At 40.1% G+C, this 288,358-nt stretch overlaps 4 protein-coding genes and 1 long non-coding RNA gene across 11 annotated transcripts; 2 read left to right on the top strand and 3 right to left on the bottom strand.

Moving 5' to 3' along the window:
• Positions 1-102,031: 102,031 nt before the first annotated feature.
• Positions 102,032-105,675, top strand: DLX2 (distal-less homeobox 2). 2 transcript variants are annotated; one of them, XM_074363223.1, is made up of 3 exons: positions 102,032-102,959; positions 103,448-103,632; positions 104,173-105,675. In XM_074363223.1, exons 1-3 carry the CDS (start codon positions 102,566-102,568, stop codon positions 104,575-104,577), a joined length of 984 nt encoding a protein of 327 aa, XP_074219324.1. In that variant the 5' UTR covers positions 102,032-102,565; the 3' UTR covers positions 104,578-105,675. The 2 variants fall into 2 exon arrangements, with proteins under 2 accessions (XP_074219324.1, XP_074219323.1); XM_074363222.1 differs by having other exon boundaries at positions 102,033-102,959; positions 103,445-103,632.
• Positions 105,676-115,469: 9,794 nt separating this feature from the next.
• DLX1 (distal-less homeobox 1) lies at positions 115,470-120,053 on the bottom strand. Of its 2 annotated transcripts, XM_010960685.3 has the most exons (3): positions 119,166-119,986; positions 118,325-118,524; positions 115,470-117,201 (listed from the first exon to the last, which is right to left on the bottom strand). In XM_010960685.3, the coding sequence occupies exons 1-3, from the start codon at positions 119,476-119,478 to the stop codon at positions 116,947-116,949; spliced, it is 768 nt and encodes a 255-aa protein (XP_010958987.1). In that variant the 5' UTR covers positions 119,479-119,986; the 3' UTR covers positions 115,470-116,946. The 2 variants fall into 2 exon arrangements, with proteins under 2 accessions (XP_010958987.1, XP_010958988.1); XM_010960686.3 differs by lacking the exon at positions 118,325-118,524 and having other exon boundaries at positions 116,997-117,201; positions 119,166-120,053.
• Positions 120,054-124,375: 4,322 nt separating this feature from the next.
• METAP1D (methionyl aminopeptidase type 1D, mitochondrial) lies at positions 124,376-207,558 on the bottom strand. Its single transcript, XM_010960681.3, is given in 12 exon segments — positions 124,376-124,829; positions 124,961-125,039; positions 125,942-125,989; positions 127,331-127,428; positions 134,281-134,444; positions 138,030-138,072; positions 138,663-138,811; positions 140,206-140,355; positions 142,354-142,511; positions 207,117-207,213; positions 207,216-207,530; positions 207,532-207,558. Coding segments are annotated over 12 exon segments (1,407 nt in total). The 3' UTR covers positions 124,376-124,750.
• A 13,572-nt stretch (positions 207,559-221,130) lies between these two features.
• On the bottom strand, positions 221,131-269,599 carry HAT1 (histone acetyltransferase 1). 4 transcript variants are annotated; one of them, XM_074363884.1, is made up of 13 exons: positions 269,511-269,548; positions 267,816-267,856; positions 267,224-267,328; positions 256,416-256,491; positions 252,993-253,113; positions 241,843-242,022; positions 241,452-241,573; positions 240,848-240,952; positions 240,441-240,547; positions 239,695-239,790; positions 230,125-230,276; positions 227,597-227,713; positions 221,131-221,566 (listed from the first exon to the last, which is right to left on the bottom strand). In XM_074363884.1, exons 3-13 carry the CDS (start codon positions 267,315-267,317, stop codon positions 221,399-221,401), a joined length of 1,338 nt encoding a protein of 445 aa, XP_074219985.1. In that variant the 5' UTR covers positions 267,318-267,328; positions 267,816-267,856; positions 269,511-269,548; the 3' UTR covers positions 221,131-221,398. The 4 variants fall into 4 exon arrangements, with proteins under 4 accessions (XP_074219985.1, XP_045376877.1, XP_010958984.1 ...); XM_045520921.2 differs by lacking the exon at positions 267,816-267,856 and having other exon boundaries at positions 269,511-269,599; XM_010960682.3 differs by lacking the exons at positions 239,695-239,790; positions 267,816-267,856 and having other exon boundaries at positions 269,511-269,599.
• Positions 269,600-269,684: 85 nt separating this feature from the next.
• LOC141577711 (uncharacterized) lies at positions 269,685-274,866 on the top strand. 2 transcript variants are annotated; one of them, XR_012507023.1, is made up of 4 exons: positions 269,685-269,960; positions 270,470-270,614; positions 273,988-274,089; positions 274,491-274,866. It is a non-coding gene; the product is annotated as an uncharacterized LOC141577711 (long non-coding RNA). The 2 variants fall into 2 exon arrangements; XR_012507024.1 differs by lacking the exon at positions 270,470-270,614.
• The last annotated feature ends 13,492 nt before the right edge of the window (positions 274,867-288,358 follow it).

Raw genomic sequence — 288,358 nt, 5'->3', positions numbered from 1 at the left:
CTTTTGTACATCCTGAAGCCCCTTTGGTCTCAGTGTTTACCCTGTTTCCGCAATTTTTCTCAGTCTCTCCTGACGTGCAGGGACCAGGGTAGCACTCAGCAGCCCAGCCGCAGATGGCACAGGTTTAGCGCAGAGAGCACCTCTGGGGTTTGTACCTATTTCATCCATACCTACCTTTTCATGCCCCTCTTCCTTTTTTTTTTTTTTTTAACTATTAATACCCTTTGGTAAGGTTATATTCTGTAAGTACCCAGGATCCTTCTCCATTGGTCTTTTTACTTTGGAAAAACAAATTCTTTGAGAAGGCAGATCAGAATTTCAAAACCTCAAGCTTCGACGAGGAGTGGCCATTCTGAGAGTTTCTACCATGTACAAACTTGTCTAATATTTTTAAAATCCTGAACATAATTTGGGTGACTAATAGCCCCTGGGATAGGCCAGACACTTGGTTTCTTCCAACCCCACCCAAATTCCCAAGTGGATCTCAAAACATGCTGTAGGAAAGCCTGTTGTGTTTGTTTTCAATGTGCCAGCGCCTTCAAAGCTGAAGTTACGTGATCAGCAAAATACTTCCCTCCTGCTGCACTGGCTGGCCCAGGCGGAGAGGCCTTAGAAGGACAGCTGACAGGGGCTTGGTGTTTCGGTCATGGGCAGCTGTGGCCCATGAAGAAAGCAAGCCCGACCTCTGGGGCAAGACCATAACCAGGGAGGGATGTGACTGTCAGGATTCTGAGAGGGGCTTGAAAAGAAAAGAAGGGGCGGATAGAAGAGAGAAACGGGGGTGGGTGAGGAGGCCTCAGGGCTGGGGGAGAAGGACTCCCTGTGAAGCGGCGGGATCAGCACCTTAGGAAGCATGGAAGCAGGCCTTGGAGCCGTCCTTCAGGATGCGGGTTTGCTCCTGGCAGGATGCCCTTTCTTGCTGGAGTCTTTAAAATGCTAAGTATGGAAAAGGCTGAGAGAAACTGGGAGGGGGAGAGGGGAAATCGGCTATTCCTCATCAGATCTCACCTCTTAAACAATGCTCGGTGCTGCCCAGGGGTCAGCAATTTGATGTTCTTTTCCTGCTCTCAGGGCCCCATGTTTCCTACTCTCCTTACCCTCTGTGGATCTCCAGATTTTAATTATAGGGAAGGTGGAGATTTTGCATCTGTATGGAAAGCAAGTCAGGCATTTTCTTTTTTTTTTTGCTGGTCCTTTTAAATCCTGGGATTTTCCATCATTAGCCATCAAATGAATTCCTAAGGAGTTTCTTGCTAATCCCTGTCTAGGTGATCCTAGACACAGACACACACACACACACGCACACGCACACGCACACACACACACACGCACACACACGCGGGCGCGCGATTGCAGTATAGATTCTGGTTGGAGCAAACAGCAGGCGGGATGTTATTAACAGCAGAAAATCGGAAATCTTTTGTTTAAAGGGAGGATGTGTCCTGGGGTTTTTCATGTGATGAACAGACAAGAAGCAAGGGAAGCAGTTGTCGGTGGTGACTAGGGAGCTGGCATCAACCGAGGTGCTTGTGGCTGCCCCATCCCTAAACCACCCTGCAAGGAATGACTGCTCAGTTCCATCTGACTCATGATTGGGGCAATTATGTGAGTAGCTCAGCGGTCTCAGGGCCTGCCACCCAACAGGGGCTGCAATAAAAGGGTTGGTGGGGGGAAAAGGCAGGTACGGTTGTCACAAACACTAAAAGCCTCTATTTCTGGTCAAGAAGTCCTTCTAGCTTTTTACCTCTCAGAGACTATCAGCTGTTAGTTGGCAGGGACCTGATGAATTTTAAAACAATTTACTTGGCGTATTAAACTCCTGACCTAAGAAGATCAGCAGCATAGCACATGGTTTTTACAGTGTGTAAAAGTCCCACACATAAGGGTCCCTTCAATCCAAAGTTTACAGTGATATTTAAAAACAGGCCATCAACTGATATATGAATTTGTAAAATACAGTCATCCATACAACGAATGCTATCCAGTCCTAAAAAGGAATGAAGTACTGACACACATAACAACATGGATGGAGCTTGGAAACATCACACTAAGTGAAAGAAACCTTGAAAGACTATACACTGTGTGACTGCACCTGTGTGAAATGCCCAGAATGGGCACATCCACAGAGCCAGACAGCAGACGCAGGGTTACCAGGGACAGCGGAGAGAGGGAAAGAGCGAGTGACTGCTAGTGAGGACAGGCTTCCTTCGGGGTGATGAAAACGTCTAGGAACTAGGTAGTAGGATGGTTGCACTACCTTGTGAATGTACTAAATATCATTGATGGTAAATGTTATGTGGATTTTACCACATTTTTTAAAACATAGCCTGACTTAAACAAACAAAGAAGAAGACATCCTGGTGACAGATGGTACCTAGACTTACCGTGGCGATTAGGTTGTGATGTATAGAAATATCAAATCACTGTTTTGGGCACCAGGAACCAACACAGTGTTATAGGTCAATCATATGTCAAAAACAAACTCATAGAAAAAGAAATCAGATTTATGGTTACCAGAGGCAGGGGGTAGGGGGAGGGAGAATTGGATTAAGGTGATCAAAGGTACAAAATTCCAGTTATAAAATAAGTAAGTATTGAGGATGTAATGTACAACCTGGTAAGCATAATTAACACTGCTGTATGTTATATATGAAAGTTGTTAAGAGAGTAAATCCTAAGAACTCTTACCACAAGGAAGAAACTTCCTTTCTATTTCTCCAATTCTGTATGTATATGAGATGACGGATGTTCACTAAACTTGCCATGGCATGGTGTGTGTAAGGCAAGTCATTCGGCTCTACACCTTAACCGTATACAGTGCTGTATGTCAATTATATCTCAATAAAACTGGAAAATAAATAAAATAATAAATTAAAACATGAAAACACCCCTTCCAGGGAGCATATCTGAATCCTTTAAAAAAAAAAAAAAAGCTATGCTAAACATCATCTTTAGCAGAGGCTTCATTCCTGTGAGCTCAGCCTTGTTAAAAGCTTCCCTGAACTAATCAACCACCAATTTTTCCCAATCAACCCCATAAGGGAACGACTTGATTAGGTGGGCAACTACTGTGTACACTGACCTTGGTCTGTATTAAACATCAAAATGTTGCCGTCTCGGTGCAAGCCCACCGGGGCTTCTCACACAGGGGCTGGAAAGCAGTCCCATGGAGGTTCTCTTCAAACCAGGAACAATCGAAGGATTCACTTCACCCTGGAATTTTCTGTCACTGAAACACAAAGGTGGTTCAAGGATCTCAGTCTTTGATTGCACGACTCCTTTTGTGTAAATAAAAAGGCACATACAAACATGAACACACATATGACGGTGTACACATACATGTTTTTCAGGATAGAAACAGAAACTTGTCAACAGTATTCTCTTAGGGAAAGGGACTGGGCCAGGGGAACTTCATTTGTTATTGTGTACTTTTTAAAGCCATTTAAATTCTCCAGTCATGTGATTATATGACTTTCATAATATAATATTTATATATTGATACTTGCATGTATATATAGGTAATACATGAATGTAATATAAAAAATACCAGTTGAGACACTTGACTTTATCAACTAGGTCTTGTGAATTTAATCATTAGAAAACAGTCAACGGAAGCCAAATTGAGAGACACTCTGCAAAACAACTCACTTGGACACTTCAAAAGCATCAATGACATAAAGAATGGGGTGGCGGAGGAAATGTTGAGGAACCGTTCCAGATGAAAGGATGCTAAGGAGACCTGACAATGAATGCAATGCACAAGCCTTGACTGGATCCTGATCAGAATTTTTTTACAGATTCTATAAAGAACATTATTGGGACAATTGGGAAATTTCAATTTAGACTGTATATTGGATAACAGTCCTTTATCAGCGATCAGTGTTGAACTCCTGGATGTGACCATTGTAAGAGATGGTAGGAGAATGACTTTGCTTTTAGGAGACATATGCTGAAGGGGTGAAGTTTTTGTGTGTCTGCAATTAACTCTCAAGTGTGCGTGCACGCGCGCGCGTGTGTGTGTGTGTTTGAAAAGGGAAAAAAGAGCAGGAAGCAGTGGAGTAAAGTTTAAGTTCTGAGCCACCAAACAGAATTTTCAATTTTCAATTCCCTTACCCTAATTTAATTCCCAACCTACAGGTATGCTCTTCCCAGGGGCCTCCAGTCCCCCAGCCTCTTCAGAGGGAAGCTGCCAGCTGCCTCCAACCTCTACAGGTCCATCTGTGCCCAGGCAGAAGCCAGTCACTGTGAGAGAGCTTCTTCCAAAAGAGGTATACTTTCTAAGGCTACCAGATTCCCATTCTTCTTACCTCACCCCACTTACCTTTCATGTTTTTACAGACATGCATGTGCACACACACTTTTAGGACACACACCTCTGATGTTGCAGGGGTTGATCTGACCTGTAGTAAACCCAGACTCCTGCAGTAATAAGCCTTGTTATAACAGACATCTCTAGCTCTCAACCAGTTACCAGTTACACACTTCGGTTCCTGAGTTGGCAGACCAGCTTTGAATCTCAGGCCTGCCATTTACATGCTGTGTTCATTTGACCAATTACTTAACTGCTCTAAGCCTCAGTTTTTTCATCTCTAAGATGGAGTGACAATCACTTCCACTACATAGGACTGTTTGCAGTTAATAAGTGTGTGCAAGTGCCCAGCACACAGAAAGTACTCCATAAATGAGTGTAATTACTTTTTAAAAAATCTGTTGTTTTGAAGGATCTGACTATAATGTATGAAAATCAAAGATCATTTTAAGAATTCACCTAAATTGTATAAAAAGGATTACTTAGTGAGGGATTCAATTTTTTCTGAACGATTCACCACGAGCAAAATCATTGAAAAATGATACTTGTAAAGGGCAAACTTATTACACAATGACACTTCCAAGGTTTATTATTCCTAGTATTTAACTACTTATCTCTTCAATTTTAACACAAAGCTAATCATTAATATTATAGTATTCTAGAAGTAATTATTTTAAAAGCTTTTGCTGTAATAGCTGAAGCCAACCTGGCTATTCCCAGTACTGAAGGAGGTAAAAGTGTTTATTTTTTTTTTAGGACTGACATGAAAGAGATTGATTTTTGATGCCAAGAAATCACTTAGCATTCATGTGACTTCAGCTTCACGGCATCTTGGAATATGTTTATCCTTGATCAAAATTCTTCTTGGGGCAAAATGCCAAAACTTCTCCTCTGTTGTACCTTCCCTAACAAAGCCCGAAGGGAAGTTAAAGACAAGGTCATGACCTACTGCTCCTCAGCTGTGCAGGCGAACACTCTGGGCTGTCACAAACTACCAAAAGCTGTAGCCACTTCAAGTCCATTTCTTCTGGGCACCTCTTGCCTGGTGGATAATACTGCATATTTAGCTTTCTAATAGAGAAACTGAGGTGCAAAAGTGGAATGAAAAGGCTGAGATCAGAATAGCCACTAAGACAAAATCACTGAAGTCCCCAAGCTTGGACCCAGTGCCCATCATTCATTGTGTAAAGTATGAAAGGTTGGTAAGGGATGTATATACTTTCAAAATAGCCTCTTAACTTGTGGGGTATTCTTTTTACACTTAGCCCTAAGTGCAGCACAAATAAAGATCAGTAATTTTTATTTTGAGACTGTTCTATAATAAACATTTATTTCATGAAAAATATTTCTATAAGATTTACTGTGAGCTTAACCACAGGAATGTGCTAGACAGTGTTTTCAGCGCTTTACAAATACTAATTCAATCCTTACAGTAGTCTTATTATTATCCAGATGAGGAAACTGAGGCAAGAAGAGTTAAATTACTTGTCAGAAGTCATGGAATGATCCCTAAAACACATTGTGAAGCAAATATGTAGTAGAATATGATATAGATCCCATTTCTATTAGAAAAAGATTTTTTAATATGTGCGTGTGTGTGTGTGATGCAAATGCATAGAAAGAGACCCAAACAAATACATCTCAATCATTGTTGGTGATTATTTCTGGAGAGGGGTGTAGCGGGATGGGGGAGATAAGGAAGACTTTCATACTTCGCTCTTTTTACTTCTCTGAGTTTGCATATGTTATAAGGAGACTATTTCAGGCCTTAACATTCCTAATTGTTCACCTTAGAAAATCAAATAAAGGACCAGTTCTAGCAAAGCAACCACAGAAATGAGCTCGTCTTTCCTTGAAGGCACACGAAACTCCGTTTGTGATTTACTGTTGCAGTAATCTCCATCAAAATTCTTAAACAAGCATTTATCACACACCTGCCAGTCATCATGCTGGATGCTACTGTGTATTTTATCTCACTTGATCTTCCTGAAATCCTCTTAAGGGATAGATTCAAACTTTAATTTCAAAATTCAAAAAAGTATTTGGGAGCACTCGGGTTATTAAAAGGAAATAATTTATGTAACACTTGACATAGCACTTTTCTCATATATCTTCTACCATTTCATCCTCCTAAAATATGGTAAAATAGGAAGCTCAAGAGATGATTATTCCCAGTTTATACCTGTGGCATCTAAAGCTCAAAAAGAATAAATAACTCGCCAAAGGGCACAGTGAATTACAAGTGAACACTAGAAGCAAGAACCAGGGCTCCTGATTCTCAACCTCATGCTCTTGCCACCAGCACATGGACCAGCTGGTCCAATCATGTCTGCCTTCTTGCTGCCAACATTTATTCATGGAGTGATTGGATATGAGCCTTGGAAGGGGCTTCAGTAATCATCTAACCAGTGGCCTCAATCTTGGCGAGCTTTTAAAATATACCAATGCCTGGGTCTCATCCCATACCAATTAAATCTGCACCCATATGGGTAGAGAGCAGACATCTGTATTTTGTAAACACTCAAGTGATTCTAAGAAGTAAGAATTGAAAACTAACAAATTTACCCTTTAGGATGGCAAACAGGATTTTAAACGCTAACTCCAGTTCATTGAAGGAGGTACAAGAGGGCTGTTTGGGAAGGACCATGAGCCGCCATGTGCTCGGGGAGAATGCTCTGAGAAGTGAGTGGTGTCTGCTGCAGACGCAGGAGGGATGGGTGGAACGTGACTGTGTGCCGGCCAGTCCTGATCTAGGAGTAAACCGAGGCTGGAAGGCTTAAGTGATTTACCGTGGTAACAAAACTAGCTAGTGGCAGAGCCAAGTCTAAGCCCAGGTCTCCTAACATCCAGCTCAGCCTTCCATTTCTTTACATAATTGAGTAGCTCCCAAACTGATCCATGACCACCAGGAAGATGTCAGACCAGCCCTGCGATTAACCCGACTGTAGCCCCCACCACACACCCTCCAATCTGTGTCTACACCCAGCATCGCTCCCATCTCGGTGTGAGGAGGCCCCTGAAACAGACACGGCCCACCTTGGCCAGAGGGCACCTAGCACTTCTGTTACCAACTGCTGTCACTGCTGCCACCATCCAGGTTGACCAGAGAGACACAGAGAGACGCAATGCTGGGCCTGGGGCTGGGAGCTGTGGCCACAGCTTCTGTTTATTACTAAGCCACAGGAGAGGCCGCTCGGGAATGTGCCTGACAACAGGTACCAGGCTGCCTCCCGCCTGCCCCAGGCACATTTCTCCGGCAGCGTACAAATCACTGCCTGTCTTAGAAGCCTGTGAGGTAGGTGACTCGTGTGTGTGTTTGTGTGTGAGCGTGTGTGTGTATGTGTGAGTGAGTGACTCAGGGATCTGTCATAAACGCTCCATGAGTCACCCACTTCCTGACCAACACACTGTGGAGACAGTTTCAGGATGCACAGAAGCACAGGAAAAGAGCCTCTTGGCCAGAGCAGGTTGTGTGTTTTCAGGAAACTGGTTACTTTTAATATAAATACATTGACACACACACCCCAAGCTAAAACTCAACAAATTTAGAGTCTCCTTGGTGAGACAAATCTATCCACAATGTTTTTTTAATTGTGGAAAAATATACATTACATAAAATTTACAATTTTAACTATTTTTAAGTGTACTGTTCAATGGCATTAAGTGTATTCACACTGTTGTACAGCCATCACCACCATCCATCTGTAGAATTTTTTCATCTCCCCAAGGTGAAACTCCATATCCAATAAACAATAACCTCCATTCTCCCCTCCCACTCAGCCCTGGTAACCACCAGCCTCCCACTTTCCATCTCTATGTATTTGACTGTACTGACAGCACTACCTGTCCCTAATGTTTTACTTCATTAATCGCTTCATTATCATTTTTTATTGAAAGTATAGTTGATTTACAATGTTATACTAGTTTCTGGTGTACAACAAAGTGATTCAGTCATACATATATATGTCCTCATGGTTACCATTTTTAGTGGGGAAAAATGGGTAATGCTTTGGCTTCTTGGTATCTGTTTCTTTAAGCATCCCCTAGATATAAATAGAAATGATTCTCTGGAGTTTCTATTCCCACTGGGTAGCTATAGATGGAGAAGCAGAGATGACTAGGAGGGGCTCCAAATGAGCAAAGAAGTATCAGGGCACCAAACCCAACACACCCGGGTGGTCACAGGAAGAGACACCAGAATGCCATGATGCAGTGCTTCCCCAGGTGGCTTTGAAAGGCAGACAGCACATGAGCCACTCAGGACTCCCTACCTTAGCAATTGCTCTGGGAAACCAATAAAAGAAAAGCAGAGCAAGCAACAAGCATCAAGCAACAAGCCTCTGCACACCTCTGCAGGAGGGGGAGGCCGGGCCCGCAGGACTGCAGCTGCTTCCACTCGCAGTCCCAGGGAAACCTCACAAAGCACACTTCCTGTGCCTGGCCACTGGCCTCAGGGCCAGTGTGGACAACCCCCCAATGTACAGGCTTGGGAGAATCAGAGTGAGGGTCACTTCTGATAAGTCCTGTGGAGGGTATAGTCTAAGCAAAAGTTCCTAACCCAGGGTCGATGACACACCCACACCACAGCCACCATGACCAAAAGAAAGTCAAGAATCTTGAAATCTGTGGATCTCTTCAGCTCAGACCATAAACCAACCAAGATGAATGTTGTAAGGAATACAAAGTCTTATAAAGGAGCAGTCCCTTCCTTCAAGGAGCTCACAACCTGGTTAGGAAGCTGGGACACAGAGCCCAGGTCTCCACCGAGGTGAGACTGCCTGCTGCCTGCTTGCTGGGTGCCACACGCCTGCTTGCTGGAGGAAGGCAACAGAGTTGGGTTCTTCTAGGAAGAAAGGTTTCCAGAGACAGTTTAGTCCTTGGACTCTCAGGGGCCAGTTCTTTTAAAACATGTGATCTTTCTACAGTACAGTCACATCTGAGAGTTTTGTAAATTTCTGATCTTTGATCTCTTTGAAACAGGCCTTGACCATGTGCTGCTAAGTCCCCAAGTTGCTGGTCAGTGAGAGGAGACCCACCCTCCATCAAGCTATCCCTGACGGGGGCCGAGGTAGCCCAGCACCGCCTATTTCTAGAGGATCAGAGGCCTGGTCTCCTGATTCATTTCCACACCTTGTTGAGCTCCACCCGCAGAACAATACGCAGAAACATTTCAAACAGCTCACACAGAATGCACCTCCCCAACATCCTAAAGCAGCTACAAAGGAAATTAATGGTTTCTCCCAAAGGCTTTTATTTATACAAATGTAAAACCCCTACAAATACCTTCCCAGATTTGTAGACCTCTTCTTGCTGTTGTTTTTCTCCTGTTGCCAGGAATGAAAGAATGAGTATGATGCAAAAATAAACCCCTTTAGTACTACAGGAGAGTGATAGTTTGGTGGCAAATTGTAGCCTGTGGTGGGTGAATAAGGGCATGGTACTAGGACACACACTATAGCCAGCGACCTTTTCAAAATTAAATATGATCGTGTCCCATGCATACCTCCAAAATCCCCCTCCATAAAATGCCTGAATGGCTTCCCATTGCTCTTAGGACAAAGACAAGTCCCCTAATGGGCCTACAGGGCTCGCTTGTCTGTCCCCGGTGCCTCTCCAGCCTCATTTCCCGCTGTCCTCTCCCTGCCCCACAGGCACACCTCCTCCCTTTCAGTGTTGCGGTTGTATCACGCTGCCTCTAGTCTCAGAACTTTTGTGCATGCTGTTCCTGCCTAGAATATTGTTCCTGCTCAGCACTTCATCTAGTTTAAGCCCTTGCATTTAGACCTCAACATAAACTTCACTTGCTCAGAGCACAGTCCCTGACCATTGCATCTCCATGTTTCTCTCTACCCCATCAGCATGCCCCCCTTTCCTCAAGTGCCAATGAGACTGCCTTCTCCTGTCACTTCCAGACTTCCTCTGACTATTGAGAAGTAGTATGGGATGGCAGATACAGAAAAATGTCCATTCCAATTTCTAGTGTGCTTCCCAGTACTGCAGAGGCTGGGAAGCTAAAGCCTAGTTTCCAGACCCCCCAGCAGCAATGTCCTTGCATAAGACTTATTTAGAAAGTTAAGAAGGGAGAGGTGTGGGCATGAGGTATGCATTCAGCTAACTCAGATAAAAACTGGAGCTGGAGCCAACAGTTCTGATCTACAAATTACAGTAAATTCTACTCTGAGAGCCAACATTTCTGGGGCTGGCTTCCTGATTGTAGCAGAAGTAGACATTCTCTGGGTAGGCCAGTTCTGGGATCCAGCTCTGGGAGTCATTCATGGAAGCCCAGTGTGAAACCTGCTCCTTGTAAGTACCTGATTCTCCATATTAAACCCCTTTCTTCTAAAACCTCCAAAGCGGTTTCTCTTACCTGCACTGAACCTTGTCTGATATATATGGGAAAGTGCTTCTTGAACTATAAACTGCTATGGAAATGTGTTACGGTTACTTATCAAGGCGCAGAGCTGCCATCTGGAAAGGGACCGTGGGAATAGCCACCAGCCATGGAATGTGCAGTTTTCAGGAAGAGCCAAGGTCTTGGAACAGTCTCTCCAGGGCCAACAGCCATTGTAAACCAGAATCCTCACCTGAAACATGGAAGTGTTGCTAAATGTCATTTGGGAATCCAGCTTCCCTCCTACAGTCTTGTTTTTCCCTATCTGGAAAAAAGAACAGTCTGGACTTCACAGTGTGGCATCTGGGGAGGACTTTCTGGAGCTGAGCCTCTGCTAAAGCATACCCAGGAAGGGCCGACATTCCTTCCTCAGGTGGAGATCTCGTGAGTCATTCTCAGTGGCTCACACACACCTCTCTCTGGCAAGTAGACCCTGCATCCTTGTTGCTTGCTCATCCTGCAGTCATTTCCAACTCAGGGACGGAGAGAGAGCAGCTGCGGGCGTTGGTGTTGCTCACTCCCCTCACCCGGGGCAGACCACCTCAGCACCCGGCTGAGCTAGGCCTGGCCGAGGCTCCTGGGGTGCTTCCCAGCAGGATGACAGCTCGGAGGTCTTGCTTCTTCAGCACATTGTTTCTCCAGCTCTCTACAAACTCTGGCTCAGCTACAGACAGCTCAGCTGGAATGCCCCGGGCGTGGCACTCCTGAGCCTGAATGGAAAACCTAAAGCTCAGCAGGAGAGTGAGTGAAATTGAACAAACACCACCTAAAGCAGCCTTGGGGCCTCTCATTACTTCTCCATCTCAATTTACCACTCCTTGAAGGCTTGTGGCGATCACCTGCCAGGATGAAAGCATTTCAGCAAAAGGAGCTAGTCGGGCAGAATGGATAAGTGAGAGATTTAAACACACAGAGCGCTGGACATAGGATTCAGGAGAAGTGGCAGGGGGAGAGGGATAAAGAATAAATCACCACTGCGTAAAACCGTGTTTCTGGCTGGTCTGCATACACGTGAATTTGCATGCATCCCTCCTGATGGGAAATGTGTCTTTTTGATGGAACATGGAGCTCATCTGTGTTCTGGGTGAGACCGGGTGCTCTGCAACAGTGTTTCAGAAGTCCCTCCTCAGACAAAGCTCAGGGCCCAGCTGCCCTTTGGGAAGGGGCAGCTGAGCTGTAGAAACCCCCACGTTCACCCCATTTTCATCTAGAGCAGCTCTAGCTATATTTGTTTCACATGTTGGGCCTCTTTAATGATTTCATTTGAAGAAAGGGATATTGGGAGTTTAAAAAAGAGAGACTAGAAAGCCACTGATCTGAGGAAGAAGCACTAGCCTATAAATCAAGAAGCCTGGTTTCACCACTAATTTTCTGGGCAAACTTAGCAAGTTATTTCACCCCTCTGGGCTTGAGCTTTCTCACCTGGACACAGGGAAAGTACCGATTTCACAAGGTTATTGCAAGGGTTCCGTGGGGGAATGAGGCAAAACCTGTAGCCAGGGCCGGCGTGCACCATATTATCAACCAGAGGTCTCCTAGAAATAGCCCATCCTAAGGGAAAGAGAGTTAAGTGAATAATTAGACCAGTGATGGTACCCTAGATCAGAACTCATGGGCTCCCAGCTGACTTCTAGGAGAAGGGGACAGCATGTAAAATGGGAAGAGCTATCGAGCTAAAAATCCATGAGCCACTGGGAGCAAAGCCTCAATGCTCTAGACCCATGAAGCAAAGAACAACAGAGGGGTGAAGATCAGGGACTCCCCTAAACTCAGCTGAGAGCCAGCTCAGGTGAGCCACTGAAGGACTCCCACGTGTGCACAGAAAAGACAGGGCAGCCTCTGTTCAGTGCGGCCCCAGTGCAGTGGGGTTTGGTGGGCTGCAGTGGCAGCAACTTCCTGGAGCTCTATGAGATCAGGGGCCTCAGCAGGAGCCCTCACCACTGGCCAGTCAGTGCAGGAGGGAGGGGACCGTGCTCAGGCCACACATGGGCTACCCTGGGGACTCTTGAAAACAACAAGGGTGACCTCAAGGGAGGCTGAAGGGCCTGCCTCAGCAGGCGAGGACAGAGCCTGAGAAATACAATACTGATGGCTACTTTTCCATGAAAGCCCCAGATGGTTGTGGCCTGGCAAACACAGGTAACAAACACAAGATACAGGTAACAGTTTAAGACAAGAGTATGAGACATGATCCATGCAGTCCACTATTAATGCTTCACTGACTTCCATTGATTAAAGTTCTGTCCTGGCAGAGTAAGAGAAGAGCCCCTACCACTGGGGTAGCTAGGGTGGCTGCTCAGAGGAGGGGAACTCTGGCTGGGCCGTACAGGGTGGGAAGAATCGTACAGCTTCCAGGCAAAGCAAACGGCAGGAGCAGAAAGCACCGAGGCAGAGATATGAGAGGCACTTTTAGGAAGAGTTAGAGGCCTGGCCAGCAAATCAGTCACGTATCCAAGGAGCTGCAAGCCAGAGATGATGGACTCTGGCAAAGGGCTTCTTCCAAAGCGGCTTCAGAGCTGGATGGCGCATCGGGATTCCCAGGGCTGAATGGTCTTAACCTTGGCACTTTCACTCCTTGCTAAACAAAATGAGGACAATGACACTTTCCATTTACCTCCAACTGTAAATTGTTTGAGAAAACTCATGTGCTGATGTCTGGAAAAGCGTCTTCAGAGGGCAGATGAAAGGTTTATAACCAGTTTTCTAAAACAGAACTAAACGTTTCCAGGGGGTGAAATCATAGACAGACCCTTTTGAGACTCTGCAGAAAAGTTACAGACTCTGATCATGAAAAAAATAACTCCACATATTCACATTAACTCAAAAGTGTTACATACAATTTTTAGGGATTCTTGGAACCCTGAAACTCATCATGGATCCCTTAAGATGCACAATGCTCAGGTAGAGAAACTCCTGTCTCAGAGGAACTCTCACTCTACAATACTTTTTTTTTTTCCATTTTATATTGAACTGAATAATCAGAAGTGTCCTGGGTCACTTCTATCATCAGGTAGTAAGAGGAGATGGCTGAGGACATACCCTCAGGAGTCAAGCAGCCTGAGGTTCAAATTCCAATACTGCCACGTGTTGTGCAAGTTCAGACAAGTGATGCAACATGATCCACGGCAGTCAGCCACTCAGCAGTTGCCTAGGTATCAATCAGTGGCTGCTACTCTTAGTGGTGGGCATGGTGGTGGATGATGTCCCTAGGTGCACCTGTAAGATTTTTGTATTGATGGTTCACTCGAGGCAAACTCAACTGTGTTCTGAAGTCAGGATCAGCCTGTCTTCTCGTGGACCCAGGGACAGAGTCTTCCATTAATGTGAGGGTCCCAGAAGTAAGTGTTGGGCCACTGAGTCTGCCAAGCCAACTCTTATACCTGTTCCAGAAATTTCTATTCTACATACCTCTTGATGCCACTCAGTTCACCAATGAAAACCCATCTCTAGTATCTCTTACACTAATCAACAGAAGCTCTGATGAGGATACAGATAATGATATTTGAAGCCTTTGCCCATAGCCACAGTGAGAGAATGGGTTTCTGATGGAGTGCTTTAGATGTTAACTAACCACCCCTGGGGGCTGATTAAATGTATCTCCCATGCATAAATGCATCATACTGTTTATAATGAAGTTATAAAAATAAATTACAGACAATGTAACAGCAAGTTACTTAACTCTCTGAGTCTCCATAGTGAGAACAAAAATACTATCTCACTGTATTCTTTTGAGAAGAAAAAGAGATACTGACCAATAACACCTAACACTTATGAAGCACCAAGTGTGGCCAGGTACACTGCCTGTCATGAAGTACAATGAAGTCCAATGAAGTACAGGGATTATCTCATTTCATTCTAACAACCACCTTGTGTATGAGGCAGGCACTCCTTCTGTCTCTTGTTTACAGATGAAACAAGTGAATTTGAGAGTCCAAGTGGTAACTAAATCAAGAAAAAGTGTATTTAAGGACCTAGTCTTATTTGACATATAGCAGGCATGTGACAAGTGCTAGTTATTATGCTTCTTGTCAAAGTGATGAGCTGTTATATTTGCATCTAGAAATCTGACTTTTGAGCTTGATGAACAATATTGCATACTTTAAACATTGATGTTTGAAATTCAGATCTATAAATAACCTCTTGGAGGACAAGTTTCTTAATTTTAGGATGGCTCCCCAGTAATACGTTAACCACCTTCCCACAGTAAAAATTATCCTTTACTTTCCCCAAATAAACTTCAGGTTCAAAGTCATGTCGACAGGATATCAGGAGACCTGGGTGTGTTACGGAGTGGTGTGGTGTGTTGTGTTGTAATTTACCTCTCTTATGCTCTCATTGGGTAAGCAGTTTCTTCATGTGCATGACAAGGAGATTAAAACTAGGTGCATTTTACAGGTCTCTCCATTTTAACATTCTATAATCTATAATCACCTCTTTTCCCCTGTGCCCTGGTTTTTGCAGATTTTTTTAAACTAAATAGGGCTTTAACATTTATAAGAAAACTAGTTGATTTACTTTCTGAATTCCCTTCACCTCATTCTATAAATAAGATAATTTTTATTGCACAGCAAAGGAAGCCATAAACAAAACAAAAAGACAACCTATAGTCTAGGAGGAAACATTTACAAACAATGCAACTGACAAGGGCTTATTTTTCAGAATATACAAACAGCTCGCACAACTCAATAACAAAAAAAAAACAACTCAATCTAAAAATGGGCAGAAGACCTAAATAGACTTTTCTCCAAAGAAGACATACAGATGGCCAATGGGCATAAGAAAAGACACTCAATATCACTAATTATCAGAGAAATGCAAATCAAAACTACAGTGAGGTATCACCTCACATCAGTCAGAACGGCCATCATTAAAAAGTCCACAAACATTAAATGCTGGAGGAAAAGAAACCCTCCTACACTGTTGGTGGGAATGTAAATTGGTGCACCCATTATGGAAAACAGTATGGAGATTCCTTTAAAAACTAAAAATAGATTTACCAGATGATCCAGCAACCCTACTCCTGGGCATGTATCTAGAGAAAACTGTAAGTGGAAAAGATATGTACACCCAATGTTCATAGCAGCATTATTTACAATAGTCAAGACATGGAAGTAACCTACATGGCCATTGACAGACAATGGAATACTACTCAGCCATAAAAAAAGAATGAAATAATGCCATTTGTAACAACATGGATGGACCTAGAGATTATCATACTAAGGGAAGTAAGTCAGAGAAAAACAAGTATCATCTGATATCATTTGTATGTGGAATCTAAAAAAAGATACAAAAGAACTTATTTACAAAACAGAAGGAGACTCACAGACACAGAGAACAAATTTATGGTTACCAAAGAGAGAGGGGAGGGATAAATTAGGAGTTTGGGAATAGCAGATACACACTACTATATATAAATAGATAAACAAGAAGGTCCCACTGTACAGCACAGAGAACTACATTCAATATCTTGTAATAACCTATAATGAAAAAGAAAATGAAAAAGAATTTATTTATATATGTGTATAATTGAATCACTATGCTGTACACCAGAAACTAACACAACATTGTAAATCAACTATATTTTAATTTTTAAAAAAAGATTTTATTTTAGTCCAGGTTTCCTCTAGCCTGACAGTTCTGCTTCTGGAATTTATCCTACAGCTATAAAAACAATGTTAATTATGAAAGTGTGGTTATACTAGCAAAAGACTGAATGCAACCTAGACACTCACCCGTTAGTTTGTTAGGGCTGCCATAACAGAGCACCACAGACTGAGGGCTTAAACAGAAGACTTAAGTACATTTTTTTTTCTTATAATTCTGGAGGCTACTAGTCTGAGATCAAGGGCTGGCAGAGTTGCTTTCTTCTGACCTCTCTCCTTGGCTTGTAGACGGTGGTCTTCTTCCTGTGTCTTCACATGATCTTCCCTCTGTGTGCGTGTCTGTGTCCATACCTTCTCTTCGTATAAAGACATAGTCATATCAGATTAGGCCCAGTCCAATAACCTCATTTAACCTAAAGTACATCTTTAAATTAAAGACCTTATCTCTATTTCCACATTTCTGTACTGGGAGTATTCTGTACTGGGAGTTAGGAATGCACCCCCAGAATTTTGTGGGAACACAATTCAGCCTGTACCACCAACAATACAAAAACTTGTTAAACAAGTGATGACACGTTTTTACAACAGAATGAATTCCATGTAGCCATTAAAAAATAAGGCAGCATTTCAGTCCTGAAATTATCTCCAAGATATACATTAAGTAACAAAAATTTTAACTGTAGAATGGTGTGCATAGTATGCTATCATTTGCATTGAAAAGGAAAAGAAAAAGGATATACACACATATGCTGGTTGATACATGGACTGTCTTGGAATTCACATAAAAAAGAAGAAGAAGAAGAAAGGCTGTCTCCAAAGAAACATCCTGATAGACTGGAGCATGGGAGTGAAAAAGGGATTTGATTTTCACTTTAAATTTTCATGTAAGTATTAAATGTTGTGCCATGGATGTGTTACCTAGTTTTTAAAAGCAGATGAAATAGTCAACATAGATTTTAAATGCTGGAAAAATTTAGGTTTACAACAGTGCACAGGCCACTTTTAGGTTTGTTCTACAAAACTCAAGCATGTTAAAGGCTTTTGCTTTATCCTGAAGGGTTTCCCCCACCATTGGGCTGTTGCTGCACAAATGCCTCTTCATGGATTTCTGTCTCCATGGTAGCTGGCCAGTGCTGCCCGTTCTCTCTTTGTAGCTCCCAGTCTCTCTCCCTCTCTCCCTCTCTCTGTGTCTCTGTCTCTGTCTCTCTCTGTCTGTCTCTCTCTGTCTCTCTCTCTCTCACACACACACACAGTAACACAATTGAGGAGCAGAACTTTCCTGAATTCTGGAGAACTCTGAGTGGCTGTACCTTGAGAGAGTTCCTGAAAGCATCTTGTCAGGTTGTTCCCCACTGCCAAGATGAGGGAAAAGGGGAGGCATTGGGAAAGAGAAACCATCACTCCAAACAGAATGGAAATGGAAGCGCTGCAAAGTAAATAGCTGAAAATCTTACGAGTGTCATTCACCATTCACAAAGACTGTCTTTAGACAACATAATAATCCACTACAACATTTATTCTGTCTGCAGGATTATTACAGCACAATTTTACCTTTCCATCTTCCATGGCACAGTGTGATGTCTTTAATAGTCATTCTTTGTCTTTCCCAAGTTTTTAGGGTCAGACTAATCCAAAAGACGATTTAGGGAAATTGGAGTGAGGGTTGCTGGCAGCCTGAAAAACCACGAAGAGGACTCTCACGCCTTCAGTGTCCCCACACAACTCCAAATTACTGCTCTCTAACTAACCTTTTCCTTGGCATGACCTGGGATTCTTTACCCTTCTCCCACAAAGTCTCTAGTTCTTGCAGGAAGCCTAGCTTGACCACAGCAACTTACATGGTTCTTTCTCTTTTTTAAATCCCTACGGTGTAACTCAACAAGTGCTAATCAGGCCCCTGCTGTGGGCCATGTTGTTGAGGTGGAAAGAACAGAGAGCTGTTTAACCTAATTCACTGGGGGGGGGGGGTGGTTACTCTTAGAATAAATAAGTGGTAAGGGAGGAGACAGGGATGTCACAGGATCTGATACTGAGCCATGGTGCAGCCAGTCCTCATGGGAACTACAGCTTCAGGGTGCTCTAGATTTGCGGTGTCTTTAGAGACATCAGCAGCAGCAGGTCTCGAGCGTCCGTCTGCTGGTGCCCCACCATTAGCAGAGCTGGTACCCTCATGTGTCTGCTTCTTTCTCCATCTCCACCAGCTGGCCTCCCCGGCTCACTCACAGTTTTGCTAGCTTCAAACTGCAGCAATTTATCCATGATTTGGCTGGCTAGGGTCCCCCACCTAGCATCCTTTCACCTTTGTCCCCTGCCATGAACTGGCAACTTGTTTCAGTGTTTTGGACTTCAAATTCCCAAGTGAGAACACCTGATGTGCCCTGTTAGACTTTTTGGGCCAGGCCAATGGCTTGGTTGATCTTAGGTTAAATGGCCCATCACTAGCTTGGAGATGCTGAGGGATTCTCCATCTAGAGGCCCACTAGGGGTCTGATGGGGGCTCTGAGATTATGTTTGACCTGTAACTTCTGAGGATGGGTATTTCTGGTAGCAGTTGTAGACTAGGGTCTGCATGGGTCTTCTTCACTCCAAAACCACAGTGGGGGTGAGAGTGGGACACTTACCTAGAGCCCCTCAAAAAATAGCTAAAAGGCCATTTGAAAGAAAGCCAACTTTTGGCAAGTGGTCTGGAGGGGACTGTGCCACTGCCATTTGTACACAGAACAGAACACACACAGATGCCTGTCTGGCTGTGTGGCGTGGGCTCCATACAGGTGACCGCGACCTCACCCTCGACGCCTTGGGGCCTGTATTAGGCAGGGTTCTCCAGGGAGACAGAACCAACAGGGTATACCCAGAGAGAGATGCAAGAGGACATTTACAGTAGGAATAGGCCCACATGGTTATAGAGGCCAAGAAGCCCCCAAACTGGCATCTGCCAGCTGGGGAGCCAGGAAAGTGTGTGGTGTGACTCAGTCCTCCTGCAAAGGCCTGAGAACTAGGGAAGCCAAAAATGTAAGTCCTAATCTGAGTCTGAAGTTCCAAGAAGCCAGAGTGCCAACGCCCAAGGGCAGGAGAGGATCAGTGCCCCAGCTCAAGCAAAAAGGAAATCTGCCCCTCCTCTGCCTTTTTGTTCTATCCAGGCCCTCAACAGACTGGATGATGTCTACCCACACTGGTGACAGTGATCGTCTTTACCAGCTGCTGATTCAAGTGCTAGTGCTAATCTCTTCTGGAAACACCCTCAAAGACACACCCAAAAATGATACTTGACAAGCTATGTGTGAATCCCTTAGCCCACTAAAGAAGACACATAAAATTAACCATTTTAGAGCCCCATCTGGCAGGGAGACCAACATGTAAAAAAAATATGTTCCAAAATAGTACAAGGCAACACAAAAGAAAGCATGCATGAATGTCTAAGGGAAGGCTTCCTGGGGAAGCAAAGTTGTGAATAACAAATGGTAGACAAGGAGAGCAACCTCCCCCAGGCAGAGGGCAGAGGGACCATCAGGGAGAAAGTCATGAAGTAGTGAGGTGCAGGGCACTCCAGGCCAGAGTTGTTATAAAATACAAAGGAAGCAGAAGTAGGAATTGAGGCTGGAGAGAGGTATACAAGGATCAGATCATGGAGACCCTACAACTCAAAAGAGAACCAGTAGAGTTTTAAGGAGGCGAGAGGTATGAAAAGATTTTTTTGCATAAAGAGGTTATCCCCAAAGGACAGAGAATAAAGGCAAGAAGGAAGCTGCTTTGAAGAAAGGCTTCAAAAAGACACATGTTGGGCATGGCATGTGGCCAGGAGCAGGCCAGGCTAAAGCCACAGGGTATGAAGTCGCTGGCATCTCAGAGCTGCCGTCCTCTGAAAGAGAGGATTCTGTGGCCTTTCTTCACTAGAATCAGGGAAGAAGACCAAGAGCTGCATGTGTGTGAGAGAGACTGGTCTGGTGTTTTAACTTCTCAGCTCTTAAGAACTGGGGGCCAGTTTTGAAGAACCATCATTAGCAAAACTTTCCAGATCACAATCTGCTACAAAGAGAGGAAATAAAATGCTGCTTTAAAATATTTTAAATCACAAGGAAACTGAAGAGTCACCTACAAGTACTTCTTATGGGCCTTGTAGGGAATCTTTTTTTTAATTGTTTATTTTTAACTTATTATTATGTTAATGGAGGTACTGAGGCTTGAACCCAGGACCTCATGCTTGCTAAGCATGCACTCTGCCACTGACCTATACCCACCTGCCAAGGAATCATATTGTGTAGATTTTGTTGGATGGGGGCCAGGGCCACCCCATAAGGTTGAACAGTTTGCATACTGCACAAAGGCCCATGTTGAGGGAGTGAGTCAATCCTGGCTTACTTATTAAGCTCTGTACTGGCATGAGGCTGCCTTAGTTCAGAGGAAGGATACTTTTTTCTAATTTACCCAAAGTTCTGTGAACTACACTCTCAAATGCTTGGGGTAGTTTTGAATGAAAAGGAAACTAGAGAGAACTTCAAAAAAAGATAGAACTTTGGAATTAGCAAACTTTGAAATTAGGAGGAAAAAAAGAGAGAGAAAAGACTGTTTTTAGCTGCATTGAAAGTAACATTGAAGCTATCTGGACCCCAGTTAATTTTATTAGATCATCATCCTCACATCTGGCACAAAGAAAAGAAATTCACCCATAATTCTACCTGCCGTCAAATTTAATTACTTTTATTTTTCTGTGTTTCCTTCTAATCTTCATCCATGTATACATAAAATGGGTTCATAGTCTTAATCACAGATGCTAGTTAATTTTACTAGATTTCAAACATTCTGATGTGAAATGGAATTCAAGTCAATAAGTATGAATTGAACATTTACTATTATTTAAATTTCAGCCATAGGGAAGGCTACCAGCTGGATGTTGCCCTGTGGAGTTTAATATCTCCTAAAGAGGCATACCAGAGACAAAAGCAAGACAGAATATAGAGGAGGCAGCTGCTCCTCTGGAAAGGAGTCAGGAGCTGTGGGTTTTGATTATTTCAACCACCTATGATCTTAGGCAAGTCTACCTCTCTGAGTGTCTCAGTCTCCTCATCTGTAAAATGAAGGGACTGAACTTGATCAATGGTTTTTAAACTCTACTCCTCAAAAGGCTGCAAGAAGACGCTGGGGCAGGAAGTATGGTGCTATAGGACTGATCTCTGCCCACCTCCCTGCAATCAGAGCAGTTCTACTCTACTGCCCACCTCCCTGCAATCAGAGCAGTTCTACTTTGTCTACTTTTTAATGCCGATGTGTCTGACAACAGGATAGATCATGTACATTCAGGACTCTCTCAGAAAAGCAAGAACATAGGGTCATCTGGGTTATTGACAATACAGGGAGCCAGGGTTCAGAGAAAGGGAAAGTCAAGGAGGGCAGCAACAGAATGGGAAAAGTTCATGGAGGAGCCAGAGCTTGGGTGGGCCCTGTGGGAAGACGGTACAGAGGGTCTCTGACCTACAATGGTTCAACTCACGATTTTTTTACTTTACAATGGTGCAAAAGTGATATACATTCAGTAGAAACTGTACTTCCAGTTTTTAATTTTGATCTTATCCTGGGCTAGCGATAGGCAGTACCATACTCTCTCCTGAGCCTGGGCAGTGGCAGGTAGCTGCAACTCCCAGGCAGCCATGCGATCACAAGGGTAACAACCAACACAATTATGGCCATTCTGCACCCAGATGACCATTCTATTTTTCACCTTCAATACAGTATTCAATAAGCTGCATGAGATATTCAACACTTTATTATAAAATAGGCTTTGTGTTAGGTGACACAGCTGTAAATGAATATAAGTGTTCTCCCCACATTTTAGGTAGCCAAGGCTAAGCTGTGACACCCAATACATTAGATGTATTAAATGTATTTTCAACCGACAAGATTTTCAACTTACAATGGATTTATCAGGATGTAACCCTACCACAAATCAAGAAAGGTCTGTATTTGGAAAGACAGAGGGAAGAAGTAAACAAAGACAGCATTTCAGGGAAAGCATAGTGGTATGTTCAGATGCCCAGAAGACAGAACCCACCTGGGCTGGAGCTGGTCCTGGGGAGCAGAGGAGAAGGCAGTGGAGTAGGACAGAAAGAAGGGCCTGAGTACTTGCAGGCAAGCAGATGAAAACAAGGTTGACAAGGTGAGCTACAAGATCTCCTGAAGATTTCTGAGCAAGGGAGTGACATGCTGAAATTGGTGCATAGGGAAGATCAGTCTGTCAGGTTTTCACAAAGCAAACATTTCATGCTTAGGAGGTGTCTGCAGGCACTGAGCATACAAAGCTGAGAAGGCGGTGTCTGCCCTTGAGGAGTCTGGCAGAGGGGGACGCAGAACAGGTTGAACACAGGAGAGCATTAGTTGGAGCTGGATTAAGGAAGAAAAAGGGGGGGGGGGAGAAAGGGGGAGAAAGGAGAGATGAGAGACATTGTAAAGTAAAAATTAACAGGACTTGGTCGCTGGTTGAATTAAAGTAATCCAAGGAGAGGAATAAACAAACAAACAAAAAAAAACTACACTTTTTAATTCTGGAGCTTGAGTGTAGCTTCTTCTTCCTCTGGGGGCCACAGCTAGACCACCTTCCCCAGCCTCCCTTGTGGCTGAGTGTACCATGTACTTGAGCTCTGAGGAAAGACTGGGAACAGAAGCAATGTGTTCCCCACTCCAGGCCTGGTCCACAAAAACCTCCCACTTGTGTTTCCCCAATCTCTTTCCCATCCTCCGAATGAATGAAGAGGGCACTGAGGCTGAAGAGGAGGCCAGACCCACGAGACTGAAGAAGCCTATATGAAAGTCTGCCTGCCAGAGAGGAACACCACTTGGGCTTCCCGGGGCTCACCGTGGTAAGCCACCAACATTCTGGAGTCATGTGTTATGGCAATTAACTTATCCTGAGGCTGAAACAATAGTCAAGCCATTTTAACAACAAATGCAGGAAGTTGAGGTGGGTTTAGAGGATGAGATAATAAATTCAGTGTTTCATTTAGGGTTGTTTTGCTTTGGGATAATATAAAACCTCACCTAAACTAATCTAAAGGGGGAGAAAGGCGTTGTTGACAACACTTCCAACTTTCAGCTTCGAAGGAAGCCTTTTCCACCAAATTATTATTTTCACTTTGATTCGCCCAACTTAGGTCATGTGCCCCACCTGAGACCCAATCAGAAAAGCCCCAGTTGTCTTGAACAAAGTGGCTCTGTACTAGGAAAACAGTCAACGCTACCTAGAGCAAGGATGAGGGTGATTCCCCAGAGAGAAAGCAGGGTACCACTACTACAGAAGGGGAAATGGATGTCTGGTATTACAAAGCAGTAAAAGTGCTTTACTTTCTGTTTTGGACATGCCTAATTATTTGGAATAGCCAAATGGAAAGAACTTTATAAATGGTTTGAAATATGAAACTGGAACCTCAGTAGAATTGAACTAGACATGCAGTTTAATCCAGGCTGTGTGAATATGAAATTTCCTTCCTTTTTCTGAGTCCCTAAATCAGAGAAGACTGAAGAAAGGAAAAAAAAAAAAAAAAAAAGAATTCCTTTGGGGGGTTCCATAAGTTGGCTTTACTGTGTCCCTTGCCTGAAGCTTCTACTGGGTCTTATCTGAGAACTTTAGGATGTAAGGAATGTATTTTATGGACACAGGTGAGGAATACAAAAGAGATAATACATAATTTCGAAGATCATATTGCAAACTTCTCACTCTCATAGCCCATTTTAAAATGCTGGTTTTCAGAATCAATCAATGAGAGCTACTGAGCGGGGTTGCACAACTCCAGGACTCTATACTGAGAATTCAGAGGCATGAGAACAGTGCCCCCTGGAGTTGTACAATGTACCCGCAGTGGATTCAGGAATTCATTTCACAAAAGAAGTTTTCACTTGGACAGAGAATCTGACTGACTACCTGCTCTGAACCCTACTTCCACAGTCTGGAACATTCTAAAGTTTTCCCCATACTTCTGTAAAATGCTTGATCTCACTTCAGGCATTTACAGATTATATTCTACTTACTTACTTACTATCTTACTGTCCTCTTGATATTCCATACCCCCAACTCCTCTCCTTCATCTGAGTCTGCCATCTTGGTTCTATGAAAATTTTGCTTAAACCAAGTTATCTTCTGAGCTTAAGAACTTTACTGAAGATTTAAGGTTGTCTCTGAGGAAGATTACATCACATGCCAGAGAGCAACCAAATTAATAAAATCCTCATTAGATTTTTCTGTTCTCTCTACAAATCCCTCTTTATAAGCCCCTCTTAATAAACTCTGAAAACAACAAATTTATTTTGACCCTTTCCCATAACGTTTTTCCTAAATCTTTTCCTGCTCCAGTCCTTCAGTATCTTCTGCCTAGATTCTTTTCATAGCAGAACCATACCTGATTACAGCAACTTTAAAATAAGTCTTAAAAGTAAGTCATGTAGATCTTCCAACTTTGTTATTCTTTTCAATAATGTTTTGACTATTCTAGATCCTATAGATTTTCAGTTTATTTCTACCAAAAAAAAAAAAAAAAAAAAGAGAGAGAGAGAGAGATTTGAGGAGGAAGGATATCTTAGCAAGATCATGTTTCCAACCCATGTACACAGTGTATATCCCCCCATTTGTTTAGGTCTTTTAAAATTTCTCTCCGCAGTATTTTGTTTTCAATGTTCAGATCATACACATATTTTGCTAAATTTAACCCTAAATATTTCATATGTTATGCTATTATAAATAGTGCTTTTTAAATTTCACTTCTGATTATTTATAGCTATCATATAGAAATAGAATCAATTTTTATATGTTGACCTTGTATCCTTCAACCTTGCTAAACAGGATGCAAAATGATACAGTCACTTTGGAGACAGTTTGGCAGCTTCTTACAGAGTTAAACATACAGTTACTATATGACCTAGAAGTTCCACTTTTAGGAAATGGAAACATGTCCTCACAAAGACAGGTATGAAAAGGTTCATAACAGACAAAACTGGAAACAACCCAAATGTCCATCAACAGGTGTGTAGCTAAACAAATTGTGACATAGCCCCCTATAAGAGAACACAACTGGGCAATAAAAAGGAACTAATTAGTAACACATGCAACAACATGGATGAATCTCATGGATGAATTTCAAACTGAGCAAAATAAGCCAAACAAAAGACTGAGTATTATTTGATTTCATTTATAAAATACTCTAGGGACTAGAAATTTTAAATTTAATGACAGAAAGTAGAACAGTGTTTGCCTAGAACAAGGATTAGGGGAAGGAATAACTCAGAAGGGAACAGTTTGGAAAGATATAAAAGGTCTGTGTGGATAATGGTGGTGACTCACTGTTGTCTACATTTGTCAAAACTCACTAAATTGTGCATCAAAATGAATGCATCTCTTGAATAGTGCATTTTACCTCTTTATTGAGAAACTGAAACTTCTCAGGCTATCTTTTAGAAAGCAGGAAGCATGAGTGCACCAAGAAACGACTGAACCTCAATAACACAACAAATAGGACAGAAAGGAAGGGAGATTTTCCTAAACTTCACTAGACTGTTAGGCTCCATACACAGTGGAGTACAATACAGTAGCCACTAGGCATCTATGGCTATTGAGCGCTTTAAATGGAGCTGGTACAAATGAGGAGCTGAATTCTACATTTTACTTAATTTTAATTTACTAAGCCTTAAATTTAAATAGCCAAATGTGGCTAGTGGTACCATAGCGCACAGAGCATAAAGGGAGTGTATCTCCTATGTCTCTTTATGCTTATTACTAATTTTGGACCTGATAGTAACTGTTCAATAAAGGGAGAAAATGGGGAAAATGGAATAAAACAGAATCCAAATAACCCAATATATACTGTGGCTGTACCAAGCAGTAGAGTGGACAGAAAACCAGGCTTGGTCCTCTGGTTCTGTTAAAATGGGCCTTTTTTGCTCACTACAGACTTCACACTGTCCTTATGAGGCTAAAATGAGAAAATGCAAATAGGAAAACTAAAGCGGTGTACAAATCGAAGTTGCTGGATGCATTAGCAATGTGGTGGCCGCACCTGGCGCCACCATGGGTTTCAAACCGAAGGATCAAGGTCATGCCCAGGACCTCCCAGAGACACAGGATGAGACTCTGCATATACCTTGGTTCCAGTCTAGCTTTGACATGCTAATACTGCAATCTGCGAGGAGTGTAAACCACCTGCGCCTCATAAACCTTTCTCTTTACATACACACGTGGGACCTTTCCTATCCTAGGGCCACTTTACCAGTATTGATTGCTGATTTGCAGGGGAGCGCGCTTTACAACTGCATAGGAAATGACTGCTGCAGAGGCGGCCTGCAAGGATAAAAGAGCTGGCGCTCACTACTGGCAAATGAAAGGGAACCCCACGGTGAATTACAGTCCCGCCAGATCAGGAACAGAACCTGGAGTCCTCGTTTGCACTCTGCTTGGTTCAGAAGTTGTCCCGCTATCTCCAGTAACTGCTCGCTCCTCCCTCCGCGGCTGTCTTTTGTCTTTGGAAGCCGGAGACCGACAGTGGATTATTATCTGTGCATGCAGGTGTTGCTGAAGAGACCAATTTGTTAACAATGGCCCTTCCCACGTTGTCCAAACATAAAGATTGCTCCGCAGCTGTTATTTGCGGAACCTGTCACCGTTCGCCGCGCTGCCGCCGAGCCTCCAGCTGTCCCGGAGCGCGCTAAGCCCGGCGCCGCCCACTGCTGACAGCGCCCCCGGCCCTCTCCGCGCCGCTGCCCGCGCGAAGTGCCCGGAGGCCGGGCGCGCCGTCCCGCTCCACCCACCCGGCGGCGAAGCACGCCTGGCAGCCTGGCAGCGGTCTCCGCCTTCCTCGGGCGGGCTGGCCGGGTTTCCAAAGCTTGGTCTTCGGGATCCTCCCTTCCCATTCTGTATTCATCTGGGCATGAAAACAGAGTCCACAGACGGAGTCGCTTGGCAAGCCTGATAGGACACGAGTTTAAAGAACAAATATTCATTCGGACATTATTTTAAAGATGTGGCCCAAGTGTCAGGTGCAGATCTCCTTGCCCTGTAAGATCTGGACAAAATTTTCTTGAACCCACCGATTCTACATTCGAGGAAGGTCCACAGACCTCCCCCAGAGTCCTGCTAATTCCGTGGGATCCAATGTCCTGCTGCCTGAATCTGCTGCGCCATTCTTCAGTTCCTCCACCTACCCTACAGAGAAATGCTGCTCTCACTGGTTCCCAAAATACATCTGCTGGCATGAATCAGTTCCTGAGAAATTTCACTGAAAACAAGGAGGGGGTTTCCACAAGAAGGGACACATCTTAACAGACACTCTCAGCCAGTCTCCCCACCCCGTTCCCAAGGCAACATCCTGTATGTTTCAACCTGGAGAACTCCAAATTCCTCTGCCCCTATTATACACTCGGATCCCCAGGCCCTTCCCACAAGCTTCACCACCCAGCTTCTACCGCGGACTTTCCAGTGCCAGGGCTCTCTCTCCTTCAAGGAAGAAGCACTGTTTTCTTCCTGGTACAAAGACCTTCAGTTCCCGCTGGTGTCCCGCTGGCGTCAGCATGTCTGCTGGGCTGCCAGTTTCTCAAAAAGTTCACTGGCCTCCAGCACTCCGTTTTCTCATGTCAGGACAATTTATTTAGAGTGGATGGCGAGCTATTCAAGGAGCAGGATTTCATAAATAGCTCTGAGCCCTGAACTTCTAACAACAATCTTAAAACATCAGTTGCTGAATCTTGCAGAATGCAGCAGCCATGCTTGCTGGGCAATATATACTTAGATTGGCATATTTATACAGGCTGAATTCAAGTTGTCCAGCCTTTTCCAAGTCTATGACAGAGGACTTCAGTATTCCTCAAGTCTATCCATGCGTTCGTGTGCCCATTTCAAGATTAAAGACACAAGCATATAGTATTTCTTAGGTTATGGTACTATTGATATGTTACAGCAAATGTTTTAAGTATGAACTGAAAATATTTCATAAATTTCTTCAGACACCAATTTCTAAGACCTCTGCCCTCTACTTAGTATGGAACCATAAAATAAATTGAATAGTCCCAGACCTCTTCTTAACCCCATTTTATGGGGTTAGTGATAATGCACTCTAAAATGGACAGTCATGTCCTTTACGGAGTAACCTTAAGCCCAATTTCCTAATTTATAATTAAATAAATAAAATGTATGTTAAAAGCATAAAATACTCCATAATTCCTTTTTCCTTCACTTTTACCCAAGAAAGAAGACAAAAATCAATCAAAAAAATTTTTTTAATTCTAGTCTTAGATAACACATCCTGGTTTGTTTTGGGATATTGTTCAGGTTCTGAAGAGAAAAAAAATGATTTGAAAGAAAGTTGAATCAGCTTCCCAGAGAGAACACTGAGATTCAGGAGACTTTGATTTCAAAGGACTCTGGAGAATTACACCCACTGCCCTTGAATTTCATAACACCCAGGCAGCAAGGCAGATTCACGCAGGAGAGGAGACAGGGCTTCTGAATGCAAGGCAAAATTCATCTGATTCATATTGGTCCTCTCCTCCGTGGTGGCGTGTGGTTGCTTTGAACATCAGCAAGCCTGCGCCTGCACCAGTGTCCTAGGCTGGAGCCCAGGCACGGTCTTCAGGGCAGGGTTAGATGTCACAGCCGCCTGGGGAGGAGAGCAGTTCTGTGCATGTTAACAAGCTCTGTGGAAGAAGGCAATCCACTGAGCTCAGCACCACGTTAGGCTGGGGAAATACAAATGACTCTGGGCAAATATTTATCTTCGGAGACCTCCAAGAGACCTCTGGGGGGAGGAAAATAAATCTCTACACATGTTTACTCATAATGATTTCCAACAGGCCCATCTAGGTACAAGTCCAGCATTTCATTAAACAGACCTCCTCAATGGCCACCAAGCTGGGTAAATACATTATAAATAAAGGCACAGATTCTCTCTTCAGGGTAGATGGAGGCGTAATGTTTGAATACACGACCACCATCTCCCAAACCAATCCTTTCTCTGAGGGCCCAGGAAGCAAAGAGTTTGCTGAAGGATTTAGTTTTCTTTTTCAATAGAGCCATTTATGGAGAGACTTCCATTTGAAGGAGCATATGCTCACAGTTTTGGAAAAACAGAAATTTGAAAGAAGGCGAAAAGACCAGTGTGAAGGATGCTCCCCGTTGACCTACCCAAGGAAGGTGCTAGGATTCTTAAGCTCAAGAACAGTCACTGAACATTATTTTAAAAATGACTTCCACAGGATCTGTTTCCTCATCTGGCTGGAACAACAAAGCAAATGTTGGACTCCGAGTTTGAGTACAAGAAGGAAAAGAGCATGACCTCAGAGCACCCTCCCATAGCACGGCCCCAGGTGATGCTTTTGGACAAGGCTTCAGCACGTACACACACACTCCTTCCACACAATGGCTTTCTATAAAGAAAGCAAAGAAATCACTCTCCAGGCTAAAGATTCTCCCATGTTATTAGTCACCCTTCCCTCCTCCTCCAAACTCTCACTGGCAGCTGGGCTGGGCAATGACTCAGGAAGGCAGGCAGTAGGGAAAAGCTAGTTCACCACCATGGCTTAAAAAAATACTGAGGCCCTTCCAAGTATAGTTAACTCATAAACTTACTAGTCATCTGGGGATAGAGGAAGGGGCCAATGGGGGGTACAGGTGTGTGTTTGGAGCAAGGAGGGAGAGGAAGGGAATTTAGACAATAGTTAGTGGAACAGTGACAGCCCCTATTTTCTTGAAAATGGCTCACATAAACCGAGAAATAACATTCTGATAACCTGTGCACACTTCTCCATGAGCCGTTCTGCTGTGGGAGCTCTTCTGAGCTCAGCAAAGCACCCCTGTGTCCCTGATGAAACCAAGTCCCATTAGCACCACACATGGCCTACTGGAGGAAGATGTGAGCAGCCCTGTAGAGTATAACAGGATTTCTAGAAGGGACAGCTGGGAGCAAGAGCATGAAATTCCAACCCGAGGCAACAGTGAGAGCTGAGTACCAAGACACACCAAGGTCAGACGGAGGAAAAACAACGCCAAACATCAGTGCCTTCGGGACTAAAGGAATTTCTGCTGAACGTGGTGGGTCCTTTCTCTGAGTACGATTTCTAATTTGACCAACTTAACTAGACACATCTGACTGTGTTTCGGGGTGGCACTTGTAACCGTCTGCTCTTTTTTGTCTTTGTGCATAAAGCAAAATGTCTCTGCCCTACATCTTCGCTACTCAGAGAGCAGGGCCACAGCTTGTTCCCTGCTAACCCCACAATGAGCGCATCATAGATCTTCGCCACCCTGACCTTGCCTGTCCCTCCCTGTCACAGGTGGCTGCTCACACCAGCCATGACGTCGTGACTGCAGCTCCAAAAGTGGAACATTAGGGAGGATAACACCCTAAGATTCTCAGCACTGAATCACATGCTCCCCAGCCCTAATGTTCCAGACCACAGCACTCCCATTAGCATGATTTGCAACCGACTTACTACGCAAATCCCACTGTGTCTGGCTCTTACTCAGCCCCAAATACAAAGGAATGAGTAAAAGCCATTTTCTCCGCAGCAGTATCTCGCCTCCTTGGCAGGTGGAGAGGATGATGTATGGAATAGCTGGCATCTCCTCCTCTTCCTTGGAAAGAGATTCGGCACAAACCAGCCATGTCAGCCAACCCACCAGCCAGCTGACTCTCCAGGGGCCACGAGACCAAGCAGCAGGCTGGCTCCAGCTGCCAGTCCAAGGAGACTAAGCCAAGACGTTGGTTCTGCCCTCTCCTGGAGCCCAAATCCCCAGGCAGCCTCAAACTCTGTGGCCCATGGTCTATGTTCCAGCTCCCAAAACAAACCTCTCCCATCCTTATGTGTAATCAACTACATTAAAATGTCACTGGAACTTTCTCTTAATGCCCTTTCTAAAAGCCTACCAGTCCCGTTAAAGCTGTCTTTCAGTCTATCCATATTTCCTCTATAGAATACACACATCAGCACACAGCTATATATCAACAGAGAACCTTTCCTCCAAATGCTGAAACTTTAGCATGTCTTCTATTTTATTTGTGTTCTTGCAGAGTCAGTGCTGTAAGAATTTGGTGGTCTCTCTGCAGGGAGAGGCTGCTCCCACCCTCTGTCTCTCAAGTACTTCTTATCATCTGGTCAGGTAGTGGCCCCCCAGGTCTTTGCACAGGGGCCTGAGGCTGCAGTCTGACTTGGGGGGAACAGGGACTCGTCTGAAGCTTGCCCTGAGAAGCAAGCACACTGTGTTTACTTAGATTTAATGTTGATGTGCAGAAGTCCAGAGTAGGAGCTCATGAAATCATGAGGAGTTAGAATACCCCACCCCAACCCTAGAGCTGCAGCTGATCAACCCAAGTGAAGCCGTTGATTATGGTGCCAAGATATCCCAGAGTCCTAGAAGAGCCTCAGAGGCCAGCCAGCCAGCGTTCCGCTGTCAAAAAGGAGACATGTGAGACGTCCCATTTCCCTGGCACGTGGCAAGATTTAAGTGAGAAGGTCATTCTGACAAACAGTGGTGGCACGGGGTGCACTGAACTACCGTATGGACATGCCAATAAGCACTGTCACTAGTTTAGGACTTACCAATAATACACACTGTCTAAAAAAGCCTTGACTACACTACCCCATTTAACCCACACCACCACCTTATGATGTGAATATCACTATCCACCCCATTTTGGAGATGATGAAACTGAGCCCCATTTCCAAGATGCAACAACTAACAAGCCGTGGTCCCGAGCTTTGAACCCAGGTCTGTCTGACTATAAATTTCCCATATTGCTACAGCCTGCCATCTCTCCCAGTTCCATTATCTTCACACTGGATTTCTGATTTCACTTGCTGTTATCAGCCTTCACAACAAGAAGACATTTTGGGGCCACCCTTCAGCAAGAAGCACAAGAGTCGAATCGTTTCCCAGGTTAGGAGCCTTAAACAGTTCACTGCACCAGTAGATGACATGATGCCAGGCCACTGGAGAACTGGTCAAAGCCAAGGGAGCTTGTCCTCTGAGAAGGAAAGGCCAGTTTGAGAAGGGGATATTTTTATCGCCCAATGAGAAAAGAATGTAGAGGTACTCTTAATCAGGGGACCCACTCCTTTCTGGTTCCAAACAGCTTTCTGCTACTTAGCAGACTTCTTGGGGAGGGAACTCCTTGGTGTCACTTTGTCATCACAAGCCACCACAAAAAATTTCCAGGAAACAAACCACTAACTTCCTGGCATTTGCTACCTCACTCCAGCTCGGGTATTTTTTAAAATGTATGTCCCATGCAATATCTGTGCATACTTATTCTAAAAAACTATTTGTTGCTTATCTGAAATTCAAATTTTACTGGAGTCTTGTATTTTACACAAGCTCCCAAAATAGCAGAAAAAAAAAAATAATAAGAGTGCTAATAAAGGTCAGAAACTATCACACAGATGGTGAGTGGGACTTAACCAAATCATCTAGGCCCTGAATTAAGACCCAGAGAATCCTTACGGCATCCACCCCCTCCCCCCGAGCCTGCCCTTGGGGCTTGATGAGAGTATCTTCCCACCAGGAGGGGCCTGGGCTAAATACTCCAAGAAAGGCAGATGAGTCATTAGTACACTGATCTCTTTGGGAGCAAATGCACAGTCCCTTTCTCCTCAGTTCCTGTTCACAAGTAGGAGTCCATGTAATAGTCTCCTCTGCTGGAGACAGGGGACCCCTTCCCTCTCCCACCCTAGCACATTTTTGACAAAGCAGCTAAGCTCGCCACAGCTGAAACTCCTCTTTCACAAAGATCTGCTTGGAGGAGCAGATGGGAAGAACGGCAGTTACGTAGCCAAAAAAAATTACACTGGATGCCAGAGCAAGTTCACACTCGCAAACACCAGCTCTGTCCAATGTTTTCATTTTTCAAGTGCAAGCATGTTGATGAAATCTAGATGCCATTTCAAAACGAGATTCTGAAAGAGCAGCAAGCGTGTTTCACCGGCACTGAGTTCTTTCCCCTCTTCCCCGGCTCTGCAACACAAACCTCGATGTTTCCACATAACCTTCTGTGGAAAGCCTGCTCCGTGCTCCCTGAGAAATCCAGGGCCCAGCGTACCGGTAGAGGGGCCTCCCCCAGTTCCCGTTGGGGTTCCAAAATTCTGTTTTCTGTATGGCATCTCCTACCTGGCTCTTGTCACTGAGTCATCTGGACCACACACACACGCACAAAAGGTGACACCTGGTTTTGCAAGAATTTAAGACCACCAGCCTGAATCCGGCTTCCTCTGGACAAGCCCAGCCTCCCCGGGCTACCCACATCTGTGAAAGCAGTCCCTTCCAGTTTCCTAACAGCCTGGCTCAGTGTGTCTGAGCTCCAGGCCTGGGGGAAGATCAGGGTGACCTGTGACCCCTGCTAACCGGGGGCAGTTTGGGTTACTCTTATCTGGGTTCAGGACCGGTGATTCGGGGTGGGGGTGGAGGAAGCCTACATCTGTAGATAATGAGACTGTCCAGAAGGATGTTTTATTCAAAAAGCATAATTAACAGTATGCAAGTATGCCATTTTATACTAGAAAACTATTATTTTTGCAATACAAACCACAGAAAGTGCAAACATCTACAGGAATCAATCTTTCACATTTTGTAGTAACAATACTAGCTAATATTTGAGAGCTGCCTAACACCAAGCATTATGCTGAGCACAACACATGTGCTATTTTGTTTACTCCCCTGCCATCCCATGAGGCAGTGCTGTCACCATCTCTTTGGCCAAGCAGGGAGGCACAGGCATGTCCCAGTGAGGGGCAAGGCTGCAACCTGAATCCCAGGGCTCTGACCAGAGTAAACCCTCACCATCACTCCACACTATATCCAAGGACCAAGAGTACTGGGGTCACCAAGCTCATGTTTTCACCCATCGCCTCAGACACCGCTGGCTTTCTGTCCTGCCTCAGGGACTTGAGACTACACTGAGAATTAGGGAAAAAACTATAAAATCAGTTATTACCTTGCCATTGCCAAAAGCCTTATAGACGGTACACATGCTGCATGTTGTCAGTAGGACAACACTAATGAAATTGTATGTTGTCATGGCTCTTTCTTGTTAAATCCTTGCCAAGAAAGGACCTTCAGAGAAGTCCAGGAAAAAATCAAGTTGGCTGAAAAGTCTTCAGCCACTGAAAGAAATCTGTGTCACAGCATTTGATTAGGTTTCTTTCTTAACATGATTTCAGGTTTAATTACTCACCACCCTCTTCCGCATTTAATGTTTGTCCTTGAAATATGCTTAGATTTAACAGGTCAGCCAATGCAGGGACCAGGCTGAATACTGTTCTCAGTGGTGGCTGTACTAAGGGAAAACCTGATCTTGAATGTCACCTCTCTGGTTCAGCACACTATTGTAGAAACGGGGACAGAGGAAGGTTATCCTGAGAGTGAGGGTCTTTTCCATGGAAGGAGAGAGATTTGGGGAGCAGAGGGCAGGGGAGTAAGGTCCTTCCAACCTGAGGGTTATCAAGAATTTGAGCAGGGTCTTGAAAGATGGGAAGGTGTGCACTTTTGAAACAAGGCAGGGAGAAGCTCAGAAATGAAGAGAAGGAGAGTAGGCTGAAAGGGCAGTGAGACTAGAGCAAGTTACGAGTTTAGGAGGAAGCTAGAGCACGTTTGAAGGCTGAGAAGGATTCAATGGGAAAATTCAGTGGAAAATGAAGACGAAGACTAAAGATACAAGAGAAAGGGGACCTTGCAAGATTCCAGAAAAAGCAGGAGGGGATGAGATATAAGACTTCTGCTTCTCTGATATAAGGAGGGAAGAGAGGATGGGTGAAAACACAGGGATGTTGAGGTGGGTAAGAAGAGAGGAGTTAGGTCAAGTGATCTCAGCCTCAGTAACTGGAAGACAAGTCCTTGCCAGTGAGGGTTAAAGAAATGAAGTATGTCTTACGTATTTAGAATGTGCCCAATATCTCCTCTAAATAGAGCTATCCCTGCCACGCGGGTTAGGGGAGGAAGGCTTTAGGAAATGATGTTAGAAATCAGAAGGAGTGAAAGCACCCATAACTAAGGAAGGGAGCTTATATTTGCTGAGTTACTAGTATTAAAACCATGACACTTCACCAAAAAGAAATGTAAATAGAACAGAAGCATTTCTTAAGGGCACAGGAGAGAGATGTCTAAGGTAGCCAAAGTCCAAAGGTTCCTAAAGGAGAGGCACTGGATACCAGCTCCTCTCCCCACATCCCCCAAACCTTTCTGGAAGGAAAAGGTAGAAATGGAAAAGGGGAAAAAGGGAAAAAGGACAATGCGTCTTCACAGTTGAAGGGTGGAGGGGTGGCCTCTGCCATGACCTTCTAGATGGGAAAAAGTTCTGTTTACCCAGTTTTCTTCCTATTTGTTTACAACCAGCCAGGTGTTTACAGAAAGAAAAGTCATTGCCCTACACTTACCAGTATGCTAGCTCAATAAACAGCGGGGTTATCTTTCCATTCACATCTTGAAGGAAATGTTAAAATTGTTAGAGAAAAAGTAGCTATTTAGTCTCTGGTAAAAGGAACAATTTAGTAATGTACCAGGGCTATCTGAATTGAGTAAGGGGTCTGGGGGAATGCTACCTAGTGAAATCAGTTTTTCTAAGTGAGCAGCTACAGCAGAAGGAAAGTAAATGTTTTACCCACTTCGGGTCAATAATGAGTCCAGTCTCCGTTTCTGTTAAGAGAACATACAACTTCACCATTCCTAATACAAACTTGGCCTCAAATCTTAGTTCTGTCAGACAAACTAGATCTCAGTGCAGCTTGGGAATAGAGCTTTGGTTCTTACATTTTTTTAATATCTCAAAAACACTTTGGTTTAACTGATTTGAATCAGCTATGAGCCATTTAGTGAAAATTGATGGGTAAAGATGATATTTGTGCAAATGAGTGGGGAAATTTTTGACGCACAAAGTTTACGAAAAAGAGATTTATATATATATATATTATATGTGCTGTTATACTGCAAATATTATAAATAACCAATAGGATTTGTCATAGTGTGTGCATTTCAGGTAAGGTTGTTATCAGTCAAAGCCATGTAAAAAGTGATGTGCAATTTGAAACCAGTGCCAAGATTTAGCAGAAAATGATGAGATTAAACAGCAATTTAGGAAGAGATAAAGGGAGAAATAGCTTGTTTTGATTCCATTTCTACAGTTATTTAAGGAAAATCCAGGCCAGCTTTTTACAAAAAACTACCTAAGGAAAGTCACAATGAAAGACTGACTGGCAAGCCTCTAACATACCCTTGAGAAATGTATTATGATTCAGGAATATTAAAGAAATGTACTACTCAGCAAGAATACAATAGCTTTCCTATAGATTAGAAAATTGAGCATGTTCAAGACCATTAAGGACAGCCCCGAAGAAAATAAAAGAGAATAAATCCTGGTACTGTTAGGCTTAGAGATATTCTCCTCCAAAGGGGGGTAAAAAAAAAAGACAGATGAAAAACAAAAAACACATTTCTTATTTGTACTTTAGCCCTGGAGCAAATGCCAATGTAGCTTGCTTCATCCCTGCCTCCCTATGTTGGATTAGGTAGTTATGAAGAGTTGCCACCTCAAGGGGTGTCTGTGCTGAGGCTCAGAAAGAGACTGAGTCAGGAGCAAAGGATGACAGTGCCCAGAGGAGCAGGGACAGGGTGACCAACTGTCCTGTTTGCCCAAGACTGAGATGTTTCTCAGTAGTCGAGACACTCAGTGCTAAAAGCAGAAGAGTCCCAGGCAAATAGGGATGACTGGTCACCCCAGCAGGCACGAAGGAACCTGCAGGAGTGACTCCTGGTGGGAACAGAGCATGTCAAGGCTTCATCCCTCAGGGTGTCAAAGAACCAGGACTGTTGTACCTGGCTTGGTCCCCATAGTTTGGCTGCCTGAGGGAGTACACGCAACTCTTCCCCTTCCTTCCCAGGCAGGTACCATGGAGAACACAACTCGCACAAACACACAGACATAGAGACATGTACAGACACACACATACACATTGTATATCTTTGCTACGAATATATTTACATGCTAGAAAATAAAAGTAACTTACAAGGTTTATACAAGTAAAGGAAAGCAAAAGGAACGAAGCATTTCATTTCCTAGACAAAATAATCATAATTATTTTGATTAAAAATTTTTCTAATTACAAAAATAATATCCTCATTATAGAAAAAAAGTATACAGAAAACAGAAAAAAAAAGAAAAGAGTCTACTCCCATTCTTTCAAGGACAACCACTCAATATCTAGGTGGACTTCCTGCTCTAGTACATGGTCCTCAACCTTAGCAACATATTAGAATAAACTGGGAAGATTTTACAAATAGTGAAGCCTGGTAGAAATGCAGTTTGGTGCAGCCATTATGGAAAACAGTATGGAGATTCCTTAAAAAACTGAAAATAGACTTACTCTATGATCCAATAATCCCACTCCTGGGCATATATCCAAAGGAAACTCTAATTCAAAAAGCTACATCCACCCAGTGTTCATAACAGCACTACTTACAATAGCCAAGACATGGAAGCAACCTAAATGTCCACCAACAGATGACTGTTTATATATATATTATATATATATAATATATATGTATATATATATAATGGAATACTACTTAGACATAAAAATGAATGAAATAATGCCATTTGCAGCAACATAGATGGACCTGGAGATTTTCATTCTCAGTGAAATAAGCCAGAAAGAGAAAGAAAAATATCATATGATATCACTAACATGTAGAATCTGAAAAAAAAAAAAAGACACAAATGAACTTATTTACATAACAGAGATAGACTCATATACATCGAAAACAAATTTATGTTACCAGAGGGGAAAGGAGGCGTGGCAAGATAAATTGGGAATTTTGGATTTGTAGACACTAACTACTATATATAAAATAGATACACAAAAAGGTCCCACTGTATAGTACAGGGAACTATATTCAATACCTATAATAGCCTATAATGAAAAAGAATATGAAAAGGAATATATATATATATATATATATATATATATATATATATATATATATATATATATATAAATGAATCACTATGCTGTACATCACAAATTAACACAACAGGCTATACTTAATTTAAAAAAAATAGTGAAGCCTGGGTCACACCCTCAGAGATTCTGATTTCATTAATCTGGAGAAGTCTGATTTATTTTATTGCTCTGGTGTGGTTTTATTGGTTTGGTATCAGTATTTTTAAAAGTTTCCTCCAGGGATTCTAAGACTAGGAACCACTGCTCTCGGCCTTTTTTCGAAGTGCCAATGCCCTCACACACACAGACCCACAAACATAAACACATACACAAAGACACACATGTTTATATCATGCCTAGCAAGTTGTTTTATTTCCCGCTTTTTTCATTTAGCAATATATAGTGAATGGATTCCCATATCAATAAATCAATTTTGCAACACTTAAGTGGTAGCATGGTATTGCAATGTATGGCTTAATTCATGTAACAAATTCTTATTGTTGAATATTTTTATTATTTCCAGATTTTTCTCTCACATCTACACTGGGAAATATAATTAAAATTTTGGATTCTGGAGTTGGACTGCTTTGGTCTGAGTCCCAGACATTGCCCTCATTAGCTATGCATGACCTTAGGCAAGTCACTTAACCTCTCTGGGCCTCATAATCCCCATCTGTTAAACGCCTACCTTTTAAATGACATAATACATATAAAGCACTAACCATGAGCTTAAAAAGCATGAGATATTATGTAACTATTAACCTTTGCCCATTTTCTAAATTATTTTCTTAGGATAAATACCCAGAAGTTTAATTTCAAGTCTAACAGTGTGAATAGTTTTGAGGCTTGTGATATGATTACCACACTACCCTCTGACAAAAATGTAAATTCAGAGTATCATGCAATTACCAAAGTGTCTGCTCTTACAGTCAAAGATGCCTTCACCCATTTTCTCAACCCCTTTACTAATATTGCACCAATTTTATGTCTTATGTTCATTATTGTGGTTTTGATGCACTAACATGGTAGAATGATCTGTAAAATTTGAAAATTAAGCATAACATTCTCCTAAGAACTGCATCTGAAAAAGATAATAATATCCGTAATTTATTTATAACTTATCTCCTAACTGCCTGGCCAAAAAAAAAAAAAAAAAGAAAGAAAAGAAAGAAACAGTTCAGGAAAAAAAACACAATACAAGACAGCTAAAATAAACATTTAGAAAAAATCTTACTACTTGAAAAAGAAACGGTTAGCTATACTGGAAAGATAAGAGATGGTCATTAATTTCAGCTCTGAGCTTCCTAGCAACAAAAGTAAAAATAGAAACCTATTTCCCACTCCAAAATAAAAGGGAAGCACATAAGTTTATCTAGAAATAAATGTCTTCCTGTTACTAAATTCTAAAAAGAATTACCATGCATTTCCTATGTAAAAGCCACCAAGTAACATAACAAACAATATAATTTGGCCCAAATTTGCTGAAGATGTTAAAACTTTTTCATGTGACCATTTCTCATATGGATCCTTTAAAAAAAAGGCAAGAACATAAGATCTGGTTGTATTTCAGTGAAGACAGATCTTTTGGTTCTAACTTACACCACATATGTTGTTGTCAGGTGTTTCTCAAGTGTGAGTTAAATTGTGGTGGTCATTAGTGCTGTTTACCAAATATTTCTGGTTTTCCCATTTTCACACACATGGTAAGATTGTATTTCTCTGCCCCCTTAGATAAGGCAAAACCATGTGACACACTGTGGCCCATGAAATGTGCGCATCAGTAATACATGGAACTTCCAGGTGGAAGCTTTAAATGCCACTGCACATTTTGCCACATTTATACTGCTGTGGCCGTCAGAGTACTCAACAATAGATTCTTAGATATGATACCTGAAGCACAAGCAACCAAAGAAAAAATAGATAACTGGACTCATAAAATTAAAAGCTTTTGTGCATCAAAGAATACTATCAAGAAAGTGATAGAATGAGAAGAAATGTTTGCAAATCAATATATCTGACAAAGGTCTAGTATCCAAAACATACAAAGAATTCTTACAAAAGACAGATAATCCAATTGAAAATAGAGGATTTAAATAGACATTTCTCCAAAGGAGATGCATTAATGGCCAATAAGACATGAAAAGATGCTCAACACCATTAATCATCACGGAAATGCAAATCAAAACTGCTCCATACTCACTAGGATGGCTATAATCAAAAAGAGAGACAACAACAAGTATTGAGAACGTGGAGAAATTGGAAACGTTGTGCACTGCTGGTAGGGGTGTAAAGTGGTGCAGCCACTGTGGCAAACGGTTTGGTAGTTCCTCAAAAAGTTAAAACAGACTTAATCTGATTAAGATATTACGACCCAGCAACTTCACTCTTAAGGATATGCCCAAGAAAATCAAAGACATATGTTCACACAAAACTTATACACAAATGTTCATAGCAGCATTATTCACAATAGCCAAAAGGTAGAAATAACCCAGTGTCCATCAGTTAATAAATGGATAAACAAAATGTGGTTTATCCATCCAATGGAATGTTATTCATCAGTAAAAGGAAATGAAGTTCTGATATATGCTACATATGGATGAAAACATTATGCTAAGTGAAAGAAGCCAGACACAGAGGCTGTGTGATTCCATTTATATGAAATGTCCAAATTAGGTAAATCCATATAAACAGAAAGCAGATTAGTGGTTGCCAAGGGCTGAAGGGTAGAGAAAATGGGAAGTGACTGATAATGGGTACAAGATTTCTTTTTGGGGTGATAAAAATGTTTTGGATTAGGTAGCGGTGATGGTTGCACAACCATATGAGTATGTTAGAAACCACAGATTTGTACTCTTAACTGTGTGAATTATATCTCAATTTAAAAAATTTAAAGAATGCTAAGGTCAAAACAAAGCCTCAGTCAGCCTGGAGTCCCTAAGTGACCTCAATTAGCAAAACTCCCTCAACTTCTGTTGTGTTAATAACTGAGGTTTTTTTTTTTTTTTAATATTGCTGCATAAGTTTACCCATCCTTATTGATACAAAAACACAAATTCCTTTTAAAAGGAATAAGTTTATATAGACCCTAAAGTTAATATAAGTTATTTTCATTATTATGTCACTTAGATATATACAATAATAAATTTCAATTTAAGTCCTTGGGCTTATTTATACAAACAACTATAAAGCCAAAATGAGTTTACAGATTAAACACATACAAAACTACAAAACCAATAAAATTCAGGTTACAAACACTAAATTGATTTGGGAGATGACACTGTTTGCTGCAATGAAATCACACCTGAATAGGCACTGACCACAGGTCCCTCAAGTCTAACATGTATGTAGTGTCATACCACATAACACTTCAAGTCTCCATCACTTTCTTAGGTTCAAACTCCTGAACAATTCATCCAGTCTTCACTTAGCACAAATGCATCCCACTAACATGTGGCAAAGGAATTCTACTCTAGACCAACGCAAAAACTAATACAAATTATGGACAAAGAAATAGTACAGCAGTATTTGTTTACAAACTGATTATTAGGTTACTTAGAATGTATTTATATTGGGTTTTTTTCCAAAATAAAATATTTCATCTTTTATTCTCTTAGCAAAATCTCATGAAGCTGTAATATATATGGCCCCTAGATAGTTAAGATGCATATCTAAGGAATGACCCCAGTTTGTTGCATCTTCTCATACACAGAAAAGCACTAAAATCATTAACTTGAGATATCGTTCTCTGTGATTAGCAGTAATCTTTTTATGCTTGACTACATGTATTTCCCAGCCAAAAAAAATCATATATGTACACTGTCTTCTCCCCCACCTCTTCTGAGCAGTCCCCTCAGAGCTACCAAGAGGCTGTTTCCCAGGCTACAGTCCTCATAAGGTTCCTGATTAAAACTTAACTCACAACTTTTACATTGTGCGTTTTTTTTTCAGTCAACACCACCAAGAACATATTTGTTGACCCATAGATGCTCTTTGTTCTCAGTATGAGAAACACTGTTGTAGACTAGACCACTGGTTTTCACATTTGATCATGCATCAGAATCACCTGTAATGGCTTATTAAGACATGATTGCTGGGCCCCACCTTCAGAGTTTCTACTTCAGTAGTTCAGAGGTGAGATCTAAGAATCCGCATTTCTAAAAATTCCCTCAGTGATACTGATGCTCTAGAGACCACTGCCCTCTCTCTCTCAAACATTAGATGACTCCCTAATAGCCATCAATCCAAGACAGATTTCTATGGAAGGAGCCAAACAGCAATCAGTTCCAGGATACACTCTGCTCTGATGCCTGAAGACCAGCCTTCTGTAGGGCTGACGGGAAGACAGAACCATCAGCTTTGATCACCAAACAGGCTGAAAAATTAGCCTTCAGGAAGGAAAACTGTGATAGTTAATTTTACTTGCAACTTGACTGGGCCACAGGGTGCCCAGACATTTGGTCAGGCATTATTCTGGGTGTGTCTGTGCAGGTGTTTCTGGATGAGATTAACATTCACATCAGTAGACTAATTAAAGCAGGTTGCTCTTCCTCATGTGGGTGGGCCTCATCCAGACAGTTGAAGGCCTAAATAGAGCAAAAAGGTTGACCCTCTTGCTAGTAAGGAAGAACCACCTGACTGCCTTGCGCTGGGACATCCTTTCTTTCCCCCCGCCTTTGGGCTCAAAGAGAAACATTCACTCTTTCTGGGTGTCAAACCAGCCAGCATTTGGACTGGAACTACTCCACCTCTCTCTCTCTTGGGTGTCCAGCTTGCCGACATCTCACCCTCCATAATCACGTGAGCCAATTCATTAAAATAAATCTCTTTCTCTATCTATATACACCTAGTTGGGTCTGTTTCTCTGGAGAACCCTGACTAATACAAAAACTAATGAGACTTTCTTGGATTTTCACACAAACTGAGCCCAGACATAGAACGAGGAAATTCTCATTAATAAACCTTCGTGATCCATCTACCGCCAGTCAAAGGTTTCTATGGCAACCTGCGTTCCAAAGCAAGGCTCAGGCCACACTTTCACAAACTGAAATGGAATAGATGAGTGGAAATAAGTAACCCCTTGTGATCAACCAAGAAAACGAGAATAATAAAATACTAGCACCCGTGCCTGAGTGAATTAATACACCAAGATTTAGGACTAGGAAACACTGGGCACACGCACTTTACCACAGAGATTACCTAATTTCTTGAAGTCAAAGCAGCATTTTCACACCATTACCACTTCATACATGAAAATATTTTTCTTCCTTTTTCTTAATTTCTTCGAACTCATTTTGAAGGGCCACATAGTAGTATACTAAGAGCGTGAGCGCTGCAGTCTTACATTTTGAATACCAATTTCATCCTTTGCTAGTTGTGATGGCCTTGGACAAGTTACCTAACCTATATAAGCCTCAGTTGACTCATCTGTTCACTAGGAATAACAATCTAACTTGTCTCAGGATCTAACCAATAAAACAGAAACTACTTGTAAGTATTTACAAGAGAAAGAGCTTAATGCAGGGACTTATGTCCACAGATGAAGCAGGAGCTGAAGCAGGGAGGAAGTGACTACTGACCCCAAGATGGAAGACAAAGAGAGGAGACAAAATTATGGATGTCCAAGGTCAGCTGAGGAAGCTGGGTCTCTGAGGGCGTGTCTGTAGCCACCTCCGGAGCAGCCGCCTGAGGCAGAGGCGGGGCTGGGTAGGGGGCCCCGGCTTCTCCCGTCCCCCTCCTTTCACTCCTACCTACGCCCTCCACAGGACACCCCAGATGCAGACTGGGAAACTCGCCCTGTGAGGTGGCTCTCCCGTGCTCACAGCAGGGGCGCCATCTGAGGGCCAGCGGGACCAGAGCCAGCACGAGACTGTGAGGATTAAGTGACAACACATGTGAAGTCCCTGGTCCGCTGTGTGCAGCGGAGTCCTCTGAGTTGTGTAATCTAAACTGAGGCTCCAGTGTCTCGCTCGCCTTTTCTTCACCCCCTTCAACAAATTTTCCACTCCTCGCGGTTTCTCTCTGTCCTCCTACTCTCTCATCACCCGGTTCTTTCCTCCCACTTCCTCACCCACACTCAACAGCAGACAGCAAGTTGGCTGGCCTCCCAAGGAAACTACAGATTCGATGAAACCTGAGGGATGGTGGTGTCATGTTGTAGCTGCCAGATCCAATGATGTCCTCCTCTTCTCACAGCCTGAATCCCCTGCCTCCACACACCAGGTCGCAGAGGCATGGCCACACGTCAAATGTGACACCAAGCAAGACAACAGAACATGCTGGCCCTTTATCCTGATGTTCTCCCTTGCCCAGACACATCCCCAGTTGCCACATTAGATTGTGCAGTTTGCCACAGAGTCATCTCCTTCAAACACTCTGGCTGGGTCTGCTTATCTGAGGGACATTGAACGAGATGACCTCTAAGTCCCCTTCCACCCCTATCATCCTATGACACTACTGGTAAAGTTAATTTGTACATGGGGGCCCACAAAATGGAGGCCACATCACAAATAGAAACCTACATCTGCCTACACTCATGGGAAACACTTCGCTGTCAAGGAATCTTACCTAACACCAATCACCATCCTCCAACTCAGCTTTAGCTAGCTCACCTTACCCTAGAAAATAGGACCTGCTAGCCTTAAAGGAAAATTCCTGACCAATCACAGCCTGTTTCCATGTTGCCTCTTCTGAGATTCCACAAATCTCACTCTTGCCCAAAATCCCCCCGGAAGAGTGCTCCTCTGCTTGTGAGGCACTGTACTCCCCGAATCCGTGAACTGGCTTCCCTTGAGTAAAGGACAGAAAACTCATTACTAAATTGTTTTAGCTTTGTCAGTTGACACTACCATGGTTTGCATTTGTGTAAGGCTGGATTGTGGCATATTTCCTGCCTGCCTGTGTAACATTTAGCCTGACGTAAAAGTCCCAAGATCCTTGAGAACTGGTGCTAAACTGGTCTTCTAGTCATTGAAGAGGCATTTAAGAACAAATGACCCCAAGGTTTATCCTAGGAGCAACACAGCGTATAATATTCTTAAATCTAACCCTCCTTATAAATAATTTGCAGATTTCTAGATTAAAATAATTCAGAAGTATGAAGGGAAAATTAGGGCAAGAAAAATTATTCCACTGCACAAGGCCTATTATGAAACTTTTGTGCCGATTTATATCTCTACAGTTCTCAAAACCCTTGTGCATTTTCCCTTCATATCTCTTCCCTGGGGTGTATAAAAGAATCAGCCCTCTGACATTGTCCTTAACGTTTAAAACCCAGATGTGAACTGAGTCCAGCAGCTTGGCCAATCTGTACCAGGCTTCCTGCTAAGTCCAACTAGAAAGCAGTGGGCCAAAAACTCAATTTGTTGCTTTGTACCAGATTTGATACAAATCAGGTCATGATTTTAGACATTTCACCAGCTCTACTGTACCTGTGGTTCTCAAACCAGCAGCATCAGCATCATCTGAGAACTTGTTAGAAATGCACATTTTTAGGCCTCACCCCAGCCCTACTAAAACAGAAACCATGGAGGGTGGGGCTCAACAATTTGTGTTTTAACAAGCCCTTCAGGTGATTCTGATGTAGGTAAGTTCTGAGAACCGCTGTGCTAGAAAAACATACATACCAAAAAAAAAAACCCAAAAAGCAGACTGATTCCAGTAAAACATGTCACATATCGGTCATTTTTCTAATGACCTGAATTTGAATTTAAATCCCAGAACTCCCCACAATCTGAAATCTACGGTCTTTCTAACATCTGTACTAGGAAGGCTTTCATTATTAAGGAAGGGTAATTTCAAGCAAGAAGACAATGGAAATTAGAGCATTGCTGCTATTGTCCTGTCAAAATGAACAAATTCCCCTCCACCGAACTGTCATTTTATGTTTGAGGGAAAGGCAGGCTAGATGTTTTCTCCAAGCATGCCTCGCTTTTTCTGGTAAACGCTTCTTTCCTGTAATTGAGTGAGCATGCACAAGTGCCCTTCTGTACCAGCCAAGAAATAGCAGGTCCTGACATGGGAATGGAACATTATTTCCTTGCTCTTTTTTTCCCCCAATACTGTAAAAGCTCTTCGTTCTTTCCAAGTAGAGGGGAGTTTTGGCAAAGAATTCTCCAGGGTGACAAAAAGCACTTTTTCATCACTCTTTTGTTGTGCTGCTGGATTTGAAGCCCTTTGGCCCTGAGAACAATACACTGCAGAGTGACTTGCTGTTGCTCCTTCCACCGCACTTCCTCCGGTCTTCGGAGTAACAGGCGCCATTTTAACATCAGAGACCCTGTGGCTGCAGTGAATCTAAGTGTAATGTAAGTCAGGCTCGTGGGTACTGTTAGTCCAGCTCTAGCAGGACTGCTCTAAGGGGTTTAACTTTTTAAAAGCAATGTGGCACTCCAGTTAGAAGGCCAGTGAGCAGGAAATGGACTCCCACATCAATAGAATGCTAACCACTCCGGCGGCACACAACCCAGAAGGTAATTTGGGAAATTTAGGAAGTCAGAGAAGATGAATAAATAAGAGAAGACTAATTCCTCTTTTTATGAAGACTCTGACTGTAGGCTGCAATCTTTTTCTCATCACTAATGAAATGGGGAGAAGGGGGAGTTTAAAATATGAGGTAGTGTTAAATAACCCATAACTAAATGCACAGACAACATCAAAAATATACATCTCAGATGGAAACACAATGAGGGCCTAGAAATTTAATGTAAGGTTTTTTTCTAAATACAGCCCCCTAAGGAAAACTCCTAAAAAAAAAAAAACAAAAAAAAAACTCCTCCAACACTAAACCAGAAATATACTATATATGTCTAAGCATTTCTCCGAATGATATAAAACTAGCTGTAACTCTCTATAGCCTCAAGTGAAATGAAGATTTGCTGGTTAGCTCGATAATCAGATCATTCTAGACAGTCGATCTGGGCAAATCATGTCCCAAAGCTAATGTTTCTCCTTGTAATTATCTTATGTCTGTCTACAACCATCAGATTAACCAAATGATTGCTGAGCCCCAACATGATGTGCTGCAAAGCATCCAATGGGGCTTCCCCTCTCACTCCTTCTCTTTCTCCCACATCTCACTATTTACCCTTCCGTCCTTTCCCCCTCCAAAGTTACTGAGGCTAATAGAAGAGGTTAGGCCACCTGGGCCTATGATTTATAGAAGGATTATTTGAAATGTTCCAAACCTGACTTTTGTTTTAACTGGTGTTCACTTCTAATGGTTTCAAGTATTCCACCAAATATGCTTATCTGCTAAAGAGTACAGAGAACAAGGAGGGTGAGACACAAAGGCCTAGTGCTTTGCAGTTTTAAAAGTGCTGTTTCATAGCCTTGTTTGTCTCATCCCACAGCCCTGAGGTGGCAGTTATTTTATCTCTGTACAAACTATGTCTTCAAATTACTTTCCCAAGGTCAAAGTTCTAATAAAGTCAAAGATGCCCTGGTACTCAGGTCACCTGCTCCTGAATGCTCTGAAACTGGGCTGGAATGTATTTCCAGGAGTCAAATACCAAGGAAGATGTAAGTCTGATTCCCTAGACCTGAGGGTAGAATACAGAAGAACTCCTGCAGCAGGATGGGAATGGGCATGTGTGTCTGAGCTTGGCACCTGTATTGGTGAGGTTTAAAACTAAACTAGAGCTTCCCAACCATGGCATTGACACCCCCATCCCCACCTTCACAATGCCAGTGAGAATGAGAAAATGAAGGTTTCCAGCCTTCCAGGTAGGACTAAAAAGGATGGCAACTGCAAAACCCCAAGACAACATTTATTCTAGGTTAGTAATTCACCTTTTTTGGACATCAGATTTGTTTTATTTCAGAAGACCCAGACCCCCACACAACTTGAGTTATGATGTTCCAGACTTGAGAACAGAAGGATACTTCCTTCAAAAACCCTGGAGACAAAGGAGTCCAGTAAGTTAAGGAAGAAGTTTAGCATGGATGAGACTAAGGTCTCACTGGGTACCATCTTGGCTGGCTTCCACAGATCGGGGGATTGTTCCAGAGCTGCAAGTTCTAAAACCTCAAAAGGCAGTTTAACCATAGGTAATTAAACCCAAGGAAAACTACTTATTCTCTCTAAACTCTGTCAATATTGATTTTTAATTAACAGCTGATTTATTGAATTAAACTAAGTAAAATCTGTCCTATGGCTTGACTCCATTGCATGTTCCAACCAGGACATCCCTCCTATGTATAGGGGTTCTTTAGTGAGAGCAGCTGTATTGAAAAGAGGCAGACATTTGAAAATGTTACAGCAAGTGTTATATGTGAAATTAAGGATGGAGTGGCTTTAATGCATGGAGCAAACAGAAAGGAAGTGGTTGTAAAATGTAAAAGTAATTGATAGAAGAGAAATTTCTCAACGTGCATGGAATAAGGTCCAGGAGAGAGAAATGCTTTTATCTGGAGCAAAAGAAATGGATACTTTAGGGTGCCCTGAAGACCAGCCACATAAAGTATCCCTTAAAGATGTAGAAATAAGGAAGTCAGTCAAGAGACACTACCCCCGATCACAGTTAAGAGGAGAAAACTGGAACTAGTATGTATCTAGTACTCCTCTGAATCATTTAGAATACATTTCATGATGAAAAACAGAAAAATAAATTCAAACTGGCTAAAAATAATAAAATTTATTTATCAGTTCCTATAACTGGAAGTCAGAGTTGGATACCGTATTAGTGACTTTACATCGTCAAGGATCCAGGTCCTGTCCATCTTTCAGCTCTGATACTGCAGAAGAGCTCACCAGAGCCCAAACACATGGCCTCTCCATGTGCCTTGGACTTTTCACATGGTGGCTGGGTTTCAAGAGGGAGCATCCCAAGACTGAATATTCAAAGGGACCCAGGGGGAAGCTGTAAAGCGTCTTAGGAACCTATCCTTAGAAGTCCCAGAGTGTCATTTCTACAACATTCTACTGGCCAAGCAAGTCACTAAGGCTGACCCAGATCTCTTGAGGAAAAGAATAGCATATGTGTACAGGCAGGGAAGACTATCTACCCCAACATGAATGACTGAGCACCACAGAGGCTGTCTCCCATTCAGAAACCTCTAGTTAGTTGTCACTGCCAGTGTACTGAAGACCAAACTCCTGGCCTTTGATACCCTCTGCCTCACCTGGTTTATTTCCCAGGCTCATCTTCCAATATTCTCAGCCATTCACCATTGCCTCCATCAATGCTGTGTTTTTTCCACCTCCATGTTTTTGCTTACAACATTCCCTTTCCTGCAAAGGCCTTCCTCATTCACTTCTTCCCAACCAGTCTTGTCCCATTAAAATTCCTCCTGCCCCTGACCTGACTACCCTAGGCTCAGATGATTTCCAACCTCCCTGAACTCATCCCACAGGAGTGATTAGGCCCTTCCCGTGGGGGCGGTTCATTGGGTAATACACCAACTGACAGCATGGCCCCAGGAGAGAGAATGGATGAGGAAGTATAGGCTTTTGCTCCTTATTCTCTTGGCTTAATATTTCATGGAAAACATTAAGTTTTATAATATAAAAACAAATTTATAAACTTAAGCAAGGGCTAACAGAAATTCATCAGAAAGACTGGTAAGGGCTAGAATAATCTCCGAAGTTTCATAAAGAAAAATAGTTTACTCTGGGAATACTTAAAAAAAAACTCTCAAAACAGTATTAGCTCATGGCTCCATCCACTATTAATGTTCCACTACTCAGCAGTGCGCGCCTTCCTCTGGTTCATCATCTTCACACTCCAATGTTTTCTCTAAGACTGTTTAGCAAGAGTGAGGAATGGAATTGGGAGGGTCAGGAAACTTTGAGAGTTGCACCAGACATGCCCTGCAACCTGCACAAAATATTTAACAATTGAGCCATCAAGTCAAAAGTCACCCTTAGCCCTGATCCTGGGCTCACCATCTTTTATAAACATGGAAAGAGGGGTCAGATATGAATCAGACCAAGGCCACTTCCCTCTTGAGGCTATTTCACAATGGATAGCCTTGAAAACTGCCATCCCAGAAGAGAAAATCTGCCCTTTTCCTGACTGTTTTTCACAATATAAGCTCTATAAATAAACTGTTCTGCTACCTCAGCCTTTGCTCAACATGGGCTCCCTCAAGTTAAAAAATAAAACCAAAAAAGAGACTCAGAGGGGCAGCCTCCACGAAGAGGTCCTTCAAGCCTTCCTCCAGCTTTCAGACAGGAGTACACATTCCTAACTAATAAGAAGATATTTTATTTATCAAAGCCTAGAGAAAAAGAAGTCTAGGCCACCTGAGGATTCACAACCCCGACTGAGAATGCGTCCCTCCTTCTAACCAAAATCCCTCTTGGTGGTCTAGGATCGGTCTGCCAGCCCCTTCATGAGCGCCACAGAAGGGAAGGTTGAGCGATAACCCACAGCACTTCTCCCGTGTATCTGTCGGAGAAAACGGGTGGCAGATGAGCCCGTCTGCGCTCTGTGAGGTAGGGTGGGAGATAACTGTAAACAGAGATGCCCTTGATATCTGTAAAGGAGGCAGGTGGGTGTTGCCCCTGGAAAGAGAATTAGGTAAAGAAATAAGGATGAAAAGGGGTCCCTGAATATTTCCACGTGGCTGTACCTTACGGAGGCATTCCTGCAGTGAATACTATGAAAGGCACAATTTCTCCCTCTCTACTAATCCACCCCCACGCAAGGTGTCACCCAAGACAAAAAACTACAAAGACAAACCCTGACAAAGCTCCTAATTTGGGAACAGGGAGAGGGTCCGGAGTGGATAAGCACATCTAGCTGTAAGTCAGGATTCCAACCTGTCTTCAACAATCTAAATCCTTCCTGCTGGTGTGAAAAGGGAGACTACAGAGAGCTACAGAAATTTCTGGAGTAGAAACACTTCGCTGTAAAAATGGACCAGAGCTTACTTTCAGAGCAGGGTTACAAGGCCACCCTGCACACATCCATTAACCTCCTTGCCCCAACCCCGTCGCACATGTTTACCAAGGTGGGACGCTTAGGGAGAGGGGAGCTGTGATGACCCAAGCAGCTGCAGCAGAGTGTGCAGTTATTACATGGTTGTCTAGACTTTTACCCCTTGAGTTATGATGAAACAGATGGATGGAACTCACAGAATTCCCTCACCAACAAGTCCTCTCAGAAAACACTATTTGCGAGAGCACTTCATGTGCCGAAAAAGTGCATTAATTGGGGCTAGAAGAGCCAAGTGATTTGCAAGCTACTGTATAAACAAAGTCACTTGTGGCTCCTGACAACTGCATGGCTTTCTAACCCCATTTAACCTCAGCCCCCCTGAAAACTTAACTTTTAAACAAAAGCTTGAAGTGAGGAAGTGAGCTACAGGAATATCTGGGTAAGGAGCTTTCTAGACAAAGGGAACGGCCAGGCTAAGGAATTGCAGGTGGGTTTCCCTTTCCCACATCCTGGAACTTCACCCCTATGAGCGTGTCGAAGGCCAGGAGGAACCAGAAGTAGGGAGGCCAGGGCAGGCCAACATTATCAAGGAGGGCCCCAGGATCCCCTCTGGGCCTTTGTGGTGATGGCAAGAGAGGGACATCCCAGAGTTTTAGATTCCTTTCCTTTTCATGCCCACTTCCTCCCTGACTGAGCCCATCCACTCCTCCAGCCCAGACCTCCCCATGGTCCCTATTCTAAGGTCCCACTTCCTGCTGGACATTTCAGTTGCATATCCCACAAGCATTTCAAGTCTACATATCCCAAATGGACCTCAGCACATTTCCCCCAAAATATTTCCTTCTCGTAAATTCAGAAGTCCACCCTATCACCCAAGCCAGAACGTTGTTTCTTCTCTCTCCCTCTCATGGCCTATATCTGACAAGATGTACTGTCCCAATCAGTCTCTATCCTGTCCACAATGATCTTTCTAAACCAAATCTGAGTATGTCACTCCCTTGCCTAAACTTCTTCAATGGCTTTCCATAGAACAGAGTCCAAACTCCTGAGAATGACATAGCAGCCTCCCAGGACATGGCCTCAGCCTCATCCCTGACCATTCTCTCCTTAAAACCTGTGCCAGCTGTCCCCACGGTACCACTGGTGGTCCCTCAAACTTGCCACACACTCCATCATTCCCTGCCTTTGCACGTGCCTTTGCATCTGGAATACCTTTCCCATCCTTCTTTGTCTGGATTATTCTCATTTATTCTCCAAGACTCAGCTAGGTCATCACCTCTGGTGGGAGACCCTCAGCACCTCCCCAGGGTCTGTGATCTTCCCCATTATACATGCATAGCCCTGAATTATAAAGGTTCCTCTTTTTCTGACTAATCTTTGAACTTATTTAAGGCAAGAGCTATCTATCCCTCTTTGTCAGACAAATGAGAACCACCCCAGAGCCACATTAAAAAAAAAAAAAGAATGGAAGGATTCTTGGTTCACAGGAGAAACCAGGATTTTGTTTGGTATCAGGGCCAGAAGCAACTGCTTGACCTTCAAGTTTGAGAAATTATACTAGAAATGCAGATGGGAGTCCCAAGGCACATCAGTTCTGGGGAGTGGGATTTGGGCAGGAGACTGGAGAGCTTCAGCTTAGAATAAGAGACCTGGAACTTCTACATTAAGATGTATGAGAAAAAGTGTGAGCAGGTTTTCATTAAAAGGTACAGAGTATCAGAGAAAAGATGGGCAGCAGACAAACAGAAGGAGAAGATAACACCTAAAATATCAATTTGGCTATTTTAAAATATCTTAATGGGAAGTGTTCATTTTCTCCAGTGGAACACAAAATCATTTTTTATCATAGTACATGTATCAGATTAATTGGGTTGTAAATTAATTTAATTACAGCAGCAAACTGTATATGCAGGTGGATCTTTACTGTTTATTGCACACACCAAAAAGTTTTCTACCCAAAACTTTCAAAAATCAGAGGTAAGATGTAATGCTTATGAAGCAGAAGAAAGCTGACCCTGTGATTACACAGGCGCAGGACCATGACTGTCTTCACAAAATGCAAGTGTCTTAGTCATCAACCAACCCTGGCTGAATTTGAATTGTACGCCTTCTCTTATATCTTACACCCTTTCCTTATATCGTCACATGACCTAGGCCACCTCCAGCCCCATCTCCCAGTTATTACTTATAAGTTAAACCAAAGCAAAATGTGACCTGAATCAAGATTTTGTTTTAGATAAGCAAAGCAGAGAACCAGAAATGTTACAAAACTTAAAGTCACATTTCTATTTCAAAAGAAAAAATTTTAAGACAAAATTTTAAATCTTTTCCCTTTGTGAAATAAGTTTCTGGAACTTGAAAAGTATAGCAGCAAGGCAAATACACTTCCAAACACTTATCAGTTTGAACTAAGACTTATTTTAGAAATACATTCTAAGAAGTCACCTTCATGTGGATAAAAAAAAAAAGGATTTCTTTTGGAGGCTCTATGAAGGATGGATGGAAGTATTTATTGCAAGGAATAGAAATCCTTCTAATTGGCCTTCTTTGCACAGCTATTGGTAGATTTTCTGTCTTCAAAATAAAGAACATCTTCCAGATGGATGTGAACCTGCCGGGTATGGGGACATGGATGTTGTCCTTTGACACTTATCTGCCACAAGACACAGCTCTCCTCTCTTTTCCCAGTAATGCTTCTTGGGATCAGGTGGGCTTTGAAGTTCAATTTATGACCTTGGAACAGGAGCTTTTTCTGTGTGTGAACTAACCAGCTAATGTGGGAATTAAGTGCATGTGTTCAATTTATGGATACTAGAAAATCAATCCTCTGTTTAGAAGTGTGTAATACATTATACCAGTCTAGATAGTACATGTATCCCTAAACCACCTAGCTAATCCACAACCATTTATTATTCAGCATCTACCATGTTCCACCACTGTGCTAAATTCTTCACCTCACAGTGATGTTTATCATATCAAAGTGCACAAACTGAACACTGTGAAGAACTCCAAGGTTCTATTTAGACTTAATAGACCATCCCTCTCCCCAGCCCCAGGCTAGGGGAGTTGTCCTTCTGAACTGCCTTCTTTGCAAGTTTCAATCACTGGGCTGACCTCATTGTTCTATAGTTCTCTCTGTGTGTCTGTCTCTAAATTCAAACATGAAATCCATGAGGGCAAAAGACGCTGCTGGCAAATCCTCACATCTGCACCTAGCACAGTGCTACAGTACGGGAAGTAGTTAGTGTATACTGGTTAAAGATATGCAAAAAATAGCAAATGAATGGAGAAGACCACACCCATAAACTAGGACTTGAGTCAAACTTCAAGGTGGACTTCTCAGACGACAGCAGTGATTGTCACTGGGTCCAGGTGGTGCTGCCCCACAGTCTGTGACGCTCAGTCCCTCCTCCCTCCATTTATTTAAGAACTACCTGTGTCAAGAACTGTGCTGAGTACACACTGCTAAGTAAAAGATGGAGCACCTGACCCTGGGGAACCTATGGGCTGGCAGTGCTCTTAGGACAACACCAATCCATGCCTGGCCTTTGAGGGAATGCCATGTTTTATTGACCCACCTAATTCTGTCATATTCTAGGAAAATACTTCTTGCAGAAAACAATGGTATTTTACATAAAGGCAACATAATATTACAATCCTGAAAGCACATCATGAAAAGAAATTAGTAAACTAAGGCTAATAAGCTGGTTCTGTGTTTTCTCATTTAATTTAACTTATTAGATGTTCATATTTATTGTTAAAGAGCAACAAGTACCAAAGAATTAACATAAACTTAAGGACAGCAGCTGTCATTTGAGAGAACTGAATCCATCTTCTGTGATCTGGTAGATTATCATCATAGTTTGAATGTTTTGGAAAAATACCACTCTGTTCTCTACACAGATTTCTTCTGCAGATTACTTTTGAGTGGTTGAAGTTAGAGGTTAAGGAGTGTATGTTCTCAAGTGTTAAAGGGTGGCACCAACTGGCAGGATATCGTACTGCAGCTCAGTTCTATTAGATATTAAAGAATACACCAAAGGAGTCACAACAGAAACAACAGTGTTGGTTTGGGAGTTTCCATTCCCTAACATCCATATCCTCTTCCTATTTGGGTGAAATCCTCCAGTGTAAGAGGCCCCAACTTCTGTTATAGAACTTCTATTATAGAACTGAATAGACCCTCCTCTCCCTAACCTGGGGCTCAGTCAGTTAGACAGGATCACCAGTGATCCTGAATCTTAAGAAAAAGACCTCAGGAAGAAGACGGGTAGGTTAGGGTTGCAACAGTGGTGGAGTCCAGCACTGGCACCTGGGTCTGGCAGCAGGGACAGAAGGGCCTGATCAGATTTCTGCTGCCTGGCCTCCCCTAGTTTCTGCCTATTGTCAACATCTGCTTTTCCATACTTTATGTCAATTCTGTGAACTATCCAACATCTTTCCAATAAATTCTTTTTCCATTTAAGGTAGCCAGAGTAAGTTTCTGTTGCTTAGAGCCAAGATCCGGTACCCTAAGTAACATATTCAGTGACTTCTCTGCGCCAGGCAAGGTGCTAAGCCCCACAAGTGCATTATCGCGTTGAGTCCTGCTCTAATTAAGTCCCTATGAGGTAAGATTAGAGCAGCAAATAGAGGCAAAGAGACTAATTAACTTGCCCAAGTCATACAACTAGTTTGGCAAAACCAGGATACAAAATCAGCCAGTTTAACTCTAGAACAATTCTCTCAATCATTTCACTACCTCACAAAGGAAACTATTCTGGGGCTTTTGAAACTGAAGCCCTGAGACATAGTCCTACAGTCTATGGGCATTGTGAACTGATAAATTGCAGAGTGAAGCCTTGCAAAGGCACAAAGAATGTGAAATATTAAGTTGACATTGGAGACAGTTATACCATGAAGCTGATGAAGCTCAAGTGCCCCTCACTCACAACGGGCTCTTTCCAAAACACTAAACTTAATGTGTTTTATTTATAAATTTGTATTCTTATTCTTAAGGAAGGATCTTCAAAATGGTAAAGTTTCAGAGGACCTCCACAGGACCTGGACCCCTCCCTGGATGACACCATGAATGTATCAAGTTAGAGATGCATTTTCTAGCTTCTGATTTGGGAATTAAGCAGAGAGTCAGAGACCTACAGACTATGGATAACAGCACAGGCAAACTTTGAGGCCACTCTCGCCCTCCTGTGCCCACAGGGAGAAAAAGGGAGAGTTGGGAGTTACTTCTCACCACTCCAGATACGGTTTAGTGCACACTCAGGGGCCCACGGGTCCCTAGAAAGCTGGCTCCCTTCTCATTCAGCATCTGCGCACCCAGCAAGTACAGCAGCGGCCGCCGGGACTGAGTGAGTGTGAGTCCCCTGCCTCAGTAACAGACCGTCATCAGGTCCTCCTTCTTCTACAACCAGCTGGATGGGGTCCTGACTGAGGAAGGGACAGAGAGCAGAGCCTCATCAGGAGACTAAAAGAATCTTATCTTTCTTTAAAATGTTGACATTTTGTTCACCATGGATATTTTTGCATTAATTTTTATCTTTTAATTGCATTAAAATAGTATTTACCTTGATTACTGAGTTTTTTGTTGCTCCCTTAAATTTTTCACTCAAGGTGAGTGCCTCACTCACCTTACCTTCAACCGGGCACTGACTAGACACACAGAGAATCGCCAGACATGAAAAGGCTGGGGTTTCCCAAAGATAGCAATAACTCATCCAAATCATCCTCCAACATGGCACTACCACCTAAATTCAGACCAATTTACTGTAACCCGGGTGCCTCATCCAACTTTCTGCATCTTAGGAGTCTTTATTACTTTAAGGGATAGGCAAAGAAACCAAACCTCCTTACTCAGTAATATTGTTTAGAAGGGTCTCAGCCCTAGGGCAAGATTGTCCTACCAAGACAAACAATGGTTCTTTGCTCTGGATGGACACTAAAATCAGCTGGGGAGCTTTTTAAAAATGCCAGTGCCAGAGTCCTACTTCCAGAGATTCAGATTTCATTGGCATCAAGTGATACCCAGGCAGGCTTTTTTAAGGAATTTTATGAAGATACAATTTATATGTAAGTTCACCCATTATAAGTTCAGTGATTTTTTTTTTTTTTTAGTAAATACATATAGTTGTGTAACCACCACTATAGTCTGGTGTAGGACCTTCCCTTTACCCCAAAAAGCTCCCCAGTGCCAGGGTGTAGTCAGCCCCTGTTCTCGCCCCAGCTCCAGGCACTACTGTCTGCTTCCAGGCTCTAGATTTCAAGCACCAGTGTTTTTTAAAAGCTTCCAAGTGACTTTCGTACAGACTAAGAACCACGATTCTAGACACCAAAGAGCCGAACTCTCCTTAGTTTTGCCTCACAAAATTTAGAGTTTCTCTTAGAATTTTCCCTACTGAAAAATCTCTAATTTCATATCAAAAAATCTTGGGGAAATAGAAGAATAAGTCTTGTGACAAATAGTTTGTAATCAACTTTACTAAAATACCACTAAGTGAAATATGCCTGTAACATATATCTATACCTCTAATAATATGAAATGCTACATTTCTACATAGGCCCAGGATACAGAGTTCTTTTGTTTTGTGGTAAAATTAAAAGCTCATTGTACTATCTTCAAAGTCATATTCATTGCCTTACAAATTAACAAAGGAACATTTACCTCAGCCCGAAAAATTATGAGGATTACAAAACTACTGTCTTTAGATGTTCGAAAATTCTTCAGAGGAAAGGTTCTGGAGCAGTACAAAGTACCTTTATTATTAGTATGTTGCACAAACATGGATATGATCTCACACTATTGCAGGAAAATTCTAGAAAAAAGTCACTGGCTAGTTATCGTGTGATGTCCTTCTGTCACTATAGGCATGGTAGAGCAAGCAAGCACTTGTAAAAGGGTGAGCCTGGGGAACAGGAATGAACTTGAAAGAATTCACAGAATCGCCAGCCCCAGACGTCCATCAACGCATGTGAGTAAACCACAGCCAGAGGCTGCTGGGTGAGTCAATGCTTTTTCAACGCAAGCAGTTCTTCTACCTTCGTGGGCCAGGACAGTGAACCGCAGACAGCACCAGCTGTCAACATAGCCAGGACATGGGAAATGTTACGGGGTGCAGCTGGAACATACCTTACCCATACCGCTCCCTAAAGTTGCAAAGCTTTAAAACAGTGCCCTCAGCCAAGGAGGTGCCGTCTCCAGTTAGGCCACCGAAGTTCTCTAACAAAGAGGTTGCCAGGGGTCAGGAGGGCAGCTTTGGAGAAAATGGCCCTTAACTGTGGATGAGGAAAGTTTAGATTTTGGTCCAAGTGGATGGTCCAATACCATGCTTTCTCTGTATTTAGATGTTATTTTATTTTCTATTTTTTTAATTTATTTTTTAATCTTTTATTTATTGTTTTTAAAATTATTTTCAGGGGAGTTCATCAGGTTTATGTATTTATTTTTAACAAAGGTACTGGGGACTGAACCCAGGACCTTGTACATGCTAAGCAGGCACTCTACCACTGAGCTATACTCACCCCCTCCCCGTATTTAGATTTTACATTCTTAACATCTATTAAGATATTGGGAGAAAAATATTAAGCTATTTCCTCCTCTGATTATCAATTCAGAATTCTTAGTCCACAAGAAAACCTCAAATGACTTTGAAAAAAAATCGCCTAAGATTGGATAAAGAAGGTTGATGTGTTCCAGCCTATCCTTCCCTCTTCAAATCATTAGAAATGACAGAAAAAGGTTTTAAATAAATAAATCAGGAAAGTGAAGGCAAGCAAAGAAAGACAACCTCTGGGACCAGTAATAATGAGCCACCCCTGAAACACAAAGGACAGATGGAATCAGATTAATGAACCTGAAACACACACAGGAGAGGACCGTGGTGGGGAGGGCTCCAAGGAGCCCTAAATTAGAGGAGAAGACACTGGGAGCCTGTGAGGATGAGAGGGGTTCTGGGTCACCACCGGAACTGGTAGGACCATCGCAGTAGGAGCAGCCAGGCAGGTGGTTACACACACAAACACACACACACACACCCCCCAAGCTTGTAGGAGAAGCAAGCCTAACGGGCATATTTGGGGCCAGCATCTGGGCCAGAGATTCAAGGCAGTGCTTCTAGAAACTGGCCTCACCCAGAGGAGGGAAGCATCTTGGCCAGAGGCTCTACTGACTCACCATGCCCAGCCCCACATCCTGCTCCTCCCCTACCACCAGAAGACAGCACCTTCTTAGACACACCATCTGGGCCTCTCCATGGCCCAGGTACACAATACACAATCACAAACCACCAGATATTTGAAGAAAACTCTTACTGTGACAGAGAGGCACAGCTTAAAACGAAAAGAAATCTAACTGCCCCACAGCCCCCAAAAGTCTTTGAAAACCCAGTAGATGAGCTGAATAGCAGAATGGACACAGCAACAGACAGACTTAAAAGCTAACAGGTGAAGTAGAGAAATTCTCCCAGAAATAAAAAGTATGATGGAGGCATGAAGGGTACATCCAGAAGAGAGAGAATCCAAGAAACGAACCCCTCAAAAAAAATGACAGAAGAAAATTTCTCAGAGCTGCAAGCTTACCTTGAAGATAAAATTAGGACTACTTTTATTTTCTCTTCACTTCTTTGTGTTTTTCTAATCTTCTTCCATGATCATTGTATGGTCAGGCCACTCAAGATGGCTGTTCTCTTGCTCTCTGTACATCCGCTGCTTGACCAGCCCCTGCTTCGCCTACACCCTACTCACAAGACTATCCAGTCCTCTTAATTATAGAGCTCACGTGCCCTGGTGACCAACGAGCCAACCTGACATCAATTCCCCCATAACTGGTCGCCTCCTTCTCCCCCCAGGAGTGAAGGCTGCTGCTGTGTCCTGCCTGCCGTCTGCCGTACACAGAGGGTGCAGCTCCAGAACTTTGCTTCAGCCGGGTAAGATTCCCCATCCAGCACACCACTGATGCCTCTGTTGCCGTCTCCAGGCTCTTCTGTCGGTCTTGTGCAGCTGGACAATTACAAGGTTTGCAGGCCTGCAAGGTGCAGCCCAAAAAGCATACACTTTATTCAGAGGGGAAAAAATTAATTACTTATAAGGTCTGAAAAGAATAAATAGAAGGAAAATCCCTAAACCACACGATAGGCTTCCTAAGGGAAATGAAGAAGGAAAGGTCAAACAGAACTTCCCTAAAGAGAGTGATCATAAGTGAAAATTGGTTGTCAAACAGAACTCACAGACATTTTGCTAGAGGTCATTGTAAACAGGAGAAATGCTGATCCCTTCCACTTAAAAACAGGAAATGGATTCTCCTGTAGCTTCTCAACTGACCAACCTAAATATATGTCAGAACCAGAGTTGGCCTTGTGGGACCTTGGAAAATTCATACTAAGAGATCAAACTGTCTTCAGAAGGCAATAAAAAGCCAGACAGCTTTTGCAGCATGTTTTAGGCAGAACTGCCATCATCCAGGGAGGACAAGGGAGGTCCCAGGACAGAAAACCTAAGGAGTAAATGTCTGCTCAGCAAAGGCCTCAAGGGTTGCCATTTACATCTGTGCCAAGGACTAAAACAAACAGAACCTCTTTTCAGAGCATATTCCTGTGCCCCAAACCAACGCCCACGTGAGCCTCTGAGCAATTTGTGCTCCAGCCAACCTAAGGAGGTAAAATAGTGCCACTGTGCTTGTAATTGCAGGTTCCTCCTTATGTTGGAGAGATGCTTAGGAGGGTTTCGAGGGTCCAAAAATATATCACGGTAAGATGGAAAGTGTGCCAACCCCTTGCATGGCAACATGCTATTTCCTGGCATCTTTTTACATTTATTTTTTCTCCTTTTTTTTAAATAAAAGTAGATTTCTTTAGAGAGATACATAGTGTACAGAGTGTAGGCTGTTTCAGAAGGCAAGAGAAAGGTCACGAGGTGTGGGGGTTGCATGCCCAGGTTAAAGTAAAAGTAGGTACACACTCCACAGACAGAGTGCGGGTCATCTCCAAAGATGAGGGAGCAAAAAGGGCCTATTTTTTCCTTTTACTCTGATTTTAGAATCTACAAAACAACTTAGACTTACATACAACCTGACCCCATACAGTTACTTCCCCTGGGATCTAATAGTTTTAAGGTCTGCTAGGGGACTAAAAAGGGGAAGGGGAGAGTTTCCATTTAAAATATAAATTTATATTCTTAAAATGTTAAAGCATCACCAGGACTCAAATACAAACAAAGGAACAAATACAGTGACCACCCCTCCCAAAAAAAAAAGATGCTAGTAATTGAATTACACAACTACGACCAGGTCTTTCCAGCAGATCTTGAATTAAATTCATCTTTTCAACAGATGTATCAAGTACTTACTATGAGCCAGGCATCATGCTAGTTGCTAAGAATATAGGGCCTTCTTGAGCCTTGAGGGGAAAGCGGGACAGCCTGGTATGGAAGAGACAAAGTTTATCCCGCATCTCCAAGACAGGGCCTCCAGGAACGTCAGGGGTCCACTGAGGGAGATAATGGGCAGTTGGCACGTGCGGCAGAGGTGAGGGGCCCCACCCTACTGGGAAGACCAGACACACCTTCACAGTGGCATCAGAGCTGGGTCTAGAAGGATAAGGATTTCAGTAGGCAAAGCCATATGGGAGGGCAATGAAGGCAGAGAGAGGAGTCTGAGAGAAAAACTGAGGAACGTGACACCTTCTAGTCTTAAATTGTGGTTCTCTGGTCACTGCAACTCTGTAGCCATTCATCTGGCCAGGAGAGTCCAGGAGCTGGGGCATCTTTTGAATAAAGGAAGCCTTTCCTTTGATATGGATGCTGAAGGGAGGGAGCAGGAAGGGGCACCAGGCAGGAATATCAGGAGGTAGAGGTTGGAGATGAGAAGGACCAAAGGCCTTTTCTTTGTCAGAAAACTGAGTTGAGGATGGCTCCTTTGCTCATTTGCCTCAGAGTCGCCCTTTCAACCTATCCCAGCCACTGTCCCTCCAACCAAGCCTGCCTTTTAGGACAGTCTTAGTAACTCAGTAGCAAGAAACAGACAGACACTGGGGGGAATTACATCTGAGTATTTACAAAACAGATGTAAATTAATTACCTGTGATCGACCAGAACCCAGAATGTGTGCAGATGTTTGCAAACAGATAAAGGACACCAAGGAGCCTAGTCAGGAGTCTGGAGAAGACCAGCTCCTGGGTAATCCTGTGAAGTTAGTACCTGTCCCCTTGTGTGTGGCTACAAGCTAGAGAGGGAATCTTTACACCCTGGCAATTTTCTCAGACACCTGCCAGTCCACTCAACAATGGGCCTCCTTCCTGGTTAACCACAGGGAGGCCAGTGGGTGGAGCAGTAATAGGACTAAACTCCGGCTCTAACTCAGCCCCAGAGGAATCCTGCTCCCTCTGGGAACCCCTGATAGCAGTGGTGCCTCTGCTGCACCTACCATAAACAGGCAAGGCCTGGCCCAACTCTGAGCCACAGGTCCTCCAGCCACACCAGGTCTCCTGCAGGCAGGAGAGACCAAGAGCCATGTTTTGTAAAGTACCTTAAAACCCTCTGCTGCAGGGGTGAGTTACACATCCATACTATGGAAAACTGTGCAGTCGTTAGAGAAAATGAAGCTTTGTCTACACCGACAGAGGAAAGCGTCCACGATACGGCCACTACATGGAGAATGCAAGCTGTGGTGCAGACATAGAGAATCATCCCATGTATTTATATAAAATATTTTTTAAAAAAACATATTCTTGCATGTACATGGGAAGTTTCTGCGATGATACAGAAGAAATTATTCTATTTCTGGAAGTAGGAGAGACAGAGGGAATTTCACTTTGATTTTATACCCTTTTGTGCTACTTTTATAATTAAAAAAATAGTTTGGAAACTTTTCTAAATGATATGATCAAAGAGGCCAAGAAAAACTATTATAAATACAATGTTTCTATGCTAACTGAAGCTGAAAAAAACTATCATCTCACTCCTATCTCTCTAGCCTGATACACTCTTCCGTTTCAGTACCATAGCTTCGCCAGGATTAATTACTATGGTGCTGCTTCTGTTCAGGGGTGCTTAAGCTCTATGGTGAAATCAGATGATAGCACTTACAGTTTCCCATTCTGAGCCTCAGAGATTTTATACATTAAAAAAGGGGAAATTTCAATTTTTAATCTGTCAGGCAAGCACTGCAATATGAAAACTTTGAGGAACTATACTGTTGATTTGCTTTTCTTCCTTTATGTGCAAAAAGCATGAATACTTCCCCAAAAAGATATTAAAGGAAAGCACAGAATCTATGGGGGTCTTTATAGCCAGAGATTAACTGACCATGTCTAAAAAGATAGGACAGGAAGGCTCCATCCTGAAGCTAAATCCACATTCTCCTTTCTTCGCAGTACATTTTCACGCGTACAGAATTGGCTAAATTAGGAACAAGTGTAAAAGAGAGATGCGTATTATCACTCCTTGCTGCGAATAGTGAAAAATTAGAAACTCCCTAACATCCTACAGTTAGGAGTGGTTAAACATATTATCTTACTTATCCAATTAAAAAAACTCAGTAAATAAAAATCATGTTTAAAAGAATGTTTAATAGTCTGAGAAAATTCCCATAGAATACTGGTATATTTGAAAAAATGTTTAAGTCATAATATTCCTTTATTAGTACCAGCTTTTTTCAACTAAACTGGGGTTTTGTGTGTGTGTGAGAGAGAGCTGGTTACAAAATATAAACAGTGTAAATGGTATACATACACATATCATTGTTTGTCTCTAAAGGTTAGAATTAGCGATGACTCTTATTTTCTTCCTTATCATGATACATTTCCAAATTTCCTGCAATGAACAGAATCTTTGTAAACAGGTAGAAATGTTATTTTTTAAAAGGCAAGCTATTTGTTTGACTTCAAATCATATATTTGCCTTATAGAAAAAATAATATCCACCCTCTTCTGTTCTAGCACATGGGAAGCTCTTCATGTTGCTAGGGCTCTTGGGAGAGCCTGCTAGACTAAAAGCTGGGACGTCTGATGTGCAGCAACATGGATGGACCTAGAGAATATCACACTAAGTAGAGTAAGTCAGACAGAAAAAGATAAATATCATATGATATCTCTTAAAGGGGAATCTAAAATATGAAACGAATTTATTTACAAAACAGAAAACAGACTTACAGACATAGAAAGCACTCTTATGTTTACCAAAAGGGAAAGGAGGGGAGGGATAAATTAGGAGTTTGGGATTAGCAGATACACACTACTATATATAAAGTATATAAACAACAGGATCCTACTGTACAGCACAGGGAACTATATTCAGTATCCTACAATAAGCCATTATGGAAAAGAACATGAAAAAGAATACACACACACACACACACACACATATGTATATAATCTGAATCACTCTGTTGTACACCAGAAACTAACACAACACTGTAAATCAACTATACTTCAGTAAAGAAATGAAAAATAAAAATAGATTTGACAGTCAAGCATAATATAGAAACAACAACAAAAAATGCTGGGGGCATTTGGATGCAATACTTGGTTCAGGAAGGTCTTTTCAAACAAAACAGAAAACCCAGCAGCTATAGAGTAAAAGATGGATAAATTCGACTCTGTAAATATTAAAATATGAAAGGTAAATACTGTAAACAAAGTAAAGACTAAACAGATATGACACTCAAAAGTCTAATTTCTTTAATATATAAAAATTATTTGCAATCCATAGGAAAAGTTCAACAATCCAACTGAAATAGGCAAAGAACATGAAGTATCTACTCATAGAATTCAAATCACTTTATGCATGTGAAAAAGAATAAACTTCACTCAAAATTTAAAGAATGCAAATTAAAACAACGACATGCTACTTTTTAATCTTTCACATTGGCAAATCGTATTTTAAATTCTCAATAAACCTAGTGTTACAGTGGGGGAGAGGGAGTGATCACTGAGGAGAGTATGATTTGGTATCACCTTTAATTGGCAAGATCTATAAAATTAAAACCACAAATATTCTTCATCCAGACAATACCACTTCTAGGAATTTATCCTATAGACAGTTGTGCATGTAGCCCAAGACACATACACAGATGTTCACTGCTGAACTGTTTGTAAGGGCAAAGACTGGAAACAACCTCCAAATCCTTCAGTTGAGGACTGATTGAATATTTACTGTGTGCCGCATAGCAGAACACCAGGCAGCCATTCTTAAAGAATGCCCGGGCTCCACCTGTGCTGGTGTGAGGCCATCTCCAAGACATGTTATGAAGGGAGGAGGCAAGGGGCACACAGATGATCCAGTTTTTTGGGCAGAGAGGGAGTTTAAAAAAAGATACCACTATACTTGTGTTCTGGAATAAATCAAAAGAAAATATTAGCAGTGGCTGCCTCTGAGAAGGGGGCTCGGGACCATGTAAAAGGGGGAAAGGCTCCTGTACTGCTTTAACTTTCTACCATATGTATTTATTATTTTTCCATTTTAAAAACTACCTAATAAATTTAAATGAATATTTAAGCAGGGCCGAGGACTCCACCGTTCTTTGGGCTCTTAAGTCAGGAGGAAGCAGATTCCACTCCCACCCAAACAATGAGCATTCATGAAAAGTCAAATGCAGGCAATTTTTTAAATAAAATTTAAATTTAAAGACGTGCAGATATAAAGAAAATTAAAACAATGTAACGAAGAAACTGGAGTAGCACTTTTCATCAGCATATGGAGAGTCAGAACGAGTGTGGCGGCGGCGCACGAGGACCACCCGCTGCCCTGACCGCGATGAGAGCCCCTCAATCGTTTGTGCCACTCGAGAGGGCGACAGCAAATCGAAGCCTCAAACTCCCAGGAGACAGGAGACCGCCCGGAAAGGCAGAACTCGCGCCCTGCCCCAGGGTGGCACCGAGCAGCCCGGCGGGCTGGCGACGTCCAACCCCTGGATTATGCTGTCGAGTGCAAATCTTGCCGGGGTTTGGGAAAGCTCTGCGTCGGGCACCGCCCCCGGAGGCCGGGCCGGGCAGCAGCTGCGCCCAGACCCTGCGCCGCCACCTGCGCGCGGGGCTGAAGCCGGCCACCGCTCCCGAGCGCCCCTGCCCGGCCCGGGCGCGCATTCGTAGGGCCACAGTGCGACCCAGCGGGCCTCGTGGAAACTGCGCCCGACGGCGGCCTGGCAACCGGTGGGGCGAGACCCAGAGAGTCACGTCTCCCGCCAGTTACAGTCTCAAGGGAAGATGACGCGGAAGCAGTCTCTCCTCCTTTGTAAATTGAGGGAGTCAGTCTGTTTGCCAGGACACTATTTCTGACACTTTCTTCTTGCACTCACACTGTGGGTGAAAACTGACCTGCTGAAAAGTTCTGGTTTGAGAGGCTTGCAGTATTTTATTCAGAATTCTAGACAACTGGTCATTTATGAAGTCCAAGTGTTACCGCGTTCAAACTCTTCTACTCGTCACACAACATGCCATTAAATAAGGACTCGAGATGTTAGTGTCAAGGAATAACGAAATCAGAAAGCCAGCAGACCAAGAAAATGGGTGAACCACCTTCCCCAAGTCAATCTTCTCCAAGGCTCCTTTCATAGTAAAAAGGAGAGGGGGTGTGGTTGGTTGTTGCAAGCTTCTTGGTGTCAGAATCCTTTGTTTTTGCAGCTGTCCACATAGGACGTGGGATCCCCCATTCTCAAGGCTCTGACCTTCAAGGGTATATAACACTTTCCTCATTCACATAAAGATTTTTAAAAGTTGCAGAATAGAAAATAACATTTGTCATGTTGGAGGTTTACAGGGACACCATGACCTTAAAGGTGAGAGCCTTGAGAATGAGCCATCCTGTATATTTCAGGCTATCGGCAACATTCTTTTACAAAAGGTGCAGAGCCAGCATGACTAAGCACAGGAAACAGCACAGGGTTAGAGCCAAATGCACAACAGATCAAATGTGGATTCAAACTTGTTCTTCATTACTACACAAGCAAGGAACTATCGATTTCTATCTGAAGGATGACCAATGATCTAGTAAAATCTATGGATAGTAAAACTGACTATAAGCAGGCTCAACTGAAATGCCTCCTCCTTCCTGAGATCGGCCTCTGGGTAAGTAGAAGTGTCCCCAGGCTAACCAAGCAAACTTAGGAAAGGGAAAGAACGCAGAAGAAAGAAGCGCTGTCAAAACAACAACACTGTCTTGCCAATTTTATGTCATTTAAGTAGTTTACTGAACACCAAACTGCTATGTTGCATGCTGGGCCTTGGTCCAGTAGACCAGCCTTTCTCAAAAGTCACCCTCTGCATATTAGTTTCAGGCCATATTAATGCCATTAAACTTGAATATCAGGGAATTCTGAATATACGGTGATCTCACATTTTGCAAGGGAAAAACCTCTCAAAAAATAAGGTTGAGGTTTTGAGGGTCTTTTAGCCAACTTGAAAATATAAATGTTTCAGCAATAGATAAGAGATGTCTGTGTATGGGACTGAATTCTTCAATTTATTTACACATTAAAGTTTAAATCACATGTGAAATAGTAGATTGATTTTGTAATATTGCTTTTTTTCCTCTGGCTTTTTATGAAGCAATTTTATTTGAACTCTCACCTGAGCCTTTCAGTATCTCAGTCATCCCAGGAAGCACTTCTTAAAGCATCTAACAGTCACTTTTGTTTACATACAGCATTTTTTTTTTAATCCATGTATGTCACTAAACATTTTTAATCCTAAATGATCATTATATAAATTTAGGGGTTTTTTTTTTCCAAATGTGTGCTATAGGTGTAGATTTGTTTTCTCTTTGACATTCACTAACTGTATTGCTTTTCAATCATTGCTTTTTACATACACATCCAGGGAAGTCATACCCTGCATCAGGTAAGGGTCTAGCCACAGAGAACAGAATCTGTTCTGGCTAGTTTAAGCAAGAGGAGATTTGTAACAGGGTATCATATAATTTCCAGAATCACTGAAGTGGAGGTGGGGAGGGTTTGGCAAGAAACAGACTCTCGACTGAGCTTCCAGGAATAATTCCAAAGCCACACCAGAGGATCAGCCAGAGAGAACAAAAAGCCACAAGCCAAATCTGGCTGTTCTGCAGCATGCAACATTGTGCCATTTCGGCAATAGTCAGGAAGCTTCCAGGTACGTCGAGAGTCTACTGCTGCATATCACCTCTGCTACCATCCACAAAGTAACTGCCTTGTTCCAAAGTCAAGTTGCATGCAAGTGAATCTGACTTTTGGAACTGAAAGGGCATCCAAAATTCTCACTGTAGAGAGTCTAAGAAAACGTCCTTCTTAGCTTTCCAGCTTCTTCAGTACAGGAAGACAGATCAGAAGAAAGTTAGAATAGATGATAAGCAAGCTAGCATCTGCCTCATACTCTCAAGAGTAATTACCAGTTTTGGGTTATGTATTTTTTGCCTCCTCCTTTTTTTTTTTTTTAACAATTCCATCCGATGACCTTCATCAGCAACTAAAACTGGCATTGATTAAAGTTGCCTCAAGATCAAGTTTTCCCCATACAGTACTTTAATTGTTTAAAATTAAGTAACTGAGAAACAGGCTTGAAATGTGAGATCTTGAAAGCCCTTGAATATAAGGAAACTCCATCTATATAGCTTATATATCCATCTCCATCTTATATACCCTGAAGGATAATTTGGAAGAAGAAAACCTTACCTCATATTTGGGCATACACAGTAGTTATTCCATTAAAAGCTTTTTTAAGAAAGAGTTTTATGGGCACATGGATTACAGGCATACCTTGGAGACACTGTGGGTTTGGTTCCAGACCACCACAATAAAACGAAAACTACAATACAGCAAGTCACATGAACTTTCTGGTTTCCCACTATACAGTTAAAAGTTATACTTACACTATACTGTAGTCTACTAAGTATGCAATAACATTATGTCTTTTTTAAAAATGTAGTATGCCTTAATTTTTAAAAAAAATTATTGCTAAAAAGTGCTAACCATCAATTGACAATCCAGGGTTGCCACAAACCTTCAATTTGTTAAACACAAAAACAGCAAAAAAGCAGTATCTGCAAAGCTCAGTAAAGCAAAGCACGATAAAACGAGGTATGCCTGTAGTTTCTGAGGGCTGCCATAACAAAGTGCCACCAACTGGGTGGCTTAAAACTACAGAAATGTATTCCCCATGGTTCTCGAGGCTGGAAGTCTGAAATCAGTCTGTCAGCAAGGCTGCTCTTCCACTAGAGCTTCTAGGAGAGGGTCATTCCCGGCCTCCACTCTCTGGTGGCTGTCAGCAGTCCTTGGCTTCCTTGCCTCACGGCCACATCACTCCAAACTCTGCCTCAGTCTTCATATCATCTCTCTCTCTGTCTATCTTCTCAAATTTCCCTCTATTTTTCTCTTATATGGACACGTCATTGGATTTAGGGCCTGCTCGAATAATTCAAGGTGATCTCTTCTCGAGATCCTTAACTTAGTTACAACTGTAAAGACTCTTTTTCCAAATAAGGTAACATTCACAGTTTATAGGGATCTGATGTGGATGTATCTTTTGGGGAGGGAGGGTGCCCACCATCCAACCCACTATAGCAGGTAAATTTAGGAAATGCTGGACTAAACAAATTAAGCCAGTTTTCTGCAGCAGGATTCTGCAAAGCCTTTAACTTGCTAATGTGCATCGTGAACTTCTAGAGAGAGACGCTATACAGTGATTCTCAAACGTATTTGACCATGGAATCCTATTCACAGAAGTGATGTTCTATAGAACACTCCAACATAGGCTTATCATTTACCTGCCAGGCAGGTTCTCCGAAAGAGTATCAGTAACTATCAGAGAAGCCAAAAATAAGTGAACAAGTGAAGGCTCTCAAGGATTTGCAAGAGTAACTATTCTAAACTGTGACCATGCATCTCTGCTGAAGAGCATAACAGCCTTACAGCCATAAAATGAAATAACAATTTATGCCCAGTTATTAGACTGCCTCCCATCAGATTCTATTTTGGTTCAGGATAAAGTGCAAATTCTAAGTCCTTTGCAGCCAAACCCTCCATCAGTCTTCTCATCCATTCCTACCCTGTATTAATCCTTGCCCTAGCCAAACTGATCTACACACTGAATTTCCTATTGCCACACTTTTGTCATGAAAAATGCCTTCCCCAGTGCCTCACCTATTGATAGCCTACAATCATTTCAAGTGATATCTCCTAGATAAAGCCTCCCTGGTCACCCTCAGCAAGGAAGGCTCTCTCCCTCTGTCTTGTATTTGGCACAGGACATTTGTCAAGTACCTGGTTTTAGAGTTCTCTGCATGAAAGTATCATCTGTCACTGGCTACCAAACACCGCACTGGTGAACAAGGCTTATAATTTAGATCTTTTCCTATCCTCCGAGTGTTTTGGCACAGAGCCTTTCAAGGAATAGATGCTCAAAAGGAATTTGTTGATTGACTAACCAAATAATCAAATTGGTCTTCTCAGAAACTATGTAAAAGTGCTGTCCAGACTCCCCCAGCCCAGCCCACCCCCTCTCCCAGAAGAGTGGACTGGGGACCAGAAGCTTGTCCAGGAAAGGGGCTATTTAGAGTTATGAGAGTTACCCAATTATCAGCAATGGATGACAGTCCCAAATGCTGACGGCATTGAGGACCTGGGTTAGGCAGACTCCTGGTTCTGTTAATGATTTGAAACACAACAATATATCCAAAAGAATCGAAAGCGGGTACTCGAATATATGTACATATGCACACACATGACACACATGTTCATAGCAGCACTATTTACAGTAACTGAAAGGTGGAAACAACTCAAATGTCCATCAGCACTTGAATGGATAAACAAGTTGTAGTGTATACATACAATGAAATATTATGGAGCTTCAAAAAGGAACAAAGTACCAATACGTGCTACAAAGTGGATGAACATCAAAAATATTATGCCAAGTGAAAGAAGCCAGACACAAAGGTCACATATTGTATGACTGATTCCATTTATATGAGCTATCCAGAATAGGTCAAAGATACAAACTTCCAGTTATAAACTAAATAAGACCTGGGGATGTAATGTATAGCATGGCAACTATAGTTAATAATACTGCGGTGCATATTTGAAAGTTATTAAGAGAGTAAACCATAAAAGTTCTCATCCCAAGAAAAAAATTGTAACTATGTAGGGTGACAGATGTTAGCTAGACTTATTGTGGTGATCATTTTGCAATATATATACAAATACTGAATCATTCTGTTGTACACCTGAAACTAATATAATGTTATATGTCAATTATACCTCAGTTTAAAAAAAAAAGAGAGAGAGAGAATGAAAGAGCCCTTTCCAGCCTCTAAAATCAACTGGTAATTATGATACTTTTAGATCACAGATACGCTGTTTTAGATCATTGCCTTGTACCAACTGAAGTTATTGTAAATGTCTGTCTTGATTTATGTATTAGTCTGTTTGGGCTGCCATAACAAAATGCCACAGACTGCATGGTTTGAAAAACAGAAATTTGTTTTCTCACAGTTCTAAAGGTTAGATGTCCAAGATCAAGGTGTCTTCAGGTTTGGCTTCTCCTGAGGACTCTGTCCTTGGCTTGCAGATGGTCACCTTCTCGCTGTCTTCACATGATCTTTTCTCTGTGCACCTGCATCCCTGGTATGCTTTCTTCTTCTTATAAGGATCAGTCTTATGGGATTAGGACCCTACTCTTATGACTTCATTTAACCCTAATTCCCTCTTTAAAGACCTATCTCCAAATACAATCACACTGGGCATTAGGGCTTCAATATATAAATTTGAGGGGGAACACAATTCCACCCATAACAAGTTATAATAGCAAAAGACAAAGAACTCCAATATTCATTAGTAAGGAACTTGGTGTAAAAAAAAAGTCACATATTGTATGATTCCATTTATATGAAATATCCAGAACAGGTAAATCCACAGAAACAATGCAGGTTGGTGGTTGCTGGGGGAGGGAGGGAATGGAGAGAAACTGCTCAATGGGTACGGGGTTACCTTTTGGGGTGATGATACTGTTTTGAAACTAGAGTTGATGGTTGCACAATGTTGTGGATATGTTAAATGCCACTGAATTGTTCACTATAAAATAGTTTTGTTATACAGATTTTGCCTTAATTTTTTAAAAAACTTATATAGCATATGAGCAAACCTGGTATTAATGTGTGATAAATGATGCCAAGGAAACATATTAGTTACAGAATAATGTTTAAAATATATGACTCACTATCATAATTCTATTCTCATTGTGTCTATGGTAAAGGTCACAAAAGCAAAGGACTGTGTCTGGGACTAGTCTGTAGTTATTATTTTAATCATTAACTATTAGCAACTTTCACCTAAAAAAAACTACACTAAACAAGAAAAGCAAAGCAACAATATAGCTAAATGAGCCCTTGTGTAAGTTTGCCGGCATATGGCAGCAGAGGCGTAAACTTTAGGAGGAAAGTGCACTGGAATGTCAGCCCTGGGAGAGCACGGCCCTTGTCTGTCTTGCTCCCCATAGATCTCGAGCACGTGTAATTATTTATCAAGCTTCTCTGAGAAGTCTGGGCGCTTCAGTCCCAGAAGTAAGTGGTCATCGAGGTCAGGGTTGGGCCTTTGGGTTCAGGACCTGGTTCTGCTGAAAGAGACAGGGATGCCTGTGTCCTGCACAGGCTGAGGCTTTCACACTAGCACCTCCTCGAGGTGTCACTCCCCCAGCTTCCATCCAACAGGTGCTAAAGGGCTTGGCATATGAATGGTCCCAAAGGAAGACACCCAGAGCTGAACCTTCCACATGTCTGCCCTGGCCATGAGGACCTGCACCCTGCCCACCCTCTGCCACACTCTCATGTATTGGCTGATGCCCAATTCCTTGCTACCAGCTCTGGCTCCTGCCATAATTCCTATCAAATTCGGTGACCAGTCTTTGCACTAGTTCCTCATGTCACATCTGTGTCCAGCTGAAGGCTGACCCTTTGGAGTCAGTGATCTAGACATTGGCCCCACCCATGCACAAGCCTGGCCCCCAAGCTCCGGTCCTGGTGTTACTCATGGACCCATATCTCTCAGGCAAGCTGCATCTCACTCCAAAAGGGTACACACTTCATGCCGTCCCCACTCCATTCATGCCAACGAATAAAACAGAACAATATTCAGCCTCATTAAAAAAGAAGCATGAGTCAAAAATGTGGTATTAGCTAAAAAGTCAGAATGAACTGTGAAGTTGCAGTTTGAATCAGTTGAATGGGCAAAGATCTTTCTCTCCTGCAGTTAAGCACCCACTCCTTGCTTTCTTCCTATTAATCCTCCTCTATACCCTCTCTTGTGGCCCCTCAATCTCTTATCTCTTGTTGTCTGAAGTGCACACTCTCTCTCTTTCCTTCTCTCATTGTCTTCATCCCCTTTCTTCTATCTCTCTTTTATATAACCAATATATAATATAAAACTGATAACAATAAATACTGTAAATATTTTTTATGTATTGTATTTTTTTTCATTCAGTTTGAAGTCCTAAGGAGAGCATCTGTCAAAATTTACAGGAGTGATTTTCTGTAAAATTGATATATTCATCCTCCAGCTAAACACTTTCTTGAATGTTTAACTCCTGGATTATGGTGTCTATTATGGGTTGGATTGTATCTCCCCAAAAAGATATGCTAAAGTCCTAACCTCTGGGACCTGTGAAAGTGAGCTAATTTGGAAATAGGGGCTTTGCAGGTGTAATCAAGTTTTAAGGTGAGGTCATACTGGAGGACAGTGGGTCTTCAGTCCAATGACTGATGTCCTTGTAAGAAAGAAGAGTCACAAACACAGAGACATGCAGGAAGAAGACGGCCACGTGACACTGGAGGCAGAGATTGGAGTGATACATTTAGAAGCCAAGGAACATCAAGGATTGCCAGTAAACACCAGAAGCTGGAAGAGGCAAGCAAGAGTCTCCACTGCAGGTTTCAGAGGGCCCTGCCAACACCTTGATTTCACACTTCTAGCCACCAGAACTATGAGGCAATAAATGTCTGTTATTTTAAGACACCCAGTTTGTGGTACTTTGTTACAGCATCCACAGGAAACTAATACAGTTTCCCTCAAATACATACTACTCAGGTTTTGTTTTTGTTTTTTAAGGCTTAGGACTTCTTCAAGAATTCTTACTACTGATCCTGGTTATTCACTCTTGATTTATCTCATTTTAAGACCAAGGAAGTAAATTATTAATATAGTTCAGATAATATAAAACTAAAATTTTATCATAAGTTGATTTTATTTTAATGTGAATCTGTCCCAGCAGCAATGAGAGCTTGATGCTTGGGCCGTGGCTTAAATGTCATTCCCTATTAAAATCCTTTGATAAAATCCTGATTCCAAGTCTAGGATAGGGAAAATACACGTGAGCCTGGAGTATTTTATTGCACAAGAAAGCAAGGAAGTGTTCAAAGACTAAGCAGGATATGCCATAAAGTTACAGGACGTGACAGGAGGCATCACGAAAGGGCTCTTCCTACCCAAATTTGGAACAACGTGAGCAGCAAATGGAATAATGGAGTAATGATAATAATACGACTTGTTTGTTTAAAAATAATAATAATCCCTGTTCCATGGTGATACTCAAATGAAAGAAGGACAAAGAGAGAGATTTTCCTTATAGAACAATGTCAACTAATAAATATAAAGGAAATGGTAGGTTAGAAAATGACCATTTTGCAACATGTGAATTATCAATTCAGGCAAAGGATACAAAAAATATGGGGTAACATGGACTCAAAGTATCACTGCACAGAGGACTTACTAACTATAAAGGAGGAAACGCAGGAATATGGGGGACACCTCACTAACTGGTGGGTCACTAGTTGAATGACCACACGTAGCAACATGTTGTGTGCCTCCTGGTGTGATGCAAAAAGACATGCAATCTCACCTATACAATATTTTTGCCAAAAATGTTTCCCTTAAAGTAATCAAGAGAAAACAATCAGACCAATGCAGAATGTGATATATTCTACAAGGCAGCTGACTTGGTCTCTTCAAAAATCCAGTGTCATCAAAAAAGGAGGGGGCAATTATTCTATATTAAATGGGACTGAAGACACAACAACTAAACATAATTCATGAATCTCGATTTGATCCCAGATTGAAAAAATTATAAAAAGATATTTGGGGAGAAACTGAATACAAATTATACATCAGAATTATTGCTAATTTTCTCAGGTGTGACCCTGGTATTATGGTTACATGGGGGAAATGTCATTATTCTCAAGAGATGCATGCTAAAATAAAGAGTCACAGTATCTGCAACTTTCAAATGTTAGCAATTGATTAATCTAGGTGAAGGATGTATAGATGTTCATTTTATTATCCTTTCAACTTTCTTATAGATTTGAAAATTTTCAACTTAAATGTAGGGTGTGGAGACTTGAACATGGTCTCAATGGTGTGTGTGGGTTTTTTCCTTCATGATCCTGAATGGTAAAGCATTCCCCATGTCTTTGTAAATTATCTTTTGTTTCAAATGCCTTCACTCCAACCTTCCTGAAGCACCTGAAGCTGAACTCACACCTGTTCCAAGCAAAGCACAGTTCCCACTGCCGGAAAGGTGCATGGTTTCCCTCTTCACACCTACACCACTGGGAGCATTTTTCTGCTTCAGCACCTCACATGTTTGTCATTTTCTCATGGATGTGTGCAGCTTTAGGAATCTGTCACTGTCTCCTTGTGACTTAAAGATGAATCATTCTCACAGTCTCTAGAAGAAAAGATACCATATCACTTCCTCACTGCTGTGGAGTGAGAGGGCGCCATGCCAACAGTCCTCGGCTCAGATAACTAGTGGATTCCAACAGTGGCTTCCAAAGTTCATAACAGATGCCAAGGTATGTTGGGAACATGACTGGGCTAAAAATTGGGAATCTCCTTGGGAAAGTCCTTTCACCTCTCAGGGCTTCTGTTTCTTCATTAGTTAAAAGAAGTAATTGGAATGAGTGTTTTTAAAGTTCTCTTCAAGCTCTCACAGTTTATGGTTCAAGTCCTTGCTTTCCTGGGACAGACATAGCTATCACCATGGTCCAAAAGGCAAAAGCTAGGGCTAAGTCTTCTCCTTGAGGACAGTCTTCAAATTCTTGGATGCTGCCATGGGGAAGTAGCACCCTCAGCTCTTCTCCAAGCAAAATGGGAATATTTTTAAAACCTAACCCACCTGGCCTATACTTATCTTCTTCCTGGAAACAAACGTATCTGTTGGCAACTTGTGAAGCCTCAGAAAGAAATTGATTCCACATGCTCTATAAAGAGAGTATCAAAGGAGGACATTCTGTGTAGAATATTGTTATCTGCTTCCTTTATTCTCTAAAGCTGAACATTGTCTGTTAGCTATAGGACCCTTTGGAAAATTCTGACAGAGCCAAAGGATAGAAGATGATGGAAGATCTGGGCAGAAATTGCAAAAGGAACCAGTAAATTTTCATCCAGGGTGTGACCAGGGCAGATAAAGAAGATGAAAAGTACAAGAGGTTGGTTATAAACAGAGAAGAAAAAAATGTTAGAAAATAACGTACTGGGAACTGATTCTTTTTCCACATTCAGTTCACTACCCTATGCTTCAATGGCATTTTCTATCCTGTTCGCTTTTATAATAAATAATGATGCAAAAATATTTAAACAACATCTTTCCCTGGTTAACCATTCAAGCCAAGCAGCAATCCACAAAACTGTGACAGTCTCCAGAGTGGAGGAGAAGCCACTACATTCTTAGGATTAGCTAACAGAGTTCAGATTTGCCTTCCATGAAACCCAGAAGTGGGCCTGCCCTACCTCAAGGGGACACAGGCCAAATCAACTGTTCTCTCTTTCACATGACTTATGCAAGAATGCATTAAAACAAAGTTAAAGAAAAGAAAAAAGATTTCCTTTTAAAAGAAAGAACCCAGTACTTGGGAAGCTCTGGCCACCACAACCGAGAGCTGAAGTGATTTATGGTGCCCCTGTCTGCATATTTTCCTAGTTAAATTAGATTTAGCATTCATTGTCTATTCAACAATTTTGCTATAGTCAGTGTATATGTTGTTAAAAAAAGAGTTTTGGTACTTCAGAGAGCTAATGGGGGCATGTCAGGGAGCTCAATCCTTATTGTGAGCTGTATTTATGTAAATAATTTGTTTTGTTCATTCTTTTATAGGCATCTCTTCCTTCCAAATGTAAATTCCATAAAGGTAATGCTTTTCACCACTGTATCCCCAACCTGTAGCATATAGCGAAATGCAATAAGGATGATATAAAGTTTGTAATTGTAATAGAAACAAATCTGACTCCATATTAGATCTGTTCCTTTGGCTTTAACCCTGTGTCCTGTTTTCCAGGCTTAGTCTTGCAAGCTCTATAACTTTTGTAAAAGAATGTTGTCTATAGCCTGAAATACACAGGAGAGCCTATTCTCAAGGCTCTGACCTTTAAGAATATTAACACTTTTCCATTCATATAAAGATAACAAGTTGCAGAATAGAAAATAACATTTGTTTTGTTGGAGGTTTTACAGGGACACCATGACCTGACCCACTTGGACAGCTGCAATAAAGGATTTCAAGAACAAAGAATTCCTACACCAAGAAGTTTGCAAGAACCAACCACATCCCCTCCCCCTTTATAGAATAAAAGGAGCCTGAATTCTGACTTGGGGAAGATGGTTCTCCAGGATATTAGTCTGCCATCTTCTTGGTTTGTGGACTTTCTGAATAAAGTCGCTATTCCTTGCCCCAACACGTCGTTTCCCAATATACTGGCCTGTTGTGCGGCAAGCGAGTTTGGACTCGGTAACATAACCAGGGGGAAGAATTGTGATATAGCTTTCTATTTATTTGCATCTTTCTTTATAATTCTCAGGAGACCTTTTTTTTTTTAAGTTTTCTTTATATAGATTGCAGAGCACATTTCTCATTTAGCTCATTATTCCTGGGTATTTTGTGAGTTTTATTTATTTTTAAAAATGCAGTCTCTCTTTCTCTCATTATATTTTAAAGACCATCAGTGCTAGCCTTTTGCTTTGAGTATATCTATCCTGCTTGCGGCCAACACACTAAACTCTCATATTAAATCCAATAGTTGGAGGGTCATTTTGCTTGATTCCCTTAGTAGGCTAGGTATAAAGCCATATCATCTGTAAATAATAAAATTTTGTCTTTTTTTCCCAATGGTCTAAATCTTGTTTCTGTTTCATCTTTAATTGCACTTAGCTACAAACTGGGAAAGATATCAAATGATAATGGTAGTGGTGGGTGTTCTATAATCCATCCATGGTTCTAATGAGAAGCCCTCTGGTGTTTCCTCATCCTGATTTTCACAACTGGAGGCCAGCAACCTCTCATGTGCTCACTTCCTTTCACTTTACTCTTATTACAGGCCACTTAAAGTAATCCTAATGTAATAATGTAGTCTTAATAACACCAAGGCGGTTAGCTCTCAAAGAAGTTTCCTTTCTGACCCTAAACCACAATGTGAGAGCATCTCTTTGCCTCTGTTAAGTACACACACACACACACACACACACACACAGCAGATGTAGCACATCCAAGCTATGCCACTCCTGGGATTCGGGGGCTGTGGAGGGCAGAGGAGCAACACTGATGTCTGAAGGGCTCCAGCATATCCATAGCACTTGTGGCTAAGACAGTTCCTGCAGCTCTGAGAACACCAAGAGCTAGCACCCTTGGCATAAACATGCACATTCCCATGGTGAGTCCTGGCAGCGCCGTATGAATAAACAAATAGCAACTGTGTTTGTCCTAATCAGCACAAAAAGTGAACAGCATATTGAAATGATATAAAGAGAATTACTTCTACTCCGGCCCCAGACTATGACCCTGGTGGACTCTGGCTCTTCCCCTTGGTCCACCCACCCATTTTGCTTGAGCAAATTCGTTTTCCATCCCCCTATTTAATTCAAAGCAGGTTGAGACTGGAAACCACTTTGGAGCTCACAGAGAGACTCTGCACTTCTTTGGTCTCAGACCTTCTCCACCCCCTGCACACCTCTCCTCCTTTTCAGAGCCAAGCTTTGCCACTAGCTGCCTCCAGGTGATGAAGACCGAGATCACAAACACAAGGGAATACATCGGCAGGTGCAACGGCCCCAGGACGTAAGTGTATGGACCTGAAGCTCCACCTAGGCACAAGGAGGGCTTCTCCAGGGAATCTCATTCTCCCCAGCCCACCGTCCAAGCTTTTGTGCTGTCTGGGCAGCCATGGGGAAGACTGGCATCATCTCCACTGTCCTGGGCACTCAAGGCTACTCCCAAGACTTCTCTTGGGTTTTGCCAACTATGGCAGCAAGAGAGCCATTAATCAGAGAGCTGGGTGGCAGATGACAACAGGTTATATTTCCTCTTCAGCCAGCCTTTGGCCCTGGCTCTACTGCCACCACTACTCTCAAGTTATGTTCAAATAACTCAGAATCTCCCTTCCCCCTTCTTACCCCCCTGCATGGCTACAGGCGCCCTACTCTAGTAGGGGAGGCAAGAGTACATATGTGTATGCATATTGGTGCTCATGAAATGGGGGCAGAAGGGTGACTGCTTTTGTCCCCACCCCACCCCTGCTTCCTCCCTGCTCCTCTCACCCCAAAAGTCTACAGCAAATGTGCTGGACCAAGCTATATTCCAGAGCTAACTCTAACCCCAACTTTTCTAATATTTGTCCCCAATTCTATGTTTCCCCTGGTTTAGCTTCATTCCAATCCCCAGCCCTGTCCAGTGTTCACCCCTAATGCTCTGCCCAACAATCCAAACCCTGGTATTATACTAATAATAATTGTAGCTAACATTTGTCAGCTAGCCCATGCACACACACACACATATCCCAATATTTAATCTTTACATCAATCCTCTTAAGTAGGTACTATTATTATCCCCTTTTGCAGATGAGAAAACTGAGACTCCAGGGGAATAGGTGGCTTTCCCAAAGTCACATAGCTTGTAAACAGCAGAGCTGAGATTTGAACGCAGGACCTTCAATCCTAACCTCGGAGCTCGTACCAACACTGAAAGTTTTACCCCGTACCTTCAATCCAGCCTCAACCCCACCCTCAGACTCAGACTCTCCAGATCTGATGGCAGACTGAGCTCCTTGATAATGCAGCTGAGCCCCACAACCTGCTACCCAAAGTCACAAGGCAGTGTCTGCCCCACCATGCCCATCAGGGGCTCCCCTCCCCTCCCCTTTCCCCTTCCATGGCCAAAAAGAGCCCAGGCCAGTGAGAGGTCAATTCTGAGCCAGGCCAGGGTGGTAAGCTCATGGAAGCAGCTCATGGAAGCCCTAGGGAGTTCGGCAGCTGCTGATTAAAATGAGCTGCAGACCCAGGACACAGCCACGGCACCTCAGACCTACCTTGCAGGGCTGTGGAGGATGATGCACCATCAAAAGCATTCCTGTGTCTGGAAATGGCTGTGAAATCCAAGCAGTGGGCAACAGAAGAAGGCAGCTGTGGGAAGAATAGAAGGCCTGAGGGTGAGAGTCCACAGGAAAGAGGCCTGGGCAGAGGCCTTCACTTCCCCTGCGAGAAACAGCAGCAGAAACCACACGCTGCCACTCTAGCAGAACCCTGGGCTTTGACTGCTCTGAGCTGTGTCCCAGCAACTCCAGGCTGCCGCTCCACAACCTTCTGGACCAAATTGTGCTCTCCCACTTTATGTGGCTTTCCCAGCAAACATGCCCAGTTTTATTCTCAAACTGACTCAGCATCTCTGAGCTCTGTCTGTCCCTATTTCCCCATCGTCATGCTCTGGCACTTCCTAAGGCATTCATCACTATGGATTATTATTAATAATCAGGTGTAAAATTTGTTCAGAATTTATAGGCTAATTATTTAGTTATTACGTTCATAAGTCACTTAGTACTTTAAGGTGGGTATTATGCCCATTTTACAAATGAAGAAACTAAGTCCTAAACTCAATTGCCTCAGAACAAGCAACTGACAAAACACTTTAAGAGGATCAATTTAAGACAAACAGTTTCACGGTGCTTTTATTGAGATCAAGATAACATCTTTTACTGAGATCAAGATAATTCTACTTCTGGAAATGCTGAGCAGGCAAAACAAAACTTACCCACTGGTTTCTCCAGCCTTTGAGCCACCAGTTTAAGATACTTGAGTTAATTAACCAAATTACCCATGAGAACCCACACTCTTAACAGCTAGGCTATCCCATTGCTCTATTATTCCCTTTGTTCCTAGTCAGTCCACCAGGCCTAAACAAGTTGTGTGAGAAAGGAGTCAAAGAACCAGTACTGCAGAATTCCCACCAACCTACACCACAATACAAATAACTCAGTTATAAGACAGAACCTTGTAGTCCTAAATTTATGCATGGTATAGAAAGAAGAACTCTACCTAATTGTTCAAATCCCAACATAAAATATTTCCACAGAAAAGCAAAATTTGCTTGAAAAACAAGAAAAAAGCAAAAGATGCCATCAGAGTCATTTTGCATCTATTTAATTATCTCATTAAGACAATGCTTTCCAGCTACAGTCAGTGAACAGGTCAGGGGGAAATACAACAGCAAAGAACAAGTACGAAACATGAGGGTTCTAAACTGGGGCCATGGAATCTTTACTGACCTTCAAGGGGTCCAGGCACATCTTGGAAGCTCCTTCAAAAATTTGTGTGTATGGGCATTTTTCTAGAAAGAAGGGTCATAGCCATCATCAAGAGACCACTGGGGGAGAAAAAAACCACTAGGAACCACTAACTTATAGTAGAAATAAGCATCTTCTATAATTCAGCAATATTTTCTGAAACCCAACTGCCCTTCCCTCCTGAAGGAAGTGACCTCTCCCCTAGTGGCACCTTAGAGGAGCTGGGGGCACCTGGAACTCAGTGACACCATGCTTGGCAGCCCACCTGGTAGTTCCTATCATTCCTGTGCCCACCTAGCCCCCTCAGTAATGGAAGGCCAAGCATGATCCCACAGCACCCCATTTAAACCAAACCAGGAACATTCAAAAGAGCTGAAAGGAATAGAGCATGGAGAATAAACATCCAGGCCACAAGAGAGCATAGCTCAGGTAGCCTGCAGAATTGTCCAGGGAGGCCCGAAGGGCTGGAATTACTCAGGGAAGCAGATGAGGTTTCCGAAGTTTAGGGAGGAAGAGCATATTACACAGGCTGGGCTTGCAGGTGTAACAAGAACAGATCAGAGGCAGGAACAGATTAAAGCAACAGACATGCTAGGAAAGAACAGATGGTCTGGTCCAGAGCCAGAGAGGAAATGAAAGGCAAGATGAAGGCCATATCATCAAATATCACTGAGAGATGAGGCTTGAACTTTTGTATGGAAGATGTCTGAGACTGGGCAGATTTCAATGGGGAAAGAGACTACGTGACTATGCTCTCCAGGAGGAAAAGACTGAGAAGTGGGATTTAAATAAATAAAAAATAGAAGAAAGATGATTGCTAAGAAGAGAAATTGGCCAGCACATGGAGTGTCAGGTATTAATTTGAAAGCACATGGTAGATGAATGGACAAGTCGGCAAGAGGCATATAAGACCAGATGCAGGTGTGGATGAATGGGGTGACTTAAGTCAAAGGAAATGGAGGGATCCCACCCACCACATGCCTGCAGTCTGCCTGCATGGAGGTCTGCCCTCAGCTCTAGTAACTGACTATTAATATAGAATTATTGTAAATACCTGTGATGGTCCCAACATCCATCTCTGCCACATCTCATCTGAGCAGCCTTTTTCCAACTGAGTAGCAAAGATTAAAGAAAAAATATAAATTATAGCACAAGAAAGTCAGAAAATGACCAATCACCTCCTAGTCAGTTCTAGAATAGGTCCCACACCTTCCATCTAGTGTGCATTCTTTTCCTTGACTTGTTATTGTGAAATTGTGAAATTCTCAACATCCTAATGACTATCAGTAAATGACTGGTTGAATAGATTAGGGTTTATCTATACTCTGGAACACTATGCAGTTACTTTAAAGAATGAACACATCAGGGGAGGGTACAGCTCAGTGGTAGAGTGCCTGCTTAGTATGCATGAGGTCCTGGGTTCAATCCCCAGTACCTCCACTAAAAAATAAATAAGTAAACCTAATTACTTCCGCCACAAAAAATTTTTTAAACTTAAAAAAGAATGAACACATCCAGATGTACTGACGTGGAAAAATGTCCAATATTCCTGCTGGGTAGAGAAAAACAAGATGGAGATCATATCTATAATATGATCCCACTTGTTTAAAAAAAATACAAGTAAATATAATTGTGCTTGATATTCATTCATTCATTCAACAAATATTTATTGAGCATCTTCCGTGTATCAGGCACTGCACAAAGATCTCTACCTATACAGGACTTACATTCCACCGGGGAAGATGGACAATAAACAGGAGAAATAAGCAAAAGGTACATGTACCATGTACAGAGTGCTCAGGATAAAAAGAAATCAGGGGGATAGAAATGTGGGGCAGATGTGATTTTCAAGACCACTGTCTGGTCTAGACCTCTGAGAGATGTGTCTGAGTATAAAGAACAGAGGGAGGCAAGGGAGGGAGTCAGGCCGCTGTCCTGAGGAGCCTCCGAAGCACTCGAAGCAAAAGCTCTGAGGCAGGAGCATGCCTGGAGGGTTCCAACCGGTAGGCTGGGAGGTTCTGAGCAAGCAGGAGTGAAGGCAGGGGTAGTAGGGCCTTGGAGATATTGTGAGAACACTGCTTTTACCCTAATGAGATGGGTACACCTGCAAAGAAAAGTGTCTTAGAAAAAATGCTGATGGAGAAATGGGATTAGGAATAGGTGTGAAAAATCTTTAAAATTTTTACATTATACACTTTTCTACTGGTTTTAAATTGTATTATGAGTATATGCCTTTTATTGCTAATTTTTAACCTAGTTCAGAATGTCCAGATGTCTATTTTTTATTGGTAAAAGAAATGATAATTCTAATAAATACATAAATTCAGTTAATTTGCTACTTTTATAGGGGTCTGTGTTTCCTTAGAGTCCATATTTGTCAGTTTGGCATCCACTCTTCATAGGGCCAATTATATTAGCTAGATTTTCTTATTTTCTGTATTGTTGATATCTGGCACTCGGGGCCCTTAAGGAGTCAGGGAAAGAATGTCCCTCCCAGAGTCTGCTAATTCCTAGAGGTAATCACAGCTTGCCAAAGAGCACACCTTTCATATGCAAACCAACCAGTACCCAACCACTACTCCCACACTACCCCCAATATACCCCCAACTATCTTTTTATCTAAGTCTTATGCAACCAAGCCAGTATTTCCCCCTGCCCTAAATCAAACCCAGGGCCAGGTACCAGGCAACTAGGGACAGCCCTTATGCCCCAAAGCCCAGTGCAGTTATTCAAGCTAGCCAATTCTAAACAGTTTACTCTGCCCTACCTTGCCTTTCCCCAATAAAGGCTCTGGTCTAATGATTTACCCACCTCTATCTTCTGCCTCCTGACCATCCTGGTGTTTCCCCTGGGGCCCTGTGTGACATAGTGTAAAATCTCCACTCATCTGACATCTCCATGTCATCACTCAGTCACACCTCTATAAATTAAATCCTGGGAATAATTTTAGAACATCTAGCTATGTGTCTTTAAAAATTCCAAGGATTTCCATGTAGGAAGGAAGAGCCACCATTTTGTTTTGTTTTGTTTTGTATTTTAATTGTTGAATTGTCTTTCTCCAGCTCATTCAGGCTTCAGCCCATATCCTTGAGAAGCAGGAAATGAAGACCACTGAAAACCATGAAATGACAAAACTGCAAATGTGAAAACTGCTCCAGTGATAGCTAAGCAGACTATGCCCTGGTTAAATACAAAAACAAAAAAATCACATCTTCCTCCTGCCACTCTCGACAATTGCTGTAAGTAAGGAGGCTTTGGAAACAGAAAGAGAAAGGGTGCAGGTGGCATTGAATTTGAAGAAATCTGTAGGGGAAGCCAGGATGGGGGGTTTCCGCTAGGCTTGAAGAGGGGTGATCACAGAAGAGCACCTGCTCCAGCCCTCAAACTTTCCTAGTACAGGGATTGAGATGCCTAATTAAGTGTCAGAGTGGAGTTCCTATATAAAAGAAAGATTTGAAGCAAAAGTCATTAGAGACCTAAGAGAATCTAAGAGTTGAACCAAATGTAAGTCAGAGAAGGCTTGTGAATGGGTGTTTTAGAAGTGTTTGTTGACTGTGGTCAGCCTTTGAAAGAGCAGCCGTAAAATGCAAATTATAGGTTCACATTAGGGCAGGGGTCTGCTAACTTCTGAAAAGAGCCAGATAGTAAATATCTGCAAGCTGTACTGAATCTGTCACATCACCCCAATTCTGTCATTATAGCACAAACGCAGCCATAGACTACATAAATGAATGAGCGTGAATGTGTCCAACAGAACTTTACTGATGAGCACTGAAATTTGAATTTTACGTAGTTTTCATGTGTCACAAAATAGTATTTATCTTTTGATTTTTCTCCCAACCATTTGAAAGTTGTAAAAACCATTCTTAGTTCCTGGGCTGTAGTTCACTGACACTTCCTTAGGGAATGTAGTTTAAAAGGTTATAAATATTTTAGGAGGAAAAAAAATATTGGGCTTTGGTTCTTCTTCTGAAGGTAACTGTTGGTGTAGGAAATCATGCAAAAAACCCTTAACAAGAGAGTCCTACACTTCATTACTTTTCCATTCTGAGTCTGTCATGTTGTATTCAATCCATGATCTCCCTCTAACTCACCAAAAAGCCTCTTAATCCCCTTTCCTCAGGTTGGTGTTGGTTCCTCTGTGTGTTAGGCCAATGTTTCATGAGCTAAAAGAAATGGGATGGACTTATTTATGAGCCATAAGAGCACTTCTTAGATTTGGGACCCAGAAAAGGCCTTAAAAATAATCTGATCCAACTCCTATATCTTATAGCTAAAGAAACAGAGGGTCAAAGAGGGTAAACGTCTTGCCCAAGGTCACCTAGCTCTCACCATGTTATCAAGGGTAACCAGAAGAACCCAGAATAGGAACAATCATAAAGGTGGACCTTGAGCCTGAGCTGACGTACACTTATCTGTTAGAACAGTTTTTTTTTTTAGAACAGAGTTTTTAATGATGAAATTTAACAGATACATACTGGAAAATGCCTTATTTTACTTTTTACTTTTCTATATTGACTACATTTTAAAAAATATACCCTGCACAAATGCATACCACAACAACTTTAAAAAATAGTTTGGAATTATTTACTAAAATATAAGGTACACATATCCTCTGATTCCTATATTCCATTCCTTGGTACATATCCAACAGAAATGCCTATACATTTGTACCAGGAGACAAGCACAAGAATATACTTAATAGCAATAAAGTCAATCCAACGTCCATCAATAACAGAATGGGTAAATTATTAAATATATATGTTTACATATTAGAATATTATACAGCAGTGAACATGAGCAAATAACAGCTACACCTACAATATGGATGAATCTTACAAAACTGAGCAAAAAAAGACTTATTCAAAAGAATACATCCTGTAGTGTTAAAGAAAAAATAATAATTTAATCTCTTGGTAAAGACTGAGTACTGAGTGAAAAAAGTACTGCCAAATGAGGAACTTAATCCAGCACAGAGTCTAGATTCTGAGAAATGAAAATGGGGAGACAAGAAATGGGGTGGGTCACTTAAAGCCAAAAAGACCAAGACCTTTCTCAGACTGACATTAGGAAAACAAAGCCTCATAATGATGGTTAGCTGTGGAAACTGTGCTACCCAGCCAGGTTTGCAAAGGTGTGGGCAGGCCAGGTAGCCAAGTCAGTGTTTCTTAGTATTAGTCCATCTGTATATAGGGTTCAAAAATAGGCAAAACTTTAAAAAACAAGGAAGTGGTTACCATGCAAATCAGGATAATGGTTACCTGGATAGAAGGGGAAGGTTGAGAAAGAGATAATCTGAATGGGACACATGGGAAGGGGTTCTGGGCATAATGGCAATGTTCTATTTTTGATCTAGGTGATGGGTTTGTGGTTTTTTCCCTAATTATATTTATTTTATAATTACTCATCATACTTTACTCTGTGTTTTATGTAACTTTCTCTGCGTGTTATCTTTCACAATTAACAAAGGCTTAAAATAGACAAATCAGCCTTCTTTTATATAACTATAGAGGTCCCTCTGAAATTATTAGACTTGTAATAAGTGTATTAATACAACTTGATTTTTGGATGAAGGTATCAATAGAAAATGGAAGCCATCTATTTCTGACTTGGAAAATTCTCATATGCTATTTTAAGTTCTTATGCCTGTTGACTGAAATACAGATGAGCTGTAGAATAAGTATGTTTAACACACTATTCCAAAATATGGCATTTGGGTTCTTAAAAAATCCCAAGAACATTCTAAGAATGACTTGGGAAACTATTGTATTATAACTAATACAATAATTTAATTTGAACCTTCTCCATTTTACTAAGACTTACACAAATTGAACCAATATTCCCAAGCCATGAAAAATCATTTGAAAGAATTGCCACAGTCTCAGAACACTAGGAAACCGGTGCCCTAGAGATCATACTCTACAGGTTGGCTCAAGCGAATTTCAATATGCAAGTGTATGCTTTTAAATTAAGCTTCATTAAAATGCACTTACCAGTTTAAGTGGAGGCTGATTTTGAAACCACATTTGGAATTTAGATTCTCACTACTTTAAAACAAATGCTATGTAAACATGAAAATTAGATAATCAAATGATTCTCTGCCCTCTTTCTACAACATTTAACTTGAAATGACTGACGTACTTCAAGATACAAATCCTCAAAATATCCCAGTGAAGAAATGGAGTCCCTAGGCTATGGAAATACTCTTTAACCAAGTCAAAAGCAGACTGCTCTGAAGTCATGAAAACCACTGGCATAGGGAAATCTTAGAAAGGCCGTCTGCAGCTCATCCCAGAAGCCCTTCCCAAGCCAGCATTCTCCTGTCCTTGCCTGCCAACCGCAAGAGGTTGAACTGCATTATCAGAGCTGGCCTCCACTCCTCCTTGCCCTTGAGGTCCTCTCTCTCCAAGCTTGGCTGTAAAAGGGCCCAAGGTCTCCCTGACACTCCCTTCATTACTTTCCCCCTTTGGGAAAAGGGAAGAATGTGATAAAAATATAGAATGCAGAGACCTGTGGCATTTGTCCACCATGTAATGCAACCCACACCCTCAAAAACATTACAGGGAAGTGTCAATCATTAGACCCTCGTTTTACAGAGAAGAAAAATCAAAGCCCAGAAAACTTGTGGAATCAGAGATCACACAGCAAGTCAACTGAAGTCCCACCAAACTACTGCTTAGTGCAGTAGAATTCCCTGCCTCTCTGCAAACTTGGTATCTTAGACCCTGCTCCACTCAGTGGTACAGAATTAGGGTTCAGATGGACTACTTAGCCTCTCTGGCTTCAGCTATCCAAGTCAAAGCTCAGTGAATGGTAGCCATTATTACTTCTTCCTCAGACACTAATCTCTAGTGTAGGCCTCTGTTCTCAGACTTACCTTTGCCTAAGGATAACTTGAGGGAACTTGTTAAAAGCAGATTTCTCCTCCTCTAAGCCTCCCCATCTCTGTGAAATGAAAAAATTAGTTGTCAGTGCTTTTCTTTACAAAACAAAAACCTGTTCTTTGTCTGTCTCTGTCCCTCTGTGTCTCTAGCAGTGAAAACCTTTCTTCAAGTGAAATCTTACTCAAAGCCCAACGTGTAATGCAAATAAAGTCCGAGCTTCTCCAAAGTGAGACACGTGATCTGACCCTTGCAGCTCATCTCTGCTTTCCCTGTTCCAGGAAAAGTGCAGCTGGAAGCCCTCTGAAGTTCCCATCACTTCCAGTGCTAAGCCAGGCTGTAACCAGGACCACTGGTTATAACCAGAAGACAACATCAAATATTTATTAAATGCTGAATAATAAGTCAGAGCAGCCAGGCCCTTCAAAAAAAAAAATGGTCTTATTTCCTCTTTCTTTCTTGCCATTCCTTTCATTTTGCCCCCATTTCTTCATTTTCCAGTTTAAAATAATCGTGGGTTGTTGCCAGCTGCTTTAAATACTTTTGGAGAGACAGTAAGGGTTATAAATAGATAAAAATACAAAATGCAATGTTGGTTTAATCCTTACAACAAACATGGGGCTGGTTTCAGTAATTCTGTTTCATAACTGAGATTGGTGGGGCTCAGAAAGGAAATGAAGTTGCCCAAGATCATTCCAGGAAGTCAGTGAGCACTATCCCAACTCCCACCTCCTGGGCACTTCCCTGGCCCCAACACCATGCTCGCTAAGACACGTATGCTTACTAATGTATGTAACCCCTACAAAGCCCCATGAGACTGATACTGTTACTATGGCCGTGTTACTGAAGAGAACACAGGATTAGAGAGATGAAGGAGTTTAACCAGAGCCAGGGAATCAATAAAAGCCTAGAACCAAGTCTGGGTAATACCCAAACCTGGGCTGGTACCCAATGTGGAGCCCATACTCCTACCTCCAAAGCCCCGCTCCTGACGTCCCTTCTCCCTTTGAAGGAACTCTCCATCCCCTCTTAGCCAGGGTTTGGGGAAATGCACAAATGCCAGGGACAACACTGTGCCATGCACAAGCACAAACCATGGTCAACAGGAAACCAGACTGCCTGGGAGCAAGTCCGTGTTTTGTTGCGATTTGGCTGTTTGACCTTTGACAAGTTATTTAACCTCTCTGGGTCTCATATGGTAAGTCTATTTTTAGTTTTTTGAGGACTCTCCATACTATTTTCCATAGTGGCTGCGCCAAACTACATTCCTACCAGCAGTGTAGGAGGGTTCTCTTTTCTCCACACCCTCTCCAGCATTTGTCATTTGTGGACTTTTTAATGATGGCCATTCTGACTGACGTGAGATGATACCTCACTGTAGTTTTGATGTGCATTTTAGCAGTCCCACTCCTGGGCATATAACCTGAGGGAACTCTAATTCAAAAAGATACATGCACCCCAATGTTCATAGTAGCACTATATATATTAGCCAAGACATGGAAGCAACCTAAATGTCCATCAACAGATGACTGGATAAAGAAGTTGTGGTATATTTATACAATGGAATACTACTCAGCCATGAAAAGAGCAAAATAACGCCATTTGCAGCAACATGGATGGACCTAGAGATCATCATTCTAAGTGAAGTAATCCAGAAAGAGAAAGAAAAATACTGTATGATATCACTCATATGTGGAATCTAAAAGAAAAAAGAAAAAAGAGGACACTAATGAACTCATCTACAAAACAGAAACAGACTCGCAGACATAGTAAGCAACCTTATGGTTACCAGGGGAAAAGGAGTGGGAAGGGATAAATTTTGGAGTTTGAGACTTGCAAATGTTAGCCACTATATATAAAAATAGATTAAAAACAAATTTCTTCTGTATAGCACAGGGAACTATATTCAATATCTTATAATAACCTTTATTGAAAAGGAATATGAAAATGAGTAAATGTATGTGTATGCATGACTGGGACATTATGCTGTACACCAGAAATGGACACATTACAACTTCAGTTTAAAAAAAAAAAAAAAAGCAGATTTCTCCTGCTCTTCCCTGGGAACCTCTGAGCCAGGTCTAGGAAGCACCATTTTAATTTTTTAACAAAAGTCCTGGAAATTCTAATACAGAGAGCCAAGATTTGGCAAATAGCAATCGAGAGCTTCTATGTTGTCTTTTTCCTCCTTTGAAATGAAAAAGCTCACCAGATCTGTATATATTTGTTTCTCTCAAGAAAGTTCTGGTTCTAAAAACTTAAGGTCTCTCTTCTGAAACAGATCTCATTCCATATCTGTCTTCTAACAGGTGGCTTTCAAACATTTTTTTGCCATAACCATGAAAAGGAATAATTTTACATAGCAACTAAGAACATGTGTTTATACACACATATATAAATAATTTTTCACAAAGTAATGTGCTCACCATGCACATTGTACATGCACATTTTCATTCTCTTTTTTAATCATTTAATGATAGTCACAACTTTCTACTTTCATTTCACAACCCAATATTGAGTTGTAATCAATAAAGAGCAACACTAAAATGACCCAGATGTTGGAATTAGCATACAAAGAATTTAAAGGAACTATTATAACTATGTTCAAATACATAAAAGAAAATGCACTCATAATAAATGAACTAATCTAAACAAAGAAACAAAAACTATAGAAAAGAAACAAATGAAAACCCTAGAATTGAAAAAATATATATGAAATAAAAACTGCACTTACTAGACAGATTGAGGTGGCAGAAGAAAGTCAGTAAACTATAAATTATTCAGTTTCAAAAACACAAAGGAAGAAAATTGAAAAGAGTTTCAGAGACCTATACGACAATATCAAGCAATCTAACATACATATATCTGGAACCCCAGAATGATCAAGAAGAGAGAAGGAGCCCCCCAAAAATGTCAAGAAAAATGGGGCAACAAGTCTCCTAATTTGGTGAAAGATATAAATTTACAGACGCAAGAAGCTCAGCAAAACCCAAGCAGAAGAAATAAAAAGCACACCTGTGTATTTCACAGTTAAACTGCTGAAAATCAAAGATGAAGAGAAGAATCCGTAAAGCAGCCCAAGAAAAATTACTCATTACTACAGTGATACCTTTTATAGCCAACTTCTCATCTGAAACAATGGAGACCAGAAGATAGTGATGCAACATCTTTAAAGTATCTAAAGAACAAAAAGCTTTCAACTCAAAATTCTATCTCCAGTGGAAAATATTCTTCAAGAATGAAAGCAAAATAAAGGTGTTTTCAGATAAGTAACAACTAAAAGAATTTATCATCAACAGAAGTACACCACAAGAAATGCGAAAGGAAGAAATTCAGGCTGAAAAGAAATGATACCAGATAGTGAAAAAAAAAGTCTATTCTTTTTTTCTCTGAACGTATTTAAATACATTTGACCATTTAAAGAAAAATTACAATATTGTGGTATTTATAGCATACTTATATTAACACATATGACAACTTCAGCATAAAGCATGAGTCAACAAACTTTTTCTAAGGGGCCAGATGAGAAGTATTTTAGACTCTATAAGCCATATGGTCTTTGTTACAACTACCCAACTCTACTATGATAACATAAAAGCATCCATAGATAATACATAAATGAATAAGTATAGTTGTGCTGCAATAAAACAAAAGCAGGTACAGGGCAAGATTTGGTCCCAAAGTCACAGTCTGTCAAACTCTCGCATAAAGGATAGAGGGTAAACAGAACTGGTTGCAAAGTTTTTATAGTTTATGTTAAATGGGGCCATAACTCCAAGTAGATTCTACAAATTTAAGGCTTTTTATTGCAATCTGTAGAGCAACCATTTGAAACAAAAATGCAAAGAATAACTGAAAAGCCAATGTAGAAAATAGAATTCTAAAAAATACCTAGTTGACTTAAAACAGTGAAGGTACAAAGAAACAACAACACTAAGCAAAATAGAACCAAAAGAAAACAAATAGTAACATGGTAGACTTAAATCCAAATTTACGAATGATTTATAGTAACTATAAATGGACCAAACAATTAAAAGGCAGAGATTATCAGACTCAACAGAAAAGGAAAACCCAATTACATGCTTTCAGGAGACAAACTTGTGCCAATTATCAATTGCCTCTCAGTTCCAAATTCATCTTTCATTGCACACTCTATAAAAATGGAGCTAGGCATTTAAATAATTTTCCCTTTGCCACCTGGCACAATATTAAGCTTCGTCAGTGGTAAGCATTGGAGAAACACTGCAGGAAGAAAAGATTTTCTTCGCTGGTTTTAGAGTGCTCTCTCACTAGACCACTAGACACCTACAGCATTATTAGCTTCTCTAGTACCCAGCTCCTACAATGCACAGTGGTCAGCAGCAGCCAGCATCTTCTCTGAAACTCTCTGGGCAGTTTCATAGCAAAAACCACCTCTGTGTGTACAACTTTCCTCAGTACCCAGGGGGCAAGTTTCTGGCAAGTTCCAGAGGGTGGATTTTCAGCAGGATCCGCTGATGTGGCACCATAGGGACTTCTCTGCCACATTGCAAGCCATGGCCCCACCTTCTCCAAAAGGTGGAGACTTGACTTAGCTTTGGCAAGAGGGAGGGGAGCAAGAGACTCTTCCTTGAGCACCCTATCCCAGTCTTAGAAATAGTGGCTGCTACTTATATCTGCTATTCCTATATTCCTGAGAATTTTTTTTTGTTTTTGCTTTTTACTAACCAATCCCTCATTATTCCAATCCCCTCTTTTACTTAATAATTCTTTATATTAAACTTCTCTGGTTCAAATTACTGTGTAGTTTCTGTCCCCTGGTTGGACTCTCACTAATATGTCACTTTAAATATAAAGATAGATAGGTTAAAAGAAAAAGATGTTTTTTTAAAAACCCTGCAAACAGCAAGCATTTAAAAAATTTGAATTGGCTATATTATTGTTATATAAAGTAATCTTCAAGATGGAATATTACCAGAGACAGTAGGACATTTCATGATAATAAAAGATCTAATCAATCAGGAAGACACGTGATAAATATGTATGTACCTAATAACAAAATTCAAGATACGTAAAGAAAAAGTTCATAGAGTTAAACACAATCATTGACGATTTTAATACTCCTCTCTCTGCAATGGATAGAAGGAAATAACAACAAAAACAGTAAAAACATAGAAACTCTCAACAATACTATCAACCACCTGGACTTAATTGACATTTTGGAACATTATACCCAACGACTATAGAACACATGTTCTTTTCAAGGATACATACTACAGTCACTGAAACAGACCATATATGGGCCTTAAAACAAGTCTCATTACATTTCAAAAGATAGGAATCCTACAGAGTATGTTCTCTGACCACAATGAAATTAAAGTAGAAATGCATGCTAAATATATTTCAACTTTTTCTTAATTACTCAAGGCTCATTATTCTAAACATTAATAATTTATCAGGTCCATCAGAACCTAATGAAGGTCTATCAAGATATTCCCCTATGCTAATTAGCCTCAAATTAATGTATTTGGGGACTATATATCAGCTTTTGGTAGATTTGCTATCTACATCCCTCACCATCAATTTCCTTCTATCTTGCTTTCCTTTTATCTCAAGAAACAATATTTTGAACTCCTAATTCCACTTGTAAAATGGAGATAAACATAATATACATTTTCCTAGTAATTTGTGAAGATTAAAACTAAGCAGTTTTTTTGCATTAGTATCTGTCATTCAATTGCTCAATAAATATCAGATAATCACACACACACACACACACACCCAAATTTATCTCCAGACCAGATCTCTCCTAAAAGAGCCAAATGATGCTTGATACCTCTGCTTGGAAGCTTCATAGGCACTGTAGCAGACTGACTGCAGAAAATGTCCCAATTCTTCATACCTCTTTTGCAATGTGACTTTGTAGCTCTTCCCATAAAGAGGTGGAGTCTACTTAGAGTGATCAGCCATCCCAATTTGCCCAGGATTGAGGGGTTTCCTGGGACACAGGACTTAAAGTGCTAAAATCAGGGAAGTCATAGGCAAATCAAGATGAGTTGGTCACCCTAAGTCTACTTCCCCTTTTGACTCTGGGCTGGCCTTCTGACTTGCTTTGGCCAACAGAATGCAGTAGAAATGACAGTGTGCAAAGTCTAAGCTTAGATCTCCAGAGGCATGATGCATTTTTTTCCTTCTCAGACCCCAACCACTGCCATGTGAACAACACAGGTCAGTCTGCTGGATGATGAAAGACACCTGGCCCAGTCACTCTAGTTGCCCCAGCTGCCAGCCAACCAACTGCCAGGCATGTGAGTGAGGCCATTCCAAACAAGCCAGCTCCCAACCGACCACTGAGCCGACCACAGACACATGAGAAAGCTTAGATAAGACCAGCTAAGCCTGGCCCCAATTAGCTGACCCATAGATTTATGAATAATAATAAATGCTTATTGTTTGAAATGACTGAGTTTTGGGGTAGATTATGACACAGCAATAGCTAACTGATAGAGATACCTTAAATTTAGTACATTTAATACTAAACTCAGAGCTGGAGGCTGGAGGGTGGGTATAGCTCAGTGATAGAGTGTGTGCTTAGCATGCATGAGGTCCTGGGTTCAGTTCCCCCATATCGCCCTTTAAAAAAAAAATACTAAACTCAGAGTTGATAATTATGTGATGTGATAGAGGTGCTAACTAGTCTTACAATGACAATCATGTTACGATTTATAATGTATCAAGTCAGTATGTTGTACACCTTAAATTTATACAATGTTATACGTCAAATACTTTTCAACTTTTAAAAATGAACATGACTACAGTCCATAAAACTTTATGTAAAAAGACTAATCTCAGTGTTCTCCCCAATTTGGCTCTCCTCCAATATTCTCTACCTTGATAGATAGCAACACCATCCATCCAGTTCTTCATGCCAAAGACCTAGAAGTCAGCTTTGATGTCTTCCTCTTCTTTGCCCTCACCAAATTACATTAATTCTACTTTCTAAATATTTCCAAAATTTACTCGCTTCTCAACGTTTTCTCTCTCTCTGCTTAAAGCCACCATCACATAGCATCTACACTGTAAGAAAAAAAACACTTAATTGGTCTCTCCACATCCATTCTTCTCCCTTCTGCAGTCCATTCTCCAGACAAAAAAGTATTCTTCAAAAAAGAAAGAGAAAACAAGAAAAACTCTGCAACAGAGTCTGTTAAGAGGATAACAAGACAAGCCACAGGGTGGGAGAAAATATTTGCAAACAAGATATCCAACGAAGACTGGAATACATAAACACCTCTCAAAACTTAATAGTAAAAATGCAAACAATTCAATTGGGTATGTCTTATGGGCAAAATACATGAAGAGACATTTCACCACAAAAGATACACATATGGCAAATAAGCACATGAAAATATGCCCAAGATCATTTGCTATGAAGGAAATGAGAATTAAAACCACAGTGAGATACCACCATACACCTAACAGAACGGCTAAAATAAAAAATAGTGGCAATAGCAAGTGCTGGTGAGAATATGGAGAAACTGGATTCATAGATTGCTGCCGAGAATATGAAATGGTACAGCCACTCTGACAAACAACTTGGCAATATATTAATTTGCTAGGGCTGCTGTAACCAAGTACGACACACTGGATGGCTTTAAACAACAGGTATTTATTTTCCTAAATTCCAGAGGAATTGGGGCAGCAGACAAGAAAACACGTGATGATATATTCCCATGCAATAATCTCAGGAGGAAAGTAGAGGGGTTTTTTTGTTTGCTTGCTTATTTTTGTTATTTAAGTATAGTTGATTTAAAATACTGTTAGTTTCAGGTATACAACATAGTGACTTGATATTTTTATAGCTTATATTCTATATAAAGTTATTATAAAATATTGGCTTTTCCCTGTGCTGCACGTTACATCCTCATACTTATTTATTTTATACTTAGTAGTTTGTACTTCTAAATCCCTTTCACTGATTTTGCCCCTTGCTCCAGGAAGGTATTATTACCTGCAATCTACAGATGCAAAGAAGCACGGAAAAATGAAGTCTTATTCCCAAGACTACATATTAACAGCAGTGGTTCAGCCCAGCAAACTCTGGCTCCCCAACCCATGAGTCAACACGTCCTCTTTGTATCCACTGTAGGTGACACAACTTTAGTATGTGATGAGACACGGGTGGCATGAAGAGGAAGGGATCCCTGTACCCAAAACGGTACTCTGAGTTTCAAACCTTTCCTTCAGTTCTTCTCCCCGTTTCGGGGGTGCAGGGCGGAGGTGCACTTTAACGGCTGAACAATCAAGTGAAATGCACCTGACTAGAGCCTAAGACCTGGAAGACAGAAGGCGAAATTGGCTCCGAAAGTTCAGAAGCATGCTGTAACTGACAGCCCAGCGCCCTGAGCCTCCGGGGGCGAACATCGAATTTGGGCGTCCACACAAGAGTTCACCTCTGCCCTTCTTATGGGAGGAGTTGCCCCTTCAACCTGACAGGCAGCAGTCAACCAATATTGGTCAGAAGGTTCCAGAATGAAAGCAACTTTCCCGGCCTGGCCCCGCAAACACCCGGGAGTGCGCGCACCTAGGCGCCTCTGCCCCAGCTGAGGTGGCCCAGTCCCCGGTGGAGGGGTGGGGGGCGTCGGAGGCTGTTTTCTTTCACGTCCAACAACAAACCTTGCTGAGAACTGTTTGCACACCTCCGGCCACGCCACTTGGGTGCCGCTGGAAGTGCAGAGATCCCAGTGCTCCGCGCAGTGGCGGGGGGGGGGGGGGGTACTTACACCATCAGTGTTTGTGGCTGAAGGACCTGTACCTCCAGATCCCAAGCTTTTAGCCGCTGAGAGAACGCGTTCCTCTCGCCCACTGACACTTGCCAGCCTCTGAGTATCCGGGCCTGGGAGCGCCTACTGGACACTGAGGACCCGCCTCAGCACCTGGCCGGTGGAGGGAGGGACTCCTCGCCCCAGGCTGGACACCCTCTCCCGTCAGGAACCCCCGCTTTTGCTCTCTTTGCTTTAACCACTGAATAGACAATAGTAGGAAATGGGCCTGATTTGGGTCAGGAAGACCTAGAAGGAAGTCGGTGAAATTGGGGCTGAAAGTTCTAGAAGCATGCTGAACTGCCACCCAGCGCCATGACCCTTGCGGGAAAAGGTGAGGCTGTGAACACCGAGTGTCCGCTCACTGTCGCCAAGCCCTTTGGGTTTGCTCACCCCAGGAGAGAGCAGAGGTGATCCTCAGCAGAGACTCAGCTGGGGGCAAAACACCCTCGCGGAGCTGGGGTTCGCGTGCAGAGCAGCACGGGGGCACCCGCCTCCTATTCCCCCACCCTCCCCCCGTGACCCTCAGGTCTATTTCCGGATCTTCCCGGTCTGCGGAGGCCCCTCCCGGTCAGCTCCCGCGCAAACCGGTCTCCCGGGAAACGGCTCCTTCCAGTCTGCTCCTGGGGCCAGAGGGCGCGCTCGAATTCGGACAGTCTGCGCGCACCCTGGGCGGTCCTGCTGCCTCGTAGCCCCCGGCGAGGAGAGGTGGGTGTGCCGGCCTTCTCCCCTGATCCCCAGGCCAGAAACCTGCCCGGAGCCGCGGTGGTCTTGCCTCCACCTGCGTTCGAGTCTGCACACCAATGCCTATCCTTAAGCGGAAAAAAATCGTCCTCCCTAAGCCTTGGGTTCCACAATGTGGATAATTGTGTGCCCGCCATAAAGGATGGCTCCCAGGGGTCAGTGAGATAATGAAGGTAAAGGGCTTGGCAGAACTCCTGGCGCTCAGGCAACGCTGAAGAAATAAATGCTGGCCATCACTATTAGTTATCGGAATATATCTGCTTTTTCCACAAGACTGTAAGTTTCTGGAGGACAGGAACTCCCAGCACCTGGCACGGTAGGCGAGACTAGCTGCCTGAGACCCTCAAGCTCTTAGCGGGGGTTGGGGGGTAGATGGAGAGAGGGGCCTTCAAAGATGCAGAAATCCGGACAGTCTCTCAGCTGAAGGCAAAAGATGTGAGGATGCCGCTGGGGGCTGTGGGTAGCAGTGGGCAGAGGACCCGAAGGCCATCTACTCTACGCACGGACGGTGGGCCCGAGGTGCAGTTGCCCTCGAAGAGTTTTCTCGAGTTTTTTTGTTGAGTTTTTATTTTCACTGGATTTATTTCTATTATGTCTTCTCCTCCAGTCTATGCAAGAAAAAAAATGTGGGAGCCAAGAACGCTGACCCCAGAGTCAGAGATCCCATCTGCTCATGGGCCAGAGGGGCTGAGAGGTGCTAAGAGGAGCTGGCCACACCACACCAACCGTCTGTTAAAGCCGGGTTAGGACTCAGTGGGGAAAACCAGGTTGAGAGCACTGGTAACACCAAAGGACTGGGCAAGAGTTACGGTGGAGAAGATGCAACAGCCAATGAAGAAGGAATGAGAGCACAGCCAGTCTGGTCCTGGAAAGATGGACATGAGACTCCCATAATCCAAACCCCTACCCTCTCCCAATGTCCGTGAGTTTTAGAACGAACCCCAAAAAGTTCAAAAGTGCAGAGTCCTAGAGCCACTACTCTGGGGACAAAAACTCCAAAGAATGCCTCTTAGACCAGTAGCCCAGAAATCTGTGTCCCTGGGACCCTTGACGACAGAGTGCAGCATGGGGACAGGGGGCAGTCTAGCAGCAGCGCTTGTGGCCCTGACTGCGGCAGGCGAGTGAGAATAAGCCTGTCCCCACTCTGAACAAAGCGCAGGCTGGCGCCTGCCCTGCGATCCCTGCCGGCAGAGGGTTATCCTCTTGCCCATCGCACCCCTCCAAGTCTAATCAGCTCTCTGTGTAACTTAGGATGCAGAACAGAGACAACTCAGGGAACCAGGAGAAGCCCTGAAATCCTGACCCCGGCCATCGGTGGGGCAGGGGACTGAAAGCAAGGTGCAAATGACCTGTTCTCCATAGCGGCTTGCTGTCTGCCAGAGACTGGCAGCTGTTCAATCAAGGCTTACAGTATATACCCTGTGATTTGCTCTATAGCAACAGAGAAAGGAGGGGTACCTGACTCAAGGAAGTCATTTCTGCCTTGGAGCCTCAGTTTTCGTCTGTACGATGGGACTGAGTCTGTCTTTGCCTGCAACTGTTGTCACAAGGCTCCCAAGGAAGGAGGAGTTGAGACCCGGTGACCAGATAAAGCACTACTGCGACAGCCTGGCGGGCATGAGATCCAAAGCAGGAAGGTCTCAGGGGCGATGTTGGAACATACGAGACCAAAGCAGAGACACTGAGCCTCCCTCCAGCTCCCATTCTTCTCTAGGTTCTTGCAGAGTAAAAAAAAAAAACTGTCCAGGCAAGAGAGTAAACCAAAAGCAGAAAAGGGGAAGGAGGGTGCCCTGAGGCTGAGGAGAAATTTGGGCCACATGAAGTTATCTCTAATCCCCTCAAACTCAGTCGGAGCCCCCACTAAAGTCCTCTCAGATCACTATGGAGAGAGGCATCACCCTGCTCTGAACTGCGGACAAGAGTGCCAGTTCTCTATAGTTATGTCTCCCTGACTTTAGACCAAAGTGAGGAAATCATTTACATATTGTGATGTGATGATCAGATAATTTAGGTAAACCCAGATTTGTGTCCAGATTATCAGAATTAACATCGCAAGTCTTTACTTGATTCTCCAAATGCAGTTGCAAATTCTGCCCCCCTCTCTCACTCTCTCTCTCCTCACTGCCTCTGGTCTTTTTTCCCACATACACGTAGTCCCTTGTTTTCCAGTTAAAGGGGAACTGGAGTCATCTTTCCTTCCAGGAAGATGCCATTTACCAGATCTCAGCTGACCTGGACTTAAGGCTATTTAATGCAGTTTCTCATAGATAATAAAATACAACACACCTGCCACCTTGAAAAAGTCTGCAGGACATGCTTGGGGTGGGAACAAAGGAGCAGAGACAAGGAAAGACAATGGAAATTAGATGTTTTATAGTTCATTTTCAAGAGGAACACAACCTTCTATCTTACGTCAAAACAGCTGCCACTGTGGTGACAGAAAAAATTGGAATTTGGTGTCCAGACACCAAAAGGCAATCTTGATTGAATATCAGTAGGTTAACTTTGTGACTGGGGGTGCACAAAGTAGCAGGCTGAGCACAGTAATGAGGTGATGTGACCTGTACTGGTGAATCCCACCTCCAGAACTTTCTAACCAGCTCACCCTTCTCTGTTTGGGGCTTTTGTAACCAAAAGGAAACCTAGGGACTAAATCCTGGCAGATTTGAAGGCGGATTACCGTCCTCGCTATTCTGCAGAGAGTGAGCTATGTGGATGTTTGAGTTTTTAAATTACACACTTGGTTTTTCTGGGGAAGATCATATTTTTCAAAGTATCAACTTGTTTTCCATTAGGCAGTTGTTGTAACACGTTCTTTCAGCGACATGTATGTCTTTAGGAAGGGGCGCTTCAGATGGCACGCACTAGTACAATTTTGTGGCTTTTAATTACTATTTTGTTCTTTGTGGGGGGGTTCAGAGCCTGGCGCCTGGGTGTGATTAGACCGTCTACTGGGCCCGCTGCAACCACGAACACCTCCACCAGGTGGCGCCACAAGGCAGTAACAGGAGTCCAGTATAGGCGCATGTCCCTCAACTCCAGCCCTGGTTCCCAGCCACCAGGAAATAGAGATAGAGGAAGTCGACCCTTCAGATTTAAAAGAAGAAATTGCAATGATAGGACCAAGCAGGGTCCTAAAATGAAAAAAAAAAAAACGTAAAATAGGATTAAGATCGTGAGGTAAAACTTTTCTATTTGTTTCTGTAAGTTTACCAAGACTTCTAGTAGCGAGATGACACTCTCACAGAAGTATTATCCCATTTCCTTTTTCTTAAAAAAGTGGAATTTAGAGTTAGAATGAACTTTGAAGGCCATCTGGTCAGTCTGGTCTAGCTTTCCAACAGTCGGGAGGAAATCCCTGGGATCGTTTTTCGGTCGTCAATTATCCATCATATACACATAGTTACTCAGAGTTAGAGTGTCAGGAAAGTACAAGGAAAATGGTTTCGAATGTATCATTAGCAAGAATACCCTTGGACATATATAGCTTTTCTCTCAAGCAACAACTAAAAATAGTTTAAATATTATCGAATTAATTGCCCTAATATCCCTGTGGGTTAGTTAGGAAGCAGGTATTATTATATATGGTTTATGGATAATTTAAATCAATTGAGTATGTCCGGTGCCGAGTGGCTGACAAGAGTAAATGCCAGACCCTTCCAGGAAAAGCGGAGCTAGAGCTGACCGGGCTCTCGGCACTGCTTTATTTGGATTAACGTTTGAAAGTTGACCTCGGACATGAAGGTAACGAATTACCAGAATTGGTTGGCACCTGTACACAGATTGGGATGAGAGACCACGTTTCTTCTTCCTCTGAGGGAAATGCCAATCTCCGTCTTCACTCCTTCTGTCCTCCAGCCAGCCGGCCTCCCTAACTCCCCACCGCCCCACTCCCAGACCCTCACGTCGCTGCTCTCATTCAGCAGCCGCTTGTCTGCCCCCAGAACCACAGCAGCCTCAGCGCGGGCCCTGTGACGCCACCTCCCCGCCTGGCTTTCCTGGGCGCCAGTAGCCTCGCGGCGTGGCTCTTCTGATTGGCTGTTGCTAGGTGACGTCGCATGCGCTCACGTGACGAGTGTTAAATGCCCACCCTGCAGGAGCCCGCCCCGCAGACAATCCTAAAGCCGCTCTAGGCTGTTCACCTGCTCCCACCTCCTGGAGCCCTGGCAAGGCCCCGCTATCCCTACCCACTCCACTGCCTACCCCCAGCCTGAGCCCGCGCTGGGCAAGGAGCTGAGCGGCCCTAGAGGCGGAAGAGAGGATGCAGCCGGCTACTGCTGTCCCGAGCAGTGCACGGTGATCGCCTCCCCCGGAGGAGGAGTTGCCTAGACCGTTGCTACATCTCTTGTTTTCCTCCCCCCTCCCCCCTGTAATTACATTGGCTGCTGGCGGGGACGGGGAGAGACAGAGGAGGCGCCTCCCTACCCCCTCGCGCCCGCTACCCCTGCTCTTTCCCGTCCCGGGCCAGGATGACTGGAGTCTTTGACAGTCTGGTAGCTGATATGCACTCGACCCAGATTACGGCCTCCACTACGTACCACCAGCACCAGCAGCCCCCGAGCGGCGGCGGCGCTGGCCCCGGCGGCAGCAACAGCAGCAGCCTCCACAAGCCCCAGGAGTCGCCCACCCTCCCGGTGTCCACAGCTACCGACAGCAGCTACTATACCAACCAACAGCACCCGGCGGGCGGCGGCGGCAGTGGGGGCTCGCCCTACGCGCACATGGGTTCCTACCAGTACCACGCCAGCGGCCTCAGCAACGTCCCTTATTCCGCCAAGAGCGGCTACGACCTGGGCTACACCGCCGCCTACACCTCCTACGCGCCCTACGGGACCAGTTCGTCCCCAGCAAACAACGAACCTGGTATGCATAACGTTGGCGTCAAGTGTGCCAAGTCAGCCTGGTTACTGGGATGGGTGGGATAAAAATATTTGGGGCAGGGATCCACCTGGAGCCCTGGCCTTTCACACTGCTCCCTGCCCGCCCCGCGCCCTTTACTCTCCTCAACCTCCAATCGACCAAGGGTCACCGGGTACGTCCCTCTGTACTCAGTAGGACCAGGTGGCCTCGGGAGCCGAATGGGCGCACGGTGCATGCTTCGTGGTAACCTTTTCTTTACCACTTGCTGCCTCTTTCTCTCCGGTTTGCCCCTGTCTTCCCCGTCCCTGGAGAATCTAGTTCCCGGGTTCCGTGGCGGCGCGGGTACGCGCGTTGCGAAGTTGTGCTTGAGCGCCGCTCGGCGCCTCCAAGAACCTGCCTCCCGGCTCAGGCCAGGTCCCATGCTGCGCTCCCAGCAGGCAAGAACTTCAGGCCCCTGGTTGCGCGGGTCTCACGATTCCGTTTCATAGCAGAGAAAGAGGACCTCGAGCCTGAAATCCGGATAGTAAACGGGAAGCCAAAGAAAGTCCGGAAACCCCGAACCATCTACTCCAGTTTCCAGCTGGCGGCTCTTCAGCGGCGTTTCCAAAAGACTCAATACCTGGCACTGCCCGAGCGAGCCGAACTGGCGGCGTCTCTGGGCCTCACACAGACTCAGGTGAGGGCTCGCGGACTGAGAGGCAGGAGGAGGGCGCTGACCTAGGATGGCTGGGAAGCAGGCGGGTTCTGGACAATGTTTTGTTGTTGTTGTTGTTGTTGTTGTTGTTGTTGTTGTTGTTGTGTTTCTTAAGTAATTTTAAGGATTTCGAGGTCCGCATCTTGGGCGGCCTAACCTTATACTCACGAAGCTGAAATTCCCCAGGGGGCCGCCGCGTGTGAGAAAAGGAAAGGACCGGGGTGGGCAGAAATCTTGTATCAAGTTGTCTTTCCAACCACTACTGATTAAGCGGGTAAAACAGTTGGCCCTCCTGACCCCCGCCCGCTGTCACCATCACTGCAGTTACCACACATCAGCTGTCTGGGTTTTTGAGATTACCTCCCAAAGGAGCAGGAACCTACAGAGCCTCCGAGGCCGCGGCACTTAATCGCCTTACCTTCCCGGGGTGACCACCTCTTACCCGGTCTTCCTACGCTTCCTCCCCTCCCCTGCCCCAGACCGAGGGTCCTCCACTAATGCTCAGGTCCCTTTTCCACCAAGGTCAAAATCTGGTTCCAGAACCGCCGATCCAAGTTCAAGAAGATGTGGAAGAGCGGTGAGATCCCTTCGGAGCAGCACCCAGGGGCTAGCGCCTCGCCACCTTGTGCTTCTCCACCGTCCTCGGCGCCGGCCTCCTGGGACTTCGGCGTGCAGCAGCGGATGGCGGGCAGCGGCGGCCCGGGCAGCGGCGGCAGCGGCGCGGGGAGCACGGGCTCTAGCCCGAGCAGCGCGGCCTCGGCTTTCCTGGGCAACTACCCGTGGTACCACCAGGCCTCGGGCTCCGGCTCGCACCTGCAGGCCCCGGCGCCACTGCTGCACCCGACGCAGACCCAGCAGCCGCACCACCACCACCATCACCACCACGGCAGCGGGGGCGCCCCGGTGAGCGCGGGGACGATTTTCTAACCCCTGGAGACTGCGCCAGAGACTGAGAGAGCAGAGACCAGTTAGCCTCAGTGCTCACTCCCAGAGCCAGAGGGTTCCTCCTGCTGGCCCCTAAGATGCCACCCGCCGCTCCCGGAGGTGGCGTCCCAAGATGGCCTACCCCAGGCCCTGCTCCCTCGCGCGGCCACTGCGCAGACAGGGACTGGAAGGCGTCTTCTCGCCCCACGGGTTCCTCTCGGAGGAACCCGGCCTCCACGTGGCGAAGGACTCCTGCCACAGACGCCTTTCCGACCTGAGTCCCGCCTCAGACTTGCCTCGCCTCGCCTCCCCTCCCCTCCCCGCCCCGCCCCGCCCGGCGAGGCAGTCCGGCGCCTTTTTCGCCGCGGGCCGCGAGCTGAGTCCCCGAGAGAGACGCCTCCCCCGCCCTCAAGGCTGCCCAGGCCCTCTGAGGCTCCTTTCTCCTCGCCCGCCCCCAGGCTCAACTCCAGTCCTCTAGGGTTATTGACCTCCCGGGTCCTGCCTGCCCGCCCTCCCACCCCCCTCACTCCTCCTTGACCCAGGCGGCCTGCCGCTTTTTTTCTGCCCTGCAGTTTCCAGCCCTTGGAGCCCCCGTCCCTTCCCCACCTTAGCTCTCCCCCAGGAACACTCCCTTAGCTCTCCCCTTCCTTCACCAGTGGAGTTTAATTTTGATTTTAAAAAATGTTTAGGTGCCTTTGCGGATGACCTCATTTTGATGTTGGGGAAAAATGATTTTTTAATATGTGGACACTGCAAAAAATGTGTTTAAATTATCTTTTTTAAAACCTATTCAGGATTATTAGCCTGGACTTCGACATAGCGTTTGTAAATAAAAGTGTCTGTGCAGATTTCCCACTGATTTATTTGTATAAAAATACTCATCTTTTCAGACTTTTTTGTAAACCCCCCCACCTGTGAAAACTGCGGTTCAGCAGTGACCTCAGCAACCCCTTTTATTTTTCCCCTTGAAAAATTTTCTCAGTTTAACTAAGCTACTGATTTGGATTTGTTTTATTTTGTCCTAAAGTCTTTTGTTCTTGAAAGGTATTTTGGGGTTATTTATTATGAAAACAACATGCTCTTAATGTTGATTTTACAGTATGAAGAGATTATTTAAATAAATTATTGTTTTCATTGGATGTGTGCGCTTTTTCCTTGGTGTCACGACCTGGAAGCTCGAGCCGCTGCCCAAGCGGGGACCCAGGTCAGCCAAGAGTGACATTTACATCTTTCGGAGGCTACGAGTCGCGGTGAGATGTGGCAAGGAGAGGACAGGCGCGGACAGGCGCACTCAGCGCAGTGTCGCTGCGCGAGTGTTCACGCTCTGCCCGCTTCCGAGTCCCGGCCCGAGGTTCGCCATCTCTCGGCGCGGTGAGTCACTGAGCGCAGGGCGGCTCCAGCCTCCGCCCGCCCGGCCCCTCCGGCGCCGGCGCCGCAGCCCCGCTCCTGGGCGGTCTCAGCCGCCACCGCGCCCGCAGTGCTGGCCCCGCAGTGCATTCGAGTCGCCGCGGGGAACCAGTCAAAACCGGGGTCAGATCCCTACTTTAGACCCTCCCCTGTTTGCCCCGCGGCCCTTCTGGGGCTGGCTGAGCTGAGAACTCAATGAGTCACCCAGGTCCTCGGGAGACTGCAATATAGGGCGACCCTGGGCGCACAAAAGTGCGCTAGCACACATGCAATCACACACTGTGACTCTCACAATCACATCCAAACTATCACATACTGAATCACACTTACACTAACACCTAACACTGACATAAATTCATGCACATTCACACGGAGACCAATGCACATTGCTGTGGAAGCAGTATCGTTCCACCTCAGAATCTCAGAGGGGAAAGATACGTATGTTATTCTGGTCTGCTTTCTACTTTAACTAGCTCCCAGCTTTGGAAGTGACTCTAATTTCTGGCATTCCCTGCAAAGGCCAGGGGTAGGTAGGTAATCCAGGCCTGAACTAAAAGTCCCTTTCCTTGAAAGCACTGGGGCCAACAATTGGAAGCTTCCTGGCTTCAGTCTGACTGTGTGACTTTAGGCTACTCACTTAACCTTTCTGTGCTGCAGTTTGCAGATGTATAAGACAGGATTAATAATAGCAGCTATCTCAGAGTTGTGAGCATTTAATGAGGCAATGATGTAACAATGTGTGGCATACTGTATGCCCTCAATAAGTTTTTGCTCTTAGTAGTATATTATTTTGTTCCAATGCCCCCAGATAGTAGTAAGACTTTAATTTGCCAGCAATTATGAGGCCCAGAGTTACCCAGAGGCCTTTCCAACTTCACCTTGTGTGGAAGAGCAGCATTCTAGGTCTGGGAGAGCTCTGGGTCCTTCCTACATGGCAGCCTGAACCTTAGCCATTACCTCTGAAGTGACCAGCCTTCACAGAAGTCGAGGGCAAGCCAGAGAGCCCTAATTGCCAGATCCAGGCCTCCTCTCCTCTAGAATGATTATTCAGGCCGTCCTGCTGTGCATCTTCAACTAATCCCTGCCAAAAACTAAAACAAACACTAGTCATGGGACAAGGGTGACTTTCTAGGCACCACGGAGAGGGATCCTCACTTTTCTGGCCAGATTGTTTGGGGCCTGCATTGAATCTGGTTTACAACAGAGTGTGGTCCAAGGAGTTGGAGCTCTGGGGAAGGCAGGGAGGCTACACAGTCCAGTGTCCATTTGCATTCCTGCATTGTTTTCCCAGGCTAGCAAAGCCTGGATTGAAGCCCATTGACCCCTCGATTCTGACTTCCCTAAGCAGACCCCCATTCCTGCTACCCCTCCCCCAGGCTCCAAATTCCACCGTTTTCTTTGCAAGGAGCGGATGCCAGCGTTCTTCCTGCGGTTCACTGTGCCCTCCCCTCCTATACGCACACTCCCCTCCCCCTCCTGAAACCGGCGAAGAGAGACGGGGCAGTAAATTGGCTGGTGTCGAGGATCTGCAGCAGACAAGATGATTAAGAGGCCTACGCCGGAGCGCCCGGGGCAGAGAATGTCAGCCCAAGTTGGAATCACGCAACAGGCCTTGGCATGAGCGAGCCTGGGAGCCGGGAGGGCGGGCGGCCCCAGCTCCGGGGTGGGCCGAGGCCCCACAGACTCGCCGGAGTCGCCGAACCTGGCACCCGGCGGCGGCGGGGTAGGGCCGGACCACGGAGCGCCTTTCCCCGGGAAGCCCTCGAAGCAGAGAGCAGAAGGGTGCAGGGGCCAGAGGAAGAGGGCGTTTCCAAAGACAAGGAGAAGGGCAAAGAGAAGGGAAAGCCAGGATGCACCCGGGTCCCAGAAGTGAGGGGGCGGGGAGGAGGAGGGGTGAGAGAGGGGCGAAACAAAGCCGGCTGGGGGAGGCGGGGGCCAGCTCTAGCCACGCCGGGGGCGACGCGCTGGCAAGCCATTCTCACAGTCTCCCGGCCCGCCAGGAGACGCGGAGCCCTGTGATCAGCCCGCCGCCCCGGAGACACGCTCCCCCCGCGTCCGACTGCTCTCCCTAAAGCGCAAATGAAAAATGGAAATGGGAAGCAGCGATCTCAGCTCCCTACACTGGGAAACCAGCCGCGCTCGAAACACACATAAATCTTCCTTGTAATCCCCTTCCATTTGCTCGCGTGAAATATCAGGCCAGAGACAGGATATGGCAAGCGCTGGGAAGTAGGGGGAAGAAAGCTGAAGAGTGAGGGGTGCCCGGTCCTCTCCGCTCCACCTCCTGGCAGGGTTGCTCGGAACTCCGGCAGAGCGCTGGCACCGAGTTCTAACTCCTGCTGCAAGCAGCCCGGGTGCGCCCTGCTTCCCTTCTCCTCGCATTCCCCCCATTCACCCCTCCCCCGCTCCCCCCCCCCAGGTCGTGTACAGCCACCCGCCACTCCGCCTTGGGTGCTCCGCGTAGTGTAGGCACACCCCCCTCCCGCTGCCCCGAATTCCTGCCGCCTGACCCGCCGCTCCGGGGCTAGAGAGTTTAGGGAAGAAAAGGAATGGATCCCGGGCCTAATCAGCGCGGCTGCAATGTGGGACCGTTTAGGAGGCTTCCCCTCGGCCTCCTTTCAGGATTACTTGTGAAAATTGTGAATATCCGTCCTGTGAAAGGATTTCCGAGACTGGTGGGGCGAGTCTGGGGGAAGTATCAGGTTTGATGGGGGCGGAGAGAGCGCTGGAAGACTGGAGTTTTGTTTACAAACAGTTCTGTAGTAGAAGGAGGGAGGAGGGAAACAAGGGTAAAGAGAGGAATATGGAAGTGGTCGAAGGGTCCCCTCCACTGTTGGAAGGTCCCCCGAAGGAGAATGATGTCGGTGAGTAGAAAGCCCTTTGACCTTTCAAAGTCGTTCTCACTGTAAAACCCAGGAGCCATTCCCCACTCTCCCAAAACACACCCCTCTTCACATCCCCGTCCCAAGCACTCGATCAAAAGTCACTAACCGGGTCTTTTCTCTCTAGGGAACAACGACCACCAGCGCCTTAAACATGTTTAGGGACAGAGACCTCTTTGAGAATGAAAATGCAGATTCTCTCTTCCTTCTAAAATACAGATCCCTTTGCATTTGTCTTGGGTGTCCCCGGAAGCCAGTGGGTGGGACGCGATCCTGCAGCCTTGATTACGCGAGCCCCTGGCCCTGTCCAACCAGGCTCTCAGGTGGCTGTGATACCCAAAACTGCTCCAGGGAAGTCTTCCTCCCGTCCCCTTCCCCCGCCGCCAGGTTCTCCCTCCCTACCTGGGATCTGCCCCCTAAGCTTACCCGCTGCCCGGCCCCATACCCTTACCCCCAAAAACATACCGACGCGGGCGGATGCGGAGGCCCCACAACCCTCCAAGGCCCCCCCGGCGGGAATTCCCCTCGCGGGGACGGGTTTGGCAGTGATTGCCACATTACAAGATGCTACATTCCACCCTGGGGCCCGGGGCCGGGCCGGGTGGAGGAGACGACTGCCTCACGAAAAGAAAGAGCAGGCAGGTCTTGGAGAAACAGCCACTCCGCCTCCACGTGAGAACACAGGCACAGTCTCTACATAGACCTTTCTTTCCAGGGCCGCCTCCCTTTTCTCTGTCCTCTGTGTCGGGCCAGACCTCAAGCCATGCAGTGTCTTAGCAGTTTTCGGGATGTGCAGCTCTCCCAGGATTCTCCAGAGGCCCGTTTTGGGGATCCTCAGGAGGCCTGGTGCCACCAGCTGCGTCCCGGGTCCAGTCCCGCCAGCGCTAGAAGCCGGAGGGCGGGGGCTGGAGGCGTCAGTTGGGCGCGGAGCCCGGGATAGTAAAGAAAGGCTCCCTGTGGCGGGCCGGGGCTACGGGGCAGAGGATTAGAACTCCAGGGATGGAGAAAAAGCGAGGGGGAGGGAGGGACTGGACTTGGAGCGCTCTGGGGTAATTCCTGAGGACAGACTTGGGCCCTCACAGAGCAAACATGGCGGGCTTTCCCCACTCCCGCTTCTGCCCTCCTTTTTGTGGTCCAAGAGGCTCAGACACTCTAGAGATGAAATTGTCGCTCGCGGAACAATGGAGACTTCTGGCCCTGGAACCCGACCGAGTCCAGGCTGCTCCGGGTGGTGGCTGCACCCCCGCTGGCATCTCCCGCCGGGAACCGTCCGGAGCCCCCACTCTGGGGCAGTCCCCGCCCCGCCCCATCCTTCTGCGGCCCGGTCTTGGCTTCTTAAAGTCGCAGGCTGTCTCAGTGCCCGAGAGAAACGCCGCCCCAGTGGCGAATGAGTGTTTCTGGGGGGCAGTGTCTCTGGTGGTGGAGATCAAAGAAGAGCCTAGGAGGTCGCGGAGTGGGCCCCAAGGACCCTCAGCTCCTACCCTCGGCGTCCCAAAGCCTCCAAAAGAGCAGGCTCCCATTTGCCGACACTGGGCGGCACTCTGCCTTGGGGTGATGACCGCCTCACACCAACTCCTCAATCAGCCAGCCACCCCCGCACCCTACCTCCCGTCCCTGGGACCCAGCCTGTGGACTCCAGGGCTCTACACCGCTGCACTTTGGAAGGGTTTGCAAGAATCTGAGAAAGGGGCTGAAGGAAAGAGAAGGGGAGAAGGAAAGGAAAAGCAGAGGTGTCAAGAGGAGGGATGGATCCGGCTCAGGCACTTTCTTGCTCAGCTGCCACATTTCGGGTCGGGGCCCAGGGCCTCCTGGGCAGCTAAGTTGGGGCCAGCAGGCCCGCGGGAGAAGGGATTCTCTTCCCAACATGTTCAGGGGAGAACAGTGAAAATTTGCCTTGGGTGGCCAATTTTCTCATTTGCCCCTATTAAAAGAAAAAGCCCAAGAAATTCAATTAAAGCCACCCTGGCCAAGGCGCTATTTGAAGCATGAATGTATCCCCTAAAGCTGCAGCAATCATGTGGCATTAGACACTTCCGGAATCCTATAGCCAACCTGAAAAATCCCAGACCCCCTTTTCCCCTAATTTTTGCTCTGATCTGTAATTTTATCCACATTTGCACTAGTTTGAGCATTCTGGCTCTCCCATCTGAAAGCCTGCAATTACTATATAATTCTTCGCAATTTCAGATGTCCTAATATGGACTGTAATTTTTGCGCAAGACAATTTCCTGCTATTTCAAGCATCAACATTGTCAAAGTTGTATGTACATAATAAATGGGAATATCAATGCATAGTTTTTAGCATAACATCTTGACTCCTCGATAATTATATCCGTTCGGAGCCTACGCAGAATTAGCCTGAATTGCATGGTAACTGCTGCTGCTTTAAAATTTTTAAAAATTACTCATAATTTTCCCAAAGATTACCAAGATCTCGAGTGCACAATGTCATCAGCGTAATGAAGAGTAAACATTTATGCTAATAATCTGCAATTTTTTTCATCAGCTATAAAGACAGAGGCTATATAGCCGAAATTTTCAGTCCTATTCTGCAAGCGCAGCGCTGCAAAAAGCCTGCGGCGCTCGGAGGCGCCTGGTCCTGGGGACCTCTCTCCACTCTTTGCTCTCAGGATAGGAGGATGGGACTAGGGGATTCTTTTTGGCTTTCCGATTTTGTTTTGCTCTGGTTTGGTCGGTTTTGTATTTCCTATTTTTCCTTTTTTCCTTTTTTTTTTTTTCTTTTTTTTCCTTTTCTTTCCTGTCAGTCTCCCAGCCAAAAGCCGCCTTCGACCCTTTTGATTTCATGTAGCAAAGATTGTGTCCAGATTATCTGAAATTGACACTGAAGAAGGTAAGGGTGGAAATCGGTTTCATTTTTCAGAGGGTTGGAAGGCTGCTGCGCCCGCCGCGGCGGCTCCCGCTCCGGGAGTAGGAGGGTGGGGGAGTGATTATGTATGCACCAGCTAATTCTTCCATCAAAACTTCTTGTCAGCGATGTCAGGATTATTTTTTTTTTCCTTTTTATAAAAACACTTGATGTTTCAGGAAGTGTTAATCCCTGAAGGTTGGGGGATGAGGGCGGGGGTAGGAATAGAGTGGGTGGGGGTGACAGTTTCTTGAGCCTGGGGAAGGCACCCTTTAGAGCCGTTTGCCTGTCTACACTGAATCGGGGCTTGTTGTGGATCTGGGGACGGAAGGAGGGTCATGGGAGTCATGGGAGGGAGAGACCCTTACCTTCTGTATTGCATATGATGGAGGTTCCTATGGCCATGAGAGATGAGAAGCAGAAAAGTTCATTTTAGCCTTTGGTTTCATGATGTTTAACCCAGGCGGTGGGATGACAAAAACTAGAGAATTTTGAAATAGGTATTTTAAAAAGATACAGGATGAAAGACACGGGTAGCAGGATAAAAATATATATATATAGGTGGGGGCCTGGATTGCTTCTTTCTTCCCACTTTTTCTTGAGATCAAGTATCTCAGGTTCTACATCCAGCACCCAGAACTACATTTCCTTAGGTGACAGAAATTGACAATTTCTTCAAGGGGAGAGATTAATTTCTACATCAAATGATTGTAAGAATAATTTCATACTTCTGTGCATATAGGTAGGGGGAATTCTAAAACTTTTTGTGGCTTTTAAAATTGGGGTAGGGAAGGCTAGAGAGCCATCTGACCCAGCCTAGTGCAAACCTCAAAAAGAAAAAATATAAATAAAACATAATCAATGAAGGAAAGTTGTAAACTATAAACATGTGTTCAATTTTATATTTTAAAATATTTTCTGGGGAGGGAGGGTATAACTCAGTGGTGGAGTGAGTGCTTAACATGCACGAGGTCCTGGGTTCAATCTCCAGTACCTCCATTACATAAATAAATGAACTTAGTTATCCCCCCAATTTTTTTAAATAAATTAAAATATTGCCTAGATTTAGGAGCTGAGTTCTTCCACAATTAGACTACTACATGCAGGACTACTGGGTCCCAGGCTTATGAAACCCAAGACCAGTGAGGAGGCTGGGAACTGTTGCTTCGGCCCCTCCACTCCTACCCTTACCCCTTTTAGAACGAGTGTGTGAGAGAAGATATTAAAGAGGTATCTGTTGTTTGGCAATTTTGCTAAGTCTGTCTTCATTACTTCGACGCTGTGCATTTGCTAATTTGGAGGCCCGGCCATTGACAAGCTTGCTCCATACACCTGCAAGCAATTTGCCGGCTCCGGTACCAGAGAATTGCAGAGATGGCAGCTCGCACCTATTTGATTTTTTTTTTTTTCCCCTTTTCTCAATGCACAGCAAATTTGGCTTTCAGTGCGTTATCTCTTTTGTTAATGCAAAAAGATTCCCTGGGCGAAAAAATTGCTCATAATTACCAGAGAGATGGGGAAACTGCATTAGAATAAATAAACCTGAAATTACTGTAATTATGTTGTGTTTGATGGGCCCGGCTTGTAATCAAGAAGAGAATACAGTGAAATGATGCTGACCCTCTTGGGTTTGCAGCTGTACGCGCACTTTGGGGTCTTTTTTTGCAGAAAAGAGTCATTTTGATAATCATTAAGCTGTGTGTAACCTATTTCAGAAGTGTTTTAAAATGAGGTTCACATTTTTTGAACAAGGGAAAAAAAATCCCAAAATTGCATTTTGCCATTACAGACTCATACATAAGGAAAGGTTGTGTTTTCTAAGTGACAATTGTTAAGACATAATATTCGAAATCAGTATTTTATCATTATAATGAGGTATTGTTTAAATATAACCACCTTTAGATTATTCATAGTTTAATTAATATACTCATTATGAAAATCTTTGAATCAGATATTTGATGAACTACTTGTCAGTAACAAGTTAGCATTAATTAGGCCTATACTGAGATTAACATTTTTTAAAAGCACAACTGCTTATAATTATAATAGAGCCTAACTAAAGACCGCCTTCGTTGAGCTAAAACTAATAATTTCTCTATTTGAACTGTTAGCAAGAGATTATTAAATTAGTATAAGCTAATATCTCAAAGCATTAAAATCCGCTTGACCAAACAGATTTTGCCTGTGGCTTCAGGCATTGGGCCCTGTCTGCCGTCTGGGGCACCGAGTCGGATGTGTGAAAGAAATTTTCCCGCGAGCAAAGTCACATGTCGCAGGGGAAACCAAATCCAGGAAGGTCCCTGCTCCCGCGCCAGAGTGCAGCCCGGGGAATCAGTTTCCTCTTTCAGCTTTGACACCCCTCTTCCCACCGGCATCCTTGTCTCTGAGGTCTAATCTTCCCCATTAGCGGTCCAGGTTTCGGAGGCCTATAGGAGAGGAAAAGCCCCAATCTCAGACCCAGAAGGGACCTCGAGGACCCTGGCTCCATCCCTCACTAACTCCTCTGCTCCCTCCGTCATTCTCCACCCCCGCCCTTACTTCCCCTCCCCTTCCTAAAGGGCGTCGCAAAAGCCTGGCGCATCTGATCTTTCACCAGCACCAATTGAAAAATGGGTGCTTGTCACAACACAGATCACTGCCTTCTCTGCTCTGCTCCCCACCGCGCGCTGCAAAGGGCCCCCCAAAGCGGAGGGCCAGTCCCCGAGGGAAGTAGTGTCGGAAGGCGAGTTCGAGTGAAGCGGGAGTCGCTCAAAGCAGCCCGTCGGGGCCCACAGCTTTCTTAAGTTCCTTCAGCTCTGCTGCGGGGTCTGCGTTGAGGTTGGGCTGAGGCGCAGGCGGAGGAAGTCAGGTTGATACCAGCGGCTCAGAGCCCAAGTTCTTCTGGAGCGAACTGATCAGAACAGTCCATTGGAGGGGCCCCTTAATGGCCTAGTCTTAGGACTTTCCGGCTGGGAAGGAGGTGGGGGCTTGACTTGACAAGCTCTCAGGTTCCCAGGAGTCAGTGGAGCTCACCTGCCCCTCCCTTGGCATCTCCCCTGCTCCAAGTCGCAGAGAAAAGCCCGGGGTTATTAGGCCGGAATGGGTCTCTTCTTATGGATGGGCCCGGGTGGGTGGAAGTGGCTGTGGAGGGTGCCTTCGCCTTGGGACTGTCCCTCGGAGCTTACTGATTGATTGGAGAATAGCCTGACAGACGTGTCCTTCCGGCCCCTTTCCGGCGTCTGGCCTTGTCTTTTCCGCGTCGGGATCCAGGGCCCTGCGGGCAAGCAAAAGGCGGAAGGCCAGATCCCGGAGGAGGCAAGGGGCAAAGCGGGGTGTCTCCTCTTCCAGGCTTCCAGGCCTTCCGCAAGGTGCCTGGGCTCTGGGGGCACTCACATCTCACAGGGAGGCTGTTTGTGAACTCAGCTTTCATCTCGTCTTAGATGGCCTTCACAGGCCCTTTAGTTCCAGAGCCCTGGCTCTGCCAGGCCAAACCTGTTCCTGATTCCCCCTCCCAGGGACCCTTGCCACCACCTTCTAGGCCAGGCAGGGATCAGACCCTTTTGGGGGGGGGGGGGCAGGAGTTAAGCAAGAAGAACGGCCCCAGCAGGGGCTTCGCAGGCCTCCACTGCTATCCTGGTATGTCTGGAACCAGGAGTTGCTCCCTCTGCCTTATCCGTCATTGTCCTCAGAAGTGGGGGCCCAATGGACCAGACCCCAGCAGCCCCTAACACAGCACATCAGACAACAAATCTTTCTCAAAACCATAATTTTACTGTCTCAAAGAAACTTTATAACTTATTTACAAAGTTCTTTCCCCTCCCCAAGATACAAAGCAATAAGTTAACATTCTCAATATAAAACTAAACTTTGACATAGAGAACACAAAACACAGGTTGATTTCAATTGATCACATTTCCCAGATTTCACAAGTAAAATGTCGAGATTCTCATTTCACAAAGCATCAGGGTTTACAGCCACACACAACAGAACGGAAAAAAGCTAAGCTTGTGCAACATGTTTACAGAACAATAATAATAACAATAACAATAATAATTAACAAGAACAATAATAATATGTACAGCAATTAGATCCTGCACTGGAGACTGTGCATTCAGAGTGGTGACTGGCATTATTCTGTGGTTGAGCCTCTGGGGATTGTTGTAAAGCTGCTTTTGTCTTACTTTAAAGCCCACTAGCATTTAGGGAACTGGCCCACGCCTGCCTGTTTTCTCTCCGCTGTCCATCGGTCCTCTGTCCCCACAAGGAAAGAATTAGGGTTTTCCTTCTTGCCCAGACAAAGCAATCGAGCTTTCTTCCCAAGATGAGAACATTGTATTGGCTTCATTTTTCTCTTTTTTCTTTTTAAAAGAATACGGGACATGTAAAAAATGCAAATCATTCGGCTCCAACCTCTCCACACTAGCAAAGTACAAAAGTTACTGTATAAGTTAAAAATCACCAGATCCTCCTTTTTCGTTTTTCCGGTTGCGTTTAAAGTAATGGGTACGTTCGGACCCTGTGCTCCTCGCGCCCCACAGAACTGCGAATAGGCCGAACATTCAGCCTCTGTCGAAGTCCATTTCTCAATAAATAAAACCCCCTCCCTCCAATTTCCCTCCATCCCCGAAAGAGCCACACAGATGGTTAGGCAGGCCCAGGAAAAGGTCCAAAAGGACAAAACGTTCCAGTATCCGGAAACTGGTGGCGCCGCGGCCCAAGCCTCCTCCGACTTGGTGACTTTTTTCAGAGGCCGAACAACGAGGACAGCGGATGGACGAGGACCTCGACTTCGTCAGCGCACAGATACGGAGTGAAAGGAGACAAGAGACGGACAGGACACAAACGAGCTTTTGCTTTTTCTACATTGTGTGTTTTTTGTTTTTTTTTTTCTCCTGATAGTCCCATACAGCCGAGGGTCGGTGATCGGGTCGGGCGGGCTCTCGCTGCCACTCGGGCTGTCTCGGGCTGCTATGCCTGCGCTCCCAGGCCGCTCTCTGCTGTTACCGGGCGGCCGAGGCCTTGGCTGGGACAAGGGCGTGGGCGCCAGGAGAATCGCCGGGCCAGACCGTGCGGGTCTCCGAGGAGGCGGCGGGCGTCCTGCCTTCACTGTTCCTTCTTTCCCTCTGGGCCCTTCTCCTCTGGACCCAGGGCACGCGGACGGGGTGGATGGACCGGGAAGCGGGAGGGGCCCGGGCCGGGGGAGACGGAAAGGAGGCGGGCGGGTGCAGGCGGGCAACCTCACATTAGCTGGGGTTGCTGCATAGCTTCTTGGTGCGCCGAGGGGTACCACGACGTGTAGCTGGGGATGTAGGAACCCGCGCTGCTGCCCGAGCCCTTCCCAGAGGAGGAGTTGGGGTTCCAGCCGGGCGGTACTGGCGGAGAGCCGGCAGACAGCGCCCGGCCGTTGGCCAGCGCGCTACCCTCCAGAGCCGCCCCGCCCTGCTTCATCAGCTTCTTGAACTTGGAGCGCTTGTTCTGGAACCAGATCTTGACCTGTAAGAGCGGACAATAACGTGACTCGGTCTAGGTCCATTGTGCCTACGCGTTGGTTATGGGGAGATGACTGAGCAGTGGGACAGCGAGTGAGGATAACCCCCGGCCCCCTACCCAGCGTGACCCTACAAGCTCCCTGCTGAAGAAGCAGTACCAGTCCCCTCCCCCATAAGAACCAAATGCTGGGTGGCCCCACCGTCGGCCGCCGGTGACCGGCGGGGCCAGCTCTCAGAGAGCCAGGGGGCGTGGTGGTGAGCGGTGAGCAGGGATCCAGGCGTTTGCCTGCCTAGGACTCAGTCCGAGCCCGGCAATCGTCGGGGGAAGACGCAGAGCCTGCATAGCATCGAGCCTTTAATCTTAATCTGAGCATCAATAAAAGAATCGAGTGTGAAAGGACGTGGAAAACATTTATTTGCAATGCGACCCGCCTTCTCTTCGCGCCATCATTTCTGCCTTTGAGTGAGTTGCGGGCTGACTGAGGAGGCCACAGGGTTTTGTTAAACTTTTGGACGTAAATCAGCCTTTCCTTTGCGTCCGTTTGTTCTCGCAACTGCTCCAAATCCCGTCCCAGACGTTGACAACCCGCGCCAGTCGTGATCAGAACGCCCAAGGGGGTCCCCGGAATCTTAGAGGAACCAGGGAAGGAAGATTCCGTTTCTCCTCCAGGGTCTGGGACTTGGGAGATGAGAGGACGGAGGAAAGCGCCCCCACCCCGACCCCAACCTGGTGAAGAGGAGGAGGAGGAGGAGGGAGACAGAGCCTCGGGCCCAGGCCCCGAGTGATTAGCCACACACTTTAAAGGCAAAGAAAGGATTAATCCCCAAGTCTATTGTTCCAGTTGTTCGGGCACGTGTGACCTCAGAGTCCCTAAACAAAACGTCAAGGGAAATCCTTCCTGAGCCCTAATCAGATTGTCCAGGGACTGAGGGCCGGGCGGCTGGCAGCGCCGAGTACAGAGTGCAGACAGAACTAGGGCGCGCGCGCGCGCGGACACCCCCCCCCCCGACACACACACCCACACACACACACTCTGACCCCTGAGGCCCAGAGAGCAAGAAGCTCCGGGCGCAGGTGGGCCGCGGGGAAGCGTGCGTGACGCCACGGTGGGGCAGCGGCGAGGTACCTGCGTCTGCGTGAGTCCCAAGGAGGCTGCGAGCTCCGCCCTCTCGGGCAGAGCTAGGTACTGAGTTTGCTGGAACCTCCGGTTCAAAGCCTGCAACTGCAAACTGGAATAAATCGTCCTGGGTTTGCGGATCTTTTTCCCCTTGCCATTGAAGCGCACTTCGCCGCCTTCCACCACCGTGCTCTTCTCAGAGTCAGCCCCTGGAGGGACAGCAGAAGTAGGAGACGTTATAAATGCAAGAGACCGCTTTTAGTGCGGGGAGGCGAAAGCAAGCGACTATAGAGGGGTGGCGAAGGCAGCGCCAGGAGAGAGAACGTTCGAGAAACTCTGAAAGTCAGGGGAGGGTCCCGTCAAGTCCGATGGCCCGACCCTGGCCGCTGCAGGCGGACTGGGGCAGTTCCCAAGAGCGCAGTTCCTGCCTTAGCAGGGAAAGTTTGCTATTTTTGCAGGCGGTAGTTGAGGTTTAATTACCCTTAATTGCAAACATTGTTTATAGCGCTACGCAATAAATAATTACCGAGACTAATATGTGCACATGGGGGTTTCTGTTTTCCAGCAGGGTATTGTGTACTCGGTGCACGGAGCCGCCCAGAGGCCCAGCCAGTGCCAGGGGACGCTCTTGGATTTATCCTTTGCTAGATAGTTGCAAGTTGGGTGGATTTTTTTTTTCTTTGCTATGACAAGGATGCGTAGATTGATACCCGAAACCTCCCTCCACTGCTACGGCGCCCTCCCCACCCCCATCCTACCTATCTCTCCTCCTCTCCTCTCCCTCCTTTTGCTCTCTCTCTGTCCCCCTCCCTCCCTTGTACCTCTTCTTCTCCCTGGCAGGCGCACATACCTGGGTCCTCCAGGCGGCTCTGGGCGAGGCTGGCGCTGCCCGGGTAGGACTGCACCGAACTGATGTAGGGGCTGGATGCGTGGCTGCTGACCGAGTTGACGTATGGGTAGCCCAGCGGTCGGGAGAAGGACGAGGCCGAGCTGTAGGCGCCGTCGGGCTGCGAATGGCCCGCCGAGTGTAAACAGTGCATGGAGTAGTGCCCATGGGACATGGGAGAAGGAGACATTTGCTGGTTGGGCGGCCCAAACTCCATAAACACCGCCTTGCCCGACACGGGGCTGTTGAGACTTTCTGGCATGGTGGTCATGGTCATCTCTTCTCGCGGGGTCTGGGTGTGGGTCTCTCTCTCCTCTGCTTCCCTTTTGGGGGTCTCTGTGTTTCTCAGGACAGGAAGGAACCCAATTTAAGCGGAACAGGGGTTTTCACTTTCCATTCATAAGGAAATGGAGTTTGTCTCTTTGAAAAGTCTAAGCATGATGCTGCCGAGCTCCCCAAACTCGCTTCAGAGCTTTGACTCAGCCAAGGTCATAAATATTCATGAGCTGGCGGAGCTGATTGGTCCGCTGTCTTGCATAATCACCGGGGATTGGTCCGAGGCGCTCCGGCTCCGCTGGACTAGAGCAGGCAAGGCAGCCCGGCCTCGGGAGAGACGCGTCCACACTTCCCGGCCAGGGCTCCTCTGCAACAGAGCGCGCCGCGTGGGGCGCACAATGGGCTGCGGCTCCCGCGCCGGGACCTTCGCGGCCCGCGGCTCTTCAGCCTCCCGCCTCCCCGGCGCGCCTTACTTCCAGAAACCAACCAGCGTCTCAGCGCCGCCGCACCCCCCTCCTACTGTCCCCACCCTCCTCCCGCCCCCGACACTGGGGACCAGGGCACCTCTTCCAGACGCCGTCACCCGGTCTGGCGCTGAGCTAGGGCGTCTCTGCAGCCTGGCCTCGGCTTCCAGAGCGCGGAGTCGCGCACTGAGGGGGCGCCAGAGGCGGTCAACAGAGCGCTGTCCTCCCGAGTCTTGTGCCTAGCGCAGCGCTCTCCTGACGAAGCCTCCCGGGCCTGGGTCCGCTCTTCCACATCCCTGGGGGCGGGTTTGGGGCCCTTCGGGAGAACTCACTCACTCGGCCGCCGGGCCGCCGCCGCCGCTCCCTGGGGCCCGCTCGCATTGCTACAGGCCAAGCTGGCCACTCCAGCTCGAGGCTGCACCGGTCTGATTAAAGCAGTGCGCGCGGAGAGCCAGGAACCTGCGCTTCTCCTCCCAGGAAAGGCGGCCGCACCGCCCCTCTCCCCTGAACACACACCCCCTCTTTCCCTCCCAATCTTCCTCCGCCTTCCCCTCCCCTCTCCACTCCCCAGGGGCCCAGCGCCCCGGCTCACTCGCCCCAAGGGCGCGGCGAAAAGTGGAGCCTAGGAGCTGGCAGGCCCAGTTCTGCTTGAGCTGAAGATGCCTCATGGTCATTTTCCAGCATCCTAGGGTCTCGGGAGAGTAGCCCAGGTGTAGGAGTCCTGGGGGACACCTAAACTCTCGGCAAAACCAGGCCAGTGGTAGCATCTCGCATCTCTGTGTAGACACGTCTCTCATTGTCGCCCAGGATCCTCCTCATCTCCAGGGGTCAAAGCGGGCCGTCCCTGGGGCTGCGGGCAGAGCTGGTGAAGGAAGAAGCTGCTACGGCGCCTTCTATCTTCTGGCGCTCTAGGTACAGAAAAGCCCACAAAAGCCCCCCGCAGCCACAACCGCACAGCCACCCCTATGAGGTGTGGCGCGCACCACGCTGGCTGCGAGGGGCTTTTGGTTCCCCATCCCGCCAGTCCCACGGTGAATCCCAAATTACTTTGTTAGGTAATTAGAAAGTGTTGATAATTATTTCTTTCATAATTTAACGGTGTGACGGGAACGGGGAAATGATCTTGTGAAAGTTCACACGTGCAGATGTATTAGTTACTGATTCATTTGATTAAATGGTAGTCTCAAGTGCTCGGATCCGCAGCTGAAGGCGCCCCATTAGCATAACACTGATGTTTAATTTTCATACGCATAATTAGCCATATATTTAACACTAATAGCAACATGCAGCCTTTCAGCTTTAAACAGCCTGGGATTTGATCTGGCCTGAGCTGAACCTTCGCCGATGCACCTTCCCCTGTCTAGAGTGCGCAATGATCACAGGACAGACCTCTGTAATCAAGCACATTTTGGCAGAGGGAACACCAGTAAAAATGAACATTCAAAACAAAGTACATCGGTGCTGTCGTTACAGATATTAGTGGAAGGGGCTTCTCTTTTTTAACTTCTGTAGCAGCAGCTGCTGCCTGCGAAATTCCTCTCCTTTGGGTTAAGGGTGCGATGTTGGGGGTAAAAATATTTCAGGCAGCGTGGTTGGAACAAAAAGAAAAACAAAACAACAAATTCTCCAGGCCAATAATGGGTTTGCCAACGTTTAAAAAGATTTTTCTTTCTTACCCCCCCCCCCCCGCCCCTTAATCACTGAACCACACCGTGAGGCTTTGTAGCAACAACCAGCTAATGACTCCGCCACCAGACAACTCCCGGAGCCGCTCCACTCCTCTCGTTTTCCGTGTTACACTTGCGGTTTTAATTGCTCCTTCTTAGCGCCTGTTTTGGGGTGTGGAGTGCGGTGCGGTGCACCCTGCACAGCAGCGGATGCCTCCTGGGCCCCTGGTCTCCCACGCGCGCCTCGCGGGCCCTGTCCACGTAAGTGATCGCCGCGGCTGGCGCGGGGTCGGGATTGGGGCAGAAGGAAGCAAGTCTGGCGATTCTGGGTGCTCAGGACAGCGCGTGAGGAAACCCGACGGCTGGACCGCCCAGGGCCAGTTTATTCTAGAGAACTGCAGGGTGGGGGGAAGGGGAGAGAGGCGGCTCAGGTCGCGATGGTCTCCAGGGCTCTCTGCCGTCCACATCTGGAGGGGGATCCAGGTCTTTCGCAGCGCAGGGGACGGGGCTGGCTCCAGGGAACAAAGAACCTTCACGGGAAACCGTTTCAGAGCCTGGCTTATTTTAAAAATGAATTCTACCTGGGCGAGGGAGTGCCTACACTCCGGAATAATTTCGTAGCCCCAGAGAAGCATGTCTCAGGAGGGACGGCTGAGCCGGGGCTCTGGGGCACCTAGATTCCCGGCCTTGACTAGCTTCCCCATATGTGATCTTACCTTTACTCTAAGAACTCAGGGTGGATCCCCTCCCACCCCCACCGCTAAGGCGACACCTATTCTGAAACGCCGGTTTGCTTAGATATTCGCCTGTCCCAACTCTGAGAGGAAACAAAAATCTACCATTTATCCTGAGAGCCCCGGATGCTAAGTAGAACTTGTTGGAGACACTACAGGACCGGGCGCCTGGTGGTGGTAGCAGGAGCCACGCATGGCTGGAATCCCTGCAGCCTGGGGTGAGGTTTGGGGCCAGTTTAGCTGGCACGGTTGGAGGGGGGGAGGTGGACAAAGTATTTTAAAACCTGCATCCTAATTTCAACCTCAAAGCATGTTAAACAGAGTTTGTTCTAATACAAGTTTGTTTCCTACTGAGTCGCTATTGGCTGGTGCTAGTAATACATACATATATATGTTTGGTATTTAACTTTAGGTTGTTCACTCTAATAAATGGGATTATAAACCTGTCCCATAAATACCTCCATCTTGGAAAAAATTACTGCACAAGCAGCATGCAATCCCAGTGGTTGGTAGAATTCTGTGGTCCTAATGAAATTATTTTGGGGCAGTCTCATAGTAAACTGATCCGTAGATTAAGATACTGGCTAAGAGTTGCAATCTGACTGATCTACGAGAGAAGTGAAGTCATTCTCTGGCAAAACTCTCCCAACACCATCTGACCCTTGTTCCTCTCTAGAAAATCCGTGTTGTTTTGGGGCAGACCTCAGTCTTCAGACCTTTGTTTGGCCAACTCTCCAGTACCCCTTAAGTTTTTCTTGTAAATCTTCAACCCTTCCCTTGTCTTTTCCAGCTCTCAGATCCACTAGAATTGGAGTCACCTCTGTCCAAATTCTACATCCCTGGACACAGAAAGGGACCTGGAAGGGTTGGAGGATTCCCAAGAGAATCCCAAGTTCAGGGAAGAGCTTGAACTAGTCACTATTCCAAGCGTGCTCATTAGCCTCAGTTTCCTGTGACCTTTCCCACCACTCTGAGTATCGCATAGACTAGCTGTCTCTCCAGTCCTATCACAGAAGCTACCTGTTGTGGTAATGACAGGTGCCCACATTTCCTTGGTGCTCTGGAGCTGAGCCCAATCTATATTTAGCAGATGGCAGCTTTGTAAAACCCGCTCCAGTAGAAACAAGACTTAGTGCAACCACTGACCGGCGGGACACCCTAAAACCCTGAGCAGGGAGAGACTACTTTTCTACGTGGTCTGCTAAAACCCCTTTCCATCCCTGAGCCCACGTGTGAACAGGTCCTGGGGAGAGTCTGCAAGGGAAGGGATGATACTCTGGTTGGGAATGAACCTTGGGAGACACAGAATGTGGACCCTTGGACTTCCTACTTCTGAAGCAGGGGAGCTGCTGGCTGGCTGAAGCAGGGTTAGACTCACCAGCTCTAATCCGGACTAACTAGGCCCTTGCCCTCAAAAGTTCCTGTGCCCCTTCTTGCAGGGGTGCTCTGGGTCTCCAGCTCAGGAGTGCGAGTCTGAAGAGGGCCAGTACGGGGAGAGGTCAGTTTCGGGGCTAGACGGGCCAGATACTGTTTACATCTGGGCGGGTGGGTGGGGCCGATGCTCCAGCTCCTAGGGCAACAGTCTAGTTTCCTATGTTTGGGGTGCGGGAGGAGGGTCTCTCAAAAGTAACCTTTGGGATAACAGGTCAAGGCAAGTTATGGGCCAGCAAGGAGGAGCCTCAGGGGACCAGCAAAGTCATGCTTTCAGATTGATAACCCCATGCTGAAGGGCCAGGCCCAGGGTCCAGAGGCAAGGGAATGTTTGTAACTAAAATCTCCATTCGCGGGCTAATTTTTTCATTGCAAAGCAGCTATGAATGGGGAAATAACCGGAAGGGCTGGGGGCAGTAGGCCTTCGGGCCGGCCAGCGTGGGATCCACAGAGGGGAAAAAAGAGACTTCTAAAAAACTTCTTACCAGCTAGGCTCCGGTTTTATTTCTGCGCACGCATTAAAAGTTCAGAGACTCAAAAATTAACCCACCTACCCTTGCCACCTAGTAACTGTCAGAGACAAGGAGCACCAGACACAATGGTTTTAAGAGGTTAAATCCTTTTACTCGGGCAGAGTCAAGACAAGGGAAAGAGAAAACCATGCATTTCTAGGAATCCCTCGTCTTCCAAATGAGGGCGTTCCTACTCCCTTTCAAGATGCGTTTCCCGCGTTGGGAAGCCGAGCCCAGCCCGGCTCCAGGATCCGTCTCTCCGAAGGCGCACGGCCCCATCCGGACTTCAGATCTTAATTCCCAACTGTCCCCAAGCCCCGCCGCATTTTCCAAAGGCGCTACTAGGTGCTAGGTAGGTTACTGAGGGACCTGCCGTTAGCCTGTTTCTTCTAAAAGTTCTCCAGCTGGATTTCAGCAATTTTGGAAAAAAAGGCGCCGGCCTCTGCGACCTTTTCTGCACGCTCCTCAGGCCTCGTGGGGCAGTTTGGTCAGAATCTCTGCGCCCCACGACGTGATGAGAACTGTGTGCTCGAACTGGGCGGACCTGAAACACACACGGCAGCGGTCAGCACGCGCACCAGCACCGGCGGGGCGGGGAGCAGCGGTTTGCCCGCGTCGTCGGACGACCCTTCCCTTCCCATAAGACTTAAAAGCAACCGGGCAGAAAGCAAACACCTTTGATTGTCCAAGGAGACCACAGTCCATGCGTCCTCCAGCACTTTAAATTCAGGGGATCCCTCGGTTATAATTGGCTCTGTAAGAGGGAAAATATTTACTGCAATGATCTAATCAGATTCTTGTCAAACATTGTTTCGGCTGATTACCAAAAAAGAGAATAAGAAGGTTCTCCCCCCTCCCTCCAAGTGCTTCCCCCCACGGGTTCATGTTGTCATCTCGCAAGGGCTGATAATTGATGTTGCTTACATAGTATTCTACAAACTGAACAGTAGGAAGAGGAAACGCTACGGCATTCAAAAATGTATGAAGTTGCCTAGTTTGTATTTTTTTTAGAAGAAAAAGGGCATTTTAATCAAGCCTTAATTAGGACCCCGTGGATAATAACCACCCAAACGCCAGTCCCTCTTATAAATACCAGTCAGGTTTTTTTTTTTTAAATATTTGAATTTTAAAAACATGCTCAAAATGTTCATTAATCAGCAAATAATAATTTTCTTATTTCACTCTAATTGCTTCTCCATTAAGTCCCACAGTCAGAAATATGATGCCTTTGGGGTCTTAGGTGATTGGAATTTGGAGGTGACACCAATCACATGACCAGCCAGGAATGAGCCACCAGAGAGCACATGCCACTTGCTGACAGGGAGCAAGGGACATAATCGCCTCTAGTTACTGGGTGTTAATGAAAGAAACACACACACACACACACACACACACAAAACAAAAAGCCAAACACCACATTATGCTGGTAATAGAATTAGAGGTTGGACGGCTGCCGTCTCCTAAATGTGTCGGTAAGTATCTGATTTAGGAAGATGGGGCTTGAGGATATTATTTAATCAGATTTACTATGCATCTGAATTATTTCATTATGCTGATTGGCTTTATTAGTCCTTCACTGGACTGCCTGGCCTAGGCCAGCACCGCTGCTTCTGCCTGGGGAGTCACTGCTCTCCGAAGAGGAGCCTGGGCACTGACCTATGGTGAACGCCATGCCCTCCTCCATGAGTAGATCACTGTCATTTGCTGTAAAACAAAATAAAAACAAAACAAAACAAGGGTGTGGGGAGTGGGGATGGGAAATGGAGAGAAGGACAGAAAGAAACAGAATTAGAGGGGGCAGACTGCTCAAAAACGTGGTCATTTTATTTTTTATTTTAGGGTAGAAGAATAGGTGGAGGTTTCTGGAATCCTGAGTGGTGGCTATCACCTAATGGTTAAGCACTGGGCCTCAGCCTTTGCAATTTCTGAGTTTGGGGTCAAGGCCACTAAGAAGGGGGCACCAAGGCTGAGCAGGGGCAGCCTGGGTGCTTGAGATACCTGTTGGACTCCCCCCACTCCACTGTCCTGTGGACACCTGCTGCGAGGTCTCCTGGCTTTGCTAGGTGCAGGAACTTGCCCTCCACCCCCAAGCCAAAGAGAGAGACATGCTGGGGACTGATGCAGGGGAATGCAGGTTGAAGTAGGAGGCAAGAACAGGGGTGACTTGAAATATTCCCAAGTGCTGGCACTGGATGAGGCACATGCCTGAGAGGCCCTTTCTCTGCTCCAGCTTGGACCTCTTACAAGCTGCCTCAGGTGGAATTCTTTGGCCTAAAGGGAGTTCTGACCTACTGAGTCTCCAGGGATCTTCCAGGGGATGGATTCCAGCTAACAGTTCCTCAAGGGGCTGCTCCCACCCCAAGCACACAGGTCAAGGCCCCAGGACCAACTTTCCTTTGGTCCCTGTCCAGGTGCGCATCACCCCACTCCATCCCCAGGGGACACTCCATAGAAATGCTTCCTACCCTAACCCCAACCCTCCTACCCCTTCTGGCCCACCCTTGCCTTCTCACTGTAGGGTGCAAATCCAGGCAGTGAAAAACAGGAGATTCTGGGAAAGGAACACAGGGTGGGTATAGTCTAGAAATCACTAAAGAGTACATGCTGCTAAATACATCAGCTGTCAACGCTGTGCAGGATGTAATGAAGTTTAACCACAACAGTCAGCGGTTAGAGAAAGGGGTAGAAAAAGAAAAACAGAAAACAGTCATATGTGCACGCTGCTGGGACATTGATGCAGTGGTGTTTTGTTTTCAGTAACTTTTTCTAGACAAATATCCCTTGTGCCTTCCAGCCATCACCCTTCAGGAGAAGACAAAAAGCAAAATAAACCTCATTTTGGGATTGAAACTGCTGGGCTCTAATCCAGTAACAGTAATGTGCTGGTTATGATTAAGTAGGACCCCCCCACCCTGCCACCTTCCCACCTACACACAGCACACAAAAGGATGACAATGTGGATTCAAAGTTGCAGTAAGAGATTCAGAAGCAAAACTACTTTATTCTGATAACATTCAATAAACAGCTCCAAACTAACTTTCTTACCATGATGCCAAATTTCTGGATGTCCATGAAAGTAAGATCCTATCCCATGCCCCACAAAATGTGGACAGACTTGCAAACCATTCTGCTGAGTTATGTGGCTTTAAAAGTGACCAAACAAAATATTTAATTAAATTAGGTAATTTTTAATGCATATATAGATAAAACAAAGTCACTTTAAAAATATTATCTGAAAAAGAAAAAAATCAGTTATATTTAGAGTCAGATGGTAATAATTTGTTTTCATTATTCTGGAATAATTTAAAATTTTGTCATTGCTTGTAACAACTCCCTTTGGATAGATGAAGAAAAAAGGTATGTATCTAACAGTAGTTTGTTTCATTTACTTTATGTTTTGGGGTTTTTTTGTGGGGGGAGGTAATTAGGTTTATTTATTTTTTATTATCATTATTATTTAATGGCAGCACTGGGAATTGAACCCAGGACCTCATGCATGCTAAGCACACACTCTACCCCTGAGCTACACCTTCCCTCCACCCCTTGCTTCATTTACTTTAGTACAGCATTCAAACAAGGCCATTTTTAGATGATGAGTGTGCACGCACACATATATAGATCAGTATAACACAGATACATGTGCAGGTAATGCAGATCACAAAAACCTGCCTGATTCGTATGGAGTTTCACAAAAAGACTGTGCAAATCACTACCAATCTGGGAACCAAACAGAAAAAAAATAAAAATCTGAAATGTGACTTCCTACTTCTCTAGTTCCTTTATTATGGTCTATTTCAGAACGTTATATATTTTACAAACAGACACACTCACCCCAACGGTCACATCTGCTTTGTCAATATTCTTGAAACACTCTAAAACTTTGTGATTATTTGGGATTTCTACTCAAGACATACACCATTAACAAAATTCACACAGAAAGTTTTGTAAAATCACTATGATGCTTAAGAGAAGCTAGTATTGCGATTTCTAATTCTTGACGCTTCATCAGTTACTTCTACATGCACATCTTTTGGGTTCCATCTATTCCATATAACTAAAATCTGGCACATAGAATCCAGCCCTAAAATCTTCACCTATAAGGTTAAGTTGTTTTTGAAATCAGGTAAACATATTTATTTCTGGGAGCACCAAAAAGTCAAGAACATAATACCATTAACAATTTATATTTTCATGGGGATGAAGGGCAAAGTGCCTTAACCCGAATCATAAAAATGGATTGGGATATACAGGACCACTGTTTACATTCTGAACAAAACCAACGTTCTTCCATCCTGAACTAGAGTTTCCAACAGCCCTTCGGTTTAGTTTAACACAAACTCAAGCGTTTTGCCAGCATCTTTATGAAAATTCGTGTCAATATCTAGACAATACTTTTATCCAGACATTTTTAACTTTCATGTCCAGACCTGTAAAATGTCCTCACTTAGGCCAGGATGTCACTATCAATAGCAGATGGGTGGCTTCCCATTCAGATTTACTTTCCATGTAACAGTGCAGAAATAGGTCAGCTATGCATGTGTTGAGGAGAGGAATGAGAAGTCAACGTTTTTTATCTCTTACGTTGTTCTTTATGGTTATGGTTACTTCTGTGTGTCTCTGTACTTTGAATAGGAGGTGTAACAACTTTTTCAAGATGTTTCTCTTTGTACTGCACAATTTTGGAATGGAAATAGGATGGACAGTGGATGGAGGGTGGAAGAGAGATTATTAAATAAGACACACTGATTGAGCTTTTTTTGGTACAAAAATGGGTTCTACCTAAACCAGTAAATTATGTTATGTATGTCCCAACAAACCTCAATAATTCTAAGAATATTTATTATAAACTGTTCTTTTATTCTCTTTTCTTTAAAAAAAAACTAGATTTTTTTAAAAAGGCTCTGACTGATTGGCAGGCATCACAGCTATATCGTAAATGTGGGTTACAATAGCTATCTTCATTTTAATTTCCGATGAGTGGAGAGGAAGAAAGCCCATTCTGAAAAAAACACTTGGGGTCCCTCCCCTCCCCCCTATACCTCTCATTCCTCTTCATAAAAGAAGCTGTGCAATTGCTAGGTGGCTAAAGATATCTGAGTGCCTTCTACAACAATTTACTGCCTGGATCCTGCTGGAACTTCTGGTTATAGAAGGATCATAGAATGAATGTGTCATGGATGCAAAGGTCAGAGGATTTCACAGTCATGTGGGAAGAGGAAAAGAACAGGACAAATTTCCCAGGAACTAAGTAAACACTCGTGTCTGCTTTTAGGGAATTTTTCTTTTGGATTGGTAGTTAGCTTTTTAACACATACCTCCTGAGACTGATTGGAATAAAATCTCATTAATGTTCCTAATTAAAAGCATGTCCCTTCTACTATTCTATCAGCTACCATATTTCCTCTATTTGGGAATACATGAAAGCATGAGATATCTACCTGATTCTAGGGTTTTAAATCTAACTTCGTAGAGACAATCTAAGAGATTTGGAGAAGCAAATTCCACTCTAACGTGAAATCACATCCTGGGCACGCGAGCTGTGGCCACGGGCAGGTGGAGCATGCGTGCTTTGCTTGACTGGTGTGTTAGGGAAAACGGAAACAGCTGGAAGGGTAGGGGTGCCCAAGAGGTGTGCAGTTACTCCCCAACACTGACCATCGAGGGCCCTGACCCATTTCTGAGCACAAGGATCCCCTTGCCCTGGACACTTCACAGATGAAAATCTGCCTTCTTTTTGCTGAAATCTACTGAAGAGAACGCTCCCGGTATTAGCTCTTCTGTTTTGATTTTCTCTAACTAAAAATCCTCCAAGATATCACGTCACTTAGATGAGCCTGAGCACACTTATGATTTGAATGGAATCAAATGGAATATTTGAGGAGGATGGGAGGGGAGAGGAGGAAGGTGTATAAAAGCAGTTTACGAACTTACTTTAAAATCATACGGTATTATTATAGCTCATGTTTCAGTTTCAGTTTATATTTGAAAGAGAAATCTCTCTTAAGGAATTTCATCTTGTGACCATTTTCTTAAATTCCCTTTCATGAAACCGTTTTCCTCAATTGAAGCTTTGTCTAGATAAATTTTCTTAATACATTTAAACTACACTTTATGACTGAGAATACATTCCCAAAAAGGGCAGAGGAGTACTATTTTTAAGTACATACTCTTCTAAAGGAATAAAAATGCACATGGAAATAGTTTTATTATAATTTTTACACGAATCCTATAAATAGGACTGATTTCCAAATAGTCACATCTCTAATGAAAAGATCTCAAATGGCACCTGATTTTCTAAATTTAGGAATTTTACTTTAATCTTTCAAGGTTTTTATTTAAAGCAGTAGTCTTTGAATGCAGGAATGCACAGACTCAAGGATTCCCTCTAATGACAAAGAATGTTTAAGTACAATTAGTAATATTTTTGAAAGCCAACAACTGTTTTCCAAAAGAGTGGTACACTTTTTTTGTTTCAAACAGGATCACAAATTACTGTATTTTTCTTACAATAGTGCTGAACTTTTATTTGAGGTTTTCTGTTTCTGAAAAGCAGACATGATGGATTGAAATAAAAGATAATTTATTGCAATGCTTACTTTCATGTGCAGAGAGAAGCAGTGTAATTGTAATTTACAGTAGCTGTCAAGAAAAATCCATCACAGATGACATTAAAATGACTTATTTTGCCTGAGCCGCTTATTGTTTAAATGTGCATAATCTAATAGAATGAGATTATTTTTTAAAATCTGCTCTATATTCTTCTAAATTAATATCAAAACATATACTTATGAATTAAACATTAAAAACCATTCATTGATACTCTCATCATGACATTTACAAGTATAAGTTTAAATTATTTTTGATTGAACTGTCACATATTTGTGATGCATGAATCTACACATTCACAATATTCTCATGTATACAGATCATATCATCTAGAGATAATTACAAAAATACAGATTTAGAAATATTTTAAAGCAAATGGCGGTACAGTGAGTATAATAACACTGTAACCTTAGGACCACTAGTCATCTCTCATGAAGCAAAAGGGCACACAGAGAACTCTTTTCATGAAACTCTGCCAATACTTCTTCAGAGAGATCATCCTATCCTTTTAGGTTTCAGAGAATTTCAAAATTTCCTATAAAGTTCACTAGGTTTTTGGTGGCATAACACTAATAAAAGATGCCTGAATGTTCTTTTCATGGTGTATCAGTCGAGGGAGGCTATGCAAAAGATGGTGAATATCTTAAAATAAACGAGGCTGCCTTGAAAGAGGTTTGTAAACCTTCAGTCGGTAATGATTCTGAGTCCTTTTGGCTTAAAGATGGAGATGGTTTGTTTACTTACTCCCTTGAGATTTTGCCTGAATAAGAAAAGGCGAAATAATAGATGTCCAGAAACACTGCCTTAACACATCAGAACAAACATTTGTTAGAATCGGGGCCAGCTTCCTCCCTGGTGGCAGACATAAACCGTCTAAATAATGAAATGTATTAGGGTAAAGGAAAAAGTTCATTGTCTGTTATTTTCCACATACTTTTGTGGGTACAGTTGTTGGGACTGGTCTGGTTTTCAAAGGAGCTTGTACATGCAAATTCATACTCTGCAAAGACTGACCTTTGCATCCAGATAGCTAAAATCCAATGTCACTTTCAATTTTACTCTTCTTCTTCTCCTTTTTTTTTTTTTATGTGGCTGAAATTAATGTAGTGAATATGTAATGAAATGCATTATCCTGCATGGAGATTTATCAGATTTTCCGACTGAATGCTGCGCTTTGCTAGTACTAGCTGGAGTTCACCTGCGTGTTGGTGTGGCGTGTGGCTCTTTTTTGTAAAGAGTTAAGTCGTACACAAAAAAAGGGAACAAAGGTCAGCACCCAGCCGCCACTTGAATGTGAGATTTTCCTTTTTCTTCCCCTTGATGTATACTCGGCTCCGTGTTATTAGTCTTAATGATGGAAAATTGTAGTGTTGATACAAATCTTTTTTTCAAAGTAGTAGGCGGGAGCTCCATTTGTTAGTAAGTTTTTTTGTGACTAAAAGCCACGGACAGTACATTTATGTAGCAGTAAAAGGCCTAGATGCTCTTTCCATAGCAGAGCTAATTATTCCTACTGTGACCTTACTGATCTAGCCTGTTCCTAGTACAGCTCATCTGCACGCCTGTTCCTCTGTGTAGATGGTGTCAGAGAATATGAAAAACCCTATAATGAAACCATTTTCATGATGGAGAAAGGCTACTGGAGTTGCACTTGCTACAAAGAGGCTCAATTATATGAGTAATTGTGATAATTTTCTACATTCATAGCCTTCAATGGGGAAAAAAGAATGAGAGCCACAAAGGAAAATTACTTTAACAAGAAAGTACAGAGAGTAAAAATGGAAGAAGAGACAAAAAAAGGGGGAAAAAAATAACCAGAAAAAAAAAGTTTAAAAAATAGATCTGGAGGGAGGAATAGCGAGACAGGGAGAACAACAGAAATGCTCAAAAGCCCATGTGCAGCTGTGTTGCACAATTAAATTGAATTTTTTTTTTCTGCAGTTGATGAATGTGACTACTGCAAATGTGCCTCTGTAGTTAGCTATCATTTGTTGTTCCGTGACAGGAAAAGGATAATTACCTCTCAGAGAGAATCAAAGGCTGACATGCCCTTTAGACACAGCCATGAATGCAGAGCTCGATAGAATGCCTGAATAAGAATCTAGTGTTCTCTGCCCCCTTCTACTGCAGAAGAAATTTTGTTAAAATGCAAGAGCACCACCAGTAAATTTGTTGAACCCTAGGTGTTCAAAAATATGAGGTACATCTATCGACTCATCCCATTTGCAAAAATAAAACTGCATTTTGAATTCATTTCTATTATATTCATGGACAGTCAGATAGTGAGATATGCATTAAATTTCTTTTCCCAGTAGGGGTCTGATTCAACATTTCCTATGAAAGAACAGAGAGACACTATCCTTTTTTCCCAGGCTAGTTAGCCTATAATTTAAAACTGTCAAAAACACAATTTTGTTCAAAGTCTTCAATAAAAGCTTCTCCCATATAACCCAAAGAGATTTTACTAAAGTTTGATTCAGACACTGTTACAATATTTTTAAAGCCATAAATACATTTAACTGATATTTTACTGCCTTTTTTCTTAAAGTATGTGAAGGCTTACGAGGAAAAAAGGCAGCATCTTTTCAAGGTGACTACGCCTTCCATCCTTTAGACAAACGGGAAGTATTCAATGGTTCATATTAATGAGAACAGTACTTTAAAAGGTGCTGATGTGATCATCTTTAACAAAATATGTTACTTTTAAATGAAAACACACATTCTTCATGTCTACTTCAAAACAGTCATGGGAGAAAAAGAGATCAGATTACAAAGAAAAGTCTTGAATTTGGAAAATACACGTGCTCTCAAAAAGCAGGCAGAGAAGGCTGTGTGGAAGGTAAACAATGGTTTACAGGAAAAATGAACCAGACAAAAAAAAAAAAAAAGAACAAACGATCATCCTTTCAGGCTGTTTGCTAATCCACTAATTTGAAAGGTAAGCCTGGCTTGAGCTAATGTTTTTTTATCTCTGTATCACAGAAATAGGTTTCACTTCATGCCTTTATAAAATCTAGCTTTCCTCCTGCCTCACTGTTCAAGAGCTGGGATACTTATCCCCTCCTTAGGTACTCTTCCCTGTTTGGTGTGATTTTGGGTAAAGGCACACTACAGACCAACATGTCAAGCTAAACCTAAAGCAGTCACATAAATATTGCTCGCTGCTTCCGTAAGTTTCTTTGCTGACCTAGTATAATTCACTTTTTTTAAAAATGTTTTTTTTTTTTTTAACCTCGGGGAACAACATTGCAGCCTGGCAGTTCACATACTGATATCAGACCAAAATGATGGTTCTGAATCATAAAACATGTCATCAACTTTATACCAAGCCACCAATAACCTCTGTACCATTTGCTAACCCTCCCTTTACTTGTCAGTGGAAGGCTTACCTGATTGTGTTTCCAATTATAGAGAAGGGAGCCCCAGCTCTGCAAGCAGCAATGGCTTCATCTCTACACCTCCTGGCAACTTCCACTAACTTTTTACCACACTCATCCACGTTGCCCACCAAAAATGTTTCAGAGGTGTCTCCATGGTAGCCATTGTAGTAAACCTAAACACAGGCAGAAATTTAAAAATAAGTCTTTGTTTAAAAAATCTCCTCTCCTAAAGTATACACTGCATTCATTTCTGTATTTAGTAGATTCACGTGTTTCACCCTTTCAGAATTATTGTCAAGTTTACTTACAAAAAAAGAAGAAACAGCCTTACGGAAACTATGAAGATGAAGACATGCAATGATACTGTAAAATTTTAAAATAAGTAAGTGCCTGGTATGGCTGTTTCAGCGTTATGATTAGCAAAGCCCCTGCAACATTTTGAGTCCTCACTTTATTTCGGAGACAAAATTATACATGCAAAAATAGTGACCAAGGTCACTGACCCACGATTACTACAACAGGTTGAGAGGATACAGAAGTATGTAACATAGTGAAAAGTTTCTTCAGTGTCATAAAGACACTTATCTTTTATTGACCAGTCCCATACTTGGAAGAGAGCGATAATTACCAGAAGAAATAAGATAGACATGTCAGTGTTATAACAGACAGTAGGAGAATTCAGTTCCAAGAATCAAAGTATCAGAATGAAGCATGTTATAGACAAATCCCATCTGGAAGTGAAATCTTAATCAAATGTTGCAGATAGCAGAATGTTAACAGAAAACGCTATACATGAATTTTCAAAGAATTAGAATATAACAAAACAGGCTTATGAATAAAATTACAGAAAATAGCATTTTATCAGACCTCAATGACTCCGAAGGCTCTGCAGGATCTTGAAAGACACCAGACTCATTATAAAAATCATTAATTATCAAACACTATAATAAATATAGAAAGCAGAGGAGACTGGTTGAATATTGATCCTTTTATGTAGTGTGGAATTTGCTATTTTGCATACATTTGTCCTATGTAATTATTTTTCATATTTCCCTTTCTCATGAAGTAGAATGCAGAAACTATTATAAAAAGGACATTTATCTGACTTTTCTGCTTTAATACTGAATTAATCTCTATAACAGACTGCATTTAAAAAAATTCTCTCGTACACTCTGTGAGGGAAGCAGGAGAAGTCTTTATTATATCTTCACTTTCTAAGTCAGGAAACTGGGACACAGACAAGTAATTTGTCTAAGGTTAGTGGCAGAATATAGAGGTAGATCCAGGTTAATATGATGGATCATTGGCTTCTAATCAAGTGTTTTCACTACTACATCAAATTACCTTAAAATTACCTTACAATAAAGCAGTGATTTATATATTTATTCCCATTTGCAATCCAAGAAAGAACAATTTTTGATTTTATACATGAGTACACAACACTTAATATGAGTAATTATTAAAACAAAACTGTAACTCTGAATGTTTATAGAGCTGCTATTTAAATAAAAATGTATTTTAAGAAATCTTTAATTTGCCTTTTCATATTACTTTTTGCTAGCCTTCAAAATGACTACTTCAAACATTTAACACATCTGGAAATAATACTTTTGAAAGTCTGTGGCAGTTATCTATAATTACTGTTTTTACCCACAAACTATTCTTGTTTTATACTTCATTTATTTAACACATGTTTATTGAGCAACTAATATGGGGTATCACATTGTATTTTTTTAGTATTCAACCTTCAAGGGGGAAATAAGTCTATTTTCTTGTGGTATATACTAGAAGTAAACAATTAGAAAATGCAGTGAATATTTTCTGATAAAAGTATAGGATCTAATAATGGAGTCTTTCACTTAATAAAATATTTCATAAGAAATATGATTTTTAAGATACTGACCTATATGTTTCTTTGATCCCTTCACATTTCTAGACACCTGAAAACATTTCACTCTGATCATCTGAATGTTAAAAATGGAACTGTTTACTGAAAGTCTTCAGGAAACTTCAAAAAGCCATGAACTATTCTCTTTGGACACATGGGGAGCAGAAGGGAAGAGTCTGCTGATTTTATTCAAAGCAGCAATATTTTATTAGGGCATGATTAGGTGAGATAATAAATGGAAAGTCCCCAAATCAGGTACAATTCAAAAGAAAAGTGCATCATGGAAAGATACTTCATTTCAGGCACACTTCATAAAATACCTCCTTCTACATATTCTGAGTTGGAAAGATATCAACAGAATATATGTGGAGTAAATGTTCAAGTATTGTAAGTAGGACAAAATGATATAGTAAAGATTATTAGCAATAAAAGAATCTTTGGCTATCTCCTCAGACAAACTGACATGAAGGAAAAAGGCTGAACTAATTTAAAAAACTAAAAATCAGACTGAACTACGTTACTAGATGCCAATCTCCACCTCATTCCCACTCCCATGTAAGTTTCATGGTTGGGATATGAAATAACTATTACTCAGAATATTTCCTCAGTAATAGAAACTGTACTCCTTGGATGCTGTCTGTCTCAACTAGTTCTCTTCAGATGTTTAATTTATATTTATTTCTTTTAAATGTATTTATTAATCATCAGATGTATAGAATTTACTTACAATCTCCACAATCTAAAGGTACCATTACAAAATCTTTTAGTACAGAAACAGACTCACAGAGGTAGAAAACAAACATATGGTTACCAGCGGGGAAGGGATAAATTGGGAGTTAGAGATCTGCAGATACCAACAACCATATATAAAATAGATAAACAACAAGTTTCTACTATATAGTACAGGGGACTATATTCAATATCTTGTTGTAACCTATAACAAAAGAATATGAAAAGGAATATATGTATGTATATGTATGACTGAAACATTATGCTGTACACCAGAAATTGCCACAACACTGTAAACTGACTATACTTCAATTAAAAAAAATGGAAAAAAAATCTTTTAGTAAAACGAACGGCCAAAGTGCAAATAACCTGAGTCTGAGAATAGGGAAAGGCTAAGAAAATTAGAAAAGGTTAGAGCTCGTATAGTTTGAAGTTCCTGTGTTAAATTACTTGGGCTTGTTATTTAAAAGAAAGGCTGTTAACTATTTTGTGAAAACTTATGTTCAGAAAGAAAAGCACTCTGCTGGGACGCTTTGAGTTCAAGGCTCTCTCCACCAGAAATGGAACACAACGTTACCTTCAGGGATTTTAATAAATCTAGGGAACACTGCTAGCAAAAGAGTTGCTGTCCAAATAGACTGACACACACAGGCCAATGTAGCCCCTAATGACAGAGTAAGATAATGACAGGCCCCACTCAAAATCAGCAGGAAGAGGAAGATCAATCTTGGCAGAGTGAAGGAAAAATGCTGGCTTTCTTCGCGTTAGCTCATCTCATACATATCCAGCTTCAGCAGCTGCCCAGTGCCGTGGCGCTCTGCATTAACTACACAGTGGATCAATAACAATTACACCTTCTCAAAAACATGACACATAGCAGGATTGGGTTGACATTTCACTTAGGCCAACATTGATCTCAGTGCATCTGATTCCAGCCCTAAATTCAAGTCAGGCCTGGGTTTACCTGGAATAAACACAGAGTTAAAGACAAAAAAAGGAAACCAGCTAGCTGCTTGCGTCTGGGTCTAGAAGTAAACAGCACTTCCCTCGGTGAGGTTCGCATTTTCAATCCACTCTTCTTCCTGTTGCTACCAGCAATTCTGAAGTTAATCAAAGACTATTTTTTATATGATTTACTCACCGTGACATCAATGTTGATAATATCTCCATCCTGAAGAGCCCGACTGGAAACATAAACAGAAAAAAACAATGGTGACAGACAGATCTCAATAAAAAGAATATAAGAAGAAATACCTAATGACTACTACCACTGAACCAATAAGCTGCGATGATAATTCGGAGTGCAGAAGGAATGAATGGAATAACTATAGTTAATCTTTATGTACGTTAGTCATTTCAATTTTTATAAGAAATACATAATATGAACATATATTGCCATTGTTTACAAATCTGCTATTCTTGACAAAATGTTATTAGTTACCTTAATTTTGCAAAGAGCCAAAACAATAGTTGATAACCAATATTTGCCTGCATTTGGATTTTTACCATTTAAATGGTTAAAATCTAGGAGAGTAAAAGAAATGTTTAACGTACAATCACTTTTCTGGATTACATATTACTTTAACAAACATTAAATGTTGGTATTATGTCCATTTAGAAGCAAAATACTTCAAAAGTTTTGCTTTACCATAATCAGCTTCAAAAGTTTGCAGGTGGGTTTCAATTAAACTATAGTGTCTTTCAACATACATTATAGATCTCAGTTTCATGTTTTAGTTTCCAAAGGAGCAATATGTTATTAAGCAATGAATACCTGTCAGGAATACCGTGACAGAGCACGTTGTTTACAGAGGTACAAACAGATTTTGGAAAACCTCCATAGCCTAGAGGTGAGGGATAGGCATCATGACTGATGATTTCCTGATGAACAAGAGCATCTATCTCTTCAGTTGTCATGTCAACCTAAAATATTAAATAAAGAAATTGTGGAGTGACAGTTGAAGACATTTCCTGTATTTATTGACTATGCCTATAGCTATAGCACGTCCAGGTGAGAGTGTATAAATTTACTGTGATTAACTTGTAGTATGACAATTTAATTAATTATGATTAACATTAAAATCCTAAATTGGCCTCTTTGACAATCATTGGGGCATATGATGGTGTTATGGGCTCTCGGGAAGTGGAAAATTTCAACTCTAAGATCCTTTAAATCATTTGTGAGTCATTAAATGACAGGACTCCTTTTTGGCCTGAAGGTTTAAAAAATACGTTCTTAGGCAACCCTTCCCCTTTGTCAATGGTTATGGCCCTGGGCTAGCTGAAGCATATACGTTCTCAAAAAGGATCTTCAGTTTAGATGCCAAAGCTTGAAAAGTAGGTCAACCCATGTCTTTATATCTCAGCGAAGCATTGCATGGATTTTACATGGAGATTACGGATCATCATTTTAAAAACTAAGTCTGATACATTTTGTAGAGACTCGGTTTCCCTAATCTTGATTTCTCTTGTGCCTAAAACAATCAATGTATTTTTTAAAAATATTTTTCCCTTACTAGAAGGTACTCGATTGCTCTCAAGCTAAAAGAAAACTAAAATCAAATTTTATCTGTAGAAGACTATCTCCATAAGCTCATAAATCATGAGTAAAATTCTAAAACAAAATCTTTTTATTAAAAATTAAGTGTTTCTTCAATAGGTTTCTTTCTGTTATTTTATATTCATATCACCGTTAGTTGCATTGCTGTAATGAGTCTATTACACAGATGATACACCAAGTGATTTCATCTTTGAGTCTCACTTCTGAAATTCTGCCCACCTTTTGGAAAGTACGGGCCCATATTTTCTTTTATGATTCTTCCATAGCAGGGTTCAGATTCAGTTTCAGGTTACACTGAAACACCTAAATCTTGTAGTAAGATGGTGTACACAATTACAGTGCTGAAGTACCTATAGCTTAGTATCTGGTCTGATCTTTCTTTGCAGAGCTAATGCAAGAAAACAGGGGACAAAGGATGAGGCAGAGCAACTCTTCAGGTGCACGGAAGTCATGTGGGGAATAAAAGCAGAAACTGCAGGCAGGAATAAGGGGGCAAAAGTCGAAGCTGTCTGCCATGGATCAACTTGGATAGGCTGAGCCCCAGGTAAATCCTGAATTCTGCTACTTAAAATTGAACGTGGATTTTAGATTCCTTCTTGAATAAACAGGAAATAATATAACCCCTTTCCCCATCCCAAGACTTTACTTAATATTGAACAAATTAGATGTGTACAAAAGAAGAGTTAAAGGGAAAGAGAAAAATTAGGAGGGTCTGTGGTCCCTTATGTAAGTCTTCTGAGAGTTGGTGAGACACCACCTTTAAAGTCTTCCCGGCCACAAGGAGGACATGACGGGCCAGCCGACAAGCCTGACGAAGCCCTTGAATCTGATCTTCATTCTTAACTTCTATGCTGTCTCCCCAGTCGGGTACAATGCCTGTCGTCACATAGTCTGGCTTCTTTATGTGCTTCAGGAAAAAGGATTGAAAACGAAGATCAGAACCCAGCGCACGACAATGGGGTCATTTTTTCGGACACAGCCTCCTGCTTCATGGGGCTCTGCCCTTCCTGCCGGAGCACCGACCTCTGAAGCCAGCACAACAGACCCTCCAGGCTGCCCCCAGTCCCTTCCCCTGCCCTTTTGAACTTAACATTGCCTGTTAGTGCTGCTGCCTCTGGATGGTCTGTTAACCTTACTGTGCTTTCAGCCAAACTGGACTGAAGGAGACTTCTGGTCAAAACAAACAGTAGTTTTCTTTTCTTTCCCCTCCACCAACCCTGTTAGAAGTCTATTGCCATTAATGACAAATAGCACCGAGCTTCCCAATTGCCAAATGGTTAATTAAGAGCACTTTCATCTCCTTCACACAAGGATACAATTTATGCAAAGGATAGCTCACAACACCCTCTCTGAATGAATATCTGTAAAAGGCTGACTGTCAAGTCCACAGATGCCTATTACATATACACTTCTCTGACACTTTGCAACTATACCCAAACTAAGGACAAACTTGAGGACAAAACAAAACAGCTCTTTCCTTTCTCTTTCTTTTTTTTTTCAAGTACATTAAAAATACTTTGAATACATCCATCATTTGTCAAAAACAAGCTCCCCCTCCTCAAACACTAAACGTTCAACTCTGATCACCCTTGGAGAGCATTCTCCATCACTAGCTTAAATCCATGGGCAGTATTCAGAAAATAAATACTGTCTTACACACAGAGCTTCTTTCGGTCTCAAGGTTTTGCACAGCTCTTTACAAAATATTTACAGAAGCTGCTACACCAGCTTTGTTGAATGGTACTCAGTAAGGCTACACAGCAGTTGGGGACAGGAAGCTGAGGGAGATAACACTATTCAACTGACCATCACAGCAACCCTGGAAGGGCTGAGGTTAGGGCTCTGCTCTTCGTGAAGCGCATCATGCGAGATTTAAGGGCCTTCTCTTACTCTCGTGTTCAGGTGGGCCTTTCTGACACAGGTAACACCACTGCCTGGGCTGCAGCGGCTGAGCTGTGGGTGGCATCTACCTTCCTTTACCTTCCCCACCGGCGCCCGCAAAACACACTCGGTCCCCCACAGCCCTGCCTCTTCTCTGCCTGGTGAACTGGCCAGGTTACAACAGGCAGAAGGGCTGTTGGCTTATCACTGAAATTCTAAAACAATCCAGTCACGTCTCTGGAGATTTTTTTTCTCTTCTACTGAGTGTACACCAGGAACATACTCTGGGCTCTGGTGGCCTGTCTCGTCAGCCCTTGTCACAAAAATGGGCCACTCACCTTCAGGGAACAGAATATGCTTTGTATGGGTTTACTGCAAAAAATATATATATAAAAAGAGGGAAAGCAGGTGATTTTTGTGACAAATCTCTATTTCTTTCAGCTATTCTCATTCTTCTGAAATGAACCGCACACCTCCTTTACATTGCATTTGGGAAAATGGATAGGTTGTCTTTTACAGAATTAAAATCTCTGAAAGAAAATCAAAAAGAGTGCTCTGAGACAAGACATTTTATTTAACTTACTTGAAAGGAAGATTCAAAGAGCACAGCATTAATAACACAGAAGGTATAAGAGCAAAGCTTTCGGAAAAGCATCAAGTGTATTAGTTTCAAGGAATCGTTCTTGAATGATTCCAACTGTATAGTCAATTTTTTTTCCTTACAAAAGTTAGGAAACTACATACATATAATTTTATCTTCATGTTAGAAATTTAATATGGAAAATTTCATGACAGAAATTTAAATTCTAAATGAGTTAAGCAGTTATAAGCTCAAAGCTTTATTTTAAAAAATGAACATTATAGAACTGCAGGATGTTAGAACTTCTCAAATCAATTTTAAATCACAGACCAAGTTTAAAAATTAGATGGCTCAGAAATCAAAGGTGCAAAAATACTCAATCGCTTCTGCAGTTAACCTTTTATCTTGGCTGGAAAAAGCAGCAGATAATAGGCAATACAGTACCTTAGGGACCGGATGAGCTGGAGAAACTGCAGCCGGCAAAACTATACTGTGTGAAATCTCTCTTTGTCTCCGGAAAAAGAAATTTCTTCTTTGTTGACTGCTTGACTGCTTGTGTAAGTAGATATGATTGAGTGGTGAAGACAAAGTCCTATGACAACCTAGGAGAAGAAGCAGACATTATCTTCAGTAAAAAAAACCCTTCTCAGTGCTACATTTTAAGATGCTGCATTGTTGTCTATTAAATCATTATTATAATCCTTTATTGGCTCAAAAAGGAAAAGCCCCAACTAGAAAGGAAAGCAGTGGTATTCCGAGTTCTAGTACAACAGTGGCACAGCATATTTATTAGCTAATACTATGTTTACATAAAAGTTCGACAATGGAAAAGTCTGTTCTAGCGGGAAACAAACATATAGAAATAGCTGCTAAGCACCAGGTCTATAAAAAGAACAGTTTCTGCTGTGGTACCTTAAACGCAGCAATGTCCAGGATGACCCTAGGTTCAGGGTACTGCTTGCGTGGCTTTATATTCTTTAAAGCCGTTTTTCTTTCACAAATCCTGGACAAATTGCCAGCTGCACTTTTTGCCCTTGACAGGATTACTACTCTGTGTTAAGTTCATGTGCAGTGAGGCATTATACTGAAATTCATTGTCATGAATGCTCAAGTCAGATAAAGACTAAACAGCAAAAATGTAGGATGTAACCCTCAAAGAAAACGAATGTAGGGCCCTAAAGTACCCACAACAGGAATTTAGAGATATCTATCAAAATTTTAAATGCATACACCCTTCGTCTCAGCAGTTCACCTCCCAGGATTCCACCTTACGCAGTGACAGGTGTGCGAAGATGAGCTGCAGCACTGTGTGGTAGAGAAAAATGAGAAATCATCCAAATGTCCATCTGGAGGGACTGGCTAAACGTGTTATGGTAAGTCTATACAACAGACAACTATAGAGGTATTCAAGAGAATAAATCACCTCTATGTATTGATATGGAAAGAGGTCACAATATATTGCTAGGAAAATAGCAAAAGCTGAGCAATACGTATAAAAAGTCCATTAATGTAAAAAGTGCTTATCCATTTACATAAGCCTGTATATGCCTATAACATTTCTGAAAATTGATGTTCACCAATAGTGGTTATTTCTGGGGCATGGGATTGGGGCTAGGGGTAAGGGAGGAGACTTCCTGATTCATTTCATTTTCTTCTATACTGGTAGACTTTAAAAAACATTCACCTGCATTCATTTTATAATTAAAACAATAGTTTAAAAAAGTCCCCAACATGTCATAATTGCCTGCCAAGGGTTGGCAAACAATAAACCCAAAGGGCAAATCCGGCCTGCTGCCGGTTTTTACACAGCCCACAACCTAAAAATGATTTTTACATTTATAAGTGGCTGAAAAAAAATCATAAAAAAACCTTTGTAACACGTGAAACTAGACAAAATTTAAACTTCAGTGCCAATAAATCAAGGTTTATTGGAACACAGCTACATTCATTTGCTTACAGTTATCCACGGCTGCTTTTGAGCAGCAGTGGCAGAGTTGAGTCGTTATGACAGAGAACATATGGCTTGCAAAGCCTAAAATATTTACTCTCTGCCCCTTACAGAAGAAGTCTGTTGACTCCTGGTTGAGAGCGCTGGTTCTCAAAATGTGGTACCCAGACCAGCATATCAGTATCACGTGGGAGAAAGATGCAAATTCTTGGGCCCCTCCTCAGTTTACTGACACAGACTCTGGGAAGAGGTCAGCAATCCTTGTTTTCACCAAGCCCTTCCCAGGGTGCTTCTGATGCACACTAAAGTTTGAGAATTACTGGTCTCGAGTAACCTTTCAGCTGTGAAACATAATGGAAACACAAATTGCAGGTGAGTATGGGCCCCCAAACTCCAGATTCCTAAGTGAATTGGAAAAAGGCACAGATGCAAACACACCCCATGGGTCACTGCTTCAGTGTCACAAGTTTCACTCAGTTATGTTCTTCCATAAAATTGAATGTAATATTGTTGACTCAAACTTACTGAGGTATTTTGGGTATTATTTTAAACAATCCCAAACACCAGACAAAATGCTGCCAGTAATATCACTTCTTTAAAAAAAAATAGTTGCTTGATAGAGGCAGGTACATATTCCTTAAAGCTTGTAAAGTACAGCATTTCCCTAAAGACAACAGCCCAGCCTGAGGCTTGTTAGCTAACTGGTCTGTGAGGGGCAGGGTAGTCCCCTAGTGACAGCAGATCGCTGGGCTTCCATCTCAGCTCTGCCACTTGTTAGCAGTGTGTCCCCGAGCAAGGGTCTTGCTTTGAGTCTTAGGTGAGAATTAATTGGAATAAGGTATGTGAAAGTGCCTGGCATTTAGTAGATGTTCAATAAACGATAGCTCCTTCAAGAATACTTAAAAAGTAAAATAAGAAAGAAAACATGGGCTTCATAATAGCTTCTGATACTGAGCACTTGTTACGCGTCAATTACTGTACTAGACCCTTTACATATGTTAGATCATTAATCTTCGTGAGAACCCCATAAGCTGTGAACTGTTACTGCTCCATTTCACAGCTGAAGAATGGAGGCACATTATGGTAAGCTAACTCCCCCGGGGTTCCTGCAGGAAGTGCCAAAGCTCAGGGAAAGTGGGTCCTCCATAGAGTCCATTACTTCTCTCACGTGCATGAGAAAGTCATGAGCTAATGACGCACCAGGACACACTCAGAAAATGTAAACGCTATCATAAAATTATTAAAAGTTACTATTATGATTATTAAGTTATTTTTCCAAAAGTGGTGGTGGGTTGACCTAATCCACCCTCCTTCTCAAGCCAGGCTCCCTTTGCTGACCAAATACATGCTTCAGTGAGGTTTGGTTTGGGCAGTCTGTGGACATGGAATGGAAAATCTGGGTCCTATCTAAAGCCGAGGAAAGGCTCAGGTGGAAACAATCTGAGGAAAGCATGTATTATGATGACTATTAATAATGATAGCAGTAATAGAAATAGTAACAATAGTGGTTAACACTCTTTTTTCTTTTTTTAATTCCAGATTTTTTTGGGGGGGTGGGTAAACAGGTTTATTTGTTTACTTTAATGGAGGTACATAGGGATTGAACCCAGGACCTCATGCATGCTAAGCGTGCACTCTACTACTGAGCTATACTCTCCCCATCGTGGTCAACACTTAACGGCCACTTTGTTTACTTAATCACAGTGCTAGGTGCTCTACATACACTAACTCTTACCAACTCTGTTAGGGAGATGGTCGGCTGTTGATGTCACTATTTTATGGATGAGGAACTAAGGCTCACAACTCTGGTGGCCCTGGCTAGAGTCCTCAAAATGCAAATCCAGGGCTGCGTCTGCCACTCCACACTGCCTTTCAACAGTGTGCATGGGCTCTCGTAGCTGGTACGCTTTGCTATAGAATGTGTTTCTTCAGAGATTTGATTTCAAGGAAAGTTTTTTTTTTTTAATTGTCAAAAAAAATACCATGGGATCAGCCAACATTAAGAATGAAGATACTTTTCATGAAAAGTCTTAGAACAGTTCTAAGTGGGACACATTGTGGTGGTGAAAATAACATGCGCTTTGAAGTCAGATCTGAGTTACCAAAACTTCTGAGCCCCGCTTTCTCCACCATGATATGGGAACAGCAGTGCTTTCCTCACCACTAGGCTGCTGTGAGCACCAGCTGACAGAGCACGTGTTTGTAAACCATCTTCAAAAAGTAGGTGTTCCATAAATGTTAGTATCTTTTCTTTCCCTTCTGAATATTCAACATATTTATTTACCTGTGGGCCTCTACATTTATTTATTCTTTTATTTGACAGCTGCTTACTGAACTCCTCCTACATGCCATGCGTTGGACACCAGGTGAACCAGGTGAAAAAGTCTGCCTCATGGAGCTTATATTCCGTGGTGGGACGCAGACAAGAAGTAAACCGACAAGTACATTTGATTATATTAGATGGTGATAATCCTCATGAACAGTGGGCCCAAGTGATACAGCACTGGAGCCAAAGATTCTGCTCCTGGTTCTGCCAAGAGCTAACTGTGTGACCTCGCGCAACAACAATAGCAGTGAACGCTGGCTGAGAGCTTCCTGGGGCCAAGCTCTGTGCAGCACTTCACAGACACTGCCCACTGCTGCAGAAGGCTTAGTGACATGAGGGAGCTGAACTTCATCATCTCTGAGGTCTCTTTCAGCTCTGACATTTGTGCCTTCATTCAGCAGCATCTGATTGTCATGCGACATCCCAGGCAATGGGATGATGCAGAGTCCAATCAATTTTAAGACTGATGAAGATTTTTTTCAATGCAGCTGATGACACAAAAGAGAGATCATCTTTATCAGTATTATCAAGTTCAAGTACACAGTCATTATTGGGGGAATCTTTCCTATGGACTTAAACTCGAGGCATGGAGTCACCAGCCTCTACAAGGATATCAGGATGAGGCTTTGAGACATTCACTTCTAGGAGGAACACTGTTGCCAACACACCTGTCCTGCCAAATGATGGGCTCACTGCCGAAAAGATGAGGCACATCCACACGTGACCTAAACATCGAGAACAAAGCCCGAACATATGCAATCCACTGACAATTATGGTTTTGAAGTATATTCAGCAATTCCACTTTCACAAGAAATTTTTTTTATTAGAAGCAAAATCTTTTCTTTCAATCTGATAAAAGAACCCTATACATGTTGTCACAAAGTAACAGGATAATAAGGTATCATACCATGCTTATTCCATGAACTATTCATTATAAACCAGAAAAAAACAATTTAGTATTTTCACAGGTGAAATGAAGAAATGGTCTTACAGCATGAGCCTTTAGAAGATAATGGTCCTCCAATTAACGTGGAAAAAATGGAAGGGGGGCAAGATCCTCAACTTTGTTTATCATAGTATAATTAATAAATAATAATTAACAAACTTTCTAAATGCAGAGTGAGCAAAATTAAAATCCCCAATTATATTCAGGGTTACAAACTACAGTGTCTGCTGTAGACCACTGCCGAAAAGGTTTGTTGAATTTCCTATATATTTCCTCTCTTTACAAAGGCAATGCTTTATACATCCAAAACAAATGCAATGTTACATGTCAGTTATATCTCAATTTAAAAAATAAATAAATAGAAGAACTCCTGATACATTCTTATGACTACATCTAACTTCCAACTTGCTACCATCAATGTTACAGCTAACTTGGTGCACGATGTCCATTATCAGAGGCAGGGACCGCAGCCAGGTTACCATCACCACAGGACTGGTCTCTCCATCTTCTGGGCACCATCATTACCCAGGACTCACAGTAAACAGTCTTTGGTTAAAGCTATTTTCAGGAAACAAGGGGCAAGTTGACTAATCTGAAGTTTAGAAGATGCCAGTAGGAAATCAGAAACCTCAGCAGAGGAGAGCCCCAGATCAGCAAGGAGCTGCTTTGGACTAATTTGATCTTAAAAGACATGATCCTACTGAGTGTTATTACTGCCAATTAGGTAACGGAAACTCTATATAGGGTTTCCTTAGGCAGTAAATCTATATGTTATTTGTAATGAATACTACAATATTTACAGTTATCACAGGTAATAATAAGAATTTATGTTCAGTGTCATAAAAATTCTGTCAGCTCCTGGTTTGAGCTGAATGTCGAAAATTATAGGCAACTGCTTCTTTCCCTTCACAGAGGAGCACACTGAGCAGCCTGACTGTCTCTTGAAATTGCTATCTGTCCTCTGGATCCTGCAGTACACCCTTCATATTTTAAATTTGTATTTGCAATGTAAATCTAGGTTACGGTTTTAAATATTTTCACATTCAGTAGTAACATCAATTTCTAAAAGCTGCATTTTATTTCCCATTACAAATTAAGCCTGAAAGGTGCGACTACAGAATTCAAGTATGATGGTGGGGGGGATGCATTTAAAATAACTAATGTTGCTGCAAGCGACATGCCCTATCTTCATTGGCCTCTTAACTCAGGGTCCATTTTAATTGTTATCTGTGCATGCATTCTACACTACATAATGAAACGCTTCCATTTCACCCACTGAGCCCTGGGTTTTTATGTGCACCTCTATTAATGACCCTTAATTAAGCCGATTTTACCCTGGGAAATGTGAGTTTTCTTTTGGTCAACAAGTATTTTTAAGGGAGGGGTCTGAATGAACTTTCAAAGATACACTTAAAATGCTTATTATCTTAAGCAGTTGTAAAACTGAACAAAGCACGTTTGTACTCAAGTGTGGGCTACCAACACCTCTATGTTTCATTGTACGTTTCCAGGGAAGCACTTACACCCTGCAAAGCACCATCAATCCTGTTACGTTATATTTCACAGGCTTCAAATATCTGGGTAGAAAACAACACAATAAAGTAGCCTGTATCACTTCACGTTAGCCAACAATGTCAACCAGAGAGAATAAGTAATTTAAAAGACACCCTGTGAAATGTCTTACTGAATGTATTTTTTCATAAAGATCAGCAAATGCCAAAGTCTACTTACACAACTATTATTTATAGCATATCAACATCTAATTGATTTTACAAATGGAGGCAATTATTTTGGATGAAGGGAGGAATGCCTGCCAGATTTAAATGATTTATGATTACTAAGAGAGAAAACAACACTGTTTTGCTAATTCATTTTCAAATACGGCTCTTACACTCATTGATAATTTTAATTTTAAACCAAATGATTTGCTAAAATAATACATTACCATTAATGTTTTAAAAAGCAACTTTGTGACAGCAATCTGAGATATTTTTAACTGTTTAGAAATATTGCTTCCTCAGGAGGGACTGCACCATAAAATATATTTTCAAGGTGCTGATTTAGAACCACAGAAAGGTCACACTTCATGAACTCCAACCAATTACCCTGAGTAGGAGCACAGGCTGTTACAGCACCGGGTGCTTCAAGTCCAAAAGAGAGCACTGCGGATGTAGCCATGTCTTAAATTTCCTGACCTACAACACTGACTGTCCGCTTGATAGGTTTGATAACTTGCACAAATGTTGTGAAAGGAAAATTAAAGAGCCTGCATCACTTGATGTAATTCCCATTGATTTTTATAATCTAGTACTAAGAGGTACATATTTCAAAAGTAAATGAGAACGACTGAAAGTCCTTCACTATCTTGTTGTAACCTCTAACGAAAAAGAATTTGAAAAGGAATATATGTATGTATATGACTGGGACATTATGCTGTACACCAGAACTTGACATATTGTAACTGACTATACTTCAATTTTTAAAAATTTTATATATATATATATATATATATATATATATATATATATATATATATGAAAATTCCTCTGCATTTCAAGGAGACTATAAAGCAGAAGAGAAGCTCACATTTCATAAGAAATAAACCTGTGTATCTGTTGAAGAAGAAGAGGAAGAAGAAGAAGAGGAGGAAGAAGAAGAAGAAAAAAAAACCCCAAACAGCTAGGGGAATGCCCCAGGCTGAAGCAAACACTGATTGGGCACAGCTAAAGGACAAGGGCCCTTGGAACTAAACAAAAGCAAATTCATCCTGTTGACAGACGTTGATTACATCAAAGCAACAAGGAACTCCCCCAATTTTCTTTTAAACAGTTAATACCTCTCTACCATCTAAATAATAGGGGCTAAGTAAGTTTTTAAACCAATCATAATAAACATTATTAAACTTGTTTTTAAAAAGTTTCAGTTGAGTTCTGGTGTGTTTTCAGCTATGGGCTTCCCCAAACAGTGCTTTATTCATTCCCATGGATATGTCTGGGGAGCTAAGCTGGCCATGCCATCAGCCCCTTTCTTCCAGGGGTTAACTGCTGTGGCTGCCAAATAAAATACAGAGCAAGCCATGTAATTATGGAGACAGTCAAAGGGCAGGCTCTATTTTGAAATCTATTTGCACAGACAAGGTCTTCCAATTGAGCTTACAGGAAACAAGCTGGTAAAGAGCCTCCCTCTCCCCAGATGCTTTCCACACTTTTTCTCCAATTCAGGAAATCATGGATATGGATACCATACACCATTGCTTCCTGGATTTCAAGCTAAGATGCCATTACAAGGAGAAAGTGGATCTGTTTCAGAAACCTGTAAAAAAACCTTTTTTTTTCTTCTTAATTAACTGCATTTGGCAACAGCCTCTGGATGATAAAGCTACAGTGTTTATCAAACAGCATTTCCCAAGAGGATAAAGGCCCAGTTGTTATGCAGGTGTTGGAAAACAGATCATTTTCTTTAATGCTCACAATAAAGCACATAGCCGAGTCTAAAGTATACGGGCATAAATAGTTATCTGAAATAAAGGGTCTACTTGACATCCAACAGTGTTGTCCTTGAAGTTACTTATAGCTAAGACCACTAAAACAGTGACAAGGATTCCATAGAAATAAGAAAGCAATGTGTAAAGTATTTGAAGTGACCAAAAAAAATCACAAGTCATTTTTATGCTGAAATGTAAAAATTTGTCCTAGTTGCCTAAAAGCTCTACATTTATAATTTCTATGAGACTTCATCATTCTCATCTTAAAATAGAATTGGGCCACTATTACTATAAAACTAAGTAGTCAAGTGAAGGTGAGATAGTAGGTCTTCACCCCAGATACTAGGCTATGGATGTCAGAACTCACCATCAAGCCCATAAACCAAAGCCTGGCAGTCCTAGTTCTAGAGAAGATGGGCTGGAAAACCAGCCACAGAGCACTTCTGGGAAGAGGAAGGACAGTGGCCTGAGGGCACCCTTTACCAATAATAACAACATTCAAGAATGATGCCCAGGTCATGGCAAAACATGACTTTCCCCAAGGCGCCATCAGGAAGTTGGCTCTGTGCTACATCCCTCTTCCTTTTAAAAAATCTATCAATGGCAACTGATAGAGTATAATGCCAATGACAAGTTCAGAAATGGGATTAGAAAAAATATGTCATTTTGCTTCTTTATAAAAGCTAACTGGAACATGTGTGATTACTCATTAGTCTACACCACCAGCTCCCAGAGATCTGTAACTTAAACAGAAAGCATTTCCCTCTTCTTGGGAGGCATAAACACCCCAACCTATTCTAGAAACACAGATCAATAAACACATCTACTTAATAAAGTAGCCTCATGTTTGTGGGCCTAGAAAAAAGTTCCTTTAGCTGTCCCAACCGCAGCTGGGGGAGGAGCATCAAAGATTACAGTAAGAACTCAAAATCTAAAACTAAAAGCAGATCATTTGGTGGATAAAGGGAAGGTTACATGGAAATGATGAATCTAAAAGGAACTAGGATTACTGTATGAAATTTCTCCATTTAAGATGAAAAATGTTTAGTTCAAAATCTGAAATTTAAATTCATCTTTATAACCATAAAATATGGAGTCATACTGTAATACTATATGCTTAGAAAATCCCATTGTCTCTCAGCTAAAGTTTAGAGAAAAGCAGCTTTTTAGCACTTCAACAATACAAATACTCAGGCAACTTCATGGACAAAGAAATATTGTATCCTTCCACGGGAAATAAAGGAGCTGTTTATTAGGGCTGGGGTTAAAATGTAATAATTCATTCTAGTTGAGCCCTGTGAAAAATGTCATCAAAATATCATTTTCTTTGCCAGATTTTCTGGATGCCGTAATATTTAAATACAGAATAAAAGACAAGCTCTGATCAGAGTAGAAGTACGACACCAAAATGAACCAAAAGCAAACATTCGTTCTGTCAATGTAACAGGAAAGAATTTCACACAGTCCTGATATCCAGAGAATGCACACTTCTAGGTTAGCACAGAACATCTGGCAAACTTCAACTTTCCAAAGTCTCTCAAAAAAAACATTCCTGTGTCCTCACATACTTGGGTTAAAGAAGAGGAAAAAAATAGAAAAAATTTATACTGAAGCATCAGAATGAGCAATTTCACAGAAACAACACAAGGAATTCAACTTTAGAGAAAGTCCATGTACAAGTATCATGAGTTAAAAAAAAATGACAGAAAGTCCTTCCTTAATTCTTTAAAAAACACTATCCTTAAATACTACTGTCCTGTAAAATACTACTCAAAAATATTAGTTATTTGCTTAAAAATGTCCAGTATTAGAAGACATTGGGACTTATAATTTATGATCAAAGGCAAAGCATTAGTATGAATACTTTTCAATTGTATTAAAGCATTTGAAAAGAGTATAATTTTAGTCTTCTTCTCACAACACTGTCAACTGAATTCTATATGTAACATGCTCTAGTTATATTAATGGATGTATTTCTTTTTCTTTCTTTTTATGAGCACTTTAAAGTTATTTATGAAAACAACTGGTTTAAAATAGCTCAGAGATTTGACCCAGACTGCAGTATCATTACCAAAAAACAAAAAACACTCCACAAAAACCTACATCTTAATATTTTCCTGAAAATGTTTTCATTGTACAACTTCAAGTGAAAGGCATGAAATAAAAAGAAACCATTTAAATATAAATCTCATGGTGGTATTTTGACAATTGTGGGAGTTTTGTCTCTGCCCTGTAACTAGGCAATAAATAGAAGTGGTAGGTAGGTAGGTCGGTCAATAATCACAATTTACAATGAGAAAACTAAACTCCAAGAAACCAATATATTTCCACATTTCTGCAATTAAGATTACACGGATTCAAGACCATAGACGCTAAGATCATTCATTAAGGAGTCGTTTTCACAAAAAATAAGGAGGAAATACACACTAGCCTCTCTAGCAAAAGAAAAAGTTCCAAATTATCTGTTGGTAGCTTTTTGATACAGTTATCTACCCACAAATTACTTTATATTCAATTCAACTATGTAGACTTTAGTTATCCATGTGAATAAATAACAAGTCCATAACTTTAGGAATTAACGCAAAAACTACAATGTATTAAAACAGTACAGGCTTTAAAAGGGAGTCCCACAGAAGCCTGCTTACAAACTGGCTCTTGGATTTTTTTTTCCGGATATGAATGCTCAGCCATAAAATCATTATTTTCTGTACTAAAGATAAAAAATAAAACCCACCACCACCACTACCAAAACGTATAGTCTTTATCTGTATAAAGCAGGCTGCCTCTCGTATCTGAAAACACAGTATTACTCAAAAACCTTAGCTGACCAAGATCATTTACACCTGATAGAATGACAGATCTGTCATCTCATTTTTAAAGTCTTCAATAGAGACAAATTACTGAAATATTTGATGTGTACAATATGCGAAGTATGTTATTATTTAATGTGAACATTTTTGAGCTATACTTCTACCAGACTGTTATAAAAAGAAAAACAACTCCTAAATGCCTAAATAAAACATAGCCAATTTGGAGGTAAAAAGAAAGAAACAGTGGAATTTAAAACACTTTATGTTTTGCTTTGAATGTGCCATGGGATTTTCCTCCAAAAGATGTGCCTTCCTAGTTATATTTACTTGAGTTCTTTTTTAAATTGGTTTCCCTTCTGTGAGCATTAGTTGGTTTGCTTGGACAAATTAGTTAAACTCTGAAGCCTTAGTTTCCTCATCTGTTAACAGGAATTATAATACCTTCCTCGCAGGGTTGTCGTGATAACTGTATGACACGAGGAATGGACAGTGGCAGGAGGTGAGCACTTGGTAAATGGTAATTATGACATTGATGCCTGACTGTGGGAGAAGGTCCCTCTAAAATGGACTAATCAGTAGATAGAAAACTGCCTGGATTTCAAACTGCACTTTGAATAATTCACAAAGTAAGTAATTCACAAAATATTCACGAGATCCTTGGTTGGGTCCCAGAACTGCTACTTAAAAACTACACTATCCAAAGCACTGGTCCTCTCCTGCCTTTATCACAAGACCACTCTGACCGTCAAATGAGACTGCAGATGTAGAAATACTTTACAAACAGGACAGCAGCTCATGAATGTAGTGTATTGAGAAGAGGCTTAAACTCAATAGAATGAATTATGCACAGCCTAATTTTGACATTTTTCTGAGAGTTCTTGGTGGATCCTTGCTAGAAAGCTGATGATTAATGGCAAAGTCTAAGGAAAATCTCTTCTTCCTTAGAAGCATAAAAGACCCCAGCTTTTTTCCCCGAGAATTACATCCCTCCAGACACACAGGTATACAGAATAGTTTTTAAATTTGTGCAAAGGGTGGGATGAGAGAAATCATGTTCTAGAAATCCACTTGGTAGTGAAGACATTCCCTGTAAAGCTCATTATCGCTAATAATTTTGAGAGAGCAGAATGTTGCTATTTTTATTCAATTACTGAATAGTGTTCAGGCAGTGCTATGCTTATCCATAAACTGTTATGTTGTCCTTGGTAACCTCAGTAACTTAAGTCTGTAAGAATTTAAACATACTTTTTTGGTGTGCAACTATTTAATAGAAATATTCTAGAGCTCACCAAACCTTATTGCTTAAATGTTCCTTACAAGAAGTCTTTTTTGCATAAAAATTCCTGTTTATTAAACAGTGATACAGGAAGAACTTATTTACATTTCAAGCACTACCAACATACATCATTTATGACAAAAAAGGCAAGCACTCCATAAGAAATGCTCAATCACTGTCAATCACAAACACTGAAATATACATAAACTAAAGCACTGTGTGAACTGTATTAAATTCAGCTAAACACAGAATTACCAACAGAACAAACAAAAAAACAAATAATTATCAGTGACTCACAGACCTATTTACACGATACACAAAATAACTTGGAAAGGTGTAACCATGGTAACTTGATGGCCTAATTTCAGTGCCTTTAAAATTTGCATTTATTTATATAAAACACTGCAAATGATGTCCTTACAAAATTTAAATATTTCAAAAGTAGTCAAAGCTTATCTTTGTTACCTGATTATTGATCAAAATAGTTTCAACTATAAATTAGCTGTCTTTAAAATTATTCAGGGACCAATTTAATGAAACCATGGTAAAAATGTCAGACAACTTTTTTCTAATTTTTCAGCAAACTGCTATTTTCACAACCACTGATCAACAATTGAAAAAACTCAACTATATACACTAAATCCCATAATAGTCAAATCATATTAAAACACATTTTGACATAAAGACTTCTTTTAAACTCACACTGTTGCATGTAACCACCCCTACTACTTCTAATTAGCTACTAAAGCAGAAATGCTATTAGCTGTTTCAGTTTATTGGTGATTTTCACTGACAATTACCATCTGAATAGTTTAATATTTAATGCTACAGTTAGTCCTAATGTCTTCTATTTTATTTCATAAGCTACAGGAATAAAAATTATTTTGTAGTTCACTGGCTCCCACACTTAAGATGTAATGTTCAGTGTGTATTTCATTATGTAGATGAGCAATGGATGTTGTTTGACATGATTTAAATGGGTCAACAGTATTTTCCTAGTCACATTAATCATTCGGACAGCTAGAATAAGAAAAAAAAAGGCCTTGAAAACTAAAACTAGAGAATCTATTCACACAAATGACACTCACCATTGGTGGGTTATCTAGGATGTGGTTAAGGAGAAAGAAGAGTTACAGACTTTGAACACGTTTCATTATTTATTCAGAAACTACTTCAAGACCCTAGCTGTATTTTCAGAATCCAAGCAAATACCCCATAGGGAAAGATTTCTGAGACACCAAACTATAGTTTAAAAAAAAAAAAAGCATTAGCTGGAAATCTATGAAAACTTCTTCATTCGAGAAGAAAGAAGAAAATTTGGGGAGCCCCACTGCAAATGAGACGAGGCCCCAAGAGTACAATCAGGCATAGAGTTGTGTATAAAAGCACACAGAGGCATGAGGACACAGCACTCGCTCTGGACAACAACCATGTCTTCACCTGCGATGGCTCCTAGGAAGTGAAAAAGAGAAGGAGCAAGAGTAAAAGCAGAAACAGCCTTTAGAAAGAGCTGCAAATCACCTTGCTCTAGCTCTGAGTCAAAAGAAAGAATCTGATAAGGAACATGGAAGGCAACAGGTGGGAACTCATGAACAGCAACTCCACAGATTCCTCTCCCTTTGATTGTCAAAACTGAGCTCTACAGTGAGTCCGACCAAGGGATGATCTGACCAAGGGATGGCTAGTCAGCAAGCTGAAAGACTACCCTGGACAACCATCCTACCACTTTGTGCCATATGGAATAGGCACTTTCTAACAAAAGTATGGAAGCAACTTTTGCAATCACTTCCCTCCCACTGGAAGCTCTTCAGTGGGTCTTTGGCAGCTGTGAAGAAGACAAGTGTCCAGCATTAACTTTCTCTTTCTGAGCCCACTTCTCAAGGGTCATCCTCCCCAGTGAATGTGCTTTGTCTTTCCTGGCAACCACACAGAACAAGCCAGAGTTCACGGGAAGCCCATGTTTTGTTTTTTCTGATTATGAAAATTGTTCATTTGGGATATTAAACATTTATACAATACTGAGAAGGCATAAACAGTATAAAGTAAAAAAACAATAAAAACCTTTCTCAAATAATCACTGCTAACATTCAGCAAACACACTTTAGACCATTTCTCTATGTACCCATTAATATATTGTTATTATATTTTTAGTATATTAATTTATTATCTTATAAAAACCCTGTCAGTATATATAGTTTTATTAAACTTTTATTTTGAAAGTAATTAATTTCTCTCTACAATATATGGAAGATACCTGTCTTTATCAAAAAATATAGATCTACATGATACTTTTTATCTTCTTGGGTTATTTTACTGGTTTAATATTATCTCTTTATATGGATGGGGAACATAGCACTTTATTTAACCAGTGAGTATTTAGGTGAGTTCTTCCTTTGTTTTTTGCCCTGTATAATATACTTTTTACAAATACATGTATTTGTAATTATTCTTTTTAACTTAAATTCCCAGCAGTAGAATTCTTGGCTTAAAAAATACACAAAATTCTGACATACCTGCAGAACTGTTCTCCACAAAATAGCAATTTATATTCCCAAAGGTGCCTATTTCCCTGCACCCTCACCAATTATTAATGTTGAAATCTTGGCAGTCATTAATGAAAAATGGTATCTTGCTTTTACTTATTTTTCTTCAGGTACTACTAGGTTGAAAATCTCTTTATTTACCTTTTGTTTGTGTGTGTGTGAGTGAAATCTCCATACAGGTCTCTTGGGTGGTTTTTTACTGGACTTATTTTTAAGAGTCTCTGTGCATTAGAAACAAACATTTGTGTACTATATTTGTTGCAAATGCTTTTTTCAGTTTGCCATTTGCATTTCAACCTTGTTTAAAGTGTTTTCAGCCATATGATTGGGCTTCCATTGAATTTATCAGTTAATCTAGGGAGAATATGACTCTTTCAAATATTTAGTTGTCTTATTTAAGAGATGTCCTCACATTTACTGCAGTCTTCTTTAATATATCTCAGTAGACATCTAATGTCTTCACATAGGTCTTATATAATCCTTATTTGTTTACTTCTGGATATTTTATATTCTTGGTTGCTTTTATAAATGAAATTTTTTCCATTATATTTTCTGCCTAAATATAGGACAGTAATTTATTTCTGTATATTAAATTTGTTTTTCTTTAAAAAAAAACCCCTGAAGTTTAAAAAGTTGAAGTGTAATATGCCAGTGTCATATTTTTATGCTCCTTAATACATCAAAAAAACCACACATGCAGACTCACATACTTTTTCCTTTGGGAAGAAGTGAGTTGGGACTGACTGGGGTTAACTAGACTTATCATTGCCAATGCACCCTCTCTCATCTTGCATCTAGTGTTACCCTCCCTCTTCCCTACCTGAACCAGGTAGGCTACCAGGTGCTAGACGTGCCAGTAAATTAAAGACATCAGAAAAGAAGGGCAGATTTTTTGGAAAGGTCTGATATTTAAAACATTTCCCCCCAAAAGCAACAACCTAATCATGAGGGATTGGGGGAGAGAATTAGAACTTTTAAAGACTTATTATTCTGCACTTATTTACCTAATTTTACAGCTGAGTCCTGTTTTTGTATTATGTGTCTAGGTTGGGTTGGGGCAACAGTAAACTTCTCAGTGCTGGGGTTCCCACCTAATTCAGCCCTTATGTAACTTGTGCCTGTAGGCACAAGAAGGCCTGAATGCAATGAGCAAACAGCATGGAAACTTCCCCTCGTCTCACAGTAGTGAAAGAGACCAAGAACCTTAAATAAAAATAAATTTAAAACTAATCTGCTAGCTTTCTGAACAAGGTCTCTGTATAGCTCTTGCTCCTAGGATCCTCTCGTATTCAGTCTGACTTCCCCCTGGGAAGACAAATATGTCTTAAAGTTGTAGACGTGGGGCCAGGGTATTGGGGGATCCTCTCTTTATTGCTCCCTTAGAGCAGATGCTCTCCTGATAAAGTCTCCTCCATGAGTCTCATAACACTACTACTTCCAACTCTACTGCAAGTTTAGAAAATCCCTATGACATACAGTTGGCAGAAAAAAAAATGACTAATTTTTTTCCATTAAAAATATCTGACCTACAGGTAACAATAGCATGGAGGATTATATATATATATTTTTCTCTATTTTATCTATATTTGAAATTTTCAATAATAAACGTTTAAAGAGCATTTGATTTAGCAATTTAAAAAATAGCTTTCCTAAAGAATTCTAAGAAGTGTAGGAAATAGTAGGGTTATTTTAAATCTTGGATGCTATTTATATGTGAAAAAATGAAGCATTTAAAATGAGCATCGACCTGCAGCTGCTACTGTTAAGGACAACCCCAGGACTGGTGCTTCTTTTTTTTTTTAATTAACAAAAATTTTTTTTTTAGATAGTGGTACTGGGGATTGAACCCAGGACCTCATGCATACTAAGCATGTGCTCTACCACTGATCTTATCCTCTCCCCAAGGACTGGTGCTTCTTGATGGTAGAAACCGTAGTTATCCATGCATTTATAATGTGCAGTTCACAGCCACGTGTGCTTCTGAGGAGTAATCCTGGGGTCAAGTTTTAGCTACTCATATACTATACAAGTAAAACTCCCAAGTACATTATAGCACAAGAGGGCACAGGTTTGGACACCAGTTTCTGAGTGCAGTGTGACTTAAGATGCTGGCTGGAATCTGAAAAGTGTCTGGGGCTTGTGATAAGGTACAGAGAGACAAGAAGTCCTCACAGAAGTTCAACATTAGAAGTGTTGGAGAAGCACTGCACTGAGGGAAGTTCTACTTCCACCTTTATGTCATTAAACCTTAGGCAGCAAGTAGATTTTTGGACAGTGTTATGGGGCCCCTCAGGTAAGTATTTCAGGGTAATATACAAAATAAGAGGGCTATAAATCCTGTCAAGGAGGTAGCAGTGGACTGACATGGATGGAATTTATACTTATCACTAATGTTTCATCATTACCACAACCACTCTGCTCTCAACTCTATTGTCATGTCTAGATGATGTTGACCTCACTGAGTAATCCGAAAGACTGGCAATATTTGGATTTGGTGATTGCTAATTTCAGACCTCATAAATATTATGTAACTCTAGTCTTTTTGCCTCTAGCCAACCTGTCTGGCTGCAATTTTCAGCCACAAGTGGCAAACTGACATTGAGAATGTATGAGCTCTGCCATATTAATAATGCACATTTCCTTTTGAATTATTCTCGCCTGTAGCCTGAAGCAGATCATAATTATCATTCCTTTTGCCACACAAATCTGAAGATCTACAAGTGGTTCAGGTAGCTACATCAATGTTTCAATGTTTTAAGTAGGTTGGTAAATAAAGGCGCATATATGACAAATGAAAAGCAGATGGATTTTTGTATTGCTAGAATTTTTAAGTATCTTAGCTAATTAAAACTTGGTGCCCATCATAGTGTGTCCACAGAATATAATTCTTTACCTTATTAGAAATGTTTTCCATTTTACTATCAAAAAAACAAATGCATGTTGTATGGTAGTCAGTGATCCACACTAAGGATAAAGTTAGTTCTACATTAAGATGGTTGTAGCTATTTGGAAATAATCTTCCTACATAAACAATATGGCCCACTTGCCTGTAATATAACTAAAATGCTACATATTTGCAATGAAAACAAAAAGCTAGGAAACAATACAGCTGTGAACACCTAATATTTTAGCTTTATGGGCTTTTCTGAGCTAGCCTGGGAATGTCACTGCCATTTATAGTGTGGTTTCTAGAGGGAAACATGTTCTACATGGACAATGAAGAAAAATGAAAAGTCCATCTCATGACCTCCTAATGTTTCTCTCCCATTCTCAGGCTCTTACTCTCCAGCTCCCACTGGAAAGGGGACAGAGGCTGAGTGGCCCTGAAAATATGAGGGAGGAGAGAAGGCCAAGCCTTACTCCTTCTCACAGAAACTGTACCAGCCCCAGAGCCAGGGTCCTCATGTTGCTTCAGCTTCTTCCAACTTTGAGAGCAAGTTAAAGGAAGCAAGTCTGTTTTGAAGGTCAAGCAAGCCCCTTTCCCTGACCCTTGGCACCAGAATGGACAACTCAAGCCCCAATAGAGCCACCTGAGAGGAAACATGGTGGCTCTAGAGGGCTATTGTCACTATCTAGAGTTCACCAATGTAATGTGGGCAGGAGGTCTGGTTAATAACTGTTCATAACTTAGATGGAGTTCTGGCTCTAAGATTTATTAGCTGCCAACCTTCAGCAAGTTACTTACTTTCTGTGCCTCAATTTTTTCATTTCTTAAAAAATGGAAAAATAAAAAAATTGTTGTAAGGATTAAATAAGTTCATACATATTAAGTACTTATTGGCATGGCACCACATAGTGATCAAGAAGTTGAGCTATCACTCATTATAGGTTTAGTATCACTATGAATGAAAAAGATACACAAATGCTCCTTCATTTTTTAAAGCTATACTATTTTCTTATGGTCCTCAGAGTAGTAGTAGTTAGGTAAGAAGATGTAATCTAGAAAGTGGACATTAATGCTCAGAACGAATTTATGCACCTCTAAAATACTCCTACACTCACAAGGATGGTTCAACATATGTAAATCAATCAATGTGATACACCACATCAATAAAAGAAAAGACAAAAAACACATGATCATCTCAACAGATGAAGAAAAAGCATTTGATAAAATTCAACATCCATTCATGATTAAAAACTCTCACCAAAGTGGGTACAGAGGGAACATATCTCAACAAAATAAAAGCTTATGTGACAAACCATAGCCAAGATAGTGCTCACTGGTGAAAAGCTGAAAGCCTTCCCACTAAAATCTGGAACAAGACAAGGATGCCCACTCTCAGCAGTTCTATTCAACGTAGTATTCAAAGTCCTAACCACAGCAATCAGACAAGAAAAATAAAAGGTATCCAAATTGGAAGGGAAGAGGTAAAATTGTCATTATATGCAGATGACATGATACTCTATATAGAAAACCCTAGAGACTCCACACAAAAACTATTAGAACTGATAAATAAATTCAGCAACATAACAGGATACAAGGTTAACATACAGGAATCTGTTGCATTTCTTTACACTAATAATAAAATATCAGAAAGAGAAAGTTAAAAAACCTATCTGTTTTAAAATTGCGTCCAAAAAAATTTTTTTTAAATAATAAAATAAAATTGTGTCCAAAAAATACTTACGAATAAACCTGACCGAGAAGGTGAAAGACTTATACACTGAGAACTATAAAACATCGATAAAGGAAATCAAAGATGATTCAAATAAATGGAAAGATATCCCATGCTCTTGGAATAGAAGAATTAATATTGTTACAATGGCCATACTATCCAGAGCAATCTACAGATTTAATGTGATCCCTATCCAATTACCCATGACACAGAACCAGAACAAATAATTCTAAAATTTATGTGGAACCACAAAAGACCCAGAATTGCCAAAGCAATCTTGAAGAGAAAGAACAAAGCTGGAGGCATAACCCTCCCGGAGTTCAGACAATCCTACAAAGTTACAGTAATCAAAACAGCATGGTATTGGCACAAAAAGAGACATATAGATCAATGGAACAGACTAGAGAGCCCAGAAATAAACCCACACACCTATAGCAAATTATCTTCGACAAAGGAGGCAAGAATAAACAATGGAGAAAAGACAGTCTCTTTAGCAAGTGGTGTTGGGAAACCTGGACAGACGCCTGTAAATCAACGATGTTAGAATGCTCCCTCACCCCACACACAAAAATAAACTCAAAATGGCTTGAAGACTTAAATATAAGACATGACACCACAAAACTCCTATAGGAGAACATGGGCAAAACCTTCTCTGACATGAGTCATAGCAATACTTTCTTAGATCAGTCTCCCCTGGCAAAAGAATAAAAGTAAAATACTCCTACACACACATTCTTCAGATAAAACACAGACTTCTAAATTACAAGTATAAAGGTGTAATAGACAACAGTAAACTTATTTATCCAAGTTGTTTTTACTAAAAATATTTTAAAGAAAGTATTTAAAAACTTAATACAAGTACAGGTGAGGATGTGGTGCAACAAAAACACTCATATACTACTGGAGAGTGTCAACTACATTGAAAAACCATTTGTCAGAATGAGGTCACTGGTTCACTCCCAGGTATACACACAACAGAAATGCATGCATAGGTGCACCAGAAGACACGTACAAGTCTGTCTGTAATGGGAAAAAGTGCAACTAACCCAAATGTCCATCAACAATAGGATGGATAAATTATGACAAATTCATAAAATGGAAGACTATACAGCAACCAAAATTAATGAACTAGAAGCTACAGACAATGATATGGATGGATCTTTGAAATATAATATCAAGTCAAAGAAGCCAGACACACAAAAAAGAGAATCCACTGTGTGATTCTATTTATATAAAGTTCAAAAACTGGCAAAACTGAATCATACCTTTTAGGAATCTACATATGGGGGTAAAACTATAAACGAAAGCAAGAAAGTGAATACTATTAAAGTCAAGATTGTGATTACCTGGGAGATGGAAGACATATGGACTGAGAAAGGCATCAGAGTTCTTCTGAGGTACAGGTAATGCTCTAATTTTTTTTTTAATTGGCACAGTAGTAATATAGATGATTGCTTTATGATCACTCATTAAATTGCCCATTTTGGGGAATATGTTTCTGTATATTATACTTCACAGTAAAATGCTAGAAGGGAGGGAGGAAAGAAGGCAGGAAAAGAAGGAAGGAGGGCAGGAAGAGATAATGCCAAAACCAGGAAGCAAATAAAATTAAAAAATAAAAAAAAAAAGATGAAGAGAAAGCATTCTAACAATCAGGTTTCTGTATATTATGATGCAAGTAATTCAAAATATTTATTAATATGCTAAATTCAAGCAATTTTTAAAAATCAAGGATAGTAAAAATAAAAAATAATTCATAATTCTACTATCGAATGAAAATTAATAGCATATTAGATTTAATTGACTAGGCTATGAGAAATTTGTATTTGAAAAAAATTAAAATGAATTTTTCTAATTACTCTATTACTACAAATTAGTTAATAAATATCCTTGCTGGCCATGTAACTATATTCTTATTCCAGGGCTTTTTAATAGACAAAATATACATAGGACAACTATATTGCTCACTGAAGCAGAATCTGCTGGACCAAATTTTCTTAGCAGGAAAACTGTATCCTTTCACAAGCTTTATAATAACAATAATAAAATAGCTGACATGTTTGTAGTAACTTACAAAATAACTTCATACAGATTATTTAATTTGGTCCAACAATCTGTGTAAGGTAAACTGGGAAGATATTCTTGTATATATTTTACAGGCAAAAAACTCCTGAGATTCAAGGAGGTTAAGGGATTTGCCCAAGATCACAAAAGTTACAAGTGGCAGATCTAGGTTTCCAACCCAAGCCTACATTTAAAAAACTTTCATTTTTAGTAGAAAACTAGAAATATATACAAAAGTAGAAAGATTATTATAAGAAATTCCCATGTACCCCTCAACTAGCTTTAACAATTATCCACTTACACTGATCTTGTTTAATGTACAACCATCCTCCTTCCCACTGAATTATTTGGAAGCCAATCCCAGATATCGTATCATACGTAAATATTTCAGTATGTAGATCTAAAAGATGAGAACTCTTTTTTAATGATTTAATAATACAACCTTATCACATATAAAAAGATAGTAATTCATTAATAAATTATGATAAATTCATAAAATGGAAGACTATACAGCAACCAAAAAAATGAACTAAAAGCTACAGACAATGATATGGATGGATCTTTGAAATATAAAATCAAGTCAAAGAAGCCAGACACACAAATATTTTTCGTCTTCAGATACTCTCCTTTTGTTATATGTGTATGACATATATATAATAATTCAACTTTTTACGAAACAAATGGTTTGTTAAAATAGGACCCAAATAAAGCCTGTACGTTGCATTTGACTGACGTGTCCCTTATGCCTGTTTAATCAATTCACCCCTCTTTTATTTTTTCTTCCATGTAATTTCTTTGTTAAAGAAATGAATTTCTTTGTCCTTAGCATCTCCCTCATTCTGGAATTCACTAGTTATATCGTAGTGGTGTCTCTGTCCCTTATATTCCCCATAGACTGATACTAAACCTAGGGACTTGTTTTGATTCAAGTTCAGTTTCCTGGCAAGATTATTTAAGGGGTGGTGGTGTGCCCTGACAGCTGTCTCTCTTTTTGTGATGTTAGCAGCCACTGATGGTCAGTGCCTAGATTCATTAATTCATTGGGGCTTGCCAAGTGGTAATATTTCATCAGTCCTTCTTTATTCATTGGCAGGAATATTTCTATAAAGAAAACTTTCCTTTTTTCAAACTACGTATTTGTCAACCTGAGGTTCAGTTCATAAAGGAAATCAAGCTAAAGGCTTGATTCTTTCCCTCTTCTCAGTTTTCAGAATAGCTAGTTAAAAACCTAGAGCTTTGAACAATAAATTCAGTGCTCTTAATCAGAGATTAGATAAAATTTCTATCTAAAAGATTCTGATCTAAAATATTATCTATTTCTAGGCAAATGATTTCTGTATGAAAGATTGAGTCAGTGAAACTTAATTGCACTTTGAAGTAAAAATACTGGTCAGAGGCCAGTAAAACAGAAACATTAATTTTTATCATAAGGTAAAAACGTTAGTCACCCAGACTTACTAGATCACATATCTTCTCCATCCTTTTCGTCTCACACTTTCATTTTTAGGGGTGGGGGTGGGGCTGGAAGATTAGAGGTAACAAGGCAAGACTGCAATTTAAAGGGGGTGGAAAACCCAACTCCAAATGGATTTTTCTTTAAGAAAGAAACCCAAAACCAAAAGAAAACAGGTAAAATTAGCTATTGGAAATTGTGGCCAAGTGAATCAACCCTTGCTCCCCACATCTGGTAGCACTTAGCTCCCTGAGGGCACACTTGGTGCCCTAGGGCACCGTTACACATGTTTGACCAGCCGGGCAACAACAAAGGACACGGAGGCTATAAAAAGAGGCAGCAGGTAACCATCAGGCCGGCCAAATGGCTGAGGCACTTTGACAAAACACACAGTGAAGCAACTGGTTATTCCCATGGCTGAAAAGTCAACGAGGGAGGGCTTTATTTTAGGATTCAAATTCCACAGCGCACCTCTTTAAGTCACTGGCTTACTTCCTTGTTTTAATCAGGTCCACAAATCCTCCCCTTTCTTTCAGACACTCAGTGAAAAACAACTGAGACGAGCTGTATAAAGCGACCTTGTGTTCTTGCCAAAAACCCATCTAAAAATTCAACTAGCCTGTTTTCTGGGTTCTACCCTGAGACAGTGGAGGAAGTGAAGGTGCCAAGTTATTCTGCTGCACACCTTGTAGCATTATGCTTAAAAAAAGACAGACAGAAGTGTTCATGAATGACAAGGGCCATCTTACTATAATCATTCTACAACTTAGATGAGTGTAGTACTATCAGTTTTAAATAAGGCTCCCACCTAAGGAGTCATTTCATAATTAGGAAGTAGGAGCTTTGCCTTTCCCACAACCTAAAGCCCTCTTTTGGAGCCCTGGGGACTGCAGTGTCTCCCTCCTCTCCCACCAAGAATCCCCACCCTCCCCTCTGCCTATTCACTGACTATTAAAAACATACCAGCTCATTCCTTCTAATCTAATCTTAGTAAAACACAGGAATGATAACTCCTATTAAACAAAGGCTTTATGTGGATATTCCCTTAACCCAAAGGAATGATTCTAATAGTTAGAAATTTTAAGTTCAAACAGGTGGTAGAGTGGAGATATTTTGGAGCCAGCAGAACTTTCTAATGTTTTAGTTACAGTGTTGTTAATAATGTTTCATAAATATGAAGCTTTGGGGGAAAAAACTATAAATGTCTTTAGTCCCCTTCCAGTGAAATATTTTTGAAAATGATGACCACTTACAATAAAACATTTCCAAATTATCTTTCAGTATTTATTCCTTAAAACAATTTCTTTAAGCAACAGGATGATTTCTTGATATATCACACATACATACATGTGAGTATTTGTGGAATTAAGACACCTTTTAACAAATGTACCACAAGCAATTAAATATTTGGAGAAACTAAATGTATTCTAAGTACAGAAGGAAGTTATATGAAAAATTTTATTAGGAAATAGTATTTCTTACTAATTGATGTTGCTCCAGTGAATCCAATGTAACATAAAAGGCAGAAAGGTAATTGATGACTGCATTACTATTGCTTGTGACTATTACAAAACCAGAAGCACAGATACACATTACTATATACAAAATAGATAAACAACAAGGACCTACTATATATCACAAGGAACTATATTCAATTTCCAATAATAACATATAATGGAAAAGAATCTGAAAAGAAAATATATATGTGTGTATATGTATAACTGAATCACTTTGCTGTATACCTGAAACACTGGAAATCAACTACACTTCAATAACAAATAAAATTTAAAAAAAAACCCAGAAGCATATCAGGATTTGAATTTAGAAAGATACTTTCAAATGCTGAAGGCTGGGGCCAGGGTTCATGGGTTAAGAATGCAGACAAGGGTTTTGTCTGGGATATCCCTCCTGTAATGTGATAGCAATGTTGTGTCACACCTTCTCAGGCCCCTTACTTCTTGCCTGCTTTAGCTCATTGCCACCTCTGCAATATGTATTTTTTTTTAATGTAGGCTTAAAAATTAGTTAAGTCAGGGTGCATGAGTTTGAGGTAGTTATTTTTATAGGCTATAGTTTTTTCATTCACCTGCTATTTTGGAAAATGTCTGGCTTAAAGCTCATCCTACAGGGGACTCTAAGACCAGAAAACATAATCCCTGTCTTTGCTTTACTGTAATCTAGACAGTTTCTCCTACTCAAGCTTTTGCTTAGATTTTACAAATGGGCATGAACTAAAAGATACTGCAGTTTTTACAGTTCAAGGGTTTTTAGGTATGTTTTTTCCACAAAAATTGAATATGTTTTAAAAGTGAGTAAGTAAGGACACTTATAATTAATGACAATAGTAAACTGTAGTTTTAAAGGTGACACAGTCCCTGTGGGGTTGACTGAGCATCTCTTGGTTTGTTTGGTTTGACCATACAGTCCCTGCTGAATTCTTACTCTATTTTTCTTCTTTGTTCAAGCTGTGCTATATTGAGAAGACTAAAAATGGCCTATAAAGCTGCTTTAACAATAACTACATGATTAAAGTAACATACTAATCATGATAAATTTATGAGAAAATCAAGGATCCAGGTAGAATATATGTTTAAAATGTTCTTAAATTACTGATGTGAATTCGCATGTATAATAGACATTAAAAAAAGCACTGTCTTTCATTTCTTACCCCTAAGAAACTGATTTTCCACCATAGCTTCAAATTCCTACAGATCTACATCTATTTGTCATGTAGCTGCCAGCAAATTAAACCCATTTTTCTTTATGAATCTTCCTCTCACAGATGCCCATGATGTTACTGGTAAATGAAAAAGCAAGTGGCAGATCAACTATAGCATGATATCATCAAACACACACATGGAGGTTTGCACGTGTGTAGAAAAAAGACTAATTGAAGATAATTACTAAGTTTTCCTGCTTAAAATTCTTCAATGTTTGTCAGCTGCTTTTAGGACATAATTCCAGCTTCTCAGAGTGGATGCGGTCCTGCGTGGTCTGGCCCCTGCCTACCTCTCACGCTCTACTCTCCCAGCCACTCACCACCAGCCACGGGGCCCCTTCCTGCTTCTCACACACACTAAGTCCCTTCTGGTCTCTTTCACCAGCTCATCACGTCACTGGCTCATTCACATCCTTCAGGCCTCAGCTCAAACGCCACTTTATCAGAGAGGCCTTCTGGGACCACTCTCTCTAAAGTGGTCTCCCCGGTTACTCACTCCCTCTTAACTTTGTTTATTTCCTTCGAAGCCCTTTCCCACTGCGGCGTTACCATGTCTGTCTAATTGTGTCTTCTTGTCTCCCTTGTCAGGACGCCAGCTCCACGAGGCCTAAACTCCAGCACCTAGCACAGCAGCTGTTGGGTCTGTTCCTCTCCTGCTTTAAGTCTCTCCAGCCTGGTAAAACCTCAGTACTTTGCACCTGGAGTTTCTTCTTTCAGAGGTGAATTTTTACAATTTGGATGTCACTTTCTTGTCAAGAAAGCTATTCACATGAGCATATTCCACAGTGCGTATAAAGTATAGCTAATTCATTTGCTACCTGAAAAGCTGGGGATGAGAAAACTTCATGCAAACTTCAGTGCAAATGACACTTGTAGATGAATTAAAAATGAAGGAAATGACTTTTGACATTATAATGTAAGTCAGAGGGGAAAACCAAATCACACACACACACACATATATGTGCCTATATATGTATAAAATTATATACACATATATAAAACATCAAATATGCACACACATATAAATATATATATTTGATTACCTATAAGTACAAGATGACATTCTATAACTAATTCTAGACACAGGTATATAGTTTTATGTGTTAGGTTGGGAGTACTCTAGGATTTATCATCTATCCTAGTCCTGGCTTGGGGTCTGGCATACACTTGACCATCAGTCTATGTTGAATGCAGGAACGAACCCATTCATTCCCAGTTCCTGGAGTGATCCTGGCATATCCAACTTCATTCTTCTAGACCTCTTCCCATTGCTCTAAAGGAGGGAATGAATGTGGCTCTTGCTATAAGTAATCACTGTCTACCCCAGATCCAGAAACCTCATATTTGCCTTCAGGATAAAATAAATACATATAGGTATTAAAAACTCATCATCGGGATGGGATGATGGAACAGAATTGAAGGCTCTGACTCACTTGTACTTACGCCAGGTCACCTTGCCTGCTACTGTGGTTTCATTATAGGGTCCCCACATTTCTGTTCAATTGTGTGGTCATCCATTCATCGTAAGATGTCTCAGAAACTGCAATAAACGTTAAAGGCACTAGGACAAATTTTAAAGATTACTATATTGTGAAAATGGGACTAAGATGTGAAAGCAAGAAAGCCTTTCTGCTTTCTGTAGCAAACACAATGTCTAAGTAGGCAACTATGGGTTCACTGTGAAAGCTGTGAAAGCTTTAAAAGCCTAATTTAGAAGAAGAAAAAATCCATGATGAGAGGGAGAAGGTTCTTCCATGAACTACCTACTAAGTCAAAATATGGGGCTCTCTCTAGGTAAGAACAGATCTCAGCAATGATCATCAATGGCTGGTAACATGACAAAAAGAAAGATAACCAGACATGTGCCTCCCGATGGAAGTATATGACACTACCAATGATGCATTTTAGCCTAAAAATTGTACTTTAATCTGATCAAACTTCAGGATGGTCATGATGGAGCTGACAAGAAACACGACGGAAAGAAAAATGGTAAACGACATCATGGGGATCCAATCAGAAAATCTACACTGAGAAAATCTACAGAACAAATGACCTAGTTTCTTTAACAAATAAATCACAAGGGGAAAAAAAGAAAGGAGGCAAGGGGAACCTCTACATTAAAAGATTAAAGAGACACATCAATCAAATGCAATGTGTAGACTGTGTTTGGTTCTTGATTCCAACAAATCAACTGTGAAAAAATAAATGAGGCCATCAAGGAAATCCAGACACTGACATATTTGATACTAGGGAATTATTCTCAAATTTTGTAAGGTTTAATATGGTATATTTTTAAGAGTACTTATAATATTTTAGAGTTGCCTACTAAAATATTTCTGGATATAATGCTATGTCTAAGATTTGCTTCCACAGATAATCTGTGCAGGAGGGGTGCAGGGAGTAAATGAGTGTAGAAGTGAACCAACATTGTTGAAGCTGGGTCCATGGAAGCTCATTGGACCATTTCCACTTTAGTGCATGTTTAAAATTTTCCCTAAGAAAAAGTTAAATATTGTAAGATTCTATCAGTTAACATAGTATCCATCAAAACACAGCTACATCAGTTCTTATGTGGTCCAACAATTACATCAGTATCGCACTGGGTGTTTATTAAAATGCAGGTTTCTGAGCTCTGCCCCAGACCTACTGATTGAGAAGAGCCAGGAAGTTGGGATCTCTACCTTAACAAACGAAATGATTTTTTCACACACTAAAGTTTCTAACGTAAGTGATTGTTACAAACACTAAAGTTTGAGGACCACTGACTGGGCGTTTTGTGCCAGGTTTCATCTCTCACTTTCCAAGTGAGAAAATCAAAGAATGGAGATAAATGAACTGGTCAGAGTTCACTGTGAGACCTTGAAAGAACTGAAATCTTTGAGCTTCTCAAATCTTGACTTTCCAGTTCACTGTTCAAACACCAAACTGAGCAACATGGCCTCATTTAAAAATAATTATCATTAGCTTTTAAAAGTTTGGTTCAAGTTCCACTAGAACTAATTTACCCTTTTGATCCCCCAAGATTAAAACACACACACAACATAAGTATCACAGGGGTTTCATATAAGATATCTTTCAAAAGAGGCCTCTATCAGGATGTAAGAGATAGCCTGGCATTCTGATAAAAGTAGAAGTGTTCATGGCCAAATCCCTGGGATTTGGCTGAAAACCGAAAGCCCATTTTCATTTGATAGGGCCTTAGTATAAGGTATACAGCAGGGGTTTACCTGCTTACCATTGGTGAAGATTATGTGTCCGGAAGCCATGTACTTTTCCATGGTCAGGGTTCTAGAAGCCAATTTTTATCTGCCTAGAGAGGTCATTGGTTGGGCTGCATGGTTGGGTTTCTCAGAGCTCCTCTTGTTTGTAAAGACACTATTGGTCTCCATGCTTGGTAACGGCCTTTCAAAAGGTAACTAGAAGATGAGGTGGGTACATTTTCCTATTTATCTAAATGGCTTACATTCATACCCCTCCCCTCTTTTGATATGAATCCAAGTGGTTTAATTTTGAATTAAGGAGGGATGCAGAATTAAAAATGGAGGCACACAAGTCCTTTAATGAGCAAAACCCAGTAACTTCATTTTTCGCCCCAACATTTTATGAAAAATTTCAAACATACAACAATGTTCAAAGAATTTTCTGATGAACACTCACACTACCTAGATTCTAGAATTAACATTTTACTATATTTGCTCTTTATCACATTTCTAAACATTCCATTATCTTTTTGGGGGGTGCATTTCAAAGTAAGTTTCAAAGACAGTAACTCTATCCCTCATATTTCAACATGCATAACATTAACCAAACTTCAATATGTGTTTAGAGTTCCTTTTCTTTGTATTTTGAAGTAAAATATACATACTGTGATGTGCATAAATCTTTAATCTTTGATGAGTTCTGACAAATGCAGCTATGTAACCAAATACCAATCAATATATAGACTATTTCCAACACTCTAGGAAGTTCCTTCTCCTCTTCCCAGCAAACCCCACTCTCATCTAGTACCTATGGAAATATGTGATCTGATGTTCCGCATCATCTGGTGAGGTCAGGGACTGAAATTATTATTACACTTCCCAAGTAGGACAACTGAGGCTGGAGAAAGATTAATTACTTTTTTTAGATCAATGAACATGGCATGAGAACAAAAACCTCAGACCCAGAACAGTTTCGTGATTTTCCCACTTGATTATATGCCAAAATTTCATTTCAAAAATTCTGAATTAAGTTAAAACCAAATTTGTGACTTCTGACTGTTTCTAAGCAAATAGACAATTTTTCTATAACCTTTTATCAAGGTGAACCTACAGGGATAGCTAGTATAGAAGAAAAGAATCATAAATGCATTTAAAAAAGAGACTAAAAATAATTCACATAGGAAATGCAATTAAGTTTAATTACATTGAATGCTAATACTCCCCCTGCAATCATAAAAACAAATGTTTGAAATATATTCTAATGAAAGGAAAAGCCCCTGGTATATTACATAGCTAAAAATAATACATTTGCTTAATATATGAATTTTTATTATTGCTCTAAATTTAATACAATTCAGGCTTCAAAAATTAATGATTCTGTTCATTCTATTATTTTCTACTCATGCAAGCAAAAGCAGTCACGTTACAAGGACATTCGTAGGATATCTGCAAACTACCCATAAACAGCAGCTTCTTTCTTATTTGTTTAATAACTGCTGTCATTCTTTTTGTAAGCAGCAATCACAAGATGTCAAACAAACTCTGCCTTGACTGTGGGTACTGATACATGTCTCTGCTTGTTTTTATTAAAAACAAAAAATTTTCCCTGCATTAATTACCAACACTGGCGAAGTGGGGGCACTGCTGGGATGTTCACCAGCCTCTGGGCAAGCAGAGATACAGCACAGAAAACCACAGAGCAAACTTGAATATCCGAATACCGGAACACATTTTTCTTTAACTCCCTCGGGGACTCAGGGACTAAAAGTTTTGGATTCCCTTAAAGCGAAAAGCAGGAGCATGCATGGGGGCAGGGTAGGATCATGTTTATCAGTCCCAACAGTTCATCTGGGCCTGGATCCAGGTAGTCTGCGTGTCTAAATTTGATGAAATATAGGCGCCACCAGGTAACAGTAGTGGTCAGGGAGCTTGCCAGAAACCTGTAACTCAAACCTGAAAAATGAAATTAAAAGACTACTTTGGCCAGGCAGTTTCTTTCTGCAGGATGCAATAACTGCAAACTACAAAGTTGAAAGAACAGACAATTCTTTGTATGTTTCAAAAAAAAAAAAAAATTCTTCTTCCTAACGTGACACAACATCTGGGCCAGAAAAAGAGATAGGAATATTTTCAAACTTGGATATCAATACTAAACTGCAATGTTCCGGCAGAACTTCGCCTGCTCTTCCTCCTTTCTTCTTCCCCTTCCCACATTCTGCAGGGGGGTTTGGCCCATGGCAGGGAGCCCAGGCCGGCCGGGGTCTTGGGTGTATCCGGAGGGCAGGTACAAGGGGGAGCAGACGCGTGACCCTGTCCTGTCAATAAACCTTAACCCCGACCTACCAGGCCCCCAAGCCGGCTATTCTCTGTCTAGCCTCGTCTCTAATTGCTCTAAAAATGACTCTTCATTTAAAAGTACCTTTGTGTAAACACCCCACAGGAACTGACAGTCATCAGAATTACCACACAGTTCCAGTTTTGAAGGAGTGCGAGAAAAGTCTTCCAGTGTGGCAGGACTTGGAATACAATTTCAACTGCTGTGCAAAACAATACTCATCACTCTTTTAGCTGACTCTGCAGGTGCCAGTAGTTTGACTTTTAAGACTGTTTATAGTGAAATGTTTGATTTTTTGATTAAGTTATTTTCCCCACAGAACCAGCCTACTTCTGAGCACCCTAGAGAGGAAAGCTGAAGTCCCGCACTTCTTATCCATATGATGAGGCTTCCCTCTAAATTCTAAAAGGACCAATACTTTTAACCTAAAAATGAAAATCTAAACAAAAAATTAAAAAGGAGAAGTGAAGAGATAAGAAAGAGGCTTTGGAATAAGGTGGTTTTTTTAAAAATAAAATTAAATCAGCCTTGCAGATTAGTATAAAACACTAATTTCTTTTTACTGTAGGTTTGTGGCTTCATTCTTTTTCTCCTTTTTCTTTATAATAGTAAAAAATTTTATATCACACAATTTACATAGGACTCATTGGGAGCAATTCCTTAAATTATTTCTCTCCTACTGACATGTAATGACATAATGGGAAGACAGTTATTGTCAATTTTATACAAGGAAACCAGACTTGAATTTTGCAAATCCCAAGCTCTCTTTTGATTGAGTATAGGTTAAATTCTGCCTTTTAAAGTATGGCTTATTTAAATAGCTCAAATTAATTAAATTATTCTCTCTAGTAATTTATTACTAAATCCTGACAAAGTAAAAGAAAGCTCCCCCATCCCTGTTCCCTTTTCTCCACTGTACTTAGCACCTTGTAAAATACTCTGTGATTTACTTAATGTGTTTGTTTATTACCTATCAGTGCAAGCTCCTTGAGGGTAGGGATTTTTGTCTGTTTTGTTCATTGACGTGGTCCAAATGACTAGAACAGTGGCACGTAGCCAGCACTCAATACATAGTCTCAGAATTCATGAATAAAAAGTTGAACAGATTAAGCAAACACTCTTAAATAAAATCAGATAATTTATCTTATTTCTACTTATCTCCCTTACCCTATATTCAGTATAATAAGTAAACTTATGGTGGGCATGGAAGAAGACTGCCTATGCACTTTTTGTATTTAATCAACTACCCAAAAGCTTTTTTCCTTCTCCTCTATATCAATTAAAATGCGAGGAAAAGCCTTGACATTTCAGAGTTGAAGGAGATCTTAGACACCAATTAAAACTGAGGTCTGAGCCATCAAAATCCCCCAATGAACATTGAACACATGGATATCCAGGCCCCACTCCATACCTGCTACTCAGAATCCCTACATTCAAGCAATTTATTGTCTAGAAGGGGAAAAAAAGGATAAACTGATTAACCCACGATTACAATACAGCAGTAGAGGTATGCTAAGGATGCTGCTGTAACCAAGAGATGGTGCATATCAGTCAAAGTGAACTTAGCTGAATTTTAAAGAGTGAGCATAAATGTATTGTCAGATGAAGATTAATGGTAGTACGTGCACTTCACACAGAGCGTAGTCTTTGTAAAATCTATGGCTTAAGGAAAGAGTGCCCATCACAGGATTACAGATGCAGGCTGAGGGTCAAAATATGAAGAGCTTGGTGTTCTAAAATAAGGAGTTTAAAAAACTGTGGGAAGACATTAAAGACTTATGATTCTAAATGCACAACACATTTAGAACCCCTGGGATAGCCTAATCTCTAGCTTCAGAGAACAGTTAGCTTTAGGAAATGAATAGATGATAGATAGACAGACAGACAGACAGCAGACAGACAAACAGATCAATCAACTGATCAGCAAAGGAGTGGCAGCTGAAGCCACAGGCTGTCAACTAAGGGAGCTGCCTGAGGGCACATGGTAAATTACATCCAGAGCTGAAGTTACTACTCATTTAATCTTGTGTTCCTACCTCTACACTACTGGGAAGTATCTCTTAAGTGAGCCTCTTATCTCAGATAAAGAAAAGATTTCTAGTACAATTTATCTTATTTGTTGTATCTTAATATAGCAGGTTATCCTTCAAATCCTGGCTACAATTTATCACTAGAGTCCTTACAATCTCATAAATTTGTCAATAGCCATGAAGTCAAGTCGATCACCTTTGCTATCTGTGGCATGAAAGTCTTCCTTATTTTCTAGATGCATCTACTTTCTTGTAACTTTTTTAAACTTCTGGGTTTTTTAATTTTAATCATCACAGTAAGTCATCTGTCTGTGTTCTTAATAAGCAGACACAAGTTTACAGGACTCAATTCTACCTACATCCTGAGTCTTCTCATTCCAAACATCACATTCAATGGCAACTGCACCCCCAATAGGACACTTCTTATTCAATGATGTTAGGACCATCCATAGGCTCCCTTTTCTTCAGTGTTAGGAAAGAGAAGTATTTGTAGCTAGAATCTCAATGACATTTCTATTTTTTACATAAACAAATTAGATTTTCCCTTGGAGTGTTTTAGACTCCTTTCTAATTACTACCTTGTCTTGTCTTAGGTTAATATTAAAAGGTTTCCCCTTACATCCAAGTAATGATGCTCCTCTTGGCAAGATCACTAAATTTCACACATAAAAAAATAGCTGGTTAGTTCTTACCTTCTACAGAACCTTGTGTATTTACCATGAGGGGGTATAGGAATTATGCATATCTCCTGCCCTAGCGAACTTGATAATCCACTGGGGCAATAAGGTTAGTGTGAAAACATAAATATAACAGCCTTTGGCTCATAGTAAGTAACTGTGGAAGAAACGATAGCCTCAGCATCCATTCCAACCTCCTCCTAAGGCGTCTTCTGTACTACAGAGACTGGATAGCTAAGAACTGTATTTCCCAGACTCCCCAACAGAGAGGTTCTACGCCTAAATCTCACTTGACCAATTCGAAACATTCATGCAAGATTTGAAGGGGGGAGCGTGATGGCGGCCTCATTCCTGGTGCTTCTGCCACTCTTTCTTCTGCTAGTGAGCACAATGTGGAAATGTTAGGGTTTTCTCAGCAGCATTCTCATCTCCCACATTGGCTTTGTGAGTAATCAGAAGCAGCTGGAGGTGGTGGCAGCGTAACTCCCCTGGTGGGCCAGTTCAGAGGGGCTGTTCTCGAAGTTATTCCTGCAGGCCCAGCCAATGGGCTGTTTCTTTAACCTCCCAACAATTATGAACAACCAATTTCTATGTTAAAGGCACTTCTGCTTGAAATAGCTGGAGTGACTTCAGTTTCCTGAAGTTTCCCCAACTGGTGGAGGTTCCAGTACTGGTGGAAGAATGGACGGACAGACAAGATCACAACTTAGAGAAGACCAAGAGAGGCTCTACAAAGAAGGTGGTGGCTGACACAGCACTTGATACATAGCCACGCTGTGACAAAAATGAAGGGCAAGGGAATAGCATACTAGGCTGAGGGTAAAGTGTGAACAGAAGTGTAGAGTTATGAAAGGTCTGAGCCCAATAAGTGTTGAGTGGTCTTGTTTTTGCTAAAGTATCGACTATGCTTATTTGGAAGAGTAAAATTAAGATGAAACTCTAAAAGGCTTAAAGTACTTAATTTTGATTTAATTTGGCAAATTATTAAAGTTTTTAAATAGGGGAATGCCAATATCAGAAATTATTCCTTAGGGAAATTAAAATGGTAGAACGGATTGGAGTGGAGAATCAAGATATTATACAGTTAGGAAGCTACTGCAAGAGGACAGAGGAAAGTAATGAGGGATTAAACCTCTGTGGTAATTTAGGGAAGGTAAGAAAGGGGATGGACACAAGAGACTGCAGAGATAAAATTTGCATAACTTGATAATTGATGAAATATATACAGATTAGGGGAAAGGAGTCAAAGATGACTCTGATGACAATGGTGCCATTAACAGAAAGAGAACACACCAGAGGATGAATTGATTCTGGCCTGGGGAAGATTTAGTTTGGCTTTGGGTTTACTGAATGTCAAGAAACAGGAGAACCCAATATAAGGGTGTCTGGAAGACATCTGGAAAGGCAGAGTTGATGTTGAGAGAAGTCAACCGTACTGAATCTGGAAACTAACCTCAACCTCTGGTGATACTTTAAAGTATTAACTAAAATGTAATTAACCATAAAGGCTTCCTGCTTCTCTAGCTACTTCTCACCCTCTTCTGTAGGCTTCCCTTCCCAGATCACCTTTACATATCAGTTTTCCTTAGGGTTCTGCCCTTCCTCCTCTTCTTGTCAAGCGACCACCTTCACCTGGGGAACTTACATTGCCAGCATATGTTCATGACTTCTAAATCTGTATCTCTAGCCCAGATCCCTCCCCAGAACTCTCCTGACCTTTCATCTCTTCTGCTTCCTGGAAATCTCCACTTGGCTCTCTCCTCGCACTTGACACTCAACATGCTCTACGTTAAACTGATAATATTCTCTTCCAAACATTGTCCTCCCTCCCGTGTTCTCAATGAATGGTACCATAATCCACTCAAATGCCTACACCAGAACCTGGGAATCAGGGGGTCACCCACCACTCATCCTTTTCCATCATCCCCACCCCCAAATCTAAGCAATAACCATTTGTGAATATCTCCTAAATATCTCCTAAAACCATCCACTTCTCTCCATCCACACTACCTTGGTCCAGGCCACTACTACCTTTCACCCTAAGAAGTTGTGATTGCTTCCCTACTGTTCTCTCAGTTTCTAGAGTCCTCCTTCAAGTCATTCTCCTCCCTGAAGCCAGTGAGATCTTTACACTATGCTATTTTGAACCTGTTAGTCCCTAGCTTATACCCTTTCTCACTTGACTCCCTAACTGTCCTTATAATAAAGTCTAAACACCTTGTATTGTAACTTTTGCTTTGTCAACGTCACCCCAAAAGTTAGTGTCTGAAAATAATAAACTTAAAAAAAACATTTCTCATGATTTTGTGGGTTGGCAGGGTGGTTCTTCTTGTTATATGTAATTCCAATGTATATGTACTTTTCATGTCTTTGTTTATGTCATCCCATTGGCAAATACGTCACATGGCCAAGCCCAGATTCAAAGGGTGGAAAAACAAGAGTTGACTTTTTGATGGGAGGACCTTCAAAGTCACACTATAAAACAACACACATATAAAAAGAGGAAGAATGTGTAGCTTTTTTATAATCTACCACATTAATGTACTTTACAAATTTCTTATGATCTGGATTCTGATTACCTATTCTGCCCCATCACTTAAAAACTGGCCCTTGCCCCAGAACTCCCTTGGTCTATCTGCTTCAAATATAGTAGGCTCTTTGCTTTTTAGGCCTTTGTATGCATTGTTCTGTTGCGATACCATGTACACATACACATCGTATGAGAAGAGAGCTGATGGCTACTCTGAAGCTTTATTAAGTTGCACAGTCTTATATAGCAAAGAAGAATGACAAGGGAAATAGTTAACAGGCAGTGTCTGGCTCAAGGTCAGAAGACCCTTTATGTTTTGGTAAATCATGTTCGTGTTGGCACCAGTGAGCCTTACAGTTTATCAGGGCGGAATGTATGAGAAACAGCCGCTTCACAACATTCTTCTTGGACTCAGGCGGCTGTTCCTGTCTTAGGTTGCCCTCCTCTAGGGATTTTACCTGTCCTTGGCTAACCAGCCTTCTCACCTCTGAGTCTGCAGCTTTTTATAACTTGTTTACCATTCCGGCCCAAGGCTCGTTCCTTTGTTCCCACAGTCGGGGGCCTACACATTCCTCTACCTTGAATAATCTATCACTTCGCTACCATTTATCCTTCAGGTCTTCTCTTAAGTATTATCTTCTCTGAGAAGTCTGTTTTGATCCCTTAAGATTGGAATAGGTACGCTTTCACTGTACTTCATGATTACTGAGCTTACCTGCATCACAGCCTTTAACACATGTATTGCCAATCCCCAGGTTTCCACCTGTATTCTCCACTAGATTGTAATCACCCTGAAGGCAAGGACTATGTCTTCTTCACCACTGAAGTCCTGTGCATTGTAAGTGCTTGATAGATTTCTGACCAATGACACTACCAGATATGACATATTAGGAAAAGAAAGTAAGTCAAAGAGAGAGAATTAGGGATACAGATAAAATGTGACTTGTGGATAAATCAGTCTTCAAAGGTTAACACTGCTATCCTGCCCAAGATTTATGAAAGGATTTGAGGCCTGTTAGCTTTCATCATACCAGAGGTGGTAAGACCTGGAGAACCATTCAGCAAACTGGATACTTGTCACTAGGTAAAGGACTCAAAATTAGATGAGGGTTACCCCCACAAAAGAAATTATAAAACTGAACAAAATCTGACACACATTAGGGCAATATTTTTGGCAAGATACACCAAAATTCATTTCAGAAGTTGGTAAAGATGGTGACCGGAACATGTATCATCTATTTTTACTGCCTCTCTTGCAGACTGAGGCATGAACCTGTAAGATCAGACAATAGAAGAGGACCTAGTGGCAGGGGGCAGAAGGTGGAGAAGATTGGGAGCTAAAAAGCAGATGACAGGAAGTAAATGTCTCAGTGGAACCAAGAATTGCATCTTGTTCAGGCAGTGAAGAGTGGTGGGAAGTCCCAGAGTCAACTGGTGGCACCAGGTTTCTCCAGATATAAGGGTGAAGTGGAGCTAAAATAACGAAGAGTGGTTGAAAATCTGTTTTAATTTAGACACAGATAAATCCCCAGATCTCCTACTCTATTCTACAAAGTGGAATGACCGTCTCTCTACCATTTTGGTAAAAAAAAAGATTATTCTCAGGAGGAAGTAAAACAGGAAGTCTCTGACTGGAGAACACCAGGAACAGTTAAGGGTGAGGTACTATGATGAATACGGGGGATTATGAGAACTATTACATACTTGGGTGCTGAGATCCTCTCCCCACCTTCCAGTCCTCCCATCTAACTTCCAGAATGTTGGTGGCCAGGCTTCCACCTTTCAGACCGAAGGTTGGTAGAAACTGCTCTGGGGACTCTGCATAGCCTGGGAAGAATGACTGAAAGATGCTGACAAGAGACTACCCAGGATAACGGCCCAGTCAGATCACCCACAGCTCAGAGCTGACACGGAGCAACCTGCCCCCACTACTTGCTCAGAGCTTCCACTCAGCTTGTCTTGTTTTTATTTTTATTCTGAAAATAGTACAGAGGTAAACAGAAGTACAGAGAGTTCCTATACATCCTTCAATCAACTTACCTTAATATTAACATTGTACATAACCAAGAGTTTTAGCATCAAAACCAGGAAACCAATATTAGTAGATTACTATTCACTAAAGTATGGACTGTATTTGAATTTCACCATTTTTTCCACTATAGCCCTTTTTTCCCCCTGTGCCAGGATCCAATCCAGTCTTCCACAATATAATTAGAGGTTAACTCTTCTTAGTCTCCTACAATCTATTTCAGTTTCTCAGTCTTTCCTTGTCTTTCATGAGCCCACTCAGATTTTTAAATCCCCTACTCTTACATAGAAGCAAACAACCATGGATTTCCAAATAGCTGAGAAAGCCTCTTATGTAAAAGATAAATACCAAACCAAAAAAAAAAAAAAGAAAAAACTCGGAGGAAACAATACTCAGAGAAGAAAATTTCTACAAAACTATTAATAATATACTCAAGAAAATATTGCAACCATGAAACAAGAAGAGAATGCTATTTTTAAAAACAGGGAACAAAACAGACTCTGAGAGATTAAAAATATGACAACAAAAATGAAAACTTCAATTGAAAGGACAGAGAATAAACTTGAGGAGCGTACTTAGAAAAGAGAACAAAATGAAAAGTCCAGAGGGGACATAGGCATTAAAAGAACAACCAACCACACAAATGAACATGTGATTTTAAAATGTGATATGTGTTATGAAGGAGAAGCCTAGATCACAATGAGAGAGTACTATACATGAGGGAGTGGAGGGTGGGGGTGATAGAGAGGGTCAGGAAACCCATTTGATAATGCTAAGACCTCAAAAATAAGCAGGAATTAGCCAGATAAGAGCTGAGGAACAGCAGCTCAAGCATGGGGGAACAGTATGTGCAAAGGTCCTGAAAGGGAAAGGGCTTAGGGAGTGAGAGCACCTGAAAAGCAGGCCAGTAGACAGGAATGGAAGGACTGGAGAGTTGGGGTGATAAGGCAAAGTCTTTGGGCCTTGGAGGTCAGGGTTTTCACGGTTAGTACAATGGGAAGCCAAGGAAAGGTTTTAAGCGGGAGTGAAATGATCCAATGTATTATTTAAAAGGCCACCTGAGTGTAGTTTGGAGATTCAATGGAAGAAGTAGTTTAGTGACTGTTTAACAGTCCCTCTCATCTTATGGATGTATCATAATTTAATCATTCCTCTATTGCATTAGACATTTAGGGAGTTTCCAGTTCTTTGCTAATATAAGAAACACTGTAATAGGCATCCTTGAAACGAAATCTTTGCCAGCACTTTTGGTTATTTTCTGAATGTACACTTCTAAAAGAGGAATTAAATAATTGAGTTAAAAGATATGAAATTTTCTGGCTATTTTTAAAAAATAAAGATTTTGACCATTAAATATGAAAAACCAATTTTATAAAATGGTTATTCAGTTAAATGATATCATTTAATTGTTCAGTTAAATTATATCAACAGAAGATGACTTAAAAAGATAAAAAACTTCTATTTGTATGTAAAAATCACTCCATTTATTTGTTTTAGAAAATGGTAAACATTTAATGTCATGAAAATCGATACTGTCCAACTTCCTGGTTGGGATGAGCCACATTTAAGACAATCAACCTGTCAGCCAGCGTTTGGGACATCCTAAAATAACCTCAAGGTAATGTAATTTTCTAAGCGTATATCTATTTATGGTTTAACTCTTTTACAATAATATTTTTGTTGTTATAAATATATTCACAAATCTGAAAAAATGCATTGTCAGACCGTGTTTCCCAATGATGCGCCTGGTCCTGTCCTACTAAGCAGAGCTCTTCTGCTGTCTCCATTTTCTCGTCCCATTCTCTCACACGTGGCGTCTTTCACACACAATTTTTACCTTATCTCAGCCACTGGCAGGGCCGTACACAGGCTCTCTCACCTCTTCACCTACTTCTTCCTGCTCACTCTGTCCCTTCAAGTACAGACTTCCTCACCCTCAAGGCCTCCCACATTTATTTTCTCTTCACCGACGTGATCCCTTCTCCCTCTTTCCCTCGCACTCCCTCGCTCTCACTTCCATCTTCCCTCAGACTCCTCGGCCCTCTCACCTCTCCTCTCACACTCCAACAACTCCTGTCCCTGGCCCCGGTTTGGGGAAGGGCTGTTGGTCAGAAAATCTGCCAAGGTGGCTGAGGGGATAATTGGGGCAAGGGTTGGGGTGCAGATGCGCGGAGGCTGGGCCTGAGGGGACCAGGTGGCCAGCCAGGCTTTCCCAGGCCTCCGTGGCAGGAGGCGGTGGGCCTGAACTAAAGACTGGGGCCGCCAAAGCGGGGGACAAAGGCCGAGTCCTGCTGCTCGACAGCCGGAGCGCACACACTTCAGCCACCCAGAAACGCTCTGTGGCCTGGATGGGGTCTGAGAGTTGCCAGTTGGACACACTGACCTAGACAACCAATTAAGGCATGTTCAAGGTCTGCTGAACAGAACAGTCTTTTAAACTAGGCTAAATCCCCTGTTAAGAGTTGCTGATTTTTCTCCCGCTAAATTTTCCAGATTTATAATCGTAGTAAGAACTGGAAGACAAATCAGACAAGGGTACTGAAAAATCTGAGGAAGAGTCGCCTCCAGCCATACTAGAGATGCCTTTTTCTGAGTAATGTATTATGGCAAAGTCAGGTGTATAAAGCCATGGAGCAGTCTGGAACATATTGCTTTTCACACTACAGGTCCAAAGTTTCTATCCATGAGAAAATCAGCAGCTTCTCAGAGGAACAACTGTCAGAAGTAAACACAATCTGAAATGCACCAGGTAGTTAGTAGTAAGTGTGCAAAGAAAATGTGTCTGCATTTGAGTAAAATTTCTACACAGACATTTTTTTCAGTGATGAGAAGGAAAGGGCAGAAATTTCAAACACACCTGAAGTCTTTTTACTTATTAAGTTTCTTGTCAAAGAATCACTGAGGTGTATGATTTCTATACCTACTGACTGCTCCATGTTTACAAAGCCAACAGCCCACACAGGTACCTGACTACCTGTGCTCATGTGACGAGGTTGGGGAACAGAAGGTAAATGAAAGATCTCGCTGGAAAAAAAAATGTTCAGTGTACACTGAACATGAGAGTTAATGTGCTTCTGCAAACAAAGCAGGTATCTGGCAAACACAGAGGGATCTAGTAGGTTGGCTTAATGAGAATCTGTACAGGGAAGGCATTTAAGATCAAGGTCAGGAATGATTAATATGCATGCAGGAAGTCATCAACATTTAAGGACAAGCAATATGAGTCTCATTAAATCTTCAGTCGCTTCCTATTGCCTGAAGGAACTGGTGGAAGTCTAATGATTAAAGCAATAATGTTAAACTAAAAAACAGTTTTAGGAAATTAATCTGATCCTTATAAGAGAAGTTAGCACAAAGTACCAATCTGACTAAGTAGACTTTATAAGACTTTCCTCCTTGGCAGCTGTGATTTTTCTCTACCGGTGAAAGAGACTTCAGGGGGCCTTCTCTTTTTTTAAATCTGGGTAATTGATAATCTTTCACAAGCCTCCCAATGGGCCATCACACTGCTATCTAGATGTGTGTCATGTCTTCCACTTACTCACTGTTTATCACCAGAACAGGATCTCCCTCCACCCCAGGCTTCTCCTGCTGTGTTGCTCCCTCGAATTTCTGATTGTAGCGCCCTGCACTCGCTGGGCAGTGCCCTGAACAGCTGCTATTCACGGAGCATAAAACAGGGGAGAAATGACAGGAGACCACAGAGAGGAGCTGTTTTTTGTAACATCAGTTCCTAGAGGGGCTGGTTTTCAGCTGCACCAGCCAGTTGGCAGGGAGTCTGGCAAGGGTGTTCTTTTCATCTGTGACCTATTTCTACTTGATCTTATAGGAAAATCATAATCTTACTGATGACAGAGACAGGGTATAGGATGCCCTAAATTTAGAATTACCATAATGCTGAATAGGATAAACAAGTGTGTGATACAGAGACTCCAAACATGAGAAATAAAGGATCTCAAAAGTTAATTTTCCTAAGTTAATATTTCAGTAATTAAGAATCTTTCTCTTGTGGATGTGTAAGAAATTTTTTTAAATCATGGATATATTATTACTAGTAATGTAATGCCCTCCTTAAGGGGGAAAATCATTTTAGAAATGCCAATTTTATCTAAATGGTGAGATTGTGAGTGACTTTTACTTTTTTCTTTATACATTTCTATAACATCTTAATATTTTCACAATGATTACCGTTGACCATTGAACAATGTAGGGGTTGAGGGCACTGACCTTCCTTGCAGGTAAAAATCTGCGTATAAATATTCGGCCCTCAGTATCTGCGGACCATGCAGCAATGTAATATTTACAACTAAAAAAATTGTACATGTAAGTGGATCATGTGCAAGTGGACCTCTGCAGTTCAAACCCATGTGGTTCAAGGGTCAACTGTAATTATTAAGGGCTCATTATGTGTCATACATTGTGCTAAGATTGTTGTGGTAGCCAAGATGGTCCCCAACGACCCAGCCTCCTGGCATTCACACCCTGGTCTGCCACACTGTGCTGGTCTGTGTGATCGACAGCATACAGCAGGAGTGATGGGAAGTCAATTCTGAGATTAGGTTATAAAAGACTGTGGCTTCTGCCATGGGCACTCTGGTAGCCTCCTTGGATCACCAGTTCTGGAAGAAGCAGGGTGCCATGCTGTGAGCAGTCCGACTGAGAGACACAGGTGGCAAGAAAATGAAGTTTCCACAAGGAACTGAGGCCTGCCAAGAGTCATTGGGGTGAGCTTCGTATCAGGTCCTCCAGCCTCAGTCAAGTGGTGGGATGACTGCAGCTCCAGCCAACAGTTCAACTGCAACCTCCTGAGAGCTCCTGAGCCAGAGGCACCAGCTAAGCCACACTCAGATTCCTGGCCCTCAGACACTGTGACATAGTAAGCACTTGCCATTTAGGGTAATTTGTTACACAGCAGTAGGTAACTAAAACAGCTGCACAGGCATTTTGTTTTGCAAGTTAAAAACACTTACTCATTTATCTTTTTTTTTTCAAGTCAAAACATTTATTCATTTATCTTTTTTAATCCTCATAGTAGCCCAGTAAGGTAAGTACCTATCTCATCTCCATTTTAAAAATGAAGAAACTGAAGCTTGGATAGCTAACATTTCCAAGGTTCCACAACTAATAAGCAGCAGAAGCAGGATTCAAACCTAAGCAGCCTGACCTGAGAACCCACATTCTTAGCCTCTTTTTATACAGCCTTTTTCATATTACTTCTATAATCAGAAAATATATTGTCAAAGCACTTTCATTCCTAGAAAAAGAAATCCCCACTTCCTTCACTCCTGTTGCAGCAGAGACACTCTCCCTGCTTCCAAGGGGAAATTTCCCCCTTCTCCTCCTTCCATTCCTTTCCACCTCTTTCAGGCCTGCTCTGTCTCTGGGAAGCCCCCCAATCTCCAGGATTTCCAGTGGTCCTTATTCCTTACGAGTTGCCTTCCTTCCCCCTGTTTCCAAACATATCCAGGGTCTCTATGGCAAAAAGAAAACAAAATACATGTCCACACAAAATCTGTATACAAATGTCAGCATTATTCATAAGAGCCAAAAAAATGGAAATAACCCAAATGTCCAACATTTGATGAATGGATAAACAAAATGTGATAGCTCATACAGTGGAATATTATTTGGCAATAAAAGGGATGATGAACTGATACATGCTACAACAGGGATAAGTCTTGAAAACACAGTGCTAAGTGAAAGAAGCCAGTCACAGAAGCTCATATATTGTGTGATTCTACTTATTTGAAATGTCCAGAATAGGAAATCTATAGAGACAGAAAATAGATTAGTGGTTACCTAGGGCTGGTAGGGAAGGAGGATTGGGGAGTGACTGCTAATGGGTAAGAGGTTTGTTTTGGGGGTGATGAAAATGTAAAACTGTGATGACGGATGCACAACTCTATGAATATTCTCAATATCATGGAATTGTACACTTTAAATAGATGAATTGCATGGTCTGTGAATTATATCTTGATAAATTGTCATTAAAAAAAAAAAAGAACCAAAAATCTCCACACTTCTCTACAGCCATCACCATCACTTTTCATCTTTCTGTCCACTGCTAAAATTTTGGTCTAAGTCACTACGACTTCCAAGTGGCCAATTTCACTGACCCTTACTGAGTCATCCCAAAATTTCCTCCTGAACCACTTTTTCTAACTAGGTTCTTCATTTTTGCCAATTCCTTCTCTTCTCTTCCCTCTCTTCTTCTGCTTTGACAGCTCCTCTCCTTCCTCAGGTCCCCTTTCCAACCACCAGGTCCCTCTCCTCTGTATCATTTCTCTTGCATCCATCCCTCCCTTCCATTCCAGTCAATGCACTAATTCAGGCCCCTATCACTTTGTTTCTACCACTACCTCCTAACCGATGTGATGCAGTGGCTTTCCCTCTTCAATATACCCAGGACACCCCCAGCAGCAGGTTAAAACAGAGACACCATTTCACTTAATGTGTCAAAAACCTTCATGAGTCTCTGCTGTCTATAAGATAAACCCTCAGCTGCCTTCAAGGTAGTCCACGACCCGGCCCTAACATGTATTATTAATCTTCCTCTCCTTAACTCTCCCATGCAAACTCTCAGCTCCAGCCAAACCCTCTATTCCAGAACCCTCTGAATATGTCTTGACTTTTCCTGTATTCATTTGGTTTCTCCACTGCTGCCCTGCCTTAGCCCCTTAGGAATGCCCTTCCTGCACCCCTCCTCCTCTCTGCTGACCACCTTACTCACCCTTTAAGGCCCAATTCTGTGAAGTGATCAATCCAGCCCCAAATTCTCTCTCTTTCTTCTTATTCGCAGAGCACTATCATACTGTTTTGCGTTGTTATATGCATTAGGCTTTTTTCTCCAATCAAACTAAAAACCATCTGACCTAGTTCAGAAGTCAGCACCATTATGAAACTCCAGACTGCCACTCTCAAACTTTACAGTTTCCTCAACCCTTATTTCCACTATACCTGTTATTTACTCTTGTTGGAAATTTTCATCTTAGAACAACTCCTTTTCCCCCCAAAATTATCAGCCTCTTCTCTTTTAACTTTTACACTCTATATTATTCATTGTAATAAAAATAAGCTCAGAAACAAACAAAATAGACAAGGTCCATGTCCTTGGGAAACTTCCAGCCTAGGCTAGACTCTAGAATTCATTAATTCAGTCCCTCTCTTGCTAACCCCCACTCCCTGTTCTCTAACTCCCTGGTCCTTCCAGGGCATCCACCTGGAAAATTCCAATCAATCCAACTATCTACCTTCACTCTTACACACACAGGATGATGCCCCTTTGGAGACAATCACACAGTGGCAATGAATGGGGCCACTACAAATACATGGTCTCTAATTACACTTGGATCTCAACACTACTGGGCAATCCTTCTATTATCCCTTATCACTCTTTCCTCCTATTTCCCAATCCCCTACCTCATTTCATTTCTAATCTCTGCAAAAATGTACAGAAAGAAATAGAAGTAATTGGGGACAGGAGCATTTACAATTTTCTGTCTCTTCTCCCAGCTGAAAACTACCTGCATGCATGTCTATGATTCCCTCCAACCCTAAGGGAGCAAGATTCTGCTATCTTCACCCCTTCTCACACACATGCCTCAGGTGTCCCATTCAGGTGGTCCCCAAATCCTATATATTCTACTGCCAAAAGTAGCTCTCTCCAACCTCCCCGTTGGCCACTCCCCAGTTCTCACCTTACTTGCCTGTCATATTAAACTAACCAGAGTTCCAGAAGGCTGCACAGGCTCTCACCTCTCTCTCTGACTTTGGACAAGAGGCCGCCTCTATTTCTAGACTCCTTCCTCTGACCAGGCCCTCCTTGCACGGGAGGAATCAGCCCAATTTTCTTCTCTGTGAAGGTGAAGCCTCCCCAGTTTCTACTGGGTGATCCCATTGCACCATTTATTTACCTGTATCTGTGCATCCTTCTTACTCCTGCAAAATCGATTTACATGTCTGATTCCACCAAAGGACTGTGAACTCATGGAGGACAAGAACCGTGTATTCCAAGTTCAGTACTGTGTAAATGGCACATCCTCTGCTGTCCAGGTTCCTTCTGTTTCTACAACACTTGGGTCAAATTTTTTCTCTCTCCCCATTAATTTGTGCATATGGCTTTGTGATCAGAGAATGCAGCTTACACAATTTTTCCTTCTAGAACTTACTGAGGTTTTTAGTGGCATAGCTTACCAACTTTTATCCTATTTCATGTATATTTGTAAAAAAAAATCCTTAATCCAAGGTATTGAATTTAATATCAGATCAAATTTACTAGTTATAACATTCTGAAACCCAGTAACCTTTCTATGTCTGCTTAAATTGCCAAATTAGAAGCATGCTAAAATTTCCTATTATGATTGTGGTTTTATCCATTTTTCATTTCTAACAGCTCTGGCTTTATATATTTTAACATGTTACTCAACTCATGAAGATTCATTATTAGTAACTTTATTGTATCACCATTAACTAGCCTCTTTTCATTCATTCATTCAAAAAATCTTTATGGAATGCTTATTATGTGCCAGGCATTGTTCTAGGTACTTGGGATACAGCAGGGAACAAAACAAATAAAAATCCTTCTCTCTGCAGAACTTACATTCTAGCTGGGAAGGCAGGCAACAGCCTGCATGACAAATAAGTAAATCATACAGTGTCAGAAAGTGCAAGTGCGATGAATAAGGCCTTAGAGAACATAAGGACTTCGGTTTTACTCTGAGTAAAATAGGTTTTGAGCAGAGGAATGACATGACCTGACTTAACATTTTTAAAAGATCAGTCTAGCTGCTGTGTTGAGAATCCAGTATAGGAGGGCAAGGGGAGAAGCAGGGAGACCAGTAGGGGGTTACTGCAGTAATCCAGGTAAGATATAATGACTCAACTTAGGGTGGTGACAGTGGGGTGACAAAAATGCATTCTGATTATATTCTAAAGGTAGATTCAATGGGATTTCTTTATTCTTTCTTTTTTTTAAACACTTTAAAATTGAGTTATAGTCATTTTACAATGTTCAATGGGGTATCTTGACAGATTAGATACAGAGTGAGAGAAAGAAAGGAACTAGGGCTGATTAGAATGTTTATGGTCTGAGAAATTGACAGGACAAAATTACCATCAACTAAAGTAGGGAAGTCTTTGGAGTGGAGCAAATTTGAGGAAAAAGATTAGAAATCCAGTCTTGGACATGTTGATTTTGACATGTCGATTAGACATCCAACTGGAAATGTTAAGTAAGCAGCTGGATGCATGAGTCTGGAATTTAGGAGAAAGGTCTTGCTGGGGCATAAATATGGAAGTCAACAGCTTAATAGGGTATCAGAGTCATAGGACTGATAAGATCATTAGGGGGATAGTGAGTGAGTAGAAAGAGAAAAGGTCCATTAACATTTTTGTTCTGTTTGATGACTTTTGCCTTAAATTCTATTCTGCCTAGTATTAATATTCTTACTTTGCTTTTCTCATTGGATATTTCTATATTGACACATTTGACCTTGGGTTATTTCAGTCTAGCTCTGTTCTCCTGGAAAACTGGTAAATAAGGAAAGTTAGCTGTGATGCTGAGTAATATCACTTAAGATAAAAATGACTCCAGACTGATAAACTTCATCTAGACTATGAGTAAATTATAAATACTTGGTGATAAGCTATCTTTGTTGTGTGTAGTGATTTCAAATTTTTCAAGAGGCATTTTGTTACTGCCTGCCTGCAAGTACTCCCTACAAGTGGTTCTTTAGGTTTTCCAGTGAAAATTATCTGTCGCTGGCTCTTAGATATTATATGCTATTCTAGTTACTATTGCTGTGTAACAAGTTACCCAAAACTTAACAGTGTTTTTAAAAACCTAACAACTTTATTATGCTCATGGATTATTTGGGTCAAGAATTCAGAAATGAAAGTCTGAGGCTGCATATCTGAGGTGATTAGTCAAGAAGACTTGAAGGCTGGGGACAACTCTATGGCTGAGGGCTGGAACCATCTGAAGGCTCATTCACTCACATGTCTGGTGCCTGCAATGGGATGACTCAAAGATTAGGTCTCCTGACAGGGTAACTTTCCAGTATCCTCTACAAATGGCTTCGCTTCCTTACAACACAGCAGCCCCAGGGTAGTTGGGTTTCTTACAAGGCAGCTCAGGCTCCCAGCATGACTGTCCCAGTGAACAAGGCAGAAACTGCATCTCCTTTTATGACAGCCTTGAAAGACACAGCATCACCTCCCCCATTCTCTTGGTTTAAGTAGTCACAAAACAGTCTAGACTCAAGAGGAGGGGACAGAGACCTCACTGCTCAATGGGAAGAGTATGAAAGAACACTGATATAAAAGGAAATGCTATTTTTTTCCAAATTACATCTTATTCTGAGAAATTAATGAAAGCTTTGCATATTTTCCTTTAGGGAAGAGCTCACAAGACAAAATTTTGCATATACTTGGGAGTTCATTCTCTCCCTCCTCCTCATATTCAAGAAACAGCCTTAGACTGTCAAGATTCATTGACCCTTATCCAGTGAAGAGGGACTCTAGGTCCTCTCCCCTGAATCTAGGTTTCCTTGTAATTGCTTCAATCAATGGAGAACATCTGCTAAAAGGAAAGGGACATTTCTAGTGAGAGGTGTTTTCACAGGCTCTCTCACTTAATGTCTTAATCCCCTTTTTTTAAACAGATGAAGAAAGTGAAATTCAGAAAAGCTAAGTTATTTTTCTAATAGACTTAAATTTTAGAGCAGCTTTAGGTTCACAGCAAAGTTGGGTGGAAAATTGTTACTTTTTTAATTCATGTGATTAATAAGTTGTAGAGACAAGCCCCAAAATCAGATCTTTACCCAGTTGCCTTTTCTGATATATAATCACTCCTTGGATATTAAGAAGCATATTATTCGAAGCACAGAATCTGACATTGTACTAGGTGCAAAACTGAACCTCCTGCTATAATGTGAATGATTAATACCATAAGATCAACTTGCAACGGACTCTGGGGGATGTTCAATCTTTTCTCACCCTATAATATTCTACTTTTAAGTTATAGTAAGAATTCCCTAAATTTGTTTTTTTTTTTTCCAATGCTATTTCTATCAATAGCTTTTGCTCTCCTATCTTTAATCCTGAAATCCTGCTTTAGGATTATACTTCAACACTGCATGATCCTTTCATATACTTTCAGAAAATTAAAGAAGCAGATACATGATTAAAAGTAAATCCATGTGATTCTAAACAACAACTCATTGCTCATTTTTGGAGGATAAACTGTTATTTTAAAAACTGATAAATACAGAGAACAAACCAAACAATTTAACTTTTCAGGATGATGTCTATCAGGGTAATCAAATACTTGATGATAAAGGTTCTTTCTGTGGACATTTTCAAGCTAATAAATCAGCAAGGAATGACTGTATTAAAATATTACCATTTTGCAAACTCTTAATGAGTTAATGGAGGCAAGTAATGATGACCAGTGGCCACTTACATCACAAAAAGCAACACTCTAGTAAGTATTCTTGCCAAAAAAAGTCTAACCTAAATCAAGTCGGGCCTTGGATCTAACTGCCAGTTTACAGAGGAGCATTTTAAATGACCCCATTGGATATACAATCAGCAAAATCCAGAATGTGGAAAGTTCCATTAGGGTAGACAGACTAATCAGTTGCTTCAACAAATAAATTTCAAGAAAAAAAGAAAGAGGCTTCCCGGAGAAGATGGCGGAGTAGAAGGACGCTCGCAGGTCACCCTCTCCCACAAATACACCAAGACCCACATCTACAGACCCACTCAGCCAACCAGAGCACCTGTGGAACTCCAACAGACCATCGCCCTCTTCAAAAGATAAAGACGCCAAAAATCTGGTAGGAGAAAAGGAAAAAAGAAAGAACAAAAGGCAAAGCAGCGCGGGACGGGTCCCGCGGGGAGGGAGCGGCAAAGGAGGACTGGCGCTCGCTCGCCGGGTCTCCCCTCTCCAACTGAGAGGCCAGCGGGACGGAGGGGGAGCCTCCGAGGCTCGGATCTGTACAGAGCAGCCCTTGACTAACAGAACTAAGTTAAACGGGCACAGAGTGTCCCCCCCCCCCCCCCCCCCCGACACCCAGCCTGAGACGCGGGGCGGCAGCGGCGGGCAGGGCCAGGCTGCACAAGCCGGGCGGAGGAGGGAAGTGGCTGCACGGAGGCGGCCCCGGGGGAACGCAAGGGGCTGCGCGCTGTGGCTGTGGGTGCACAGGGCAGAACAACCTGGGCCCTCCATAAAACAGCAAGGTTGATGTGCTCTCGGGGGAAGGGTGCACACCCCCATCTCTGAAAACCCGCGGAAAGTTTTCGGGGGAAGAGAGGCGGGGCTCAGGCACAGCCGCCATATCCTCCGCGCTTAGCACTCAGGCGGAGGCGGGGGCGAAACCTGCATCCGCACTGAAGGGCTTAGCAGCCTCAAAGGCCAGACTGAGACTGGCTTGCAGCCCGGGGCAGATAGGATCCTTCCATCCTGGTCCCTCAGAGAACTTGCTCCACAAAGACAAACAAGGAGCTGGGTTTTGGCTCGGAGCAGGGACAGGGCTGTCCCTCGGTCTTCCCCGAGCCCACCCGCGGGGCGCCGACCAGGGCGGGGGCGCCGACCAGGGCGGGGGCGCCGACCAGGGCGGGGGCGCCGACCAGGGCGGGGGCGCCGACCAGGGCGGGGCGCCGACCAGGGCGGGGCGCCGACCAGGGCGGGGGCGCGCAGCCGCACAGAGCAGTGGAGCTACGGGCGGCGGCGCAGGTAGAGCAAGAGCGGCTCCCCGCCTTTCGGGCAGGAACACAGCACCTGACGGAGGTGCTGGGAGGGGGCACGACCCGCCCTCCTACCCGGCCAGTCTGCAACATCTGACTGCGGCATCTGGAGGGGAAGCGAACCGCCCGCCCACAGCAGAGAGCTGCACCTGACCCAGTGTTAGGAGGAGGCGCGATCTGCTTGCCGACAGGTGCTGGGAGCAGCACAGAAGAGGGCGCCAACGGAGGGCCTCTGAAAACAGCAAGCTGAGCTTCCAAAACAGGACGAAGACAGAAAGACTTCACATTAAAAGCACACAGACTCCAGGAGAACACCGACAACCGCCCCCCCTTTTTTTTTTAAATCTGTTTTTACCTGTTCTATTTTCTATTACTCTCTTAATCTTTACTTCTTAATTCATTTCTATTTCTCTTGGGTTTTGATGTCCTGCTATTGATTAGACGCAGGTTTCAAATACATCTATTCATCTCCCCCCCCTTTTTTTGTAAAGGTTTTAAAAGGACGTCTCAACCCGATTAATACTCTGCTTTAACTCACTCTTCTATTATTCATTATACACTGTTTTCAAACCCTCTTTCTCCCTTCTTTTAAAATTCTTTCTCTCTCTCTCTCATTTTTTTTTTCTTTTTTTCCCTAAGTTCTATTCCTAAATAGGCATCAGATAGAAAAAATCCTTAAGGACCAAAATAAACAACTGATACTCCATAAACCACAGTGCCAAAGAGGTATGAGCAAGATGAAGAAGCAGAAAAACCTTTCCCAATTAAAAGAACAAGAGAAATCCCCTGAAAGAAAGATCAGCGAAATAGACATCGATAGCCTACTAGATCAAGATTTCAAAAAAGGGGTGATCGAATTGCTGAAGGAATTAAAAGAGATAGTGTTTAGAGATATAAAATATGTCAAAAATGAAATTGAAGCTAGAAAGAAGAGCCAAGTAGAATGGGTAAACTCGTTGACAGAGATGAGGAATGATCTAATAGCTGTGCAAAGCCGACTAGATAAAGCAGAGGAACGAATTAGTGATCTAGAAGACAGGGCAATAGAAAGCACCCATTCAGAAGAACTAAAAGAGAAGCAAATAAAAAATAATGAAAATAGCATAAGGGACCTATGGGATAATATAAAGCGTCCCAATCTTCGCATAATAGGGGTCCCAGAAGGAGAAGAAAGATCAAAGGGGATCGAAAAGGTTTTTGAAGAAATCATGACTGAAAACTTCCCAAACTTAAAGAAGGAATCAGATATCCAAGTACAGGAAGCTCAGAGGGTCCCAAACAGGAAGAACCCAAATAGACCCACACCAAGACATATCATAATCAAGATGGCCAGAGTCAAGGATAAAGAAATGATTCTAAAGGCAGCAAGAGAAAAGCAAAGAGTAAGTTACAAGGGAACCCCCATAAGGCTCTCAGCTGATTTCTCTACACAAACACTACAGGCCAGAAGGGAGTGGCAAGATATATTCAAAGCCCTGAATGAAAAAAAGATGCAGCCTAGGATCCTTTATCCAGCAAGGCTATCCTTGAGGATAGAAGGAGAAATAAAGAGTTTCACAGACAAAAAAAAAAGCTGCAGGAGTTTAGCAACACTAAACCCATGCTAAAAGAAATATTGAAAGGGCTATTCTAAATAGAAAAGCAGCAGGATGCTACAGAAATGAGAAACACACAACTGGAAAGGTGATAACTCATGAATTACAAATAAAGTAAACATGAAATTATAAAAGAAGACATACAAATCACTGAAAGTGGGAGAGGGAGGCAGGGAAATATAGAATATTTTTTTCTTTCTTTTTTAATTTTTTTTAACAGTAGGATGGGTTTGAGATCATGTTACTATCAGTTTAATAAAAACAGTTATAGTAATGGGTTGATAGATTTACAAAAAAGGGTAACCACAAGCCAAAAATTTACAAAGGAGTCACAAAAATTAAATAAAATCCATGATAATACAAAGGAAAATTACCAAACCACAAAAGGAAGAAGAAAGGAACAAAGAGGATATACCAATTCAACTGCAAAGATAAGTTCAAAATGGCAATAAACACACATCTATCATTAATTACTGTAAATGTTAATGGACTAAATGCTCCAGTCAAAAGACACAGAGTGGCAGGCTGGATAATAAAGCAAGAACCTTCAATATGCTGCATACAAGAGACCCACTTTAGGGAGAAGGACACATATAGATTGAGAGTGAAAGGATGGAAAAGGATATTCCATGCAAATGGAAAAGCCAAAAAAGCAGGTGTTGCAGTACTGATTTCAGACGAAATAGACTTTAAAACAAAGGCCATAAAGAAAGATAAAGAAGGACATTTTATAATGATTAAAGGAGTGATACGAGATGAGGATATTACACTCGTTAATATATATGCACCCAATATAGGAGCACCTAAGTACATACAAGAATTACTAACAGAGATAAAGGGGGATATTGATGGGAATACAATCATAGTTGGAGATTTTAACACTGCATTAACATCACTAGACAGATCTTCCAGACAGAAAATAAACAAGGCAACAGAGAAATTAAATACTACAATAGAAAAACTAGATTTGGTGGATATTTTCAGAGCATTACACCCCCCAAAAATAGGATATACATTCTTTTCAAGTGCACATGGAACATTTTCCAGGATCGATCATGTACTTGGGCACAAAAGAAACCTCAACAATTTTAAGAAGATAGAAATTATCTTAAGCATCTTTACTGACCACAATGCCATGAAACTGGAAATCAACAACAGAGAAACAAAGGAGAAAAAAAGGAAAGCATGGAGATTAAACAATATGCTATTGAAAAAACAATGGATCAATGAGGAAATCAAAGCTGAAATTAAAAAATACCTTGAGACAAATGAGAATGAAAGCACAACCACTCAAAACCTATGGGACACAGCAAAGGCAGTGCTAAGAGGGAAGTTTATAGCGATACAGGCCTTCCTCAAAAAAGAAGAACAATCTCAAATAAACAATTTAACCCACCACCTGAATGAATTAGAAAAAGAAGAACAAAAAGCCCCAAAAAGCAGCAGAAGGAAGGAAATAATAAAGATCAGAGAGGAATTAAATACAATAGAGATTAACAAGACCATAGAAAAAATCAACCAAACCAAAAGCTGGTTTTTTGAAAAAGTAAATAAAATCGACAAACCTCTGGCCAAACTCACAAAGAAGAAAAAAGAGAGAGCACAAATTAGCAAAATAAGAAAGGAAAATGGAGAAATTACAACAAACAAAATAGAAATACAGAATATCATACGAGAATATTATGAAAAACTATATGGAACCAAACCGGATAACCTAGAGGAGATGGACAAGTTTCTGGAAACATACTGTCCACCAAAACTGAATCAAGAAGAATCTGAACACTTGAACAATCCGATCACTAGAAAGGAAATAGAAATAGCAATTAAAAACCTCCCTACAAATAAAAGTCCAGGACCGGACGGCTTCACCGGGGAATTCTACCAAACATACAAAGAAGAACTCATACCAGTCCTTCTCAAACTCTTCCAGACGATTGAAAAGGAGGGAATACTCCCAAACTCATTCTATGAAGCCACCATCACCCTGATACCAAAACCAGGCAAAGACACTACAAAAAAAGAGAATTATAGGCCAATATCACTGATGAACATAGACGCCAAAATCCTCACCAAAATTTTAGCAAATAGAATCCAACAACACATAAAAAAGATTATACATCATGACCAAGTGGGGTTCATCCCAGGGACACAAGGCTGGTTCAACATACGCAAATCAATCAGTGTAATACATCACATCAACAAGAGAAAGGACAAAAACCACATGATCATCTCAATCGATGCAGAAAAAGCATTTGATAAAATTCAACACCCATTTATGATAAAATCTCTCGCCAAAGTGGGTATAGAGGGAACATATCTCAAGATAATAAAAGCTATATATGACAAACCTACAGCCAGCATAGTACTCAACGGTGAAAAACTCAAAAGCTTCCCACTAAAATCTGGGACAAGACAAGGATGCCCACTATCACCACTCCTATTCAACATAGTCCTGGAAGTCCTAGCCACAGCAGTCAGGCAAGAGAAAGAAATAAAAGGGTTGATCCAAATTGGAAAAGAAGAGGTAAAAGTGTCATTATATGCTGATGACATGTTACTATATATAGAAAACCCTAAAAGGTCCACACAAAAGCTACTAGAGCTGATTGAAGAATTCAGCAAGGTAGCAGGTTACAAAATTAACGTTCAAAAATCAGTTGCATTTCTTTACACTAACGATAAATCAACAGAATAAAAAAGTAAAGAAACAATCCCCTTTAAAATAGCACCCAAAGTAATAAAATATCTGGGAATAAATCTAACCAAGGAGGTGAAAGAATTATACACAGAAAACTATAAACCATGGATGAAGGAAATTAAAGAAGACTTTAAAAAATGGAAAGATATTCCATGCTCTTGGATTGGAAGAATCAATATTGTTAAAATGGTCACACTGCCCAAGGCAATCTACAGATTTAATGCAATCCCTATCCAATTACCCAGGACATATTTCACAGAACTAGAAAAAATCATAATAAAATTCATATGGAACCATCAAAGACCTAGAATTGCCAAAGCATTACTGAAGAGAAAGAAAGAGGCCGGAGGAATAACTCTCCCAGACTTCAGACAATACTATAGAGCTACAGTCATCAAGACAGCATGGTATTGGTACCAAAACAGACATATAGACCAATGGAACAGAATAGAGAGCCCAGAAATGAACCCACAAACTTTTGGTCAACTCATCTTTGACAAAGGAGGCAAGAATATACATTGGAATAAAGACAGTCTCTTCAGCAAATGGTGTTGGGAAAACTGGACAGCAGCATGTAAAACAATGAATCTAGAACACTCCCTTACACCATATACAAAAATCAACTCAAAATGGATTAAAGACTTAAACATAAGACAAGATACAATAAACCTCCTAGAGGAAAACATAGGCAAAACATTATCTGACATACATTTCAAAAATTTTCTCCTAGAAGAAATAAAAGCAAGAATAAACAAATGGGACCTAATGAAACTTACAAGCTTCTGCACAGCAAAGGAAACCAGAAATAAAACAAGAAGAAAACCTACGGAATGGGAGAAAATTTTTGCAAGTGAAACCGACAAAGGCTTGATCTCCAGAATATATAAGCAGCTCATACGACTCAATAAGAAAAAATAAACAACCCAATCCAAAAATGGGCAGAAGACCTAAACAAGCAATTCTCCAAGGAAGACATACAAATGATCAAAAAGCACATGAAAAAATGCTCAATATCACTAATTATCAGAGAAATGCAAATCAAAACTACAATGAGGTATCACCTCACACCAGTCAGAATGGCCGTCATTCAAAAGTCCACAGATGACAAATGCTGGAGAGGCTGTGGAGAAAGGGGAACCCTCCTACACTGCTGGTGGGAATGCAGTTTGGTGCAGCCACTATGGAAAACAGTGTGGAGATTCCTCAAAAGACTAGGAATAGACTTACCATATGACCCAGGAATCCCACTCCTGGGCTTGTATCCAGAAGGAAATCTACTTCAGGATGACACCTGCACCCCAATGTTCATAGCAGCACTATTTACAATAGCCAAAACATGGAAACAGCCTAAATATCCATCAACAGGTGACTGGATAAAGAAGATGTGGTATATTTATACAATGGAATACTACTCAGCCATAAAAACCGACAACATAATGCCATTTGCAGCAACATGGATGCTCCTGGAGAATGTCATTCTAAGTGAAGTAAGCCAGAAAGAGAAAGAAAAATACCATATGAGATCGCTCATATGTGGAATCTAAAAAACAAAAACAAAAACAAACAAACAAAAACAAAGCGTAAATAAAGGACAGAAATAGACTCACAGACAGAGAATACAGACTTGTGGTTACCAGGGGGGTGGAGGGTGGGAAGGGATAGACTGGGATTTCAAAAGTGTAGAATAGACTACACTGTATAGCACAGGGAAATAAACACAAAATGTTATGATAACTCACAGAGAAAAAAATGTGACAATGAGTGTGTATATGTCCATGAATAACTGAAAAATTGTGCTGAACACTGGAATTTGACACAACATTGTAAAATGATTATAAATGAATAAAAAATGTTAAAAAAAAAACAAATAAAAAAAGAAAAAAAGAAAGAAAAGTGGGAAAATAAACTTATTGGTTAAAAAAAATTGACATCCTTTTCTAGCCATTTTGGCGTAACTGGTACTAGAATTCCCTCCTGCCTTAAACAATGAGCCAACTCGACAAAATGTGAAGAAGCTATTTTTTGGCACTGGCTGTTGACTAAGTAAGGCAGGACAGTGAAACTTGAGGGTAAATAAATACACAAGGTGAACTCAGACTGGCTCTGGTATTCTGCCGGAGGAAACTGTCCCAAATGTGGCACTTGAATGGGAAGCCCAAGCCAAGCACAGCACCTGGCTGTTCTGTTAAGGGAGGCAAAGAGCAGAGGGTTGGCTGCTGAAGCAGCTGGAATTTGTATGGCAGGAGACTGGAAGAGAGAGAGGTCCACCAGACAGTGGCTGCTGCAAGGCTGAGAGCTGAACATAGATTCCAGAGGTTGCAGGGCTGGGAGAAATTGAAGTCCTAGCCCACTCAGAGCAGACAGACCTCATTTAGCCCACAGGCATTCAGTGGGGATCTGAAAGATGAACTGAGATCTCAGGAGGAAGAATTACGCACCAGCAGAGGAAAGGTGGGCAAATTAAAACCTGTGGACCAAACTCGGCTCACTGTCTTTTCTGTAAATAAAATTGCATTGGAACGTAGCTGTGCTCATTTCTTTACATACTGTCTCTTCTGCTTTTGCACTATATTGGCAGAGTTGAGTAGTTGCAATAGAGACCGCAGGGCCCACGTCCAAGGGTTTACTTCCATCAGCTTCCTTTATCTCTCCCATGACTACACTGCTTAATATTTACTATCTGTCCCTTTACAGAACAAGTTTGCTGAACTCTGCACTAGAGCAAGGGCCACACTCTAGGACTAAGAGCAAAACAAAGAGATGCACCCTACCAAAGAATAAAAGCAAGCCTGGCAGAATCAAAAAGATCTGGCAGCAATTTAACTGCCTGTCAGAACAAAACTTGACATATTTTAAAGAAAAGTAATATAATCTCTACAAGGTATTAAGTCTATGTCGTATATACAATCATGTATCAAGTAACATGTGAAGAATCAGAAAAACGTAACTCATAATCAGGAAAAAAAAAAAAGCAGTCAATAAAACAGAAACAGACTCTGGGATCGGCCAGATGACAGATTCACAGATAAGGACTTTAAAACAGCTATTACAAATATGTATGTACAAGTACTTAAGGAAAAGATAGACATGAAAAAACAGCTGAGAAATCTCAACAGAGAAATGGACCAAATGTAAATTCTAGAACCCATAAGTACAATCTATGAAGAAAATTAAAAAGGCTCCTGGCTTTTAGAGGTACCTAATGAAAAATCTACAGATGAAATTATATCTGAGATGTAGTTCAAAATAATCCAGCTTGGGGGAGGGGAGGCAGCTGGCAGCAAAGACGAAACAAGAGCCACTGTAGGTTGATGACTTTTCTAAGTAGGTGATGAGTTATGTCCTGTTCTCTCTACTTCTCTGCATGCTTCAAACTCTCCACATTCAAAAGTGAAAAAAGAAAATCCAATCTCTACAAGAAAAAACTGTTTTAATTGGAAAACAAGATGACGTCCAAATGAAATTCTGCATATATATTATTCTCCTCCCACCTCTGCCAAATTCCCAAAGATATGTAGCATCCACTCTGCATTTTCAAAGATTCCCAAGGCTTGGGGGACGTAGCCATTTCAAGAAAACTGTGAATATTTATTTAGGCGAATGCCATTCCCTACCCCCTGCCTTTTTCTCTCTCTCTGTGTACGTATGTTATACACTTTGGCACACATAGAAATATCAGTATTTGATTTCACAGAATTAGAGTATAGTAAATCACTCTATAGCTTGCATTTTCCAAATAATATATATTGTAGATATCATTCCACGTCAACAAATACAGGTCAACATTTTTCTTTTTTAAAAAATGACTCCATAGCTTTCATCCCTGAGGGCCCACATGCCCTGTACTTGCATTAAAATGTCATAATTTCACTGGGAGACAGGAACTAAGTGCTACAGAAAGCTATTTCAAGCAAAGGGAAAACATAAGAGCTTATATGACTTGATGGACAAGTCTGACTTTAAAGACTTTAGGACCATGATCTGATTGTTAAGTATACCTTAAGTATTGTTAGTATGTATGTAGTAACAAGCCATATTATAATAGAGCTGAAAGGTATTTGTTTAAAAATATATCATATAGCAAAAATCCATTTCCATTCTCTGGCTATAAACATGAATAGTTTAAGTCCCATGAAGCTCCTTATAAACATTAGCATTTTCCAAAACACCCATGGACTGCATCCCAAAGGTTTAATTCTATAAGCTGGTTTGACGAAACTGTGGGTACGTTTCCCTACAGAAGCTACACAAAATAGTATGGATCTCAGGTCAGTTGACCAAAGTTTAAAGTGCTTAATTTAGGATGTAAAATAGCCCCTCCCCTAACTAGGAGGTTAAATTTTTGAAAAACCACTATGGTAAGAGAATTCTCAGTGGAAGAATCTATGGCCTTAGAGTCACAAGTGAACAGAAGCACTTGTAAGTATTTTTTACATTTGTTAAAATAAAAACAAGAATAATAAAATGTTAGCAGACTTACATGCATCTTAAATTCTTGTGAGTATACATAAGTAATTTCCAGTTACCAATCTTTGATCATGGAAATCTTGATTCCTTGTTCCTTTCCTGTATTATAAATTATATACACATTTTGCTTTGTTGCAAAGTAAAAGAGGTGTGCATAATAAAAGACATTTTTCCCTTGGGTTTGGTCCATTCGAACATTTGATGCTTTTTGTATTTGTTTGCTTTTTAGTACAGTTGGAAAAAAAGTTACTGCCTTGGAAAATAAAAATGCTACCTTCTCAATGTACAAAATTCAAATACTTCAAGTATAAAGAAAGTAAAAATCAGTCCAATCTCACCATCTGGAAATAACAGCTATGAACATTTGGGTGAACATCATTCTAGATATCTCTTTAGAATAAATTCCTAAAAGCAGAATTGTTAGGTAAAAAGTGTATATACCTTACTCCTTGATACTCATTGCCATACAGCCCTCTGGAAAGGCCAAACTACTTCACACCCTCACCAACTGTGCCTTTCTTAGACTTTCTGCTGGACTTGCCCACAATCTACCCCCTCTGCTCTCACTGGCTTCGGTCCCCTCTACATGGATTGTGGAAGGACAGCAGGATAGTGATTACGTCCAAGGGTTTACTTCCATCAGCTTCCTTTATCTCTCCCATGACTACACTGCTTAAGCCTCAAGCCCTTCTCCTTTAGATTTCTTCCCTTCCCCCACCTCAGCCTCCTTTTTCTAATTATCTCTGATAAGTCTGACTCATAATTCAAATTACCTCAAATGAAATTCTCATAATTGCTCACAAAGGCACGCAGAAGTAAAAATGCCTTAAAATAATCTTGGAGGGACAGGGAATATAAGAGAGAGAGAGAGAAAAGTGGAAAAAAGTCACTATCCTGTCATATGATGAGAATTGAGATTTTAAGATAAATTATTCTTTAGGCCTACCATATAACTTTTGTGCACAAATATTGCTACAGGAGGTCACATTCAGAAAGATCTTTAATTGAGTTATGAAACTGAGTACTTATTGTATGCACACACTGTGTTTCAGGTTTGGGGCAGACAGAGATGAAGAGGAGAAGAAAAGATTTTTGTCTCTAAGAAGCTCCCATTCTGGCAGAAGAAACAGAGTTGTAAACAAATACTGTTCAGATAAGTGTACATGCTTTGATATAGGGTGGTAAGTGTTGTGATAAAGGTATGCCCTGAGTGCTATGTAAGCAGACTGGGTTAGGTTAGCCTGGGCAGAAGCAAAGACAGCTCCAAAGGAGAGATGGCATTTAAGTGTGGCTTTGAAGGATGAATGGTTTGCTGGGTGAAAAAGGACATTGCAGATAAAGCAATTAAGGAGGCACACAATGATAAACCTTAACAGATATACGAGGATAGGAAACTTGTAGGAGGTGAGGCGAAAAAGATAAATTGAGGCCAGACTGAGATGGAGTTATCTTTCCATGCTAAGGGATTCAGACTTTATCTCAGCAATGAAGAGTTCTTAGAAGTTTTTTAGTAGGGAAGCATCATCATCAGATCTGAATTTTAGAAGGACAAACTGGTTGTGGGGAAGAAGATGAACTGGGGTGGAGACCAGTTACAAGGGATGGTGAAGATCATGCAGAAAACTGGAGGGACCCAAGAAACTGGATTTACTGACTCACTGGACATAGACATTGAAGGCAGTGGTGGAGACCAAAAGAACTTAAATGCTTACACTTAGGTACTGACCAGATGGTGAGACTATTCATGGAGACAGAGTTTATATGCAGAGGAGCAGAAGGCATGGAGAACAATATTCATTTCTGCATTGGACCTGTTGAGTTGAAGGGGCCTGTGAGACATCTAGGAAATGATGCCTAACAGAGAGCTGGCACTGAGGCCTCGTGCCCAGTTCCAGGGGATACTGTTCTAAAAAATCATATAGATTTGCTAGTAAATTTGATTGGTGACAACAAGGAGAGGAAACTGGAATAAGGGCTTAAAAGGAATCTGGGGAATACAGATATTTATAAACCTAATAGAAGAAGAGCCTAGTGAGAGTATGGGGAAATCAGAGAAACAGGAGGCAAGCCAGGAGAGACTGGCTCATAAAAGGAACATGAGTGTAAAGGAGAAAATATGCCCCCTTCTTTGCCTTCCTCATTCCTTCCGATACTCACTGGGCTTATGGAGTGGCTTCAGGAGCTGGAACAAGGATTCCAGTAAAGCGGGGATTGACGGTGAGAGACTGAGCAAGGGGAGAGCTCCTGGGGCCCCGGGGTAGGGATTACGCATCTGATCTGAGATTTCCTGCCAGTGCTAATACCAAGGAATACTTTTGCCCCTAAAAGGCTCTTGCTACCTGCTCTCTAGGTTCCAAGAGACTAATCTGTCCTTTCAATGTCACTTCTTATAGTTTCTACCCAGCCCTTAGCCCATGATAGAGGAGAACAAGTATTAACAGCCTCTCAATTCAGTATGCTTTTGAGCCAGGTACTGTGTTTGTTAAGAAAGATAAGACACAGTTCCTGCTCAACAAGAGTTAGCAATCTAGTGATGGTGAGAGGAAGCAGGTAACTACTATATAAAGGGTGTACTGTAAGTAAAGCAACAATGTACTGGAGAGTCATGAGAGAAAATTTATACCTTTCTTAAGAGGTTAAAAAAATCTCTTCTTCCCATTTTCCAGGGGAGAAAGATATACATAGATGCTGATGATAAATCCTGGCACATGAAGATTTACGATGGATTAATTTACATCAATCAAAAAGGGTGAGGGGGGAGGGTATAGCTCAGTGGTAGAGAGTGTGCTTAGCATGCACGAGGTCCTGGATTCAATCCCCATTTATCTCCGTTAAATAAACAAACAAACCTAATTACCACCCCAAATGTTATAAAAAATAAAATAAAATAAGGTGAAAGGGAAGAAGAGGAAAGAGGACCCTTCATAAATTTACCCTTTATTTTCAACTCTGGGGGTAGAGAGCAAGTAGTATAGGACAAACCATCTGCAGTGTAAAACCAGCTATGGATAGTCCATAAAGAGCCTTTCCCTACCACTAAATCTCTTTCTGATGACATATTTTCCCTCCCTCTTTCTAGTAAGAATATCCCCCTCTTCTAGTCAGAAGATAACCCTCTTGCTGGGTATAGTGGGATGGGTTACTACAGCCATCTCTATAGCTTTTTCCAAGATTGTCTGAACCACCATTTGTCAAAATTGTCAAGTGACAAAAAATATTAATATGTTCTACCTATAATCTGCAAAGAGATTATACACATATGTATACATATATACGTGTGCATGTAATACATATGTGTGTGTTTTGGTTCCTCCTCTACCTTGACTATCTACCCAGATCCTTTTTCATCATTATGTGCAGTGCACCAAAAAGAAGTCTAAACGCCATTATTTCTTGTCAGAAGAGGAAACAAAAAAGTAACTTGATTAGTAAATAGAATTTGGATTGGAGCCCAGATCTTAAGAGATGTAAATTGGTGCTCTTTTCACAAGGCTGTACTCCACTCTTTCATCCAACCAGTCAGAAACACTGCCTACATCACCTTCCCTTTGCAAACTTCTCACCTCAAATCTTCTTGTGGCTCCTTACTCATCTCCACTAACACCTAAATACTAAGGTCTATTCGCCTACCATCCTCCCTCCTCTCTAAACACATCTTCCCCTTTACTTTTCACACACGCTCATCATACTTGTCCTGTCTCGTTTGAACTTTGTACGTAGATTTCTATGAAGAGACCATGCCATGAAGGGCAGAGGAATAAATCATTAAAAAAAAAAATCAGTCATGTTGTAATGCCCACTTTGCCTGTTACAATCTGTACAATCTTAGTCATGTTACTTAATGCTCTGTCTCATTTTTCCTCATCAGCAAACAAAGTAATACCTAACTGAGTTTTAAAAGGTTCCTAGCATACGTAAGGTGCTTAACACAGTGTCATGTATTTAAAAGACACTAAATAAACGGTACCTATTTACTGTGAAAATAATACTTGTCTCACAGGACTGTCGTTCCTACACGCTGACACCAAAATAGTCCTTCAAAATATTTTAATTCCCCTCTCCCCCTATTCTTAAAACAACTTCCTACTTCTCATCAACAGAGATTCAGAAACAGGTTCAAGTCCAACAAAGAGTCACCTGCAAAAGTACTTGCACATTTACTAAAATCTCACTACTCACCCAAGGATAACACCTACTGAAAGCTTGCCAGGCATAATTTCTCTTCTTAACTTTAAGCCAATGGAAGAGAATAATCACAACTGCAAGTTTCCCCAAAGACATGTTCTATCATGCCACCAGATACAGCAAATACAGGTTGCTTTCCCTGTGTCAACTGGGTGTCCAAGCGCATTTCAGTTACCGTAGGTTCGTTGCTCCGCAGCCAGAATAAATAAATTTGCTACACGAATCATATAACTGACGTGGGGGAAGAAAACTTCAAACAGTGTCCCATAAATCTCGAGGAGTGACTGCGAATAGATGCCACACAGTGACGTAATCTAGGCGATTGACAAATGAACACGTGTGTGTCTGCTCCTGTGGCAGTATGTCATTGTGTGTGCCCGTGTGTGTCCGCAGAACTGAAAGCACATTCCTGTGCACCGAGCCTTGTATCTGAACAAGTCTGAACGCGGACTTGTATCCCTTTGAACCCGGTTGCGTAGCGAGTGAGAGACAGTGCGAACCCCCGCGGGGCTGTCCTCCAGGTGCTTACCTCTACGGATCAGCAGGTGGACGCTTCTGGGCGCCGCCATGTTGGCGTCGGTCACGTGGCCGCGAGCGCTCGCTTCTCGCCCCGCCCCCCCTCCCCCCCCCGTTGGAGCCGTCCAGTCGCCGCCCTGCCGAAGACCCGAGGCGCCAAGGCCGCCCGAGGGGAGCGCGCGTGCGCGCCGGGGGCTGACTGCGGGAGCCCCAGCGGCTGAGCGGCTCCGGCACCGGGGCCAGCAGGGGAACCCGCGACCGGCCGAGCGCGCTCCGGCGGCGAGAGGCGGGCTCCAGCCGCGGTTCGCGCGTTCGCTCTGAGCCCCCGCGCCCAGGTGGGATGGAAGAAGCCTGTCAGGTAAGCCTGGCATCCAATATTTGTAGCATCAGCATTTTGGTGCATGGAAACGTAAAGTTGGGAGGAAAAAAATAAAGCACAATTTAGTGTTCCACATAGTACTTTGCATCGTCTGCCACTTTGTTGCAAATTATTTCCCTGGATTCCGTTGAAAGGTAAAATTTGGTTCAAAGTCACCAGCTGCCCCGTTGCGTCCCAGAATCTACATTACTCAGCAGAGAAAAGAGATAAAACAGGATCTATGTGCAGCTGCAAAATCTATTCTGGGTACCACAGTGGTTATTATCTTCAAGGGACTTCTCTTTCTCCAAGGACACCTCGCGCAGCCGTATTAAGTAGTCTTAATCCTAAATTTGACTTTTAAGAATGAGAGGATGACGTCTGCCAATTGCTCTGCCAAACGAGGAAGCCTACGGAAGGCCAATTATGAGTCAAGTGAGGGAGCTGATGTATCCCTAGTGATGACGGTGCCCATTTTTTTACCAAATTCCCTGTTCTTATCTGCGTTCTGGGGCAGATTTCCATCCTATCATGGACCAGGTATTATCCATTTTGGTAGCCTGGTACCCAGCAAAAAGCCTGATAATCAAGGAATGTCTGGTGAAGGAATTGAACTCTCCGTGGACCCAGTCAAAGCAAGAATGTAACAGTTTCCTGGACTTTACATGCAGTAAAGATTGATAAGGATTCTTGGTGAATGTGTGTGATGTCTCCTAATTAATTTTTAAGAATTTAATTTAACTACACACTCAGTGAAAAACCCAGACAATTCAGAAATGAGTAAAGAAAAAATGCTTAAGTCCCCTTCCTCCTCACCTGCTCTACACACCACAAGCCTACTCTTCAGCCAACCACTGTGTGCGTCATTCCATGCCTTTTACAGGCAAATATGTATAAATCTTTTAAGCAGAATCACATACTCACTGTTACAGCTTGCTTTTTCCACTCATCAAAAACATCAAATCTCAGAACACTTAGCTAGGGCTCATTCTTTTTAATGACTACATAGTCCTGATATTTTTACTTTTAAAGAGAGTGAATTTGGATAGTTCATTAGAGGACACATCTATTTCTTGGAGACCCAGTTTTGTATGCTTTTGGGTCACCTCAAAAGAAAGAAAAAATGTTTTCCACTGAGGTAAATAAGATGTACAAGGATGAGAAAGTACTCTTTCCGATTATTTCAAGCCCCACCTTTTCAAACACAGGCCAGTTCCAAAGAAAGAGTTTTTTTAACTCCTCCGTGTAACTGAAGCCAATAATCTGAGTGTAGAAAAGGAGCCTGAGAGTCAGCAGAGCACAGAGTGTCAGGAATTGTGCAGAGAAAAGAGACCTTGAAGTCCCTAGAGAAATGTCAGAAAGCAGTTAAGCCCAGTTTCAAACACATCTGAAACAGAACACATGTTCATGTGATTCAGTTCAGCCAATCCTTGGAAAACAAATGCACGATTTATTCCCCTGCAACTAGAAGGGAAAGGAAAAGGAAACACTGTGAGGACATAGTGGAATGCAGTGAGGAAATCCCCACTAAGTTCAGCATAGAATGTAGATAGCTAGGACGAGCTAGAAGTAAAGCAGATGTGAACATGCACAGGTGATAGCTTGTCCACTGATCCTTGACTTAGCATCTTTCATCACACCCTTCTGCCATTAGAAAGATTAAGAACTGCCAGCATGTGTCCTCCAAAATCATCCATGTATGATACATATGCATCCTGACCCACAGGATAGAGGGCTAGACCTCTGACATCTAAGATCCCTGGCAATCTAGCATCTGTGATCCTGGGTTTTCAGGGCACTAGATTGCTTTGACTTAGGTGAGTAACCATTACTGACTCACTTCTCTACTCCATTTCTGCCCACTTGTGAAATGAAGGTTCATTATATTGTGGCACTTCACCAGTTTGAACTCCCACCATTATTCAGATTGTGTACTTGTGTTTCCTGAATTAAAAGTTGAATGATTTTTCAAAACCAGGGTTCAAGAAATAAAGCATAACTTCTTAATACCTTCAGTTTCTGTGTCCAAAAACTCCTTCTTCAATGTTGAAGTATTTGTATTAATTGTGATTATTGTTTTATAGATTTTTACCTTGGTTTTTAAAAGATCGTGTTATTAGCATCTTTTAAAATCTTTTAATCTTTCATTAAAGAAAGAAATTCTGATATTCTCGTTTTTGAAAAGTCAGCTTTTCCTTCTTCCTTCCACATGATATTTTATTATAGACTTATACTACGGAACTTTTTCAAAAGCTGTATATAGTTTGTGATAAAGTTGAAATGATCAGTTTCTGTAGTGTAGATATTGAATGTTTGTAATTTAAATTCACATTTTAAAATGCTCTGGGGATTATGCTACATGAAATAAATCCCTTTAAAACTAAATTTTGCTTTATAATACATCATCCTGAAACTTGTTTCACAAGTTTAGATTTTTTAAATGCTTACAAAGATTACTTGTAATTCAAGATGCTTAAAAAGTAGACTGTAAAAGAAAGACTAAAGTACTTACATATCTATAGAAGAAAGTTATTACGTATGAATACAAAAGACTAACTGAAATAATGTATTTCCTGCTGGGCACAGGGCAGGTTCTGTGGCCTGCGGTGGGGCGGAGAGGAGGGTAGGGAGGGAGGAGGAGGGGGAACTGGTGCCCTGGGGCTGCCTGGCTTCCATGGGGCTTGCCTTTAAGTCAGGTACCTTCATGCCTTCATTCTCCCTTCCTGAACTTGCTCCTCAGTTTTGCCATCTGAATCAGAAAACTTAGCGCTTTGATTTGATTTCAGGAACGTTTCTTAGCATTCTACTCTATGGCTTAAGAAGATTTCCAAAACTACCCTGCAGTTTGTTCACTTTTAGTATGAGGAAATACTTTTATTTATTTACATTTTTTAAGTCAAATGGACATTCTTTCTGCATAAACATAATCTGCCTGTATAATAGGGACCTGTCTCAGTAGCTGATTGGACCCCTGGAAAGTCAGGGTCCAGCTTCAAATGATTGTATGTTCAGGCAGAAAGTTTCTAGGGCATTCTCTTAGCCAGCTTGCTGGCAGAATATCATTTCCTATCATTTCCTTTACCAGTCACTTGATACAACAATGGATGTGTTACTGGATAATCCTGGGGGAACCTCAGATAAAATGTGTCAGTGCTCTGTGTTTTTTTGAGGAAAAGTAATGTCATATTCGAGGCAGTTGTGAGAAATCGAGGGGCTTTCTCCTCACGGCTTGTGCCCCGTTTCCTTCATCTCTAGCTGTGCCAGGAAGCCAGGAGGCAGGGGAAGGCAGATTTAATTGTAGGTGACCCTCATGCCCCTCCTATTTTTGATTTGTATAATGACATTTTTCTGGCCCTTATAATTCCTAGGCAAAGGAAACTTTTAAGTCCCACCCCCTTCTAACAAGATTGCCCTATGTGAGCCCCTTCTTGCATTGAAAGCCTGAAGATTTCATGGATGTACAGCTATTTATAAACCCAATCCAAGTGGGCTCAGCTAATAGCCTGTTGCACCCTCCTGAGCAGCCTGCAGTGTAATTAAGCAGAGTAGAATGGGACCAGAGAGGGCTTACTTAGCTGTAGATTAAGACCAAAACTTTGTCCCATGGGAGTTGTTGCTCTCAGGCCTGGTCTGGCCTGCATTCATTTCAAGCTGGTCCAGCCTGTTGGCTTGAAAGATATGGGAGATTTGTAAGCAGAAATAGTGCTTCAGCCTAACAGCCTGTCCATTGTTGGAGCAGCAGCCCACTTGGTATGGTGGCAGGGGCCAAGGGAGGGAAGGTGTGGGAAGGCTGCAAGGAAGAGGATAAGGGTGGTCCCAGACCTTACTCACTGTTGCATCTGAGTTTTATCTTTTTATTTTTTAGTTTTAAACATTGAGGTATAATTGATTTATGATATCATTAGTTGCAAGGGCACAACATAATGATTCAAATTTTTTATAGACTATACTCCATTTATAGTTATTAGAAAAGATTGGCTGTATTCCCTGTGCAGTACAATATACCCTTGTAGCTTATTTATTTTGTAAATCGTTTTGTGCCTTTTAGCCTCCTAACCCTCTCTTGTCCCTCCCCACTTCCGTCTCCTCATTAGTGACCACTAGTTTGTTCTCCATATCTGTCAGTCTCCTTTTTGTTATACTCACTAGTTTGTTGTATCTTTTAGATTCCAAATATAAGATAAAACATACAGGATTTGCCTTTGTCTGATTTATTTCACTAAGCATAATATCCTCCTGGTCCACCCATTGTTACAAATGACAAATTTTCATTATTTTTATGACTAACTAGTATTCCATTGTATATATATGCTGCATCTTCTTTATCCATTTATCTGTTGATGGACACTTAGGTTGCTTCCTATCTTGTCAATTATAAATAATGCTGCTATGAACATTGCGGTGCATGTATCTTTTTGGATTAATGTTTTGGTTTTCTTTGGGTATATACCCAGGAGTGGAATTGCTGGGTCATATGGTAGTTTTGTTTTTGGTTTTCTGAGGAACCTCCACACTGTTTTCCACAGTGGCTGCTGAGTTTTATCTTGAGGGACAAGGCTTCCTAGACCTCATTTCTTAAAACCGGCTCTGAGGGAAGTTGGGTTAAAGCAGAAGTGTGTATTCATCCCATGAAATCTAAATAAAAATGTGTACCATTATCTACTACCATCTATTCTCAATTAGTAATCCCTGGAAAAGTAGCACCCGCTTACACACCCTGGAGAACGAAGAATTCTATGCAGAGTAAGGAAGAAAGGAAAAAATTTCCAAGAGAATTTAGTGATTAATCAGTCAATCAATAAAAACTGAAGTGCCTACTCTAGGCTCCAAGGAGATATGGTATTATTTTTGTTCTTAAGAAACTAATTGGAAAGTTGAGACTAACATGCTCACAAAATTGTCCATAAAGAAAGAAGAAATACCCTTGAGACTATAAGCCCCATAGGAGCAACACCACGTGTAGGGGTCACAGATTTTGGCTATCCCTGGCTGCCAAGAACTGAGAAAAATGCTGAATTCTAATTATGTAAATTCCCAGGAAATTGCACCTGTTTAAAATCCTTCCTGCAAAGAAGAAGGTGAAAGGGAAATAATGCTTCCTTTAGCATCTCAAATCCACATTTGTAAAAGAAGAGAAAGGAAAAGAAAATGCTCTCGATCTCATTGTTAGAAATTTTTAAAAGTCTGTTTTGATTTTTCCTTTTTGTTTACACATGTATGTAATATGTGCTCTTTAAAAACATATTAAAATACTGAAATATGAAATATAGAAAGTAGAAGTCTCCCAGAAAAGCTCTCTCTGTGTAATCACTGTTAACGAGTTGATGTGTATTCATCTAGGGCTCTTTTCTATGCATATACCATTTGCTGAGCTTTCTAAGGGAAGGGACCTATTTTTACCATGACCAGTCACACATGTATATAGAATAAAAGACAGCAGATTAGGCAAACCACATGCAAGAGGACAGGAATGCACAGTATTACCAATGTTTTTGTTGCTGCCTACTGTGCACTCTCTTTTCCTTCTGCCTTCACTCTGCCCTTGTTTCTCTTCCAGTATTTCCACTCTTTTATAAGATTATTCTTTTTATTGTTCTGTTTCCCTTTCCCTCCTGAAATGATGCTACATTCCTGGTTACTTTCTCATATTTTTCCATCTTTGCTTATTCTTTGGCTGGATTTATGGTTCTGTGTTTGCTGTAGTGTGTCTGAGTAAAAACATACGGTCCTGGAGGATTGTGTGAGACCAGTCCATATAGAAAGCAGTTGGACTGTTAAGATCAGAGGTTGAGAATATTTGTGATTTTGATATTTCTTACCTATAAGCATGAAACAGTGTTCCGTGGTCAGTGAACAGTTACACAGAATATACTGCAGTAAGAATCTCTAAAGTGGAGATTATGAAATAACAAGGGATTTAATAATAGAAAAAGAAAACTAGGTTTGTGTGTCCCTTTCTCCTCTCCCATGCTTCGCCTCCACTCCCCAAACTGGCTGACAAACTAAGCAGAAACGCACCACTGCTTAAATGCATTTCTTAACTTCTTCTCCTCGCCTCTCACTCAACAAATTCTATATTCAAGACGGAAGCTGTTGAAACAAACATTGGGCAGATGCTGCCTTGACCTCTCTTCCCATTGAGCTGAGCTCCTCTGTGCTTGCCCCATCCACTTTAACCCAGAGAATAACCTGTCTGGAGAGCATTCTCCTCATCTGAAGCACACACAAGCATCCCCGCGTTTTCCTTTACTGGAGAAAGGATAAAGGAAGAAAGGCGGCAGCTGCTTTAGCAGCAGACAGCACACAAGCCTCACTGTGGTGGCCCCACAGCCTTCACAAAGAGGGATTCAGAGAGCTAGGCAAACAAACTGCACAGCCCAGTACTTGCGCACAGATTCACCTGTCAATATTACTAATTAAAAGTCTAAAGAACTGTCCAGGTGAACTGAGAGTCTAACCAAAGCATGTTTTTCAAATGGTCTTTTATAAAGTTGGAAGAGAGAGAGTACAGTTGAAGAACTGGAGAGGGCTTCAAAGATCATCTAGCCGACTCGAACTCTACCCCTGCCCATTTTAAGGTAAAGCTAGCGAGGCCCAGAAAGGTCGTAGGAGAGAAGATTCATCCCTTTTCTGTGGACATTGTAACCCTGGAGGTCTTAAAAGAATATTTTTATAAGACATTTACAAGGCATTTCTTGTGGCATTTTACACACAACATCTCTTTAGATATTCATGAAAACACGTTACACTCTCATTGCATTATGTTTCTCCACGGGGTTAATGAAAAGCCACCCAAATTGTGACAAGAAAAATATCAAAGCTTCAGTTTTACATTCAGGGTCTGTTGATTCATAGAACCAGGGTATTGTAGATGGGGACAATTTGCTTTTGGTAGCCAAATAAAGTGCACAGTAAACTATGTTTCCTTTGAGAATCATTTCCAAAGAAAATAATTATTTTTTTAAAAAATTATTTTAAAGAAAGCTCTTCACTGTCTTTTCTTTTGGCAAATTCTGATTTGTGGAAGTCACACTGAGCAGTCTCACTGTTTAAAGGTGCCACCTGCCTGCTTCAGGTAAGCATACTTAAAATTTCCTTGGTTTACAGTTGTATTTTATTTGACAATTATATGGTGCTTCAGTTGCTGAACAATATAGTAATATTATTTAAACAAAATTTTATATCAAGGTAACAAATATATAGTTTTAAAAAACATGCAATTATAACAAAGTTTACAGGGTGAAGGTATAGCTCAGTGGTAGAGCACTTGCTTAGCATGCATGAGTTCTTGGGTTCAATCCCCAGTACCTCCATTAAAAAAATAAACAATCCTAATTACCTCCCCCCAAAATAAAAAAAAAATTAAAAAGCAAACAAAAACAAAACAAAATAACAAAGTTTACAGTCTGCCTCCCATTGTAGACAGTCTGGTCCCCAGTCTGACCAGACTCAACCAATTTGAACTGTTTTTGTTTCTAGTTAACTGCTCAAAGCCATGCCAACTACAGTTGACTTTCTTGTACACTTCATTTTTCTGGAGTTCATAATTTCTTATTCTGTTGGACCTGTTACTTTTGTAGACATGTTATTCTGTTGCCATCCTCAGATTTCTTTTTATTGGAATCAGATTAGTTTTACTGTTTCTTGTACTCTACATCTTACGTGCTCTTTGATTTCACCTTTGTGCCGCTGAAATAGATCTACAAACAACTTCATCAGAAAGTGTGTGAACTAAGTTTTCTGCATTCTTAGATTTCCAAAACTACCTTTCTTTTGCTCTCACTCTTCAGTATAGGATTGGGTATAGGATTCTACATTCAAAATACTTTTCCTTCAGAACTTTGAAGACATTCTTCCATTATCCTTTAGCGTGAAGTCTAATGCTGCTTAAATTTCCCCTCCTCTCCCATTACCGGTTTGCCCCCTGAAAGCATTTAGCATCTTTATTTTATGCTCAGTGTTTTGAAATTTAATAATTTAGCCTATATATGGATCTTTTTAGGTAAGTGGTATAGTGGTAAAGAATGCAAGTCAATTGTGGTAACTCACAGCAAAAAACAATGAGACAATGAAAATATGTATGTTCATGTGTAACTGAAAAATTGTGCTCTACACTGGAAATTGACACAACATTGTAAACTGACTATAACTCAGTAAAAATAAATAAATTAAAAAAAAAAAAAAGAATGCAAGTCACTTATACTGCTTAGGCTGAAGTCCTGTCTCTGTCACCTACTAGCTGCGGGACCTTGGGTGAAATCCTCTTTCCACATCATTGGAGGAGGATGCCAAGTGTGCCTCTGAAGGTTGTTGTGAGAACTGAAATGACCATTCCAGGTACTTAGCAGATAGTAAGTGCTCCTTAAATGATGATTTAATCTTGCTCAACCTTTGGTGCACTCTTCTAATTTGAAGATTAATTTCTTGAACTCTGAGGGATTATCCTCCCTTTCTTTGATAGTATCTGTTTGCTTTTCCTCTCTGAAACAAAAATAAGCTGGCTATCAGATTTCCCACACTGATTTCTCTTTTCACTCATACTTTCTCTTTTTGATGTTCCGGGGAATTTCCTCAACTTTATACCCCATGTTTCTCCTGCTCGAATTATAACAATCATTTTAAATTTCTAAGAACTCTTTCTTATTCATTGTTCCTTTTTCATAGTATTGCTTTTGTTTCATATATGCAGTATCTTTTCTTTCCCAATTTTTATTTTGAAAACTTAAAAAACATAAAAGGTTGAATCAGTGAACATCTGTATATCCCTTCCACCTAGATTCTGTAGTTAAAAAATTGTCACATTTGCTTTATTCCTATTTACGTACATATGTCTGTGTATGTGTATATACATATGATATGCCACCTAAACAAACATACTTTTTTTCTGGACCATTTGAATATAAGTTGCAGATGTCACCACTCTGCTCCTAAATACTTCATCATGTAACTTCTAGGAATAAAGACATTCTTCTACACAATCACAGTACCATTGTCACAGCTATGAAAATTAACAAATTCCATATCATCTCATATAGAGTCCATATTCAAATTTCTCTATTGTCTCAAATGTGTGCAAAACCTACCAAAATGTAAAATGTTCATACCTTTTCACTCAGCAGTTCCATCACTGTCTTGCATACATACTCCTATGTGCACAAATGGGGTAGAGATAAGCACATTCCCTGCAGCACTGCTTCTAAGAGCAGATGATAGGAAACAGCCTGAATGTCCGTTCATTTAGTATTGGGTTAAACACATTGAAACCAAACTATGGACTATCAAACAGCTGTTTAGAATCAAGGTGTTTAGAATTGAAGTGTTCAGGTATGTACCAATAAAGATGAGTTACATTAAACTGGAAAAGATTCCAAGTACTGCATGTTTGTGTTCAAACAAAAAATTACGGATGTTTGCAAACTGGTAATTAACTCTGAGGGACAAAAGAGAAACTGGTAAAAGTAATTGCCTCTGGAGAAGTGAATTGGGTGACTGGGTAGGGAGGGCAGTTTACTTCTCATCAAATACTCTTACTCGTTTTGAGTTTTGTACTACGTCCATGTTACATAATGAAAAATAGCGCTTAAAGTAGATGAATATTTAATCCCATATAGTACTAGTTCTTAACCTAGGGTGATTTTTGTCCCCCAGAGGACATGTGGCAATGTCTGGAAACATGTTTGGTTGTTACAGCTGGAGGTGGAGGTAGTGCTACTGGCATCTAATGGGTAGAAGCCAGGGATGCTGTTAACCAGCCAATACACAGGTCAGCCTGGCACAACAAAGAGCAATCAGGCCCAAAATGTTAATAATGCTAAGTTTGAGAAACCCCACTGTAGAGCAATTCTGGATGATGAGGTTTGAGAAGAGCTAAGCAAGGCAAAAGGAGTGAGCAAGAAGAAAGTCACGTCTATATGCCCAAGCATTCAAGTAACTGTGCCATTAAGATAATTCCTATTTCTAGCTGTGAAGGGTGGTTGGAGAAGTCCAATGTGCTCTTGTTTGCATAGTTTATTCCAAACTGGTACAGTGTCAAGCTACTCTAACCTTAGTTCCTGTTAATAATTTTAACTGTTGTAAACAGTAAAATAGCCACTTTAAGAATGAGGTCAGACTAAACACGATTTCTAAGGCTTTCATCTGATACTTGCACATGTACACACAGCACATGTACAAGAATATGCATGCGCTGCAGCTCTGTTGGCAGTGAGAAATACTGGAAACAACATAAATAATAGTATTGTTGTTGGTAGAGTAACTTATGGTATATCCATATAATGGATACCTTGCAGCCATAGGTCTAATGACCTCCAAGCTATGAAGTTTAAAAAGCAAGTCTGAGAACAGTGTATGTGGGAGGTCACCATCTGTACATATGATATATAAAAGATACACATGCATGTATCTGTGAGAGATATGCAAGGTATCAGAAAGTGATTGTTTCTGGAGGACTGGGGCAAGGAGATTTTCACTGTATGCCCTTTTGCACTTTTGTACTCTGTGCATACTACTTATATACATCAGGAATGCTCTAAATCAATGAGTAAATGCACTGTGTAACTCCACTGCAACACATAATACAAGGAGAATGAAATATGTATTATAATAAAGGTGTAAAGAGACATGTGGAAACACAGAAAAGTTTAGATGTTGGAAAGTTGAAAATGTTAAGAGGAAATGAGGAATTTCAAGCCATACTTCAGGTGAGGCACCAGTAATTTTAGTCATTACAAATAAACATCCTTTTTCCTAATACCTGCTCCACTAAGGTAATAAAGACAAGAGGACAGCTGGGGTATCTATCTAGTGACTAGGGCAAACATGGAAGTGGAGGTATTTCCCATGGGAGATGAAGAAAAGCCCCTCTTAGGAAGAGCCTACTGGGCTGGGATGCTTAAGACTTGGTTGGCCTATTTGATGGAAGATGAGACGGGGGAGTGGAAGTCAGGAGCCCAGGGTATAGTCCTGGCTTTGCCACTAATTCATAGTGTGACTTTAAGCAAGTGAACCTCTGGATCTGTTGTCCATCTATAAAAAGAGAGTGTATATCCCAAAAGACAAATTTTAAAAAATCAAATAGGTGATTCCTGTCAGGGAAAAAATTTCACGAAAACAGAAAAATATCCAGCCTTCCCATTAAGCAAGAGGAATATAAATTTGAGACTTTATACCTGTTGAGACAAAAACAAAATCAACATCCCATACCATTGAAATTCTGTTAAAACTAGTATACATGTTTGTATCTGTTAGTAATTCACAAAGCATTCTAGAAAATATGGCATGTTTATGTAACTGAGCCATACAGATATTCCCACTCTTTGACTCAGTAACTGCATTTCCCGGAATTTATCTTAAGGAAATAGTTAACAGATACAAAAATATATATACATAAAGACATTAATTCATTTGAATGTTGTCTGTAATAAAAAGAAAACCTAGGTAAATGTTAAATATGGGCACATCAACATGAAATATTACACATCTATGAGAAGCATTTTGAACACTAGATATGTTAAAAAAAAAAAGGCTACTATGTTCAATGTATATAGAGATAATATACAAATGTAATTTCACTAGAATGAAGAACTATGGGTACTTTATATTTAATCAGTATTTAATATTCTTAAACTGGCTTTTAAATTCTAATAAAAAGAACTTAAGAATAAATTTGAGGAATTAAATCATTTGACCTGTGAGGTCTATGATTCTAGTAATTCTCTGATATAGCACTGAGGGCTTTGCTATGAGCTTTCCTCTAGTAGGCAAGGATGACAGTGGATCAGATAAATCTTCAGAATAGACAAGACTGCAGTGCAGCAGAGGCCCCTGCAATTTGGAAATAATCAGGGACATATAGTGGGTTTTTTTTTCCTTTTACACATAAACTAACTCATATATATACTTTGAATTTTGTGTGATTTATAAAAATAGTTTTAGACATAGCATAGACTACATCTACACCCACATCTGAGTATAAAAGCGTAAGAGGGATGAGAAAAGATGTGAGAAGGATAAGCACAGATCTCAGGACAGCGAAGGAGTCTTGAGATAATTCTAGTACAACCTCATTTTACAGATGAAAAACACTGATGCTTAGCAAGGAAACATGATACTACATGTAGAGAAAATGCAATTTGGAGAAAATAGGGAAAAAATTAAAAGTGGGGGAGAAGAGAGGGGAAAAGGTAAAAGCAGCAAGTACATAGTCACGTGTATGTGGATGATAAAAGGGATGACGGCTACCACCAGAGGGTGAAAAAGTGACCACTAAGCCCATGGTCCTATACATCTATCTTGGTATCAAATTACCCTGCACAAGGTGCAGAGCTATCAGACTTCTACTCTTTTAACTCAAAGTGAAGGCATAGACTTTCAAGCCTCAAAGATCAATGCTAAACGAGATCTTTAACCATGAACTGAACATAGAACATTGTTTAAGAAAAAAAGTACAGCAATTTGATATCACATTGGCTTTTTCTGATTTTTATAAAAAAAAATGTTTAAAGATGCTTTATACCGATTTTCCTCCCTCAGAACTCATTTTTAAGTATCAGTTGTGAATTTCAATAAAAATTTTTTAAATCTGCTAATTTACATGGAAAACAAAATCTTTAGTTTCAGAAAGACTTTGAACTGGTTCATTCTATCTGTACAAGTTATGTACATAAATGTACTCTCAGAAATTAGCAAGTCTTATCTCTGTATATAAGCTTCTGAGATGAGAGTATTTGAAGCTTTTGCAACACCCCCACTTTAAGGGGATGGCTTTAGTGCCTTTGGGATGCTGCTAGCCACAGTTATTTTGTGTCCAGGATTACTTTGCCTTTCCTATATTTGGCAGATTTTACTGATGGAAAGCTGATCTAAGGACGAGATAGTGCTTGTCTAAGCTGGGATTTTGCCTTGAGCACTGAACAAATCAGATTTTAAAAGTAAAGTTCAACTTACATACCATTTTTGATGTTATACAATACCTGGCTTACTGGCACACATTAAAAAATCAAGTTTTTACTTTTAATGATTCTGTAACCAGCAACTTATTTAACTCTACTTCAATAAAGTAAGACTATGTTAAGCAATTATTTTGTTTTTTTTTTTCCTTTTTGGACTTTGACATCTTAGTAACCTTGTAGCAAATCTTAACAGATACATACCTCGTTTTACACAAGATATTATTTCAACAGTGGTATGTAAGTTGGATTTATGTAAACTGATTTCTATCTTATCTTACATTATCATTATTTATAAAATATTTACAGTAACTTTTAAATTATCTTGAGTTAATATTTGATGCCAAACATTTAGGTGTTAGGCTATATCTAGTTTCCCTTCCCTCTCTTATCCACCCCACCCCCAACAAGCAGTTAACAGGAGCTTATTTAAAACAAAACAAATCTATATTAGGAATAATTCCTATTTAGAAAAATCACATAGGAAAAACAAAATTATCAGGAAGACCTTAAAGAAATGTGTTTTAAAGGTGCCAGATGTAAAAGCTTAGAAGCAAAGCATGGGAGGAAAAATAGTAAAAGTTTAAAAGTTTAAAAGTTTAAAAATAGTAAAAGTTTAAAGTTTAAAAAATAGTAAAAAGTTTAAAAATAGTAAAAGTTTTTCAGCAAGACTGAAAAAGTTTATCATAAGTATTTAAGAATCATATCAGCACACACTAACATATCACAACTAAGCATTTATTATACTGTTTAAGAAGGGAAGCAATTGCAGTGGTATTTCAGAAGCTGTATCTTTTTTAAATGTAATATGCTCATAGACTCTAAACAGTATTTTAAAATATACAATCTCTCCAAAAGAAAATATTCGACTAAAGATAGATAACTTTTAATGTAAGTAAAATGTTACAAGATTTTAAAATTAAAATCATCTGATTTTTCACAACACAGGTACAGAAATTCAGAAACTTCCTGTACAGAGAAGTGTAATCTTTACTCTTGAGCGAGGCGTTCAATAACACGTCGATAATCTTCCACAAGTTCCTGAAAGCTTTCTTCCAGCTGTTCATGTTGCATGCTTATCTCTATTTGGTTCATCTGGTTTGTCAGCTCTTCTGGTCTAAGACATTTCCTCATTTTAGCAAGATCTCTCTGTTTTTTCTAAGCAACAAACACAATTACGGGTTAGACTAAGAAAGCTGAAACATTTCTTTATATTAGAATTTTAAGTCTCCAATGTTAAAAGTAATAGTAGAAGGAATATACCCAAATTTGTCCTATACAGTTTTTTCTTAAGGATGCCTAAACATTATGTTAATCATGAATTACAAACCCTCTAAAAGGAGGGTTCCAGAAGACATGGAATTTCTGTCAACTGATGGTAAATATAGATCTATGACTAATAGCCCCCTCTCCAAAGCATAATAAAGAACTGGCTAGTGTAGAAACTCAAATACTTCTTTAACAAATAAAATATATTAACTGAAGAGAAACAATTGAGATTAAGTGCTATTATTTCATCTCACTATTTAATCATTAACTAATTACATTACTTTTAATTTCAAGCTGGCTGCTTCTGCCACTATGCTCATTTCTGAGTTTCCTTACCCAGTGATGTATTTATGGACCACATATTGATTTTAAAATAAACTGTTGGAAGTTTCAGAAAGATAAGCCAAAAATTGTCCCACTTTAAAAAACAACATTAACTAGAGTTTACTGAGTCACTACTATCCAGACATACATTTATCTTATTAAACCTTTTTTTTTTTTTTAAACCATTCGCCATTTTACTGAGAAGGAAATCACCAGGCTCAGGAGTCTGCACCATGCTGAGGAGCTGCTAACAACTTTTAGGCAGGACACTGTGTCAGGATAGTACTGTGTTAGTATTGCTGAGGATGAGACTGAAGGGCCAAGTTAGCAGCTACTGCAAGAATTCAAGCAAGAGATGATGGAAGCCTGGACCAAACCAGTAGCAGCAGAAATGAGGGGACAGGACAGATTAAGGAAAGAACACACTGGGTGATGTGGGGAAAGAAGAATGAAGAATGACTCCAAGATTCCTGGATGGGTGACAACACTGCATTATATAAAACACTTTAATATATGACACTTTCATACATTTTGGATAAACTGCTTTAGATCGTATCAATCCTCTTTTATTAAAGTATGTAATAAGGAGCTACCTTTACATAGAGATCAGAAATCCTATGCATTAACTCATGTGATCCTAGTGACTCCATGAGATAGGTACTATAATTTTCTTCAATTGATAAAGAAAGAAAAAAAAAATACAGGAGTTAAATAACTTGTCACAGAGGTAATAAGCTGAGAAGCCAGGATTCAACCCCTAACAATCTGGTTGGAAGTCTGTATTCTAACTATCTAACTGCTTTTCAAAAGACAATTAAAAAAAAACAAACCCTAAAAACAGTATCTTCAATCCATCCTAAAAACTAATAAATGTCCCTTAAAGAAAACCCTAATGATTTTGGAATATAGACCAATCTGTCATGATTTCTACTTAAAAAGGTCAAAATTAAGCTAAACTTATAATCACACAAACATTTTAAAAACAAGGTAACAATAATAAAGTTTGGAAATAAGCCTTTACTGAAATAAGCTACTTGATAGTACAAAAAAATTAGGCTGATACTGGGTCTGATTTGGTAGAGCTAAGTAAACGACATTGCTATGACTACAATCAGAAAGAAAAAAACTTGATTAATATTAGACGCCCCGCTAAAGCAGTGCCAGTCAAACTTAAATGTGCATACAGATCACCTTGTTAAAACACAGATTCTGATTCAGCACGTCTGAGGTGGGGTGAGATTCAGCAGTTTTAACAAGCTCCCAAGGTGATATTAATGTTGCTGATATACTGACCACACTTTGAATATTAGTTCTAGAGAACTGATGAAAATTCAGATTTATTGCTCCTAAGGCCTGGAAGGGCAGTACATTCTGTACTCTTCAATCACGTAGATAAATGTTTTGTGTCTGCTGTAAAAGTTATTTTTTATGCCAAGAGGCACGACTGCACTATATAAGAGCATCTAACTTAAGGAAATGGCTCAGGAACTAAAGGGTAATGCATCCAAAAAATTATCATGCTATGTGACAGGAATATAATCTACTTTTCTAAATTGCTAACTAGTTACAACATTTATTAAATAATCTAACCCCATTGTTTGAATATGCCTCTAATCATAATAAATTCTTACATACAATAGAACCGTCATATTAATTCATAACTATTTATCAATTTTGTTCCAAAATAACCTGTAGAATGACTCGTGTGTGTTTTAAATGATGCTGTTTTTAAATATCTAAGAGCACTAACTTCCCCAATTTATCTCCCCCTTCCTTACCACCGTCAGTTTCTTCACTGCCAGTTTTTTTCACATGGATTTCAGAATTCATCTCTATTATAATTTTTATTGGCATGGCAATACATCTATGAATTAAATTTAAGAGCTCTAAGTACCTAGGAATAAAAAATACATATACTAGCTTTATGGGAAAAATATGAAACTATATGTAAAAGTTCCTCTTAAGCATGTAAACTATGGCTCAATTAAAAAAATTACTTATTTGAGTTATTTGTTATATTAACGTCAATATTCCCCAAACTGGATATGTATACCACTTTGTATATGTATGACATGTTACAAATTAATCTTTTAAAGAATGTGTTTAAAAAACTAAAAAAAAACCCAAAAGACTGATTTGGGGAACACCCCCATCTAGCAAAATGACATACATTGATTGGGAGTACAAATGAAACACTGAAAGACAGGACTCCTTAAGACTGGAACAGAACTTTTATAGGCTTCAGAATAATTTTCTCCCTCCAAAAACAAAAACTTAATTCCTTCATATATTAGGGCTGTTGATAACTTTTAATTAATGCAGACAAATTAATTAAAGATGGTATTAGTATCAATTTAACATTTGGCTTTAACGTGTAAAATGTGTTAAAGTTCCAGAAAACAATCCTTTCTTCTTGTCCGGTTTTCACAGGTTCCAAGAGGGCTTACAAAAATAATTTTAAAAATGCCACCACCTGTAAGGGCTCTTTAATTTTCATCTGCTGAACTAGTCTCTTTTGTGAAGTGCAGAGATAAGGTTCTTTTGTAACAATTCAAAAATAATAATGGTGTGGGGGCATATGAAGAGTCCTAGAACTTCTCAAAAGATATCTTTAAAAACATGTACACTGTATTGCATTGCTTTCTCTTCAGTTCCTCTATATGGAAATATTTCCATTTTACAGATGAGAAGCCCAATACCCAGATGTTAGTAAGTGTTGACAGTCACACAATTTGTAAAAGGCAGAACCAGACCTTAAAACTGAGTTTTCTGATTCCAAATCCAATGATATTATATAGCAATGATTCTAAATTTTGTATTTGTAAACCAATTATGAATTAAAATATGCTCATGAAACAATATAAAAACTTTAATGCTAAAAAAAACAGCTACACCAACTTTTCTTTTTTTAGCCAAATTGTTCACATTTCTTTTTTTTGAACACCTGAAAATTACTTCTGTACTAGAGACAGAGTTTCTTGTTGTGCTTTAAAAAATGATTCTACTTGATACAGGTTATTTTTATTCCTTCTTGGCACTGATACAAATGAATTATCAGTGTTCAAAGAACTTTTAAAGTAAGGTACAAGTACTTTTAATAACCACCCAGAAAATTTCTTGGGGTGGTGGGTATAGCTCAGTGGCAAGAGTGCATGCCTAGCATACACAGGGTCCTGGGTTCAATCCCCAGTACCTCTACTAAATAAATAAGCAAATAAATCTAATTATCGCCCCCCCCCAAAACAAAAAAATTGCTTAGTGGGACAGTATGATTAAGCTGATATGGAAATTCGATCCCTCAAAAAAGGCAGCACAGAATTAGTGGATTCTGCTATCAATAAATAATTTCATACCTCAGTAGTAACTTAATGATAATCAAAATTATACTTTCTTTTCATAAAATGTATTCAATTAAAAATGTAAATTCTAAACTCCAAACTTTTCCCATTAGGCATACATTATAAAGACCTTAAAAAAAATTCTAAGCCACATTCAATATTAAGCAATTTTACTTCATTCTTAAATATAATTTTGCATTTGAGAATGCTGATAGCACAACAAAGTATGAGTATCAGCTTGGAATGAGAAACTAGAGAAAAGCATCTGCATATATTCAATAAAGAAATCTTATCACTTCTCTCATGCCTATAGGGCATTCAGCTATTTCAAGGCTTTTACAAAGTTTGTGGTATATTTTCTACCACATTGTGGCTATCAACCCAAAGTTGGCGAGAGGGACTCTCAAGCTTTATTGGTTTTCTCAATGGGATAGAATACCAAAAACTAAACTCATTAAAATGTGCATACTATAAATAGGGTTTGAGCAAGTATCTGAAGAATTTGTAATTTGTATACGAGCTTTGGTGCAAGGATGGTGATACCCATCTTGGCTGTTAAGAATCTAAAGAGTTTAATAACCAGTTTTTGGTTGTCTTTTAGATAAGGTGAACTTGCTGGACAGGTATGGTACTTAACAGTAATATAAAAAATCATTATCATTCTTTAAGAGTAGACAATACTTGCTTTTATGAACTTATCCATTATTTGCATAACTTTATGACTACTATTTACACTTAGAATTCATCATCTATCATTTGCTGTAGCTGCCTATATAAAATCTCACAAGTATCTAAGATGCACAATTCAATACATTTTTTTACTTTCCTAAAACAGTTTTAATACTCTTAAATGTTGTCATGATAATGTCTACTTATACTGTTCTATCTGCCCAAATTTCACCATAAAGAAATTTTCTAGCTAACTAGTATTACTTAAAGATCAAAATCTTTGGAAAGCACCATCTACCAATTTTCTGATGTTTCTGAATTGATAAGCATAAGAATTGATAAACAGAATAAAATGTTACTACAGACAGTTTTGGGGAAGAGTCCATTATAATTTATTACAACCTATTATATGCAGATGATAGTTCACAAGATAGAAAATAAACCCATTAAATTGCTTAATGAAATGACACTATGAAGAAAAAAATACATATATGAATCCAAGATACAAAGATTTATAGTCACAGGCAAATTATTATTATTTTTACATCCTGAATGTGATACGTTTAAACAGAATTATAGTGACAAGTTAGGAAATACAGTTGCACTGCAAACAAGATGTGATAAAGGAAAAGAGCTGGATTCAACGAGGAGTGGTGCAACCCAATACCATCAACATTCAAGACTGGCTCTATAAAGCAGAATCTTTGACAAATAAAACTTGGATTAATTCAGGAAAATCAGAACTATGTATACCTGATACACTAATTACTCATGAATTATTAACTGACTTTCTCCTTAAATATTAAGACGGATTTAAATTTGTCATTTATGTTCCCAGCTATTGTGCTGTATAAGCCTATAGGTATAGTGTATATAAATGCAGCAAACACATGTCAAGTGCTCAATAATTATTTGTTGAATAAATTAATTAATATTCTCCCCAATTAGATTACTGCCCAGCTACAAGTATCACAGGAAATCCTCCTCCACACAAGTTGTTGTGGACCATATCTACCTTAATAATGGTCAAATGATGATGAGGCCAGATTTGATCTAGGAGGGGAGACTTCTGAGTTAGAGGAAAATAAAGGAGATGAAAAAATGGAGGGAAAGGAGCAAGAAGAAAGAACATTTGAAAAAAAGAAAAGTAAACAACATTAAGTTGCAATTTTAGCTATAGTCAAGTATAGAGGTTACAAAAGGCAACCAAGACCATGTTTAGGAAGAAAGAAGCAAAGGTAAACAGAATATACATAACAAGTTGGAAGACAATTAGAAAAAACTAATATGATAATCTGTTAATGAAGTCTGCGCATTCAGTTTTAAAAGATGCATACAAACGAAAGGAAAAAACATGAGGAGACTAAATCCTTGGGATTAGTTTTTAAGTGAATGGAAACAGATTTATAGTTTATATTGGAAAATTATGACGGAGAATTCTTGTAACTAACTGGAAGAATATTTTCACTTTTGTAGAAATTAATTTAGCAAGACAATTTGGACTCTCATACAATGGCATTTGCTAGATTTTCTTCTTCATTTTAAACACTGACAAGAATATAATGTTTAAGACTCTTGAAAGTCCTACCTTATATGGGCTAATTAGTCTTCTTTTAATTTCCAGTCTATAGCTTCTGTATTGTTCAGCATCGCTCATATCAGTTACCAGTAGTCGAAGAATTTCATAAACCCGTCTAGCATGTTGCTAATAAACCAAATAAAAGAAAAACATGAACATTTCAAATTACAAAACAGTAACATTTCCCCAAAAGAACACAGCTTACATTGAGTATCTGCTGTGGGCCAGAAACTGTGCTAGGTGCCAGACAAAAAGCAGTGAAAGATAGTCTCTGCCCTCAAGGAGCTAGCAGTCTACTGGTAACACAGATGACTGAGGTATGGTTACTTTAATGACAGAAATATACACAGGGTATAATGGTAACATAGTCTGGGAATGGTGGAAGTGTTAGAAGAGGATTCCTGGGGGAATAAAACCTGAGCTGAACCTTAAAGGAAAGGGAACATGCCATGCTTAAAAGAGGGGAGGGCACTATGTGAGTGTGCATGTCACATGCACATGTGCAGAAGCAGTCTGACATTGCTGGAGCACAAAATAAAAAAAGTATAAGGAGTAGAAGCAAAGTGAGGATGAACCTTATACACCGGGTTGAAGAGCTGGGCTTTTATCTAGTAGGTAACAGATTTTTAAATGCAGGAATGAACAAAGCACATAATTTGAGTTTTAAATATAGCATTCTCTCAGCTACATAGAATGGTAGCAAAAAGAAGGGCAGGGAGACCAATTAGGAAGCTCAGCTATTAAATCAGGCAAAAAAATGATGAGGGCATGAACTGAGATAGCACAAATAAGAATACTAAGGGAACAAGGATTCCAGAAATACAGAAGAGGAAAGACTGGCCATGGAGGAGGGTATGGAATGACAGTGAGTTTTCACAGCCTAGGGAGATTTAGGAGGCAGCAGAACACATAAATCTGAATAGAATTCTAGTCTAAGGGTGAGGATTTAAGTGATATCAGTACACAGGCAAGAGTTTAAACCATGAGACTGGTTAATGGTTAAGATCATCCAAGGAAAGCCTACTCAGTGAAAAGAGGGAAGCGGTCAGAACTCTGCAGTATAGTGAAAGTCAAAGGGCAGACAGAGGAGACAAAAATAGTCAAAGACATATTAGAAGAATTAGGAAGTTTTGGTAACACCGAAGCCAAAGGAGTAGCCCATAGTTTTTCTGTTTCTGCCATTTCACTTATGTATTTATTGGGTATGGGGAAGCGGTCAGGTATTGTAGGCTGGGAAGATGATACTGATCTTTCTGGAAAAAACACCCAAGCTGAGCCTGAAAAAAAAAAGTATTATCTAGCTAGGCAAAGATGAAGGAACAGGAGAAGGGGGTGTAAAGGCAAATGGAATAGCCTATATAAAGGGACATAAGAGGAGGAAAGATGTAGAATAGTTGAGAAATGGCAAGAGGTTTAGTAAAGCCAGATCATGTGGGAAAGTGGTAGGCAAGGTAGGCAAGGGCAGATTATGTTGGGATCTGTGTGCCATACTAAATTCTCATTAATAAATAAAGGTTTAATAAAGTCGGGAGATATCAATTATTTCTAAAACATTATTTCATCTTAAAGCCAGGAAACCATTAAAGTGTTTTTATGCATCAGAAGATGGAAAGTTTTGATTCAAACTGAGTTGTTTGCTGAAGATCAGGCAGTGATCAGTTAACTTTCGGTAAACAGTTTTGGAGCTCAAGTGGAAAATCTGGATTGAAGATTTAGATGAGACCTCCCAGGTGGAGTAAGTAGAACGAGAAGAAATGAGGATTGGATAAAGAACTTTGGGGGAAGAATTATCTTTAGAGAACATACAGAAGAGTAGAAGCCAGTGACATTATCTCAAAGAAAAGAATCACAGTGGTAGGTGGAAAACCAGGAACTGCAGTGCCTTAGAAGCTGAGGGAGGGGAAGTCAGGGGTACCAAGTGCTAGTCCTTATTACTGAAACACCATTCATCCCACACACTTTAATAATCCAAAACTTACTCATTCTTCAAGGCCTAGATCAAAATGCATCCCTCCCATGAAACACTACGACTCCCTTGCTTACGTAAATCTAATAAACTCCTCTGAACTCCCATATTATTTTTTTCTGTACCTATCTTAAGATACTTACTACTTTAAAATTCAAACAAATATATATAGAAGTATAAAAAGTGAAAGTGTTTTATTCCAACCCTTCTCCCTACCAATGCAATCTCCAGGGGGCATTAACTACTTTACTAGTTTAGATACACATTTTCCCAAAAAGCAAACTTAAGATCTTACTATCCATCTTTGTTCTGTTACCCTTCATATAGCCTTGAAATCAATTATCCTTCCATTCCATTAATGAGAAAATAGAGGCAAAAGGAGGTAAACTAAACTGCCCTAAGAGCAAGTGGTGAAGCCATATCTGAACCCAGGCAATCTGGCTTCAGGGCCTGTACTCTTAACCACTGCAACTTCCCACACATGTACTCTTAGTTTATTTGCAATGTTTAAATAATGTACTTAAAAAAAATCTTCAAACTTTAAATATTCTCCTCCTACAGAATAAAATACCTTATTTATTTTGAACTTCTGTTGAGCCTCTATTGCCATATCTTCACTGAATCCTTGCATTAACTTTTCCCGGGAAAAACAGGGCAAATCTTGACAAAGCTTCACAAGCACAAAGTCTCTTAATTTCACGTAGCTTTTGGATGGATCTTCCGCTAAAGAAATAAAGCAGAATAACATTTCCCTGACCGAACATAATTTCTTCATTATCTGTAATCTCAGTATACATGCTAAGCTTAGAAAGGCAAATATTCTTAAAATAATTATATATATATATACATACACAAAAGTTACAATGTAACAAATTATTCCTTATAAATCAAACAGCACCATTATCTTTGTCAAATAAAATTATAAGTGTAATCCTTTTGCAAAGACATACGTATTATTTGTGAAATTAGAGCTACTCCTTTTCAAAGGTAAACTTTTTGACTGGTTTGCTGTCATATGCATCTTAGTTTTATTTTTAATTAAACTAGCTGTATAAATAAGAGATTCAAGTTTGGATAATCAATTCCAAAAGCAAGTATTTTTCTGATAGCTAAGGGTTCCAAAACTCAATTTATAACTCCCTTACTTTAATAAACTTTAGTCTGCTATGCTTCTTTTATCCAAATAAAAAAAATTCTTCCTTTTACAAAAATAAATCTTTTTAATTTAGAGAATAAAGTGAGAATGACTGATCCTTTCTTCACTGCATCTGAATAGCATAGATCTTTCTTTATGTTTGTCTATGTTATCTACACTAGACAGAGAACATGAGTTTGAGTCCAAGTTCTGTCATTCATAGATGTAGGACCTTAGGCAAATTTCCTCACTTCTCTTAAGCCTTCCTTTTCTGATTAGTAGAGGACTTGAAACAAAGAATGTTAAAGTGTGAACTAGTTCATGGATCATAAGACAATACTATTACAATATCAATAGTCTACAAACTATTCAATGCAATCCCTATCAAAATCCCAGCTAACTTTTTTTGTTGCAGAAATTGATAAGCTCATCCTAAAATTGATATGGATATGCAAGGAACCCAGAATAGCCAAAACAATCTTGAAAAAGTTAGAGGACTCACATTTCTTGATTTCAAAACTTACTACAAAGCTATAGTAATCAAGACAGTGTGGTACTGGCATAAAGATAGACATGTAGATCAATGGAATTGAATTGAGAGTTAAAAATAAACCCATTTATGGCCCATTAAAGACAATTCAATGAGGGAAAAAATAGTCTTTTTAACAAATGGTACTTGGACAACTGGATCTCCACAAACAAAAAGAGTGAAGTTGGACCGCCTTTTCTCACACCATACACAAAAAATTAATTCAAAAAGTATCACAGAACTAAATGTAAAAGGTAAAACTACAAAAATTTTAGAAGAAAACAAAGGAGTAAATCCTCATGACTTTTGATTAGGCAACGGTTTCTGAGATAATGGAACCAAAGCACAAGCAACTAAAAAATAGTAGATAAATAGGGCTATATCAAAATGTAAAACTTTTGTGCTTCAAATGATACCATTAAGAAAAAATGAAAAGACAACCCACAAAGTGGGATAAAATATTTGCAAGTCATATATATGATAAGGAACTTGTATCCAGACTTTTTATATAAAACACTTTTCAATAAGTAAGAAAAAGACAAATAACCCAATTAAAAAATAGGTGTAAAAGGTCTAAATAGACTTTTCTCAAGAAGATATACAAATGCACAGTAAGTACATGGAAAGATGCTCAACATCATCAGCCACAGGGAAATGCAAATCAAAACCACAATGAAATGCCATTTCATGTCCACTAGGATGACTAGAATCAAAAAGGCAGTAACAAGTACTGATAAGGATGTGGAGAAACTGAAACCCTCATATACTGCTGGTCAAAATATAAAATGGTACAGCCACTTTGGAAAATTGTCTGATGGTTCTTTAAAAGGTGAAACATAATTACCAGATTTTCCACCATTTCCATTTCCTAGGTGTGTACCCAAGAGATATGAAAACATAGGTCCACACAAACACTTGTACCTGAATATTCATAGTAGATTATTATTACTCAGAAGAGCCAAAAAGTGAAAACAACCCAAATGTCCATTAACTGATGAACAGATAAATAAAATGTATGGTATACCCATACAATGGAACATTATTTGGCAATAAAAAGAAATGAAGTACTAATACATGCTACAGCAAGGATGAATCTTGAAAACATGCCAAGTAAATGCAGCACTCATATATTGCATGACTCCAATGTTCAGAACAGGCAAATCTACAGAGACAAAAAGTAGATTAGTGGTTGCCTAGAGCTGGGGGGAGGGTGGGTAGCAAGGGTAGGGGAATGAGAGGACAGAAGTAACTGTTAATGGGTACTGGGTTTCTTTTTAGAAGAGTGAAATATAAAACTAGATTATGGCGATGGCTGCACTGTAAGTATGGTAAAAATTAATTGTTTATTTTAAGTAAGTGAATTGTATGACATGCTAATTATATCTCAATAAAGCTGTTTATAAAAAAAGTCTGAGCTATGGGTAATGATTTATGATTAAGTCATTCATTCAATCATTCACTCCATATGTATGAATACCTTCTTTATGGTTCTGTGTAGCACTTCATATCCATATAATTATTAGGTAATTATATGACTATAGCTTTAACGTGAAAAGAAGTGAAATTCTGTCATTGTATCAGTTTGGTATGCAATTATGATTTATAAAGTATGGACAGATAATGAAATCAAAAGTGAACAAGCTAACTGAAATGCAGACCTAAATAGAAAATCAAGTAAACATAAGACTGTAATGTAATTAGTTATTCTATCCCATTCTTCTGTCTTTTCTATATTAATCTGGTTGCACCATGCAGTTATACAAGCCACTCAGAAACCTGAAGGACATTCTGATTCATTCTCCTATGTGCTGCCACCAGTAATTTTTTTCAACTATTACAATAACCTCCTTGTTTTCCTTACATGTACTCTCCAGCTTTATAAAATGTAAACTGGACTGATACAATTAAAAACATTCAAGTGTATCAACATAACTGTAATGGGAGTCTCAGAGAAAGAGAAAGACAGTATCTGAAGAAATAACAGCCAAAAACTTGCTAAATTTGGTGAAAAACATTAATCTACATATACAGGAAGCTCAATAAATTTCAAGTAGGAAAAACACAAAGAGATCCACATCTAAACACATCATAATCAAACTGTCAAAAGCTAGAGATAAACAGAAAATCCTGAAAGCAGCAAGAAGAAACAACTCATCAGAAGCCATGGAGGCCAGAGGTCAGTAGGGTGATATATTCAAAGTACTCAAAGAAAAATACTGTTAATCAAGAATTCTATATCCAGTAAAATTATCCTTCAAAATTAAGGGGAAATAAAGACATTACCAGAAAAGCAAAGACAAGAAATATACTGCTAGCAGACCTGCCTAACAAGAAATACTGAAGTTGTTTAGGCTAAAGGAACATGGTACCTCAAATCCACATGAAGAAATTAAGAACACCAATAGTTACAATGATAAATATAAAAGGCATAAATCTTTCTCTTTTTTCCTCTCAATTGGTTTAAAAGACAGTTACATGAAAAAATAATTATAAAACCAATGTTTGGCTTACAATATATATAAATGTAATATATGCAACAATAATAGTACAAAGAGAGGGAAGAATAACTATAATGGAGCAATTTATTTTACCAAAATTAATCTGAAATAGACTGTTATAAATTAAAAAATATACATCTTAAGCCCCAGAGCAACCACTAAGCAAAAAAAAAAAAAAAAAAAAAAAGAGTAAAAAAAACCAACAAAGGACTTTAAAAACTTCACTAAAAACTACTGACCACAAAAGGCAGTAGAGTGAAACAAAAAAAAGCAACATAGAGAAACTACTTCAATAAAAATGAATGAATAAATAAATAAAAAGGGGAAAAAAGAAAACAGCAAAGTGACAGGCATAATTCCAACCACAGCAATAATTACATTAAATGTAAACATATTCAACACTCCAATCAAAAGGTAGAGATTTTAAGACTGAATAAAAAAGGATCGAACTATAGGCTATCTATAAGAGACACGTTATAGATTCAAAGTCAGGCTGAAAGTCAAAGAATGAATATACCATGCAAACAATATGAGGTCTGGAGTGGCTATATTAATATCAAGCAAAATAGAGTTTAAGACTTTATCCCCTCAACCTCCCCAACACATACACAAACTGGGAAAAAAGAAGACAAAATTACAAGAGAAAAAAAGGCACATTTTAAAACAAGTTAATTCAAGAAGAAGACATTACAATTATAAACAAATATACAACAACAGAACCCCAAAATACATGAAATAAACACTAACAGAATTTAAGGGAGAAATAGACAATTCAACAAAAATAGTTGGAAGTTTCAATACTATCCCTTCAGTAATGGATAGAAAAACTAGACAAAATTATCAAATCTGTTTGGAAGAACCAAACAACTCTATCAACCAGCCTGAACTAACTGATATTTATACAACAGTCCACCCAACAACAGCAGAATACACATTCTTTTCAAGTGCACATGGAACATTCACCAGGATAGACTATATGTTGGGCAAAGGGTCTATAAACTATGGCCTATTGGTCAAATCTCATCTACAGCCTATTTTTATATGGCATGTAAATTAAGACTGCTTTCTAATTGGTTCTAAAAAACAAAAACCAGAAAACCAGTAAGAATATGCCACAGAGAATTTGTGTGGCTTGCAAAGCATAAAATATCTATGACCTAGCCCTTTAATGAAAAAGTTTGTGGACTCCTTAGTAGGCCAAAAAACAAAACTCAATGAATGAAAAAGAATTGAAGTCATACAAAGTATGTTCTCTGACAACAATGGAATTAAATTACACATCAACAACAGAAGGAAATTTGGGAATCCACAATGTTTGGAATTTAAACATGTTTCCAAACAACCCATGAATCAAAATGAAATCATAAAGGAAATTAGAAGATATTTTGAACTTAATGAGATGAAAGCATAATTTATGAAAATTTATCTGATCAGTTAAAGCAGTATTTGTAATTATATATACATATTACATTTAAGTATTAGTTATTTCAACATCTATATAGAAAAGGAAAATTAAACTAGAAAGGGCACATTAAACTCAAAGCAGTAAGAAGCCAGAAAATAATAAAAATTAAAGAGGAAATCAATGAAGTAGAAAACAGAAATAGAAATTTTTATGAAAACACAAGGGATCCTGTATAACCAAAACAACTCTGAAAAAGAACATGGTTAGAGCACTTTCACTTCCTGATTTCAAAACTGGATATAAAGGTTGAGGCTCTGCTGTCACTGGAGCCATGTGCCCAAAGAGGCACAAAGTTTGGGCCTAGGCAGTATATGAGTACCGAAGAGATGAACGCAACTCCAGGCTGAAAAGTGGAAGGCCAAGGAAGAAGAGGAGCAAGAATAGAGGGTGGAGATGGAGTTGCAGGTGACTCCAGAGAGAAGAAACTTCTAGCCTCAGAAGAGAGTAAAGATGAAGCTGACTACCAACAAAGGTGTAAAGGGCTCGTTAACATTGAGAACCCCAACCAGGTGGCACCGCTAGGTCACACAACTAGATCTGGACAGGCCAAAGAAGCTTTCAAGGAGAGAACAAGACACCGAGAAGAAAAGACAGAAGAGCACTAAATGAAAATGCATTTAGCTGGGAAGACAGAGCAGGCCAAGGCCAATCTTGCCTGGTTGGTGATCAGTCATTCAGAAAGAGCAGAAAGCAGGAAGGGCAGGAGGTTGCTAGGAAGAAAAAGAAAAAGAAAACAAATGATGATACAACTTTATCAGGAAACTGAATGCACCATGAATATGTAAGCATGGCCTGCAGGAGGAAACACCAGGCAACTGGGCCAGACAGCCAGGACCTCTGCCTGGTCTTGCCCACCCTACACCCTGGCACCACTGCAGCAGCCTCTCAAAGCCCCTCAAAGCTAGGAGTCCCTCATGGCCTGGGGCCTCCTGTTTATTATCTTGCACATAAACTCATTTAGGGGAAAAGGAGAGCAACGGTGGGTAGAGGGAACAGCTGCTATCTGTTAAGGCAAAAAGATGAAGACGACATATCTATGTAACCATTTGAATGATTTTGCTGTTTTTAGAATCTAGAACCCTTGTTGGGAGTGGGGGTTGTCTGAGAGGTGGGGTAAGAAGAGTCTCCACCAGTCACATAGATTGCACTTTAGAGGATGGTTGGCCAGGGAGAGCCATTGCTGAGTTTGCGACAACCAGCCCTAGTCTGTATTGCCTGGGTGCTCACTCAGAGAGGGACTGTCTTCTGGGAGCCTGTGCCTCTGGGTCCCTGAAGGTCATGGCTCTACCCAGGCCAGTCCCCTCTGACTGATGAGGCCTCTCCTCTCTGCCCTTCCCTGCCCCATTCCCACCCATCTGGCCAGGGCCAGTATTCCTTTCTAATCCTACTCACCAATCATATCAAGAAAACTTTACTCTGCAGCACCCAGGCAAAACATGCTCCACAAATTCAACTGATATATTTAGCAGATTAAACTTGACATTATCATTAAGACAAAACATGCACAAAAAAGATAACTCGATATAAAGCTAAGTAAACAAATCAAGACAGTATGGTACTGGCAGAAGGACAGACACAGATCATTAGAGTCCAGAAATACATCTTGACATTTATGGTCAACTAATTTTCAACAAAGGGGCCAAGGCAACTCAACAGGGAAAGGCTAGTCTTTGAAACAGTCCTGGGAAAATTGAATAGCCAAATGTAAAAAAGATTGATTTAGAAATTTCCTCACATCATGCACAAAAATTACCTTAAAATGGATTACAGACCTCAAAACAAGAGACTGGGGATGGGATGGGGACTGACTGCAAATGGACATGAGGCAATCTTTTTATGGTGACAGAAATATTCTAGAACAGGTCTGTGGTGATGGCTGCAAAATTAGCCAAATGTACTAAAAATATGGAACTATACAATGGATGAATTTTGTGGTATGGAATTATACCTCAATAAAGTTGCTTTTATTAAGCTTCTACTAAGTGACAAACTATTAAGCAAGTATCTATTTAAATTTTTTTTAAAATACTAATAGTAAGGCACAACTCATCAAATGTTAGTTTTTCCAAGTCTGCCTCTTCCTGAACTGCTTTAGAAAAAAGAACCATGTTGCTAATATCAATTTAAAATAAAATTTAGTGAGTGAAAGCTTAAATAACTTGTATACCCCAGAATTTTAGGGAAAAACACATCAAAGGTAAAAAGAATTACAGTTGAGAAAAATCTGAAAAAAATCATACCACATTCCTATCTGAAATTTTCACAGAAATTGAAAAATCATGCCAAAAAAACTGTTTCGCTTTAACTAAGCTGTTATAGACTAACAGTATTTTGTTGGCAGGTTAATATAATGGGCCAAGTCATCACTCAATCTTTAAGTACTTTAATAAAAGTGTCAGCATGAAAATGAACTTAATATGGTAACACCCAATAATTTGTGACATCCTTCAATTCCTTTGTTTCTATGCTACAAAGATAAGCAATACATTTAAAAGATGAAATTTGCTTGGATATAAATCTATAGTGATATGTAGGCTCAAAATTTGAATTTTTTCCAAGTTAAATACATCATCTATCAACATAAAAACTCTTCTATCATTTAAAAAAAAACTCTTCATATTATAAAAAATTTAGATAATACTCTAAAAAGCCATGTAACATGTCAGTACTACAAGGGACATTTAAGGGACAGACATAATTACTTAATATACTACTGATAGACTAATAATACTGACATCTATTCTAGCCCAAGATCAATTTCTATTGCCAAATGCAACTCTCTTCATAATTCTGGAAGAAACATACCATTTTCTATATACAAGGTCATACAACTGAGATGTATTCAAATGCTACATATTTTATCCAACCAACATACTCAAAAGGAAGATGGCACATGATATAAAGAATTGTCTTCAGTATTTTACTTTGAGTGTTAAAGAAAATGTGTGGCAATTACACCACACTTACCTATCCTGTAACACAGGCCATGGATGGTTAAGTTTTACTGACTATGTGTCAAGTAAGCAAAAGTCCATCTCAATATAAAGAATACCCCAGAATGCAATGGGAAATCCAGAGCCTACTAAAGACCCAAAAAGTTTTAAAAATATACAAAATAATGGAGCTACAGGCAAATAAAACGACCAAAGAGTGGGAAATTCTATACTTTTCTTTTTTAAAGGACTAGGTAAGGAAATCTAGGAGAAATATCTTAATGAGAACAGCTGATAAGGCATTTTTAGTAACTTATAATGCTAAGAAATGTTAACACTGGAAATAAAGGCCAATACCCAGTTTTCAAATTCAGAAGTCCTTTAGCATGTTTAGTGTTTCCTTTAGAAACTTCAGAATAAAGGCTACAGTTATCAATGACTCTTCACTGAGATTTAAGAAATAAAATTCTTTATCTGCTATTTGGTGCTAAGTATCAAGGACTTTATTGGCTGGAGTAGACAGAAAAAAGTGGTTAAGAGACTTCACAGAAACAACCCCCGCTGGCACATTACCCACTAGAGAAGACAAAGACTACTTATGTGAACTCTGAGTCTCCAGATTAAAATCTCCAAAAAAGTCCCTTCATGTAGCACCAAGCCCAAGCTCTATAAGTAAACAGATGCTAAACAAGTTTCAGCTTAGCTAAAAAGAATTGTTACCATTTGTATTATATTTCTATAATTTTACAATCACTAAGCTAGTGAAGGGGTCACTTAAACAGTGTATAACTTTTGATATAAACTAACTTTAGTAATTACTTCTTTATCTCCCAAGATTCCAAATTATTTATCAGTAGCAGTTGAAAGTCAGTTGAAAAGATAAATCAACTTTCTGAACAACTTTAAAAACAACATGCCTTCCCTCCAGTTTATTAGTCTACAGGATCAATTCAAAATCTGTTTTGGAGTAACTTTAATTTTATTTACATTGGACAAGCAAAACCACTACATTACATGAAAAAGGAAGAAACTAACAATTTGCCTACTAGCCTATATTCTTGTTAGTCCCGCATCCTTATATATACGCACATACACATATATACACAACTCTTTCAGTGTCTAAACAAATCGGTAAAATTCCAAAATAGCATTTAAAGACAAGTTAACATTTTAGTGTGTGTTAAGTACTGCAGTGTTAAAAAACAAAAATGTATGCAAACTCTTACAGAATTAGCAAAATATTGAATTTGGATGTGAATATCTGGTATAGTATTTTTCATGGAGGAAAAAAAAAGGTGACTTTCAGTTTAATCAGCAAGTCTATGAGTAAAAAATCTGAAACACTGCTACTCATGGGAAAGAAAATAATGGTAACATAATGATAGCGTAAACGTTCCTTGAGCCACTTTGTTCTTTGGTAGTTCACGTATTTGCATACTATCATCTGTAACTCCATCAAATCTCACCTTTCCGTTTAAAGAGTAGTTTCTTTCCTTCTCCTAAGGATCCTATTCATAATACTACTTATATGGCTAACTCATACTGAAAGATGTTTCTAAAACAAATAGGCCTATATTTCACCTTTTAAACTACTGTTAATGGGGGACAGCGGGTAAAGCTCAGCGGTAGAGCATGTGCTTGGCATGCACGAGGTCCTGGGTTCAACCCCCACTGCCTCTGTTCAGGGAAAATAAAATATATTTTAAAATAAATAAATAAATAAATAAACCACTGTTATGAAGGTATGCATTTTAAGGAATATAAAACACACACTTTAAGAAATGCATATTCTATTCAGGAACTACTTACTTTGCTTCCCCCACCCCCTTACTAAGGTTTAGAATATTCTGCCCCTACTTAAAAATTAGAGCATGGTCTCTGAGCAATGCAACTGTTTGCCAAATAAACTGAATAAGTCATACCACATTTGTAACATACTTGTGCCTAACCAAAGTTTCCCAATATATATTCAGTTCATTATTTTCAATTTGTTCAATTCATAAGTACTTTATACTTAGAGAGGCAGTCCAATCCCACAAAGGCTTATGATTTAAAATGTAACCGTAAGCCATCTTTAAACAGTTCCATAAAGACTCCAGGAGAGTGTTGCCTTTTAAAATAGGATAGTTATAGGAGGTGGGCGGTACAGTTCAGTGGTAAAATGTGTGCTTGGCATACACGAGGTCCTGGGTTCAATCCCCATTGCATTGGTTAAGGGAAAAAAAAAAATAAATAAAAATAAAATAGTTATTTCTGACAAAACCAAATTAGTAAATGAGAGTTTTTTTTAGAAAGCCTCCTTCAGTAACAAATCAAATTTTACATACCTGTAATATCAAGAACAGAAGGAGATGCAATGTAGTATCTATGAACTGTTTCAAGAAGTTGAGCACCATGGCCTTGACCTTGAAATGGAGTCAATATCAGCATCTGACTACAGTAGAGAAATTATAATATCACAACATGATCAATTTACAAACTGCAAATCACTACGAAGTTTGTGATTTTTTTCAATCAACCTTCAAGAAATCCAAAAATTATTGAGCTACTCAAATTTGTAAACATTTAATCGTCCACACTGTTTCAAAAGGAACAATGAAATAAATCAGTACACAGCCAATGAACAGTGGTGATTTTTTAAAAACAAATCAACACTATTATAGCAAGTATTGGAAACTTCAGCAGTTCCTTCTTCTGAAATAAAAGACAAGGCACGTGTTATACTGCCAATTACCTTACACGTGGCCGGGTTTTGTCTGGGTACACATAGTAATTATAGACTGTCATGTAGCCTACGGTCGCAAAGAGTGTAGCTCCATCCTTATTATACTTCTCAAATCTGCAGATAAAACAGAAAGCCAAGCAGGTCAATTACAGTCGCGCTCCCATGCAGTGTCCATTTTCTTTTCCATTCTCTGACTGAATTTTCAGTGTCAGCAAGCTACTCTGTGAGGGCCCAATGGGTACACCTGCTATGTTCTGAATATACAATTCACTTAATTGGTGTGCAGCAACTTGGATAAATCAGACCTCTTTACATCACTTCAGTGCACTTGCCTATTATAAAGATGAATAGGTGGCAAGTAAAAGAAAACACAGGCAAAGCTCATTTTACTGTTTAAGCCTACATTCAGGGCCCTAACGGACAACAGCATTTAATTCAGCTCTATTCTCAAGGTCTCCCAAAGCATAATGAAGGAAAACTCAAGCTTCATAAACAATAGTTTTTCTTTCCTGGGAAAAATATCATTATACTGTCCCAATAATTGGGCCGCCACAATTAAAATGCTGCTTTGTGGAGGTAATAAGGTCTACTGTTGCTTTAGAACTGTACTTACACTAGAAAGTAGTGCCATCTTTCATCATCCACGTCAATAAAGCTAGCAGTTTCAATAAACCACATCAAAAAGGTCTGAAGCCTTTCATGATATTCTCGAAAGCCTCTACATGTCATGTCAGCCTAGGGAAAAAGCCAAGAAAAGTCAGGTGAAACTCATCACAGAGGTAAGTGAAAGTCTGCAGAACACAAAACTATCCTGTGGGAAAATGTTTAGAAGTCTCAGATTAAGATGTGTACACAGACGCACATACAAAACAGATCTTTGTTTTTAATGCTGACAAAGACTTGTTTCCTGAAGTTAGAATAAATCACTGAAAGTAACAAAACAGAATACAGGTTTCAGGCAAATGAGGTACTTCCACCCAGGAAATAGTTAGATTTATCTTTACCTTATATATTTGAAAGGTAAAGTTTTCTCCTCCTGTTGGACTGAGAACAGAGTATGTATGGAGTAAGGTTCCAAATGGCTTGAAATCAACTTCTTTTTCTAGCAATGAAAGAAAATCACTTGTGTTTGTGCAAAATCCAGGCGGGATGATTTGTCTAATTTTGCCCTCGACATCATCTGCCTAAGGAATGGAGAGATTAAAAGACATAAAATATAATAAATTTGACTTTTAGTTGAATATGCTTAGTTTCTTTGAAATGGGCATAATCCACAAACTTCAGTTCACTGTGAAACTAAAGATGCAAACACATGTTGAACTGGGACAGAATGAGTTTTGCATGTACGAGATACTGCCACCAGAATGTAAGATGAACCCAAGTTTAACATAGAAATAAAAAAGAGAAGGTGGGTAGCCTGGAATCAACTGCAAGAATGAGGGCAATTCTACAGAAATTTCTAACATCGTGTAGAAAATGCTAACTATATCCCTTCAGGACAATTTGAACTGGCCAAAACAAAAGGCTGCTTATTATTTCACATGTGCCAAGGAGCGTATATTATCCAAGACATGAAAGAATCACCAGCAGTAGTGCAATGAGACTAGAGTCTGACCAAATGAATAGCAACCTCACTAAGCAAGGAGACAGGTCATAACTGCCTCATATACCAAACTCAAAATTAAGATAATTTAAAAAATATACCCACTTAGGAAATACATAAATTATATGAACGGATATATTATCCACTCATCCTATAATGTGACACAGTTTTTATAGAGTTGGATTTCTGACAGTAAAAAGAGACAAGCCTGGACAACAAAATTAAACTCAGAGATTAAAATTACCCTTGTTAAACAACCTCTATGAATGTTAAACTATCAGCTGAGCAGACTTCATAATCCTTTTCAAAACCCCAAAAGACCACTTGATTGAATACATTTACTACTTCTCTTTAACCATGAATATTTGATGAAGTCTTACAATAAAGTATTACTGCTTCTCACCAGGCAATAAAACTTAATGAATTGGTCTCAACTTAACAAAACCTTATCCCTCAATACAGTCCCTAAAAGCCTGACATTACATTCAACAAAATGAGCTTGCATTCTATTCAAACTTTTTCCTGAACAATGAGGCCAGGTTTTTACTTAATGGAGTTTGCCGTGAGTTCAGCTGTAATGTTTGTATTGTATCTATTTCCACAAGGACTGACACAAGAACACTTTGTGTTAACTTACTAAGCAGCTCTTTCATACCGTTTACATGCATGATGGGTATTAGTTCTAAACCAAGACCCTTGCTACTTAGCATTCAAAACAGGGAAATTAAGATGCTTAGGACAAAATACACTACAAAAGGCTAATACAACATGCTACTAATTCCTGTCCTTTCAACCATCTTTTAACCAAGTAGAAGCAATGCACCTGCAGATGAATAGCACTTTATTACCATTCAGTTACATTTTAGGATAGAGAACCAAGGATCGAGTTTATCACAAACAAGTTTTATTTTCAATGCTCTGGTACCACCAACATTTATATATAACTTGTTTATAGCTATAAAGAAAAAAGGGCTATTATTTAAAAATATAGCTCTTTAACATTTTGCCCAACAGCTTATTTCTAATATGTTCACTAGTCCTTAAAATCTACTCACCCTCAAGATCAAATAAACTGCATTTGATAGGACTAATTTTGCTTATTTTTAAAGTACTATTTGATAAATATTATTCTTTGAAACTGCTGTCTAATGTGAAGACCATCTTAAGCACATTTTATAGAATCTGTACAATTTTAATAATTACAAGAGGAAAGTGTAACCTAAGGGATAATTTTAATAGGTCTGTTGGGTGGCAATTAAAATCCAAAGTAGCGATGGGTAAAGCAGTATTAATTCAAATTTTAAAAAGTCAAGAAACACTGCTTTTAAATAAAAAGGTTTATAATCTATCAGTTTAAAAGAAAACACTTCGAAACATGTATAGTTTATATAATTTTAACTTCTAAATTTTTCCCTATGTTCTGTCTTCTCAACAAGGCATTGCAAAGCATGATCAAATAACTTCATATATCAGAAATCGAATGTACTTCAAAGATTTCTTAGAAACTCTAAGTTTCAAGCAGCAACTCTAGTTGAAGACAGAGGAGCCCAAAAATCTGAGCTCAAAGTTTAGAGAGTTAATGTTTAACTTTCAGCCTTCAAAGGATCCCTATTTATTGTAATAAATATCTTCAGATAAATATTTTGCTCTGGGCAAATTTACACATTAAGAATTTTCACAGGGGCATAAAAGGTCAAGTTTAAAAACAAGGAATCTGTAATATATATAATATATTCAAGAAAATGTATATCTGATATATTACATAAAATACATAACATAAAACCAAACAGCTCTTCAAACAGAATTCAAAACTTTGCATCACTAAAGGAAAAATGTCTGCAATTCTCTATAAATGGATTCTGTCCTAAAGGGGGGAAAAAAATCCTGTAACTATCATGCCTTAGAGATCCATACTCTTTTCTAAAAGAATACATTTTAGTTCAGTTAAACATTCTTTTTTCATATTGGATTACTGGCCAGATAATAGAATTATCACTAGAGAAAACTCCCACATAATCACTTTTAATTGAATGTAGAATTAAAGATTAACTGAAACCTTTTAGTTCCAGTGCTTGTGGCTGAAAGTTTAGATGCTATTTCTGAAGATCATGGAAGAATTCACTATCTTTAAGAATATCCTAAACTTTAATTAAAATTACATAAAAATATACTTACAGAAAGGATAAGAAATTAAGCTAAATAGATTAAGAATCGAGAATACAACCTGACAAATTTAATTAATAAAGACATGCCTTACAAATGTTTTCCTAACACCTGGCAATATCTTTTTAATAAGAAAGCATAAAAGTAACTCTTCTGTTTCTCTGTTCTCTTAGGTGACTCAAGACAAAATGTTTTAGATTGCATACTCTCTCACTATGGTCATTTCAGCTTCCAGTGTTCTATTCTTTGTCACACATGAGATGTTTCCATGAACCAATTTTTGCTTTTCCTCATCACTGCATAAAGCAATGTGCCTGAGACTAACTGGCAGTCTGCTATGATACAAACACGTTTACACTTGTATTTGTGTTTATACACATTTGGAAACCAAATTACCTCTTTAGTGTTTTTTCCTAAACTGCAGCATTTGTCTAATAAATTTGTCTGTGATGAGTTATTTCTGAAACAGCAATTTTAAAGGCATGTTAAATAGGTAATACGTGCTATCCTTTACTTGGCTAAAATGGCAGAGGCTTAATATTAACTCTAATTCTAAGAATACCTAACACATGCTACAAAAACAAGCAAAAACAATCCATATCTACATAATTTGCTCAGTCTTACACTCTCTGACAGTATTTAAGCTGTAGAAATTTCAGTACTGTTAGAGAAATTAAGTAGAGAAAAAGTGTGAATGTTTCCACTACTGGAAAAACAGAAGTCATATTTATACTTATTAATGTTAATTTATACTGCATGAGTGTTTTACAACCTAAACTCACAAACGAAAGTTCACAATAAAAACCTATATAATTTTAAAGCTTTTTATGACATTTCATAAAAAATAATTATTCATTAAGAACACTGTCATGCTTATCAAAAAAGAATATAGTGGAATACACTAAAATATTAGTCTACCAAAGAGTATTTTTTTTCATTTCCTCAAGATTAAATTTTTTACAAGTGAACAGGATTTTTCTATTTAAAAAAACCTAAGGAATCCAGAGAATTTTAAAAATATGCTCTCATCTACTCTCAAATTCAATCCATATTAATGATAAAGATAAAATGGATGACTGAAATTCAAGATAATAAAAACCTTATCCATGTATTTCAACTTTCTCCAACAAATCTTTCCCTAAAAGGCTAGCAAATTATCAAGACTGAACAATCTTAGTTACATACCCTTCCACTAAAAAGCAATGAAACTACTTCAAGAAAGGGCAAGAAGTACTGATAAAAGCAAAGATCAGGGACAACCATAAGATGAACAAACCATCACTGTCTGAATAATGAAGTTTATTGTATTGCAAAATTCAAAATAATTATATTGCTATTAAAGATGATGGTCAGTGGAGATGTTTTACAGGCATCTTAATTGTGACTAAAAAATTTTAGGTGCCACTGAAGAGCTTGCAAGAGAATGGATGATGAAAGATTAATATGGGGGAGGGTATAGCTCAGTGGTAAAGTGCATACCTAGCATGCACGAGGTCCTGGTTTCAATCCCCAGTAACTCCATTTAAAATAAATAAACCTAACTACCCACTCCCCCTCAAAAAACAACCAAAAGATTAATACAATGGCAAAATTCTAATAAATAAATAAGTTTTAGGCAGATTTGCTCTGGTTTCTGACCATTTAAAAGGGTATATTTTTCATGTACAAAAATGATGCTACATAGTATAGTCTGCAAAAACTCAATCATGATATAACACAGTCTCAAACCTAATACATTTAAAACAAAAATCTTGTTTTCTCCCCACTTAAATCAACTTCTCCAATCTTCCCTAACTCAGTCAGTAGTACCACTATTGCTTAAGCAAAGGGATTCTCCTTGGTCCTCTTTCCCTCATCAATCACACTTAATTCAACTGCAGATGCTAGTGGCTCTACCTCCAAAACACATCTTCAACCAGGCAACTAAATGCAGTGTTGCCTATAAAACTGCAATGTTCGGTCTCCCCTTTCACTCTTCTGCCCTACAGTGTGTTCTTGCATAGCAGCCAGAACCATCTTTTAAAAATATAAACCCTATCATATAACCCCCACCTACTTAAAACCTCTAAAGGCTACAAGTATTCCTACTCCACATAACCTAGTTTTGCCAACCCCCATCAACCATCTCCTACCCTTCTCCCCATCACCACAATGATTTAACAACAGTGATCTTTCTGGACTACAAAAATGCCAGGTGTTTTCATTTCAGGGCTTCTGCATATGTTGATCCCTTTACTAACCGAACTCTTCCCTCAGGGTATTACATGGCTGGCTCCTCTTCATTCAGAAACTAGCAAAATGTTTCTTCATACACTATCTGAATTTAATTTGTTTACTATTTGTTTATTGACTGCTCCTCTTGGCTAGAATGTAAGCTTCATGAGAGCAGTGACTTTGCTTTGTTTGCCACTATATCCCAGGCATGAAGAACATAGAAGCCATTGTGGAATGAACACTCTGCAAACTGAGATAGAAGAGACAAGTCTGCACCCCCCACGTCCACTACCCATTCTTTTTTTTTTTTTTTTAATAAGGGGAAAAAGAGGTCTTAGCTTGAGCATGTAATTTAAATAAATTATCTTCGATCATGATGCAAACAAATAATCCTACAAAAGGAATTATAAAAGATTGATTCCTTACTCCTAACACAGTACTTCTAAATAGAGAAACCTGGTTTCCAAGAATGGGACAATTAGAAGTCAATACAAATACATAACTATTTTCACTATGCATCATATTTGAAAGATTTATCAATAACTAAGTCAACAGTCCCTTTGGAAGATATCAATTCAGCACTACCAGCTGGAACTTAAAAACACCGAAACCCTCAAACAGTGACTTTTATATAACACAAGAAAAAAATACCACTGCATTTTTAAAAAGACTACCTAGTTGGGCTTGAAAATTTAATAATCTAGTAAGAAATACTGATTATAAAAAAACTCCATTTTAGTAAGTCTGTGTTAAGTGCTAGTTTATCTAAGATTAAATCTTTTCAAGCATCAAATCACCACAACTACAGTGTTATTCACAATCACTGTTATATCTGCAAATTTTCAAGTTTCCAAGGGACACAAACTACTGAATAAAACAAATATTAAGTTACACATTATATATCTGACAAGCTTAGTCATCTCAAATAGGGCTGGGAAATGGGAACAAAAAAAGTAAATGCTCAAAATATTTCTGGCACTGAAGCTGATAATGGATATAAGAGACTACTTCAGACCTCTTTCATGTTATATCTGATTCATGTTACAGTTCCATTAAGCTTATTGTTTGTTTTTTAATTGAAGTATAGTCAGTTACAATATGTCAGTTTCTGGTGTACAGCATAATGTCCCAGTCATGTACATACGTACATATATTTGTTTTCATATCCTTTTTCATTAAAGGTTCTTATAAGATACTGAATATAGTTCCCTGTGCTATACAGAAGAAATCTGTTTTTTTATGTATTTTTATATATAGTGGTTAACATGTGCAAATCTGAAACTCCCAAATTTATTCCTTCCCACTCCCTTTCCTCCAGTAACCATAAGCTTGTTTACTATGTTTGTGAGTCTGTTTCTCTTGTAGATGAGTTCATTAGTATCTTCTTTTTTCTATTCTTTCTTTTTTAGATTCCACATATGAGTTATATGGTATTTTTCTTTCTCTTTCTGGCTTCTTTCACTCAAAATGATCATCTCCATGTCCATCCATGTTGCTACAAATGGCATGATTTTATTCTTTTTTATTGCTGAGTACTATTCCATTTTAGAAATATACCACAACTTCCTTATTCAGTCATCCGTTGATGGACATTTAGGTTGCTTCCATGTCTTGGCTATTACATAGTGCTGCTATGAACACTGGGGTGTGTGTATCTTTTTGAATTAGAGTTTTCTCCAGATATATGCCCATGAGTGAGATTGCTGAATCATAGGGTACGTCTGTTTTTAGGCTTTTGAGGAGTCTCCATACTGTTTTCCATAATGGCTACATTAAACTACATGCCCACCAGCAGTGTAGGAGGTTCCCTTTTCTGCACACCCTCTCCAGCATTTATCATTTGTGGACTTTTGAATGACGGCCATTCTGACTGGTGTGAAGTGATAACCTCACTGTAGTTTTGATTTGCATTTCTCTGATAATTAGCAACACTGAGCACTTTTTAATGTGCCTATTGACCATTTGTATGTCTTCATTGGAGAATTGCTTGTTTAGGTCTTCTGCCCATTTTTGGAATGGGTTTTTTTTCTTATTAAGTTATATGAGCTGTTTATATATTCTGGAAATGAAGCCCTTATAATTCTCATCTTTTGCAAATATTTTCTCCCATTCTGTGGGTTGTCTTTTTGTTTTGTTTATGGTTTCCTTTGCTCTGCAAAAGCTTGTAAAATTAATTAGGTCTCATTTGATAAACAAATTTTATTTTTGCTTTTATTTCTATTGCCTGGGTAGACTGCCCTAGAGAACACTGCTAAGATTTAGGTCAGAGAATATTTTGCCTATATTTTCTTCTAAGATGTTTACAGTGTCTTGTCTTATATTTAAGTCTTTAAGCCATTTTGAGTTTATTTTTGTGTATGGTGTGAGGGAGTGTTCTAACTTCACTGATTTACATGCTGCTATCCAGTTTTCCCAACACCATTTGCTGAAGAGACTGTCTTTTCTCCACTGTATATTCTTGCCTCCCTTGTTGAAGATTTGTTGATTATAGGGCTTACTGGTATTTTTACCCATTAGGGAATTGTTTGCAAGAGGGAAGGTCCTCACACCAGTAGTATATTGAGAGCTGACAGAATAAAAGTATGGGAGCAGGAAAAAATAAATAAAATACACATTGTAAAAAACAGAAATAAAAACTAGTAAGCACAAAAGCCTGGGCCAATTTAGAACAGGTCATAAACAGCCTAACATCTTTTAAGAGAACACTACTAGACTCACAGACATAGAAAACTATGGTTACCAAAGGGGAAAAGGAATAGGGATAAATTAGGAGTTTGGATTTAACAGATATACATTACTATGTATAAAATAGATAAACAACAAGGACCTACTGTATAGTATAAGAAACTATATTCAGTTTCTTGTAATAAGCTATAATAGAAAAGAATCTGAAAATATATGTATATATATGTATGTATATGTATAACTGCATCGCTTTGCTGTACACCTGAAACTAACACTGTAAATCAACAACACTTCAATAAATAAAATTTAAAAAAAAGAGGACATTACTATATATTATGCACACTACCACGAAGTGATTCTCCCCTATGTACAACGTGGATTATTTACTAGTTGTGTGACTTTGGGCAAGTCCTTTGCAATAAAACAAAACCTAATAATAATAATAGTAGTAGTAGTAGTAATAATAATAATAATAATAATAAAAGGGGGGCTGGGGGAGGGTACAGCTCAGTGGTAGAGCACGTGCTTAGCATGCAAAAGGTCCTGGGTTCAATTCCCAGTACCTCCACTAAGAATAAATAAATAAATTAACCTAATTACCGCCCCCAAAACAAAAACCTAAATAAATAAATGTCACTGTTCAAGAAATAAAAATAAATAAATAAAAGGGGGGGGCAAGTCAACCAATCCAAGTAATAAGAGAAAATTTCAACGAAAAAGGGTGGGGCATGAGGTTGGCAAAAGATTTTTAAGTCAGAAATTTAAAGTCAGTAAAAGCCTTGAAAAAGTTGGCTTCACTGTTAATGCTTTAGAAACTACTGCTTCTTCAAAAGAAAGCTATGATATCCAGTAATACATAAGATCTTTATTTCTCACATTTAATGCTCTGCCAAGTTGTCTGAAGCACAGCATTATCAAAAATATGACAGATTTGATTTGATAAACTTGCTGGACTTACAAGCCCAAAGGACAAGAAATTTTACAAGAATGCAATTTTCAATTTTCAATTTTATATATGTTATTCAGTGATGAAAATGGCCTTTTATTCTTGAAATATTAACTCTCTGTGATGTAATCCTTGCTGAAAAGTTTCAGTGTGTTTTAATAGGAATGCCCAGGAACAGAACAAGTCTAAAATATAGAATTTTTTTAAGGTCCATCAAAGATTCATGTCCATCCCAAACATGCAGGATATACTCACCCTATCCCAAAATCCCCAAAAGTTTCAACCATTCCAGCATCAACTTAAGTCCAAAATCTCATCATCTAAAGTTATCTAAATCACGTATAGGTGAGACTCTGGGTATGATATATCATGGGGCAAAATCTCTTTCCACCTGTGAAACTAGAAAACAAGTTATCACTTCTAAAATACAATGGTGGGCCAGGCACAGGATAAAAGTTATAGATTTTTGCCATTTCAAAAGAGAGAAATGAGGGGCAGGGTATAGCTCAAGTGGTAGAGAACGTTTAGCATGCACAGGTCCTGGGTTCAATCCTCAGTACCTCCATTAAAATAAATAATTAAATAAGCCTAATTACCTCCCTGCCGAAAACAAACAAACAAACAAACAAACGGGAGAAAATGGTAGGAAGAAGTGAGTCACCAATACTAAACAATTTCAAAATTTAACAGGTCAAATTCTATTAGACCTGGGAATAGTGTGGCCAGTGACTCCACTGTCTGAGCCCGAAGCTCCACCCTCAAAGTCATTCTTCGTTTTTCTTGAAGGGTAGCACATGTTTGCAGCTGAATAGTGTTATTAGCCAGTTTCCTGCCAATAGAGTTTTGGAAGTCCATCAGCCTTCCTTCATTCTATCAAACTGGCAGTGTTTCTGCTGATATAACATTTTCAAAAACCTTGGGGGTCACCTGTGTATGCCATAAGGGTTCATGACAATAGACAAGATGGTCCTCCAAAGATGTTCCCTGATCTCTAGTCAAGCCCTGTTCCTGGCTTTGCTGAGATTACTGAGGAGATCAGTGAGTCACATGCCTATCTCTTCAGCAAAAACAAGATTATTTAGCCACACTGTTGGCTTTCTCTCAAGAGCACACTTTCCTGACAATAAATCTTCTAATTTTAGTGTGTTCTGAATAGGATGGGAATCTCCCAAATCACCAACTCCCAAATTTTTTTTGCTTAACAGTTCTTCCCTCAATTTATCTCTTTTCTCTCACATTTTACTATAGGCAGCAAGAAAGGCCACCGTGTCAATTCTTTGGAAAACTCCTTAGCTAAATATCAAAATTCATTACTTGTAAGTTGTTCTTTCCACATGAATGCAGGACACAATTCAGTGAGGCTTCCTGGCACTGTAAATCAAAGATCTTTGCTCCAGTTGCCGATAATATGTTCTTGATTTCCTTCTGAACCCCCACCAGACATACCTTTTACTGCTACTGTTGTTGCTGCTACTATTAGTACTAGAAGGCGTTCCTATTTCTACCGGCATTCTGTTTATGACAATGTATGTAATCTCTAAGATAATATAGATGTCTCTCCCATGCTCCTAACTTTGTTCTGAGCCCTCACTAGCAGTGCCTTTAATATCCATATTTCTACCAACAGTCTGTTCAAGGCAGTCTAAGCTGATTTTCTATCATGTGCCTCAAAATTCTTCCAGTTTCTACCTATTGCACATTTCTAAAGTCATTTCTACAGTTTCAAGTTATTTATTACAGTAGTACCTCACTTCCTGGTACGAAATCTGTATTAGTTTCCTGTGGATGGTGTAATAAATTACTACAAATTTGGAGGCTTAAAACAACAGAAACTTACTCTCTCACAGTCTAGACACAAAACCTAAAATCAGTATCAATGAGCTGAAATCAGGGTGTTAACAGGTCACATTCCCTCTAGAAGCTCTAAAGGACAATCTGTTCCTTGCCTCTTCCAATTTCTGATGGCATTCTTTGGCTGTGGCCACATCACTCGGTCCCTGTAGTCAAACGGCCTTTTGGGGGGGCCACAGTTCAGCCTGCCACTGTTCATACTCTTTGCCTTCACCAACTTTTGGTTCATTCGATTTGACTAATTTTATAATGTAATCAGCTTAATTATCCATGTTCATAAAGGAATATTAGAATATTTGTGGGACTAGAAACACAGCAACAGAAATTTAAATAGGCAAATTCTACATGAAGTAAAAGTAGAAGATGTAGCTATTTCCCTTAATGTTTGGGAAAATAAGTACTTTTCATGTCCACAGTAAAAACAAAAGCTGGTAAATAAAATACAACTCTGACCATAAAAGTGAAGGTTTTTATGGAGAAGGTCCACTTAGGAACAGATCATGCTAAAGTTCATGATCACAGGGTTATCTGGACTGACAGGAAGACAATCATCTCCACAACTAAATGTTAAATATGTGGTTTTAAAGCTACTATATAACAAATTCTCTTCTCCTTCTCAAACCTCTGTATTTTATAATCTGGTTTATACTCAATTGGAAGAGAGTTAAAAATAGATTCATGTCTATTCTTACCTCTACACAGTCAAAGTTCTCATCAACTTTAGATGCATATTCAACACGGAACATTGTTGACAGGCTACCAGCAATATAATACAAAAGGATCTTCAGACCTTTGTAACCAAAAGCAGTTTCACTAAAAGGGAAAAAACAGCAGTAATCTAAGACCTGAAAATGAATCTTTGCAAAGTCATTACAAAGTATTAGCCCTACACGTAAGCAAGCTTAACCTCATGGGTAGTTTCAAAATTTTAAACTACAGTTATCAAAAACAAACAAAAAATATATTTGTAATGAAACTGTGCCTCAGCTTCCCTCATTTATAAAGTAAGAGAATAACAGCCCCTACATCAGGGATGCTGTTTGGGTTAAATGAACAAGTTAATACATGTAAACTGCTTATACTATTGACTGGCACATTGTACAAGTACTCAATAAATGTTGGCCACTACTCTACTGCTCCTGTTGCTGCTGCTACTATTACTACCACTAGGAGGCATTTCAAATCAGACAAGTAATGTTAAATTGATTCATGGCTTAGTCCTGTCCTTCCAACTTGCCATGTGCATCCATCACCAATATCCAGAGCTGAAAGTGGTGACAGCACCTGTCTGATTACACCCCACTTATGAACTCAGAAAGCAGATTTGAAGCTGCTATTTTTCCAGCTTGCTCCCTGCTATCCATCTACACCTTACTATTCCCCCTTTCAGCTTAAAAAGTCTTCTAAAAAGTGAATTCCAAACTATCCAGAATAGGTAAATCTGTAAAGACAGAAAGTAGATTAGTGACTACTTAGGACTAGGGAGGGTAAGGGAAAGAGGGAGTGACTTCTAATTGGTTATGAGAATTTTGGTGGGAGTGATGATAATGTTCTAAAATTGGTTGTGGTGATGATTGTACAATTTTCAATATACTACAAACCACAGAATTGTACACTTTAAAAAGCTGAACCATGTGGTAAATTTTATCTCAATTGAGCTTTTTTTAAGAAGTGAATTCTGAAAGAAGAGTGCTTGAAAGAAGTAGTGTCACTTATAGTAGTGTCATTTCCATACCTGTCTAGGCTAGCAACACAAAATATGAGCAGTGTCCATTCCAGGACTCTGAAAAAGTTATGTGTAGTAGAAAGAAGCAGCAATGATATCAGGATCAAGATCAATGTCATGTTTGGATCCTAAGATACAGGGTTATCATGATTATGTGACTATCAACTGTCTACCTTAGAGGAGGGGTATGCAAGCACACCACTTTTAATGACATGCAAAACAGACAAGTGAATGTGCAAAATGCCATTAAGAAGCAGTATCTGTGAAACTAGATCCGACCAAGGTATTACCATAGGAAGAGATTTTAAATAGCAGTAAGAGGAAGAGAATAAAATAGTTCCTTAAAGATAGAGACCAAAGAGAAAACATTCTTATTTTTATGACGTAATAAAACCTGTTAAAATACGAACGATTCAAATTTTAGCTTGAATCAATGTATAATCAATAATAGTTATTATTTAAAAGCACATAAAATGCCTAATCTGAAATGAGAAATTCTCAAGAAATTTGTTCCATGAAGAGACATTTGTCAATTAAAAAACACATTAAATAAATGTCAAAAATGTTGAAATAATGCATAAGGAAAACAGCCACGAAGGGGAATATTTTAAATGTCAACTCTCTAACACACTTCCCTACTTAAAAAAATAGAGTTCCTTGAGAAAATGGCTGACTCCAGAACTAGTAGAGAAAGTACAAGGTGAATGTGGAACATCTTATTATATTAGAAAGTAATGTGTCTTCAAAATGATGACTATATATCAAAAGGACTCAAAAGCCAGTTTGAAAGAGTAGCCACTTGTTGAATCTGGGATAATTTGAGCATCAAAACTAATAACAGTAACAAATTATAACCCATTAAGTAAAAAAAAGGATCCTTGAATCTATTCTGATACAAACAAAAAAAAATACATAAAGGGAAGGAGAGAAGTTTTTCTTTATAGTAGAATGCCAACTAATAACTGTTGAAGGTGTGACAGAGCTAGAAAATTGCCATTTTACAATCATAGTAAAATACTGATTCAGGAGAGAATAAACAAATTTAAAACTATTGGGTGACAGTTTGACAGGGAGCACGATATTTTCAGTCTCAAAGTAACTCCCCTCAGATTACACATAAATAACAAAGAGAAAACCCATTAACCTTGTAGGGAGAAACCTGGCAGATACCTCTAAACTTAGTGACCCAAGTTAACTTAACCAACAATGGGACAAACTGTCATCACACACTTGATAATATGATATACTGAGAAGGAAGGACACATACAACTTCAATTATGGTTCTACAAAAATATGCATGATCTGAACTTAATCATGAAGAAAGAAATTAATACAAAATGAAGGTTTACAAAACTAGCCTATTCTCTACAAAAATGTCAATACCATGGAAAACAAAGTCTGAGGAACTCTTTCAAACTAAAGAGAGAAGACAACTAAATACAGTATGTGATTCTAGACTGGATCCAGGATGGGGGAAAACTGTTACAGAAGAATTACTTGGAATCATTTGGCAAAGTTTGACATGTGGATTGTATATTAGAAAACAGTACTGTATCAATGTTAAATTTCCTGAGTTTTGATAATTCTACTATAGTTATTGTCCTTGTTTTTAGGAAATACATACTAAAGAATTTAGGAGTAAAAGATCAAGATATATGTGCAACTTACTCTTTAATGGTTCAACAACAATATGTATATAAGAAACAATGATTATCAATATATGTATATAAGAAAAATGATTAAAGCAAATATAACTAAATGTTAACAATTGATGAATGTAAAGGATATAGAGTACTATTTTTGCAAATTACTGCAAATTTGAAATTTTCTCCCAAATGAAGAGTAAAAAGAAAAAAGGTAACTGACTATTCTAATAATGTAAAGAAGGTTAGAAATTAAAGAACTGTGCTAAATATCCCAGGATATCTTTAAAGCTGTTTTCCAAAAATAAATTTCCCTTAATTGCTTACCTACTTGTCATAGGATAAAACCCAAGCTTCCCAGCTTTAGGGGAGTGTATTCTAGAAGCAGTATAGCAAAACGGTAGGAAAAAAGTAGTAATGAACATGGGCTCTGCAGTCAGAATGACTGAATGTGAACTTCAGCCATTCATATGTCCTTAGGCAACTATCCAGTTCCACCAATGTTAATGTTACAAATGGTAATACTATTGCTAAAAGCATTGAGAATTAGATGAGATCATGTACCCATAGCACTAAATGATGGGTATTATATAGTAAATTGGTGTCTCAATGTCAAAAATGCCATTCTAATATACATTTTTAAATAAATTATATGAAAAATAACAGTAAAGAAAATAAATTCTGATTTATAAATTTAAAAAAATTACTTTGGTTATACTACTTTGACAAACATCTAAGTTACTTACTCATCCCCAAAGAGTTGATGGGTATATTCAGGAAAGAAAGTTCTAATGTCATTCTCAAGATCTTCAGGAAAACGAACTGTTTAAAGGAATAAAAAATATGGAGATATTAAAGCTATTAAAGGTGACAGGTATTTCTGCTTCAAGAATTTCACTTACTTAACCTTTTCCTTATTTAAAATGTCACCTTTCCCTTATATTATTTATACTGGATTCTCATGAGACAAATGAGCACTGAAAATTAGAATATTCCTTTGAGCGTTTTAATGTTGAAATCCTACTGATTCTAAGAATTAGAAAACTAAGTACGATAGAGGCATCTGATTTAGTTTTTATTTTTTGTTATGCTTACACATAATGAAAAAAGTAAAAGAAAACAAAACCAAAAAAGATACTTCGAGAAAAGAAAGCTACAGCACATCAAGGAAACAAAAAGTGCTATAGAAACATTCTGAGAACAAGAATAATCTGAGTTTGATGAGACTCATATCATTACATCACTCTTTATGACTGCAAGATAACATTTATGTTGTTCTCAGTGTTTTGGTTTTGTTTTCTGGGCTTTTTTTGTTAGGAAAAGTAACACTGCAATGACATCCTTATACACTACCTTGCTATACTTTTACAAGTATATATAGAGTAAATTTCTAGCAGCAAAATGCTGAAAAAAGTACTGAAATATATTTGAAAATATTTGCTTAAGTGCCCTCTAAAATATTCTAACAGTTTGTATACACATCATCAGCTACTTAAACTCCTTCGTTTCCCACATCCTTGAGAATATTCTGTACGCTCAACTTTAATTTCTACCAATCTAAGATGGAAATGGGCATCCTGTTAATTTTATTTGCATTTATTATGAGTACTGATATTATTGGACTTCTCTCCAATATATTTTATCTTATAAAGAAAAATCTTACCAAAAAAAAAATTCTTAAGCAATTGAAGAATGAAAAGATAATTGTAGATGGAAAATTCTAACACTGCCCTCATAGAGCACATCATTCACAGGGTACCAAAGTATCATCTAGCAGATTATCGATTTTTAGAAGGAGAGATAATCTTTTCACTGCAGAGATCAGGCAGTCACTAACTTTCCAAGTGATCTAACTTATGAACACTCATTGTGGGACAGACCAAAATTATGTGCCTCTTGATTCCATGCCAATACAACCCATACAGCATAGCCTATGAAGTTTTCTTAACAAAAAAGTTTTATCCTAGCTCTAATCCAGCTTTATATCTTCCAATTTACACAAAATATAGAGGGTAGGGGAAAAGTTAAATTCTACCAAAAGAAAGTAAGACTAATCCAGAATGCAGATTTGTTTAATAATTCTACACAATGACTTTACTCTTCCAAATAAGTCAGCAGCATAGGGGGGGAAGTTCCATGGGTGAGAGGGACTGTTCTGGATTAAAAGAGATTAAAGAAACAACCAAACACAATGCATGACCCTTGACTGGATTCTGGTTTAAATCATTTTCATTAAAGCCACTGAAGACTTTCCAGGACAACCAGGGAAACCAGAAAATTACATGACACCAAAGAACTACCATTAATTTTCTCAGGTATGATAATGGCATTATTGTTATATATGTCAATATTCATATATGAGTGTTATGAACTGTCATGCTGTTCAGAAACCTATTTTCAAATAATGCAGCAAAAATATACACACATTAAATCATATACGGAAAAATGTTAAGTGTTAAATCTAGGTGTAGGATATACAGGTGAGTATTATCTTAGTCTCTCGGTTCTTCTGTGTTTGCAAATTTTTATAATGAAAACTGAAAGGAAAAAAAGCCCTGGGCAAATCCAGCAAAATGCTAAGATCTGAAAAAGCTGAGTGATGGAATAATATATATTCATTAGTTTGCTCTGTATTTTTTACATCTCTGTAATATTTCATAATAAAAAATAAAGTAGTTCAACATGTCTAGACTTATTAACCTAAGAATTCCCAACTACTGCATCTCTAATATTTAATGTTTGGAAGTCTCCAGAAATTATTAAAAATTAATTTCAAACTACTGCTTGTAATATATATATAGCACTTTGGTAATGATGGGTAAAGAGACATGGATACAGAAAAGACAAGCAGTGAATAAGAAAAGTATCATAAGCTTAGTTATGATGACTATTTCTATAATTGAGATTGGCTTTCCTCCAATATCCACCCCTATTATCCAAATTAGAGAGGTTTTATTATTTTAGCATGGAATTTAGTCCATAGAAGATAGAAACTAAAAGAAAAAGAAAGGTGATGAGTCTTTTGTTAAAATGAAGTAAAACTTAAATAGCTTAAAGCAAATATATAAATATTTATTATTTGATTTTATAAGATTTGATTAGATTTTATATATAAGAATCCAAGAGAAACTCTTAAATGCCAATATATTTTATAAAGGACTCTTTTAATATCCAGTAAGTGATGTTTTTATATTAGTCATTATAGTACATGAAAACTTGTTCACCATACAACCTTCAACCACACTGGGCAGACTTCTAAAAGGTTGCCTAAAAGCTCCTGGGATTACTAGTTGAGAAGATGCCAAGGGCTAAACTTGATAATGATTAAGAATGGAATTTATCTCCTCAAAAGAATTTTAAGGTAAAAAGTCCTGGGCCTAGACAAAAGGAACCAACAATTGGCGCTAAGGGCATGAATAATGTAAGTTAGCCTTTAAATAAATAGGGGACAAATGTGAGTTTTCTATTCTTATTTTAAAAACTCTCAACATTTTATACAAACACAATAATAATTACAATGAAAGAAACGAAACCAGGTCTTTAAATTTGCCTATTCTGATCACGTAATAGAATAATACAATATGAGGCCTTTTATGTCTGGCTTCTACCACTTAATATGTTCTCAAGGTTCAACCATGATGTAGCACATACTAGTAGTTCATTCCCTTTTTGTGGCAGAATAATATTCTACGGTATGAAATGCTGTATTTTGTTTATACATTCATCAGTTAATGACATTTAGGGCTACATGAATAATGCTGTTACGAACATTGGTGTACAAGTGTTTGTGTGAACAATGCTGTATGCCAACACTGGTTATATACACTTAAGGAGCAGTCATGCACAAAATAATAATATGTTATTAATAACATTATTAGTTGTCACTTGAACATTTACTTGTGCCAGGAAATTTGCTAAGGAGTTTACAAACATTATTGTAGTAAATCCTTACAAGAGCTATAAAGGTAGGTAACATTACTACATCCATCTTATAGATGAATAATGCAAAAGAGACTAGTTTTTTCAAGGTTACGAAGTTGGTAAGTAGTGGATTTAAGGCTAACTCAATCTGACATATATACATGTGTACATAAGAACACATAAAAAGTGCAGTTATGTTAGTAAAGCATGAGAACAAGCAAGCAAACCAAGTATCAAGCAATAGGAGATTGAGTAAATAAATTATACAAACATGAAGTGGCTTATATAATCATTAAACATTATTGAGAAATACTTGGTGACATAAAAAAATGTTCACAATGTATATACAGTTAGGTGAACAGAACATGACACTGTGACCTCAATTTTATAAAAGAGGAATAATAAAAACGGAGATATAATTTTAAAAATTAGAAAGAGATAACCCAAATTATAAAACAGAAGTAGTTATTCTGGGTGATAGAATTATGGGCAATTTTAATTTCTTATATACTTCTGAACTTTTCAAAACTTCTCCAAAATATGTATTCTTTTAATAGAGATATATATAATAAAAAACTATAATAATTTAAAATAAGCACTAAAATCTTTCTTTCCAGGAAAACCTATGTCACTTACAATCGTGGAGAAAAATGAAAGATCAGAGCCTGGAATACTAAATGGCTCCTTCTCGCCAACATAGGACCTGCAATGAATCTTATCTTTGAATATATGTCCTATTGTTTCCACTCCTGTATATATATTTCCTATACTTCCTAGTTCTCAGAATCATTTCTGTAATTTTTGGAGGGACAAAGAAGCATAAAAGATACATTCTACTTATGTTCTTTTAGCCAAAAACAAAATTAAGAAATCACCAAGGCATGTTAATCAAGTTTCAAAGTTTAATAAATACTTTAGCATTAAACGTATCTACAGCCCACTGACAGGTGCTCATGATGTAGATATAAATGGGTTCCAGCTCTCAAGCAGCTTCAGAGATGCTGTCACATAGTCTCAAACATAGGCTAAAGATTTATTCATAATCCTGTGTTCTTTAACTAACTGAAATCTTTAGTGTTTTGACCAATACATTTTTCTGGAGCATGCTAAATTCCAGAGAATGTGGCAGAAATAACAGATGAGCCTGGAACATAGTAAACCTACATAAGTATTTGCTGAATGGTGAATGAACTTAAAGATCATCCCAGCAGAACTAACAACATACTGTATTTTAAAAATAGGTTATATGGCTTTTTAGTAGAATTTAAAAGAGAATACTGGAGAGTGAGGGGTAAGGGAAAACCAAACACACACTATATAGGAAAAAAGGAATGAGACAGTGCAAGGAAGTAACAGAAAAAGATGACAAAAGCAACAAAGAATAAATGTAAAGGAGATAAACTGACTAGGTAAAAAAATTACATAAATAAAATCCAATACGCTCTATAAAAGACACACCTAAAATGAATGACAAGTTAAAAGTAAATGGAAGGACAAAAAAAGTATATGTAAATTACAAAAAAAAAAAAACAAAAAAACCCCTGAAAATGCTATCTAAATTGTATTAAGGCAAAAAAAGCATTAAATGGCATAAAAGAATGAACTTTTCATGATTTAGGTGAATTCCTTCAAGCCTTTAAGTAACAGGCAAATCTAATGCTTTAAAAATTGTTGAGAGTGGAAGTAGTAAACTGGGAAGGCCATGAGAAATAGTTACAAAAGCTGACCTTCATCTCCCCTAAAAAGAGAGCACAAAGGAGAAAAATACAGACCAATCTCACCTATAAACAATGATGTAAAATATTTAGATAGTATAAAATAGCTTTCAATGAAACAAAATATATTGAGGTATTCATTTTAGAAACACAAGGATGGTTCAGTATCTAGAGATCAAAAAATAAGTTTATTTAAATATTATGTATTATATTGTTTATAATACAATAAAAATGGTCTTCATGGAAACAAAAATGGCACTCAATAATCTCTAATATGCATTTTTGAATAAAAACTCTCTGCAAACTGAAAAATAGCCTCCAATGTGATAAGCCAGGATCATTTTTAGTGGAGAAATAGAAGAATCATTCTCGTTAATTTAAGGAAGAAGAATGACCACTATCATTTTTTCACACTGTTCTGAAATGCAATTTGAAAAGAGAACAAAATAAAAGGCATACATATGGAAAAGAAAGTGAATTTACTAAAATGTTCAGCTGATATGACTGCATGGCTGAGAAAAACAAAGAAAATCAGCTGTAACCACTCTCCAGAACAGTAGAAGAATCCAGTAAGATTATCTGTTTTTAAAATATATTAAAAAACCAAAAAGACAAATGACTCAAACAATAGGCAAAGGATTTGAACAGATAATTCTACAAAGCAGATATACAAATGACTGATAAGCACATGAAAAGATGCTCAGGAAATGCAAATCAAAACAGCAATAAGATGTCATTTCACACCTACTAGAACAGCTATATATATATAAAAAAAAACAAGTGCTGACAAGGATGTGGTGAAACTGGAACTCTCATACATTGCTGGTGGGAATGTAAAATGGTGCAGCTGCTGTGGGAAATAATTTGGCAGTTCCTCAAAAAGCTAAACATACAACTACCATATGATTCAGCAAATTCTGCTCCTAGCTATATACTCAAAAGAGCTGAAAACAAGGACTCTAACAAACAACTATAAATTCACAGTAGCCAAAAGGTGGGAACAACCCAAGTGTCCATCAACAGATGAATGAATAAATAAAATGTGGGTGGGTGTGGGGGTGTGTGTGTGTGTGTAATGGAATATTATTCAGCCATTAATAGGAATGAAGTTCTGATACATGTTACAACATGAAACATTTGCTAGGTAAATAAGGTGAAAACATTACACTAAGTGAAATAAGCCAGACACAAAAGGAAAAACATTGCGTGATTCCACTTAAACAAAATATCTAAAGTAGGTAAATTCACAGAGATAAAAAGTAGGTTAGAGGCTACCAGCAGATAGAGGGAAAGGTGAGTGGGGCTACCACTTAACAGGTATAAAGTTTCTGTTTGGGGTGACAAAAAAGTTTTGGAAACAGCGGTGATGGCTGCACAACACTGTGAAAGTCACCTTTCACAGTCACCTAATTGTATACTTAAAAATAATTAAAATGACATACAGAAAAAAAGATTCACCCTTTCTACAGTAACCTACCACCAGAGTATTGGACCCCTGTAGAAAAAGTGTGCCTGTCAATCCCTCATACACAAAATGAAAATAGCTTGCCATGGGAGGAAGAATCTTGGGATAAACCTTAGTGGAATTACTGGTATGCTGTCAAGAGTTAAAGTTATGCCATGCATCTAGCACAATACCTGTCACATGGTAGGTTTCAATAAACATTCGCCCAGAGAAAGTTAGGGGGAGGCGAGGGAAAGAAGGTTGGTGTGAGGGAAACATATTATTGCTGCTGACTGTAAGGGTTTAGACTCACAAAATAACCCAGTCAATTTTAATTCTGTTATATACGTGTAGAACTTTTGGAATCTAGATTTTGATGTGGGGAAAACATATATTAAAAATTATTTTCCGTAGTTTTCCCACACACTATTAATAAAGACAGAAAATATAATGGAAGGAAATCCCACTTATATTGGCAGTAAAATAGATGAAATACCTTGGAATAAACTTAATAAGAAATGTTTATCATCTGTACATAAAATTTAAAACTTTACAGCTAGACATAAAAAAGGCCCAAATAAATAGAAAGATATTCTTGCCATTAGAAAGGAAGACTCAACAATGTAAGGATGTTGATTCTCCCCATATTAAACTTAAATTTTAATAGGATCTCAATTTTTTAAAAAATTAACAAAAAAATCTTTCTGGAACTTGATAAAATGTTCATCTAGAAGAATAACCATTAGAGAAAACTTGGAAAACTCTTAGGGAATAATGACTGGGACCCAGTCATACCATATATTAATCACAACATTTATTCTAACAGTATACTAATGGCTCAGGGACCAAAAAAAAGTCTCAAAGTAAACTCAAGAATATATATATGATACTTCAGTATGATAAAAAAGAAATTTTAAATAATCACTGAAAAAACAATTTAACAAACTGGCAGGCAGATAATTGGCTAAACCATCTGGAAAAGTATAAAGCTGGATTCCCACCTCATGCGTTATCCAGATAAAGATTCAAAGGTTTCAATTAAAAAAGAAAAAAATTCAAAAAATTAAGAGAAACAATGGGTAATTTTTTTATAATCTTAGAGCAGAGAGGGCCTTTTTTATAAGACACAATGAAATCTCATTATAAAAAGAAATTTCCCTAGATAAAAAGTTTTACTTTCTACACAACAAACTCATCAAAGTCAAAACAGGGAAAAAAATATTTGCAACATATGACAAAAAAAGATCTGAATGTTTTAGAAGATAAAGGATTTACTTCTCTTAGAATTACAAAAAATGGTCAAAAACACAGCAGAAAAAAACCCCTCAAAATAACAAGTGTTGGCAAGGATTTGGAGAAATTGGAACTTTTGTGCACTGTTGGTGGGAAAGTTGGAGCGGCAACCACTATGGAAAACAATATGGAGGTTCCTCAAATAATTAAAAATATAATTGCAAGATGATCCAGCAATCCCACTTCTGGGTATATATCCAAAAGAATCTGAAGCAGGATCTCAAAGATATTTGCACACCCATATTCATAGTAGCATTATTCACAATCGCCAAGAGGTGGAAGCAACCCAAATGTCCATCAACGAATGAATGGATAAACAAAATATGGTATATACATATAATGGAATATTATTCAGACTTAAAAGGAAGGAAATTCTGTCATGTGCTACAATGTGGATGAACCCTGAGGATATTCTGCTAAGTGAAGTCAGTCAAAAAAGACAAATACTGTATGCTTCCACTTAACATGGGATATCTAAAGAGGTCAAATACTAGAAACAGATAGTAAAAAGGTGGTAGCAAGGGGTTAGAAGGAGGGGAAAACAGAGTTCTTTACTAGGCAGAGTTTCAATTTTTCAAGATAAGAAAGTTCTGGAGATCAGCTGTACAACAATGTGAATATACTCAGCACTACTGAACTTTACACTTGAAAATGGTAAAGATAGTAAATTTTAAGTTTTATGTATTCATTTATGTTTAAGTTTATGTATTTGTTACTTCAATTAAAAAGTCTATTGTGGGGAGAACACAGTTGATTCATAGAAGACATAAAAATGACCAAAGGGGAAAAAGAAAAACTACTGAATTTTACTAATAAACAATATGCAAATTAAAAAGAATAAACTATTTTTCACTTACCACAGGGGCAGGGTGTTTTGTTTGTTTTTAATGATAATATGCAACACTGACTAGGGTATGGGTAGAAAGGCAACCTCAAAAATTTTCGGTGTAAGCACAGGTACTTTTTGGGAAGACAATTTAGCAACAGCTACTAAATATATTTGTATCCCTTTGATCTTTGATCTAGCACAGCTGTTCTTAAACAAAGACACATCATCCTCAGGGGATGTGGCAATGTCAGAAGACACTTGACTGTCACAACTGGAAGGGAATGTTAGTGGTATCTAGTAAACAGAAACCAAGGATGCTGCTAAACATCCAACAAAGCAGAGAATAAGGAAGAATTATCTGACCCAAGCCAGAATTGCCTTACCCAAAATGTCAACAGTCCTAAAGTTGAGAAACTCTGACCAAACACTTGAAATTCTAGTCACACATTCTACAGATCACTCACACAAGTGGGTACACATATATGCAACATTATTTCCTGGAGAATTACTTATAATAGCAAAAAGGAGAAGCAAACCTCCCACAGAGAATACTTATATAAGTTATGATACAGTCATACTGTATTACATAATTTAAAAGATATGAGGTAGATCTACATGTAGTTACAAGGAATGATATTCAAAATATTGTTAAGCTAAACAACAAAACAGCCCTACAACAAGATCCTAGTTTTAGAAAAATACATTAATGCATGTAAAAGGAAAACAACCTAGATCAGTATTACCTTTTCAGCGAGGTGTCAGGGCACCGTTACCTTCTTTGCCACCTTCTTTGCATTTGTTACACTTCTATTGTTTTAAATAATAATAGCAGCTAACATTTATTATAAATTTCTAAGTCAAGTTGTTTAACTACTTTACTTGTATTTAACTTCATATTTATCTTTACAACCACTATAAAGTACTAATTTTTAAAGATGAGAAAATAAAAGAATGGAAATTGATGGAACCAGATTCATGAACATATGATTATTTTTTAAACAGCTTTATTGAGGTATAATTTACATTCCATAAACTAAATTGTTTTAAGTGTATAATTTAGTGATTTTCAGTAAATTTAGAATTGTGCAACCACTGCCACAATCTAACTTTAAAACAGTGCCATCACCCCCAAAAGAAATCTCATGCCTATTTGCAGTCATTCTCTGTTCTGACCCTCAGACCCAGGCAATCACTAATCTGTCTTTACGGATTTACCTCTTCTGAACATTTTATACAAACGGATCATACAGCATGGGGGGTTTTTTGGTCTGGTTTCTTTCACTGTATTTATTTATTTTTTGGAGGGGGAGGTAATTAGGTTTATTCATTTATTTTTAGAAGAGGTACTAGGGATTGAACCCAAGACCCGTGCATGCTAGGCAATGTACTCTATCACTTGAGCTATCTCCTCTTCCCCTGGTTTCTTTCCCTTTAGAATGTTTCTGAGGTTCATCCAATTGCAGCATGTATTGGACCTTTGTTCCTTTTTATTGTTAAATAGCATTCCATTATATAGATACATCATACTTTCAGTTGATTGATATCTCGGCTATTTCTTTTGGCTATTGTGAATAAAACTGCTGTGAACACTCATGTACAAGTTTTTGCGTGGACATAATTTTCATTTCTCTTGGGTAGATACCCAGGAGTTGAACTGTTGAATCATACAGTAAATACATGTTCAACTTTTTATGAACCTGCCAAACTGTTTTCCAAAGTCGTTGCATCATTTTACATTTCCATCAGGAATATATGAGTGTTTTTCCACATCCTCACCGACACTTACTACCTACTATTTTTTAAGGAAAACAGTGAACGTAAGTATTTTTGAGAGGCTGAGACCACTTATACCTGTCACTTTTTGTCACTCTTTACCTTCTTTCTTTTTTTTTTATTTTATTTTTTTACTGAACTGTAGTTGATTCATAGTGTTAGTTTCAGGTGTACAGTAAGGTGATTCAGTTATACATATATATACACATCTATATATTTTTTCAGATTCTTTTCCATTAGGTTATTATAAGTAATTGAACATAGTTCCCTGTGCTATACAGCCCTTGTTTATGTTTTATATACAGTAATATGTATCTGTTAATCCCATCACACTGTACTTTCTATATGTAAACTCTGCCACCTCTCAAACATCTACCCACTCCATGACATAAATCAAGACTTAACAAATTATGAATGTGTTCAGTAAGTGTAGAAACTAAACACTAAACTGCAATAAATAAACTATGCAAATGACTGCAATAAGATGCTCTTACATAAATTCTACTTCAAATTTTAAAAGAAAGGTTATATATATGCACACAGTACATACATAATAGTACTTAGAAAAGGCATACATACCTAATTTTAGTTCAATTGCTGTGTTGGTATTACATTTGTACTCTGCCAGTTTCTTCTCAACTGCACTCTTGTATTCAACCAAAAATTTCTCCATAGCACCAAATCCTAAGAAAAAAGTTTGTAATAGTCTAGTTGGAAGTGGTTTAAATAGTGAAACCTACAAATAGAGTTCTTACTAGAAGTGGAATAAAGGCTTAAAACACACTAATAGATCTTAGATCTCCATATACTCCTGAATAAATGTACTGAGTATGATTGTCTCATTACAAGATAGAAAAAACACTACTTTTGAGATAAGAGGCTTATGAAGTAGGCCTGCTTTACATAAAAGAGTAAACATGAAAATTAATATGAGAGGCTACTGACATTTCTGAATATTTAATAATATAAATTGCCTGCTAAGATTTATATCTAAGTAGCCTTTTTAAAAGAAATAGAAAAAGGATGCCACTGCTCCACTAAGAATCAAGGTAAGAATGTCCTTTGATAATTACAAGATAGCATTTTATTTCTAATACTGGAAAATTCTACCCAGAGGACTTTCAGATCAGTTATTAAAAAACCAATAACTAATAATGCATAGATAGATTACCTCAGGAAGGCTACACAAGAAACGGGTAACCACTGTTATGTCTAGAATAAGAGAGAAGTAATGGGGACAAGGTTAGGAAAGAAAATTTTCACTGTATTAACAAAAAAATTTTTTAACCATGTGTGTAAAGACATGGTCTATTGGAATAACCAAATGGTTTTACTACAACGTGGCTACTAATCAATGTATGTAACAATTAACAATGGAAGAAATCATCATCAAGAGAAACTTTCACTCAAAGATGACAATAAATCCCCTGGGTAAATGATCACGAAAATTAGGAAAAATTCAGGAAAAAAAGATCAATAGCAGAAATGAACAATAAGGTACACTGATATGCCATAAACTTCGGTTAAGTGGTTAAAACACAAGTATACAGAAAATGGGGGAACAACTGAAGCAGTTTAGATTAATGGTTTGGGGTCACAATTGCTGGATTCAAATCCAGGCCTTCCAGATCTATGAACTAGAGCACATTACTGGACTTCTGTGACCCCAATCTATAACAATGACGTAATAGAACCCACCTCAAGGCATTTATGTATAATCTAAGCACCAAACCATACCTTTGCTTAATCCCCACAATTCTGTAAGACAAATAGATGCCATATCAGCCGCATTTCATATTCAAAATCTCAAGCTTAGAAAGAGGTTTGGTTGTTTAAATGGCACCCAATTACTAAATGGTGGGGCTGAGATTCGAATTTAGGTGTAATTGTTACAACCCTGTGCACTACACGTCCCCCCTCTGTTACAACCCTGTGCACTACACGTCCCCCCTCTTTTATAGTACCAGTGTACCCCCCAAATCCTAGTCTTTATCTGGTAGAACAGCCAGGTATAGCCTGTCTATCCAACAGATCCATAAAAGTGTACTGAGACTACTATGAAGGCACTGGGAAAAGATAAAAGAAAAAGAAACTGTCCATCACTTCAAAAGCTATCTGATTGGGAATAAAAAGCATATACTCAAACAAAACCAGCCTTAATACATGTACTAAATAATGGCAATTATAGTTATTAGATGCTGCAAAATGAAGAAACTCAATAAAGAGCAGAATAAAATAAACACAAGAGGAGTATAATAGACACACCCTAAATGAGAAGTTTAGATGAAGGAAGAATGCGAGAACTACCTCTTGCTCACAGGGAATCTAAATAGTTCCTAGTAATACTAAAGTGTGGAGAGATTAAGAAGAGAGTATAACCAAGTCAATCAAAATTCAAACGAGAGCCCTACTGCAGCAATGCGCTAGCTCAGAAGTTGACTTGTGGAAGGTGGAAGGAGACCTGGAAGAGGAGGGTCCGAGCATTAAAATCAGCTGGCGGGAACAGAACAAGACCAGCACCTGAGGCAGCAGTGGGCAAAGGGAACAGAGAAGAGAAACAGGCCTTCAGGTACCTGGCACCTCACAAGCCTTTAAAATCGCGACGCTTTCTCCCGGTCTCTTCGGCCCTCCGCAAGGGCCGAGTACTTCGCAGAAGGCGCAGAACCCCGAGCAGTTGGGGGCGGGGGTACGAACCTCCGCGGATAAGGAGCTAGGCTGAGAGTTCCGCGCTTCCAGGCTGAAGCAGGCCTTCTGGGACCCAAGCTAGAGCCCGAAAGTTCAAAACAGGCACTGTCACCCCCGTCTCGTCGTTCTTTCCCAAACCTGCACGCCCCCTCCCCCTGGTAAACTTTTCCCGGGAACTTACCCGCCATTTCCGAGCTGCGAGCACCCGCGGCCGAGGAAGGACGAATCAACCCGCGCGCTCCCTGGCCGGAAGTGAGCGCACTTTTTGACGCATTTCCCCCGCCCACCCCTGGCAGGTCGCTGACCAATGAGAGGAGGAGACTCGAGGCGCGGGGTGGCGGAAGCGCCTCTGGAGGAGGGGCTAACGCCGCGCGGAATGCTCCGACCGGTGCCTAGCCACAGCGGTACCGTCAGCCCCTTCGCAGGCCCTAATTAGCGGCGGAGGCCTCAAAGGGGTGTTCTCCGTAAAGACGCTCGCTGGCTGGAGGAACTTTCTTTGGAGTTGATTAGAATAATATACATACCTTGTGGCTGTTTTCTGTTCACCTCTAGCGATGTTTTGGAGACTGGTAGAAAAAGTTTCTCCTTGGCCTGGACAGTAGATCCAAACACCTGAGCCCTAGTTTTACAGGTAAAATGTAGGGATTAAGTTGCAGTTGTGGGAGAAATTTTCCCTTATTTTATTTGTTTCAATTTTTTTTTTTTTGCCGTAAATACTTGTTTAACATTCTTTTTCTCTCACTTTTTTTTAACAGTATGTATACAGTGTGATATTTAAGTACTCTGCCTTCATTCTCTAAGGTCGTTAGGGAACTGTATGCACCGAAATTGCTACATAGTAATTACCTCAAGTGGCCTGATCTGGTCCTACATGTCTCAAGTCCTAGTAGCCCATACCACATCAAAGGGTGCTACCTGAGTTGGGCCATAGGTCTTGTTAGTATTTAGTAACTGCTGAAACTGTTTGTCCCAGAGAATAAGCCACTGTTTAGGTATCCACAAATACTCCCACACTGTTGTCTATACAGTAGAATGCCTTGTCTCAACAAATGTTGGTTAATAGGTGTTACAATGATTATACTAGAGCTAAAGTGGACCCTAGGGATGATAGTCTAAAACTAATACACTCCCTCACTTTAGAGATAAGAAAACTAAAGCCCAGAAAAGAGAAATTGCCCAAATTAACGCTCAGGATACAGCCTATGCAAGAGCCCAGTTCTCCAGATGCTCAGCTCAATATTCTACTACATGGAGATGGCCCTCCTGAATATAAAGATCAGAAAAGGTATTCAGAATGCTCAGATCCTTTTTCTTTAAGCCTGAATGAAACACAGGAAATTACAATCTTAATGTTAAGAGGAAAGCTGAAATCATTATCACTAATGACATTATGGATCAAAAAAGGAAAACAACCTTTTATAATACAATTGTTTTTCCAAAATGGCAAGACATAATTTCTTTCCAAAAGCACCTTATCTGTAGATTACTCAATAGCTGACCAGCAATTATAATCCTTAAAACAAGAAATCTACAGGAATTTGTCTTAACTGCAGCAAATCTGAAACATTTTATGACGCTATGTGACTTTATGGTTAGTCGTAGGTAAAATATATGATGAAACATATATGATAATACGAATAAGAAATAAGGTGAGTATGAGTAAGAAATGTGATGAAACCTATATATCGTGTCTAGTATTTAGTATGATCTGCTTGCAGAATTGAGGTTACAGTTTTAAATTATCCTCATCTTAGAACTGTTCACACAGTGAACAGTAAAAATGTCACAGAATACATGTTTAGCTGTTTACCTAAGTGATAAAAGAATAACTTAAAATTTTTTATTTTGGGGGGAGTTATTTGGGTTTATTTTTTAAATGGAGGTATTGGGGATTGAACACAGGCCCTCGTGCATGCTAAACACACACTCTCTCACTGAGCTATAGATCCCCCCCCCAAAGAATGCATTCTTTCAGAAAGATAATAGTAAAATTACCAAAAAGGAAAAAATCATTTCCTTTTTAGGGTTTTCTCCTCTTTTTTAGTTTATATTTTACCTTATTCTAAGGGAGATTTAGAAAGTGAATGCTACCACCATAGAATAAAATTTCTACAAAAGGAATATGCTGTCCTGGTGTTTATGGAAGAGGCAGCATAGTGGTGGGGAAAGTTCAATGCCCTACTTCTCTTTTACTACTTTGTGTGACCTTGTTTCATCTATTAAGTGGAGATAGTAATACTTTCCCAGTCATTACACTAAGTTGTGAAAATCAAATGGAACAAACAGAAACAGCCTCACAGACATAGAGAACAAACTTACGGTTACCAGAGGGTAAAGGGATAAATTGGAAAGTTGGTAATTGCACCTCCTGGGGAGTGATGGAAATGTTAGCTGTCTTGATTGTAGTGGTGGTTTCATCAGTGTATACATCTATCAAAATTCATCAAATTGTACACCTGAAATATATGTAGTTTACTGTACAGGAACCATACCACAATAAAGGTGTTAAAAAAAACTCAAAAAAAAAATCAAATGGAACAATATTTAGGAAGGTTTGAAAACTGTAAAATTCTATGTGAATATGACATGGTATTAGTATAATAAAATTCATTGTAGAATAGGACATCTGGAAAAGGCATTTCTCTCCATAAAAAAGGGCCATATTACACTATTAGGAATGAACTAGCAACCATATTTGGTACAGTTTCAGTTGTATATGAACTAGTCAATTTTGCCATCTTGTCTTGAAACCTCCAGAAGGGAGTGTTTTAAAAACACGTGGTATTAAAAAGATGGTTATCAGAAAGTGGTAGTAGGAAATCTGACATCTGAAAGAAAAATGTAGATACTTAATGTGTCTTTATTTCAAAACATATACCACTCTACAGACAAATAACAATAGCTAGTTAACTCATTTGTTTAACTCACAGTGCAAATGGTGGGGGACTGGGGTGTGATTTTCAGTTCCTGGAACAATTATCCAGAAGCCCCTACCTAGCTATGGGATAAAAGAAAGAAAATAAAAATACACCAGCTCATATAGAAAGCTATTGCTAGAGTAATAACTTCAAGATGCATGTTATCAACAGTTTGCACGTTCCATTTTTTAACTGTCATACACTACCCTTGAGTGTATAAACTAGTACCTTTTGAGATGCAAATTTAACACAGTTTCAATTTGTATATTTTTTGAGGTAGCAGTTTCACTTAAAAGCCATTTGTCCTACAAGGCTATTTGCACAAGAACACAAAGATATGTGATTCGTGTTAAGGGAGCATTAATTTTACTGGCAAACTAGAAGTAGACTAAAGATTCATCAAGAGAGGCTGACTAGTATGTACTGACTTGGGGAAATATTTTCTGTATTTTTAATAGGTTAAAAATAAGTTATGCAACATTATTATTTGTATAAAAAAGTGTATTTTGATATAAACAGAAAACATCTGGAAGCATGACTAATGAGTTTAACTGTGGCTACTTTTAGGATGGAAATTTGGAGATGGGGCTTAATCAGGGATTTAAAAAAATACTATTTGCTTCTTTTAGCGAGGATGTATTGGTGTCTTTCGTAATTAGAAACTTAATCGGTCTTGTTGGAGGTTTTTAGACATGGCTGTTAACTCTTTGCACTTTTCTTTCCATTCTACAAATTATGATACACAGAATCAAAGTGAGCAACTTAATTGGAACAAGGAACAGTTAGTCGAAAATTAATATTTCTAGTGTTGTATTCTCTCATTATTTACAAGCAAAGCCTGGCCAAATGTTGGAAGAGCACTATAATTGCTTATACTTGTTTACAAAATGACCATCCAGGGATGCCTGCTTTACTTTTTGAAACTAATATATGTAAAAATGGCATTAATTATGTATGTCTGCTTAGGGTAAGTAATACAATAATGGCTATGATATTTCACATATCATAGTTAAAAATGCTACTTCAAATATTAATTCTTTTTCAGTTTTAGCCAACAGAAAAATGACCATTATTCTTCTTTAAAAAGTTTTTTTGCTGCTGTTTTGTGTTGTTCCTTAATGTGGAAGAGCTTCAGGGTAGGAAGTAGGTGAATAAAACTTTATCAAATCTTCTTTGATATTAAATAAATAAGACTAGAAAGTGGTGAAAAGTGTGACTAGAAATATTCATTTTAAACTGGTATATTGTTTGTCATTCTATTTTTATTGTAGTAAAAAATACATAACATATAACTGACCATCTTAATCATTTTTAAGCATACTGTTCAGTAGCATTAAGTATAGTCACATTGTTGTGAAGTTTGTCATTTTAATGGACTGTTTTTCAGCTACCTTCTTTGTAACCTGTTTACCCATATCACTGTGCAAGGCAAGACTTTTAACTTCCTATGATCTGGACACACAAAGTGAAGAACTTTTATGCCAGCTATATAATGCTGTTAGTTAAGGGTTTAGTTCATAAACCTGTTCCTTAAATTATAAAATTTTTAAAAATTTAGGTTCATAATAATATTTCTTCTAAGTTTTCTTACAAATCAGAATTTTGAAGGAGTGTATATAGTTGTCAACAAGCTAAAACAACCAATCACTGTACAAATTAATAAAATTAAAAGAAGTCTTTCTGAAAATTTTGCTAGAGGAAATCCAGACTTTAAGTTTGTCATTGATCTCATCAACACAGGGCTTTCAGGGAATCCCTCTGTGAGTCTTTTGAATGAGCTAAGAGGAAGAAAGGGTCATGCCAACTGGCACCATGTAATGCAAAGAGAACCTGCTTCATCAGGTAAGAAGAGTATGTCTGTAGGGATAGGATGCATTTAAAGAATAAAAGATTTACTTTTCCATATCTTTGTAAAATTAAATTTTGCTCTACATGAGGCAGTTTATGTTACTATAGTTATGGTGTTATTTTTAATACAGTTTAAGAGCAACTAAAGCACTTTGAATAATAAAGAATCAGGAATTTTATTGCAAAGTGATTTTAGAAATTAGGTCATCTAGTCATTGTTATACTTTTTAATTTTCTAAACATATACATAAAAACTTGTTTATATTTCCTTGTAAATATGTATCTAATGTATTTCACTACTGTTAATTCCTGTATTAAATATCACTATTATTAACTTTTTATTTTTTAGACAAAAAAAGAATATAAGTACTCATTTTTAATATTTTCTACCCCAGTCGATCACCTCTGCAACACTGAAGATCCTTGACTTAATTCCACACTCTTGCTTGATGTTTTTTAACAAATAACTGATGAAGCTGATACTGTGGCTTAAGTCTCTCAATTTGGTCCTATGTTTTCCCACTTTTTTCTTCCCTTTCTTGCTCTAAAAAGAGCTAATATCCCTCATGAAATACTTTATTTTAGAAAGTTGCTGTGTCTGGCACATGGTTGATATCTATTAAATGTTTGTTAAATGCTTTGGCAGTAACACCATCAAGAATGCAATTTCCCCCCAAAACAAAGCTTCCACTTTTGTTCAAGTGCTTTTTGGTTCTTGGGATTGAAAACTGCTATTTCCTTGCTTTAAAACATCTTTGAGCATGTGATTATAATCAAAACAATTAAAAACTACCTTATTTTAACCCATTACTACCAACATGTGTATAACTCAGGCGTTTTTCTCCTATTAAATTGTTCTGGGATGGCATCAGGGAGTAAGTAGGTTGAATCATCAACACAATCACCAGGAGATGACCTTTTTTTGCCAGAGTAAATTTATTCCTGGTACAGTGGCTCCAAAGGCAAGATTGTGTGGGACATGGGTATTCTTGTAGACAAGCCCAGATCATCATAGCCCTGGCTTTCCCCAGAGAATTTTAATTCAGATTAAGGTCTAGCTCTAAGAAAGCCTAGTTATTCCTCATCAGGAGCTTTCCTTCCTCCTCTATACCCCTTTCTCTATCTTTCAGACAGTTAAGCACCCAAACGTTCAGATACTAAATGTAAGCTGCCGTTTCCCCAAACCTGGGCCCTTTTTGAAATACGCTTAGCAAGTCCAAGAAGGTTTTGGGTAAGTGGTACAGTAGATATACCATCCCTTCCTCCTTTTCTCCCTCTGCTTCCCTCAACAGGAATGAGCCCATGCTGTTACCTGCAACAGCCCCACAGTTCACCCTAAGTGAGGATTTTACACTCTTCTCACTTCTCTCTGGTTGGCTTCACTGAAACCTGCTGTCTCTGGGGCCTGCTGTGTGCAGTCACCAAAGTAGGCCTGCTTATCACAGAAGGATTGCCTCACTTTCTGATAGGTCTTCCTAGGGGGTAATTATGAATCATCACCTTCTTTTCTCTTAAGCCTGTTTACCTCCTATTGATAACTCTTCTAGAGGTGAACTACATTATCCTTATCACTGAGTTTTCAGTTGAAGTGAGAACAAATTCTTTTAACTAATATTTACTAAAGATTTTTGTTCAGATTGACTGCTATATTGAATACATTAATATTTAAGCTTGCCCATATCCTTTCTTCTTAGGCCCACTCCCAGGTTTGCCTCCCTTCCCATCCCTACCTGGCCTTTAAGGATAATTCCTATATAAATGGAATTATCTGTTTACTGTAATACTGTGTTATAGTCTCATTTTATGAAATCTTATCTAAAAATCTGAATGTTAACTTAAAAAAAGTAATATTCTCAACCAAGAACAATGCTTGAGAAGTGAAAATTTCCATTTTAAAAAAGTTGTAAGAAAAATCTCGAGATTCTTAAAACATTTAAAAATATTAATAAATAACTAAAACATTTTGTTTTATGTAAGTTTTGTTAGGCCAGAATCACAAGGAAAACCAGGAAGAAATTTTCTTTTTCAAAAGATTGTGGCTTCACTTCTACATTGTCCTTGGATATGTAGAATCCCTGCTGAGCTAAATTGTGTGTTTCTTTCATTTGGTAAAGATTTTTGCTATTTTTTTCCTTTTCAAATAGACCTTCAAGTTATTTTATTCTCAGTTCCAAAGTTCACGTTGTCCTTTTGAGTAAAATACATAGAAGGACTGCAGCAGGGAGATGACAAATGTCCAGTTAACTTAAATAGTATCAGTATGATTTAATTATCTTAGGTTTTGCTTTGCTTTCTGTTAAATAAGATAAATTAGATAATATATTTAAATGCCAAATGACAATTTTATTTACTACTAGGAGGCTTAATTGTATGTGAACCCATATAAGCACAAATGAAATTTGCGTGGTTATATGTTTAGTAATTAACATTATCCATTTATTGAAGGTAGATAAATACTTATACTTATCTAAATCATCATTGTGACAGATAAGAACAATAACTGTAATTTGAAAGGTCATTATTTGGTGAGCCTTACTTTATTTTTATATTGTCTAGTTCATACATATTTTCCACTGGGGTTATATAGAGATGAGATAAAAAAAAAAAGAGAGCCATAAACTTTTTATCTCTTTATCAGGCTTGAGCTAAGGAGTTAGAGCATTCCTAGGTATGAGATCACCATGCCACAAATAATTTCAGGAAATTCATATCCTTCTCCAGTGTCCTAAAATATTCCAGTGTGGGAGGAAGACTTCATAAATTGGAGTCCTCGTATAAATATTACCAACGATGCTATAGAAATTGGAGTTAGAGATAGAATAGGTTAGGGTAACGATTTCACATTGGGTGGGCCTGATGGAATCTTCATTGGAGGGCTCAAAGACATATTCTCTGAAATACTCGCACTATTAACAATTATATGTATAGGCTCCCTGCAAACTGGAATGATTGCAGATAATGGAAAAAGTCAAGGATAATACTTAATTTTTAATAGAAAGGGGAGGAACTGAGAGATCACACTCTATGTAGTCTTCTTTGAAATACTATAGTGTTAATCTTTAAAAAACAACAACAGCCAGAAAACCAAAAAACAAAAACCATAATTTACATGTCTACCGAGGGTGGCCAAGTATCCATTGTGTAACTTGAATTTGTGAAAAACAATCTTACTAAATAAACTTGTTTTACTTCTTGAAACAAATGAATGGCAAAAAGTGTGCATAGTAGTAGGTTTGATTAGATATGTAATCATTGCTGACGCTATGCAAAATTGTGATTTACAGAAAATTCAATCTGCTTCTGACTTTGTTTAATATATTCAGATTACGCATACAATTGTACTTGCTGCGTACATACATTTCAAGTTCTGATTCATTCACTTAACATTATTTCATAACTACATGCTACTTTTACTTTTATATGACCAAGTTACTAAGGAATCTGAGCTTGGTGGGGGTATAAACATAAAATGTTTAATTTTTCTCTAGTCACTGCTCCCATTGTGCTGTATTGAATACCCTTTTCCCCCAGACAGATTCCATTATTTTCTGGTCTTTTAAATTACTCAAAATCTAGCTTGGCCAAGTTTAAAACTTTGGTGTTTTAAAACCTCCTCCATTGCTAGCCAGACATGTAGCCATAGGGGACCTGAAATGAGGAAGGGAGTATAGTCAATTTTTCATTCATTGTCTGTTTTCAGGCCCCCAAAGATTGGACCAGGGAGAGTATCTGATTCTAGGATATTTCTTCCTCTTTCTTTTTCAAGGCTAACTCCTCTGGTATTGGGGGATAGAAGTAGGAATAGAAGAGAAATGAATCATGCTCTGTATTTTGGTTATCTCTGCTTCCCAGCTGACCTTAACTGCTCTTGATTCTCTTACTACCTCTTCTTACACAGCGTGCATTCTTAATTCTTTCAATAGATTAGTTCTCTATATTTAAATATTTTGCTTCCCTTTCTTTATGTATTGTTCTACTTTCTGAGAGATTTTTCACAACATTTTAATTACAATCCTTTTATTAACCTTTTTATTACCACTTACTAGCTGTATAATGTTGGAAAAGTTGCTTAATATTCTCAGTCTCAGTTTCCTCATCTTTGAAATGGAGATAATAACATGAGATAACCATACTTCACAGCGGTTTTTTTTTGAGGATAGAGTCATATAAAGCGCTTAAAATATTGTCTGACACATATTAAGTACTCAATAATAAATATTAGTTTAAGAAAAAAGCAAAGAATAATAAATATTAGTTAATATTAACTATTCATCAGTATCTTGTGAATTTGGTTAGCCTAAGTGATCTTTGGGGCATTTAGAAGATAGTTTCCCCATATATGGAATCTAAAAAAAAAAAAAAGAAGAAGACAAATGAACTTAAATATAAAACAGAAACAGACTCATAGACATAGAATACAAACTTGTGGTTGCCAGGGGGGAGGGGGGTGGGAAGAGACAGACTGGGATTTTGAAATTTGTAGATACTGACAGGTATATATAGAATAGATAAACAAGTTTATGCTGTATAGCACAGGGGAATATATACAAAATCTTGTGGTAGCTCATGGTGAAAAAGAATGTGACAATGAATATACGTAAGTTCGTGTATGACTGAAAAATTGTGCACTACACTGGAAATTGACACAACACTGTAAACTGACTATAACTCAATAAAATATAATTTTTTAAAAAACAAGATACTTTCTCACCTACAGAACTGATAACCAGATCCTGACTTTGGTGACTTCACTACACTACGCCTTTTTTGAGAAGACAACTAGCAGTTGGCATTTGGCAGTCATCCCACTCTATCTCATTTTGCCCTTCAAATGCAACAATTTTTAAAATCCCTTCTCCAGTTTTGCCTGTCTCTGTACCTGTTTATTTTTTTAATTAAAAAAATTTTTAATTGAAGTATAGTCAGTTACAGTGTGTCAATTTCTGGTGTACAGCATAATGTCTTAGTCATACATATACGTCTGTTTTGTAATATAAAATTATATGTAGTATCTTGTAAAAAATTTTTTTTGGTGGGGGTGGTTAATCTTTTTTAAATTTTTATGTATTTATTTATTTTCTTTTAGCAGAGGTACTGGAAATTGAACCCAGGACCTTGTGCACACTAAGCATGTGCTCTACCGCTGAGCTATACCCACCCCCTAGAAACTCTTATTTTTAAAAAGGGAAATGATGGACGGAAAATGATGATTCCTAAAGATAGTCTGCTCCAGAAGTGTGAATTTGTTCTTTTATCAAGCATCTTTATTGAACACAGCTATGTGCCTAGCCCTGTGTCAATTGCTAGGAATACAGAGATTTTTGATTTATCTTTTTCTTAATTAATAACATTGAACATCTGCCATGCTCGAGAATCTGTGAGTTCACAGTCTATTGCAGAATTTTTAAAGTATGAGTCATGAAATCTATTCAGTATGTTGAAACCAGAATTAGAAAAAAAAGAAATAGAGTAGTACAGAATCGTAAATACCAGAGTGCATTGCATGTGATGAAGTTCAATATTGCTTCATGAAATTTTTATTTCAGTGTGACCTGGGTTGTGATAAAAAATATATTTTTTACTATATAGGTCTGGGTCAATAAAGTTTGAAAGCCACCAGTGGAAAAGACAATAAGCAAAGAAGTAGATACAAACAGTGTAATAAATATTATGGGGGTCCTACCCCAGGTGAAAAAAGTAAGTTAAGGATTGTTTTCTGGAGAAGGAGATTCTTGAACTGTGGGGGGAAAAAATAGACACATTGTAGTAAATGTGGAGTAAAATATTTCTAGCAAAGGAAATAGCATGAAGACTCAAAAATCCTTGTGACTAAAGGAGTAAGTATGGTAGTAAGATGTAAGAGGAAGGGGCCAGATCAGCAAGCTTCTACTCTTCACCATACTGAGGAGCTTGGATTTTATGCTGAAGTCAGTAGAGAGCCACTAAAGGATGGGGAAATGACAAAATTTAATATCTGTTTTAGATCAAACACTTGACAGCACTGTGGAGAATGGATTTGAGCTTAGTGACAGGAGAAAGTGGAGAACTGGAGGCTTAGAGAGCAATTAGGAGGCATAATGAAGGCTATTATAATCAAGAGAAGAGATTTTAAAAAGACTGAAAGGGATGGAAAACACAGGCCTGGGTAGCTATTTGGATGTGAGGAGTAAGGAAGAGTCTGATACCTGGCTTTCTGGCTTGAGCCACTAAGGCACTGATAATGGTCTTAGGAAATATAAGAGGACTAATGGCTAATGGTAGAGTGACCAGGTAGGAATAATCAATAAACATTTTATTAGTACCTATACAGTTAATGTCAAGCATTGAGATAAGTGTTAGGACTGAGGGTGTGGATGAAGGAGGAATGATAGGGTAATGACATACTATGGTAGGAACACAGAGAAATTGTAAATTCAAGGAATGGCACATTAAGGTTTCCATGAAACCCTCTGTATATCACCCAGCTTGAATTTCTTTCTTTCTTTTTCTAAATCTGTATTGCATAAATTTACCACAAAGATAAGCATATGCTTTGTTAATTAATGGTTTTACCTATGTTTTGTCTTCTTAGTACATTATATGATCTTTATAGAGAGGGATAATTATGTTCCCTTCATATTTCCTGCTGATGGATATCAATTGTAAGCCAATACCATGTCGAAGAGATGCATTAGAACTTCGTAGCCATATAGAATTCTATATGATGAAATGCCCTACCATCCCTTCAAGGTAATCTAGTATGTTTGAACATAGAGGAATTTGTCTCATCTGCTGCTATTTTGTTTTTTTCTGTGATCCATGTCCCCTCATTATCACTCAGTTATGCCTTGGGTTACGCTCACTTGGTTGTGGCTCCCTACCTAGAACTCTGAGCCCGCACTCTGATGAAAAGATGTTGCTGCTACTGCCACATGAATCTCAGTGAAGGGGTGATATGAGGAAGGCTACACTTCCCATTACTGAGCCTTAATTTTCTTCCACACCATCAACACAAAACTAGTTGACATAGAATGCTTTATCGAAGGGTTGGGGATGATTAAAGGAAGTACATAATTGCTAACTCTCTAGCTTATTACCCAGCGCCATCCTGAACAGTCCAGGGAAGCCCATCCATCCAGGGTGATGGAAGAGCAGGATGAGCAGACAATGACTGTTCCTCCGTCTTCTTTCCAAGCAGTGAAAGTGAGAGATAATACAGGCAAGACCATGTAGATCTGTTATTTCATGATTTTTTTCCCATTCTGACTTGACCAGCGTCAGGGAAGAAGCAGCAGGTCAGCATTACCCAGGAGCTTCCTGAGAAGTGCAGTCTACAGTTAACTCTTTTTATACATTAAATTGATTATTCTTTGTGACATCTTTTGAAGCACAAAGACCTTGTGCCATTGTGAAGGCCTCTTACAACTCAACTCTTAATTCCTACTTACTTCATTTTCGTGTAGTTTTCCTTATTATATTGTCCTTATTACCTTAAGGTGGTATCCTATTGTCAGGGCTACTGGGAATGGAAAATGCAGAGTACAACTTCGAGATCTTTAACAGTTCTTGTTCAGGTTCCTTCTGTGTTCTCAGCTTCTGACCTCTTCCAATCAAAAGAATGCCAAAAAAAAAAAAAAAGAATACCAGTCATTCCACAATTCTGCCCACTTTTCCTTGATTTGTCTCTTTACACAAGATCTAACTCTCTTCAAAGTCTAACTCTTTCATGCTGTTTCTCCACTTTCTAACTTAAATTTCCTGATTGTTCTTCTAGTCAGTACAATTTTATGCAAATCAATTTACATTATTCCTTTACAGCAATTCTTCAGAAGGAGTTTCTTCCTGGGCCTACCCCAGTTCCTAGCTTCCTTGTCTTGAGATTTGTGTTTCTTTCTTCCTTAATGTGTCTTTTCCTTAGATTTCCCACTACAAACTTGCCTTCCCGTTTTTTGAAGCTCCTTACTCGCTGACGTTGATTTCATCCTAGGATGAGTTTTCCTTCTTCCAATAGGGCAATCCAAGGACACAACAGTCCATTGCAGGATATTTCCCATCAAAATCTTGAGTTCCTCAGTCTAGATTTATACCCTACATGTGTTTCAGTAGGAGAGTTTCAGCCCAGGCTTCAGATTCCAAGTCTGGTACCTTCCAAGGTTTCTGTCAGTATGTTACTGATAGAATAGAATATACTTCCATGTTCTTCCTCTAGTTTTCCTGTGGGTAACTATTAGACCAAACAAACACATATATAGAAACACACACAACTCCCAATGATACATAATTACTGTCTGAACCCATGTTAAGGGAAACATTTTTTCCCTTAATGCAATATAGTTTTCACAGATTTCGCTGCCTATACTGGAGATACATTATTTGTCAAGCACTTTCAGTTTCTTTTCCCTACTCTCCAACAATGCACAGAGACCTGTCAGTGTTTAAGAAGCAAGTCCCATTACAATTTCTAGTCAAACAACAGAATTACATAACTGAATAGCTATCTTTAGTATCACAAAACCCAGCACAATTTCCCCCAGTGTTTTATTATGAAAAATTTCAAACATATACAAAAGTTGAAAAAATTTTTATAGTGAATTCCCAAATACCCCCCAGTTAGATATCACATATCTATCTATCCATCCATCCATCTCTAGCCATCCCTCAATCTTCTTATTTCTTTTATGGATTTCAAAGTAAATTCAATATACCAGTACTCTTCTCCTTAAATAATTCATGTCATTACCTAGAGTTCAATATTTATTCACAGATTTTTTCTTTTGAGGAAAAGTTTATACACAATGAAATATATAAACCTTAAGTGTACATTTCCTAAGTTTTAGAAAATACGTACATCTATAACCTAACCCCTAGCAAGACACAGTCTATTACTATCACTCCAGATGGTTCCTTCATGCTTCTTTCCAGTCAGTTCCTCTCCCTAACAAACATGGTTCTTATTTTTCCCACCATACATTAGTTTTGTTTGCTCTAAAACTTTACATAAATGTAATCATATAGCATATGCTCTTTTGTACTATGTGATTCCATGTAAGCCTTTCATTTAGCATCATACTTTTAAGACTCATCGATGTTGTTGTGTGTATCAGTAGTTTGCTCTTTTTATTGCTGAGTAGTATTCCATTCTGTGAATATATCTTAGTTTGTTTATCCATTCTCCTGCTGATGGAGGACTGGGATGTTTCCAGTTTTTGGCTTTTATGAATAAAGCAGTTGTGAACATTCTTATACAAGCCTTTTTATCTGCACCTATTTTCATTTCTCTTGGGTAAATCCTGAAAGGTAGAATTGCTGGGTCATAGTGTAGATGTATTTTTAGTTTTATAATGACCTGCTAGATCTTTTCCCAAAGTGGATTATACCATTTACACTTCCACTGCAGTGCATAAGAGTTCTGGTTGTTCCACATCCTTGTCAGCATCTGGTGTTTTCAGTCTTTTTAATTTTAGTCATTCTAGTGGGTGTGTAGTGCTGTCTTTTTACTGTGATTTAATTTGCATTTCCCTGCTGACTAATTATGTACAGTTTTTCATGTGCTTATTGGCTGTTTGTATATCTTCTTTTGTGAAGTGTTCAAGTCTTTTGCCCATTCTTGGGGGGTTATTTAGGTTATTTATTTATTTTAATGGAGATATTGGGGATTGAACCCAGGACCTCGTGGATGCTAAGCATATACTCTACCACTGAGCTATACCCTCCCCCTGTCTTTTGCCCATTTTTAAGTTAGGTTTCTAATTTATCATTGAGTTTTAGGAGATCTTTATATCCTGGATATCAATCCTTTGTCATATATTTATGGTTGCTAATTTTTCTCCTAGATGTGGCTTACCTACTCAACTGTTCTTTCTTTCTTTCTTTCTTTCTTTCTTTCTTTCTTTCTTTCTTTCTTTCTTTCTTTCTTTCTTTCTTTCTTTCTTTCTTTTCTATTCACTTTCTTAATGCTGTTTTTTGATAAGTAGAAATTTTTAACTTTAGTGAAATCTAATTTATCAATTTCTTAATTTACAGTTAACTTTTTGTGTCCTGACTAAAAAACCTTTACCTTTACATGAAGATATTCTTTTATATTTTCTACTAAAAGCTTTATGATTTTGCCTTTTGCATTTAAGTCTATGATTCATCTCAAATTAATTTTAGAATATGTTTTGAGGTAGAGGTTGCAGTTTATTTATTTTTTGACATGGATATCTAGCTAGTCTAGCATTACTTGGTGAAAAGACTCCTTGCCCACTGGATTGCTTTGGTACCTTTGTTAGCAATCAAATGACTTCGTAATTTTGTGTCTGTTTCTGGGCTCTCTATTCTGTCCCATTGATCTATTTATCAATCCTTTTGCCCACCAGTACCACACTATATTGATTTCTTTAGCTTTATAGTAAATCTTAAAGCCAGATAGTGTAAGTCCTCCAACTTTGTTCTTTTTCAAGTTTGCTTTGGATATCCTGGGGCCTTTGCTTTTCTACCAGCACAGTTTTTAAAGTGAAAAGTTTTTCTTTACTTTGGATCATATCCAAAGCATCCTTCTTTATTGACCTCTAAGTAGAAGGGAGGCAAAAACCAGATCCAAGTAAATCCCCAGGGGTTGGGTAGGAGTGGGCAGCTGAGGGACTGGGCAGGATATTTGTTCTGCCAGATATATATATACATATATATACTTTTGATTGGAATGGGAACATGTGACAAACTACAGAGTTTTTGCCCTTTTACTACTTAAATCTGCCTTGGCCTTTGTCACATGCAAAGGTTTTGGTATCATTCTCTTAGCTTTATTCATTAAAAAAAAATAATAGCAGTTGCCATAGTAAAATATTCTTCATGTTTTGGGAATTATACTATTTATTTTTCCTATATTTTCTGTAGCTGCAAGAGTAAGTTTAGTACCAAAAGCAAGCACTTAAAAATGTATGTTAACTAAAATTTGGGTCATTCCAAATCATAACATTAGAATGTTAAAAGAAGCATTAAAGCTCACCTAGTTTAATCCTCTATCTAGTCATAAGGTTTCCCACTAAATACTAGCTGTACATGACTAATATAGTAATAGGGCACTCATAGCCTTAAACATCTAGAGCAGCTTATTCCATGAATTCCTCCCCAAATCCATTGAAAAGAAAACTGGTTGTTATTGCCTCCACAAGAGAATAAAGAAGACTGTGGTCCAAAAATAAGATTACTGTCATCCCTACTGCATAATTTATAAGACTTAGACTGTGGTGAAGAGCAGTTTAGGAAGATGCAACTGCAAGAGTACAACCATTTCATCTGATTTTTGATATGCCACTCTTCCCTCTCTACCAAAATGAGAATTTATTTCAATTAGAGCAAATGTTCCTAGAGGGAGTGTAATACTTATACAACACAGAGAAGTCCTAAAATGTGTCATTTATCTAGTGTCTAACTGTAAATGGCTTGGATTGAAATAATAATTTCTGATTTATTGATTTCCAGGTCAGCCTACCAACTAGAACATAATTTGCTCAAATTTGGACACTTAATCCTTCATACTTCCCCCAGGCCTACCCCCTGCCATTTCCCCAAATAGATTCTCAGCAAGGAAGGAGCTAAAAGTACAGCTTATAAAATTTGTAGGTTTTGCAATATTTCAATAAAATATAAAGAACCATTTTATAATTCTAGGTATAGGCCAGAACCAACATACACTTAAAAATTCCAGATGTTCAAATATCCTTTGTGTGTGTATGCCATCTATTTCATTATGCTATTTATTTCACATATTTTAAGGAGTATCTTGATGGGGAGGGGGACACAAAATCCAGCTTATTCCCCATCATAGTGATGGCATATGTACCCTTAACCTAGGAGGAGCTCCACTACTGGTTTAATTAGTCAGTGATATCGTAATGCTTTACTAAATGTTTGTATACCACCTTGATTTACTAATTGCAAGATGGCATCCATTATAGCTGTGTTGTATCTAGAAACAGGAACAAAAATGTACTCATGTCAGTAAAATAACCAGAAGAGGCTAGAAGATAAACAGAAAGAATATGTTACTAAAGGTAGAAGGAGGGCCAAGAGTTGTGGCAGAACAGGCTCATTGGAAATTGCCTCTTGTTTTAATAACTACATTTTAGTTTATTCGGGCACTAGGCATTAGTATAATTCTAACTTTCACCTACAGAGTGTCTGGCTGGTTTCAAATTAATACAGTGTAAGCTGCCTGGGAGTTGGAGACGTGTTTCTGTGGGATAGTCTAGTAAGCCCATACTTCATGTTTGCATCTAGGGCTAATATATTATTTTCATGGGCAATGACTTCACAAACAGATTTTAATTCCCACCTCAGTCAAGCTACATATTAAATCTTTCATGAAACCAACTCTAAAAAGTGACTGTTAGTGACAATACATTTGCAACTAGTCTCTTAGCCTTTAACTTCCAACTTTGCTTTCTGAAATGTCATTCTTTTTAGACTCTTAATTATCAAGTTTTCAACTTATAGTTGTTCCACGGTTTTAAAATTATTTCTTGTTTACAAATAGAGTTTGCAATTTAAAGAGTTATAAATTACTATATTGGCATTTTATTTTTAAAAATTGTGAAAAGTTTTGAATTAGTTCTACCATCTTTTCCCAAATATATCATAAACCTTATTTGACACATTTGTCTTTTGATATCCCATTAACTGTAAGTTTTCCCTCAATCGTGATCGTCTACATTTGAGGCAAAAGTAAGTTTTAATTTGTTTTAACTTCTAATAATACTATTAGCCGATCATTATAACAGAATGACAGAATGCAAAATTTTTCAGGGTAGATGCTCTAACTCATATGCTTTTGTATTCCTTTCAGTACTTAGTTCATCCTAGAGTACATCCTTCTAATACTTCTATTTTATTGTTTGTTATATTTGGATGGATGAAAATATAGTAAAATTCATTTTTATTTAGGGTAGCTGAGCTCTTCTAACTTCTGTATATGGCAGCGTCAGTTTTAAATTATTATATCATCCCCATTGCAACTAGATTGGCACCAGTGAAATCCTTGAGCTTGCTCAAAGATCAGCTTTTTATTCAAGGTAATTTTTATTGTGGCCTGGCACCTATACCTATGAATTATTGTAGTGGGCTCTGTTTAAATGTAGTGTTTTTTTCTTCTCTAGGAATGGCCAGTCTGACCCTAAATTTTCACTCCAACATTACGGATTTGGTCAACAACAATGTGTTCCAATAGAAAATAATCTCTTCATTTTACATAGATGCCTTCCTTTCCCTTATGTACTTTTATTCAAACTGAGAGACTTTGGGCTACAAATAGACATCCTTCCTTTGGAAAGTAACATAAAATAAACATCTTGAGATACCTACTTAGAGAAACTTCATAAAATAAGACAAGAGTAGAGTATTAGGGACTTAAGGTGCTAGTAGAACAAAATATGAATTTGTAAATCTTTGTGTCCATTCACATTGCTAAAAGACTTAAGGAAGATGTAATGGTGGCAGACAGTTAAATCAACTGTGGCGGAAAAGCACATTTTAGGAGTACTAGTAATATATCATTCCTTACCAACGATTTCTATTTGCCGTACTTAACACAAATATTATGATTAGTGAGACTGGAGAAAAGGGAAGCCTCCTGTGAGATTCAACATTGGAATGTAAAAGATGGTGGAGAGGGACTATAGCACTAAATGAGATTAAGATTAAGAGAAATTTTAGAGGTTTTTTTTGTTTTGTTTTTTGTTTTTCCAAACAGGGAGTATGCTTGGTTTAAAGACGCAAGCAAAAAAAAAATTCACTTAGGGTCTGAGATGGTGGGGAAGCATTGACTGTATGTAAACTCCTACACGGTAGGGACTATATGTTATTCATTTTGTAGTCTTGATAAGCAGGACTGTATCTGGCATATAATAGATACCCAGCAAATGTTTGTTGAATGACTCAATATTGGGCTCAGTATAGTCATAATGGCAAGACTCAGCTTTGGAGACATTTTGGTTCAAACTAGAGCTACTACTTTAGGTGGGGCCGGAAATGTTTATCTAGAGCAAGTTGGGCCAGGATTCAGTGCCAGCCCTGTGGAAGACAAACGGATTTTTTCCCCCTAGGCGTTTGTGCTCAACCTCATTGCACGAAGGAATTTGGGTGATTAAGAATGTGGAGTCTACTAATAAACAGTACACGGAACGCAAGTATACTAAGCGTATGCAACCTATGTCAATTTAAGGGCCTATTTCTCAAGTTAGGTTTACTTAAGTTTTCCCCAGAGTGAGTAATTCCCAGTGGTTTTTGGGTTTTTTTTGTCAGTATT

The sequence above is a fragment of the Camelus bactrianus genome, chromosome 5 (assembly GCF_048773025.1).
Source record: "Camelus bactrianus isolate YW-2024 breed Bactrian camel chromosome 5, ASM4877302v1, whole genome shotgun sequence".
Taxonomy (NCBI): Eukaryota; Metazoa; Chordata; class Mammalia; order Artiodactyla; family Camelidae; genus Camelus; species Camelus bactrianus.
This window is presented reverse-complemented; position numbering and strand designations above follow the sequence as displayed.

Coding starts and splice junctions, on each gene's coding strand:
- HAT1 (XM_045520921.2), bottom strand. Junction 256,492..267,223: donor AGCAATTGAACTAAAATTAG/GTATGTATGCCT, acceptor TCCTTTAAACAG/TTCGTTTTCCTGAAGATCTT. Junction 230,277..239,694: donor CATTAACAGTAGTTTAAAAG/GTGAAATATAGG, acceptor TTATTTCTTTAG/CGGAAGATCCATCCAAAAGC.
- DLX2 (XM_074363222.1), top strand. CDS start 102,566: ATGACTGGAGTCTTTGACAGTCTGGTAGCTGATATGCACTCGACCCAG. Junction 102,960..103,444: donor CCCAGCAAACAACGAACCTG/GTATGCATAACG, acceptor TCCGTTTCATAG/CAGAGAAAGAGGACCTCGAG. Junction 103,633..104,172: donor TGGGCCTCACACAGACTCAG/GTGAGGGCTCGC, acceptor TTTTCCACCAAG/GTCAAAATCTGGTTCCAGAA.
- DLX1 (XM_010960685.3), bottom strand. CDS start 119,478: ATGACCATGACCACCATGCCAGAAAGTCTCAACAGCCCCGTGTCGGGC. Junction 118,525..119,165: donor GAGCCGCCTGGAGGACCCAG/GTATGTGCGCCT, acceptor CTGTCCCTCCAG/GGGCTGACTCTGAGAAGAGC. Junction 117,202..118,324: donor TGGGACTCACGCAGACGCAG/GTACCTCGCCGC, acceptor CCGCTCTTACAG/GTCAAGATCTGGTTCCAGAA.